Genomic DNA, 267,734 nt, shown 5'->3' with positions numbered 1-267,734 from the left:
AACCCAAGGAGTCTATTGCACCAGGGGCACCCTATTTAAGGAAGTCCCAGTGAGGAGACAAGTGCCAGCACAACTTCACTCCTGTGGCCTGCAGCTGGCTCCCGGCCACTATTCCTGTGCTTAAGCTAGCAAAGACCAAGATTCGTTCTGTTGCTGCATTTCTGTCTGCAAATACCAGCATTCATTCCACGCAGTGCACTTCAGTCTGTCAGTACTATCATCCACTCTACGCAGTGACTCCAGTCTGCATATACCAGCATCCAGTCCACTTAGTGTACTTCAGTCTGTCAGCACTATAATCGATTCTATTCTATACACTTCATTCAGCAAGATCAAGTATTCATTCTACATGGTGCATTTCATCCAGGAAACCCAATGTGATGCATTCCCTCAGCAAGACTCCATTATTTACTGAGCAGTGTGTTCCATCCAGCAAGTGTCAAAATCCCCTCTGCACGCTGCACCTAAACCAGTTCCAGCATCCATCTAGGACTGCGTGCGAGCTCAGTAGCACTACTTCAACCCTTGCCAGATAGCAAACTTGGTAGGCTGCCTTCAGACTCTACTTTTGCCATCTCTCCTCATCTATCTGCACAGTGCTGCCTGGCTTGGCATAATGCCTGCTACCGTCAGTTCCAAACCAGCTTAATGACATGCTATCTGCTGACAGTATCTCCGCTAAGCAGTCTAACACATCTGATGCCCAGCTACTGTATCTTTCACGGGATGCAGTCAATTTACCTCCAATCAAAATCCCGACGGTTGAAATCCCGACAGCAATTGACTGACGGTCAAAATCCCGACAAGGTCAAAATCCCGACATGGACAAAATACCGACATTTAAAATACCGACAAGGTCAAAATACCGACATGTAAAATGCCAACAGTTCAAAATGCCAACATGAGTTTTTCATGCCCTAGTTCATTTTCTAAACTACAGTAGAGCCTTATTTAAAGTTATGCCCCATAGAAGTGCCCTGGTTTATTTTATGAATTGCAGAGGTGCTTAAGTTCACCCTATCTCACATTTCAGAGCTGCCAGTACACATTATGCCGCACTGTACCCCCAATTCACATTATGATATATAGTGTTCCCTGTTCATATTGTGCCTCATTACAGTGCCCCAGTTCATATTATATAACATTAAAATGCCCTACAGTTCATTTTATACCACACTACAATGAGCAGGTCCAGAGGCATACCTAAATATATCGTAGGCCCCAAGGAAAATGGACCCCTACGTAGCACTCAATGGTGAAAAATGTATATAATACATGTAACTTTGACAGGGAAGCTGTGTCCCTCTTAGCTCTGGGCCCCATAGCAGCTGCACTGCCTGCACCTATGGTAGCTACACCCTTGTGTGCTCACCTCCGCTGCTATGAATGCTCACTGTCGGCCGCCGGTATGAAATGCCGCTTCTTTCTGTCAGTTTCCTGTCACTTCACAGTTGGGTACACTGGAGGATAGTTAGTACAATCCTTATACCGGATACAAGTATGAACAATTGCATTCTGGCATTGTCCGTTTACTTTACATCTGTGAATCCTTAAGCGCAGTTAGTTTTTTCTAATTATCTATTGGTCTATATATAAACCCATCAAAGATTTATTTCTAACAGCAAATAAGGATCACAGCTGTTTGTTACAATAATTAGTTAATAATTATATATAGTTGTGAATGTGAACATTGGCGCCAAGGTTATTTATTGCCACCAGGACTTACGCCACTTGTGGTAGTAAGAGCTTAACCCACGAGTGACCTGAATCAATGCCTGTAGAAAAGACAACAAGGACAAGAACAAGAACACGAGAAGACAAGAACGAGACAAAAGAATAATGAAATGATAACAAAGAATAGTAATAGGGTAAAGGCACTAATCAGATACAGAAAGAGTGGTGCACCAACAGGCCTCCCGACATGACCCTCTTCAGGAGGGACACACTGCTCTGCTCCTGGACTTCCTTCTTTATTTATGTTTGCCATCACCTGAGCTGAAACACCTTTCTTACCCATTAACCTGTTCAAAACAGGTGCCGGCAATCACAAATTAAGAGAAAAATCCAGAAGCAGAGCATATTGTCCCTCCTGGAGAGGGTCATGTTTGGAGGTATGCACCAATAATAATAGCAACAAGGAAGTAGTCTGGAGAGATGGCAATAACTGACTGACAGACAGGATAATCTGATTAAAGAGACAGATAAGAAACATATATCAACTGGTACATAAATAACAAGGAATGCTCTGTACCAGCAGTAGTAACTACTGGCAACAACAGAAGTAAATGACAATAGGGTTCAGACAGGGAGAGCAGAACAGATACACAAATAACACAGAATGCTCCAGGCCAGTGGATGTTACTCCTGGCAACTGCAGTCACTGACACTAAGGAGCAATACTACTGTTAGGAGATGATTGCAGTATAGCAAGTGTGCTAGGTACTTAGGTGGTGTTTGCTGTTTAGCATCCAATGAACGATACAATGTACTCCTACAGACAGCACATGAAACAGGGGAACAAATGATGGACTGGTTGCAGAAACACGTATTATAACCAAAAGCAGAGAAGAGTAACTTGCGCCTTAGTTGCAGCTTTGTACTGTACTCTCAAAGAGCACCACTCTTTGACAAACATGTATATACAAAAAAGAATAGAGTAGTCCACAAGCGCTACTATAGCTAGGGAAATCTCTGCCCAAGTGCTATTTCTATCTGGGAGCAGAATTATTTTCCCTTAGTGTTGTAGAATTCCTTTTCCTTCCACACTTAGGTTCGCACCTTTGGACTGACCTCCAAACGGTGCGAGATGTACACCAAAAGGTTTCTTTACACTCTTTCACAGCATCTCAGATTGCATCAATTGGACATCACCACGTCCCTTGTAGGGGACACTCACCTCTACTAGGTTCCCTATGTTCCTTGAAAGGTTTCTTTAGCCGTGACACCGTCCCGATTTTCTCAAAGGTCAAAATGTCGTTCACCACATCAATTGGTTGAACAAGAGGCCAAAAAACCAGGTGATAATAAAGTTCTTTCCAAACAGGGGAATGTTTTTATTCCTGAGGAAGGATAACCTATCCGAAACGCGTTGGTACCTGTGCTGACCCCTGCCTGTAAGTGTTCATTAAAGCCCTTACCCGTTATTAAGGTCCATTGTTTTAAGGATATCATTTTTTATGCAAGTGGTTCCTGAGGGTACAGAGCAGAACAAACACAGGATCAGTTGGATTTTCATTGTTTTTTATGTTTTAACTGTTTTTATCTATTGTTACTCTTTTATACGTTGGAATAAAAACATTCCCCTGTTTGGAAAGAACTTTATTATCACCTGGTTTTTTGGCCTCTTGTTCAACCAATTGATGTGGTGAACGACATTTTGACCTTTGAGAAAATCGGGACGGTGTCACGGCTAAAGAAACCTTTCAAGGAACATAGGGAACCTAGTAGAGGTGAGTGTCCCCTACAAGGGACGTGGTGATGTCCAATTGATGCAATCTGAGATGCTGTGAAAGAGTGTAAATAAACCTTTTGATGTACATCTTGCACCGTTTGGAGGTCAGTCCAAAGGTGCGAACCTAAGTGTGGAAGGAAAAGGAATTCTACAACACTAAGGGAAAATAATTCTGCTCCCAGATAGAAATAACACTTGGGCAGAGATTTCCCTAGCTATAGTAGCGCTTGTGGACTACTCTATTCTTTTTTGTATATACATGGTTGTAGAAACAAACAACAGGGATTTTGCAGAGTTGCAGGTGTGGAAGAATGGATGACAGTGCTCCAACAGAACTAGCACCTGACACAGAGAGACAAAGGCTCCTGCTGCAACTAAGCTCTATCACCAGCAAGCAGTGCAAGGTAGATTCAGGGAAAAGGAGCCAATCAACAGACTCCTGCAGCCAAGCCTCCAAAGATCATTAATCCCATGCAGCTGCTACAGCAGTTAAGAAGACAGAACAGAGCTGCAGGCAGCACATGAAACACAGCCTTTACAATGTGTAAGCTTCCCTTCTAAGATAGATAAAAAGGACCCCAGACTGTATAAAATGCAGCTCCTCTTTCACTGTCTGAAAGTAAATGCCCAAGCAGTCTATGAAAAATATAGTCTTCCATGGAGTATTTCTAGATTATGGAATTCTGTAAATATATTTGGCTATTTTCCTCGTCAATCCTCCATGGTAGCCATAGCAATGGAATGTATTCAAGCAATACTGTAGGGAGTCTTGAGAAAGTTGCAGTATTCTATGGGACGAAACGTGTTGACGGTTTAACTACTATCCCCGACTGATCTGCACATCACAGATTGCCATCCATACCTTGGACGCTATTCTAAAGATCCAACTGCAGATTGCATGCTTCACCAGCCCAGATGCTGTAACAGATTCTCAGTCTCCAGCAAACACGTGGGACGACCTATTATATTCGTCAGCATACAAGATCTGACCAGTCCGGTCCATCGCCATTCATCTAGTGAACCACACGCTTTGGGATCCAGTGGCTTCCAGCTGTATCGGGTGCTGCACTTGTGAGTCAACCAGGAAACAGTATCCATCATCTGGCTGTGCATACCAGCTGCTCTTCTTTACACCCAAAAGGAGCTTGTTGCAATTGCATGGGACATCCCAACTACCGATAAGCTCAGTTGCCAACAGACTGTTCATATAAGATTGGGAAATGCATCATGGATTCTGAATCCAAAAACCCAGGTACTCCTTCAATGGTTCGATCCAACTCACATCAACCACACGATATTCCTCCCAGGGCTTGATCCAACTCACATCAACCACACGTAACGAGGAAAAGAAACCTCGATACAGGCTTATATGTAAGCACCATGTAAGTAGTCATTTATTATCTCACACGTGGTGATTTTCCAGTGAACCTACGGGGAACACGTCTGGTGATTAAACAGCTCTGTCTACGTGGTACAATCATTTCCTCCTTTGGAGCACTGGACACTACTCTTATACAGACTGTTCATTGCAATATTACACTATTGTGTGTTTTTGTTTTTATTTCATATGGAAAACTACGCCTTGAGCAAATAACCAAAACGAGGGATCTTGATTGGATGAAAATTGTATAAGACGTTGGTAGCTATTTGAAAATACAATTGGAGCGCAACTGTTTATTTGATGTCTATTTGTATGTTTTTTCATTAGTGTGTATGGACACATCACAGTCATCTTCTCATATCATTACTATGGTATGGCATGGAATGCTTTGTTTGGTTGGATTTGTTTTAGATTCACGCCATGGAATAAACCTCTTCCAGACTGTTTCTTGTCTGCAAGAGTGTGTTGATACTTCTTTGGTTAACTAATGCTCAATTTCCATGCCAGTAAATGTAGTAGTTCTATATTTGGATGATACATTATACTCAGGAGCAATAAAATTTGGAAGAGGAGAGTAAGGTTATAGCTCTTTCTGAAGCACCTCCAAGGTTACCAGGAACCATGAGTTGTGTGGAGAAACTGGGAGGATTGCTATCACCTTTGCTTTTTCTATTTTGATCTATCTTAGCATGCAATGGATAGACTTATCCTACTTGAAATATCCCTTGCCTGTTACATGGAACAGTAAAAAGGACTTTAGATTTCTTTTTGCCCAAGAACTTCCACCAACATAGCTTTGCTTCTGGAGCTACCCTGATAATTTATGAATGAGCCCATCTTGTTGTCTAAAAGTACTCTGAAATTCTACACAAGTAACTTGATGAAAACGTTGAACTACTTTCCATACTGCCCTCCTTTCCTGTATGTTTCTGTAGATTCTTATCTTCCAATGGATGAGCTTATTTTAGCCTGTATCACTGAAGTCTGTCATAATTACTAGCATTACAAGTCCAAGAGTGACATTTCGTAGCCTCAGTTTTTTATTTGATCACCACAAGGTTAGAGACCTCTTGATGGTTCTTGCACAGGGGTCCATCCCTATGATGGAGGACAACATTCAACAGTTATAGCCCTTTCCTTATCCAGTTTATGAATCTGTAATTGATATACCAAGGTCTGTATCATAAATACATTGGTTTTCTGACATATACTTTGTTTTTAATATTTGTTTGCATACCCAGGAACTATTTTAGCTGTGTTATGCATCCATCATCTTGAAAGGAGGTTATTATATTTGAATTTATATGTTCTGACCTTCCTATAACTAGGATATCTTCCAAATATGGTCATATCTTATTGACCTGTTTTCTTAATTTTTCCATCAGCAATTTTGTAAAGGTAGTTACCTAAAGGATAAAAAAGGGGCAGACTAGATGGGCCAAGTGGTTCTTATCTGTCGTCAAATTCTATGTTTCTATGTTTAGTTGGAGACGCGACCCAGACAGTGAATGAAGTATTTTAAGTGCAACATGGGTCACACCATTCAGACTACAGGCAACCTGGGTCGGATCAGTTCACACATAGCAGAGACCCGGGTCAAGCTGCAGATCGTGGCAATTAACCCGGGTCGAAAGGCTACTGTATGTCTGAAAGGTGTATTATTTATCTTTCACAGACTGGGTCCATATGCCTGCATAATGTGCAATTCTATCCACAGTAGGCTGGCTCCTTTGCAGACATGGTTAAAACTGCCGACATGGTTCAAATTCTTTAATTAACATTACAACAACACCAGCTTTGTCCCATCCACATATCGACAAACTGACTACTTCCCATACTAACTATACAATTTATTATTTTATCCTATTTCCCATGCTAACTATACAATCTATTATTTTATCCTGACTACTTCCCGTACTAACTATACAATCTATTATTTTATCCTGACTACTTCCCGTACTAACTATACAATCTATTATTTTATCCTGACTACTTCTCATACTAACTAAACAATCTATTCTTTTATCCTGACTACTTCCCATACTAACTATACAATGTATTCTTTTATCCTGGCTTCTTCCCATGCTAACTATACAATCTATTATTTTATCCTGACTATATCCCATACTAACTATACAGTCTATTATTTTATCCTGACTACTTCTCATACTAACTATACAATCTATTATTTTATCCTGACTACTTCCCATACTAACTATACAATCTATTATTTTATCCTGACTACTTTTCATACTAACTAAACAATCTATTCTTTTATCCTGGCTACTTCCCATACTAACTATACAATCTATTATTTTATCCTGACTACTTCTCATACTAACTATACAATCTATAATTTTATCCTGACTATATCCCATACTAACTATACAATCTATGATTTTATCCTGACTACTTCTCATACTAACTATACAATCTATTATTTTATCCTGACTACTTCTCATACTAACTAAACAATCTATTCTTTTATCCTGACTACTTCCCATACTAACTATACAATGTATTCTTTTATCCTGGCTTCTTCCCATGCTAACTATACAATCTATTTTTTTTATCCTGACTATATCCCATACTAACTATACAGTCTATTATTTTATCCTGACTACTTCTCATACTAACTATACAATCTATTATTTTATCCTGACTACTTCCCATACTAACTATACAATCTATTATTGTATCCTGACTACTTCTCATACTAACTAAACAATCTATTCTTTTATCATGACTACTTCCCATACTAACTATACAATCTATTATTTTATCATGACTACTTCTCATACTAACTATACAATCTATTATTTTATCCTGACTATATCCCATACTAACTATACAATCTATGATTTTATCCTGACTACTTCTCATACTAACTATACAATCTATTATTTTATCCTGACTACTTCTCATACTAACTAAACAATCTATTCTTTTATCCTGACTACTTCCCATACTAACTATACAATCTATTATTTTATCCTGACTACTTCTCATACTAACTATACAATCTATTATTTTATCCTGACTATATCCCATACTAACTATACAATCTATTATTTTATCCTGACTACTTCTCATACTAACTAAACAATCTATTCTTTTATAACGCACATATTTACTAGTATTAGCGTCACTGATGTTTTAAATATTGTGCTTTGGGTCAAGTATTTTCCTTCTGTAACACTACTACGGAACACGGATTTTACTACACATCATAGTCTGTTAACAAGTGTTATCTTCAAAAATCACTGACTAAAGCTCAGATTAGATGTAAGAAAATCTCTTGTGTGCAGACTCAAAATTTTTGGCAGCAGAGGCTTCTGATTAATTTAAAGAAAAGCTAATCTCAAAAGATATTAGCATTGGGTACAGTTCAAAGACATAAAATAGAGAAGTTATATTTACATTGCATGCACAATTAACCAGATCAATCATTGGCCCTAAAGTCTGTAGTTTGTCTTTTAACTGCTCATCACGTTTTTACTGGAAGTCAGTCTCTAACCCATGAATATGAACATCACAGGGAAGGGTCATCAGCTTGGCGAGCAGTGTGTGTACACAAGGGAACTACAGTAGGACTTATTTTAAATGTATTTTGAGCTCTCCTTACTGCTTTATTTTTAGCTTGAGTGGAGTTATCCTTTTATTTTCCTATGATACAGTAGCTCAAACTACAATTTCATGAGCAAGCCAGCATTTCATCAGATATATCTCACTATAATAAAGGTTTTTATTAGTGTGTATGGACACATCACAGTTATTACCATGTTGCTTAGTCAGCTTGAACATGGTGCATGAGATATAGTAATTAAGCTGTAAGCCCTAATCACTTCTGCTGTAACGGCAGCTGTTAGTGCAGTCAGAAGATAACTAGGTAACTGCACAAGCAGATAGTAGTTATATACAGTTATATACATGTTCCACCATGACCGATTATAATCTGATAATTTTTGATAAAATAAAACATACTGTAGTTTATAATCTGTCATCAAGATATCTTACCGCTGATTAAGTTACTGTACGTCACAAAGGACTTTCTTTTGTTCCTATGAATCAATTTGATGAGTTCCAGTGAAAAGTTGATCTCCACAGATTTACAAAATAACTTATATTAAAAGAATTCTACGGCCCTTCAGAGTCCAGTGCCTTACAAGGTGATACATTTTGCCATGTACAATTTAGGTCTAGCTTTGAGTGTGTCTCAAAATAATGGAACACACTCTCACAATTTATATAATAGCAGCCACTGGGGTGTCACCCACGATTTCCAATTAGGACATCTTGGGTGCACATTAAAAAATTGTCAGGATGACAGCAGGTTTTCTCAACGTTTCGGTCCAACCAGGACCATCTTCAAGAGGCACACCTGCACAGCTGAGCATCAGAAAACAGCAGGCCACAGGATTCCAGCAATAGTTGCTGAAATCCTGTGGACTAGTGTTTTCTAATGCAGTTGTGGATGGTCCGGTTTGGACCGATACATTAAGATAAACTGCTATCATCTTGTCTTGTAAAAAAAAAAAAACCTACAATTTTTTTTATATGCAAAGTGCCCCTTTTTTCTTTCTCTCTCTCTCTCTCTCTCTCTCTCTCTCTCACTATCTATATATATATATATATATATATATATATATATACTTCTCAAAACAAATAAAGGGAACACTTAAACAACACAATGTAACTCCAAGTCAATCACACTTCTGTGAAATCAAACTGTCCACTTAGGAAGCAACACTGATTGACAATCAATTTCACATGCTGTTGTGCAAATGGAATAGACAACAGTTGGAAATTATAGGCAATTAGCAAGACACCCCCAATAAAGGAGTTGTTCTGCAGGTGGTGACCACAGACCACTTCTCAGCTCCTATGCTTTCTGGCTGATGTTTTGATCACTTATGAAAGCTGGCGGTGCTTTCACTCTAGTGGTAGCATGAGACGGAGTCTACAACCCACACAAGTGGCTCAGGTAGTGCAGCTCATCCAGGATGGCACATCAATGCGAGCTGTGGCAAGAAGGTTTGCTGTGTCTGTCAGCGTAGTGTCCAGAGCATGGAGGCGCTACCAGGAGACAGGCCAGTACATCAGTAGACGTGGAGGAGGCCGTAGGAGGGCAACAACCCAGCAGCAGTACCGCTACCTCCGCCTTTGTGCAAGGAGAAACAGGAGGAGCACTGCCAGAGCCCTGCAAAATGACCTCCAGCAAGCCACAAATGTGCATGTGTCTACTCAAACGATCAGAAACAGACTCCATGAGGGTGGTATGAGGGCCCGACGTCCACAGGTGGGGTTTGTGCTTACAGCCCAACACCGTGCAGGACGTTTGCATTTGCCAGAGAACACCAAGATTGGCAAATTCGCCACTGGCGCCCTGTGCTCTTCACAGATGAAAGCAGGTTCTCACTGAGCACATGTGACAGACGTGACAGAGTCTGGAGACGCCAAGGAGAATGTTCTGCTGCCTGCAACATCCTCCAGCATGACCGGTTTGGCAGTGGGTCAGTAATGGTGTGGGGTGGCATTTCTTTGGGGGGGCCGCACAGCCCTCCATGTGCTCGCCAGAGGTAGCCTGACTGCCATTAGGTACCGAGATGAGATCCTCAGACCCCTTGTGAGACCATATGCTGGTGCGGTTGGCACTGGGTTCCTCCTAATGCAAGACAATGCTAGACCTCATGTGGCTGGAGTGTGTCAGCAGTTCCTGCAAGACGAAGGCATTGATGCTATGGACTGGCCCGCCCGTTCCCGAGACCTGAATCCAAGTGAGCACATCTGGGACATCATGTCTCGCTCCATACACCAACGCCACGTTGCACCACAGACTGTCCAGGAGTTTGCGGATGCTTTAGTCCAGGTCTGGGAGGAGATCCCTCAGGAGACCATCCGCCACCTCATCAGGAGCATGCCCAGGCGTTGTAGGGAGGTCATACAGGCACGTGGAGGCCACACACACTACTGAGCCTCATTTTGACTTGTTTTAAGGACATTACATCAAAGTTGGATCAGCCTGTAGTGTGTTTTTCCACTTTAATTTCGAGTGTGACTCCAAATCCAGACCTCCATGGGTTAATAAATTTGGTTTCCATTGATAATTTTTGTGTGATTTTGTTGTCGCATTCAACTATGTAAAGAACAAAGTATTTAAGAAGAATATTTCATTTATTCAGATCTAGGATGTGTTATTTTAATGTTCCCTTTATTTTTTTGAGCAGTGTGTATATATATATATATATATATATATATATAAAAAAAACATAGATCCTGCCACTGTAAGATCTGCCTACAACTTCAAGAGTGCTGGGAAGAATGAACTGTGATGGGGGTGTTGTCAGCCTCTGTCTCATGACTATCTGTGGCTCAGCCCTTGCTCATAGCTTCAGCACATCATGAAACGTTTGACACTGTCACTGCTGTTGTGTTTTACAGGGGACTCCCTGGATCAGACACTGCACCCCATTTGCCTGGAACACTGAGCTGGTTGCAGATCATGGACCAGCAGCCAGCCAGACATGAAGAGTTAGTGCAGCATTTTGAATTTGATGCCGGACATGAGACAATTGCAGCTCGTGGACCGGCAGTAAAATTAGGAGCAGCGCTCCTGATTGACTGCCAAACTGCAAGCTGCTACTGGCTCACGGCTGGCTCCAAATTCGAAATGCGATCGCTGCCTCTCAATGCCTTGCTCCCGGGCCAAGGTATTCCAGTCCCAGCAGTCCCCATCTTTTGGCGGCTCTATGGCTGTTCCCTTGGATTCCCAAACTTCCCCCCATTACCTGACCTTAATAATCTTAATAAAAAAGAACATCTAGCATTGACAAATGTAAGTAAATACGTGTGATATAGTGATACATCCTGCAGATTAGTGGGCGGAGGACGGGTGGGGTGCTACTACAAGATATTGAACAATACATATATGAGGTCTATAAACAACTGGCAGGCACACCGCTATAGAAGAAATTGCAGTCTGACCCTACTGTTATATTTAAGGAAGAACTGAATACAGTATTACCCGATGCAGTCAAGGAGAATTTTATTACTGATAAGAGCAAGCAAGCATTACTTCCTGATTTTCCAGTGGTGCCAATTCTTTATACAATCCCCAAGCTTCACAAGCACCACACATTACTGCCAGGTCAACCTATAATAGTGGCCAGGGACTCTTTATACTATTCTGTAACTAAATTCTTAGATGCTTATTTACAACCAATTATACAAGCACTTGTTCTGCAAGCAATATGGTGGCAAAGAAAACACATGACTACTGAAGTGTCTTTTTAAGTAGACAGTCATCTTAAGAAAGATGCCGCAGTGCATTGAAACAGGTAGAAAGGAGTGTCTCATTATTTTATTGGGGTACAGCAAACATAAGTACTGAAGAGTAAACTCGGATTCCATCTTCGTCAGTCCTTGCTGTAATTTCATCTACATGGTACGGCCATCCTTACCCTATGTTTTTATAAATAAACAAACTGTAGTCTTATTTGACTTTTATCACTACAATTTAGTCCTTTTCTCATTATATTTACATGAGATTGACATGACGCACAACCACAATTAATTGTGGATAAAGAAAGAAGTTGTAAAGAAACCTTTATGTGCTTAGCAGGAACCTCTTTGAAGTAAGCACACATGTAAGAGTTTTCACATTATCTATCATTTTATCACACGCTGGGTGACCTAACGGAATCAGGGAACCTTGATCTCCTGGATGAGCTTGTCTGCACCCTCCTCCTTCTAACATTCACGTGTTGGAGGCCTACTTGTATGCAATATTGCACTATTCTATTGTTTTATATTTCTTATTTGCATATATGGACAATTTCTTTGGAACTGAGAAAAAATTGTGTCATCATCTATTGTTAGACAATACAAAGCGCAAGTAATAAGGGGCCCTACTCATTTGACGATGCGCCGCCGAGGTGCCCGACGGCCGAAACGGCCGACCCGGCGGCGGGGGGGCAGTGACGGGGGGAGTGAAGTTTCTTCACTCCCCCCGTCACGCGGCTGCATTGAAGTGCAGGCAAATATGGACGAGATCGTCCATATTGGCCTGCATGCACAGCCGACGGGAGACCAGCGATGAACGAGCGCGGGGCCGTGCATCGTTCATCGCTGGAGTCTCCACACTGAAAGATATGAACGAGTTCTCGTTCATTTATGAACGAGATCGTTCATATCTTTCAGAAAATCGGCCAGTGTGTAGGGCCTATAAGATTGTTACAATTTATTGCATCAGATGTTTTGAAAGGATACCACCACATTGATTAATAACTACAGGCATTCGTCCCTTTACCTGATAACTGTTGGCACTTCACAATGGACGTTATAAGCCTCTATACCAATATCCATCATGGTAGAGGTATACAGACAATAAGCAGGCTACAGTACTAAAGGGTTATACACAATACAAGAGACTGGGTGTGGGCTTTTTTTATTGCACTTCTAGTGATGACTTATCTTCTCTTTGATGGCGCATCGTATATACACCTTCTTCGCTGTGCTATGGGGTCATGCATGGCCACCACTTTGGTAAACTCCTTTGTATTTGAGGTGTAGAAAATAAGTTAGTAACAGTTTCTGAGATTTAAAAAAGACAGTTTATCCATTGAGTTCATCCTGTTAATGATCTTCTACACTGTAATATTTTTAAGACTAATTTTAACCTTGGTGAATGTTTAGCCGTTATGTCAATTCCTCTTTTTTTATTGTTATTTTATTTTATTACTATAGTGCATAGGTCTGCAAACTCGGTCCTCATTACCCCAATCAGTGCATGTTTTGCAGGTCTCCCCACAAAATCACAAGTGAAAAAATTAACTCCACCTGCGGACCTTTTAAAATGTGTCTTTGAGTAATTAATACACCTGTGCACCGGCTGGGTTACCTGCAAAACATGCACTGTGTGGGGTAATGAGGACTGAGTTTGCAGACCTATGCTATAGTGCATGATTTACCCACCATAACCCTGTATATCCTTATCCATTAGGAATTTAACTAGCCCATGACCAAGTCTGCCATTACTACTTTCTCACTCTCTTATCCTTACTGTGAAGAAACCTTTCCGTCTCTGTGTGCAAAATTCCCTCTCCTCTAACCTAAGCGGGCGTACACGTGTCCTTTGTGATGCTCTCACCAAAAACAAACCCCCCACTAGCTCTGTATATTGACCCCTTATATATTTGTAAATGTTAATCATGTTCCCCTTTAATCTCCTTTTTTCCAGTGTAAACATGCCTATCCTATCAAGCCGTTCCTCGTATTCTAGCGTCTCCATCCCCTTAATCAATTTGGTTGCCCGTCTTTGAACCTTTTCTAGTTCCAGGATATCCTTTTTGTAGTATGGTGCCCATAGTTGTGCGCAGTATTCGAGATGTGGCCTCACTAGTGATTTATATAATGGGAGTATAACCCTCTCATCCCTTGCATCAATTCCCCAGTTTATGCATGCTAATACCTTGTTTGCCTTTTTTGCTGCATTCCTACTTTGGGTACTACTGCTAAGTTAATTATCTATGTGAACACCTAAATCTTTTTCCAGTACAGAATCCCCTAGTTTCTCCCCATTTGGTATGTAGGTAGTATTTCTGTTCTTTCTACCAAAGTGCATTACCTTACATTTGTCTATACTGAACTGCATTCTCAATTTTCCTACCCATGTTTCCAATCTAAATAAGTCGTTCTGTATAGACGTAGCACCCCCCTCTGAATTTATAACCTTACACGGTTTGGTATTGTCTTCAAAAATTGACACTGTACTCCATAGACCTACTTCTAGATCATTTATGAAAATGTTAAACAATAGTGGTCCAAGCTCAGATCCTTGTAGCACACCACTTAGTACTTCAGTCCAATTAAAAATGTTCCATTTACCACCACTCGCTGCTCCCTTTTATTCAACCAATTTCTAACCCAAGTGCATATTGTGCTCCCTAGTCCAAGTTCTCCTAATTTGTAGGTAAGTCTCATGTGAGGTACTGTATCGAATGTTTTAGCAAAGTCTAAAGAGATTACATCCACCTCTTTACTCTAATCTAGGTTCCCACTAACTGTTTTATAAAAGCCTATTAAGTTAGTTTGACATGACCCATCCTTCACAAATCCGTGTTGGCTCCTATTAATAAAACCTTATTGGTATTCTGTCTCTTAAAATACCTTCCAGTACTTTCCCCACTATAGATGTAAGATTTACTGGTTCCCTTTATAAATATCAAAACTACTTTCGCTATACGCCAGTCTTTGGGGACCATGCCTGATGTTAGTGAGTCACTGAAAATCAAACATAGGGGTTTTGCTAATCCGGAGTGTAGCTCTGTAAGAACCCTCAGGTGAATTCCGTCAGGACCAGGTGAATTATTAATCTTATTTTTTTTTAATCAGTCACAGAGTACTTCCTTACTTAAATAAGCATTAAGCAGTGGGACATTATCATTGCTGAGGTTTTGCGTCAATCATGCCATATGGTCCTCTCTTGTGAATACAGATGAGAAAAACATGTCATTGTTGTCTTTGATTAGGACACCAAAATTGCCTTTTAAAGGGCCTATGCTCTCTTTCTTTAATCTTTTGCTGTTGATGTATTTGAAAAACTTTTTGGGGTTTGATTTACTTTTCTTTGCTATTAGCTTTTCCATTGCTTTTTTAGACTCTCTGATTTCTTTTTTGCATATTTTGTTACAATCCTTATAGTACAGGAATGACACCCCCTTCCCGTCTGATTTATACTTTTTGAAAGCTCGCCTCTTTTTGGCCATTAGTTCCTTAATCTTTTTGTTAAGCCACATTGCTTTGGAATTATTACTCCTTTGTTTGCTGCCCATAGGAATGAACTTAAGAGTCTAACTAGCGAGCAATGTTTTTAATACATCCCATTTCTCTGTAGTATTCTTGCCTTAACACAAAATTTTCCAGTTAATTTCACTTAAAGCTTCCCTCATCATGTCAAAGTTGGCTTTGCTAAAGTTTAGAGTCTTAGTTGAGCCTATATACTGTAGGGCTGCTTTTGAAAACTGATAATGAATGTGACAATATTGTCGTTGCTGTTTCCCATGGGCTCCCCTACTATAATATTTGATATCCAATCACCATTGTTTGTTAATAACAGATCTAAGATTGCATTGTACCTAGTTGGTTCCTCGATTAGTTGAAGTAGTGCTCATTTAGTGTGTTTACAAACCTACTAGCCCTAGCTGTATCACATGAATCATTTGTCTAATTTCTCTTTGCATAGTTAAAATCTCCCAACACTATTACGTCTCCTAATCCTGCAGCTTTTTCGATTTGCTTCAGTAACAGTCCCTCATCAGACACAAAGTCTCCACAGTATTTACAGTCCCATCGTGAAAGTCTTCCTTTATATCAGGTTTTAAAAAAAGGCTTTTTATTTAATCTGTTATGGTAAAATTCTTTTTACACATAGGATCCACAGGGTTACTATGGGGGGGGGGGGGGTGTAGGTGGCTGGAGAGGACTCCATTACTCTTATTTTCTTCTTCAGGGTCCATAGTCTACACACGGTTACCATGCGGATGTTCCAAAGCAGTTTCTCCTAGGTATCGGGATGATCCTGAGCAGTAAGTAGAACCCAGTGCCCAAAGCCAGCATTCTGAGAGGCGAAGGTATCAAAGGTGTAGAACCTCAGGAAGGTGTGGATGGAAGACCACGTAGCAACCCCACACAATTGTTCTGCAGAAGCACCACAGTGAACCACCCATAGAATGAGTAGAATGGGCTGTAACTGTATTCAGAACAGGGAGGTCGGCCTGCGTGTAAGCCTGCAAAATAGTCAGCGAACCCATCAAGCCAAAATTTGCTGTTAGCAGGCTAGCCCCTCTTGTGAAACCCATATAACACAAAGAGAGCATAAGATTTCCGGAAGGAGCTGGTGCGATCCACATAAATCCGAAGATCATAGACCACATCTAGGGAAGAGTCACTTGCAGAAAGGTCCATCGATTGAAAGGCCGGAGCCACAATCTATTCATTAAGATGGAACCTGTATACCACCTTAGGAAGTTAGCCAGCCCAAGTTCGGAGGACGGCTCTTTCCAGATGAAAAATTTAAAAGGGGGAGCATCATGAGAGTGCCCTTAAGTCAGACACTCTGCAGGCAGACACAATAGGGGTCATTCAGAGTTGTTCGCTCGTTGACGATTTTCGCTATGCTGCAATTTGTTGCAAACTGTGCATGCTCATGGCACGCAGGGCGCAGGCGCTTAGTTGTTTAACTAAAAACTTAGCAGATTTGCTGAGGATTCTGCGGCGCTTTTCAGTTGCACTGCTGATCGGTAAATGATTGACAGGAAAGGGGCGTTTCTGGGTGGTAACTCAGCGTTGTCCCGGCATTTGCTAAAAAACGCAGGCGTGTCAGGGAAAAACACGGGAGTGTCTGGAGAAACGGGGGAGTGGCTGGCCGAACGCAGGGCGTGTTTGTGATGTAAAACCAGGAACTAAACGGACTGAGCTGATTGCAATCTGTGAGTAGGTCCGGAGCTACTCAGAAACTGCTAAGAATTATTTAGTAGCAGTTTTGCTAATTTTTCGTTCGCTATTCTGCTATGCTAAGATACACTCCCAGAGGGAGCTAACGAGCGAACAACTCGGAATGAGGGCAATAGCAAGGAGGAAGAGGCTCAAGCTGATGCGCTAGTAAAGCACATAGAATCAAAGACAAGTCCCACAAAGCCACCAGAGGGACAAAGGGGGTCATTCCGAGTTGTTCGCTCGTTATTTTTTTCTCGCAACTGAGAGATTAGTCGCTAATGCGCATGCGCAATGTCCGCAGTGCGACTGCACCAAGTAAATTTGCTATGCAGTTAGGTATTTTACTCACGGCATTACGAGGTTTTTTCTTCGTTCTGGTGATAGTAAGTGATTGACAGGAAGTGGGTGTTTCTGGGCGGAAACTGGCCGTTTTATGGGTGTGTGCGAAAAACGCTACCGTTTCTGGGAAAAACGCGGGAGTGGCTGGAGAAACGGGGGAGTGTCTGGGCGAACGCTGGGTGTGTTTGTGACGTCAAAGCAGGAACGACAAGCACTGAACTGATCGCACTGGAAGAGTAAGTCTCGAGCTACTCAGAAACTGCACAGAGAAGTCTTTTCGCAATATTGCTAATCTTTCGTTCGCAATTTTGATAAGCTAAGATTCACTCCCAGTAGGCGGCGGCTTAGCGTGTGCAAAGCTGCTAAAAGCAGCTTGCGAGCGAACAACTCGGAATGAGGGCCAAAGTGAGGTTGAATGTGGAGAACATCCTGAAGGAATATTCTGACATCAGGCAGGGGAGTGATCTATCACTGGAACCAAACTAACAGAGCAGAGACTGGAACCTTGAGGGACACTAGGCGGAGGCCAAGGTCGATCCCTGCCTGGAGAAAGGCAAGCATCCGAGAAACTCTGAAGACCAGAGGATCATAGTCCCTAATAGAACACCACTGAAATTAAGAGTGCCAAATTCTGTAGTAATTGCAGGGTGGGGTAGGTTTAATAGCCTTGAGCATTGTCTGAACTACAGAGCAGGAGAAACCCTTGGATCTTTATATGGATGACTCAAGAGCCACACCGTCAAAGACGGATGAGCTAGGTCTGGGTGCAGACAGGGACCTTGAGTTAGCAGATCTGGCCATAAGAGGAGTGGAAAGGGAGTGTCTATTGAGAGACCAGAGGATCATAGTCCCTAATAGAACACCACTGAAATTAAGAGCGCCAAATTCTGTAGTAATTGCAGGGTGGGGTAGGTTTATGAGCCTTGAGCATTGTCTGAACTACAGAGCAGGAGAAACCCTTGGATCTGTATATGGATGACTCAAGAGCCACACCGTCAAAGACGGATGAGCTAGGTCTGGGTGCAGACAGGGACCTTGAGTTAGCAGATCTGGCCATAAGAGGAGTGGAAAGGAAGTGTCTATTGAGAGACTCTGCAGGTCGGTGTACCAATGGCGCCTCGGCCAATTTGGAGCCATCAGCAGCACCGTACCTCCTTCTTGCTTGAATTTGCAAAGAACCGGAAAGAGGGAGACTGGAGGGAAGAGGAACGCCAGATTGAAGGTCCACCGCACCACCAGAGCGTCCATGAAGGCGGCTTCAGGAATCCTAGTCCTGGACCCGTATGTGGGCAATTTGTGGTTGTATCGTGAAAAGATGAGGTCCACATCTTATATGCACCATTTGTCCACAAGGAGTTGGAAAATGTCCAGGTGTAGAGCCCACTCTCTAGCATGGATGTCCTGTCAGCTTAGGAAGTCCACTACCCTTTGAGGACTCCTGTGGTGAACACTGCCAAGATGGCCGGGAGATGACATTTGGCCCAAAAGAGGATGTGCGCTACTTTCCTCATGGCTGCCTGACTTTGCGTGCCACCCGTGTTGTCGGACTGGACTTGGACAGGTCTGTCATGGAAAAGGTTCTGCCCCAGAGTGAGTGCCTGTTATACAGCCCAAAGCTCCAGAATGTTGATGGGCAAGTGACTTTTATGGACAGGTCACAGTGCCCCTCCTGTGGTGGCTGGCATCCGAAGTGAGGAGCACTCAATCTGGAATCCGGAAGGGGCGACCCTTATCCAAGTGAGACGTGTGTAGCCACCACAAATGGGTGAGACAAACTTCCGGAGAGAGGACGATTGTCTGGGACCAAATCAGATGATGCTGCCTGTGCCACCGGGCTTTGATCAGGTGTTGAAGAGGCCTGGAGTGGACATATTCCACCATGTTGCCACCAAAACTTACATTGCTGAGTGAATATACACTCGTGATGTTGAAGCAACCTGCATACATGCAAGTAAAGTGCTGTAAGTTTGTCTGCTGGCAGGAAAATTGTCTGCACCCGAGAATTGGAAGTGCTCCTAGATGTGATATCTAGAGGAGACAGGGAGGACTTCTACTAGTTGAGTAGCCAGCTGTGTGCTTGCAAGGAAGTCAATAGTCAGCTTTAGATGGAGGTTGAGAACTTCCAGGGACTGTGCCAAAATCAGGTGGTCATCCAGATATAGAAGAATTGTGACCCCCTGACACCTGAGCTGTGCCGCAATAACTGCCATTATTTTGGTAAAGACCCAAAGGGCTATAGAAAGTCCAATGGGCAGTGCCTTAAATTGATAATGCTGCTGAAGGACAGCAAATCTGAGGAATTGCTGATGTTTGGGAATAATAGGCACATGCTGGCATGCATCCTGAATTTCTAAAGATGATTAAAATCCCAGGCTCCAATGCTAAGGCTATGGAGTGGAGAGATTCCATGTGAAACCTGGGCATGCAAATAAACTTGTTGAGTGACTTGAGGTTGAAAATAGGCCGATGGGAACCATTCGGCTTCTGAACCAGGAAGAGGGTGGAGTAAAAAGCCGTCCCTTGATGTACTTGAGGGACCGGTATTATTACCCCTGATTGAACCAGTGATTGATTAGTACTGTGTAGAGCCAGGGCCTTGATTGGCTCTGTTGGAGAACCTGTACAAAAGAACTGCAGAGGTGGACGTCTCAGAAAGCTGAGAGCGTACCAATGAGAGAGACCACACCTCGTTACCCAGCATCTGTGGTAGTTTGACATCAGGTCTCAGCAAACCGAAGAAGTCGCCCCCCCCCCCCCCCCCCCCGGGATACCCCAGGGTGAGGCCCGTTCCATCAGGTGGAGGGTCTGTTGTCAGACTTCCCAGCTGGACACCTGGCAGCCCAAGCTTGTTTAGAGCGTGGTTTGGCGGTCTTGTGTGAGCTAATCTGCCTGGGAAAGGACTGGCCTTTAGCCTTACTCTGGGGGCGAAAGGACTGAACAGAGGAAGTCCTAGGCTAGAAGGTAAAAAGGCAGATTTAGAAACTGCAACAGTAGCCACGTTCTTGTCCAACTCAGTGCCAAACAGTATGTCTCCACAGAAGGGTAGAGACTCGAGCACTTTTTTGGAATCTGCGTTCACTTTTCAGGACCGTAGCCAAAGTACCCTTCAGGCGCCATGGAGGTCCCAGAAGCATGGACTCCAGTAACCAATATTCTTCACCCAGATAAGAGGCTGCTTCTCAGATGAGCAATATGGGCCAGTTGTTCCATGGTAGCTCCTGATGGAAGGCTGTCCTGAAGTGCATCCACCTAGCATTCAATAACCTTAGCTACCCAGGCGGAGGCCATAGCTGGCCTTGTAATAGCACCTGCATGCAAATAGATGGACTTGAGAAAAGTTAAAATGTTCCTGTCCGTGGCATCCTTCAGGGAAGACGCTGTTGGTATAGGCAACATAGAGCATCTAACTAGGCGCGCCACATGAGAAACTACCGTAGGGGGAACTTCCCACTTAGTACACTCTCCAGTTGGAAGAGAGTAAAAAGACGCAAGCCTTTATGGGAGCTGAGAGCGTTTGCCAGGAGTAAACCATGCTTTACGCATGAGTTCGGTATGCTGATTCAACTGAGGGAATTTAGCCGTAACAACTTTTTGCCGTTTAAATACTGGAGCCTTAGGAGCCAGTTTCTCATCATCTTGACCGCTCGCACTAGCTTGGGAACATCCACAATAGATTGTGATTTCTCCTCAACTGAGGAAGGCTCGGAGAAACATCTGCATCATTTACCTCCTCAGATGACTCATCAGAATCCAAAAGCTGCATAGGCTGTGAGGATGGTACAGCCCGCCTATGTGCTTTGGCAGCTAACGGTCTGTCAGCCTGTAACATTTGCTGAGAGGCGGTAGTTGTTTGAGCGAGATTCTATACTGAGTGGGAAGAAAACATCCATCCAGGAAGGATGTATAGAGGGGACAGGCAAAGCAGGTTGTAACTGCTGTGGAAACCCCATTGGAGGAGGCAGAATGGGAGCTGACAAGCGATCCACTAACTGTGTCATGACCTGAGAGAAGGAAGACACCCAAGGTGGTTCATGGATAGGGGCTGGTGGAGCGGGCTGGTGAGTTGGATACATAACAGTTAGCACACAGACCGTCCTGTACAGGATTCCTGAGGGAATAAGCCATCCGAATAGAATCTGCATGTAATCAGCGCAGGAGTCCCAGCATCCTTAATACTTTAGCCTTTTGGAAAAAAACAGTAATAGCAGCACAATAAGCACAGAGTGTGTATAGCCAGGTAATGCAATGTAACACCCCTCACAAATACAAGTAAATGTGAGTTACTGTTGAACCCCTATACACCCGGTATGGGTTAAGAAAGAAGTAGAAGGGACAGTAACTGACAGTATAGAGACAGGGAGAAACAGCATATCAGTGTTGCAGCGCGGCTGGGAGGTGGTTGGAGCAGCAGCACGGTCATCGTATAGGACACCTAGCGCTGCTTGCTCTGATGAAAAGGTACAGTAGTTAAAATAAAGAAAATCATCTGCCTGCACCAAACAAAAACGGACTGACCTTTGGCTGGAGGCGGGGTATAAGGGAAGAGGGACCAAGGTATCCTGGGAGCTAAAAGCTTTAACTGTTTGGTGCCTGGTCCTTTCCAAAAACCTACACCCCCCCATAGTAACCCTGTGGAGACTATGGACCCTAAAGAAGAACTGCACCTACAGTAATAGGGCCCAACATATTCACTTACACGCTATATACTGTAACTGACTTATTCATTATCTGGACTGGCACGAAACAAGAATTTGTGGATATGATGCAAACTGGAAACACTCTGAGTGAAAATATTATATTCAATTTTGAGCTTTATCAAGCTTCAGTTCACTACTTGGATGTATTCAATTATTAAGTAGGGTGATTTGTTGAATACCACGATCTATCGGAAACCCGCAGACAGGAACAGCCTGCTTCATGCGAGTAGTCATTATCCATTAGCCCTAAAACAGGGAATTCCATTTTCACAGTTACTAAGGGTTCACAGAATTTCAAATCATTTTAAAGAAACAGTTACACTTATGATACGAAACCCCTTGTTCGGGGTTTTAAATAAGACCTCCTTGCTGCCAAAGAAAAGTTCTTGCAATACCTACTGTAGGGAGGATTTATTGAAGTTCACACCTAAAAAAGTTAAATCCAATAAATGAACATGGGTACAGAATTTCTCTATTTCAAATAGTACTGCAGTTAAGACTGCAAATAACTACTGGCCTATTGTATCTATGGATCTGGAATTGTCTGCGCTTAAGGATTTGACAGTGATGCTCTGCCAAGAATAATAAAGATTTTGTGGTTCATAATGACATATATGCTGTCACGAAAACCAGGCTTCCGCAAGTGCATTAACGTTACTATTGTACATGCAGATACTTTGACATTGATGATTTATTTGCACACCTTCACTCGGCAGATGATCTCCTATTAAGCAAATTCTGACATGCACAAACAAATTTGAAGTCTACTCGATTCGTTGCTCATGTGGCTTACGTTATACAGTATTGGAAAGTAGACAGTTTAAAGAGCGTTCGGCAATGCATAGAACATCCATGAGGCAGGCCCTGGATGATAAAGGACACAGTCAACCTGTAGCAAGGCATTTTAAAGAATTTAAACAGCCTCGCTACACTACAATAATTGCAAATTATGCTTACCAATAATTTTGCTTCTTCAAGATACTCCATGGCAGCCCTTACTCTGGGATTACATCCCACTCCCATATGTCTAGACAGGAAGTGTTTTCATAGTAGGTACCGCTCACTGTGGGTGTATAGGTCCAACCTCCCATATCCTCTTTTGTCTTTGAGTGTCTCCTCATTCTAGTTACATACTGAGGGAGGGCAACTATAGGCTGCCATGGTGTACCACAGCATCCATATTGGGAGGGAAATAAAATTAGACAAGACAGTAAATTCATGCTTAATGAATAAATGTATAACACTGCTTGTTCAAGTACAACTTTCTCAAAGTGGGCGTCAGAAACATCTAATGCATATGCTGCACATATGTCCTTTACATGACACTTGAGCCATCCTAACTCAGGATATAGCAACAGCACTAGTAGAGTGCCTTTAGGTGTTCAGGAACGGCACAACCATTTTCTTCATAAATTAACAAAATCAATTCTTTAATCCACCTTGAAATAGTCACTTGGGCTGATGCGTCACCCTTCTTTGCTCCAGCATGCAGGACAAATAGATTCTTTGTCTTGCAAATTTCTTTAACTCTATCTAAATAGACTGAAATTGCCCATGGTACATCTAGCATGCACAACCTGTCTTCTTCATCATTCTTGGGATGAGGAAAGAAAGATGGTAGGATAATTTCTTGGCTCGTATGAAATGTAGAAACTACTTTTAGTAGAAAATATGGATTTGTTCTCAGAACTACTTTGTCAGCATGATATTTAATTAAGGTTCTTCTACCCATAGTGCCTGCAGTTCACAGACTTTTTGCTGAGGTTACAGCCGTTAGAAAAGCCACTTTCCGAGTTAGCAGATTCAGCAAAATATCCTGCAGAGGCTTGAATCAGCTTCAGATCCCATGGTGCTAACATTGATCTGATTCTGGGTTGTTCTCTTTTAATTGCTTGATAGAACATTTTAATTTTAATTTTTTATATAGCAGAACACTAAGAGCTGATACATGCACTTTAATGGTTGAAACTGCTAGGCCTTTCTCGAATCCATCACTGTAGTATTTGAAGGATTTCAACCTTTGTGATTCCAGACCATGCAATACATTTTTTCACACTCTATAATAGGTGTTTGAAGAAACCTTTTTTCTTGCCTTCATGAGTAACTGGATCACCTGTTCAGATAAACCTTTACTCCTTAGAAGTGTTCATTCAATTTCCACACTGTTAAACAAAGATTTTGTAACTTTGGGTGGCATATCGGACCCTTGTGTAACAATCCAGGTGTGATTGGTAACATCCAAGGTTGGTGAACTGTCATTCTCTAGATCTATCTGTGGCCGTCCAAATTTTAATATAATTTGCTGGAAGACTTGATTGTCTAGCTGCCATTCTCCGGGTAGTAACTCATGTCTACTGAGGTATTCTTCTACTACATTGCTTTTTCCTGGAACATGCAGGACTGACCGAGAACTTCAGTTTTTCTCTGCGCAGGCCAGAATTTTTGACACTTTTTCCATCAGGACCCAACTTTTGGTGCCTCCTTGACTATTTAGATATGCTACCACTGCCAGATTGTCTAATAACACCTTTATGTGTGATTTTATTAGTGGAGTTTGGAAGTAAACCATAACATTCCACACTGCTTTCATTTCTCTCAGGTTTGAGGACATCACTTTCTCCTGTGGGGACCATACATCCTGACAGGTGTGTCCCAACAGATGAGCTCCCCAACCTGTAGTGTTTGCATTGGTTGTTAATACCACATAGTGATGTTGAAATAGGGATGTTGTGCTGTGTTGTAACTTCGGGATTGTCCACCAATATAGGGAATCCTATGTCACCTGATTCAGCTTTATTCTGTAACCCAACGTTGTGCCCTGCTTCACAAACTTGAGCACATTCCACTCTAGTTTTCTCATTCTCTGTCTTGCCCAATGTACAGTATTCTTTGGTGTAGGATAACATCACTAGTAGGCGAAGCCCTAGACAGAATGATATTTTGTCTTGTCCTTGTAATAAAGAGGCAGATCCTGAATCTTTCTGTATCTGTACATAGATAATGCGGTCTCGTACTGTATTGCATTTATCTGAACCCCTAGGAACTGTATATTATGTCTGGGTTTTAATTTGCTTTTCTTCCAACTGATCAGCCATCCATGTGATTGAAGAATATGCAGAGTTTCTTTTACCGCTTCCTTCAGTGTCCTTTCTGAGTTTCCATAGATCGTCTAGGTAAGGCCAAAAGGTTATACCCTGCATTCTTATGTGTGCCACAAGTGCCAGAAGAATCTTAATGAAGACCCTTGAAGATGTAGATAGGCTAAAGGAAGACAGGTGAACTGTAGATGTTTTTTGACCACATGGAACCTTAGATATTTCCTGTCCATTTTGTACACTGGAACATTGAAATAGGCGTCTTTTAAATCTATTGAAGCCATGAAGTCCTGTTCTTTTACTCCTAACAGGATGGGTTTTTTAAGGTCTCCATATGGAATGTCTTTATTCTCATGAATTTAATTAGTGGTCTTAGATCTAGGATTGCTCTGAATCCTTTTGGTGGCTTTTGAACTAGGAACAGTCTGGAAAATAATTATTTTCTTCTTTCCAATATCGGGACTGGTTCTACTGCTTTTGAGTTGATAAACTATTGGACAATAGCCTCTAAGGCCCTGAATTCTGCCTCTATGGGTGAAAACTCCGATTTTAGAAATCTGTGTCTTGCTAGCTTTCTTCATAAACTCTGATACCTCCAAGATATTATATTCAAGACCCATTCATCCTGAATTAATTTCTGCCACTGATTTGAAAATGTCTTCAATCTACCACCCACTGGTGCTGTCTCGGGAAACTCCATTTAGTCAGAATCTACGATTTCCTCTCCTGGCAGGCTGATGAACGTACAATCTTGTTGTTCCTGAAGATTATCTTCCATACTGCCTACCAGGTCTATAGGATCTTGCTTCTCCAAGTTGCTGTTTGAGGGAAAAAACTCGGTACCTGGGGTTTTTTTATCCTGTGGCAGCCTTGTAGATTTACCCACTGACATTCTGTCGATTATCGATTCCAATTTACTGCCAAACAGCAAAGAACCCTCATGCGGAAGAAATACCTACTATTTTTTGAATGAACATCTGCCATCCAGGTACGCAGCCGTAATGCCTTTCTTGCAGATACTCCTGCCGACATGTATTTTGCAGCATATTCCACCACATCGAGAGGCCTGACAAATGTAATCTATAGCTTTCATCATAATAGCTAGATTCTTCTGTAGATATTGTCTAGAGATTTGTTCTTCTACATTCGGAAAGTATTCACAGTGCTTCAGTTTTTCTACATTTTGTTATGTTACAGCCTTATTCTAAAATGGAATAAATTAATTTTTCCTTCAAAATTCTATACACAATACCCCATAATGATGAGAAAAAAGTTTTGTGACTTTTGCAAATTTATAAAAAAAAAAAAGCTAAGAAATAACATGTACATAAGTATTTACAGCCTTTGCTCAATACTTTGTTGATGCACCTTTGCCAGTAATTACAGCCTCAAGTCTTTTTGAATATGATGCCACAAGCTTGGCACAACTATTATTGGGCAGTTTCGCCCATTTCTCTTTGCAGCACCTCTCAAGCTCCATCAGGTTGGATGAGAAGCGTCGGTGCACAGCCATTTTCAGATCTCTCCAGAGATGTTCAATCGGATACGGCTGAGCCACTCTAGGACATTCAGAGTTGTCCTGAAACCATTCCTTTGATATCTTGGTTGTGTGCTGGGGTCGTTGTCCTGCTGAAAGATGAACCGTCGCCCCAGTCTGAGGTCAAGAGCGCTCTGGAGCAGGTTTTCATCCAGGATGTCTCTGTACATTGCTGCATTCATCTTTCCCTCTATCCTGACTAGTCTCCCAGTCCCTTCCACTGAAAAACATCCCCACAGCATGATACTGCCACCACCATGCTTCACTGTAGGGATGGAATTGGCCTGGTGATGAGTGGTACATGGTTTCCTCCAAACATGACGCCTGGCATTCACGCCAAATAGTTCAATCTTTGTCTCATCAGACCAGAGAATTTTTTTCTCATGGTCTGAGAGTCCTTCAGGTGCATTTTGGCAAACTCCAGATGGGCTGCCATGTGCTTTTTACTAAGGAGTAGCTTCTTCCATACAGGCCTGACTGGTGGATTGCTGCAGAGATGGTTGTCCTTCTGGAGGGTTCTCCTCTCTCCACAGAGGAATTCTGTAGCTCTGACAGAGTGACCATTGCATTCTTGGTCACCTCCCTGACTAGGGCCCTTCTCCCCTGATTGCTCAGTTTAGACGGCTGGACAGCTCTAGGAAGAAACCTGCCTGGTGGTTACAGACTTCTTCCATTTAGAGATGATGGTGGCCACTGTGCTCATTGGGACCTTCAAAGCAGCAGATATTTTCTGTACCCTTCCACAGATTTGTGCATCAAGACAATCCTGTCTTGGAGGTCTACAGAAAATTTCTTTGACTCCATGCTTGGTTTGTGCTCAGACATGCACTGTCAAGTGTGGGACCTTATATAGACAGGTGTGTGCCTTTCCAAATCATGTTCATTCAACTGAATTTACTACAGGTGGACTCCAATTAAGCTGTAGGAACATCTCAAGGATGATCAGTGGAAACAGTATGCACCTTAGCTCAATTTTGAGCTTCATGGCAAAAGCTGTGAATACTTATGTACATGTGATTTCTTACTTTTTTATTTTTAATAAATTTGCAAAAGTCACAGAAAAAAACTTTTTTCATGTTGTCATTATGGGGTATTGTGTGTAGAATTTTGAGGGAAAAATGTATTTATTCCAAAAGTGAAGCGCTGTGAATACTTTCCGGATGACTGTATATCATTATTCATGTTTGAACCCCATAATCTTAATGCTCTGGCAGTTGATGCCATGGCCACTCCAGCTTCTATTGATACTGCTGAGGAATTATATACCTTTTTAAACAAACTTTCCACTTTCTTATCCAAGCCATCTCCCAACGTCGCACCATTTTCCTGGAGGATAGTAGTCCTGGAAACAACTTCTGAAACTGCTGCATCTCTTTTGGGTATTGAACACCAATTAATAAACTGTTCATTCTCTACAAGAAACATTCGGTCAACCCTTTTGAAATTACTCATTCTTTTATCCGTATTTATATATATATATATATATATATATATATAGAGAGAGAGAGAGAGAGAGAGAGAGAGAGAGAGAGAGACCCGATGTTATTCCCTGTGGAATACCAGTGTACCCCGCTGCAGAAAAGGGGATTTATGGTAGACTTACCATTGTTAAATCTCTTTCTGCGAGGTACACTGGATTCAGCAGGGCGCCCACCCTGACGCACTTAGCTTCTTTGGGATTGTATGGCATTAGCCGCTAGGTCCCTTCTCCTGTTGTGAGAATGTGGTACTATGTGACTAACATCTACCGTCTCTCTTACCTGCTACTGCATTGGACTGGTTAACCAAACTGTGCTCCAGTGCCTTGAGGCGGGGCTATAGAGGAGGCGGTGCAGTGCATCCTGGGAACAGTCAAAGCTTTAGCCTGTTGGTGCCTCAGATCAAGATCCAACTCTACACCCCAATGTTATTCCCTGTGTACCTTGCAGAAAGAGATTTAACAATGGTAAGTTTACCATAAATCCCCTTTTCTGCAGCGGGGTACACTGGTATTCCACAGGGAATAACATCGGGGATGTCCTAAAGCAGTTCCTCATGGGAGGGAATGCACTGTAGCAGGCACAAGAACCCGGCATCCAAAGGAAGCATCCTGGGAGGTGGAGGTATCAAAGGCATAGAACCTGATGAACGTGTTCACTGAGGACCACGTAGCCACCTTGCGCAATTATTCTGTGGATGCGCCACAATGGACCGCCCAAGAAGGTCCAACCAACTGAGTAGAATGGGCCTGGATAGCAGCAGGAGCTAGCAGCCCAGCCTGTGCATAAGGAGAGACTGCAAACGCCATATCTGCAAGAGACCTGTGAGACCTTTGCTCCATTTGCCAGATGCGTGGAGAACATAACTGGACAACAATTCATCTAGGTACCCACCTATAAGCTACAGGAAGCCGCACTGTGGACCAGGGAGACCGTTAGAATTACATGGAATCCTGCCATAATTAGGAACCATCGCTACGGACCCGTCATTGAGGAACACAAGGCTGGTAATACGATAATTAATGGACATCTGCGTACCTATCTGCACTTTATTGTGAACTGTCCACTCCAATTTAAGGACACTGTCTCAGGCATTTAACAAGCAGTCAACTATACATTTAGAAGAAGAGCACCCCAATTTAGCGCCCGTCTCTATATACTTGGTATATATTTCTTGTGCAATCACCATTCTAATCCATCTGGCCAAGGTTTGCTTATTCACAGGCAAGCCACGTTTATGAAAACCAAAAAGTACAAAGAGAATCTGACCTCCTGAGGCAGTCTTTTCCACATAAATACAGAGAGCCTGTACCATGTCCAAAGATCTTTCTTTGGAGGACAAACCAGAAGAGATGAAGGCCAGAACCACAATCTCCTGGTTATGGTGAAAAGATGATACCACCTTAGGTAAATAACTAGGGTGAGTTCGAAGAACTGCAGATTCACAGTGAAAAATCAGAAAGGGTGGACGACAGGACAAAGCACCTAAATCCGACACCCTTCTAGCAGAGGCAATAGCCAACAGAAACATGACCTTAAGCGTAAGGCATTTAAGGTCCACAGACTCAAGAGGTTCAAAAGGAGACTCTTGCAGGGCATTTAAGATGACAGACAGATCCCATGGAGCCACAGGAGGGACATAGGGAGGCTGAATCATTAGAACACCCTGAGTGAAAGTGTGAACATCAGGAAGAGATGCAAGTTTTCTCTGAAACCACACCAACAAGGCAGATATATGAACCTTGAGGGAGGCCAGACGAAGGCTCAAGTCTAGGCCCTGTTGTAGAAAAGCCAAAAGTCTGGAAGTTTTGAAAGTATATGCATCATAATTCTTAGAGGCACACCATGTGAAGTAAGAATTCCAGACCCTGCAATAAGTCCAAACTGAAGCTGGTTTACAGGCTTTCAACATAGTTTGAATGACCGCCTCAGGAAATCCTTTTGCTCTCAGGAGTGATGCTTCAAGAGCCACGCCATGAAAGCCAGTCTGGCCAGGTCTGGGTAGACACAAGGGCCCTGAACGAGGAGGTCTGGGCGTTGAGGAAGTAGAAGAGGATGCTCTATCGAGATACCCCACAGGTCTGAGAACCAATGCCGTCTGGGCCACACTGGAGCGATTAGAAGTAGTAAGCCTCCTTCTTGCTTGAACTTCCGTATTCAAAAAGAACTAAAATAAATCTGCAAACTTGATTTATGTATCTAAAATATACGTTATGGTAAGAACTTACCGTTGATAACGTGATTTCTCTTATGTCCACAGGTATCCACAGGATAACATTGGGATATTGTCGAGCGACAGCGAAAATGGCACCAACATGGTCACGAGCTTTCTGGTCTCCCAGGATGCATTGGGGCCTCCACTATATAGTCCCGCCCACTGACTCAGTCAGATCAGTTCTTTCCACAGCGATTTTAGGCAGGAACATTAGGTAGAGACCTGTACAGGCGATAAGAACACACATGCACACCCTTCCATACAAGAAGGAAGAGGTTTTAGTGATTGTCTAGATCCTCAAATCAGATGCGTCAGGGTGGGATCCCTGTGGATACCTATGGACATAAGAGAAATCACGTTATCAATGGTAAGTTCTTACCATAACGTATATTTCTCTGGCTGGGTCCACAGGATTATCCACAGGATAACATTGGGATTCCCAAAGCCATTTTAGTGGTGGGGACGCTCCTGATTGCACAGGAGGACCTTTCGCCCGAAGTCTGCGTCATGAGAGGCAAAAGTATCCAAGGCATAATGTCTGATGAATGTGTTTATGGAAGACCATGTGGCTGCCCTACATATCTGTTCTGCTGAAGCACCCTGTTGTGCTGCCCAAGAAGGACCTACCTTACGTGTAGAGTGTGCAGAGACATTAGCCGGAATAGGGAGATCTGCATGAGACTAAGCTTCAGATATTACCATTCGGAGCCATCTCGCCAGCGTCTGTTTACTAGCAGGCCATCCTCTTCTATGGAATCCATATAGGATGAAGAGAGAATCCGTTTTCCTGATCGCACTAGTGCGATCTATGTAGATTTTCAAAGCTCGGACCACGTCCAGCGATGCTTCTCCCGCAGATAGTCCCGATACCTGAAAAGCTGGGACTACAATCTCTTCATTCAGGTGAAACTTTGATACCACCTTTGGAAGATAACTAGATCTCGTTCTGAGAACTGCTCTGTCTGGAAAAAAACTTAGGAGAGGAGACTTACATGATAATGCTCCTAAATCTGACACTCTTCTGGCTGACGCCATTGCCAGTAAAAAAGAACTTTAACCGTTAACCACTTAAGATCTGCTCTCTCAAGTGGTTCAAACAGAGGACCCTGGAGAAATTCAAGAACTAAATTCAAATCCCAGGGAGCTGCAGGAGGACAAATGGAGGTTGAATATGTACTACTCCTTGGAAAAACGTACGTACATCCTGTAGGTCAGCAATCTTCTGCTGAAACCATACAGTCAACGCTGAGACTTGCACCCTCAAGGAAGCAACTTTAAACCCTTTATCCAATCCTGCCTGAAGGAAATGCAAAATCCTAGCTACTTTAAAAGATCTCGGATTGTAATTTTTTCCAGTACACCAGTGAATATAGGCTTGCCATATTCTATGATACACACGAGCCGAAGAAGGCTTTCTTGCTCTAAGCATGGTTTGGTTTACTTGTTTCGAAAATCCTTTAGCCTCTAAGATAGAGGTTTCAACAGCCATGCCGTCAAAGATAGGCGATCCAGATGACTGTGATAACAAGGACCCTGCATTAACAGATCTGGACGTTGAGGGAGCAGTATCGGTGCTTCCACGGACATTCTCAACAGATCTGTGTACCAATGCCTTCTTGGCCAAGCTGGAGCTATTAGAATGATTGCTCCTTTTGCCTGTTTTATCTTTCTCACTACTCTGGGTAACAGAGATATTGGAGGGAACAGATATGCCAGCTGAAACCTCTATTCTACTGACAGTGCGTCTATGAGGACCGCTCCTGGGTCCCTTGTTCTTGATCCGTACCTCTGAACTTTGTTGTTTAGACGAGACGCCATAAGGTCTATCTCTGGTAGACCCCATCTGTTCACCATTGTCTGAAACACTTCTGGGTGTAGTGCCCATTCGGTTTCCTGAATGGTGTGCCGACTGAGAAAATCTGCTTCCCAATTTAGTACACCCGGGACAAATACTGCTGACAATGCCGGAAGATGGAGTTCTGCCCATTTTAGAATGGGAGTTACTTCCTCCATCAGACTCTTGCTGTGAGTTCCTACTTGATGATTGAGGTATGCTACTGCCGTCGCATTGTCTGAGCGGATCTGGACTGGTCTTCCTTGTAGATTGTCCTTTGCATGAACTAGAGCCAAGTAAACGGCCCTTATCTCCAACAGATTTATCGGCAGGCGACTTTCCCTTGCGGTCCATTTTCCCTGGAACCATAGGCTTCCGAGTACCGCCCCCCAGCCTTGCAGGCTGGCATCTGTTGTCAGGACTTGCCACTCTTTTATCCAAAAGGGTCTCCCCTTGTTTAAATGGTCTGTCTGTAGCCACCACGCTAGAGACCTTTTTACCTTTACTGGAATCTTTATCATCTGTTTCTTTATCGTCTGATGATTTCCGTTCCATTCGGTCAGAATAAGGTGCTGCAATGGTCTGGAGTGGAATTGCGCATATTCCACCATGTCGAAGGTTGATACCATCAGACCCAACAGTCGCATTGCTGCATGGACTGACATTGTCTGGGCTTGCAACGCTTCCTGAGCCATGACCTGCACCTTGACTATCTTTTTCTCTGGTAAGAGAACTCTCTGTAGGTCTGAATCCAATATGGCCCCCAAATGAACCATCCGCTGTGACGGATTCAGGGACGACTTCTCATCATTTCCATCAACTCATCTGACGCTGGAAATTCAGCTTTCACTGATTTTGTTTGTTTAAATACAGGTGCTTTTGCTTTTAACGCTATCTTGGCTAGCTCTTCCAAAGAAAGCACAGCCTTCACGGCATTAATAAGTTCAGCTACATCTTCTGAACTAAAGCTCTGCGACTGATCATCATACGGAGTTGATTCTATTGTTTCCTCATCATCATCCGATGTATCATCTTGTGTAGTCTGCCACACAGACGTATCTGACTTAGTCTTACCTGCCCCTTGGTTGCTTGTAGAGGCTACTGGAACCAAACCATAGGAGGGGAGCTGCATGTATGGGTTCATAGTGTAACCTAACCCTTGAGGTGATGCTACCGGAGCTAACCTGTCCGCTATTGAAGACAGAGTCTTTGCGAACATATTCCATGGTGGCTCTGTTGGTGGTTGAACCAACGCCTGGTTTTTTACTTCGCTGAAAAGCGAAACAGTTTGCACACAAACCCTCATAAGTGACCAACTGATTCATATCAATTACCCCTGACTTACAAGATAAGCATGTTAGGGCTATAGGAGTGCTTGACAAATTCTCCTCATCACTTTTGCCGCTCACAGACATGGTATTAACCTGTTATCGACTACACAATTTGTGACTGAAGAACACCCTATATGTCAGTATATAGAGGTGAGATCAATCTGACCACAGTGCACCTGATTTGAGGGTCAGAACAGGACTGACATTACACAGAAAAGTCAGCACACATACTAGCAGTCAGTCACATGTTAAAGCATTAGACATTGTCATATGAGAATACAACCTCCATAATAACTTATACATAAGTAGGAAAATTGTACTTCTGTTTTAACTGGTTCTATTTTCAACATAACATGCAGAAAACACAGTAATATACAGGTCTCATATGCAATAGGTACTAAAAATTAACAATGCATACTAAGTAGAAGAGATAATTTCTAGTACTGTATACCCTGCCTCCAGAGAGTGGGATACAGGGAGACTCACTACACTTCCATATCCAAGCAAATACGCTCGTAAGATGCTGAGTGGATTCAGACGCTACTGGTGTACACTACCGCTCTTTGATAACTGATAACGGACACGGACGCTCACCAACGGACACGGACGCTGAGCGACTTTCACGTGTATGCAGACGCTAAGGCCTGCGACTCGGTCTGGCGGGTTTTATCTCCAGTGTACACAACCGCAGCATCTAAGCTGCGACCGAGTACCCTCGTGGTAGCGTCTGAGCCGGAAGTGAGGTCATTCAGTTCATGAAACGAGAGACACGCGGGAACTGGCCATGAACTCGGAGGAGGGACGGCCAGGAGAGCGTCTGAAACCCCCCGTTGACTTAAACTCCCAGGATCGCGACCTCTACCTAGTCCTGGCGCCTATGATCCCCAGAGCGTAGCGCTGTCACACTCGAGATGTTCGGCGCATCAACACACTGTTTGTAGTCTCCACCAAATCAGTGTAGCTGTGTCCTGACCCCTCTAGTAAGAGGAAGTCTCCCCAGAATGTTTATCGGTAGGAGAGATTCCTCCCTGGTCCACCGACCCTGGAGAGAGTGTTGCTCCAACACCGCACCCCAAAATCGCAGACTGGAGTCCATTGTCAGGACGAACCAGTTGGAGATCCAGAAGGGACTGCTCAACTGTTGGTCCTGTAGCCACCAGCTCAGTGACAGACAAACCTCCGGAGTCAAGGAGATCATTTGAGACCTGATTCGGTAAGGCAGGCCATCCCACTTGGAAAGGATTAACCTCTGCAGAGGGGGGAATGAAATTGAGCGTACTCTACCATGTTGAATGCCGACACCATGAGGCCTAGTACTTGCATCGCCGAGTGTACGGACGCTCTCTGGTGAGAGAGGAAGTATCTGATCCTGTCCAGGACCTTCTCTGGAGACAAGAACAATCATTGGTTGTGTGTATCCAACAATGCCCCCAGGTGCACCTTGCTCTGAGTTGATGAGCCACCCGTGGACTTGTAGGAATTGGACCGTCCATTCCAGATGACTGAGGAGAACTTCTGGGAAGTTTGCCAGGATCAACAAGTCATCCAGATACGGCATGATACTGACACTCTGACGGCGGAGAAGAGCCGTCTGACTACCATGACCTTGGTAAAGATCAGAGGAGCCGTGGTCAGTCCGAAAGGCAAGGCCTGGAATTGATAATGTAGGTTGCCAATAGCAAACCGCAGATATTGCTGATGTGACATGGCAATAGGAATGTGCAGGTAAGCATCCTATATGTCCAGGGATACCATATAGTCCTTGGGTTCCATGGCCAGTACAATGGAACGCAGAGTTTCCATACGGCATTTGGATACCCTCACAAATTTGTTCAAAGATTTGAGGTTGAGTATAGGCTGGGAGGACACATTTGGTTTCGGGACTAGAAATAGGGCCGAATAGTAGCCCCTGCCTCTTTGAGACAGAGGTACCAGTACAATCACTCCAGCATCTAGGAGAGATTGTACAACCAAGTGTAAAGTCTGTGCTTTCAGTGGATCCGAAGGGATAACAGTTGAGCGGAACTGGTGGGGGGACGTCTCTTGAAGGAGATTGCGTACCCGTGAGAGACAACTTCCCGCACCCAGGCATCTGAAGTAGTCTTTAACCAGGCCTGGGCGAAGTGCAGAAGTTGGCCTCCCACCGTGTGGTCCCCTAGGGGGAGGCCCGCCCAGTCATGCCGCAGGCTTGTCCTGTTTGGAAGCAGGTTGACAGGTGGCCCCAAGATTGCTTAGACTTGAGTTTGGTAGTTTTGGAAGTACGAACCTGTCTCGGGTACGCCTGACCCTTTGCTTTACCTGGAGGCTGAAAGCAACGAAAAGTGGTACTCTTAGCCTTCAGAGTAGAAGGATTAGTATTTGGGAAAAATGCAGTCTTAGCTGTTGCCAAGTCAGTCACGATCTTGTTCATATCCTCTCCAAATAGTATGTCTCCCTTAAAAGGGAGAACCTCCAAGGTCTTTTTGGAGTCCAGGTCCACTTTCCAGGACTTTAACCACAAAATCCAGCAAGCCAGGATAGACATAGTAGACGCCTTGGTCGCCGTTACACCTGCATCAGAGGCCGCCTCATGAATATAGGGGTAGATTTATTAAAATGGACATAAGGTTCGTTATAAGCAGGGTCCCGCTTCACCACATTATCGTGGTGAAGCGGGACCTCTTTTCCGATGAATTTACTAACCCTGCTGTGTACGTTATGGAAGCGCATTATCACACCCCTATGGTGATACACGACCTCCCATAACAGGCGTCCGCTTCGGCTGCAGTCACTTCTTCCGCGCCTGCGCCATCCAGTAACTCCCAGTGTGCAGTTCGGGAGTTAGGCTGGCGCATGCACAGATTGTTTTTGTGGACGCCGGTGACAATAACATTTTTTGACTAAGGAACAAAATAAAAAAAGGAGGAACTGCAAAGACAGCGCAGCGCTAGGTCCGGGCGCCGAAGAGGGAGAAGGTAGAAGAGATAAACGTTCGGTCACACCGAACATTCATAAGTAAGCTTGCTCACCGGTGCTATATCTAACAATAGAGGCACCGATAAGGCAGCGGGCGCATACCGCCCCTGCTAACAATAGTGCATCGCAGGCATCATACATCAGGGGAAGCGCTCTCTGCGGCACATAACGTGTGCAAATAGCGCTTTTCCCCATAAAGAATGATATTAAATCTAACCCATAGTGAGATGCTGTGGTAATATACGACAGATATTGCCTGGCAGTGTCAGAAAAATTTAGAGGTAGCTCATCCTCAATTGCCTCATCCCATGCTTCAATAGCTTTTGCAGCCCAAGAAGCTGCCATAGTGGGTCTACATATATATATATATATATATATATATGGAAAGTGGGGTAGACCTAACAATAGCGCTAAATGAAGAGCTCAACCTCAAAACGTACTCCCTGTTAGACGAAATACAAAAGTACAAATGCAGAGAAAGGGGTGGTGTCTAAGGGAGCTAAACACATAAATATCATCTAGAATTAGACCACAAATCACTTTAAAAGAATATTTTAATATATTTATATAAAAGTATTCGACAATAACAGTGAATAAAAAATGGCTGACATGATCAAAATGCAGACATCAGATATGGACACCATATAATGCGGATAATTGGTAAGTCCAATGTGGTTTTCTTAATTAGTACATATCCGATGTTCTTATATCCGAACCAGAAACCCGACGCGTTTCGTCCAACTGGACTTCATCAGGGGCTCAATATCTAAACAATAAATAGATCCATGATATATGATAATATGCACAATAGCAAGGTCAGGCCATAGTGGTCAAGAGGATAGTAACAAATAATTAGATGGCAATATATACATATATGAGCATGCATATACATACCAAAAAAGTTGGAAGAACATAAAAGAATAGATGACCAATTAGTGATCTTATTAGTCCCACATCTGAAAAAACCATAAGATATATATATAATATTTCCAAACCCTATCGGGTGAATTAAACTAAAACATTTCTAAAATGAAATGATGAGGTAAAATAAGATTTTACTTACCGGTAAATCTATTTCTCGTAGTCCGTAGTGGATGCTGGGGACTCCGTAAGGACCATGGGGAATAGACGGGCTCCGCAGGAGACAGGGCACTCTAAGAAAGAATTAGGACTACTGGTGTGCACTGGCTCCTCCCTCTATGTCCCTCCTCCAGACCTCAGTTAAGGAAACTGTGCCCGAAAGAGCTGACAGTACAAGGAAAGGATTTTGGAATCCAGGGTAAGACTCATATCAGCCACACCAATCACACCGTATAACTCGTGATAAACTTACCCAGTTAACAGTATGAACAACAACAGAGCATCAGACCAACCTGATGCAACCATAACATAACCCTTATGTAAGCAATAACTATATACAAGCATTGCAGAAGAAGTCCGCACTCGGGACGGGCGCCCAGCATCCACTACGGACTACGAGAAATAGATTTACCGGTAAGTAAAATCTTATTTTCTCTAACGTCCTAGTGGATGCTGGGGACTCCGTAAGGACCATGGGGATTATACCAAAGCTCCCAAACGGGCGGGAGAGTGCGGATGACTCTGCAGCACCGAATGAGCAAACACAAGGTCCTCCTCAGCCAGGGTATCAAACTTGTAGAACTTTGCAAAAGTGTTTTAATGTGACCAAGTAGCCGCTCGGCAAAGCTGTAATGCCGAGACCCCTCGGGCAGCCGCCCAAGAAGAGCCCACCTTCCTTGTGGAATGGGCTTTTACTGATTTTGGAGGCGGCAATCCAGCCGCAAAATGAGCCTGCTGAATCGTGTTACAGATCCAGCGAGCAATAGTTTGCTTTGAAGCAGGAGCACCCAGCTTGTTGGATGCATACAGGACAAACAACGACTCAGTTTTCCCGACTCCAGCCGTTCTGGCTACATAAACCTTCAAAGCCCTGACTACCTCTAGTAACTTGGCATCCTCCAAGTCACGAGTAGCCGCAGGCACCACAATAGGTTGGTTCAAATGAAAAGATGACACCACTTTTGGCAGAAATTGCGGACTAGTCCGTAATTCTGCCCTGTCCATATGGAAAACCAGATAGGGGCTTTTATGTGACAAAGCCGCCAATTCTGACACACGCCTAGCCAAAGCTAAGGCCAACAGCATGACCACCTTCCACGTGAGATATTTTAACTCCATGGTTTTAAGTGGCTCAAACCAGTGTGATTTCAGGAAACTCAACACCACGTTAAGATCCCAAGGTGCCACTGGTGGCACAAAATGGGGCTGAATATGCAGCACTCCCTTTACAAACGTCTGACCTTCAGGAAGAGAAGCCAGTTCCTTTTGAAAGAAAATGGATAGGGCTGAAATCTGGACCTCAATGGACCCCAATTTTAAGCCCAAAGTCACTCCCGACTGTAGGAAGTTAAGGAAACGGCCCAGCTGGAATTCCTCCGTTGGGGCATTCCTGACCTTACACCAAGCAACATATTTTCGCCATATACGGTGATAATGCTTAGCCGTCACGTCTTTCCTAGCCTTTATTAGCGTAGGAATAACCTCATCCGGAATGCCTTTTCCTGCTAGGATCCGGCGTTCAACCGCCATGCCGTCAAACGCAGCCGCGGTAAGTCTTGGAACAGACAGGACCCCTGTTGCAACAGATCCTGTCTGAGAGGCAGAGGCCATGGGTCCTCTGTGAGCATTTCTTGCAATTCCGGATAACAAGTCCTTCTTGGCCAAACCGGAACAATGAGTATTGTTCTCACTCCTCTTTTTCTTACGATTCTCAGCACCTTGGGTATGAGAGGAAGAGGAGGAAATACATAAACCGACTGGAACACCCACGGTGTCACTAGTGCGTCCACAGCTATCGCCTGAGGGTCTCTTGACCTGGTGCAATACATTTGTAGCTTTTTGTTGAGGCGGGGTGCCATCATGTCCACCTGTGGCAGTTCCCAACGACTTGTAATCTGTGTGAAGACTTCTTGATGAAGTCCCCACTCTCCCGGGTGGAGGTTGTGCCTGCTGAGGAAGTCTGCTTCCCAGTTGTCAACTCCCGGAATGAACACTGCTAACAGTGCTTTTACGTGATTCTCCGCCCCGCAAAGAATTCTGGTGGCTTCCGCCATCGCCACCCTGCTCCTTGTGCCGCCTTGGCGGTTTACATGAGCCACTGCGGTGATGTTGTCTGCCTGAATCAGCACCGGTTGGTAGCGAAGCAGAGGCTCTGCTTGACTTAGGGCGTTGTATATGGCCCTTAGTTCCAGGATATTGATGTGCAGACAAGCCTCCTGACTTGACCACAGACCCTGGAAATTTCTTCCCTGTGTGACTGCCCCCCACCCTCGGAGGCTTGCATCCGTGGTCACCAGGACCCAGTCCTGAATGCCGAACCTGCGACCCTCGATAAGGTGGGCACTCTGCAGCCACCACAGAAGAGGCACCCTGGCCCTGGGGGATAGGGTGATCAGCCGCTGCATCTGAAGATGCGATCCGGACCACCTGTCCAACAGATCCCACTGAAAGGTCCTCGCATGGAACCTGCCGAAGGGAATGGCTTCGTATGACGCCACCATCTTTCCCAGGACTCGCGTGCATTGATGCACCGACACCTGTTTTGGTTTTAAGAGGCCTCTGACCAGAGTCACGAGCTCCTGAGCCTTCTCCGCCGGGAGAAAAACCTTCTTCTGGTCTGTGTCCAGAATCATGCCCAAGAAGGGCAGATGCGTCGTAGGAATCAGCTGCGACTTTGGAATATTCAGAACCCAGCCGTGCTGTTGCAACACCTCCCGAGAGTGTGCTACGCTGATCAGCAACTGCTCTCTGGACCTCGCCTTTATGAGGAGATCGTCCAAGTATGGGATAATTGTAACTCCTTGCTTTCGCAGAAGCATCATCATTTCTGCCATTACCTTGGTAAATATTCTCGGTGCCGTGGAGAGACCAAACGGCAACGTCTGGAATTGGTAATGACAATCCTGTACCACAAATCTGAAGTACGCCTGATGAGGTGGATAAATGGGGACATGAAGGTATGCATCCTTTATGTCCCGAGACACCATATAATCCCCCCCTTCCAGGCTTGCGATGACCGCTCTGAGCGATTCCATCTTGAACTTGAACCTTTTCAGGTATATGTTCAGGAATTTTAAATTCAATATGGGTCTGACCGAACCGTCCGGTTTCGGGACTACAACATGGTCGAATAATAACCCCCTCCTTGTTGAAGGAGGGGAACCTTGACCACCACCTGCTGAAGATACAATTTGTGAATTGCAGTTAACACTGTTTCCCTCTCGTGGGGGGAAGCCGGCAGGGCCGTCGGTGAGGGGGCATCTTCTCAAAGTCCAGCTTGCATCCCTGAGACACAATATCTATTGCCCAGGGACCTAACAGGCAGTGAACCCACTTGTGGCTGAACTTACGCAGGCGTGCCCCCACCGGGCCTAGCTCCGCCTGTGGAGCCCCAGCGACATGCGGTGGATTTTTGTAGAGGCCGGGGAGGACTTCTGTTCCTGGGACCTAGCTGTGTCGTGCAGCTTCTTTCCACTGCCCCCGCCTCTGGCAAGAAAGGACGCACCTCAGACTTTCTTGTTTCTTTGTTCTAAAGGCTGCATTTGATAATGTCGCGCTTTCCTAGGCTGTGCAGGAATATAAGGCAAAACAACAAAATTACCAGCTATAGCTGTGGAGACCAGGTCCGAGAACCCTTCTCCACACAATCCTCAGCCTTCCATATGCCTCTTAAGTCGGCATCATCTGTCCATTGCATATTCTACAGGACACGTCAAGCAGAAATCGACATAGCTTTGTCTCTAGGACCCAGTATACTCATGTCTCTTTGGGCATGTTATATATATATATATATATATATATATATATATATATATATATATTAAAAACGATCCCTGAACAGGGAGATGCACTCTCCTCAAAGAAAATCAGTCCAATCCAAATAATATCATCTTTAATATCCAATGTACTAGCTCAGTTAGTCAACGTTTCAATTCCAATGTAGAATCTTTGTCAAGACGAGCATATTAGTGACATTCAAATGTATATGTACACTACAAGAAAAAAAAACATACGGAATTGAGAATATTGGACACTGCCTCACGAGCCCCATATGGAAAAATGTGAAACACCTCCAAGTGAATATTACTATTGGAACAATGATGTGTCAAGGAGACCAGAAGGCAAGGCAAGCTCAAAGGTAGTGTATATCATAATACCAGAGAGAAAAATGTCAGAAAGAAAAGTATTAATCGCCTACCAAGAGACAACAATAAACCATCACCAATGCAGGGGTCAGTTAAATGGTAACTTACTCATTAAAGTTAGTTCAAAGCCCTCAGAGACAACAAATACACCTAAAGAAAAAAACATGATCAATTGGTCTAATTCAATGAGAACACCAGCAGTCAATATAAAGTATAAAGTAAGTAACTTTGTTAGTATCTTTTGTTATGTTTATTGATAATGTGTATAAACATAGTTATGTGACTGATTATCCTGTGGCTACAGGTATTGTTGGAATGGATACACCGATAGGTGTCAAATTGGCCCCATTTGTGTGAAATTACAGCCACTACATCAATAGTGAGTATACTGTTGTTTGAATTGACTACTGGTGTTCTCATTGAATTAGACCAATTTCCATATGGGGCCCGTGAGGCAGTGTCCAATATTCTCAATTCCGTATGTTTGTTTTTCTTGAAGTGTACATATACATTTGGATGTCACTAATATGCTCGTCTTGACAAAGATTCTACATTGGAATCGAAACGTTGACTAACTGAGCTAGTACATTGGATATTAAAGACGATATTATTTGGATTGGACTGATTTTCTTTGAGGAGAGTGCATCTCCCTGTTCAGGGATCGTTATTATATTTGTGGACTCATTAATTTAATGTATCCTCCACTGGGTGCACCCCGCTGTTGCTATTAAGAAGATGAGAGTGCGGGTTTATTTGTATATATATATATATATATATATATATATATATATATATATCTTAAGACAGCATCTTTACTATATATATATCTCTATATATTCATATATCTATATATATCGACATACTAGGGTCTCAATCTCTGCTGATAAGGTACCTGTCCACTCTGCCCCAGCGCTATAAACCCATGCCGACACAATCGCCGGTCTGAGTAGTGTACCAGAATGTGCACGCTATCTGCAGGATCCCTGAGAATAGCTGTTACGACAGGTTACCTTTTGGGCAAACGTGACACCCTAGGGGAAGATTCCCATCGTATCCTGGCCCTAGTGGGGAAAGGATACTGCCTGAGAATTCTTTGTGGGAAACTGCAGTCTCTTGTCTGGAGATTCCCGCTCTTTTTCCTCATGAGAGGAGGGAAATTTACCTCAGCTTTCTTCCCCTTAAACGTGTACCCTTGTCAGGGACAGATGAGTCATCAGTGATATGCAAATCATCTTTTATTACAATAATCATATATTGAATACTTTTCTGCCATTTTGGCTGTAACTTTGCATTATCGTAGTCGACACTGGAGTCAATCTCCGTGTCGACATCAGTGTTTATTATTTTGGATAGTGAGCATTGAGAGACACTGAAGGTCTCTGCGACAGAGGGACAGACATGGGTAGATTTCCTGTCTGTCCTCTAATCTTTTGTGCAATAAATTCACCTCAGCACTTAATTACACATATCCAACAGGTGTCGGCGTTGTCGACGGAGACACCCTCACACACATATTTGCTCTATCTCCTCCTTAGGGGAGCCTTTTACCTCAGACATGTCGACACACACGTACCGACACCACACACACACACACACACACACACACACACGGGGATGCTCTATTTGAAGACAGTTCCCCCACAAGGCCCTTTGGAGAGACAGAGAGAGTATGCCAGCACACACCCCAGCGCTATATGACCCAGGAATCACACAGTAACGTAGTGTTAACCCAGTAGCTGCTGTATATATTGTTTTTACGCCAAATTTATGTGCCCCCCCTCTCTTTTCACCCTCTTCTATCGCGCTTCCGCAGGGGAGAGCCTGGGGAGCTTCCTCTCAGCGGAGCTGTGGAGAGAAAATGGCGCTGGTGAGTGCTGAGGAAGAAGCCCCGCCCCCTCAGCGGCAGGCTTCTGTCCCGCGATTTTGTAAAATAATGGCGGGGGCTCATGCATATATACAGTGCCCAGCTGTATATATGCTCTATTTTGCCAGGAGGTACTCAATTGCTGGCCAGGGCGCCCCCCCCTGCGCCCTGCACCCTACAGTGACCGGAGTGTGTGGGTTAGTGTGGGAGCAATGGCGCACAGCTGCAGTGCTGTGCGCTACCTCATATGAAGACAGGAGTCTTCTGCCGTCGATTTTGATGTCTTCTTGCTTCACTCGCCGGCTTCTGTCTACTGGCTCTGCGAGGGGGACGGCGGCGCGGCTCCGAGAACGGACGACCAAGGTTGAATTCCTGTGTTCGATCCCTCTGGAGCTAACGGTGTCCAGTAGCCTAAGAAGCGCAACCTATCCGCAGTTAGTAGGTTTGCTTCTCTCCCCTCAGTCCCACGTAGCAGAGAGTCTGTTGCCAGCAGATCTCTCTGAAAATAAAAAATCCTAATAAAATACTTTCTTATTAGCAAGCTCAGGAGAGCTCACTAAAGTGCACCCAGCTCTGACCGGGCACAGATTCTAACTGAGGTCTGGAGGAGGGACATAGAGGGAGGAGCCAGTGCACACCAGTAGTCCTAATTCTTTCTTAGAGTGCCCTGTCTCCTGCGGAGCCCGTCTATTCCCCATGGTCCTTACGGAGTCCCCAGCATCCACTAGGACGTTAGAGAAATAAAAGGAGAATATGAGTCCATTGGATATGTTTCAATAATTAATTTCAACATCATTCGGTAATGTCTATTATAACATTGTATGAGAGAATCCAAGATGGAGGGGGTGAAGCATGAGGAGGAAATTGAACATACATAGCAATAGAAATACAGAGTATCAAATGACAAATGTTATACATACCAGTAAAACAGGATTTGCAATAACATGTAATAAAAAGTGCGCTGATTCCACAGCAAGATTTGTATAGAATATGCCTATGGTAAAAATATTGTCTTAGTATAAAATACATATATGTAATCAAAAAATCCTTCAGCCAGTAAGAATGTTAATACATACCAACTCAGAAAGGCAAACATTAATACAATAATGCTGAGTTCGGTAAAAGCCACAATTTCGTTTTCGTGGATAATCCCTATAATAAAGATAATGGTGTACTCATGATATGGACATCAGATATGGACACCATATAATGTGGATAATTGGTAAGTCCAATGTGGTTTTCTTAATTAGTACATATCAGATGTTCTTATATCCGAACCAGAAACCGATGCGATTCGTCCAACTGGACTTCATCAGGGGCTCAATATCTAAACAATAAATAGATCCATGATATATGATAATATGTACAATAGCATAGATATCTATAATAGAGATTAACTATATCATTAATCAATTAAATCAGTAATCATTTGATTTAGACATCTATAATAGAGATTAACTATTAACATCATGCTGTTAGGAGGGTTTTTTTTATTATTTTCATTATATGAGCTCAGTGGTTTCATACCTTCTAGCCAATTAGGCCCAATTGATTGAGCTTTCATGGCAATTAACTAATTGGGCGCAATCAATTAAGCTGTCATGGTAATTAATTTACATAGATTTATATTTGATGCATATTTATAGAATTAATAGGTCATGAGTACACCATTATCTTTATTATAGGGATTATCCACGAAAACGAAATTGTGGCTTTTACCGAACTCAGCACTATTGTATTATTGTTTGCTTTACTGAGTTGGTATGTATTAACATTCTTAATGGCTGAAGGATTTTTTGATTACATATATGTATTTTATACTAAGACAATATTTTTACCATAGGCATATTCTACACAAATCTTGCTGTGGAATCAGCGCACTTTTTATTACATCTGTTATTGCAAATCCTGTTTTACTGGTATGTATAACATTTGTCATTTGATACTCTGTATTTCTATTGCTATGTATGTTCAATTTCCTCCTCATGCTTCACCCCCTCCATCTTGGATTCTCTCATACAATGTTATAATAGACATTACAGAATGATGTTGAAATTAATTATTGAAACATATCCAATGGATTCATATTCTCCTTTTATTTACCTCATCAGGAGTGGATGAGCGCCAGTTGGCTGCGACTGAACCCGGATAAAACAGAGGTCCTTATGATACGACCGCAACATCAAAGGACAAGACTGCAGCATAGCCAACCAACTGGACTTACACTCGGGGATTCAGAATTACAGACCAGTGATCGTGTGCGGAATCTTGGCGTTGTCCTGGATGGTGGCTTGACACTTAAACATCAGATATCAGCCACAATCAAATCCTCATTCTTTCACCTGAGGAACATAGCCAGAATCAAGCACTTAATTCCCTCAGATGATATGCCAAAAGTCATACATGCATTTGTATCATCTCGTTTAGACTACTGTAATGCCCTCTACATTGGTCTACCAGCAAAAGAATTGCAGCGCTTACAGCTGGTGCAAAACACAGCTGCCAGGCTATTAACCAACCAGCCCCGTTCTAGCCACATAACACCCATCCTCTACTCCCTTCACTGGCTGCCTGTACGATGGCGAATCATCTTCAAGATTGGCTTACTGAGTTTCAAAGCATTACATGACCAAGGCCCAAGGTACCTGAAACAACTTCTGACCCCATACTGCCCCACTCGATTACTGCGATCTGTAGATGAAGGACTTTTAGCAGTACCTAGAATCTACCGTAATTCATCTGGGGGTCGAGCTTTTAGTCATGCGGCTCCGACTCTATGGAACTCACTTCCCCGCAGAGTGCGAGAGGCCCCAACTATAGAATCCTTCAAAAGTAGACTCAAGACTTTTCTGTTTACTTAAGCATTTCCATAATGTCCCCATTTAGTATCTTCATGCTTCTGTATTTTATGAAAATGTACTTCATTATTTTCTGTACTATATTATGCTATGTATCTGTTAAGCGCCTTGAGTCCTATTGGAGAAAGAGCGCTAAATAAATAAAATTATTATTATTATCATTTCATTTTAGAAATGTTTTAGTTTAATTCACCCGATAGGGTTTGGAAATATTATATATATATTTTAAGGTTTTTTCAGAGGTGGGACTAATACAATCATTAATTGGTCATCTATTCTTTTATGTTCTTCTGACTTTTTTGGTATGTATATGCATGCTCATATATGTATATATTGCCATCTAATTATTTGTTACTATCCTTTTGACCACTATGGCCTGACCTTGCTATTGTGCATATTATCATATATCATGGATCTATTTATTGTTTAGATATTGAGCCCCTGATGAAGTCCAGTTGGACGAAACGCGTCGGGTTTCTGGTTCGGATATAAGAACATTGGATATGTACTTATTAAGAAAACCACATTGGACTTACCAATTATCCACATTATATGGTGTCTATATCTGATGTCTGCATTTTGATCATGTCAGACATTTTTTATTCACTGTTATTGTCGAATACTTTTATATAAATATATAAAAAAATTCTTTTAAAGTGATTTGTGGTCAAATTCTGGATGATATTTATGTGTTTAGCTCCCTTAGACACCACCCGTTTCTCTGCATTTGTACTTTTGTATTCCGCCTAACAGGGAGTACGCTTTGAGGTTGAGCTCCCCATTTAGCGCTATTGTTAGGTCTACCCCACTTTCCATCCATTTCTTTCTGTTAGAAGACCTATCTAGCAGCTGATCATGACTCTATTCAGAGATAGATCTAAAAGGTCTACTAAGGTTAAAAATACTTTTGAAGATGAAGAACTTGTAGTCCCTTTCGATGATGAGGATTACTATGGGTATCTCAACTCTGTTGAGAAATTAGCCATTAGAGAGTTAAAGAGTTGGTATGACATCATCACTTTAGAAAAATACCTGGAGGTAGGTCGTATCCCCAGAGGATTACGCCTCCAGAAAACACCTACTATAGAAGGGGGGAATAAGGAGTTTATCAGCAACTGGAATGCCATACTGGATGATTGTTCATCTAAGTTGATTTCTCTAATTATAACAGAAAGGAAAAGAGAACTGAACATATTAGACACAGAAATAAAAAACATCGAAGCCTTAGCGGCCAAGTTTGATGAAAGTGAAGAATTCAAGAGGGATGTACTTGATCTACAGTACAAACTTGATACTGTGGAAAATGAGATCATATCCAAAAAGCATAACAAATTTATTAGAGACAAAAATGACTACATATTGGGTCTGGTCCATCATATACCAGTCCCACAGGACAGACAGGATAATAAGGGTAGGTTACAGTCCCAGTATTATAGAAATACACAACAGGATAATTATTCAAGGTACAACCAAGTACAATTTGTAAATCCTAATGTTAAAAACATGAATCGAGGTAGATATAATAATCGGAGACCATACCAATCTCCTGGATACTACCATAGGCCACCACATAGAAATAGAATACCTTCGTATCAGAATCATTATAGACCACGTAGGTATCAAGAGGACCCCAGAGATAGATATCCACCAAGAAGAGAAAGGTATGACACCCTCAGATCTCCTACTCCAGAAGTTTTTCCACAAAGACGTTTTTTAGAAGAGAAGAGGGGCACGCGGTTTCCCCTGGTACAACAAACAGAAATGCTGCACACCCGTATGGATTCTCCACAAGGACTAAAGAGAAGTTTCGCTGGAGACAACGAGGAACTAGAGGTGGCAGGAAAAAGCCCCCAAAAAAGAAGGGCACTTTTCCACCAGGAGAAACCACGTCTGGGATTATCAACATCACAAAGAGAGAACTATCCACAGCGGAGAAATCGTTATTAAACAGAGGTTTGTAATTCGCTCCGGACATGCACATAAATAAGTTTGACTTATTTATAGATTTAAATACGTACGTAATTTAACCATCCAGAGGCATTTCCTCAAAAATCCATCGAATATACAAAATAAGAGTAATGATAGGAAGGCGGTTGTTTCACTTCCATCAAAATTTTATCCGGTGGAATCTAAAGGCAGTCATATAGAAATTTTTTAGGAGTCAGTGAGGAATGACTTTAAGACTATCAAGGTCTCTGATAGCAAATACAAGGCAAACCTCAATCCGCAAGAAAAGAAAGCTATAAAAACACTTAAGGAAGACAAGGACTTGGTAATTAAAAGTGCCGACAAGGGAGGAGCTGTGGTTTTACAAACCAAAAAAGCCTATGTAGATGAGGCAACAAAAATACTTTATGACAATATTACGTATGTCAAATTACCAGACAATCCTACCAAAATCTATCAAGAAGAACTATCACTGCTTCTGTCAGAAGCTTTGAAGAATGAGGTCATTTGTAAAGAAGAGTTTGATTTTCTTTATATTAAGTTTCCCACAGTTCCTACTTTTTACCATATCCCTAAGGTACACAAGAGTAAGACATCTCCAGGAAGGCCGATCATTGCAGGGATCAATTCCTTATCTTCAAATCTCTCCCATTACTTGGATCTCAAGTTACAACCGTATGTGTTACAGTTGAAGTCTCATCTGAAAGACTCTACCAGTATTCTTCATAAACTAAGCAATGTCACATGGACGGATGATATGCGATGGTTGACAATTGACGTACAATCGTTGTATTCTACCATTCCCCATAAAAAAGGAATGGATGCAATAAGTAAAATGCTTTTAAGTGACCTGAATATGACTGCAAAGGTCAAGAAATTTTTGCTGGATAGCATTAATTTTATTCTTAGTCACAATTTTTTTGAATACAATCAAAAGTATTATCTACAACTACAGGGAACCGCTATGTGGAGTAAATTTGCCCCAGCTTACGCTAACCTATACATGGGTTGGTGGGAGGAGACTTTCATCTATCAGTCCAAATATAATGAGAACATACTTTTCTACCAAAGATATATAGACGATCTTTTATTCATTTGGCGAGGCGATATCTCTAGCATTAATGAATTTGTTTAATTCATTCATGAAATTGACTTCAATTTGAAGTTTACCCACCGTACCAATACCACCAGTATTGATTATTTAGATCTGGTACTGACTGGACATTCAGGTAGCACGATTCAAACCAAAACATTCTTCAAAAGATGTGGACGCCAACAGCTATATCCCACAAACCAGCTGTCATTTATCTAGATGGAAACAGAGTGTACCATACGCCCAATATCTGAGGATTAGACGCAATTGCAGCACCCTAGAAGATTACTGGGAACAGTCTTCCATTTTGACCAATAGGTTCTTAGAACGGGGATACAAGAAAGACTCATTAGACACAGCTATGAACAGGGCAGCCTCACGAGAAAGATAGACTATGTTGGAACCAAAGGTTAAATCCAAGACCAATAGGACTTTGACTGCTCGGCCTTTTATCACCCAATATAATTGTGAGAATTATAATGTAAGAAAAATTATGGAGAAACACTGGGGCATTTTGAAGAAGGACCCAATTTTGGGTCCAGAACTACCAGTCAGACCAGAGTTCGTATTCCGTAGGGCAACAAACCTTAAAAGTATAGTAGCTCCAAGTAGAGTAGAGGAAGGAACCACAACTAAGCTCAATAGTGGTACCTTCATTCCATCCAAAGGTTGTTTCCCTTGTTCGAAATGCATTTGTTGCCATTTTATGGAGAGAAAACCATTCAGCCACAAAACAGATACGGGGAAGATTTATAGGGTTAACCATTTGGTGAACTGTAACACGGAGTACGTTATTTACAGAATCACCTGCAGCTGTGGTTTATTTTACATTGGAAAAACCAAAAGACAATTGAAAATTAGAGTGCAAGAGCACATAAGAAACATTAAAAATAAAATTCTCACACACAGCTTGCCCCGACACTTTAAAGAAAAACACGAGTCTAAGGTAGATAAAAATAATTTCTCTTTCACAGTATTAGAACACATCCCGATAGATCCTAAGGGGAGCAGTAGGTACCTTACCCTTTCTAAGAAAGAGACGTTCTGGATTTATACATTAGATTATTTAACCCCTAATGGTCACAATGAAGGATGTGATATTGTATCATTTTTATGAAATTTTCTGTACTGATTATGTGTCTGAGAAGGTTATATAATGATAGTATTGTAATATATGACCTTTACTGTAAGTGTGGAAACATATGCTAAGTTCACCCAGCTGATCCCCCACATTTAGTTTTTCTGATATTTGACGCCAACATACATGCTATTTTTTGAACAGTTCTTTCAGCCATTTTTATAGCATTTTATATATGTTTCTAAGTTTTTTTACTATCTTATTCTATGGTCATATACGCTTTGGCATGTATGTTCATTCTACCTTTGGTCACCCATGGGGCAGATAATTCAGCACTTCAGCATTCCCATTAATAAGTTACTATGCCCTCGTTTTTTTGTCCCATTTCATACAGCCCCACATTCATAGACATAATGTTCCTTCATTAAAGATGTATCCACTAGTGCTTTCACCAATATTAGTAGCAAACACTACTTATTTAATATCATATGTCTTTATAGGTTAGATAGCACTTTTCAGTCACTTTTATTAAGGGTCACGTAATTAGTATCCCTATTTATATAGGATATCCATGTTTAGTCAGACCAGTTTATGTAACATATGTGCTGGTATAATTTGTTATTTATTGTTCCACCTATGTTTAATATTTTTATTTATTACTTTTTATATTCCCTGCACTTTTATTATACATGTCACTTATTAGTATACTATCAGTTATGCATCATTTCACTTATCGTTGTTCCTATGTATTATATTTCCCTGCACATTCACTATATATGTGAATTCTTCATTTACATCTGTCACTGCTGCTTTATTAAAAACGCAAGCAGGAGATAGATTATTGCAGTCTTGGCTACTTCTGCCAACCAGCGGCAATAGACTGCTGTAGTCTGCCACGTCATTTCCGCCAACCGGGACCGAAAGTGACGTCGGCGCAAATAGATGTGTGCTGAGTTCACACAGTTTATGCAGGAGATTCCCCCTCTTTTATATACAGGACAGGGTGGCCGGGTTCCGTATGGCAGTGGGTCAGATAGAACCCACTTGTTTAGACCCTTTTCGGTGCGCTGGCATCATTTCCGCCAACCGGGACCGGAAGTGACGTCGGCGCTAAGAAACGCCGTTTTCGGAGCTCCATCATTATCAGGAATAATATATAACTGCTGGATTAGGTCCAGATCTAAGTCCCTACTTTGCTGGTTTCAGACAGGACCCATAGATATTGCTGTTACTGTTATAAAATGTAGTGGTTGGCAATAAACGTCACTTCCGCCAACCAGGACCGGAAGTGACGTCGGCGGAATGCACACCGAGCTATTGAAATATATTTATTATCACTGCTTCCACATAGTACTTCTTATATAAATTAATAAACTTTTTTTTATTAAACCTTTATAATATAGTTGACCCCCCTTATATACTGAATGTTATCAGGCTCATGGGTGATTTTAAACAGGTTTTGTTCTCCCAGGTTCTCACAGGATATGAGGTAATTGAAGGTGTGGTATAGAAACCCCTAGATCAGCACAGTGTTTTCACTGCTAACTAGGAGAAGCCACTCTTCCTGCTGAGTAAGTTACAATGTCACTACTTTTTGTTTCTTTAAAGGCTGGGCTGACTCACAGTTGTTTCCTTACACCTAGAAATACTTCTGTAACTATGTTATCATTCTGAAAGCTTGAATGGTTTTTAACTGGCTCTAGTAATGAAATGTGTCTAATTTTTATAGTAAAAGCCATTGCTACTCTTAAATAATGGAGCTAGCTAACCACTGTGGATGGTAATGATATCAGTAATCACCTGATTTGACATCCACAGTAGAGGTTTACTAATGACACCATGCTAACGGTTTTTCACATTATGTTCATATCATTATTATATCAACAGACGGGTTTTCACACCTCCTAGCTAATTAGGCTGTGGATGGTAATGATATCAGTAATCATTTGATTTAGATATCTATAATAGAGATTAACTATATCATTAATCAATTAAATCAGTAATCATTTGATTTAGACATCTATAATAGAGATTAACTATTAACATCATGCTGTTAGAGGTTTTTTTTTTATTATTTTCATTATATGAGCTCAGTGGTTTCATACCTTCTAGCCAATTAGGCCCAATTGATTGAGCTATTTATTGTTTAGATATTGAGCCCCTGATGAAGTCCAGTTGGACGAAACGCGTCGGGTTTCTGGTTTGGATATAAGAACATCGGATATGTACTAATTAAGAAAACCACATTGGATTTACCAATTATCCACATTATATGGTGTCCATATCTGATGTCTGCATTTTGATCATGTCAGCCATTTTTTATTCACTGTTATTGTCGAATACTTTTATATAAATATATTAAAAAATTATTTTAAAGCGATTTGTGGTCAAATTCTGGATCATATTTATGTGTTTAGCTCCCTTATACACCACCCCTTTCTCTGTGTATATATATATATATATATATATATATATATATATATTTATATTAGAGATGTGTGGTGGGCACTTTTTGTGTTTTGGTTCTAATTTCCCACTCGTGTTTTGGTTTTGGGTTGGTTTTGCCAAAACCAACCTTTCGTGTTTTGTTTTTGTTTTTGTCTCTAGATGATTTTTGAAAAAAACATAAAAACAGCTAAAATCACAGAATTTGGGGGTAATTTTGATCCTACGGTATTAAGCTCAATAACATTAATTTCCAATATATTCTAAACACCTTACAAAATTGTTTTTAGGCCAAAAGGTTGCACAAAGGTGGCTGTAAGACTAAGCTAAGCGACACAAGTGTGTGGCACAATCACCTGGCCCATCTAGGAGTGGCACTGCAGTGTCAGACAGGATGGAAGATTTAAAAAATAGGCCCCAAACAGCACATGATGCAAAGAAGAATAAGAAGTGCACCGAGTTTGCTGTATGACTAAACAATGCACACAATCGCCTGGCCCATCTAGTAGTGGCATGCAGTGCTGAATGTCGAAAGTGGCCCGCAATTTTCAGTCCACTGACAGCATCTCATGCACGCACCTGTCATTTTTCAAAAATTCTGCAATTGGTGGACGTATACGGCAGTCTCAGACAGGATGGCACTTTAAAAAACTATGCCCCAAACAGCACATGATGCAAGGATGAAAAAGAGGTGCACCAAGGTTGCTGTATGACTAAGCTAAGCGACACAAGTGTGCGGCACAAACACCTGGCCCAGGAGGAGGGTAGATATAAAAAAAAAAGGCCCCAAACAGCACATTATGCAAAGATGAAAAAGAGGTGCAATGAGGTAGCTGTATGACTAAGCTAAGCGACACAAACAATTGTCCCATCTAGGAGTGGCATTGCAGTGTCAGACAGGAGGGAACTTAAAAAAAATAGCACCCGAACAGCACATCATGCCAAGAAGTAAAAGAGGGCAATGAGCTAGCTGTATGACTAAGCTAAGCGACACAAGTGTGCAGCACAAGACCTGGCCCATCTAGGGTTGGCACTGCAGTCCCACTGCACTAATGGCAGACACCGGAAGCACGTCTAACACCAGCATAGTTGTTATGTCCTCAGTAATCTGCTTTGCAGCAGGGTGTATATATACGGCAGTATCACTGGACTGGACTTATACGCCAGTACCACTGTAACTATACGGCAGGAACACTGTATTTATACGGCAGGGTCGCTGTAATTATACGCCAGTATCACGGGAATTATACGCCAGTAACACTGCATATATGGCAGCAGAGGACACCACCACTGTGACTGGGCACTGGACTGATGCTGCACAAGACACTACCCCTGGTCTGATGCAAGACAACACAGCAAAACTGCAAGGGACTTATACAGCAGCGGAGACCACCACTGTGACTGGCTGGACTGATGCAGCATAAGACACTACACTGAACTGAGCAGCACAAGACAGCACTGGAATCGCCACCACACTTTCCCGCCCACAAAGACACTGAGGACAGAGACACATCCTTGCACTACACTCTCCGAGACTGGAGTGAAAATGGTGGCGATGAGTGGGTCCTTATATGGAATCCAAACCCAGCAAGAATCCGACAGCGGGATGATGACGTTCTGCCTTGTTCTGGTTTCCGAGTCATGTGAGAAAACCCGAGCCTGACTCATATCCGGACTCGGGTAGGGAGGTTCGGTAGGGTTCGAATCTCAGGGATCCGTACACGCTCATCTCTAATATATATACACATACCTACATACATATAAACATACACATATATACTTATAACGAAATAGTCATGGACCGGCACTCCCTTAATCGTTGAACACGCTCCGGTGCCTTCAGAGATAAACTGGTGTACAGTGCAAAAAAGATAACTGCAGCACTCAGAGACTTAACCAAGAAAAATATATTCAAAGAATCACATCAATTTCCAACGTTTCGGGGCTGTCCCGCCCCTTTGTCAAGGTGAGTAACAGCAAACAGTGTAAACCTACCTAAATACCTAGAGAAGCCTGCCAAAGTGCTCTACGCCGTCAGGGATCAGGAGACTCGGTCCCGGTGTCCGGCGCTTTCCAAGCGCGTCACTGGTGCCACGCCATCGGGTCGTCATGGCAACCAGGACGCCCGGCGCATCCACCGTGACAGATCCCTACTATCCACATCTAATATTTTACTCTACTCTCCCTATATTAGAGTAAAATACTAGATGTGGATAGTAGGGATCTGTCTCCACCGTACAATAGGGATTTGTCAGGTATGCAGTTATGGATTTATGTATGCCATAACAGTATATATCGGTCAGAGTGCCATAGGCTCATTATAGCACCGACTTGTAGTAACATAGGCAATTCGTGGCACTGTTCAGCATTAGGCACTTTTATTAGCTTTTTTATTACAACTAATTGCATCATGGCATGTTTTACATGTCTACATGATCACTTATAATTGTATAGTTTTCATTAGTGACACAAAGGATATAGGGGGTCATTCCGAGTTGTTCGCTAGCTGTGTTGTTAGCAGCGCAGCGATCAGGCTAATAAGCGGCATTTCTGCGCATGTGTATGGGCCGCAATGCGTACGCGTGTCGTACGGGTACAAAGCCCGTTGTGGTTGTGCACAGGTTGTAGCGAAGTTTTCAGTTGCACTGACGGCCGCAATAAAAAGATTAACAGGAAGGGGGCGTTTCTGGGTGTCAACTGACCGTTTTCAGGGAGTGTTTGCAAAAATGCAGGCGTATCTGAAAAAACGCAGGCGTTCGCTGGGTGGGTGTATGACGTCAAATCCGGACACAAATAGGCTGAAGTGATCGCAAGCGCTGAGTAGGTTCAGAGCTACTTTGAAACTGCACAAACTTTTTTTGCAGAGCTCGGCTGCACATGCGTTCGCATTTCTGCTAAGCTAAAATACACTCCCCAGTGGGCGGCGGCATAGCGTTTGCACGGCTGCTAAAACTAGCTAGCGAGCGATCAACTCGGAATGACCCCCATACTCACTTATATATTGGGCCGTGTGGAGGGTTCACAAGTAAATAGTATTTAAAAATAGATAAAAATGTTAGTATACCTAACACTAACAATTAACTTACACTATTGATTTTGCACAAATTAACATAGTAATTTTTTAGTATGTGGCATTATTATAATACTTTAATAGTGTAATAACACAGATAGATATGAAAATATAATGAACGCAGCACTTTAATACACTTGACTCTCAGTCGGTGCGTATAAAAAGTCTTTACTTTTTACAAAAGTTATTTAAAAAAAAACTAAAATAGATATATTACAGATATCATGGATATCCCAGATGGTAAATTAGATGCCTCTCTAATCTGAAATTAATAGGTATAAAGTCTAATAGATGTTAATTGGGTTCTAGATTTTATATTAACTCGCCATTTCTGGTACCGTTATATAAAGCAATATACATCTGTTTTATGGGTTATCAATGCCCTCCATTAGAGTTTTATTATGTTGGTATGTGAATTACTCTCATTGCTGGACTAGGCTGCTGGTCTGTAACTAATTCACTTTTCTTGCTTCCAGCGCGTGACGGTGGATGCGCCGGGCGTTCTGGTTGCAATGATGACCCGACGGCACGGCACCAGTGACGCGCTTGGAAAGCGCCGGACACTGGGACCGAGTCTCCTGACCCCGGACAGCGTAGAGGACTTTGGCGGGCTTCTCTAGGTAGGTTTACACTGTTTGTTTGCTGTTACTCACCTTGACAAAGGGGTGGGACAGCCACGAAATGTTGGAAATTGATGTGATTCTATATAGAGATTTATGGTAAGAACTTACCGTTGTTAAATCTCTCTTCCACAAGGATTAACATCGTGGTGTAGAGTAGGATCTTGATCCGAGGCACCAACAGGCTCAAAGCTTTGACTGTTCCCAAGATGCACAGCGCCGCCTCCTATATAACCCCGCCTCCGTGCACAGGAGCTCAGTTTCATTAACCTGCCCAATGCAGTAGCAGGTACTAGAGACGACAATCATAAACAGCCACATGAACCACACACTCGCCACCACCGGGGAGGGTGTCAGTGGCTAATGCCATATCAACCCAAAGAAGCAAAGTACGTCAGGGTGGGCGCCTTGTGGAGCCCAGTGTACCTCGCAGAAAGAGATTTAACAACAGTAAGTTCTTACCATAAATCTCGTTTTCTGCTGCGGGGCACACTGGGCTCCACAAGGAATAACATTGGGGATGTCCTAAAGCAGTTCCTTATGGGAGGGGACGCACTGTAGTGGGCACAAGAACCCGGCGACCAAAGGACGCATCCTGGGAGGCGGATGTATCGAAGGCATAGAACCTTATGAACGTGTTCACTGAGGACCACGTAGCCGCCTTGCACAATTGATCAAGGGTCGCACCACAGTGGGCCGCCCAAGATGGTACAACAGACCGAGTAGAATGGGCTTTGATGGTAGCAAGAGCTGGCAGACCAGCCTGTACATAAGCATGTGCAATAACCATTCTAATCCACCTGGCCAAGGTCTGCTTGTTAGCAGGCCAACCACGTTTGTGAAAAACAAACAGTACAAAAAGAGAATCGGATTTCAAAATGGAGAAAGTTCTCTTCACATAGATACGGAGAGCCCGTACCACCTAAATACCGCTCTTTAGATGATGCCTCAGGAGAATTAAAGGCCGGAACCACAATTTCCTGATTAAGGTGGAAGAGAGACACCACCTTGGGCAAATAACCCGGACGCGATCTAAGAACCGCCCGGTCACGGTGAAAAATCAGGTAGGGGGACTTACAGGATTAGGCACCCAAGTCCGAGACCCTTCTAGCTGAAGTGATAGCCAGCTTAAACCTTAAGGTAGAGACACTTAAGGTCCGCAGACGCAAGAGGTTCAAACGGAGACTATTGCAAAGCCTCCAGAACCACCAACAGATCCCAAGGGGCCACAGTTGGAACATAAGGAGGTTGAATCCACAACACGCCCTGAGTGAAGGTATGAACATCAGATAGGGCAGCAATCTTCCTATGAAACCAAACCGACAAGGCAGAGATGTGAACCTTGAGGGAGGCCAGACGAAGGCCGAAGTCCAAGCCCTGTTGTAGGAAGGCCAATAGTTTGGCCGTACTAAACTTGAAAACATCATGATTATGAGACGCACACCAAGTAAAGTAAGCATTCCAGACCCTATGGTAGATCCGAACAGAAGCCGGCTTAAAGGGCCTTCAACATAGTTTGAATGACCGCCTCAAAAAAACCCTTGGCCCTCAGGACGGAAGCTTCAAGAGTCATGCCGTCAAAGCCAGACGGGCCAAGTCCTGGTAAACACAAGGGCCCTGAACGAGGAGGTCTGGTCGTTGTGGAAGTAGAAGGGGATGACCCAACGAGAGGCCCTATAGATCGGAGAACCAAAGCCGCCTGGGCTACGCTGGAGTGACCAGAAGTAGGTTTCCTCCTTCTTGCTTGAACTTCCATATTACTCTGGGCAGGGGTGACACCGGAGGGAACACATATGGCAGCCGAAAGTTCCATGGAATTGCCAGAGCATCCACGAATGCTGCTTGAGGATCCCTTGTCCTTGCTACGAAGACCGGAACCTTGTGTTGAGACACCATCAGATCCACATCTAGAAGGCCCCACGTGTCCACGAGAAGTTGAAACACCTCTGGATGGAGGCTCCACTCCCCGGCGTGTACGTCCTGACGACTGAGATAATCCGCTTCCCAGTTTAGAACGCCCGGAATGAACACTGCTGATATGGCCGGCAGATGGCGTTTTGCCAACTGAAGAATCTGTGATACTTCCCTCATTGCCATGCGGCTTCGAGTGCTGCCTTGATGATTGATGTATGCCACCGTGGTGGTGTCCGATTGTACTTGAACAGGTCTGTTCTGTATCAGATGCTGGGCCATTGTCAACGCATTGAAGACTGCCCACAGCTCCAGAATGTTTATCAGGAGAAGAGACTCCTCCTCGGTACACCGACCCTGAAGGGAGTGTTGTTCCAACACCGCGCCCCAACCTCTCAGACTGGCATCAGTCGTCAGCAGGACCCAGTTGGATATCCAGAAGGGACGGCCCCTGCTCAATCAATGGTCCTGAAGCCACTAGCTCAGTGACAGGCGGACCTCCGGAGACAAGGAGATCATGTGAGATCTGATCCGGTGAGGAAGGCCGTCCCACTTGGTCAGAATGAACTTCTGCAGAGGGCGAGAATGGAATTTAGCATACTGCACCATATCGAAAGCCGACACCATGAGACCTAGCACTTGTATTGTCGAGTGAATTGACACTTGCGGACGAGATAGGAAGCTTCAGGACCTTTTCCTGAGACAAGAACAACCGCTGGTTGTGGGTGTCCAATAACGCTCCCAGGTGTACCATGCTCCGAGCAGGAACCAGGGAAGATTTCTTCCAGTTGACAAGCCACCCGTGGACTGTCATGACCTGGACAGTCAGATCTAGATGATACGGGAGAATCTCTGGGGAATTTGCCAGGTTCAACAAATCGTCCTGGTACGGAAGGATCCTGACCACTTGACGGCGGAGTGTAGCCGTCATGACCGCCATTACTTTGGTGAAAACTCGGGGAGCCGTTGTCAAACCAAACGGTAATGGCCGAAATTGGTAGTGAAGGTTGCCCACCGCAAACCTCAGGTACTACTGATGAGACACTGCAATAGGAATATGTAGGTAGGCATCCTGTATGTCCAGGGAGACCATATAGTCCCCAGGCTCTAAGGCCAGAACAATAGAGCGAAGAGTTTCCATACGAAACTTGGAAGTCCTCACGTGCTTGTTCAAGGACTTAAGATTGATAATGGGCTACTAGGACCCGTTCGGTTTCGGGACTATAAACAGCGGTGAATAGAACCCTTTGACTTGCTGAGTCAGAGGCACCCATACCACCACTCCTGTGGTCAGGAGGGATTGTACCACCGAATGGAGAGTGTTTGCCTTCGTCAGATCCGACGGGACATCTGTCAGGCAAAACCGATGAGGGGGACGGTTCTTGAAGGGTACATCGTGACCTCGAGTGACGACTTCCCTTACCCAGGTATCCGAAGTGGTCTTTAACCATTCCTGGGCAAAACCTAGAAGTCGTCCCCCCACCCTGCAATCCCCCAGAGGGAGGCCCGCCCCATCACGTGGCAGGCTTGTCAGTTTTGGAAGCAGGTTGATAGGCAGCCCAGGCCCGCTTCGTTCTGGGCTTGGCAGGTTTGGAAGCACGAGTCTGCTTCGGGTACACCTGACCTTTTGCTTTACCTGGAGGACGAAAGGGCCGAGGGAAAATACTTTTAGCCTTCTGTGCGGAAGGAGCCGTACTACAGTAGGTAGGCAAGCTGTTTTAGCAGTAGCCAGATCAGCCATAATCTTATTCAGGTCTTCACCAAAAAGAATGTCTCCTTTGAAAGGAAGCACCTCCAGGGCTTTCTTAGAATCCATATCCACCAACCAGGATCTCAACCACAGGATACGTCAAGCTAGGATGGACGTGGTAGCAGCCTTGGCCGCCAGCACCCCAGCATCAGAAGCAGCCTCCTTAAGGTACAGAGAAGCCATGGCAATATATGAGAGATAATGTCTAGCATGATCAGAAATGTCGGAAGGCAGCTCCGCCTCCAGCTCCTGAGCCCATGCTTCAACAGCTTCAGCAGCCCAAGTTGCTGCAATGGTTGGCCTATGCACAGCCCCCGTTAGGGTATAAATCCCCTTTAGACAACCCTCCACACGTCTATCAGTCGGTTCCTTCAGAGAGGTCACGGTAGTTACTGGCAGAGCTGAGGAAACTACCATGCGAGGCACATGAGAATCTACATGCGGAGGAGTTTCCCAATTTTTACATAGCTCCGCAGAGAGAGGATAGTGAGCCAACAGTCTCTTATATGGTTTCGTACCTGGATTTTCCCAGGATTCCTGACGTATGTCAGCCAGGTGTTGAGAATGAGGTAAAACTTGTTTAACCACTTTCTTGCGTTTAAATCTGTCCGGATTTTTAGAGAGCCACAGGCTCAGGATCATCAGAGACCTGAAGAATGAGCCCGATAGCCTCAATCAAATCAGGGACTTCCACCAGTGACTTGCCCTCCCCATCAGAAACATCAGAGTCGGTGTCTGTGGGTTCAGTATACGCACCATTCTCCTCAGAGGATGTGTCTTGGACAGCAGTGGATTGTGAGGATGTAGCGGCCCGTTTAAAAGACGACTTAGTCTTAGGTGGGCGAAAGTAAGACTTATGTTTAGTCAGTGAATGGTTCAAGTGCTGCAACTGTCTTGAGATTTGATCCGCCCATGGCGGATTGATAGCAGGGACCATAAATTGCTGCAGTGGCATAGGAGGTCCCACAGGGGGCGTCAGTTTAGTTACCAGCGTATTCAACAACGTGGAAAAGGCAGCCCAAGGTGGGTCATTAGTTGCCCTGGTGCTACAGACCCACTGTGGGGTAAGGAACCCCCTGAACCAGAACTCTCAGCTGCCATGTTTTCCTCAAAAATGACTGCAGCATCACCACCACGCAATGTGGGAGAAGCCCCAGTTCCGTTGCCTCGTGTAGCTGACATGAGAAGCACAATTTCAGGCAACCTAGTACAATTTTAGCAGCGATATACCTTAGCAAGAACTCCCAGAGTAGTGTGAGTTTCGTCAGCACAAACCAGGAATCCAAGAGATATATGGTGACTATAAATCACAAAGAAAAAATAGGATTTTAATTTTAATACCTACCGGTAAATCTTTTTCTCTTAGTCCGTAGAGGATGCTGGGGTCACATCAAGAACCATGGGGTATAGACAGGATCCGCAAGAGACATGGGCACTTTAAGACTTTCAAAGGGTGGGAACTGGCTCCTCCCTCTATGCCCCGACTCCAGTTATAGGAACTGTGCCCAGGGAGACGGACATTTCGAGGAAAAGGATTTATTGTTATACTAAGGTGAGATACATACCAGCTCACACCTCAAGCACGCCGTACAACATGGCATTCAACATAACGCAAGTCAACGGCATGAACAACGTCAGCAACAGGCTGACTAAAAACGTAACACAGCATGTGTTGAAACTTAACAAAAAACTGCAGATACAGTACGCACTGAGACGGGCGCCCAACATCCTCTACGGACTAAGAGAAAAGGATTTACCGGTAGGTACTATAATCCTATTTTCTCATACATCCTAGAGGATGCTGGGGTCACATCAAGAACCATGGGGTTATACCAAAGCTCTAGAATGGGCGGGAGAGTGCGGATGACTCTGCAGCACCGATTGACCAAACATGAGGTCCTCGTCAGCCAGGGTATCAAACTTGTAGAACTTCGCAAAAGTGTTTGAACCCGACCAAGTAGCCGCTCGGCAAAGTTGTAATGCCGAGACCTCCCGGGCAGCCGCCCAGGACGAGCCCACCTTTCTGGTAGAATGGGCCTTCACCAATTTCGGTAACGGCAATCCAGCCGTAGAATGAGCATGCTGAATCGTATGACAGATCCAGTGCATAATAGTCTGCTTGGAAGCAGGAGCCCCAATCTTGTTGTGAGCATACAGGACAAACAGAGCCTCCGTTTTCCTAAACTGAGCCGTTCTGGCGACAAATTTTCAAAGCTCTGACTACATCGAGAAACTTCGATTCCAGCTAGGCGTCAGTAGCCACTGGCACCACAATAGGTTGGTTCAAGTGGAACGACGAAACCACTTTCGGCAGAAATTGCTGACGAGTCCTCAACTCTGCTCTATCTCCATGGAAGATCAAATTAGGGCTCTTGTGAGACAAGGCCGCTAATTCAGACACCTGCCTTGCGGATGCCAAGGCCAACAGCACGACCACTTTCCAAGTGAGGAATTTCAACTCTACCTTCTGTAAAGGTTCAAACCAATGAGATTGAAGGAATTGCAACACCACGTTAAGATCCCACGGTGCCACTGGGGGCACAAAGGGAGGTTGGATGTGTAACAGACCTTTCACAAAAGTCTGAACTTCTGGAAGGGAGGCCAATTGTTTTTGGAAGAAAACCGATAAGGCTGAAATTTGTACTTTAATTGAGCCCAACTTTAGGCCCGCATCCACACCAGCTTCCGTAGGAGCCTTCCTGGATTCACATCAAGACAAGGATTTTCTCCAAATACGGTGGTAATGTTTAGACGTTACTCCTTTCCTGGCCTGAATAAGAGTGGGGATGACTTCCTTGGGAATACCCTTTCGGGCTAGGATTCGGCGTTCAACCGCCAAGCCGTCAAACGAAGTCGCGGTAAGTCTTGGAATACACACGGCCCCTGCTGTAACAGATCCTCCCTCAGAGGAAGAGACCAGGGATCTCCTATAAGTAATTCCTGAAGATCTAGATACCAAGCCCTCCTTGGCCAGTCTGGAACAATAAGGATCGCTTGAACCTTTGTTCTTCTTATGATCTTTATTACTTTTGGAACGAGTGGAAGCGGAGGAAACACATACACCGACTGAAACACCCACGGTGTCACTAGGGCGTCCACTGCTATTGCTTGAGGGTCTCTCGACCTGGAACAATATCTCTGAAGTTTCTTGTTGAGGCGAGACGCCATCATGTCTATTTGAGGAATTCCCCAAAGACTTGTCACTTCTGCAAAGACCTCTTGATGAAGACGCCACTCTCCTGGATGGAGAACGTGTCCGCTGAGGAAGTCTGCTTCCCAGTTGTCCACTCCTGGAATGAAGATCGCTGACAGAGCGCTTGTATGCCTTTCCGCCCAGCGGAGAACCTTTGTGGCCTCTGCCATTGCCACTCTGCTCTTTGTTCCGCCCTAGCGGTTTATGTACGCTACTGCTGTTATGTTGTCCGACTGAATCAAGAAGGGCCGATTGCGAAGATGTTCTGCTTGCAGAAGGCCGTTGTAAATGGCCCTTAGCTCCAGAACGTTTATGTGTAGACAAATTTCCTGGCTTGACCATCTTCCCTGGAAGCTTTCTCCCCGTGTGACTGCTCCCCAGCCTCGGACACTTGCATCTGTGGTCACTAAGATCCAGTCCTGGATCCCGAACCTGCGTACCTCTAGGAGGTGAGAGCTGTGCAGCCACCACAGGAGTGAGATTCTGGTCTTGGAAGACAGGGTTATCCTTCGGTGCATGTGCAGATGGGACCAGGACCACTTGTCCAACAGGTCCCACTGAAACACTCTGGCATGGAACCTGCCAAACTGAATGGCCTCGTAGGCCGCCACCATCTTCCCCAGCAACTGAGTGCATTGATGGATCGAGACAGAATTTGTTTGACCAGGTTCTGAATTTCCAGAGCCTTTTCCACTGGAAGAAAAACTCTCTCTAATTCTGTGTCCAGAATCATTCCCAAAAACGACAGCCATCTTGTCGGAACCAACTGTGATTTTGGCAAGTTTAGGAGCCAACCATGTTGCTGCAGAATTGTCAGGGAGAGCGTAATGTCCTGCAGTAATTGGTCCTTGGATCTCGCCTTATCAGGAGATCGTCCAAGTACGGGATAATTGTGACTCCTTGCTTGCGCAGGAGAACCATCATTTCGGCCATTGCTTTGGTGAAAATCCTCGGAGCCGTGGACAGACCAAACGGCAACATCTGAAATTGGTAATGACAATCCTGAACTGCAAATCTCAGGTAAGGCTGCTGTGGAGGATAAATGGGAACATGTAAGTAGGCATCCTTTATGTCTACCGACACCATAAAATCCCCCTCCTCCACACTGGAGATCACTGCCTGGAGAGATTCCATCTTGAATTTGAATTTTCTTAGGTAGAAATTTAGGGATTTGAGGTTCAGGATTGGTCTGACTGAGCCGTCTGGCTTCGGGACCACGAACAGGCTCGAATAAAAGCCTTCTCCCTGTTGCGACGGGGGAACCCTGACAATGACTTGATTGTGACACAATTTTTGTATTGCGGCGCATACTACCTCCCTGTCCGGAAGAGAAGCTGGTAAGGCCAATTTGAAAAATCGGTGAGGGGGGTGGGGGAACGTCTTGAAACTTCAGTTTGTACCCCTGGGACACTTTCTAAAACCCATGGGTCCAGGGCCGAATGACCCCAGAAATGACTGAAGAGCTTGAGACGTGCCCCCACCGGTGCGGACTCTTGCAGAGGAGCCCCAGCGTCATGCGGTGGATTTGGCAGAAGCCGGGGAGGACTTCTGCTCCTGGGAACTGGCCACAGCCGGTGATCGTTTAACTTTTCCCTTTCCTCTAGTAGCAAGGAAGGAAGACCCTCGGCCTTTTCTGTATTTATTGGGCCGAAAGGACTGCATCTGACAGTGGTGTGCTTTCTTTTGTGGTGCAGGCACATAAGGTAAAAATTATGACTTACCCGCGGTAGCCGTAGATACCAAATCAGCGAGGCCGTCACCAAACAATACACCACCTTTATACGGTAGAGACTCCATAGCTTTCTTAGAGTCAGCATCAGCATTCCATTGATGAATCCACAATGATCTTCTATCTGAGAATGCCATGGCATTGGCCCTTGATCCCAAGAGGCCAATATCCCTTGCAGCTTTAGGTAGACTGCAGCGTCCCTGATATAACCTAGTGTCAAAAGAATGATATCCCTATCCAGGGTATCTATTTCAGATTACAAGTTATCTGCCCATTTTTCGATAGCGCTACTCACCCACGCAGATGCAATGGCTGGTCTGAGTAGCGTACCCGTGGTGACATAAATGGATTTCAATGTATTTTCCTGCCTACGATCAGCAGGATCCATTAGGGCTGCCGTGTCAGGGGATGGAAGAGCCACCTTTTTGGACAGCCGTGATAAAGCTTTGTCCACAATGGGGGGTGGCTCCCATTTTTCCCTATCCCCAGAGGGAAACGGATACGCCACTGGAATCCTTTTGGGAATCTGAAACTTTGTCAGGATTTTGCCAAACCTTTTCACAAAGCGTGTTCAGTTCATGAGAGGGAGGAAACGTTACCGCAGGTTTCTTTCCTTTATACATACAGACCCTAGTATCAGGAACAGCAGGGTCCTCCGAGATATGTAATATGTCTTTTATTGCCACAATCATGTACTGAATGCTCTTTGCCAGTTTTGGATCTAATCTGGCATCACTATAGTTGACACTTGAGTCAGTGTCCGTGTCGGTATCCGTGTCTGCCAGCTGGGCAAATGAACGTTTTTGTGACCCCGAGGGGGTCTGGACTTGTAACAACACATCCTCTACGGATTTCTTCCATGCCTGGTTCTGAGACTCAGATTTATCCAATCTCTTATTTATCAGAGCCACATTAGCATACAAAGCATCCACCCAATCCGGTGTCGGCGGTGCCGACAGGGTCACTCCCACAGCCGTTTGTGTCCATAACATAGTTTCCTCCTGGGAAGAGCACTCTGCCTCAGACATGCCGACGCACGTGCACCCAACACACACAGACACACTGGGCCTATAGGGAACAGACCCACAGTAAAGCCTGTCAGAGGGACACAGAGGGTGTTATTGTCAGCTCACACCCCAGCGCTCAATCCCGGTCTGAAACACCACAGAAAATGCCCCAGACCTGCACTGCTTTTATAATTAACATATAATGCACCAAAATAACTGTGCCCCCCCCCGTTTTTCACCCTGATACTTATGCAGCAGTGTGAGGAAGGACCAACGTCTCTGCAGCCTTGTGTAGAGAAAATGGCGCCGGGCTGTGTGCTGTGAGGGCTACGCTCCGCCCCCGTAATGGCGTGCTTCAGACACGCTCTTTTCAAATAAATTTTTATACTGGCGGGGGTCCGGACTGTGCCCTATGTCCGCTCTTGCCAGTTACTTATAGAGGTCACATATGCTGCCCAGGGCGCCCTCCCCCTGCGCCCTGCACCCTATAGTGCCGTTGTGTGTGGGAGCATGGCGCGCAGCGTGCGAGCGCTGCGGTACCTCAGAAGCCGTCACTGAAGTCTTCTTTTCTTCTTCTACTCACCTGTCTTCTGACTTCTGGCTCTGCAAGGGGGGTGACGGCGGGCTCTGGGATGAGCATCTAGGCTTACCTAGCGATCAGACCCTCAGGAGCTAATGGTGTCCTGTAACCAAAGAAGCAGAGCCTTTAACTCACAGAAGTAGGTCTGACTGCTCTCCCCTAAGTCCCACGAAGCAGGGAGACTGTTGCCAGCAGTAGTCCCTGAAAATAAAAAACCTAACATAAGTCTTTTTCAGAGAAACTCAGTAGAAGCTCCTCAGAGTGCATCCAATCTCACTGGGCAGAGATTCTAAACTGGAGTCTGGAGGAGGGGCATAGAGGGAGGAGCCAGTTCACACCCTTTGAAAGTCTTAAAGTGCTCATGTCTCCTGCGGATCCCGTCTATACCCCATGGTTCTTGATGTGACCCCAGCATCCTCTAGGACGTACGAGAAATACACAGCAAGTATACAGTATCTTGTGAAAAGCCTATATCAGTTTATACACCTGACGCACTTAGCCCCCTCAGGATACAATATATAGGAGTGGCAAGCAGAGTGAAATACCCGAGATGGCAGCCAGGCAGCAGCTACATGCACACACACACATACATATATAGTCACAAGCGTACCATGCAGAAATTATACACTATAAAACTGCACTGGACTAGCAATACAAAGTAATACTCAGTATAGCTATATATGTAAACAGTAGCTATAACAAAACACAGTAGATACTGGATGTATATCACAGGGTGTTTGTACCACACAACCCTGAATGTATGCACTCTTTCTTAACTAACACTGTCCCTTGACAGGTAGAATACTTAAGTGTCCCGTAAAATGCACAGCGCTGACGAGCAGGCGGCTTTACAGTGGAGGATTTGCCCCAGCAGTCCCAGGAACAGCGCAGCTCCGTGTGATGGTGACTGACAGGGAGTGATATGCAGCTCCAGGGTGGGAACATTTACCCAAATGGTGGCCTGGGGCTGGGGGAGGGGCTACAGGTTAGGCCTTAACCCCCTGCTGGCTTCCCCATCGGGCACTGCGGGCTGTAAAAAAATAGGAATTTACTTACCGATAATTCTATTTCTCGTAGTCCGTAGTGGATGCTGGGGACTCCGTCAGGACCATGGGGAATAGCGGCTCCGCAGGAGACAGGGCACAAAAGTAAAAGCTTTAGGATCAGGTGGTGTGCACTGGCTCCTCCCCCCATGACCCTCCTCCAAGCCTCAGTTAGGATACTGTGCCCGGACGAGCGTACACAATAAGGAAGGATTTTGAATCCCGGGTAAGACTCATACCAGCCACACCAATCACACTGTACAACCTGTGATCTGAACCCAGTTAACAGCATGATAACAGCGGAGCCTCTGAAAAGATGGCTCACAACAATAATAACCCGATTTTTGTAACAATAACTATATACAAGTATTGCAGACAATCCGCACTTGGGATGGGCGCCCAGCATCCACTACGGACTACGAGAAATAGAATTATCGGTAAGTAAATTCCTATTTTCTCTGACGTCCTAAGTGGATGCTGGGGACTCCGTCAGGACCATGGGGATTATACCAAAGCTCCCAAACGGGCGGGAGAGTGCGGATGACTCTGCAGCACCGAGTGAGAGAACTCCAGGTCCTCCTCAGCCAGGGTGTGCCCCTGACCAAGTAGCAGCTCGGCAAAGTTGTAAAGCCGAGACCCCTCGGGCAGCCGCCCAAGATGAGCCCACCTTCCTTGTGGAATGGGCATTTACATATTTTGGCTGTGGCAGGCCTGCCACAGAATGTGCAAGCTGAATTGTACTACACATCCAACTAGCAATCGTCTGCTTAGAAGCAAGAGCACCCAGTTTGTTGGGTGCATACAGGATAACAGCAAGTCAGTTTTCCTGACTCCAGCCGTCCTGGAAACCTATATTTTCAGGGCCCTGACAACATCTAGCAACTTGGAGTCCTCCAAGTCCCTAGTAGCCGCAGGTACCACAATAAGCTGGTTCAGGTGAAACGCTGACACCACCTTAGGGAGAAACTGGGGACGAGTCCGCAGCTCTGCCCTGTCCGAATGGACAATCAGATATGGGCTTTTGTGAGACAAAGCCGCCAATTTTGACACTCGCCTGGCCGAGGCCAGGGCCAACATCATGGTCACTTTCCATGTGAGATATTTCAAATCCACAGATTTGAGTGGTTTAAACCAATGTGATTTGAGGAATCCCAGAACTACGTTGAGATCCCACAGTGCCACTGGAGGCACAAAAGGGGGTTGTATATGCAGTACTCCCTTGACAAACTTCTGGACTTCAGGAACTGAAGCCAATTCTTTCTGGAAGAAAATCGACAGGGCCGAAATTTGAACCTTAATGGACCCCAATTTGAGGCCCATAGACACTCCTGTTTGCAGGAAATGCAGGAATCGACCGAGTTGAAATTTCTTCGTGGGGCCTTCCTGGCCTCACACCACGCAACATATTTTCGCCACATGTGGTGATAATGTTGTGCGGTCACCTCCTTCCTGGCTTTGACCAGGGTAGGAATGACCTCTTCCGGAATGCCTTCTTCCCTTAGGATCCGGCGTTCAACCGCCATGCCGTCAAACGCAGCCGCGGTAAGTCTTGGAACAGATATGGTACTTGCTGAAGCAAGTCCCTTCTTAGCGGCAGAGGCCATGAGTCCTCTGTGAGCATCTCTTGAAGTTCCGGGTACCAAGTCCTACTTGGCCAATCCGGAGCCACGAGTATAGTTCTTACTCCTCTACGTCTTATAATTCTCAGTACCTTAGGTATGAGAAGCAGAGGAGGGAACACATACACCGACTGGTACACCCACGGTGTTACCAGAACGTCCACAGCTATTGCCTGAGGGTCTCTTGACCTGGCGCAATACCTGTCCAGTTTTTTGTTCAGGCGGGACGCCATCATGTCCACCTTTGGTCTTTCCCAACGGTTAACAATCATGTGGAAGACTTCCCGATGAAGTCCCCACTCTCCCGGGTGGAGGTCGTGCTGAGGAAGTCTGCTTCCCAGTTGTCCACTCCCGGAATGAACACTGCTGACAGTGCTATCACATGATTTTCCGCCCAGCGAAGAATCCTTGCAGTTTCTGCCATTGCCCTCCTGCTTCTTGTGCCGCCCTGTCTGTTTACGTGGGCGACTGCCGTGATGTTGTCCCACTGGATCAATACCGGCTGACCTTGAAGCAGAGGTCTTGCTAAGCTTAGAGCATTGTAAATTGCTCTTAGCTCCAGTATATTTATGTGGAGAGAAGTCTCCAGACTTGATCACACTCCCTGGAAATTTTTTCCTTGTGTGACTGCTCCCCAGCCTTTCAGGCTGGCATCCGTGGTCACCAGGACCCAGTCCTGAATGCCGAATCTGTGGCCCTTTAGTAGATGAGCACTCTGCAGCCACCACAGAAGAGACACCCTTGTCCTTGGAGACAGGGTTATTTCCAGCAGATCCCACTGAAAAGTTCTTGCGTGAAATCTGCCGAATGGAATCGCTTCGTAAGAAGCCACCATTTTTCCCAGGACCCTTGTGCAATGATGCACTGACACTTTTCCTGGTTTTAGGAGGTTCCTGACTAGCTCGGATAACTCCCTGGCTTTCTCCTCCGGGAGAAACACCTTATTCTGGACTGTGTCCAGAATCATCCCTAGGAACAGCAGACGTGTCGTCGGAGACAGCTGCGATTTTGGAATATTTAGAATCCACCCGTGCTGTCGTAGAACTACTTGAGATAGTGCTACTCCGACCTCCAACTGTTCTCTGGACCTTGCCCTTATCAGGAGATCGTCCAAGTAAGGGATAATTAAGACGCCTTTTCTTTGAAGAAGAATCATCATTTCGGCCATTACCTTGGTAAAGACCCGGGGTGCCGTGGACAATCCAAACGGCAGCGTCTGAAACTGATAGTGACAGTTTTGTACCACGAACCTGAGGTACCCTTGGTGAGAAGGGCAAATTGGGACATGGAGGTAAGCATCCTTGATGTCCAGGGACACCATATAGTCCCCTTCTTCCTGGTTCGCTATCACTGCTCTGAGTGACTCCATCTTGATTTGAACCTTTGTATGTAAGTGTTCAACTATTTCAGATTTAGAATAGGTCTCACCGAGCCGTCTGGCTTCAGTACCACAATATAGTGTGGAATAATACCCCTTTCCTTGTTGTAGGAGGGGTACTTTGATTATCACCTGCTGGGAATACAGCTTGTGAATTGTTTCCAATACTGCCTCCCTGTCGGAGGGAGACGTTGGTAAAGCAAACTTCAGGAACCTGCAAGGGGGAGACGTCTCGAATTTCCAATCTGTACCCCTGGGATACTACTTGTAGGATCCAGGGGTCCACTTGCGAGTGAGCCCACTGCGTGCTGAAACTCTTGAGACGACCCCCCACCGCACCTGTTTGTACGGCCCCAGCGTCATGCTGAGGACTTGGCAGAAGCGGTGGAATGCTTCTGTTCCTGGGAATGGGCTGCCTGCTGCAGTCTTCTTCCCTTACCTCTATCCCTGGGCAGATATGACTGGCCTTTTGCCCGCCTGCCCTTATGGGGACGAAAGGACTGAGGCTGAAAAGACGATGTCTTTTTCTGCTGAGATGTGACTTGGGGTAAAAAAGGTGGATTTTCCAGCTGTTGCCGTGGCCACCAGGTCCGATGGACCGACCCCAAATAACTCCTCCCCTTTATACGGCAATACTTCCATGTGCCGTTTGGAATCTGCATCACCTGACCACTGTCGTGTCCATAAACATCTTCTGGCAGATATGGACATCGCACTTACTCTTGATGCCAGAGTGCAAATATCCCTCTGTGCATCTCGCATATATAGAAATGCATCCTTTAAATGCTCTATAGTCAATAAAATACTGTCCCTGTCAAGGGTATCAATATTTCCAGTCAGGGAATCCGACCAAGCCACCCCAGCGCTGCCCATCCAGGCTGAGGCGATCGCTGGTCGCAGTATAACACCAGTATGTGTGTATATACTTTTTAGGATATTTTCCAGCCTCCTATCAGTTGGCTCCTTGAGGGCGGCCGTATCTGGAGACGGTAACGCCACTTGTTTTGATAAGCGTGTGAGCGCCTTATCCACCCTAAGGGGTGTTTCCCAACGCGCCATAACTTCTGGCGGGAAAGGGTATACCGCCAATAATTTTCTATCGGGGGAAACCCACGTATCATCACACACTTCATTTAATTTATCTGATTCAGGAAAAACCACATGTAGTTTTTTCACACTCCACATAATACCCTTTTTTGTGGTACTTGTAGTATCAGAAATATGTAACATCTCCTTCATTGCCCTTAACAAGTAACGTGTGGCCCTAAAGGAAAATACGTTTGTTTCTTCACCGTCGACACTGGAGTCAGTGTCTGTGTCGACCGACTGAGGTAAAAGGACGTTTTAACGCCCCGGACGGTGTTTGAGACGCCTGGACAGGTACTAATTGGTTTGCCGGCCGTCTCATGTCGTCAACCGACCTTGCAGCGTGTTGACATTATCACGTAATTCCTTAAATAAGCCATCCATTCCGGTGTCGACTCCCTAGAGAGTGACATCACCATTACAGGCAATTGCTCCGCCTCCTCACCAACATCGTCCTCATACATGTCGACACACACGTACCGACACACAGCACACACACAGGGAATGCTCTGATAGAGGACAGGACCCCACTAGCCCTTTGGGGAGACAGAGGGAGAGTTTGCCAGCACACACCAAAAACGCTATAATTATACAGGGACAACCTTTATATAAGTGTTTTTCCCTTATAGCATTTTAATATATATAGTCATATCGCCAAATAAGCGCCCCCCCTCTCTGTTTTAACCCTGTTTCTGTAGTGCAGTGCAGGGGAGAGCCTGGGAGCCTTCCCACCAGCATTTCTGTGAGGGAAAATGGCGCTGTGTGCTAAGGAGAATAGGCCCCGCCCCCTTTTCGGCGGGCTTCTTCTCCCGTTTTTCTGAGACCTGGCAGGGGTTAAATACATCCATATAGCCCCCAGGGGCTATATGTGATGTATTTTTAGCCAGAATAAGGTACTATCATTGCTGCCCAGGGCGCCCCCCCCCAGCGCCCTGCACCCTCAGTGACGTGCTGACAACAATGGCGCACAGCTGCAGTGCTGTGCGCTACCTTATGAAGACTGAAAAGTCTTCTGCCGCCGGTTTCTGGACCTCTTCACTTTTCGGCATCTGCAAGGGGGTCGGCGGCGCGGCTCCGGGACGAACCCCAGGGTGAGACCTGTGTTCCGACTCCCTCTGGAGCTAATGGTGTCCAGTAGCCTAAGAAGCCAATCCATCCTGCACGCAGGTGAGTTCACTTCTCTCCCCTAAGTCCCTCGATGCAGTGAGCCTGTTGCCAGCAGGACTCACTGAAAATAAAAAACCTAACAAAACTTTTACTCTAAGCAGCTCTTTAGGAGAGCCACCTAGATTGCACCCTTCTCGGCCGGGCACAAAAATCTAACTGAGGCTTGGAGGAGGGTCATAGGGGGAGGAGCCAGTGCACACCACCTGATCCTAAGGCTTTTACTTTTGTGCCCTGTCTCCTGCGGAGCCGCTATTCCCCATGGTCCTGACGGAGTCCCCAGCATCCACTTAGGACGTCAGAGAAATGGGGTTTATGAAGAGAAACCCCTCCACCTGTGCCTTGTGTCCCGGTGACTAGTGGAGCGGCTGTCCTTTACAGTGTCCACGCCAGCGCGCGCTGCTCGTCCCCAATGGCCGCGCCGGATCGCGATCAAAGCGGGCCAAAGAGACCCCTTATCTCCCCTTGTACCTGCAGCCACGCGATCCAGGAGGGCAGCGGTGTGTGTGTGACTGACCGAAAAGACAACCAGTGCGCGGGAGTATACAGCGCCGCTGGGAGAGTGATGGAGCTGCAGCAAAGGATGTCTATTTGACATACATGAAAGCTGCAGCCCTTGAAGTCTTCAAATTTCTCTCTTATTCTTTCTGAAATGAAGCTATAATATAGGCTGCAAAAGCAGCCCCCCTGTTGATTGCCTGCTTACTGCATGGCACCAACTTACAAACTGAGCTCCTGTGCACGGAGGCGGGGTTATAGAGGAGGCGGCGCTATGCATCTTGGGAACAGTCAAAGCTTTGAGCCTGTTGGTGGCCCGGATCAAGATCCTACTCTGCACCCCAATGTTATTCCTTGTGGAGCCCAGTGTACCCTGCAGCAGAAATAATAAGATTTTACACTTACCGGTAAATTTATTTCTCGTAGTCTGTAGAGGATGCTGGGGACTCCGTAAGGACCATGGGGAATAGACGGGCTCCGCAGGGGACATGGGCACTTTAAGAAAGACTTTTGATTCTGGGTGTGCACTGGCTCCTCCCTATATGCCCCTCCTCCAGACCTCAGTTAGGGAAACTGTGCCCAGAGGAGATGGACAGTACGAGGAAAGGATTTTGTTAATCCAAGGGCAAGATTCATACCAGCCACACCAATCACACCCTATAACTTGTGATAAACTACCCAGTTAACAGTATGAACAACAACATAGCCTCGGTTCAACCGATTAACCAACACATAACCCTAATGTCAGCAATAACTATATACAAGTCTTGCAGAAGTAGTCCGCACTTGGGACGGGCGCCCAGCATCCTCAACGGACTACGAGAAATAGATTTACCGGTAAGTGTAAAATCTTATTTTCTCTAACGTCCTAGAGGATGCTGGGGACTCCGTAAGGACCATGGGGATTAAACCAAAGCTCCCAAATGGGCGGGAGAGTGCGGATGACTCTGCAGCACCGATTGAGCAAACAGGAGGTCCTCCTCAGCCAGGGTATCAAACTTATAGAACTTTGCAGAGGTGTTTGACCCCGACCAAGTAGCTGCTCGGCACAACTATAATGCCGAGACCCCTCGGGCAGCCGCCCAAGAAGAGCCCACCTTCCTAGTGGAATGGGCCTTAACCGATTTAGGCAATGGCAATCCTGCCGTAGAATGTGCCCGCTGAATCGTGTTACAGATCCAGCGAGCAATAGTCTGCTTGGAAGCAGGAGCGCCAACCTTGTTGGCTGCATACAGGACAAATAGTGCTTCTGTTTTTCTGACTCTAGCCGTTCTGGCCACGTAAATTTTCAAAGCCCTGACCACATCCAGGGACTCGGAATCCTCCAAGTCACGGGTAGCCAAAGGCACAACAATAGGTTGATTCATATGAAAGGATGAAACCACTTTAGGTAGGAATTGAGGACGAGTCCGCAATTCCGCCCTATCCACATGAAAAACCAGATAGGGGCTTTTATGTGATAAAGCCGCCAATTCCGAGACTCGCCTAGCCGAAGCCAAGGCTAGCAACATGACCACCTTCCAAGTGAGATATTTTAACTCCACCGTTTTGAGTGATTCAAACCAATGTGACTTAAGGAAACTTAACACTACGTTAAGATCCCAAGGCGCCACCGGAGGTACAAAAGGAGGCTAAATATGCAGCACTCCCTTCACAAATGTCTGTACTTCAGGAAGAGAAGCCAATTCTTTTTGAAAGAAAATGGATAAGGCCGAAATTTTAACCTTTATGGACCCTAATTTTAGTCCCAAATTCACTACTGTTTGAAGGAAGTGAAGGAGACGGCCCAAATGAAACTCCTCCGTAGGAGCAGTCCTGGCCTCACACCAAGAAACATATTTTTGCCATATACGGTGATAATGTTTCAATGTCACGTCCTTCCTAGCCTTGATCAGGTAGGAATGACTTCCTCCGGAATACCTTTTTCTGCTAGGATCCGGCATCAACCACCATGCCGTCAAACGCAGCTGCGGTAAGTCTTGGAACAGACAGGGCCCCTGCTGCAACAGGTCCTGCCTTAGAGGAAGAGGCCACGGATCTTCTGTGAGCAACTCTTGCAGATCCGGATACCAAGTCCTTCGTGGCCAATCTGGAACAATGAGGATTGTTTTCACCCTTCTTTGTCTGATTATTCTCAACACCTTGGGTATGAGAGGCAGAGGAGGGAACACATAGACCGATCTGAACACCCATGGTGTCACCAAAGCGTCCACCGCTACCACCTGAGGGTCTCTTGACCTGGCGCAATACCTCTTTAGCTTCTTGTTGAGCCGGGACGCCATCATGTCTATCTGAGGCAGTCCCCACCGACCCGCGACCTGTGCGAAGACTTCCTGATAAAGTCCCCACTCTCCCGGATGCAGGTCGTGTCTGCTGAGGAAGTCCGCTTCCCAGTTGTCCACCCTCGGGATGAACACTGCTGACAGTGCGCTTACATAACCTTCCGCCCAGCGAAGAATCCTGGTGGCCTCTGTCATGGCCACTCTGCTCCTTGTGCCGCCTTGGCGGTTTACATGAGCCACTGCCGTGACATTGTCCGACTGAATCAGAACAGGTTTGTCCCGAAGTAATGCCTCCGCTTGACGTAGGGCGTTGTATATGGCCCTTAACTCCAGGACATTGATGTGGAGACAAGTCTCTAGACTTGACCCGGGACCTTGAAAATTTCTTCCCAGAGTGACTGCACCCCAACCTTGGAGGCTTGCGTCTGTGGTCACCAGGATCCAATCCTGAATGCCGAATCTGCGACCCTCTAAGAGGTGAGCACTGTGTAGCCACCACAGGAGAGACACCCTGGCTCTGGGAGACAAGGTGATCTTTTGATACATCTGTAGATGAGACCCGGACCACTTGTCCAGTAGGTCCCATTGAAAAGTCCTCGCATGGATCCTGCCGAAGGGAATGGCCTCGTAAGATGCCACCATCTTCCCCAGGACTCGAGTACAGTGATGCACTGAAACCTTTTTTGGCTTCAACAGGTCCTTGACCAGAGTCATGAGCTCCTGAGCCTTTTCCATCGGAAGAAAAACCTTTTTCTGTTCTGTGTCCAGAATCAGGCCCAAAAAGGTCAGACGCGTTGTAGGAACCAGCTGGGACTTCAGAATATTGAGAATCCAGCCGTGCTTCTGCAACGTTCTCACAGACAGTGACACACTGTTCAGTAACTTCTCTCGGGATCTCGCCTTTATGAGGAGATCGTCCAAGTATGGGATAATTGTGACACCCTGCTTGCGCAGGAGCACCATCATTTCCGCCATTATCTTGGTGAAAATCCTCGGGGCCCTGGAAAGCCCAAACGGCAACGTCTGAAATTGGTAATGACAGTCCTGTACCGCAAATCTCAGGAACGCCTGGTGAGGAGGAAAAATCGGAACATGAAGGTATGCATCCTTTATGTCCAGGGAAACCATCCAATCCCCCCTCCTCCAGGCTGGCTATGACCGCTCTGAGCGATTTCATCTTGAACTTGAACTTTTTTTTAAGTACATGTTCAGGGATTTTAAATTCAAAATGGGTCTGACCGAACCGTCCGGTTTCGGGACCACAAACAGGGTTGAGTAATACCCCTTTCCTTGCTGGAGAAGAGGAACCTTGACTATCACCTGCTGAAGATACAATTTTTGAATTGCAGATAACACCAACTCCCTCTCTGACGGAGAAGCCGGCAGAGCCGATTTGAAAAACCGGCGAGGAGGCATCTCTTCGAATTCCAGCCTGTATCCCCGAGAAACAATCTCTATTGCCCAGGGATCCACCTGTGAGCGAACCCAGACGTGGCTGAAAATTCGAAGACGTGCTCCCACCTGAGCCGACTCCCCCAGGGGAGCCCCAGCATCATGCGGTAGATTTTGCAGACGGAGGGGAGGACTTCTGGTCCTGGGAACTAGCTGTGTGCAGCTTTTTTCCCTTGCCTTTACCTCTGGTAAGAAAGGACGATCCCCGTACCTTCTTGCTTTTATTTGAACGAAAGGACTGCACTTGATAATGAGGCGCCTTCTTAGTATGTTGCGGGGGAACATAAGGTAAAAAATTCGATTTACCAGCTGTAGCAGTAGAGACCAGGTCCGAGAGGCCTTCTCCAAACAACTCCTACGCCTTGTACGGCAACGACTCCATATGCCGCTTTGAGTCGGCATCCCCCGTCCACTGTCGGGTCCACAAGAGTCGCCTAGCAGAAACAGACATAGCATTTATTCTGGAGCTCAGTAAACAAATGTCTCTTTGCGCTAGGGTCATTAGAATGGTATCCTTATCTAGGGCATCAATCTCATTAGATAAGGAATCGGTCCATGCTGCGACAGCACTACAAACCCAGGCCGATGCCATCGCCGGTCTAACAATAGTACCGGAATGTGTGTAAATGTACTTCATGGTAACTTCCTGCTTACAATCAGCAAGATCTTTGAGGGTAGCCGTATCCTGGGAAGGCAGTGCCACCTTCTTGGATAAGCGTGTCTACGAAGATTCCCATCGTATCCTATCCTTTTGTGGGAAGGGATACGCCATAAGAATCCTTTTGGGAACTTGTAATCTCCTGTCTGGAGATTCCCAAGCCTTTTCGCACAATTCGCTTAGCTCAAATGAGGACGGAAAAGTGACCTCAGGTTTTTTCTCTTTATACATGTGCACCCTCGTGTCTGGGACCGGGGGTTCCTCAGTGATATGCAAAACCTCTTTAATCGCAACAACCATGCAACGAATACCTTTAGCCACTTTTGGCTGTAATTTTGCATCCTCATAGTCGACACTAGAATCTGAATCTGTGTCGGTATCTGTGTCAGTGATCTGGGATAATGTGCGTTTCTGAGACCCAGAAGGTCCCGGTGCCACTGGGATCTGACAACCTGACTGATCCCTAGCCTCAGTCTTGTCTAATCTCTTATGCAATAAATTTACATTAGCATTGAAGACATTCCACATATCCACCCAGTCCGGTGTAGGCGGTGCCGACTGCGACCCGACATTCATGCACTCTCCCTCCTCCTTAGGCGAGCCTTCATCGTCAAACATGTCGACACGCGCATACCTACACTCCTACACACACAGGGAATCTCTTTTCTGAAGACAGGATCCCCCTTAGGCCCTTTGGAGAGACAGAGAGAGAGTATGCCAGCACACACCCCAGCGCTATATGACCCAGGAGAAAAACACAGAATGTTTTCCCAGTAGCGCTGTAGTATATATATTTGCCAATTATGTGCCCCCCTCTACTTTAAAACCCTTCTGTCACCGTGTGTCAAGCAGGCGAGAGTCCGGGGAGCTTCCTCTCAGCGGTGCTGTGAAAAAAATATGGCGCTGGTGAGTGCTGAGGGAGAAGCCCCGCCCCCTCGGCGGCGGGCTTCTGTCCCGCCAAAGTTGGTAAAATATGGCGGGGCTCTTTAATATACATGTACAGTGCCCACCTGTACATGTATATAGGATATTTTGCCATAGGAGAGGTATTTATTGCTGCCCAGGGCGCCCCCCCTGCGCCCTGCACCCTTACAGTGACCGCAGTGTGTGAGGTGTAATGGAGCAATGGCGCACAGCTGCCGTGCGTTACCTCAGTGAAGCACCCGAAGGCTTCTGCCGCCTTAGACGTCTTCTTTCTTCGTTTCTTCCAGGTCTGTGAGGAGAACGGCGGCGCGGCTCTGGGATGAACGCCCAGGACGAACCTGTGTTCCACTCCCTCTGGAGCTAATGGTGTCCAGTAGCTGAGAAGCAGAGCCCATCATTTAAGTAGGTCTGCTCCTCTCTCCTCAGTCCCTTGATGCAGGGAGCCTGTTGCCAGCAGTGCTCCCTGATAAGAAGAAAAAATCCTAACAAAAATGCTTTCTTAGCAGGGAACTCAGGAGAGCTCTCTGCAGTGCACCCATCTTCCTCTGGGCACAGTCTAAAACTGAGGTCTGGAGGAGGGGCATAGAGGGAGGAGCCAATGCACACCCAGAATCAAAAGTCTTTCTTAAAGTGCCCATGTCTCCTGCGGAGCCCGTCTATTCCCCATGGTCCTTACGGAGTCCCCAGCATCCTCTAGGACGTTAGAGAAATATATATATATATATCTATCTATATCAGCTGCCAGAAACAATGATAACCAGCAGAATCCAATGTGAAAATGGACGTATAATTCACTCCATGTGTTTATCGGTGTGTAGCGCCATTTTTAAACTCTTTGACTTCCTTAGCCGGGTGGCACATGCGCAGACCGTCCCGCACCGCATGCACGAATCGGTCGATTCACTTTCGCCTGCTGCCAACCATAGCATTTCCACCCTCCAGACATGTGTAGCAGTAACGGCGGCAGTGGCAATAATCGGCGGACAGAGCTAGCGGTACAGCACAGTATGCGGCAGGAAAAAAACCTCTGGTGGGAGTCAAATACACCCCTTCTTCCCGGGTGCCACCCCTTCCAGAAATGCGGCTACACAGAGGCGCATATGCTGGGAATAACTTAGGTAAGCCTCGTATTTAAAAACAACAAACTGCTACCCTGTCACTACCTTGAGACAGGAAAAAGACTGAGGAGGATACGGTAGGTTGGACCTACAGTAGATACCCAGAGTGGGCGGTACCTGCTATGAAAAAACTTCCTGTCTAGACCTAGGGGAATGGGATGTAATCCCAGAGCAATGGCTGCCATGGAGTAGTGTAGAAGAAATAAAATTATTGATCAGGTGCCATGGTCACAAGGAGGAGGTAATCGGAATGAGAAACTATTCTAATTGGAAGCAAGATGGATACATCGCTTAAATACAGTGACCTTAACGAACAACTCTCTTAATTGTTGCATAGTTATTTGTATGTCTGTTTGTGTACTGCTTTATTTGCTGCAAATTTCCTTGATTGTGTTTTAAGAACATATATCATATTGCTATTAAGCTTGTATTGTATTAAACTTAACATGTCGCTCCAAGTATGGATATCTGATTTTCGCTTCTATCTGTATTCCATTTTTTATATTCCTTATAGGTCTTTCAGTTTTGTTTCAATTTCAGCATCCTGTTGCTAGGCAGCGCTGGCTGGCACGAGTCCGTGACGTTATTGCCTTCCGACAGGAAGCGCAGTTAAGAGTCTCATACACCGGTTGTCCTCTTATACAGGGTGTTTCACTCACTATAGGCCCCAAAGTTTTTCTTATAACTTTTAAAGTAATTGACATAATTTAGTGAAATTTAACACTGACATAACTTGGTCTATGAGAAACATGAGGAAGTCCTAGCAAGTGTTGAAAGTGTACGCCATTAGCATCCAGGCCAGCTGTTCACCCATGCGTGAAGTGAAGGCCAGCTATGCAAACTTCTGACAGTCCAAATTTCAAATAGGGTGGCCACAACTACTGTCACCAAGTGTCATCCCAAACTGACTCACTGGCAGTTGGCGTGCCTTCTCTATCTGAACTGCGGACTGTGCTGCAGCCCCACCTCTATGTTAATAATATGGAGCGACACATTCAAGCTGGCCTGGATGCTAATTGGTGAACACTTTTCAACACTTGCTACGACTTACTCATTTATCTCATAGACCAAGATATGTCCGTGTCAAGTTTCACTAAATTAGGTCAATAACTTTAAAAGATCAGAAAAACTTTGTGGCTTACAGCGAGTGAATTGCCCTGTATAAGATAAGATTTGTACAGTTATCTTTTGTACACCTGACGAAAGTCGTAATTAAACCGAAACATAGAATTAATTTACGCATTGATTATTGAATATATACTTACAAGAGTGTCGCTGTCTTGATTGGAGAATATTATATATATTATATACATACATATATACACATACATATATTTATTTATATTTATCTCTGCCTGCTTGTATAACTTGCAATAGTGATATTCGGCTAGCTGGTATTGTATGCTCAAAGATCATGATCTAGTAATCTCCCCATCCTGACAGTCACCCACAGCCTGAAGGAATGTAGTCACCGGTACCGTGACATAGCTATCATAGTGAACAGTTAACACTGATCACTTGTGCAGGATCCAAATGAAATGGTTCCCAGGCACAGTACTGGAAAGAAGCCATCAATAACAGATGGAAGAGGAGGGGGAACCTCTCATTTGGCACTTAAAAGAGCAGCTCAGACTTCATTTACATCTGTCAGTTAAGAAACAGTTAATGTCAATCATCTCCCTCATTACACCCAAAAAAAGTCACCAAATGCAGGTTGGATTTCCAATATTTTTATTATTAATTTCTTTACAAAGGTGAGACATTAACAGTAAAATAATTGCATTTATTCAAATCGGCAGAAGCTCTTCAGTTAAAATCATATGGCACTTTGCAATTAATCCAAGTCAAGTTGAACACATTCATGTAAATAACGTTCACAGTAATTCCATTTTCTTCAACAGGTCTCAATAAACCCATTGCAAAGTGATAACGGAGTAGCAACACAATGTTTGCATCATAAGGTGGGTACACACTAATAGATATATCTGCAGATCAACTGATCTGCAGATATATCTATGGACGGATCGGGCAGTGTGCTGTGCATACACACTGCCCGATCCATCGGGGACTGACGTCATGAACTGGGCGGGCGTGTACACACGCCCGCCCAGTTCAGCTGTCAATCACCGCCGGCCGCCGCAGCATGTGTACGGGCGGTCGGCCGACCGCCCCGTACACACACAGCGACGCGCCAATATATCGGTAGATATATTGGCCGTCAGCTGTGCTGCACGGCCGACGCGATACGTCTGTGAACGACAGAGTTCACAGACGTATCGGCCGTACACACTGGCCGATGGTCCCGCGATATATCGGCCGTTCAAGAGAACGGCCGATATATCGGCCAGTGTGTACGGGCCTTTAGACAGCAATAAAAGGAAACTATTTTTACAGTGCATATTTTGTTTAATTTCAAGCAATTCAATCACAGACATGGAGACAATAAAACAAGCAGTTGCTACTACATTGCTCCCACATGGCCCACAGTTCTGCATGAACATTCGCCTGTCACTGCTTCATCCTATCCAGTATAGCACAGGTTTTCAAACTCTGTCCCCACGACCCCAAATACTGTAGTTCACGTTTTCCAGGTCTCCTCAAAGAATTGTAAGAGAAATTAATCAGCTCCACCTGTGCTCCATGCTAGGCGACCTGTAAAACATGAACTGTTTGAGGTCCTGAGGAACGAGTTTGAGAACCACTGCAGCATTGCATAACGCTGCTTTAAAAAAAAACTTTATACACAGACGTGACCCCTTACAAATGCTGACATCTTAAAAGTGTGAGGAGCAGTCATGAAAGTGTTCTCATGGCCTGCGCAGAATGCAAACAGCCAATATTCAGGGGAGTACAGCCCATTCCTTCACTAGGACCAAGTGATGTCACAGGGGAATGCTCATGAATCCTGACTCACTGTCTCTTAACTATGTAGATTACAGTCTTGATGGTGAATGCCCAGAAAAGAATATAAATAAATTTCACATTTAACTAGCATACCGGAAAGAACAAAATATATGTTACTTTAAAATGGTAAAAACAGAGCTTAATCGAGTCAAGTAGATTGTAATATTGTAATGCAGCTTGGCAACACATAGCACAGAACCTACAACATAGAGTACTTATAGGAACCTTTAACTAAACATCTATATTATAAATACATATGAACAGGTAATAGCATTGCACATTGTAACGAAAAAAGTTTGCATTTGGCAATAGAAGTAGGAGTTAAATATTCTACAGAACAGCAGTACAATCTCCATGTTCCCTACATTATTATTTCTGGGACATAAAAGGCAGACAGCAAAGACATCAAAGTAGTAGATAACCTCAGAGGGGATGTTGTGTTGCTATCTAGATATACTGAGGTACCTATATACTGTATATCTTCCTCCCACACATTACAAACTCTGTCATGTGTCAGCCTTAGCAGTGAAAGATAGCTCACACCACGTATTCAAGATCCTGTTCGCACTGAATAAAAAGACAAACTGCATATAACAGCGTGACATCTCACGTGAACATATGTCTAGAACACGTAGATCTGAAATCTAGCATTTCTGTAGTACATCAGTGAACGCAGTGCTTTAAAACTACTTATAAACTGGTCATGTACTTAAGGGCTAAATAATATTGCTTTTTGCCCCTCGTTTCAGGTTAAACCTGCAGCAAATGACTTGTAATATATTATTACCAATAGGTACATCACATATAACCCAATTTAGCCAGCATAACTTGGCATGTTGAGATTTATATTCTGACTCAAGCTACTGTAGTAGCTCCATACATGTTTTAGCTCATAAAGAGATCCAAAATCCCAAAATACATGTTTCACTGAAAATATTGCAGTCTCAATGGCATGACGAGTCATCACCACGAATAAAACAGGAGTAACAGACTTTTATTCAGTGTTCCCTATTAAGTCTAAAGGGTATATTCAATTAAAGCGTGCTGGAGCCTGGTGGAAGCTGCCGTGAGGTCGGGCGGGTGAGTGACACCCAGCTGTAGCGCTGATCTCCTGTATGCCCGCCGGCTGTTTCCCCTTCTAACCTGCGGCTACCCCCCCTCCGGGTCCATCTCATTCCGACATCATTTTGATGTCGGATTGAGATAGTCGAAAAAGGGGGCCAAAACCTGTCGGATTTGGCCCCGTTTTCGACATCAACACATGGATCGGCAGCTATTCCGCCGATCCACGTGCTTTTCGACAAGTCGAATGCCTCGACTTGTCGAAAAGCTTTGAATAGGTTGAATCAGGATTCGACCTTAAAAAGTCGAAAACTGCCGTCTTTTCAACAGACGCCAGTTTTCGACTGCAATTGAATATACCCCAAAATCTCAACCCTATATAGTTTTCCATTCCAGAAACAGCATACACTACTGACTGACGGTGCTTATTGGTAAGAGAGAACACAGTCCCGAGATACAAAGGAAACATCCAAGCTATTCAACTAGAACACTGCAAGACCTGCATGTAGTTTGATTGACCTAAGCTCTAGTCCAGTTAATTGGACATACCTATAAAAGCCAGGTAATAGAACAGTTTGTACTGATGTGCTGTCAACACTTTCACCTACTATCTGCTAGCATGGCCTAACTGGAAGCGCACACAGATCATGGTGGGGGAAGAGATACCATGGTAATATGTTGTAATACAGCAACAATTCCTTTGAGTATATAATTCCCCTAAGGTTCAACTGGAAACTGAAACTACACATAACATGTCACTGTAACAAGCTAAAGAAAATACTACTCAACTCAATATTAGAATAAGTGGCAACTAAAGCCTTTCAAATGTCTAATCCATCTATCTCAAAGCATAGCAGAGACCCATTGGAAAAGCTAGAGATGCGGAGTTGTGTAAATATATATTCAAATATGGACTTTCAATCTGGTTGGCAATTATATAGGATTCAATGGTATTAACATCAAATATCCTCCAATTCTTGCACAAAGAAAATGCTCTATTACAGTTAACATTTCTGAACTAGATGTTGCAAACAATTTCAAAAAGATATCTTGTGCACAGTATTTTATGGAAACAATATGAAAAAGGCACATTTAGGGAGATGATCAGATCATATTTCTCTGATGCATTGGGCAAAAGTACGGGATAGCACCATATCTATAACAGCGTTTAAATAGATGTTATATATTAATAAACAATTACTCATACTTTAGCAAAGTGGCCAAAACTTTGCATGGTTAACAATATGAAGAAACAGGCCAGCAACAAAAGATAAACAATATTTATAGTATTTAAACATGCAGCGCCAAAAAAAGAAATAAAAACACAAACAAAAACAGGCTTTCGTAATATGCCAAAGCTAGCAACACAAATTCCCGATGAATTATTCAGAGACCATGGAGGATATCCTATTAGCAGCGGAAATTTACTGCTGCTAATAGGTTTGCCAGGGGCTAACCTATTAACCCCAATGCCAGCGTCCTGATCGCCCAATGCTGGCATTTATCGGGTATTATGCTTCTGGTGTCTCAGGTGAAAAAGCATTGGGAATTAGGATACCCCTCCCCCCTCCCCCCCCCAATGGCTGTGAGAACAAAAAGCATTAAGGGTATAAGAAAGACAAAATAAAAACTATTGGCATTGATCATGAAAAAAGGACAAAGAACAAAGTACATTTTTAGATAGCAAATTGGGCTGGCCATATAGATATGTGGTCACACCATACCAGATAATATAAATATGGTAGTTTGGTGGGTGGACAGAGCAGACAGCTCCCAGGTTACTATTATACCATTAGCTGATCATCTACACATAGGATCTTATGTTCAGTTTCTGCAGATAGGACATGTTTCTGAGGGGTGGGGGTGGCACACACGACAATTTCTAGATAGTTTAAGTTGCATGGCATCATAAGTGTGTAGAACATGGATATACACATTGTGCACTAGCTATTGGCAAGTCGAGAAATGATTTGTTTTATGGTGATATAGTAAAAGTGAAGATAATTACAGTAAACAAAACGTTTCTTGAAAGTCAGAGAGCTTATCAAAATGTACTTGCATCTGATACTAATCTCATTTGCAGCAGTCTTACATTCTATTGTAATCAATACAGTAAAGAATAAGGCAATATTTACAAGGTCTTCAGTCTAGGACAAAATAGTTTTGGTATAATGTGCAACTGATTTGAAATGAACAGTCCATTCAGGCTTTGATGCTGACCCATATACAACCAATTAATGTTCCATATATCCAAGTCTTGATGTAAACTTTCCTTCCGGTTTCTGTACATAGCATACCAGCAGTTAATCCAGTTAAAATAAATAATGATGGCACTGTTCTCTTCAAGCTGAGCTTGGCAACGTGACCTTCCCCAGGAAACTTATTGCGTTTTTCAGGGTCCTTGGCTTCATAAAACTCAGTCAGCAACCTAGAAAATAAGGCATACATTATCTTCATTCTTTCAAAAATACCGTAATTCACAGCTATTTTGCTGCTATATAAAAATATACAATAACTAAACAAACGTACTGACTGCAAATAGTTTTTCAGTCTAGAATCTCTTTCTGAAGACCTGCACTGATAAGGGCCATAGGGCAGTGATGGGGAACCTTTGGCACTCCAGCTGTTGTTGAACTACACATTCCAGCATGCCCTGCTACAGTTTTAGCATGGCCAAATAGCAAAACTGTAGCAGGGAATGCTGGGATGTGTAGTTCAACAACAGCTGGAGTGCCAAAGGTTCCCCATCACTGCCATAGGGGGTAATTCTGAGTTGATCGCAGCAGGAATTTTGTTAGCAGTTGGGCAAAACCAGGTGCACTGCAGGTGTGGCAGATATAACATGTGCAGAGAGAGTTAGATTTGGGTGGGTTATTTTGTTTCTGTGCAGGGTAAATACTGGCTGCTTTATTTTTACACTGCAATTTATATTTCAGTTTTAACACACCCCACCCAAATCTAACTCTCTCCGCACATGTTATATCTGCCCCCCTGCAGTGCACATGGTTTTACCCAACTGCTAACAAAATTCCTGCTGCGATCAACTCAGAATTACCCCCATAGTTCTCAAATTTTAGGACATGCCTAATTCTTAGACCTTTTTGGAGGTCTTTGCATTGGCTAATAAGGTCCTCCATTGCGACCTCAATCCCATTCCAGAAATCTCCCAGCTACAGCGTTACTCCAACTTCGTTAGCATGACAGATATGTATTGGGGCATGTCCTTTTCATAGCATTAGGTGATATGCACGATCTGTCGTGCCGATATCGGACTATAGTGTTACCGGTCTAATAAAGTTCATCGGTCACTGTTAATGCTATGGCTAATTGGTGCATATTCCCCAGTGCTTTGCAGAAAAATATATTTCTCTGACGTCCTAGTGGATGCTGGGGACTCCGTAAGGACTATGGGGAATAGCGGCTCCGCAGGAGACTGGGCACAGCTAAGAAAGATTTAGGACTACCTGGTGTGCACTGGCTCCTCCCACTATGACCCTCCTCCAGACCTCAGTTAGAATCCTGTGCCCGGCTGAGCTGGATGCACACTAGGGGCTCTCCTGAGCTCCTAGAGAGAAAGTATATTTTAGGTTTTTTATTTTACAGTGAGATCTGCTGGCAACAGACTCACTGCAGCGAGGGACTAAGGGGAGAAGAAGCGAACCTACCTAACTGGTGGTAGCTTGGGCTTCTTAGGCTACTGGACACCATTAGCTCCAGAGGGATCGACCGCATGGAACCGGCCATTGATGTTCGGTCCCAGAGCCGCGCCGCCGGCCCCCTTACAGAGCCAGAAGCAAGAAGAGTCCGGAAAATCGGCAGCAGAAGACATCAGTCTTCACCAAGGTAGCGCACAGCACTGCAGCTGTGCGCCATTGCTCCTCATACACACTTCACAATCCGGTCACTGAGGGTGCAGGGCGCTGGGGGGGGGCGCCCTGAGCAGCAATAAAAACACCTTGGCTGGCAAATATATCACAATATATAGCCCCAGAGGCTATATATGTGATAAATACCCCTGCCAGAATCCATAAAAAAGCGTGAGAAAAGTCCGCGAAAAAGGGGCGGAGCTATCTCCCTCAGCACACTGGCGCCATTTTCTCCTCACAGTGCAGCTGGAAGACAGCTCCCCAGGCTCTCCCCTGTAGTTTTCAGGCTCAAAGGGTTAAAAAGAGAGGGGGGGCACTAAATTTAGGCGCAATATTGTTTATACAAGCAGCTATTGGGGGAAAAATCACTCAGTTATAGTGTTAATCCCTGCATTATATAGCGCTCTGGTGTGTGCTGGCATACTCTCTCTCTGTCTCCCCAAAGGACTTTGTGGGGTCCTGTCCTCAGTCAGAGTATTCCCTGTGTGTGTGTGCTGTGTGTCGGTACGGCTGTGTCGACATGTGGGATGAGGAAGGTTACGTGGAGGTGGAGCAGAGGCCGATAAATGGGATGTCGTCCCCTGTGGGGCCGACACCAAAGTGGATGGATAGGTGGAAGGTATTAACCGACAATGTCAACTCCTTACAAGGCTGGATGACGTAAAACAGCTGTGGGACAGCCGGCTTCTCAGCCCGCGCCTGCCCAGGCGTCTCAAAGGCCATCAGGGGCTCAAAAAAGCGCCCGTTACCTCAGATGGCAGACACGGATGTCGACACGGAGTCTGACTCCAGTGTCGACGAGGTTGAGATATATACACAATCCACTAGGAACATCCGTTACATGATCTCGGCAATGAAAAATGTGTTACGCATTTCTGACATGAACCCAAGTACCACATATAAGGGGTTTTATTTTTGGGGAGAAAAAGCAGCCAGTGTTTTGTTCCCCCATCAGATGAATGAATGAAGTGTGTAAAGTAGCGTGGGTTCCCCTGATAAGAAACTGGTAATTTCTAAAAAGTTACTGATGGCGTACCCTTCCCAGCCAGAGGATAGGTCACGTTGGGAGATATCCCTTAGGATAAGGCGCTCACACGTTTGTCAAAAAAGGTGGCACTGCCGTCTTAGGATACGGCCACCTTAAAGGAGCCTGCTGATAAAAAACAGGAGGCTATCCTGAAGTCTGTATATACACACTCAGGTTATATACTGAGACCTGCAATTGCCTCAGCATAAATAGTGCTGCTGCAGCGTGGTCTGATACCCTGTCAGATAATATTAATACTCTAAGACAGGGATAATAGTTTGCTAACATTGAGCATATTTAAGACGTTGTCTTATATATAAAGGATGCACAGAGGGATATTTGCCGGCTGGCATCCAGCATTAATGCAATGTCCATTCTGCCAGGAGGGTATTAGAAGCCCGGCAGTGGACAGGTGATGCTGCCTGTAAAAGGCACATGGAGATTCTGCCTTATAAGGGTGAGGAATTGTTTGGGGATGGTCTTTGGGACCTCGTATCCACAGCAACAGCTGGGAAGAATTTTTTTTACCTCAGGTTCCTCACAGCCTAAGAAAGCACCGTATTTTCAGGTACAGTCCTTTCGGCTTCAGAAAAGCAAGCGGGTCAAAGGCGCTTCCTTTCTGCACAGAGACAAGGGAAGAAGGAAAAAGCTGCACCAGCAGCCAGTTCCCAGGATCAAAAATCTTCCCCCGCTTCCTCTGAGTCCACCGCTTGACGTTGGGGCTCCACAGGTGGAGACAGGTGCGGTAGGGGCGCGTCTCGGGAACTTCAGGGACCAGTGGGTTTGCCCACAGGTGGATCTTTAGGTTCTGCAAATAGTATCACAGGGATACAGGCTGGAGTTCGAGGCGACTCCCCCTCGCCGTTACCTCACCTCAGCCTTGCCTGCTGCCCTCGGAGAAAGGTAGTACTGGCGGCAATTCACGAGCTGCACCTCCAGCAGGTGAAATCAAGGTACCCCTCCTTCAACAAGGCCGGGGTTACTATTCCAAAATGTTGTGGTACCGAAACCAGACGGTTCGGTGAGACCCATTCTAAAATTGAAAGCCTTGAACACTTATATACGAAGGTTCAAGTTCGAAATGGAATCGCTCAGGGCGATTATTGCAAGCCTGGAGAATTTCATAGTATCACTGGACATCAAGGATGCTTACCTGCATGTCCCTATTTACCCTCTTCACCAGGAGTACCTCAAAATTGTGGTACAGGATTGTCATTACCAATTCCAGACGTTGCCGTTGGTCTGTCCCCGGCACCGAAGTATTTACCAAGGTAATGGCCGAAACAATTATCCCGTACTTGGACGATCTCCTTATAAAGGCGAGGTCCAGGGAGCAGTTGTTCGGCGGAGTAGCACTATCTCGGGAAGTGCTACAACAGCACGGCTGGATTCTGAATATCCAAAGTCGCAGCTGGTTCCTACGACGCGTCTACTGTTCCTGAGTATGGTTCTGGACACAGAACAGGATAAAAAGGGTTTCTCCCGGAGGAGAAGTCCAAGGAGTTGTCGTCTCTAGACAGAGACCTCCTAATACGTATACAGGTGTCGGTGCATCAATGCACGCGAGCCCTGGGAAGGATGGTAGCTTCTTACGAAGAAATTCCATTCGCCAGGTCCCATACAAGGATTTTCCAGTGGGATCTGTTGGACATGTGGTCCGGGTCGCATCTTCAGATGCATCGGCGGATAACCCTGTCTCCAAGGGTCAGGGTGTCGCTGTTGTGGTGGCTGCAGAGTGCTCATCTTCTAGGGGGCCGCAGATTCGGCATACAGGACTGGGTCCTGGTGACCACGGATGCCAGCCTTCGAGGCTGGGGGGCAGTCATACAGGGAAGAAACTTCCAAGGCTATGGAAAAGTCAGGAGACTTCCCTACACATAAATATTCTGGAACTAAGGGCCATTTACAATGCCCTAAGTCAGGCTAGACCCCTGCTTCAACACCAGCCGGTGCTGATCCAGTCAGACAACATCACGGCGGTCGCTCATGTAAACGACAGGGCGGCACAAGAAGCAGGATGGCGATGGCAGAAGCCACAAGGATTCTCCGATGGGCGGAAAATCATGTGTTAGCACTGTCAGCAGTGTTCATTCCCGGAGTGGACAACTGAGAAGCAGACTTTCTCAGAAGACACGACCTCCACCCGGGAGAGTGGGGACTTCATCCAGAAGTCTTCCAAATGATTGTACACCGTTGGGAAAGGCCACAGGTGGACATGATGGCGTCCCGCCTCAACTAAAAGTTACAAAGATATTGCGCCAGGTCAAGAGACCCTCAGGCGATAGCTGCGGACGCTCTGGTAACACCGTGGGTGTACCAGTCGGTGTATGTGTTCCCTTCTCTGCCTCTCTTACCCAGGGTAATGAGAATAATAAGAAGGAGAGGAGTAAGAACTATACTCATTGTTCCGGGTGGGATACTCATTGTTCCGGGTGGGCCAAGAAGAGCTTGGTAACCAGAACTCCAAGAAATGATCTCAGAGGACCCATGGCCTCTGCCGCTCAGACAGGACCTGCTGCAGCAGGGGGCCTGTCTGTTCCAAGACGTACCGCGGCTGCGTTGGACGGCATGGCGGTTGAACGCCGGATCCTGAAGGAAAAGGGAATTCCGGAGGAAGTTATCCCTACGCTATTTAAAGCTAGGAAAGAAGTGAACGCTAACCATTATCACCGCATATGGCGGAAATATGTTGCGTACTGTGAGGCCAGGAAGGCCCCAAAGGAGAAATTTCAGCTAGGTCGATTTCTGCACTTCCTACAGTCAGAGGTGACTATGGGCCTACAATTGGGTTCCATTAAGGTCCAGATTTCGGCTCTATCGATTTTCTTCCAAAATGGAACTGGCTTCACTGCCTGAAGTTCAGACTTTTGTTAAGGGAGGGCTGCATAGTCAGCCCCCGTTTGTGCCTCCAGTGGCACCGTGGGATCTCAACGTGGTGTTGGATTTCCTGAAGTCGCATTGGGTTGAGCCACTTAAATCCGTGGAGCTATAATACCTCACGTGGAAAGTGGTCATTCTGTGGGCCTTGGCGTCGGCCAGGCGTGTATCAGAATTGACAAAAGCCCTTATCTGTATTTTATATGGGAAAGGCGAAATTGAGGACTCGTTCCCAATTCCTTCCTAAGGTGGTATCAGTTTTTCATGTGAACCAACCTATTGTGGTGCCTGCGGCTACTTGGGACTTGGAGGATTCCAAGTTACTGGACGTAGTCAGGGCCCTGAAAAGTATATGTTTCCAGGACAGCTGGAGTCAGGAAGACTGACTCGCTATTTATCCTGTATGCACCCAACAAGCTGGGTGCTCCTGCTTCTAAGCAGACGATTGCTCGCTGGATCTGTAGCACGATTCAACTTGCACATTCTGCGGCTGGACTGCCGCACCCTAAATCTGTAAAAGCCCATTCCACGAGGAAAGTGGGCTCTTCTTGGGCGGCTGCCCGAGGGGTCTCGGCTTTACAACTTTGCCGAGCTGCTACTTGGTCAGGGGCAAACACGTTTGCAAAATTCTACACTTTTATACAGCGCCCTGCGGCCGTGGCATTAAATATGCAACTAGTCACCCCTGGCCGGGGTACCCTGGAGGAGTGGGGACCCCTTCAATCAAGGGGTCCCCCCCCTCCAGCCACCCAAGAGCCAGGCGTGAAGCCCGAGGCTGTCCCCCCCCCCATCCAAGGGCTGCGGATGGGGGGCTGATAGCCTTTTGAAAAATGAAAGAATATTGTTTTTTCCAGTAGTACTACAAGTCCCAGCAAGCTGGTACTTGGAGAACCACAAGTACCAGCATGCGGGAGATAAACGGGCCCACTGGTACCTGTAGTTCTACTGGAAAAAAAATACCCAAACAAACAGGACACGCACACCGTGAGAGTAAAACTTTATTTCACACATGTCGACACACACATACTTACCTATGTTCACACGCCGACCTCTGTCCACTTGTCCAAGTAGAATCCACGGTGTACCTGTGAATAAAATTATACTCACCTGATCCAGTGTCCTGGTCTATTATTATAATCCACGTACTTGGCAAAAAAAAAACCGAACACCCGGACCAGGCGGACTGAAAGGGGTCCCATGTTTACACATGGGACCCCTTTCCCCGAATGCAGAGACCCCCCGTGACTCCTGTCACAGAAAGGTCCCTTCAGCCAATCAGGAAGCGCCACTTCGTGGCACTCACCTGATTGAGCTCAGACGCGCATTGCACAGCCCCCTCCATTACTTTCAATGGTGGAAACTTTGCGGTCAGCGGTGAGGTCACCCGTGGTCAGCGGCTGACCGCGGGTAACCCCACCGCTGACCGCAAAGTTCCCACCATTGAAACTAATGGAGGGAGCTGTGCGATGCGCTGTCTGCCAGCTCAGACGCGCATACAGCCAATCAGGAGAGTGCCACGAAGTGGCGCTTCCTGATTGGCTGAAGGGACCTTTCTGTGACAGGAGTCACGGGGGGTCTCTGCATTCGGGGAAAGGGGTCCCATGTGTAAACATGGGACCCCTTTCAGTCCGTGTGGTCCGGGTGTTCGTTTTTTTTTTTTGCCAAGTACGTGGATTATAATAAAAGACCAGGACACTGGATCAGGTGAGTATAATTTTATTCACAGGTACACCGTGGATTCTACTTGGACAAGTGGACAGAGGTCGGCGTGTGAACATAGGTAAGTGTGTGTCGACATGTGTGAAATAAAGTTTTACTCTCACGGTGTGCGTGTCCTGTTTTTGTTTGGGTATTTTTTTTCCAGTAGAACTACAGGTACCAGCGGGCCCGTTTTTCTCCAGCATGCTGGTACTTGTGGTTCTCCAAGTACCAGCTTGCGGGGGAGGCTTGCTGGGGCTTGTAGTACTACTGGAAAAAACAATATTTTCTTTCATTTTTCAAAAGGCTATCAGCCTCCCATCCGCAGCCCTTGGCTTCACCCCTGGGCCTTGGGTAGCTGGGGAAGGGGGACCCCTTGATTGAAGGGGTCCCCACTCCTCCAGGGTACCCCGGCCAGGGGTGACTAGTTGGGTATTTAATGCCACGGCCGCAGGGCGCTGTATAAAAGTTACCCCGGGCTGTGGCATTATCTGTCCAGCTTGTGGAGCCCGGTCCTGGTGTAAAAAATACGGGGGACCCCTACGCTTTTTGTCCCCCGTATTTTATGCACCAGCACCAGGCGCAGAGCCCGGTGCTGGTTTTAAAAATACGGGGGATCCCCTGTCAGTTTTCCCCCCGGATTTTTAGAACCAGGACCGGCTCGAAGAGCCCGAGGCTGGTTATGCTTAGGAGGGGGGATCCCACGCATTTTTTTTTTCAGATTTTTACCATTCCATTAAAAAAATAAAAAAATAAAAAATAAATATTTTAAAAAATATATAAATAATACTTGTGCCTCCAAAATAGACAAACCAAGTACCTAATCCCTTCTAATATAAATAGATATGCTATTACCAATAAAAAAACCTAAAAAAAAAACCCCATGTTTTTAAATTTTTTTATTAGATTCCGCCCGCAAAGTGTGGCGGATTGAAAATGACGAATTTACTGTCTAAAAGCACTGTTGTCGAATTTACAATCTTCAATTGAATATACTTTTGTCGAATTGCCGCATTTGTACCATTGCAGAAATGTCGAATTTGACAAATGTCGAATTTCAAAAAGTCGAATTTGGAAAGTCCGTTTTTTTGACGAAAAGTACTGAATTGTATTGTCGATATTTTTTTTGGGGCGAAAATGTCCCGTTTTTCGACATTTTCGGGAATTCGACCGCAACTGCATATACCCCTTAATGTGATTCATTGCAAACACAACTAAAAGAAAATCAAAATCAGAGTTTTAATCACAAGTCTCTATTTACTTTAATAATTATTTATTGCAGGATACATTTTTTTATGTCATCCGCCATAACTTCTGTATCTCTTAAAGTGTCCATATGCTCGTATGCTGCAATTCTGCCAATCACTCAAGCCATGTCTGACCTCACTGGTCAAAAATAGCACTTTTATTGGTTCAAAATGATTGCTGATCCCTTCAGATATTGACAGCAGGTAAATCTGGTCAGATAAGGCCTCTTCAAACATGTATGTGGTCATCTTGGAATTTGCACTAGCTGTGCTCAGCAATTTTCTCCCAAATGTTGAAAACAGAAACGGTCTTTCAGATAAATTTGTTAAATAAACTGTAATTAACCAATTTGTCTGACGCACCATTTTGTCTGTTTTCTAGTGTTTGGGAGCAAATCAGTGATTGCCATTTCCTGCCTTACACAGGGGTAAACGCGTGGGGTGGGGTGGGGGGGGGGGGGGGGGGGGGGGGCGGTATCGGTTTGGGTTTCCAAATGCAATCCACAGCCTGCTGCTATGCAGAACATTGGAGCAAGTTAAGTCTTGTCCTTTTTATACACTATAGTGTATTAAATACATTACTAATAATTAACACAGTAGATGGTCTATAATATAGACTGTAACATACATATCTTATATATAAAATTAATTGGTCTGGTTGTCTGCCTGGTTATGCAGGCCAGCAGAGGTGGTCCAGTTAAACCCTGGTCAGATTTTTTATTTTTTATTTTTTTTATTGTTGGGGGTGGGGGGGAGTCTTTCAGTGTCAAATCAACACACTTTTTGTTAACATTTTACCTTACCAGCTCAGATTTTGTATATAGAGAGTATATACTGTATGTAGTGTATAACAAAAATGGTAGTTTGCTTATGTGATGGACAAGAATGAAGATGAAGACTAATTAAGAGTGACCTTCCTTCATCCAGTTGGACCTTCACCATCATTCTTCTATCCAAGGAAGCCTGATGTACTATGGATAACTTTAATAGAGGTCTCATTCAACGTCGACCCTATAACTCAAACTGGAAGAATTTATGTCATGTCTTCTGATGACACTTTAAAAACCACTGAGGCATTGTCAAACAATCTTGAGCTAACATTGTTGACTGACTAATACAATGGGAAGCGAAAGGACTGAAAGGAGGATGTCCTTTGGAGGAGCTGATCATGGTAAAAAAGGCAGATTTACACGCTGCAACAGTAGCCACAATCTTATCCAACTCCGCGCTGAACAGTTAGTGGTGCTTTGAGCACCTTCTTGGAATCATTGTCCGCTTTCCAGGATCTTAGCCATAGTATTCTGCGGATGACCACAGAGGTCTCAGACGCTTTAGAAGCGAGGAATCCAGTATCCAAAGCTGCTTCAGCCAGATAAGAGGCTGCTTATAAGAAATGTCGGCCAGTTTTGCCCTGGTAGCATCTGACTGAAGACTGTCCTCAAACTTATCAGCCCAGCCTTCAATAGCCTTAGCTACCCAGGTCGAGGCCATAGCTTGCCGTGTAATATCGACTGCATGCAAACAGACGGATATAAGACTATTTAAAAAATTTCTATCCGTGGCATCCTTGAGGGAAGACACTGTTGGTATAGGTAATGTAGAGCTTCTAACCAGGCACGCTACATAAGAATCCACTGAAGGGGGAACCTCCAACTTGGCACACTCTTCAGTTGGGAGACTTTAAAAAGACGCAAGTCTTTTTGGAAGCTGGAACAGTCTGCCAGGAGTATGCAAGAATGGATTTAGCTGCCCACACAAGGACTGGAACATCCACAGTAGAATGCCTTTCCTCCTTACCCAAGGGAGATTCAGGGAGAGGGGTATATGTATCCTCTGCTTCCACTGATGAAGCATCAGAATCAGACAGCTGCGTAGACTGCGAGGACGGCACAGGCCACCTATGCGCTCTAGCTGCTACCGGTCTGTCACCCTGTAACTATAATTTGCTGAAAGGCAGCCAATGTCTGCGCCAGATTCTGATCCACGGAGGATGAATAGTGGGGGACTGACAAAGCAGGCTGCAACTGCTATGGAAATCCCAGTGTAGGAGGCACAGTGGGAGCCGACAAGCAGTCCACTAACTGTGTCATAACCTGTTTGACTTTTAAATCTTCAGGAAGGCACAGGAGTAACAAATAATTAAAAAACAAATAAATAAAGGCATTGTGCTTTTTGATTAAGAGATGACTGTAGAGGCTAAGACAGTAGAGCAATTTAAACATGCATGGGATAGACATAAGGATAGCCTTACAAAGTAGTAGGGATCAAATAAGGTTTGAGATAAAAATATGGTAGAAAAAAAAAAAAAAAAGGGCGGGCAGACTGCATGAGCCAAGTGCCGTTAAATTCTATGTTTCTTTACTTCTATAAAATGTATTAATCATTCTATTTGCAGAGTTTACATTGACCTGGAGTACTGTTTTTGTTTTCCTTTTGTACCATAAACCCATTATCTCCCCCAAAGACCATCTTATCAAAGTAAAATAATAATTTCTCAATGGGACAAAGCTTTGAGGATGGTTCTTAAGCAGAATAAGCAAGTCAGAACACAAAACAGGAAATACAAAATTTACTAAATTAGCGGATATCTTTGAACTTGCAATGTAAAGCCTATACATTTCCCTGCTCTGGTCACAATACATATGTCTAGTCTCCAGAGAAGAATAGACATTAGTTTTACCATAACATGACCAACAACATCTCAGCGCACTTGCCTTGTCATTTTTGAATACTCTTTATGGGCGTGTATGTATTTTCAGAAATACTGCAATTTACTACAGTGCATCTTTACTGAGTGGTGAGTAATGCGCTTTGAACTATGAGGTGGTCTACATTGCCTGATGAGCAAACTTAATTATTCAGATATCACGGCACCTGTGAACAAGTGCGGATAAAAATAAACCTGCTGTCATCACTCCTTGCATCAACTTTTAAATAATAATAGCTGCTAATGGCTGTGAAATAAAGGAATGCCATTATACTTTTAAAGTACTTAAAAGATTATTAAAAAAAATCTGTATTCATTGGTTAGAAATTGCGGGCAAGTCCTTTATATCTAGATGTTTTTTCATCACTTACAATTATACATTCCATCACAGAACACTTATAAGATCACTGTTCACCAAACATGAGTATATTTTAGAAGAGAATAATAAGTTCAACCACAGTGTAATGTGGCACCCTGTGTAGGCAGCCAGCTACTGTATAGAACTGTTCTAGAGAGAGAGAGAGAGAGAGAGAGAGAGAGAGAGAGAGAGAGAGAGAGAGAGAGAGAGAGAGAGGGAGAGAGGGAGAGAGGGAGAGAGGGTGTGTGTGTGTGTGTGAGAATGTGTGTGTGTTCGACAATTTAATGTGACCTTCAGTTGTGGTGGCAAAATGTTGTGTGTGGGATGCTTGGAGTGTAGTTGCATTCATTTCTGCAGCCTGCAGTTGAGAAAGTGTTAACCCCATGCAGTCACCCACAAATCAGAAGTGTGGAGGATGTTATACATTTGTTCTCTCCTTATGAATATGTAGCCTAGCAATGATTCTGCATACACAATAAACTAGGCATAGTTAACAAGAACCTCAAGAACAACTACTGGTGTATTAAGTGATGAAAATCCACAGCTTCTGTTGTGTACATAACAGAGACATTTCCATAGTTTGATCAAGAGCTAGTAATAGTATATTACTACAAGCTTATTTCCTTTTTTTATATTTTCTCTCAAGGAACATGTCCATACAGTATATCACACATCCCTTTGATGGACAGAAAACAAAAAAGTTCTTGAAACACAGGATTAACACTGATAGAAAAAAATATGCGTTTCTTCCATGCCTCATTAGAATGTTTTGTGTATAGGCTAAGTGCATCTCTACACAAGGATCAATGATCGCATGTAAGCTTCCATCTCTCCTGCTTCTCCAAAACACAGAAAAGAGGGAATAGAACACGGACAGATTGCCTAGTAGCCTCAAAGTTTTTACATTTCAAATAAAGTATACAACAAGACATGAATAGCTTGTTGTAATCTTGTAAAAGTTACAATATATTAAAAAAAAAATATATATAAATTTTTCCACATACTTATCTTTATTTTCAAAGCGTTCATGAAGCCATCTTCTCATAAAAGTCTGCTCCTTCGGTATATCCTTCACGCTGATACGTTCCACAGCCATATGAATCCTTGGACATTCTTTGCACAGGAACTCTAAAAAAAACACAAAATGATTATTCGGTTTAATCCACGTTTAAAAACCAAAGTGGATTAAATCTGGCAATAATGTAACTGCTGATGGATGCATGCAGGATTATATCACTCTACATAACACAGTGACAGAATATAATCCACAGAAAAACAGGTGTAATGTACTTGAAAATGTATATCTAGCATTGAAGTACTGAAAAGGGGGGGGGGGGGGAAATCTTATTTTTATTAATTTCCTTCAGGAAGAGGTGATTCTTCTCCTTTTCTCTGTGTAAAAATAGGAATTTAATACCTACCAGTAATTCCATTTCTCGTAGTCCGTAGTGGATACTGGGGATCTGTACTTTAGTACCATGGGGTATAGATCGGGTCCACTGGAGCCTGGTACTTGAAAAACCTTTAGTGTTTGTATGTGTGTGCTGGCTCCTCCCCTCCATGCCCCCCCTACCAGACTCTGTCTAGGAAACTGTGCCCGAGGAGACGGACATACCACGAAAGAAGAAAACCGGTACAACAGCGGTGAGGCACTTGGCCAACACACAACCAAATCCGAAAGGAGGGCGCTAACCAGAACAGAGGATAGCAAACCAACCTAACCAGGATAGCAAAGCTATCCCGACAACATAACGGGATCGCAACAGCGAACAACCAAACACTTACTCAGGTAAGCAGGAATCGAAGCACTGAGGCGGGCGCCCAGTCTCCACTACGGACTACGAGAAAAGGAATTACCAATAGGTAATATATTCCTTCTCTTACGTCCTAGTGGATACTGGGGATCTGTACTTTAGTACCATGGGGAAGTCCCAAAGCTCCCAAACAGGTGGGAGAGTGCCGAGACCCCGTAACACCGACTGACCAAACTGAAGGTCATCCTTTGCCAAGGTGTCAAACCGATAGAACTTAACAAAAGTGTTCGAACCAGACCATGTAGCAGTTCGGCACAACTGCAAGGCTGAGACACCCCGGGCAGCCGCCTAGGAAGAGCCCATAGATCTTGTCGAGTGGGCCTGAATAGACGTCGGCAAAGGCAGAGCCGCCGAAGTATAAGTTTGTTGAATGGTCAACCTGAGCCAACGAGCAATTGATTGCTTAGAAGCCGGACGACCAATCTTGGTGACATCAGCATTCCGTCTAACACAAATCTTCAGAGCCCTCACCACAGCCAAGGACTCTGGACCAACGGAAGCATCAGACAACACCAAAACCACAATGGGTTGATTCACATGAAAAGCTGACACCGCTTTTGGCAAAAACTGAGGTCGGGTCCTGAGTTCAGCCCTGTCTTCATGAAAAATCAAATAAGGGCTCTTACAGGATAAGGCCCCCAATTCAGATATACGCCTGGCAGACGCCAATGCTATGATCGTCACTGTCTTCCAGGTGAGAAATTTTAACTCCACCCTACGTAAGGGTTCAAACCAGTCCGATTGAAGAAAGGACAGAACCACATTGAGATCCCACGGAGCCGTGGGAGGTAAGAACGGCGGTTGCATATGAAGAACTCCTTTAAGGAAAGTTTGTACTTCCGGCAACATGGAAAGTTGTTTCTGGAAGAAAATAGAGAGCGACAAAATCTGGACTTTGATGGAACCTAAACGTAGGCCCATATCCACTCCCACTTGCATGAAAACGTAGAAAACGACCCATTCTAAATTCCATGGGAGAAACCTTTCTACTACACACCAGGAAACATACTTTTTCCAGATACAATGATAATGTTTAGACGTAACCATCTTCCTGGCCTGGACCATGGTGGAAATACCCGGGAGGGAAGACCTTTTCTAGCTAGAATCTCCCTATCAACTTCCAAGTCGTCAAACGTAGCCGCTGTAAGTCTGGATAGATGAATGGACCTTGTTGAAGATCCTTTTGAAGCGGCAGAGGCAAGGGATCTTCCAGAGCCATGCTTAGGAGGTCCGAGTAACATGCCTGTCGAGGCCAATTCGGGGCAATTAGAATTGCTTAAACTCTTTCCCTTCTTAGTCTTTTAGAACCCTTGGGATTAGCGGTAGAGAAGGGAATAGGTACACCAACTGGTACGTCCATGGTGTCGTCAGCGCGTCCACTGCTACAGCCTGCGGATCCCTCATTCTGGAACAGTAACGGCATAGCTTCTTGTTGAGATGAGAAGCCATCAGATCTATCTGCAGACAGCCCCACCGGTGAATTAACTGTTAAAATACCTGGGGATGTAGACCCCATTCCCCCAGATGGAGGTCGTGCCTGCTGAGGAAGTCCGCTTCCCAGTTGTCAACTCCTGGAATGAATATGGCGGATATGGCCCTTGGCCACAGCTCTAAGGACGGTGGTGGATTTATTGCTGTAATACAACGCGGAGAAGGGATTTCTGTGACTCCCTCTGACAAAAAACCCCCACGTCCATTAAGCACTGTTTGGCCACAGTTCTAATTTTTGCGGTAATTACCCACTGTACCTTATGAATTGGTGTCATTTATGACATGCTGCTTTTTGCCTATTTTTATATTGTTTGTAAAAAAAATTTTTTAGGATTTTATGTGCTTTATTAAAATGTGTCTAAATTGTACTTCACTATTTGTACATTCCATTTTTGTTTCATGGCACATCGATGAAATTAAATAACGATTTAGGAATATTCGATCAGTGAACAGATTGAGTCCTCTTTCATTTTCTTTTTCTTGAGCACGGATCTGGCACTCGCGTTGGCCTCCGCCCAGACGAGTATTCTTGACACTTCTCGCATCGCCGCTCTGCTTTTTGTTCCTCCTTGTAGGTTTATGTACGCCACCGCTGTGGTGTTGTCCGATTGAATCTGGATCGCCTGATCCTTCAGGAGATGGGAAGCTTGCAGAAGAGCATTGTAAATTGCCCTGAGTTCCATTGCCCTGGATGTTTATTGGCAGAGCAGATTCCTGAACTGACCATATCCCCTGGAACTGAGCCCCTTGGGTCACAGCCCCCCAACCCCGGAGGCTGGCATCCATTGTCAGTAGAATCCACGACTGGATATTGAAATTCCTGCCTTCTACCAGGTGAGGAACCTGTTGCCACCATAACAGAAAAATCCGGGCTTTTGGAGATAAGATCACTTCCTGATGCATGTGAAGGTGAGACCCCGATCATTTGTCCAGCAGATCCAGCTAAAATGGCCGGGCATGAAATCTGCCGTATTGGATTGCCTCGTAAGCAGAAACCATCTTGCCAAGCAAGCGTATGCAAAAATGTATGGATACCTTGTGAGGACGGAGCACTGAGCGGACCATAGCCTGGATAGCCAGGGACTTGTCCATCGGAAGAAACACCTTTTGAGACACCGTATCCATTCCCAGGAACTGAAGACGCAGGGATTCCATCTTGAATTTGAACACCAGCAGATATGGGTTTAGAGACTTCAGCTTTAAGATGGGTCGCACCGAACAGTCTGGTTTTGGAACGACAAAGAGACTGGAGTAAAAACCCCTGTTGTGTAACGGAGGTGGTACTGGAACCACCACCCCTGTCTGCAAAAGCTTTTGAATGGCATCTTGCAAGGTAATTTTTGCTGCGGGCAAAACTTGTAAGTCCGTTTTGAAAAATCTGTGAGGAAGAAGTGCGCGAGAACCCACCTGAAAGTCGCCTCGCTGCTGGGAACCGTCACGCTGAAGGCTTACTGGCAGGGTTTCCAGTGGTCTGGTGTAGGGATGCAGCAGTTGCATGTTTATGGGACTTACCACAAGATCCTCTCGGAGTGGTGGAGACTCCCCGGCCCCTGCCTCTGAACCTTGCCACACGAAAGGACTGCAAGGAAGGTCCTGTGTAAGAACGTCTAGCAGGTGGCGCAGCCAACGGCAGATAGGTAGACTTACCCGCCGTTGCCTGGGAGATCAATTAATTTAATTTGTCCCCAAAGCATCACCTGTAAAGGGAAGATTTTCAACACCCTTTTTGGAATCAGTGTCCGCTGACCATTGACGTAACCACAGAGCTCTGCGTGCCGAAACAGCCATAGCAGTAGTGCGGCCACACAATTTCTTAATAGCCTTGCTCATAAATTTTGCAGCATCCTGTACGTGTTGCAGCAGAGTAATGACCTCATCCTGGGGCAGGGAGTCTAATCCATTTATAATATTATTGGACCACTTGACTACCGCCCTGGAAATCCACCCACAAACAATTGTGAGGCGCTGTGCTACGCCTGCTGCCGTATATATTGCCTTGAGAGTGGTCTCAATTTTACGGTCAAACGGCTCTTTTAGGGATATAGCCCCTGGCACCAGCAGTGCCAATTTCTTAGACAGTCTGGATACAGACGGATTGACTGACGGGGTTTTTCCCATACCTTCCTGTCCTCAGCTGGGAGTGGAAAAGTAGCGAAAAACCTATGAGGAATTTTACATTTCTTATCAGGGTTTAACAAATGGCTCCCATGAGAGAGAATTTAATTCTTTAGATACAGGAAAAGGAACTGAGCTCTTTGGTCAAACATTAAAGTACAACTCCTCATCTGGTTCTGTCTCCTGATCCAGTATGTGAAGAACATCTCTTATAGCATAAATGAGGACCTCCACCCCAGGGGACAGAGAGCTGTCCACATCCATATTATCATCCACATCAAGCTGATCAGAATCAGACTGGAGCACCTGTGGCAGTGAGCGTTTATGTGAAACCAACAGAGGGGGCTGAGAAGCCTTTCTGGTATCTGCAGCTAATTCTGAATTTACATTCTGAATCATGCTTTTAAAATTATCTAACCAGTCAGGTGCCTGTGAACTGTGTCCCTGTAGAGATAAGGAGCACTGTTCACACATGAGGGACCCCGCTGATGAAGGGGTAAAGTTACAAGCCGCACATATAGCCACCCTGATACTATTTTCAGTCGTCTGTGGATAACAGCCATGTGAATATACCCTGTACTTGTCCTTTATTGTCCTGAACTGTAAGTCACTGATTTCTTGTTTTGCTCATTTGTTTATGTACTCTGTAATTGGGTACTCCGGATCCCTTGTAGCGCCATATAAATAAAGGATAATAATAATAATAAGTAAAGCTGTGTACACATTAAACGATGATGTGCACCTAGCGAGATTGGGAGTGACTGGCCCGGCGGGAGTAAATAAAATTTAATGATAATTGTGTGTATGCTTTAGGGCTGGGGAATTATGTGAATAACCTAACCTAAAATAAGTTGTGTTGTAATTTTACAGGTTTAGCTTAGGCTTGAGCAGAAAATAAGATTTTACTTACCGGTAAATCTATTTCTCGTAGTCCGTAGTGGATGCTGGGGACTCCGTAAGGACCATGGGGAATAGACGGGCTCTGCAGGAGACAGGGCACTTTAAGAAAGAATTTGGATACTGGTGTGCTCTGGCTCCTCCCTCTATGTCCCTCCTGCAGACCTCAGTTAGAGAAACTGTGCCCGGAAGAGCTGACAGTACAAGGAAAGGATTTTGGAATCCAGGGCAAGACTCATACCAGTCACACCAATCACACCGTATAACTTGTGATAAACTTACCCAGTTAACAGTATGAACAACAACGGAGCATCAGATCAACCCTGATGCAACCAAACATAACCCTTATTTAAGCAATAACTATATACAAGTATTGCAGAAGAAGTCCGCACTTGGGACGGGCGCCCAGCATCCACTATGGACTACGAGAAATAGATTTACCGGTAAGTAAAATCTTATTTTCTCTAACGTCCTAGTGGATGCTGGGGACTCCGTAAGGACCATGGGGATTATACCAAAGCTCCCAAACGGGCGGGAGAGTGCGGATGACTCTGCAGCACCGAATGAGCAAACACAAGGTCCTCCTCAGCCAGGGTATCAAACTTGTAAAACTTTGCAAAAGTGTTCGAACCTGACCAAGTAGCTGCTCGGCAAAGCTGTAATGCCGAGACCCCTCGGGCAGCCGCCCAAGAAGAGCCCACCTTCCTTGTGGAGTGGGCTTTTACTGATTTTGGAAGCGGCAATCCAGCCGCAGAATGAGCCTGCTGAATCGTGTTACAGATCCAGCAAGCAATAGTTTGCTTTGAAGCAGGAGCACCCAGCTTGTTGGATGCATACAGGATAAACAGCGACTCAGTTTTCCTGACTCTAGCCATTCTGGCTACATAAACCTTCAAAGCCCTGACCACATCTAGTAACTCGGAATCCTCCAAGTCACGAGTAGCCACAGGCACCACAATAGGTTGGTTCATATGAAAGGATGACACCACTTTTGGCAGAAATTGTGGACGGGTCCGCAATTCTGCCCTGTCCATATGGAAAACCAGATAGGGGCTTTTATGTGACAAAGCCGCTAATTCTGACACAAGCCTAGCTGACGCCAAGGCTAATAGCATGACCACCTTCCACGTGAGAAATTTTTACTCCACGGTTTTGAGTGGCTCAAACCAGTGTGACTTCAGGAAACTCAACACCACGTTAAGATCCCAAGGTGCCACTGGAGGCACAAAAGGGGGCTGAATATGCAGCACTCCCTTTACAAACGTCTGGACTTCAGGAAGAGAAGCCAGTTCTATTTGAAAGAAAATGGATAGAGCCGAAATCTGGACCTTAATGGAACCCAATTTCAGGCCCAAAGTCACTCCCGACTGTAGGAAGTGAAGGAAACGGCCCAGCCGGAATTCCTCCGTAGGGGAATTCCTGGCCTCACACCAGTGATCGCGCTGAGCCCCCCAAAAAGTGGGTCCCAGGGACCCCTCACTTTTAAAAATTGGGGTCCTACCTATCCTTTTCCGGGTCCCATCGGAATCAAGGTTCTTATTAATCTTATTAATGATTCAAATATAAAACCAGAGACTTGGACACTACAGAAGTGTTGCAAGGCGGGGGTGAGAATGCTGATGGACTGTGTAGCATACAGGACACACTGCACCAGAGTTGTAACTAGACATTCTGGTGCCCTTCGGCAGAAAGTGAATTGGTGCTCGACCTCCCATACGTGAAGGACTGGACAGTGCGCGGCGTAGGCGCGCAGCAAAAATTTAGGGCCGTTGGTTCATGGGGAAGCGGCGTGGTCACATACTAGTGCCAATTTACATTACATCACAGTAGTGCCGCTTATACATATTGCACCATATAGAACCTCCTATACACTCTGTGCCAGGTAGAACCTCCTATACACTCTGTGCCAGGTAGAACCTCCTATACACACTGCGCCAGGTAGAACCTCCTATACACACTGCGCCAGGTAGAACCTCCTATACACACTGCGCCAGGTAGAACCTCCTATACACACTGCGCCAGGTAGAACCTCCTATACACACTGCGCCAGGTAGAACCTCCTATACACACTGCGCCAGGTAGAACCTCCTATACACTCTGCGCCAGGTAGAACCTCCTACACACACTGCGCCAGGTAGAACCTCCTACACACACTGCGCCAGGTAGAACCTCCTATACACACTGCGCCAGGTAGAACCTCCTATACACACTGCGCCAGGTAGAACCTCCTATACACACTGCGCCAGGTAGAACCTCCTTTACACACTGCGCCAGGTAGAACCTCCTATACACACTGCGCCAGGTAGAACCTCCTATACACTCTGCGCCAGGTAGAGCACGTTATACATACTGCGCCAGGTAGACCACGGTATACACTTTGGACCAGGTAGAGCACTTATACACATGTAGGAAGGAATACGCTGATAAGAGATTAAACAAAAAAAAGTTTTCCTTTATTTCTAGCCCTTTCACCTGACCCCACTACAGAAGACAGAATTCCAGTTGATAATGCAGTTATACGGCTTATATTGGGAGAAGACTGGCATATACCCATTAGTAAGCAACCAATGACTTCACATCTGAACCTAAAAGTTACAGAGGCTGACACTTATTGTATCATCACCGAGGCCTGCATATGATGCTGGGACTTATGGTCCCATGGTACGTTGTGATGGGACTTATGGTCCAATCACCCTGTTGGGACATCATGCTGGGACTTTTGGTCCCCTCACAACCCCTAGCACGTCATGCTGCGACTTTTGGTCCGCTCACATCCCCTAGCACGTCATGCTGCGACTTTTGGTCCCCTCACATCACCTAGCATGTCATGCTGGGACTTTTGGTCCCCTCACATCCCCTAGCACGCCATGCTGGGACTTTTGGTCCGCTCACATCCCCTAGCACGTCATGCCGCGATTTTTGGTCCCCTCACATCACCTAGCATGTCATGCTGGGACTTTTGGTCCCCTCACATCCCCTAGCACGTCATGCTGGGACTTTTGGTCCCCTCACATCCCCTAGCACGTCATGCTGGGACTTTGGTCCCCTCACACCCCCTAGTGGAACAGCCTTAGCAGACGGACAGGAGCGTCCCCTCATTGAGCAGAGTGCTCAGGGTCACTTACTTGCTGGGGAGTCCATCTCCGGCCCAGATGAGCTGCTGCGCTTAGAGACGATCATCCAGTACACAGCAGGTGCCTCGCTGATCAGGTAATCCGCCATCATGCACCGTAGGCCTGGGAGAGCTGTGACACCATGAGGACTGGGCTCCTTCCTCTCCAGGCGGCTGCTAGGACGCTGTCATGGCGACGGCAGCGCGCCAGAAGACATGTGCCCGGGAAGCCAGGGGTTACCCCAGTTTATGTTATGGGCAGCGCGGTCCCTACATAAGTATAGGCGGCTGGCGCCACAGACTCAAGTGAATCCGGGTCCCGTGCGGAGCGGAGGGAGAGGGAAGAGAAGGGAGGGAGATCACATGCTCCATGGTCTCCTCCCCTTTCTCTGCAGTTGGAGAGTAGAACTGATTGACGGCACAGGACAGCGCTGCTGATTGGTCAGAGCGCGTCCTGAGGGACCCAACGGCTTTTTATTTCTGAGTCCCCACAGGCAATTATGGGGTAAAATACGCGTTATAGCGCGTATTTGCGAACACTGCACACCAAGCAACATATTTTCGCCATATACGGTGATAATGTTTAGCCGTCACGTCCTTCCTAGCCTTAATCAGCGTAGGAATAACCTCATCCGAAATGCCTTTTTCTGCTAGGATCCGGCGTTCAACCGCCATGCCGTCAAACGCAGCCGCGGTAAGTCTTGGAACAGACAGGGCCCCTGTTGCAGCAAGTCCTGTCTTAGAGGTAGAGGCCATGGGTCCTCTGTGAGCATTTCTTGCAGATCCGGATACCAAGTCCTTCTTGGCCAATCCGGAACAATGAGTATTGTTTCTCACTCCTCTTTTTCTTATGATTCTCAGCACCTTTGGTATGAGAGGAAGAGGAGGAAATACATTAACCGACTGGAACACCCACGGTGTCACTAGTGCGTCTACAGCTATCGCCTGAGGGTCTCTTGACCTGGCGCAATATCTCTGTAGCTTTTTGTTGAGGCGGGATGCCATGCGCCTTGCAATCTACGTGAAGACTTCTTGATGAAGTCCCCACTCTCCCGGGTGGAGGTCGTGCCTGCTGAGGAAGTCTGCTTCCCAGTTGTCCACTCCCGGAATGAACACTGCCGACAGTGCTCTTACGTGATTCTCCGCCCAGCAAAGAATTCTGGTGGCTTCCGCCATCGCCACCCTGCTCTTTGTGCCGCCTTGGCGGTTTACATGAGCCACTGCGGTGATGTTGTCTGACTGAATCAGCACCGATTGGTCGCAAAACAGGGTCTCCGCTTGACTTAGGGCGTTGTATATGGCCCTTAGTTCCAGGATATTGATGTGAAGACAAGTCTCCTGACTTGACCACATTCCTTGGAAATTTCTTCCCTGTGTGACTGCCCCCCGCCCTCGGAGGCTTGCATCCGTGGTCACCAGGACCCAGTCCTGAATGCCGAATATGCGGCCCTCTAGAAGGTGAGCACTCTGCAGCCACCACAGGAGACACACCCTGGCCCTGGGGATAGGGTGATCAGCCGATGCATCTGTAGATGTGATCCGGACCACTTGTCCAACAGATCCCATTGAAAGGTCCTCGCATGGAACCTGCCGAAGGGAATGGCCTCGTATGATGCCACCATCTTTCCCAGGACTCACGTGCAGTGATGCACCGACACCTGTTTTGGTTTTAATAGGCCTCTGACCAGTGTCATGAGCTCCTGAGCCTTCTCCATCGGGAGATAGACCCTCTTCTGGTCTGTGTCCAGAATCATGCCCAGGAAGGGCAGACGAGTCGTAGGAATCAACTGCGACTTTGGGATATTTAGAATCCAGCCGTGCTGTTGTAACACTTCCTGAGAGCGTGCTACGCTGATCAGCAACTTCTCTCTGGACCTCGCCTTTATGAGGAGATCGTCCAAGTATGGTATAATTGTGACCCCTTGCTTTCGCAGGAGCACCATCATTTCCGCCATTACCTTGGTAAATATTCTCGGTGCCGTGGAGAGACCAAACGGCAACGTCTGGAATTGGTAATGACAATCCTGTACCACAAATCTGAGGTACGCCTGATGAGGTGGATAAATGGGGACATGAAGGTATGCATCCTTTATGTCCAGAGACACCATAAAATCCCCCCCCTTCCAGGCTTGCAATGACAGCTCTGAGCGATTCCATCTTGAACTTGAACCTTTTCAGGTATATGTTCAGGGATTTTAAATTTAATATGGGTCTGACCGAACCGTCCGGTTTCGGTACCACAAACATGGTCGAATAATAACCCTTTCCTTGTTGAAGGAGGGGAACCTTGACCACCACCTGTTGAAGATACAATTTGTGAATTGCAGCTAACACTATTTCCCTCTCTAAGGGGGAAGTTGGCAGGGCCGATTTGAGATATCGGTGAGGGGGCATCTCTTCGAATTCCAGCTTGTATCCCTGAGACACAATCTCTATTGCCCAGGGATCCACCTGGGAGTGAACCCACTTGTGGCTGAAATTTCGGAGACGCGCCCCCACCGGGCCTAGCTCCGCCTGTGGAGCCCCAGCGTCATGCGGTGGATTTAGTGGAAGCCGGGGAGGACTTCTGTTCCTGGGAACTAGCTGTATTGTGCAGCTTCTTTCCTCTACCCCTGCCTCTGGCAAGAAAGGACGCACCTCGGACTTTCTTGCCTTTTTGTGATCGAAAGGACTGCATTTGGTAATACGGTGCTTTCTTAGGTTGTGAGGGAACATATGGCAAAAAATTTGACTTTCCAGCCGTAGCTGTGGAGACCAGGTCCGAGAGACCCTCCCCAAACAACTCCTCACCCTTGTAAGGTAAAACCTCCATGTGCCTTTTTGAGTCGGCATCTCCTGTCCATTGCAGAGTCCACAGGACCCTTCTGGCAGAAATCGACATTGCATTTATTCTAGAGCCCAGTAGGCTAATGTCTCTTTGAGCATCTCTCATATATAGGACAGCGTCTTTTATATGCCCCAGGGTCAGTAATATAGTATCCTTGTCTAAGGTATAAATTTCCTCAGACAAGGTATCTGTCCATGCTGCTACAGCACTACACATCCAGGCCGACGCAATCGCCGGCCTTAGCAAGGTACCTGAATGTGTATAAATGGACTTCAGGATACCCTCCTGCTTTCTATCCGCAGCATCTTTTAGGGTGGCCGTATCCTGTGACGGCAGGGCTACCTTCTTGGATAAGCGTGTTAAAGCTTTGTCTACCCTAGGGGAGGATTCCCAGCGTAACCTGTCCGTTGGCGGGAAAGGATACGCCATAAGCATCCGTTTGGAAATCTGCAGTTTTCTATCTGGAGAATCGCAAGCCTTTTCACATAACTCATTTAACTCATGTGAAGGGGGAAAGGTCACCTCTTGCCTTTTTCCCCCATACATATAAACCTTGTCAGGAACTGGGGTTTCCTCTGTGATGTGCAACACATCTTTCATTTAATCATGTAACGGATGGCTTTAGCCATTTTAGGCTGTAACTTTGCATCATCGCCATCGACACTGGAGTCAGAATCCGTATCGATATCTGTGTCAACAATTTTGGATAGTGGGCGCTTCTGAGACCCTGACGCCCTCTGCGACATAGGATCAGGCATGGGCTGAGACCCCGGGCTGTCCCACGGCATCAACTTTATCCAACCTTTTATGCAAGGAAGTAACATTATCATTTAAAACCTTCCACATATCCATCCAATCAGGTGTCGGCGCCGTCGGCGGCGACCCCACATTCATTTGTTCCCGCTCTGTTTCCACATAGCCTTCCTCGTCAAACATGCCGACAAAAGCGTACCAACACACCACACACACAGGGGATGCTCTATTTGAAGACAGTTCCCCCACAAGGCCTTTTGGAGAGACAGAGAGAGAGTATGCCAGCAGACACCCCAGCGCTATATGTCCCAGGAATCACACAGTAACTTAGTGTTAACCCAGTAGCTGCTGTATATACTGTTTTTGCGCCAAATTTATGTGCCCCCTCTCTCTTTTTACCCTCTTCTACCGTGATTCTGCAGGGGAGAGCCTGGGGAGCTTCCTCTCAGCGGAGCTGTGGAGAGAAAATGGCGCTGGTGAGTGCTGAGGAAGAAGCCCCGCCCCCTCAGCGGCGGGCTTCTGTCCCGCGTTTCTGTGTAAAAATATGGCGGGGGCCCATGCATATATACAGTGCCCAACTGTATATATGTCCACTTTTGCCAAGAGGTCTCTAATTGCTGCCCAGGGCACCCTCCCCTGCGCCCTACAGTGACCGGAGTATGTGGGTTTAGTGTGGGAGCAATGGCGCACAGCTGCAGTGCTGTGCGCTACCTCATATGAAGACTGGAGTCTTCTGCCGCCGATTTCGAAGTCTTCTTGCTTCTGTCACCAGCTTCTGTCTTCCGGCTCTGCGAGGGGGACGGCGGCGCGGCTCCGGGATCGGACGACCAAGGGTGCGATCCTGTGTACGATCCCTCTGGAGCTAATGGTGTCCAGTAGCCTAAGAAGCAGGACCTATCTTCAGTGAGTAGGGCTGCTTCTCTCCCCTCAGTCCCACGTAGCAGAGAGTCTGTTGCCAGCAGATCTCTCTAAAAATAAAAAACCTAACAAAATACTTTCTTTTTAGCAAGCTCAGGAGAGCTCACTAAGTAGCACCCAGCTCGTCCGGGCACAGATTCAAACTGAGGTCTGGAGGAGGGACATAGAGGGAGGAGCCAGAGCACACCAGTATCCAAATTCTTTCTTAAAGTGCCCTGTCTCCTGCGGAGCCCATCTATTCCCCATGGTCCTTACGGAGTCCCCAGCATCCACTAGGACGTTAGAGAAATCTGTGTTTAGTGCAACCTTCTGGCTTATCGAGGGCTGCCGCAACTCTAATTGAATAGCCCATGCAGATCAATTAAACCACGGTAATTAACAGCAGCTAATTGAATCCGGGGCCTAATAGTTACCCTAAGGGCTGCAGCACTGATATCAGCTCAATTCTTGACGTTCTAACCTTGTGGAGTTGGTTTGTTTTCACAGTGTAAGCCTGGGATTCCACTGAGAGCTCCAGTTCTAGCGTGTATGTGGCATTTGGAATATAAGGATTCAGTATGATATGCCGGCAAACGGGATGCGGTCAGTATACCGGCATCCCGTCTGCTAGAATCCCAGCAGCGAGTCCCCTTGCAGGCTCGCTGTGCTCGCAACGCTTCAGGCCCGGTGGCTCGGTTCGCTTGTCAAGAGGTTCTACTCCTGCACGGTTGGTGGCGTGGACCCACCAATCGAGTGGGAATACCGGGAAGGTGTCGGGCTTCCGATGTCTGTCTCCTGAACGTCAGGATCCTGAGGGCCGGCATTTTAACTGCATCGCGGAATACAGGCCTAAATGTGTTAAGACTTAAAAAGCGATAAAGTGGAGAGTGATAAAGTACCAACAAATCCGCTCCTGTCATTTTTCAAACATCCTGTAACATGGCAGTTAGGAGCTGGCTGGCTATGAATGACTGAAATAAAGTATTCTCTGTAACGCACTGAATCATTTGTGCACACTACAAAGGTAATGGTTAATAAAGTCCCTCTCATTTTACCAAATTTTAACAATTCCTTTTCCAGTTAAAATCACTGTCTAATATATGTTATACCATGACAACAGTTGTGACGTCAGTCACCGGTTGCCTCTGCAGCAAGTGTACGGCCTGACGCTGTATTCATAGACATACTGGGGGTACACACCAGCTAACGTGACCACGATAGATCGGCTGCTAAAATGAACAGCACATATATCGGCCAGTGTGTGCATAGCATAAGTCCGGTACTGAAAAATTGTCCACAACACTGGGAATTTATCTGGTATATTGTTTAATCAGTGCCGGATTAACCACAGGGTAACTGGAGCAGTCTCTCAGGGCTCCCCACGTCTGCATCACCAGAATGGAGAGCACTGTGGCATATGTGAACTGGGGGCACTACAGTGTAATTAACATTTTCCTTTTTAACAACATTGCTAGCATATTTTACTGACATTTTTATTGGTAGGGTCTCCCACAAGTTAGTAATCCTGAGGCCCCCACAAACCGTAATCCGGCACTGTGTTTGATAGATGGATTATTTTGAAACAGTTATTTATATAGTGCATATATCAGTGGTTACCAAATGCGTTCCTCAAGGCACCTCAACAGTCTAGGTTTTAAAGGTTAGCCATGCTTAGACACAGGTGACTTAATTAGTACCTCAGTCTGTTTGATTTTATCATCTGTGCACAAGCAGGGATGTACCTAAAATCTGGACGGTTGGGGAGCCTTGCGGACCGCTTCTGGGCATCACTGGCATATATTCCGCAGCTAATATTAACTGCTGTACGGTACTTCAATTATTATCCTGTAGAATAAGTTACTGCAGTTATACTGTATATTATTATACAAGCCCAGGACGAATGCGTAATTATGTTTCAGAAAGTAAAGTCTATACAAGCTAGTATATCAAACACTCAAAATTCATGTTACTATTCACTGACTAATGTCATCTCGATGTACCACGTCACTACAAGCAGAAAGAAAAGCAAATCAGTGGAACAGGCTGGTACTGAGAAAGTACAGCTGGGTTCTTTTATAGGACGTTGGAGATCTTTGGCAGATCTAGGGAGGTAATTTTACATATGTAAGAGTCCCTCTGGGATTGTGCAATCAATGCAGAGTCCAGCTTCACGTTATTAGTGCACAGTACATAAATTACTAGCAAGCACACAAGTGACAGCCACCAAGAGACGAAGACTTACATAAAACTTTTCTACCATTATTAATAACCATTTATGAGATATAAAGAAAAAACACAACAGATCTCAGCAAAGTATATGCTTTTGTTATTTATTAAAATTGTGTTTTCAACAGTTAAAAAGGACATTGGACTTTGAGAAAATAAAATTGTAAGCAGAATTCTACAGTAATGTATAGTAAAGCAAATAAATAAATATATATTATGTTTATATACAGTAGGTCTCTCAGTTATTAGATTAGCAACAACAACCTACCACAAAACAATGCAGTCCAGGAATTGCAATATTGCTTTTGAGGGCTTTTACTTAGTATTAGCAAATTTAAACATTTGTTTGTCTACTGTTATAAAATATGGGGTATTAAGAAGCAAGAAGACTAATATTACTCTCTAAAACTACAAATGGAGGTTAGTGAAAGGAGTATGGACTATAAACCAAGTGCACCTGGACTGTATAGTTTAGTCCATGATGGAATTAGTCATACGGACAGTTCAGCAACAAATTTTTAAGCTGGTTTAGAAATGCACAGAAAAATGATTTACAGCAGCATGAGACAGACAAAAGTATAATTGTTAGAAATCATACTCACTAGCAGAGATGTAGCTAGATGCCATGGTGCCTGGAGCAAGGATATTTATTGCACCCCCTCTCCCCTATAGTGAATTGGGGGCCTGGCCAACATGTGATAACATGTTACATTTGAAATTAAACAATATTTAAATTGGTGACGATCAGTTCTAGACATTGTAGAGCTCATAGCAAAAGTTTCCTTTTGGTGTCCCATCTATAAAATATGGACAGTGCGCACCGAAGGCGAGCAACTAACATATTGGGCATGGCCACATAATAGTACCAATTCACATAACACTGTACAGTAGTGTCCATTATTCACATTACATCACACAGTAACATAGAAACATAGAATTTGACGGCAGATAAGAACCACTTGGCCCATCTAGTCTGCAGTAGAGCTGCTTATACACGTCACGCCACACAGTAGAGCCGTTTAAACACATTATGCCACAATAGAGCTCCTTATACATATAATGCCACAGTAGAGCCCCTTATACATGTTATACCATGGTAAAGCCCCTCATACACGTTACACAGCAGTAGAGCCACTATGGAAGTAGCTGTATTCAATGATTTACTTTTTTAATTCAATTAATTTAAAAACACTATGTATGCCCCTTGACTGACCTGACCTCCCAACTCCCCGATCCCTTAGTGAAAATAATGCCCCAAAACTGACAACCTCCCCAGATCTGATAATCTCCCACTTTCTCAATGAAAATAATGTCCCAGAATTGTCTTAGTGGCAGAAATAGCTGCTCCGAAGCAGCGTGAGGGTCAGAGAGAGCTCCAGCATATGCTGGCTGTCAGTGTCTCCTGCTGACGCCTCTGCCTGCTCTAGTCTCAGAGTCCGAGTCAGTGTGCACCTCCTCTGCGGCGCCCCTCTAACTTTTCCGGCGCCTGGAGCTTGTGCTCCACCGGAGCCACCCTAGCTACACCCCTGCTCACTAGGACAGTGGCTATAGACGCTACTGTGAGGCTCTCTTAAAATTTCAACTCTCTGGGGGGAATTCAATTGCCGGCCAATCTGCGCAGAAGCTGTCGCACTTTACGGCAGTGGGAACTCGCACAAAAGTGTTACTGCCAAATAGGGTAACAAGCACTTTTGTGCCAATCGGTGATTCGGCCGGCCAGGGTACTGTTGCGCCGTTTAAACGCTGCTGCAACGGCAATTAGCTCCCTTCACCCGGAATTAAATTTCCTCCTTTGTCTCAGTCAGCTATCACTCAGGTACAGATTAATCTAAAAATATCCCAAAACAGTATTTTCACATCCAATTAATCAAGCTGCCACCACCTAATAGCGCAACAAGTACCCCAATTCTGCTCATACTTGCCAACTCTCCCTGAATGTCAGGTAGACTCCCTTAAAAAAATAATTTTAATTACCTACCGGTAAATCCTTTTCTCGTGGGTGGCATTCTGTATGCCGGCGGTCGGGCTCCCGGCGCTCAGTATACCGGCGCCGGGAGCCCGACCGCCGGCATACCGACACTTATTTTCCCTCGTGGGGGTCCACGACCCCCATAGAGGGAGAATAAAATAGTGTGGCGCGCGTAGCGCGCCACCGTGCCCGTAGCGTGGCGAGCGCAGCGAGCCCGCAAGGGGCTCCTTTGCGCTCGCCACACTGTCGGTCAGCCGGCGGTCGGGCTCCCGGCGCCGGTATGCTGGGCGCCGGGAGCCCGACCGCCGGCCAGCCGTAGTGAACCCTTTTCTCGTAGCCCGTAGAGGTTGCTGGGGTCCACATTAGTACCATGGGGTATAGACGGGTCCACCAGGAGCCAATGGCACTTAAGAGTTTGAGTGTGGGCTGGCTCCTCCCTCTATGCCCCTCCTACCAGACCAGGATTGTACACAGATAGTGGCGAGATTCACACCAGCTCACACACAAGGCAAACCAAGCAAACTAGCTTGAAACATCAGCAACGGCTGAGCAATAATACTTACCAAGTAACAAAAACAGTACTTAACCAAGAACTAAGCAGTACTGAACTAAGTAACCACTGCAGGCTCACAAAGCGCTGGTCGGGCGCCCAGCAACCTCTACGAACTACGAGAAAAGGATTTAACGGTAGGTTATTAAAATCCTATTTTCTCTTACATCCTAGAGGATGCTGGGGTCCACATTAGTACCATGGGGATGTACCAAAGCTCCCAGAACGGGAGGAAGAGCACGGAGGCTGCTGCAGAACTGACTGACCAAACTTAAGGTCCTCAGAGGCCAAAGTATCGAACTTGTAGACCTTAGCGAACGTGTTCGACCCTGACCAAGTAGCCTTTCGGCAAAGCTGTAAAGCCGAGACACCCCGGGTAGCCGCCCATGAAGAACCCACCTTACGAGTAGAGTGGGCCTTAACAGACGTAGGACACGGCAATCCTGCCATAGAATACGCATGCTGGATAGTGAACCTGATCCAGCGAGATATCAACTGCTTAGAAGCAGGGCACCCAAGTATCTTGGGATCATACAGGACAAACAGAGTACGATTTTCTGTGACGAGCAGTCCTCTTCACATAGATTTTCAGAGCCCTTACAACACCCAAGGACTTTGATGAAATTGAGTCAGTAGCAACTGGCACCACAATAGGTTGGTTGATATGGAATGCCGACACAACCTTCGGAAGGAACTGCTGACGTGTCTGGAGCTCAGCTCTATCTTCATGGAAGATCAAGTAGGGGCTCTTACAAGAGAAATCCGCCAACTCCGACACAAGTCTAGCAGAAGCTAAGGCCAACAAAGTGACAGCCTTCCACGTGAGAAACTTGACCTCAACCTCCGGTAGAGGCTCGAACCAATCCGACTGGAGGAATTAACACCACGTTAAGATCCCAGGGCACCGTAGGCGGCACAAAGGGAGGCTGGATGTGCAGAACTCCTTTCAGAAAAGTCTGAACCTAAGGGAGGGAAGCCAACTGTTTCTGAAAGAAAATGGATAGGGCCGAAATCTGGACCTTTACGGATCCCAACCTGAGGCCCATATCCACAGCTGCTTGCAGGAAGAGGAGAAACCGTCCCAGTTGAAACTCCACCGTAGGAAACTTCTTGGATTCATACCAAGATACATATTTTTTCCAAATACAATGGTAGTGTTTAGACGTTACTACTATCCTAGCCTGTATCAGGGTAAGAATAACCTTGTTCGGAATGCCCTTCCGAGCTAATATCTGGCGTTTAACCTCCATGCCGTCAAACGTAGCCCGGTAAGTCTTGATAAGCGAACTGCCCCTGCTGAAGCAGGTCCTCCAAAAGAGGGAGAGGCCTCGGCTCTTCTAGCAGTAGATCCAGAAGATCCGCGTACCAAGCCCTTCTTGGCCAGTCCAGAGCAATGAGGATTGCCTGAACTCTTGTTCTCCTTATGAGTTTTAGAACTCTTGGAAGTGGAGGAAACACGTACACCGACTGGCACATCCACGGAGTCAAGAGGGCGGCTTGTGGGTCCTTCGACCTGGAACAATACCGCCGAAGCTTCTTGTTGAGACGAGAGGCCATCATGTCTATTTGAGGTACTCCCCAAAGGTCTGTTACCTCCGTGAACACCTCCGGATGGAGTCCCCACTCCCCTGGAATGTCTGCTGAGGAAGTCCGCTTTCCAGTTGTCTACTCCCGGAATGAAGATCGCTGACAGCGCCAACGTGTGTTTTTCTGCCCAGGGTATGATTATCGTTACCTCTGACATTGCAACTCTGCTCTTCGTTCCGCCCTGTCGGTTTATGTAAGCCACTGTCGCTACATTTTCTGACTGCACTTGAATGGTCCTATCTCGCAGAAGATGGGCCGCTTGGAGAAGACCGTTGTAGACGGCTCTTAGTTCCAGAATGTTTATTGGCAGGCCGGCTTCCAGACTTGACCACCTTCCTTGGAAGGTCACCCCTTGAGTGACTGCACTCCAGCCCTGGAGACTTGCATCTGTGGTTAGAAGGATCCAGTCCTGAATCCCGAACCCGCAGCCTTCCAGAAGGTGAGGTAATTGTAGCCACCAAAGTGAAATCCTGGCTTTTGGCGACAGACGTATTCCCTGGTGCATGTGTAGATGAGATCCTGACCACTTGTCCAGGAGATCCAGTTGGAAGGGCCAAGCATGAAACCTCCCGAACTGCAGAGCCTCGTAAGAGCCCACCATATTCCCCATAAGACGAATGCACTAATGAGCAGACACCCGGGCTGGCTTCAGGACATCCCGGACCATTGTCTTTATCACCAACGCTGTCTCCTCCGGAAGAAACACCCTCTGCACTTCCGTGTCGAGGATCATTCCCAGACAGGACAACCTCCAGGTCAGCTCCAAATCAGATTTTGGAAGAGTCAGTATCCAACAGTGAACCCTGAGTAGAGAACAATGGACTGCAACAGCTTCTCCTTGGACGATGCCATTATCAGCAGATCGTCCAGATACGTAATTATGTTCACCCCCTGTCTGCGGAGGAGAACCATCATCTCAGCCATCACCTTGGTGAATATCCTCGGTGCTGTGGAGAGGCCGAATAGCAGGGCCTAGAACTGGAAATGACTATCTCACAGTGCGAATCGGAGAAAGCTTGATGCGGCGGCCAAATCGGAATGTGGAGGTACATGTCCTTGATATCCATGGATACCAGGAATTCCCCTTCCTCCAGACCGGATATCACCGCCCTCAGAAACTCCATTTTGAATTTGAACTCCCTCAGAAAGGGGTTTAGTGACTAAGTTCAAAATGGGCCTGGACGAACCATCCGGTTTTGGTACCACAAAAAGGTTCGAATAGTAACCTTTGTTTTGCAAATGGGGTGGAACTGGTACAATGACCTGCAACTCCACCAACTTCTGGATGGCTTCATGTAGGATAGCCCTGTCAGACAGCTAAGCTGGCAAGCCTGATTTGAAGAATCGGTGAGGAGGGAGATTTGAAACTCCAGCCTGTACCCCTGGGACACAATATCTTGCACCCAGGGATCTAGGCCGGACGACACCCAGACGTGGCTGAAATGCTTGAGTCTCGCCCCCACTGGCCACACCTCCAGGCCGCGAGGTCCACCATCATGCTGAGGACTTAGGCGTACCTGAAGCAGGCTTCTGTTCCTGGGAACCTGCGGCAGCAGGTTTCTTGGATTTTGGCCGACCTCCCCTAAAGAAGGTGTTAGACGGCTTGGCCTTTCGTGCTTTAGTAGCCCGAAAGGACTCTGATGCAGGAGAAGTGAAAGGTTTCTTCGTAGCCAGTGCAGCTGAGGGAAGAAAAGGTGACTTACCCGCGGTAGCTGTGGAAATCCACGCATCCACCGCTTCCCCAAAGAGAGCCTGACCTGTGTAGGGTAGGGTCTCCACACCTCTCCTGGATTCCGCATCGGCAGACCACTGGAGCAGCCCAAGTCCTCTGCGAGCTGAGACAGACATGGAAGATATCCCTGCAGCCATCGAACCCAGGTCCTTCATGGATTCCAAAATAAATCCTGCAAAATCCTGAATGTTACGTAAAAACAATTCAACATCACCTTTATCCATTGTATCCAAATCTTCAAGTAACGGGCCTGACCACTTTACTGTAGCCTTGGAAATCCATGCACAGGCAATAGTAGGATGTAGTATCGCCCCTGAAGCCGTGTATATGGTTTTGAGCGTAGCGTCAATTTTGCGATCAGCCGGTGCTTTTAACGCGGTAGATCCTGGGACAGGTAAAAACCACCTTTTTTGAGAGTCTGGATACAGACGCATCAACTATGGGTGGATTTTCCCATTTTTTCCAATCTTCCTTCTAGGGATCTGAAATTTTTTCTCCAGGTTTTCCCAGGCTTTCTCAAAAATAGCATTTAATTCTTTAGACACAGGGAAGGTTAGCGAGGCTTTCTTATTGTCTGTAAAGTAAGCCTTCTCAACCTGCTCAGGTGTTGTATCGGCAATATTCAATACATCTCTAATGGCTATCATCAACTGCACCCCTTTTGCAAGAGATGCCGCCTCCCGCAGTATACCCTCATTACCGTCTGCCGTGTCAGAGTCGGTATCCGTGTGATCCTGCATAATTAGGGCAAGAGCACGTTTTTGGTAGTGTATGTCAGGCGGCCCGGAGGCAACAGAACTGCATCAAAACAGCCATAGAGTTGTTAAACCTGAGTTGCAGACTCATTTTGTGCAACTCTAGTAGAAATCTGAGAAATCATGCTCTTAAGAGAGGCTAACCACTCAGGCTCCCTTGCTGGGACCTGTGCTAACACAGTGCAATCCTGATTACATGGAAAGGTATCATCCTGAGAGGACATATCCTCTGCAGCATATGACAGAGTCCCTGGACATAGCTTAATGGAGAGCACAAACACTTCACACAGACACAGGGAAAGGCAGACAGAGTTTCCCCCCAAGAATGCCAAGAGAGACATAGAGATTGGAGGCAACCCACACACAGCGCTTCTTGGATAGAGAACAGCCACTACCCAGCGCTGACTGTGTACCATAATAGGTTACACAGTCTGTACACAGCCCTCCCCTTCCCTTCTTCAACCCCCTGGTACCGTTGTAAGATAGCTCGAGTTGATGAGAAAGGACAGCTCTCCCTTTTAGTGTCTCTGCAGGCAGGGAAAATGGCGCTGAACGCTGCTGGGTCCGCTGAGAAGCTCCACCCCCTTTCATGGCGATGCTTCCCGCTCTGTTTGAATTATACTGGCCTGAGGTATGGGCTGGCAGTGATCCAGAGTCCCTGACAGGCTTGCCGACCAGTGTAGGGTGTAGGCGCTGGCTCAGGGTGCCCCTCACAGCGCCGCACTATGTACCGCTGAGCCCCGGAACGCAGTTAGTACTGCGCTCCATACCCTGTTGCCGCCATCTTCACACCGGCTCCCCGCCTGCCAGGGGTTCCGGTGACTAACTCGCCACAAGTCTTCTGGCTCTGTAAGTAGGTGGCGGCATGCTGCCGGGGTGAGCGATCCCCTGTGGCGGCGATCGAGCTCAGTGTCCTGTCAGTGGATATAGTGACTCAGACCCGTTGGGGCGTACACTACTCCCACCCCTTAGTCCCATGAAGCAGGGAGGCTGTTGCCAGCAGCCTCCCTGTAAAATAATAAACTCTAAAAAAAAAAAAACTTTTACCAGAGAAGCTCTGGAGAGCTCCCCTAGCTGTGACCGGCTCCTCCGGGCACATTTTCTAAACTGAGTCAGGTAGAAGGGACATAGAGGGAGGAGCCAGCCCACACACTCAAACTCTTAAAGTGCCAGTGGCTCCTAGTGGACCCATCTATACCCCATGGTACTAATGTGGACCCCAGCATCTTCTAGGATGTAAAAGATATAGGGGTTATAGCCCTGATGCTGGGTTCTCCTACATAAAGGCATTCATTTTGTTATTCAAGAGCATGTCTAACATACTCTAGAAATACATGGGGGCGATGTATAAAGCAGTAAAAAGAGTGGAGAAGTTGCCCATTGCAATCAATCAGCATTGAGGTAGTATTTATCAAGTACATTTGATAAAATTATAGGTAGATGCTAATTGGTTGCCATAGGCAACTTTCCCATTGACTCACTTCTCCACTCAACTGCTCCTTACATCTCTACCACAGGGCTTAAAAATGGCAAGTACTGGAACTACTAAATTTCTCTTACGTCCTAGAGGATCAGGGGACTCCGTAAGGACCATGGGGTATAGACGGGCTCCGCAGGAGACATGGGCACTCTAAAGACTTTAGATGTGTGTGCACTGGCTCCTCCCTCTATGCCCCTCCTCCAGACCTTAGTTAGATCCTGTGCCCAGAGGAGACTGGATGCACTGCAGGGGAGCCCTACTGAGTTTCTCTGAAAAATACTTTTTGTTGGGTTTTTTATTTTCAGGGAGCACTGCTGGCAACAGGCTCCCTGCATCGTGGGACTGAGGGGAGAGAAGCAGACCTACTTAAAATAAGAATTTACTTACCGATAATTCTATTTCTCGTAGTCCGTAGTGGATGCTGGGGACTCCGTCAGGACCATGGGGAATAGCGGGCTCCGCAGGAGACAGGGCACATCTAAAAAAGCTTTTAGGTCACATGGTGTGTACTGGCTCCTCCCCCTATGACTCCCCTCCAAGCCTCAGTTAGGTACTGTGCCCGGACGAGCGTACACAATAAGGAAGGATCTTGAATCCCGGGTAAGACTCATACCAGCCACACCAATCACACCGTACAACTTGTGATCTGAACCCAGTTAACAGTATGATAACAAAACGAAGTAGCCTCTGAAAAGATGGCTCACAACAATAATAACCCGATTTTTGTAACAATAATTATGTACAAGCATTGCAGACAATCCGCACTTGGGATGGGCGCCCAGCATCCACTACGGACTACGAGAAATAGAATTATCGGTAAGTAAATTCTTATTTTCTCTAACGTCCTAGTGGATGCTGGGGACTCCGTCAGGACCATGGGGATTATACCAAAGCTCCCAAACGGGCGGGAGAGTGCGGATGACTCTGCAGCACCGAATGAGAGAACTCCAGGTCCTCCTTAGCCAGAGTATCAAAATTTGTAAAATTTTACAAACGTGTTCTCCCCTGACCACGTAGCTGCTCGGCAAAGTTGTAATGCCGAGACTCCTCGGGCAGCCGCCCAGGATGAGCCCACCTTCCTTGTGGAATGGGCATCTACATATTTCGGCTGTGGCAGGCCTGCCACAGAATGTGCAAACTGAATTGTACTACAAATCCAGCGTGCAATAGACTGCTTAGAAGCAGGAGCACCCAGCTTGTTGGGTGCATACAATATAAACAGCAAGTCAGACTTTCTGACTCCAGCCGTCCTAACTATATATATATATATATATATATATATATATATATATATATATATATATATATATATATATATATATATATATATATATATATATATATATATATTTATATATTTTCAGGGCCCTGACAACGTCTAGTAACTTGGAGTCCTCCAAGTCCCTAGTAGCCGCAGGCACCACAACAGGTTGTTTCAGGTGAAAACGCTGACACCCCTTTAGGAAGAAACTGGAGACGAGTCCCAGTTCTGCCCTGTTCAAATGGAAAATTTTAATATGGGCTTTTGTAAGACAAAGCCGTCCATTCTGACAATCACCTGGCCGAGGCCAGGGCTAACAACATGGTCACTTCCCATGTGAGATATTGGTCAACAGCATGGTCACATTCCCTGTGAGATATTTCAAATCCACAGATTTGAGCGGTTCAAACCAATATGATTTTAAGGAATCCCAACACTATGTTGAGATCTCACGGTGCCCCTAGAGGCACAAAAAAGCTGTATATGCAATACACCCTTTACAAACTGGACTTCAGGAACTGAAGTCAATTCTTTCTGGAAGAAAATCTACAGGGCCGAAATTTAAATGTTAATGAACCCCAATTTGAGGCCCAAAACACTCCTGTTTTCAGGAAGTGTAGAAATCGACCTAGTTGAATTTCCGTCGTGGAGCCTTCCTGGCCTCACCCACGCAACATATTTTCACCACATGTGGTGATGACGTTGTGCGGTCACCTCCTTCCTGGCTTTGACCAGGGTAGGTATGACCTCTTATGGAATGCCTTTTCCCTTCAGGATCCGGCATTCAACCGCCATGCCGTCAAACGCAGCCGCGGTAAGTCTTGGAATAGACATGGTACTTGCTGAAGCAAGTCCCTTCTTAGCTCCCCAGGCCCTTAGTCCTCTGTGAGCATTTCTTGAAGTTCCGGGTACCAAGTCCCTCTTGGCCAATCCGGAGCCACTAGTATAGTTCATACTCCTCTATGTCTTATAATTCTCAATACCTTGTTTATGAGAAACAGAGGAGGGAACACATACACTGACTGGTACACCCACGGTGTTACCAGAACATCCACAGCTATCGCCTGAAGGTCTCATGACCTGGCGGAATACCTGTCCCGTTTTTTGTTCGGGCGGGACGTCATCATGTCCACCTTTGGTCTTTGCCAACGGTCCACAATCATGTTGAAAAACTTCCCTATGAAGTTTCCACTCTCCCGGGTGGAGGTCATGCCTGCTGAGGAAGTCTGCTTCCCAGTCGTCCACTCCCGGAAAGAACACTGCTGACAGTGCTATCACATGATTTTCCGCCTAGCGAAAAATCCTTGCAGTTTTGTCACTGCCCTCCTGCTTCTTGTGCCGCCCTTTCTGTTTACGTGGGCGACTGCCGTGATGTTATCCCACTGGATCAATACCGGCTGACCTTGAAGCAGAGGTCTAGCTAAGTTTAGAACATTATAAATTTGCTCTAAGCTTATTTATGCGGAGAGAATTCTCCAGACTTAATCACACTTCCCTGGAAATTTTTTCCCTGTGTGACTGTTCCCCAGCCTCTCAGGCTGGCCTCCGTGGTCACCGGCATCCAATCTTGAATGCCGAATCTGCGGCCCTCTAGAAGATGAGCACTCTGTAATCACCACAGGAGAGACACCCTTGTCCTTGGATATAGGGTTATCCACTGATGCATCTGAGGATGCGATCCGGACCATTTGTCCAGCAGATCCCACTGAAGAGTTCTTGCTGGAAATCTGCCGAATGGAATTGCTTCGTAATAAGCTACCATTTTTACCAGGACTCTTGTGCAATGATGCACTGACACTTTTCCTGGTTTTAGGAGGATCCCGATTAGCTCGGATAACTCCCTGGCTTTCTCCACTGGGAGAAACACGTTTTTCTGGACTGTGTCCAGAATCATCCCTAGGAACAGTAGACGTGTCGTCGGGAAAAGCTGCGATTTTGGAATATTTAGAATCCACTCGTGCTGTCGTAGAACTACTTAAGATAGTGCTACTCCGACCTCCAACTGTTCTCTGGACCTTGCCCTTATCAGGAAAGCGTCCATGTTTCTTTTAAGAAAAATCATCATTCCGGCCATTACCTTGGTAAAGACCCGGGGCGCCGTGGACAATCCAAACGGCAGCGTCTGAACTGATAGTGACCGTTCTGTACCAGGAACCTGAAGTACCCTTGGTGAGAAGGGCAAATTTGGACCTGTAGGTAAGTGTCCCTGATATCCAGTGACACCATATCGTCCCCTTCTTCCTGGTTCGCTATCACTGCTCCGAGTGACTCCATCTTGATTTGAACGCTTGTAAGTGTTCAAATATTTCAGATCTCACCGAGCCGGTTGGCTTCAGTACCACAATATAGTGTGGAATACTACCCCCTTCCTTGTTGTAAGAAGGGTACTTTGATTATCACCTGCTGGGAATACAGCCTGTGAATTGTGTGAGGGGGAGACGTCTCGAATTTCCAATGTACACCTGGGATATTACATGTAGGATCCCGGAGTTCCCTTGCGAGTGTTGCTGAAACTCTTGAGATGACCCCCTACCGCACCTGAGTCCGCTTGTACGGCCCCAGCGTTATGCTGCGGACTTGGCAGAAGCCGTGAGGAGCTTCTGTTCCTGGGAATGAGCTGCTTGCTGCAGTCTTCTTCCCTTTCCTCTACCCCTGGGCAGATATGACTGGCCTTTGCCCGCCTGCCCGTATGGGGACGAAAGGACTGAGACTGAAAAGACTGTGTCCTTTTCTGCCAATATGTGACTCGGGGTAACAAAAGGTGGATTTTTCAGCTGTTGCCATGGCCACCAGGTCCAATGGACCGCCCCTTTATACGGCAATACTTCCATATGCCGTCTGGAATCTGCCTCACCTGACCACTGTCGTGTCTTCGTCTGGCAGATATGTACATCACATTTACTCTTGATGCCAGAATGCACATATGCCTCTGCGCATCACGCATATATAGAAATGCATCCTTAAAATGCTCTATAGACAATAAAATCCTGTCCCTGTCAAGGGTATCAAAATTTTCAGTCAGGAAATCCGACCAAGCCCCCTCAGCGCTGCACATCCAGGCTGAGGCGATTGCTGGTCGTAGTATAACACCAGTATGTGTGTATATACTGTTATGATATTTTTCAGCTTCCTATCAGCTGGCTCCTTGAGGGCGGCCGTATCTAGAAACGGTAACGCCATGTTTTTTATAAGCGTGTGAGCGCCTTATCCACCCTAAGGTGTGTTTTCCAACTCGCCCTTACTTCTGGCGGGAAAAGGGTATACCGCCCATAACTTTCTATCGGAGGAACCCCACGTATCATCACACACTTCATTTAATTTATCTGATTCAGGCAAAACTACAAGTAGTTTATTCCCACCCTACAAAATACCCTTATTTGTGGTACTTGTGGTATCAGAAATATGTAACACCTCCTTCATTGCCCTTAACATGTAACTTGTGGCCCTAAAGGAAAAGTACGTTTGTTTCTTCACCGTCGACACTGGGGTCAGTGTCCGTGTCAGTGTCTGTCGACCGACTGAGGTAAATGGGCGTTTTTACAAGCCCCTGACGGTGTCTGAGACGCCTGGACCGATACTAATTTGTCCGCCGGCTGTCTCATGTCGTCAACCGGCTTGCAGCGTGTTGACATTATCACGTAATTCCATAAGTAAGCCATCCATTCCGGTGTCGACTCCCTAGAGAGTGACATCACCATTACAGGCAATTTTCTCCGTCTCCTCACCAACATTTTCCTCATACATGTCGACACACCCGTACCGACCTACAGCACACACACAGGGAATGCTCTGATAGAGGACAGGCCCCACTAGCCCTTTGGGGAGACAGAGGGAGAGTTTGCCAGCACACACCAAAAGCGCCATAATGTATATAACAACCCTAGAAGGTGTTGTTTCTATATATGCGCTCTTAATATATAATTATATCGCCAATTTATGCCCCCCTTCTCTTTAACCCTGTTTCTGTAGTGCAGGGGAGAGTGGGAGCCTTCCTCACCAGCGGAGCTGGTCAGGAAAATGGCGCTGAGTGCTGAGGAGAATAAGCTCCGCCCCTTTCTCAGCGGGCTTTTCTCCCGGTTATTAGGAAAACTGGCCTGGGTTAAATACATACATATAGCCTTAATGGCTATATGTGATGTATTTATTTGCCTCTAAGGTAATCTATATTGCTGCCCAGGGCGCCCCCAGCAGCGCCCTGCACCCTCCGTGACCGAGATCAGTGAGCCGTGTAGCAACAATGGCGCACAGCTGCAGTGCTGTGCGCTACCTTCATGAAGACTGAGGAGTCTTCTGCCGCCTGTTTCCGGACCTCCGTTCTGCCGTTCTTCAGCGTCTGTAAGGGGGATCGGCGGCGCGGCTCCGGGACGAACCCCAGGCTGACCTGTGTTCCGACTCCCTCTGGAGCTCAGTGTCCAGTAGCCTAAGACTTCAATCCTCCTGCACGCAGGTGAGTTGCAAGTCTCTCCCCTAAGTCCCTCGTTGCAGTGATCCTGTCGCCAGCAGGAATCACTGATTAGAAACCTAAAAAAAAACTTTTCTAAACAGCTCTTTAAGAGAGCCACCTAGATTGCACCCTCTCGGACGGGCACAAAAACCTAACTGAGGCTTGGAGGGGAGTCATAGGGGGAGGAGCCAGTACACACCATGTGACCTAAAAGCTTTTTTAGATGTGCCCTGTCTCCTGCGGAGCCCGCTATTCCCCATGGTCCTGACGGAGTCCCCAGCATCCACTAGGACGTTAGAGAAATGATAGGCTCTACTTCTTAGGCTACTGGACACCATTAGCTCCAGAGGGTCGGAACGCAGGTCTCACCCTCGCCGTTCGTCCCGGAGCCGCGCCGCCGTCCTCCTCACAGAGCCGGAAGATAGAAGCCGGGTGAGTATGAGAAGAAAGAAGACTTCAAAGGCGGCAGAAGACTTCAGATCTTCAATAAAGTACCGAGCAGCGGCACTGTATGGGTGCAGGGCGCAGGGGTGGGGGCGCCCTGGGCAGCATTTATGAAACCTCTAGGGACACTGGCATAGATATATACTGCGGAGGCAGTATATTACAAACCCCCCCGCCAGTATAAAGATTTGAGCGGGACCGAAGCCCGCCGTTGAGGGGCGGGAGCTTGATCCCTCAGCACTAACCAGCGCCATTTTCTCCACAGCACGCTGCAGAGAAGCTGGCTCCCCGGACTCTACCCTGCTGAACACAAGTACAGAGGGCAAAAAAGAGGTGGGGGGCACATTTATTTGGCGCAGTGAGTATGTTTATATAAAAGTGCTGTACTGACTGGGATTTTATTCCAGTGTCCGGTGGCGCTAGCATACTCTCTCTGTCTCTCCAAAGGGCCTTATTGGGGGACTGTCTCCATATAGATATATATCCCTGAGTGTGTGGGGGTGTCGGTACGTGTGTGTCGGCATGTCTGAAGCAGAAGGCTCATCTAAGGAGGAAGTAGAGCAGATGATTGTGGTGTCTCCGTCGGCGACGCCGACACCTGATTGGTTGGATATGTGGAATGTTTTAAATGCAAATGTGTCTTTATTACATAAAAGAATGGACAAAGCAGAGTCCAGAGAAAAAACAGGGAGTCAATCCATGGCTTTGGCTGTATCACAGGGCCCTCCAGGGTCTCAGAAACGTCCCCTGTCCCAAGTAGCAGACACTGATACAGACACAGATTCTGACTCCAGTGTCAACTACGATGATGCGAGGTTACACCCAAGGGTGGCCAAAAGTATTCATTATATGATTATTGCAATAAAAGATGTTTTGCATATCACAGATGACCCCTCTGTCCCTGACACGAGGATATGCATGTTTAAGGAAAAGAAACCTGAGGTAACCTTTCCCTCATCTCATGAGCTGAACGCGTTATTTGAAAAGGCTTGGGAAACTCCAGACAAGAAACTGCAGATTCACAAGAGAATTCTTATGGCGTATCCTTTCCCCGCACAGGACAGGTTACGGTGGGAATCCTCGCCCAGGGTGGACAAGGCTTTGACGCGCTTGTCCAAAGAGGTGGCGCTACAGTCTCTAGACACGGCAGCCCTCAAAGATCCTGCGGATCGCAGACAGGAAACTACCTTAAAATCAATTTATGCACATACGGGTGCTTTGCTCAGACCGGCAATAGCGTCGGCTTGGGTATGTAGCGCAGTAGCAGCATGGGTAGATAACTTGTCATCTGACATTGATACATTAGATAGGGATAGCATTTTATTGACCTTGGGTCACATTAAAGACGCAGCCTTATATATGAGAGACGCTGGGCTGTTAGGTTCAAGAGCCAACGCCATGGCAATTTCTGCTAGGCGAGCCCTGTGGACCCGCCAATGGACGGGTGATGCCGACTCAAAGAGACATATGGATGTTTTGCCTTACAAGGGTGAGGTTTTATTTGGGGAGGGTCTCGCGGACCTGGTTTCCACAGCTACCGCGGGTAAATCTACTTTTTTACCTTATGTTCCCACACAGAAAAAGAAAACACCACAATATCAGATGCAGTCCTTTCGGTCGCATAAGTCCAGAAGATGTCGGGGCTCTTCCTTTCTCGCCAGAGGTAAAGGTAGAGGGAAAAGAATGCCTGCTATGGCTAGTTCCCAGGAGCAGAAGTCCTCCCCGGCTTCTACTAAATCCACCGCATGACGCTGGGGCTCCACTGAGGGAGTTCGCGCCGGTGGGGGCACGTCTTCGACTCTTCAGCCAGGTCTGGGTTCAGTCAGACGTGGATCCTTGGGTGATGGAAATTGTATCCCAAGGCTACAAGCTGGAATTCGAAGAGGTGCCTCCTCGCCGATTTTTCAAATCAGCTTTACCAGCTTCTCCCCCAGAGAGGGAAATAGTTTAGCTGCAATTCAAAAACTGTGTCAACAGCAAGTGATTATCAAGGTTCCACTAGTCCAACAGGGGAAGGGGTACTATTCAACCCGGTTTGTGGTCCCGAAACCGGATGGCTTGGTCAGACCCATTCTGAATCTAAAATCCCTAAACCTGTACTTGAAAAAGTTCAAATTCAAGATGGAATCGCTCAGGGCAGTTATCTCCAGCCTGGAAGGGGTGGGATTTTATGGTGTTACTAGACATAAAGGATGCATACCTTCATGTCCCCATATATCCCCCTCATCAGGCGTACCTGAGATTGGCTGTACAGGACTGTCATTACCAGTTTCAGACGTTGCCGTTTGTGCTTTCCACGGCCCTGAGGATTTTCACCAAGATAATGGCAGAAATGATGGTGCTCCTGCGCAGGCAGGGAGTCACAATTATCCCTTACTTGGATGATCTCCTGATAAAAGCGAGATCAATTGCTGAAAAGCCTGTCGCTCTCCCTGAGAGTGCTGCAGCAGCATGGATGGATTCTAAATCTACCAAAGTCACAGTTGGTTCCAACGACTCGGCTATCTTTCTTAGGCATGATTCTGGACACGGAACAGAAGAGGGTTTTTCTCCCGATGGAAAAAGCCCAGAAACGCCAGAACATGGTCAGAGACCTGTTAAAACCGAAAAGTGCGTCAGTCCATCAATGCACTCGAGTACTGGGAAAAATGGTGGCGACCTACAAGGCCATCCCCTTCGGCAGATTCCATGCGAGGACGTTTCAGTGGGACCTTCTGGATAAGTGGTCGGGGTTCCATCTACACATACATCGGAAAATAAGCCTGTCCCCCAGGGCCAGGGTGTCTCTCCTGTGGTGGCTGCAGAGTGCTCACCTTCTCGAGGGTCGCAGGTTCGGCATTCAAGACTGGGTTCTGGTGACCACGGACGCGAGCCTCCGAGGATGGGGAGCAGTCACACAAGAAAATTTTTTCAGGGACTATGGTCAAGCCAGGAGGCTTGTCTACACATCAACGTACTGGAATTGAGGGCCATATACAACGGCCTACGACAAGCGGAGAATCTTCTTCGCGACCTACCGGTTCTGATTCAATCAGACAACTTCACAGCCGTGGCTCATGTAAACTGCCAAGGCGGGACAAGGAGCAGAGTGGCAATGGCGGAAGCCACCAGGATTCTTCGCTGGGCGGAAAATCACGTAAGCGCTCTGTCAGCAGTCTTCATTCTGGGAGTGGACAACTGGGAAGCAGACTTCCACAGGAGACACGATCTCCATCCAGGAGAGTGGGGACTTCATCAGGAAGTTTTTGCAGAGATAACAAGTCAATGGGTACTTCCTCAAATAGACATGAAGGTGTCACGCCTCAACAAGAAGCTTCGGAGGTATTGTGCAAGGTCAAGGGACCCTCAGGCAGTTGCGGTGGACGCCCTGGTGACACCATGGGTGTTTCAGTCGGTCTATGTGTTCCCTCCTCTTCCGCTCATCTCAAAAATACTGAGAATCATTAGAAGATAAAGAGTGCAGAAAATACTCATTGTTCCAGATTGGCCTCGAAGGGCCTGGTATTCAGATCTTCAGGAAATGCTCACAGAAGATCCGTGGCCTCTTCCTCTCAGGGAATACCTGTTGCAGCAGGGGCCCTGCGTGTTCCAAGACTTACCGCGGTTACGTTTGACGGCATGGCGGTTGAACACCACATCCTAGCAGGGAAAGGTATTCCGGAGGAAGTCATCCCTACTCTGATTAAGGCTAGGAAGGAGGTGACGGCGAAACATTATCACCGTATCTGGAGGAAGTATGTATCTTGGTGTGAAGCCAAGAATGCTCCTACGGAAGATTTCCATCGGGGCCGTTTTCTCCACTTTCTACAGACAGGAGTGGATATGGGCCTAAAGTTAGGCTCCATTAAGGTACAGATTTCGGCCCTATCAATTTTCTTTCAGAAGGAATTGGCTTCTCTCCCAGAAGTCCAGACTTTTGTAAAGGGAGTGCTGCATATCTAGCCTCCTTTTGTGCCCCCAGTGGCACCATGGGACCTTAACGTGGTGTTACAGTTCCTAAAATCTCACTGGTTTGAGCCTCTTCAAACAGTTGAATTAAAATTTCTCACTTGGAAGGTGGTCATGTTATTGGCCTTGGCATCTGCAAGGCGGGTGTCCGAATTGGCGGCTTTGTCTCACAAGCGCCCCTATCTGATTTTCCATGTGGATAGAGCAGAATTGAGGACTCGTCCTCAATTTTTGCCTAAGGTGGTTTCATCTTTTCATATGAACCAACCTATTGTGCTGCCTGTGGCTACGGGTGACTTGGAGGATTCCAAGTCCCTTGATGTAGTCAGGGCCTTAAAAATTTATGTAGCCAGGACGGCTCGGGTTAGGAAAACAGAGGCACTGTTTGTCCTGTATGCAGCCAACAAGGTTGGCGCTCCCGCTTCTAAACAGACTATTGCTCGCTGGATATGTAACACGATTCAGCAGGCTCATTCTACGGCTGGATTGCCGTTACCAAATTCGGTAAAGTCCCATTCCACTAGGAAGGTGGGCTCTTCTTGGGCGGCTGCCCGAGGCGTCTTGGCATTACAGCTTTGCCGAGCGGCGACTTGGTCGGGGTCAAACACTTTTGCTAAATTCTACAAGTTTGATACCTTGGCTGAGGAGGACCTCATGTTTGCTCAATCGGTGCTGCAGAGTCATCCGCACTCTCCCACCCGGTCTGGAGCTTTGGTATAATCCCCATGGTCCTTACGGAGTCCCAAGCATCCTCTAGGACGTAAGAGAAAATAAGATTTTAAGCCTACCGGTAAATCTTTTTCTCCTAGTCCGTAGAGGATGCTGGGCGCCCGTCCCAGTGCGGACTAAATTCTGCAAGACTTGTATATAGTTGTTGCTTATATAAGGGTTATGTTACAGTTTTGATCAGTCTCTGGCTGATGCTGTTTTGTTTCATACTGTTAACTGGTTCGTATGTTCCAAGTTGTACGGTGTGGATGGTGTGGGCTGGTATGTATCTTGCCCTTAGATTAACAAAAAATCCTTTCCTCGTACTGTCCGTCTCCTCTGGGCACAGTTCTCTAACTGAGGTCTGGAGGAGGGGCATAGAGGGAGGAGCCAGTGCACACACATCTAAAGTCTTTAGAGTGCCCATGTCTCCTGCGGAGCCCGTCTATACCCCATGGTCCTTACGGAGTCCCCAGCATCCTCTACAGACTAGGAGAAAAAGATTTACCGGTAGGTTTAAAATCTTACTATTTGCTAAATCACTAAAAATAAAAAAAAGGTACAAAAAATAAGATTTTACTCACCGGTAAATCTATTTCTCGTAGTCCGTAGTGGATGCTGGGAACTCCGTAAGGACCATGGGGAATAGACGGGCTCCGCATGAGACTGGGCACTCTAAAAGAAAGATTAGGTACTATCTGGTGTGCACTGGCTCCTCCCTCTATGCCCCTTCTCCAGACCTCAGTTAGGATACTGTGCCCGGAAGAGCTGACACAATAAGGAAGGATTTTGAATCCCGGGTAAGACTCATACCAGCCACACCAATCACACCATATAACTCGTGATACTATACCCAGTTAACAGTATGAAATATAACTGAGCCTCTCAACAGATGGCTCAACAATAACCCTTTAGTTAGGCAATAACTATATACAAGTATTGCAGACAATCCGCACTTGGGATGGGCGCCCAGCATCCACTACGGACTACGAGAAATAGATTTACCGGTGAGTAAAATCTTATTTTCTCTGACGTCCTAGTGGATGCTGGGAACTCCGTAAGGACCATGGGGATTATACCAAAGCTCCCAAACGGGCGGGAGAGTGCGGATGACTCTGCAGCACCGAATGAGAGAACTCAAGGTCCTCCTCAGCCAGGGTATCAAATTTGTAGAATTTAGCAAACGTGTTTGGCCCTGACCAAGTTGCAGCTCGGCAAAGTTGTAAAGCCGAGACCCCTCGGGCAGCCGCCCAAGATGAGCCCACTTTCCTCGTGGAATGGGCTGTTACTGATTTAGGATGCGGCAATCCAGCCGCAGAATGCTCCAGCTGAATTGTGCTACAAATTCAGCGAGCAATAGTCTGCTTAGAAGCAGGAGCACCTATTTTGTTGGGTGCCTACAGGATAAAAAACGAGTCAGTTTTCCTGACTCCAGCCGTCCTGGAAATATAAATTTTTAAGGCCCTGACTACGTCCAGTAACTTGGAATCTTCCAAGTCCCTAGTAGCCGCAGGCACTACAATAGTTTGGTTCAAGTGAAAAGCTGATACCACCTTAGGGAGAAACTGGGGACGAGTCCTCAATTCTGCCCTATCCATATGGAAAATCAGATAAGGGCTTTTACATGACAAAGCCGCCAATTCTGACACACGCCTGGCCGAAGCCAAGGCCAATAACATGACCACTTTCCACGTGAGATATTTCAAATCCACAGTTTTAAGTGGCTCAAACCAATGTGATTTTAAGAAACTCAACACCACGTTGAGATCCCAAGGTGCCACAGAAGGCACAAAAAAGGGGCTGAATATGTAGCACTCCCTTTACAAATGTCTGAACTCCAGGCAGTGAAGCCAGTTCTTTCTGGAAGAAAATCGACAGCCGAAATCTGGACCTTAATGGAACCCAAATTTAGGCCCATAGTCACTCCTGACTGTAGGAAGTGCAGAAAACGACCCAGCTGAAATTCCTCTGTTGGGGCCTTCCTGGCCTCACACCACGCAACATATTTTCGCCAAATACGGTGATAATGGTTTGCGGTTACTTCTTTCCTGGCTTTTATCAGCGTAGGAATGACTTCCTCCGGAATGCCCTTTTGCTTTAGGATCCGGAATTCAACCGCCATGCCGTCCAACGCAGCCGCGGTAAGTCTTGGAACAGACAGGGCCCCTGCTGTAGCAGATCCTGTCTGAGCGGTAGAGGCCATGGGTCCTCTGATATTATTTCTTGAAATTCTGGGTACCAAGCTCTTCTTGGCCCATCCGGAACCACGAGTATCGTTCTTACTCCTCGTTTTCTTATTATTCTCAGTACCTTTGGTATGAGAGGCAGAGGAGGGAATACATAAACCGACTGGTACACCCACGGTGTCACTAGAGCGTCCACAGCTATTGCCTGAGGGTCCCTTGACCAGGCGCAATATCTAGTTTTTTGTTTAGGCGGGACGCCATCATGTCCACCTGTGGCCTTTCCCAACGGTTTACGAACAGTTGGAAGACTTCTGGATGAAGTCCCCACTCTCCCGGGTGTCGGTCGTGTCTGCTGAGGAAGTCTGCTTCCCAGTTGTCCACTCCCGGAATGAACACTGCTGACAGTGCTAAGACGTGATTTTCCGCCCATCGGAGAATCCTTGTGGCTTCTGCCATCGCCATCCTGCTTCTTGTGCCGCCCTGTCGGTTTACATGGGCGACTGCCGTGATGTTGTCCGATTGGATCAGTACCGGCTGGTTTTGAAGCAGAGGCCTTGCCAGACTTAGGGCATTGTAAATGGCCCTCAGTTCCAGAATATTTATGTGTAGGGACGACTCCTGACTTGACCAAAGTCCTTGGAAATTTCTTCCCTGTGTGACTGCCCCCCAGCCTCGAAGGCTGGCATCCGTGGTTACCAGGACCCAGTCCTGTATGCCGAATCTGCGGCCCTCTTGAAGATGAGCACTCTGCAGCCACCACAGTAGAGATACCCTGGTCCTTGGAGACAGGGTTATCAGCCGATGCATCTGAAGATGCGATTCCGACCACTTGTCCAAGAGGTCCCACTGAAAGGTTCTTGTATGGAACCTGCCGAATGGAATTTTGCTTCGCAAGAAGCTACCATTTTTCCCAGGACTCGTGTGCAGTGATGCACCGATACCTGTTTTGGTTTCAGGAGGTCTCTGACTAGAGATGACAGCTCCTTGGCTTTCTCCTGCGGGAGAAAATAAGAATTTACTTACCGATAATTCTATTTCTCATAGTCCGTAGTGGATGCTGGGGACTCCGTAAGGACCATGGGGAATAGCGGCTCCGCAGGAGAATGGGCACAAAAGTAAAGCTTTAGAACCACCTGGTGTGCACTGGCTACTCCCCCTATGACCCTCCTCCAAGCCTCAGTTAGGATACTGTGCCCGGACGAGCGTACACAATAAGGAAGGATTTTGAATCCCGGGTAAGACTCATACCAGCCACACCAATCACACCATATAACTTGTGATCTAAACCCAGTTAACAGCATGATAACAGAGGAGCCTCTAGAAAAGATGGCTCACTACAGCAATAACCCGATTTTTTGGTAACAATAACTATGTACCAGTATTGCAGACAATCCGCACTTGGGATGGGCGCCCAGCATCCACTACGGACTACGAGAAATAGAATTATCGGTAAGTAAATTCTTATTTTCTCTAACGTCCTAAGTGGATGCTGGGGACTCCGTAAGGACCATGGGGATTATACCAAAGCTCCCAAACGGGCGGGAGAGTGCGGATGACTCTGCAGCACCAAATGAGAGAACTCCAGGTCCTCCTCAGCCAGGGTATCAAATTTGTAGAATTTTACAAACGTATTTGCTCCTGACCAAATAGCTGCTCGGCAAAGTTGTAAAGCCGAGACCCCTCGGGCAGCCGCCCAAGATGAGCCCACCTTCCTTGTGGAATGGGCTTTTACAGATTTTGGCTGTGGCAGGCCTGTCACAGAATGTGCAAGCTGAATTGTACTACAAATCCAACAAGCAATAGTCTGCTTAGAAGCAGGAGCACCCAGCTTGTTGGGTGCATACAGAATAAACAACGAGTCAGATTTTCTGACTCCAGCCGTCCTGGAAACCTATATTTCCAGGGCTCTGACAACGTCTAGCCACTTGGAGTCCTCCAAGTCCCTAGTAGCCGCAGGCACCACAATAGGTTGATTCAGGTGAAACGCTGAAAACCACCTTAGGGAGAAACTGAGGACAAGTCCTCAATTCCGCCCTGTCCGAATGGAAAATCAGATGAGGGCTTTTACAGGATAAAGCCGCCAATTCTGACACGCACCTGGCCCAGGCCAGGGCCAACAGCATGACCACTTTCCATGTGAGATATTTTAACTCCACATATTTAAGTGGTTCAAACCAATGTGACTTTTGGAACCCAAAAACTACATTTAGATCCCAAGGTGCCACTGGAGGCACAAAAGGAGGCTGTATATACAGTACCCCTTTCACAAACGTCTGAACTTCAGGGACTGAAGCTAGTTCTTTTTGGAAGAAAATTGACAGGGCCGAAATTTGAACCTTAATGGACCCCCATTTCAGGCCCATAGACACTCCTGTTTGCAGAAAATGTAGGAATCGACCTAGTTGAAAATTCCTCCGTCGGGGCCTTACTGGCCTCGCACCACGCAACATATTTTCGCCAAATGCGGTGATAATGTTTTGCGGTTATATCTTTCCTGGCTTTGATCAGGATAGGGATGACTTCATCCGGAATGCCTTTTTCCTTCAGGATCCGGCGTTCAACCGCCCTGCCGTTAAACGCAGCCGCGGTAAGTCTTGGAACAGACAGGGTCCTTGCTGGAGCAGGTCCCTTCTTAGAGGTAGAGGCCACGGATCCTCCGTGAGCATCTCTTGAAGTTCCGGTTACCAAGTCCTTCTTGGCCAATCCGGAGCCACGAATATAGTGCTTACTCCTCTCCATCTTATAATTCTCAGTACCTTGGTTATGAGAGGCAGAGGAGGGAACACATACACTGACTGGTACACCCACGGTGTTACCAGAGCGTCTACAGCTATTGCCTGAGGGTCCCTTGACCTGGCGCCATACTTGTCGAGTTTTATAAACATGTGGAAGACTTCTGGGTGAAGTCCCCACTCTCCCGGGTGGAGGTCGTGTCTGCTGAGGAAGTCTGCTTCCCAGTTGTCCACTCCCGGAATGAATAGTGCTGACAGTGCTATCACATGATTTTCCGCCCAGCGAAGAATCCTTGCAGCTTCTGCCATTGCCCTTCTGCTTCTTGTGTCACCCTGTCTGTTTACGTGGGTGACTGCCGTGATGTTGTCCGAATGGATCAACTCCGGGTGACCTTGAAGCAGAGGTCTTGCTGAGCTTAGAGCATTGTAAATGGCCCTTAGCTTCAGGATATTTATGTGAAGTGATGTCTCCAGGCTTGACCATAAGCTCTGGAAATTCCTTCCCTGTGTGACTGCTCCCCAGCCTCGCAGGCTGGCATCCGTGGTCACCAGGACCCAGTCCTGAATGTGCGGCCCTCTAGAAGATGAGCACTCTGCAACCACCACAGGAGAGACACCCTTGTGCTTGGTGACAGGGTTATCCGCTGATGCATCTGAAGATGCGACCCAGACCATTTGTCCAGCAGGTCCCACTGGAAAGTTCTTGCGTGGAATCTGCCGCATGGGATTGCTTCATAGGAAGCCACCATTTTTCCCAGAACCATCTCATTGATGTACTGAGACTTGGCTCGGTTATAGGAGGTTCCCGACTAGCTCGGATAACTCCCTGACTTTCTCCTCCGGGAGAAACACCTTTTTCTGAACTGTGTCCAGGATCATCCCTAAGAACAGAAGACGAGTCGTCGGAATCAGCTGCGATTTTGGAATATTGAGAATCCAATCGTGCTGCCGCAACACTACCTGAGATAGTGCTACACCGACCTCCAACTGTTCCCTGGATCTTACCCTTATCAGGGAATCGTCCAAGTAAGGGATAACTAAAATTCCCTTCCTTCGAAGGAGTATCATCATTTCGGCCATTACCTTGGTAAAGATCCGGGGTGCCGTGGACCATCCATACGGCAGCGTCTGAAACTGATAGTGACAGTTCTGTACCATAAACCTGAGGTACCCTTGGTGAGAAGGGTAAATTGGGACATGAAGGTAAGCATCCTTGATGTCCCGAGACATCATGTAGTCCTCTTCTTCCAGGTTCGCAATCACTGCTCTGAGTGACTCAATCTTGAATTTGAACCTCTGTATGTAAGTGTTCAAAGATTTTAGATTTAGAATCGGTCTCACCGAGCCGTCCGGCTTCGGTACCACAACAGTGTGGAATAATACCCCGTTCCCTGTTGCAGGAGGGGTACCTTGATTATCACCTGCTGGGAATACAGCTTGTGAATGGCTTCCAAAACTGTCTCCCTGTCAGAAGGAGACATCGGTAAAGCCGACTTTAGGAAACGGCGAGGGGGAGACGTCTCGAATTCCAATTTGTACCCCTGAGATATCACCTGAAGGATCCAGGGGTCTACTTGCGAGTGAGCCCACTGCGCGCTGAAATTCATTGAGACGGGCCCCCACCGTGCCTGATTCTGCTTGTAAAGCCCCAGCGTCATACTGAGGGCTTGGCAGAGGCGGGAGAGGGTTTCTGTTCCTGGGAACTGGCTGATTTCTGCAGCCTTTTTCCCCTCCCTCTGTCACGGGGCAGAAATGAGGAACCTTTTGCCCGCTTGCCCACGAAAAGACTGCGCCTGATAATACGGCGTCTTCTCATGTTGAGAGGCGACCTGGGGTACAAACGTGGATTTCCCAGCTGTTGCCGTGGCCACCAGGTCTGAAAGACCGACCCCAAATAACTCCTCCCCTTAATAAGGCAATACTTCCAAATGCCGTTTGGAATCCGCATCACCTGACCACTGTCGTGTCCATATCCCTCTACTGGTAGAAATGGACAACGCACTTAGACTTGATGCCAGTCGGCAAATATTCCGCTGTGCATCACGCATATATAGAAATGCATCTTTTAAATGCTCTATAGGCAATAATATACTGTCCCTATCTAGGGTATCAATATTTTCAGTCAGGGAATCCGACCACGCCAACCCAGCACTGCACATCCAGGCTGAGGCGATTGCTGGTCGCAGTATAACACCAGTATGTGTGTAAATACATTTTAGGATACCCTCCTGCTTTCTATCAGCAGGATCCTTAAGGGCGGCCATCTCAGGAGAGGGTAGAGCCCTTGTTCTTACAAGCGTGTGAGCGCTTTATCCACCCTAGGGGGTGTTTCCCAACGCACCCTAACCTCTGGCGGGAAAGGATATAATGCCAATAACATTTTAGAAATTATCAGTTGTTATCGGGGGAAAACCACGCATCATCACACACCTCATTTAATTTCTCAGATTCAGGAAAACTACAGGTAGTTTTTCCTCACCGAACATAATACCCCTTTTTGGTGGTACTCGTATTATCAGAAGTGTGTAAAACATTTTTCATTGCCTCAGTCATGTAACGTGTGGCCCTACTGGAAGTCACATTTGTCTCTTCACCGTCGACACTGGAGTCAGTATCCGTGTCGGCGTCTATATCTGCCATCTGAGGTAACGGGCGCTTTAGAGCCCCTGACGGCCTATGAGACGTCTGGACAGGCACAAGCTGAGTAGCCGGCTGTCTCATGTCAACCACAGTCTTTTATACAGAGCTGACACTGTTACGTAATTCCTTCCAACAGTTCATCCACTCAGGTGTCGACCCCCTAGGGGGTGACATCCCTATTACAGGCAATCTGCTCCGTCTCCACATCATTTTTCTCCTCATACATGTCGACACAAACGTACCGACATACAGCACACACACACAGGGAATGCTCTGATAGAGGACAGGACCCCACTAGCCCTTTGGGGAGACAGAGGGAGAGTTTGCCAGCACACACCAGAGCGCTATATATATATACAGGGATAACCTTATATAAGTGTTTTTCCCCTTATAGCTGCTGTATCTTTAATACTGCGTGTAATTAGTGCCCCCCCTCTCTTTTTTAACCCTTTCTGTAGTGTAATGACTGCAGGGGAGAGCCAGGGAGCTTCCCTCCAACGGAGCTGTGAGGGAAAATGGCGCCAGTGTGCTGAGGAGATAAGGCCGCCGATAAGGGGGCGGAGCCTATCTCCCGTTTTTCTATGTATTCTGGCAGGGGTTAAATTCATCCATATAGCCCAGGAGCTATATGTGATGCATTTTTTGCCATCCAAGGTGTTTTTATTGCGTCTCAGGGCGCCCCCCCCCAGCGCCCTGCACCCTCAGTGACCGGAGTGTGAAGTGTGCTGAGAGCAATGGCGCACAGCTGCAGTGCTGTGCGCTACCTTGTTGAAGACAGGACGTCTTCTGCCGCCGATTTTCCGGACCTCTTCTGTCTTCTGGCTCTGTAAGGGGGCCGGCGGCGCGGCTCTGAGACCCATCCATGGCTGGGCCTGTGATCGTCCCTCTGGAGCTAATGTCCAGTAGCCTAAGAAGCCCAATCCACTCTGCACGCAGGTGAGTTCGCTTCTTCTCCACTTAGTCCCTCGATGCAGTGAGCCTGTTGCCAGCAGGTCTCACTGAAAATAAAAAACCTAAAACTAAACTTTTCACTAAGCAGCTCAGGAGAGCCACCTAGTGTGCACCCTTCTCGTTCGGGCACAAAAATCCAACTGAGGCTTGGAGGAGGGTCATAGGGGGAGGAGCCAGTGCACACCAGGTGATTCTAAAGCTTTACTTTTGTGCCCAGTCTCCTGCGGAGCCGCTATTCCCCATGGTCCTTACGGAGTCCCCAGCATCCACTTAGGACGTTAGAGAAACACTTTTTTCTGTTCTGTGTCCAGAACCATCCCCAGGAACAGCAGGCGTGTGGTAGGAACCAGCTGTGACTTTGGAATGTATAGAATCCATCCGTGCTGTTGTAGCACTTCCCGAGATAGTGCTACTCCGACCAACAACTGCTCCATGGACCTCGCCTTTATAAGGAGATCGTCCAAGTACGGGATAATTAAAAACTCCCTTTTTTCGAAGGAGTATCATCATTTCTGCCATTACCTTGGTAAAGACCCTCGGTGCCGTGGACAGTCCAAACGGCAGTGTTTGGAATTGGTAATGGCAATCCTGTACCACAAATCTGAGGTACTCCTGTTGAGGATGGTAAATGGGAACATGTAGGTAAGCATCCTTGATGTCCAGGGATACCATGTAATCCCCCTCCTCCAGGCTTGCAATAACCGCCCTGAGCGATTCCATCTTGAACTTGAATTTTTTTATGTATGTGTTCAAGGACTTCAAATTTAAAATGGGTCTCACCGAACCGTCCGGTTTCGGTACCACAAACAGTGTGGAATAGTAACCCCGTCCTTGTTGAAGTAGGGGTACCTTGACTATCACCTGCTGGGAATGCAGCTTGTGAATTGCCTCTAGCACAGCCTCCCTGCCTGAGGGAGTTGTCGGCAAGGCAGATTTGAGGAAACGGCGGGGGGGAGACGCCTCGAATTCCAGCCTGTACCCCTGAGATACTACTTGAAGGATCCAGGGATCCACCTGTGAGCGAGCACTGATCGCTAAAATTTTTGAGGCGGCCCCCCACTGTACCTGGCTACGCCTGTGGAGCCCCCGCGTCATGCGGTGGACTCAGAGGAAGCGGGGGAAGAATTTTGATTCTGGGAACTGGCTGACTGGTGCAGCTTTTTCCCTCTTCCCTCGTCTCTGTGCAGAAAGGAAGCGCCTTTGACCCGCTTGCTTTACTGAAGCCGAAAGGACTGTACCTGATAATACAGTGCTTTCTTAGGCTGTGAGGAAACCTGAGGTAAAAAAAATTTCTCCCCAGCTGTTGCTGTGGATACGAGGTCCCAGAGACCATCCCCAAACAATTCCTCACCCTTATAAGGCTCTATGTGCCTTTTAAAGTCAGCATCACCTGTCCAGTGTCGGGTCTCTAATACCCTCCTGACAGAATGGACATTGCATTAATTCTGGATGCCAGCCGGCAAAATATCCCTCTGTGCATCCCTCATATATAAGACGACGTCTTATGTTCGCAAAATAGTATCCCTGTTTGACAGGGTTACAGACCACGCTGCAGCAGCACTATCTGCAGGTCTCAGTCTAGTACCTGAGTGTGTAAATACAGACTTCAGGATAGCCTCCTGCTTTTTATCAGCAGGTACCTTCAAAGTGGCCGTATCCTAAGATAGCAGTGCCACCTTTTTTGACAAACGTGTGAGCGCCTTATCCACCCTAGGGGATATCTCCCAGCGTAACTTATCCTCTGGCGGGAAAAGGTACGCCATCAGTAACTTTTTAGAAATTACCAGTTTCTTATCGGGGGAACCCACGCTTTTTCACACTTCATTCACTCATTAGATGGGGGAACAAAACACTGCCTGCCTTTTCTCCCCAAACATAAAACCCTTTTTTTAGTGGTACTTGGGTTAATGTCAGAAATGTGTAACACATTTTTTATTGCCGGGATCATGTAACGGATGTTCCCAGTGGATTGTGTATATGTCTCAACCTCGTCGACACTGGAGTCAGACTCCGTGTCGACATCTGTGTCTGCCATCTGAGGGAGCGGGCGTTTTTGAGGCCGTGATGGCCTTTGAGACGCCTGGGCAGGCGCGGGCTGAGAAGCTGGCTGTCCCATAGCTGTTACGTCATCCAGCCTTTTATGTAAGGAGTTGACACTGTCTGTTAATACCTTCCACCTATCCATCCACTCTGGTGTCGGCCCACAGGGGGCGACATCCCATTTATCGGCATCTGCTCCGCCTCCACATAAGCCTCCTCATCAAACATGTCGACACAGCCGTACCGACACACCGCACACACACAGGGAATGCTCTGACTGAGGACAGGACCCCACACAGCCCTTTGGGGAGACAGAGAGAGAGTATGCCAGCACACACCAGAGCGCTATATAATGTAGGGATAAACACTATCACTGAGTGAATTTTCCCCAATAGCTGCTTGTATAAACAATATTGCGCCTAAATTTAGTGCCCCCCCTCTCTTTAACCCTTTGAGCCTGAAAACTACAGGGGAGAGCCTGGGGAGCTGTCTTCCAGCTACACTGTGAAGAGAAAATGGCGCCAGTGTGCCGAGGGATATAGCTCCGCCCCTTTTTCGCGGACTTTTCTCCCGCTTTTTTATGGATTCTGGCAGGGGTAATTATCACATATATAGCCTCTGGGGCTATATATTGTGATTATTTTGCCAGCCAAGGTGTTTTTATTGCTGCTCAGGGCGCCCCCCCCCAGCGCCCTGCACCCTCAGTGACCGGAGTGTGAAGTGTGTACGAGGAGCAATGGCGCACAGCTGCAGTGCTGTGCGCTACCTTGGTGAAGACTGAAGTCTTCTGCCGCCGATTTTCCGGACCATCTTCATGCTTCTGGCTCTGTAAGGGGGACGGCGGCGCAGCTCCGGGAACGAACACCAAGGACGGGTCCTGCGGTCGATCCCTCTGGAGCTAATGGTGTCCAGTAGCCTAAGAAGCCCAAGCTTGCTGCAAGCAGGTAGGTTCGCTTCTTCTCCCCTTAGTCCCTCGTTGCAGTGAGCCTGTTGCCAGCAGGTCTCACTGTAAAATAAAAAACCTAACATATACTTTCTTTCTAGGAGCTCAGGAGAGCCCCTAGTGTGCATCCAGCTCGGCCGGGCACAGAAATCTAACTGAGGTCTGGAGGAGGGGCATAGAGGGAGGAGCCAGTGCACACCAGATAGTACCTAATCTTTCTTTTAGAGTGCCCAGTCTCCTGCGGAGCCCGTCTATTCCCCATGGTCCTTACGGAGTTCCCAGCATCCACTAGGACGTCAGAGAAATTCACAGTTTTATAAACTCCACCTGGCATGGTCATGAAAAGATTAACAATTTAAATGTGCAGTTTACCTGCTATTACAAAAAAAGAAAATAGAACTGAACTATGTTAAAACTTTAAACCATTGCTCAGCAGTGTTTCTTTAATTCTGTAATAGAATAAATAGGGTATGTTCTCGGGCTGAGCAGATGGCTGACCAATACTAGTCTTGTCAGCAAATTTTTGGGTCTGTGCTGACATCGTTATTTTGCAGTGTGTACCTATGAATGTTAATGTCCTCCAAGATCAAGACCAATGTTAAATGCTATAAATTCAACATGTAATATAAATGGAAAAAAATATTTATGTGAAGAACAAGTCATTTACTTTAATATAAATGGAAAAAAATATTTATGTGAAGAACAAGTCATTTACTTTATGTATCAAAAGATAGTACGAAGTGTGATATTTGCTGTAAAGGCACATCATAAAAAGGTATTTGCACCTAAAGCTTTCTGTGTAAAAAACACATCTACTGGCAGAAAAATAATCTCCTCTTAGAGACAATATTTTTCAAATCATGAAATCCTTCTCAACACATCCATAAACTTAAGCCTTATTCCAAACACACAGAAAAATTGGCAAAGAAACATACATTGTATACTTTTTTTTTGTACAGAAGAGGAACCTGAATATGGTCAATAGAGGCAATAGTTTAATAGAGATAATAACTCAAAAAGAAATTAACGTCACACAGTCAACTGCTCATTCTTGAACACATTTGGCATTCAAACACAGAGTGATGTATCTTATTTAGAAGACACTTTTAAACTGTTTTAGTAAAAAGGATTTACAACTGATTACACAAACCAGATCTTTTCTGTAAAAGGATTAAGCTCATGTTAGAGACTATAAAATAAGGATTAAAACATGCAATCATAAATCAGTAATGCAAAGCTAAAGGTCTACAGTACATACCTAACGTGGCCCTTCAATGTACAGTATGTACTTTAGATTGTGTGTAGTGTAAAGTAGTATTGGAGGTGTCATTATATGTGGGTTAAATACATCCATTTTTTTCAGCTTTAAGAAAATAGATGCTTAATATCCTGACACTATGCAGTGTAACGGACAACTATTGTTATAGTCATTGGTAAATGTAGCGCAGGTGTGAGAAAGTCAGCACTGATGTGGGCACATTCATCCAGAAACAATTAGACAACAGGCAGTTGAGGTTTACATTTTTTAAATTGGAAGTGTTTACAAGCTGTTGTGCTGCTGTCATACTTATAGTGAATGGATCCTGGGGTTGCAAGTGGGTAGGTGGTTAAATTGGTAAAGGGGCTGAGAAACTCAATTTACAAGACATGGTAGGCACACCTGCAAATACCAAAAATATTCTGGTAGATCAACAACTGCTAATAAAGTGTTTCCTATTGTGTGTGCGTGGTAGATCATTTAGAGTGTAAGCTCCAATGGGACAGGGACTGATGAGAGTGACTATACACTATGTACAGTCTAGTGCTTTGTAGTATAGCAGTGCTATGTACATAATAATGCAAATTAAATTCCAAGGAACAAAATAGCATATACATATTGGTACATCAAGGTTGAATTTACAAACAATGTAACAATATCCTATGTTGCCAAACCCCAGGTTGTCTAGTAATACTACTAATATGGAGATGATGGGGTATTGAGATCATAGCTTTGGTGCAACCACTGGTAGATGCTAGATAGATAGATACAATAACAATATGATAATTAGTAAATACCAGGCATGGAAGGTGCTTCTTTCCTTTGTCCATTCTGGGTAGTGGTTCCTTCATAGGCAACTGTAACATCATACACAGCATCTAGGTAGTCCTGCATTGTCTCAATTGCCACATGAGTCGCCTTCACACGTGGAGTCAGCACATGTTTCAGAACTGGCAGTCCTAGGATGACATATTAGAATTTTACAATTGGCTATATATCCGGCAGAGTGTGTAATACTACACATATACAACAACTTGAAATGTCAATTCACTGCACAGCCATTCATCTGGTGTGCTTGCAAAATATTTTTACTTTACTGTATACAGTATGTGCACTTTTAACTTAAAGAGAATGTCCAAGCATACTACATATTTAATGGTAAATACTTCCTCCCGAAGATTGGAGTTTAGTATCTAGGACTCCTGCTATCAGTAAAAGACCCATCCAGTTGCCTGCACAGCTCATTATTCTGTTACTTGGTCACCAAATGCTCCATCAGAGTCACCACACTTACTACTCCTCAGTAACTTGCACAACTCAGTAGGGACAGAAATTTAGTTGCAAATTATCAGAGATTTATTAATTAATAATGGATTTTACATCAAATCTAGCAATCTAACCAAGTTACATGACTACTTCATTGGCATAGAGTGAAGAGATGCATGCTGTTAATTATTCACCTCTAACGACTATAGCACATGCAACTGACAGCATACAGTCGTGGGAATGGTGTTTAAGTACCCCGAAGTGCTTATTCCACCTAGATATGCAATCAGTAAAATTAAACAGATGCAGACATGTTTGTGTTCTAGATGATAACTGAGTTACTAAGCTTTTGCTGTCACTTGAAGGTTGTTTGAGGATAAGCTTATAAGTTTCATGGTGTATGTTAAGCCATAAGATAAACGCACTGACTTTCAAACTAATTCTCTGTAAAATCCTCTATGAATTTGCTAATTTCTGCGAGTGTGGCTTCTGAAACAATTTTTAATCATTTATATCTGGGCACATAAAAGCACAGATCTGCTTTGACTCTATGATATCCTGTTTGAAATAGTTCAGTACATTCCAAAATATAAAAGACTTCAATACAGACGAAGTATACCAGAGTCCAACAACAATGGCTGTAAGAATGTGTGTGTTCTTTAGCCAAATATACTGCTGGAACAACACAAAGTTACTTGAAATAAGATAGTCCTTGGCCATGGAACTATAAACCTTCTTGACAACTGAAGCACGTTTATGGTTAATGTACAAAGAAAATGATACTGATCTTGTATATGTTTACCCAAAACAAATATATTTAATGTTCACCATCATATACATACAATACTGTATATTCATTTTTCTGGAGTTCCAGTTTGGAGCTCTCATAGAAAAAAAATTGCCTTTCAGCATTATCCTACTACACTAGGAATGAGAATATACAGTAGCTAGTTTGGTAAATTGAATACAGAGTAAAAAAAATATTATGTGTGTGGTGTGTGCATATATTTTTTTTTACCTTTACTTGTAGTAATTTAAACCTTTAGTTTGTTGGACTTTCTAGAACGAAAGACTATGAATATGAATGATAGGGGATCTGATATAACTTACATGTGTGGCAAACTCAGCCACATGAACTCGATGGACAAATTGTCCTTTTTCAACCTTGGATACTATGTTACATCTCCACTTGCAGCTGAGTGGTTAATAAGTGCACGCTCACACGTAGTCTAAGTGTTCTGAGGGAGTATCCGAGATATGCAATCTGAACTGAGGACTATTTAGAGATTCATCTTATTTCAGATGGATCTCCTGTACCAGGTACACGGCTTGTGCAAGTGCTGATAGTAATGACGGCTTTCATAAGCTGAGATAAGTGCGGTGTGGCCAAATAAATGTGAGCAACTCAGAATAAGGCTCAGTGTGTCAAGTGCAGTACAGAAATGTCTTACATTTTTTTTGCCATCAGATGTCACTGAGAGAGAATCATGCTAATGAATGAAATTGCTGCTACATATACAGTACGTATACGCAAAGCGTTATGAATCAAATTACTGTGAAGTTGGAAAAGAGGAGGGGGGAGATTGAAAAACAAGTCCCCCATAAAAACACTTTTAAAAAATCCAAAAACCCTAAACCATCCACTATGAATGAGCACACATGATTAAAGCTGAGACACTTATTGATAAGTGTTTAATGACATGTGCATCTGAAGTCTAAGCAGAGGAACCTGTAAATGGCAGTGTTCAGCTTTTCGGCATCAAGTTTTTTTCTGCAAGTGACTGGCAGCTCCCTCATCTCAGACAACAGATACTGCTGATGAGGCCCTGTCGCTCACTGTAACCTGCTGCTCTCACCACAACCTAATATGTACAATGATTCAAACCAAGTGATTACCAACATTTTTGTAAGTAGCATCACAAGAGCTGGCAAAAGATTTTGAACGCCAAAACATTAGATATCCGCATGGGATCAGTATGGAATCCAGGCGGTCAGGAGACAGACGCCGGGATCCCGACAGCCAAGATCCCAGTGGCGAGCGCAGTGTGTCCCCTTGCAGGCGCGCTACGCTTCGGGCCCGGTGGCGACCGAAGGTCACCATGGGGTTCTATTCCCCCTCGGGTGGTGGCATGGACCACCAATCAAGTGGGGGAACTACCTGGCAGTCGGGACTCTGACAGCAGACATTCCAGCTAGTGTTGTGATTCCGGCATTGGTATCCTGACCGCCGGGATCCAATTCTGCGGTCAATTGACTGCCTCCCATCTGCATATATAGCACGAGTACTATTCTGCACCATGCATACGGTTTTACATTTGTATATTACCTGGAAATGCTAATCACAAAACAAATTATTACTATATACTTTTTCATTAAACATGAACTAGATTTCCCCTTCATACTACCATGAAACGGAGTATGAAACCTGCACAGAATTAATGAATCGTGACATTAACAAATATGTACTTCAACATTGTAAGAAATTGTTAGAACTAAAGATATTCCTCATTAGACTGATTGCGTGGGAACAATCTCTTATTATGTAAACCAAACTTCTTATTTGGAAATCTGTGAAACAGCACAAAGCTCAGCAGAGCCTAAGGGCTGTTACACACTACCCAGTTTACACCGGATGGCAAAAAGCCGGACAAACTGTGTCCGGCTTTTTGCCATCCGGCAGGGTCTTTCACATACACAACGGTTTCAGTCGTGTGTAATGCTGTGCGCAGGCGCTGCAGCAGCGGCTAAAAAAAAAAAAGATTTTACTCACCGGTAAATCTATTTCTCGTAGTCCGTAGTGGATGCTGGGGACTCCGTAAGGACCATGGGAATAGACGGCTCCGCAGGAGACTGGGCACATCTAAAGAAAGATTTAGGACTATCTGGTGTGCACTGGCTCCTCCCCCTATGACCCTCCTCCAAGCCTCAGTTAGGACCTGTGCCCGGAAGAGCTGACACAATAAGGAAGGATTTTGAATCCCGGGTAAGACTCATACCAGCCACACCATATAACACGTGATAGGAACCCCGGTTAACAGTATGATAACAATTGGAGCCTCTGAAGAGATGGCTCACAACAAAACCCGATTTTTGTAACAATAACTATGTACAAGTATTGCAGACAATCCGCACTTGGGATGGGCGCCCAGCATCCACTACGGACTACGAGAAATAGATTTACCGGTGAGTAAAATCTTATTTTCTCTAACGTCCTAGTGGATGCTGGGGACTCCGCAAGGACCATGGGGATTATACCAAAGCTCTCAAACGGGCGGGAGAGTGCGGATGACTCTGCAGTACCGAATGAGAGAACTCCAGGTCCTCCTCAGCCAGGGAATCAAATTTGTAGAATTTAGCAAACGTGTTTGCCCCTGACCAAGTAGCTGCTCGGCAAAGTTGTAAAGCCGAGACCCCTCGGGCAGCCGCCCAAGATGAGCCCACCTTCCTTGTGGAATGGGCTTTTATTGATTTAGGCTGCGGTAATCCTACCGCAGAATGCGCCAGCTGAATAGTGCTACAAATCCAGCGCGCAATAGACTGCTTAGAAGCAGGAGCACCCAGCTTGTTGGGTGCATACAGGATAAACAGCGAGTCAGTTTTTCTGACTCCAGCCGTCCTGGAAACATAAATTTTCAGGGCCCTGACTACGTCCAGCAACTTGGAATCCTCCAAGTCCCTAGTAGCCGCAGGCACCACAATAGGTTGGTTCAAGTGAAAAGCTGAGACCACCTTCGGGAGAAACTGAGGACGAGTCCTCAATTCTGCCCTATCCATCTGGAAAATCAGATAAGGGCTTTTTCAAGACAAAGTCGACAAATCTGAAACCCGCCTGGCCGAAGCCAGGGCCAACAGTATGACCACTTTCCACGTGAGATATTTTAATTCCACAGTCTTAAGTGGTTCGAACCAATGTGATTTCAGGAATGCCAAAACCACATTGAGATCCCAAGGTGCCACTGGGGGTACAAAAGGAGGCTGAATATGCAGAACTCCTTTGACAAAAGTCTGAACTTCAGGCAGTGAAGCCAGTTCTTTCTGGAAGAAAATCGACAGAGCCGAAATCTGGACCTTGATGGACCCCAATTTGAGGCCCAACGTCACCCCTGCTTGCAGGAAGTGTAGGAATCGACCCAGTTGAAATTCCTCCTTCGGGGCCTTCATGGCCTCACACCAAGCAACATATTTCCGCCAAATGTGGTAATAATGTCTTGCGGTGACATCCTTCCTGGCTTTGATCAGGGTAGGGATGACTTCCTCCGGAATACCCTTTTCCTTTAGGATCCGGTGTTCAACCGCCATGCCGTCAAACGCAGCCGCGGTAAGTCTTGGAACAGACAGGATCCCTGCTGCAGCAGGTCTTGTCTGAGCGGCAGAGGCCAAGGGTCCTCTGCCAGCATCTCTTGAAGTTCCGGGTACCAAGCTCTTCTTGGCCAATCCGGAACCATGAGTATGGTTTTCACTCCTCGCATTCTTATTATTCTCAGCACCCTGGGTATGAGAGGTAGAGGAGGAAACACATAAACCGACTGGTACACCCACGGTGTCACTAGAGCGTCCACAGCGATCGCCTGAGGGTCCCTTGACCTGGCGCAATATCTTTTCAACTTTTTGTTGAGGCGGGACGCCATCATGTCCACCCGTGGTCATTCCCAACTGTTTACCCGCATTTGGAAAACTTCTGGAAGAAGTCCCCATTCTCCCGGGTGTAGGTCGCCCATCGGAGAATCCTTGTGGCTTCTCCAATCGCCATCCTGCTTCTTGTGCCGCCCTGTCTGTTTACATGGGCGACCGCCGTGATGTTGTCTGAATGGATCAGTACCGGCTGGTTCTGAAGCAGGGGCCTTGCTTGGCTTAGGGCATTGTAAATGGCCCTTAGCTCCAGAATAATTATGTGAAGCGAAATCTCCTTGGAAATTTCTTCCCTGTGTGACTGCACCCCAGCCCCGAAGGCTGGCCTCCGTGGTCACCAGGACCCAGTCCTGTATTCCGAATCTGCGGCCCTCTAGTAGATGAGCCCTCTGCAGCCACCACAGCAGCGACACCCTGTTTCTTGCCGACAGGGTTATCCGCTGTTGTATCTGTAGATGGGACCCGGACCATTTGTCCCACAGGCCCCACTGGAACGTCCTTGCGTGGAACCTTCCGAATGGAATTATGCTTCGTATGAAGCTACCATTTTTTCCAGGACTCGTGTGCTTCCACTGGAAGAAACACTCTTTTCTGGTCTGTGTCCAGAATCATTCCCAGGAACAGAAGACGTGTCGTCGGGACCAGCTGTGACTTTGGAATATTGAGAATCCAGTCGTGCTGTTGTAGCACTTCCCGAGAGAGTGCTACCCCTACTACCAACTGTTCTTTGGACCTCGCCTTTATCAGGAGATCGTCCAAGTACGGGATAATAAAAACTTCCTTCTTGCGAAGGAGTATCATCATTTCGGCCGTTACCTTGGTAAAGACCTTCGGTGCCGTGGACAACTCCAACGGCAGCGTCTTGAACGGATAGTGACAGTCCTGTACCACACATCTGAGGTACTCCTGGTGAGGAGGGTAAATGGGGACATACAGGTACGCATCCTTGATGTCCAGGGAGACTCTGTAATCCCCCTCGTCCAGGCTCGTAATAACCGCCCTGAGCGAATCCATCTCGAACTTGAATCTTCTGATATAAAAGTTCAAGTATTTTAATTTTAAGATGGGTCTCACCGAAACGTTCTGTTTCGGTACCACAACCATTGTGGAATAGTAACCCCTTCCTTGCTGAAGGAGGGGCACCTTGACAATCACTTGTTGTGATTATAGTGTTGAATAGCCACCAACACCGCCTCCCTGGCAGAGGGAGGTGCCGGTAAGGCAGATTTTAGGAAACGGCGGGGGGGAAGAACGTCTCGAACTCCAGCCTGTACCCCTGAGATACTACTTGAAGGACCCAGGGATCCATGTGAGAGAGCCCACTGGGCGCTGAAATTTCTGAGACGGGCCCCCACCGTACCCGGGTCCGCCTGAGCAGCCCCAGCGTCATGCTGTGGACTTACCGGACGCAGGGAGGACTTCTGCTCTTGGGAACTAGCTGTGCGCTGCAGCTATTTCCTCTACCTTTGCCTCTCGGCAGAAAGGATGAGCCTCTAGCCCTCTTGCTTTTCTGGGGCCGAAAGGACTGTACTTGATGATACGGTGCTTTCCTTTGTTGTGGGGTAGCCTGTGGCAAAAAAGTCGATTTCCCAGCAGTAGCTGTGGAAACGAGGTCTGAAAGACCATCCCCAAACCGTTTTACCCCCTTATAGGGCAAAACTTCCATGTGCCGATTCGAGTCGGCATCGCCTGACCATTGCCGAGTCCATAACCCCCTTCTGGCGGCAATGGACCTAGCGCTTATTTTTGATGCCAGCCGGCAAATATCCCTCTGTGCATCACGCATGTATAAGACCACGTCTTTTATATGCTCTATTGTCAGCAAAATATTGTCCCTATCCATAGTTATTTTCCGACAGGGAATCTGACCACGCAGCGGGAGCACTGCACATCCATGCCGAAGCAATGGCTGGTCGCAATATAATGCCCGAGTGTGTGACTATATCTTTCAGGGTAACCCCCTGCTTTTTATCAGCAGGTTCCTTCAGGGCGGCCGTATCCGGAGACGGTAGTGCCACCTTTTCTGATAAGCGTGTAAGCGCTGTATCTACCCTATGGGGTGTTTCCCAACGTGACCTATCCTCTGGCGGGAAAGGGTACGCTGCCAATAACCGTTTAGAAATTATCAATTTCTTACCGGGGGAAGACCACGCTTCCTCACACACCTCATTTAATTTCTCAGATGCAGGAAAAACTACTGGTAGTTTTCTGTCACCAAACATAATACCCTTTTATGTGGTACCTGGGGTATTATCATAAATGTGTAATACATTTTTCATTGCCTCAATCATGTAACGGGTGGACCTATTTGGAGGGTACACTAGTCTCATCGTCGTCGACACTGGAGTCGGTATCCGTGTCGACATCTGTTTCTGCCATCTGAGGTAGCGGGCGATTTTAGAGCCCCCCATGACATTTGAGACGCTGGAACAGGCACAAGCTGAGTAGCCGGCTGTTCTGTGTCGTCGACCTTTTGTGTAAGGAGTTGACACTTTCACGTAATCCTTCCATAAGTCTAACCACACCGGTGTCGATCCCGCAGGGGGTGACATCACATTTACAGGCATTCGCTCCGCCTCCACATCATTATCCTCCTCATACAGGTCGATACAGCCGTACCGACACACAGCATACACACAGGGAATGCTCTGACAGAGGACAGGACCCCACAAAGCCCTTTGGGGAGACAGAGGGAGAGTATGCCAGCACACACCAGGGCGCTATATATCACAGGGATATCACATATAAAGAGTGTTTTCCCTTATAGCTGCCTATATATATTGTATACTGCGCCTAAATTGTGCCCCCCCTCTCTTTTTAACCCTTTCTGTAGTGTATTGACTGCAGGGGAGAGCCAGGGAGCTTCCCTCCAACGGAGCTGTGAGGGAAAAATGGCGCCAGTGTGCTGAAGGAGATAGCTCCGCCCCTTTTTCGCTGACTTTCTCCCGCATTTTTATGGATTCAGGCAGGGGTTAAAAAGCACCTATATAGCCTCTGGGGCTATATATGGTGCCAGTTTGCCAGCCAAGGTGTCAGTATTGCTGCTCAGGGCGCCCCCCCCAGCGCCCTGCACCCATCAGTGACCGGAGTGTGAGGTGTGCATGAGGAGCAATGGCGCACAGCTGCAGTGCTGTGCGCTACCTTGGAGAAGACAGAAGTCTTCAGCCGCCGATTTTCCGGACCACCTTCTTGCTTCTGGCTCTGTAAGGGGGACGGCGGCGCGGCTCCGGGAACGGACGACGAGGTCGGGTCCTGTGTTCGATCCTTCTGGAGCTAATGGTGTCCAGTAGCCTAAGAAGCCCAAGCTACCACCACTTAGGTAGGTTCGCTTCTTCTCCCCTTAGTCCCTCGATGCAGTGAGCCTGTTGCCAGCAGGTCTCACTGAAAATAAAAAACCTAACAAACACTTTCTTCCTAGGAGCTCAGGAGAGCCCCTAGTGTGCATCCAGCTCAGCCGGGCACAGAAATCTAACTGAGGCTTGGAGGAGGGTCATAGGGGGAGGAGCCAGTGCACACCAGATAGTCCTAAATCTTTCTTTAGATGTGCCCAGTCTCCTGCGGAGCCGTTTATTCCCATGGTCCTTACGGAGTCCCCAGCATCCACTAGGACGTTAGAGAAAAAAAAAAAGTTGTGTGTGAAAGCTCCGCTTCACACACACGGTTCTCTGCCTACAAAGATGGCACGGCCCTGGCCAAGCAGCCGGACCTTGCAGTGTATATTACCGGTTGCAACCCAGTCCATCTGGCTTTTTTCCCGCCTGGCAAAAGCCGGCGAGTGTGTAACAGCCCTAAAGATACATTGTACTCAGCCAGATAGAAATTGTCACAGTTGTCAGAAGATACTTTTTGCACTGGTGGTCATTTTATTGCAGCTTACCTTCTTTCATGGCAAATGCTTGACTATCAGCAATAACCTTCGGTATATCAGGATTGTATCGTGTTCCTTCTGGGAAAATTACAAGGTACATCTGTAAATAAAAAGCAAATCAAGGCTAAGGCTTTTCTTACAAGCCACACAAATACAAATGTCATGCAATATGTACAGTCTACACACTGACAGTTTTGTAAGACACAGATTAAATCTAAAGACATCTTCTGACCGCATTTAAGTGTCCCAGGCCCAAAAGCAGAAATGAATGTACTACAGCAAGCCTGATCTGCGCAAGCTGCTCTAGTATTAGCATCACCTCTCGCACCTATTCAGTCACTAAACCTTTTCTGCTGACAAGCAATGTTCCTCTCCAGCTATTTTTGCACTTTAAGAAAGGATGAGCCAAGAATTCAGTTTATACCTAATCTTCCAACCTCGTTCTAGCTTCCCAACAGCAAGTTTAAGTGGTATAAAATGACTTTACATACAGCAACATAGAGTACTCTCATCCCTCACACCCTGTCTAGCCGACCAATCTTTGAGGGGTTTTATCCCTGGGGCTCCTCACATGCAGCCTTCTCTCCATGAGCTGTTGCTCCAGGAAAATACTCAAATAGTGAACAAATCCCCTCCTAAGTGGAGGAAGGGAAGGAGGAAGCATTAATACCGAATGACTGGCGTGGACCACCGCCCGAGTGGGAATTCTGTGTAACGACCGGGATTCCGACCGCAGGAATTCCCTTGGCTGTAGGGATTCCAGCGCCAGTATCCTGACCGCCGGGAAACTAACTGCTTCCTGACTGACCAATAGACTCACTAAAAAAGGGAAAAACCAAAAGGTCAGATAAAGAAAGGAATCTCAGAAGACATTGAATTATTTCTACGAAAATCTTATGCATGTAGATGGGGTACCAAAAGCAGAAGGTATTTTGAATTGACACTAGACCAACAACATTGACTATGGAAAGCTTTACAATTCTCACCTTATAGTACTTTAACACTTATGTACATCTTTATGAGATCTAGAGAAATATCTTTGTTGAGCACTGCAGTTCACAAAAATGTTGGAACGCAGTGTTCTCAGATGGATTTAGGATTTAAAGGCAAGTACAAAAATACCCTGTGAAAAAAAGGCATCCGCCATAAGCTTTCAAGATGGGACCCACCATTCTGGAGTGCACAGCCACCGGCACAGTGGATATCCGGACTCCAGGTCGACACCAGTAAGTTCGACACCACTTAGGTCGACACACCTTATGGCGACACCTGAAATAGGTCGACATAGACAAAGGTCGACTTGAGTTTTTCACATTTTTTTTTTTTACTTTTTCATATTTTACGATCCACGTGGACTACGATTGGAACGGTAATCTATGCCGATCGGACCGGTAGCGGAGCGAGGCACCTTGCCCGAAGCATGGTGAGTGAAGTGAGCCATGCGAGGGGACATGGTGCACTAATTGGGGTTCCCGGTCACATTACGGAGAAAACTACACCAAAAAACGCCCATAAAAAACTCATGTCGACCTTTTCCCATGTCGACCTATTTTAGGTGTCAACCTTGAGCCAGACCTGACACAGTGATAGCGGTGGCCAGTCCATGGGGCCAGGTGGTCTCCTGAGAGAGAATACTAGTCCTGAGGTGCAGACAGAAATCCACATAAAGTAGTGTTCCATGGGGCTTGTCACAAGTGCTGGGGGCACTGTAACTGCAGCGACTAATGCAATGCATTAGGATGCAAGAAAGGGGCTGTCGCAGGAATTAAAGAGGGCGATTCAATGGGTTGCTCAAAACAACCCTTTAGACGAGACATTATATATATATATATATATATATATATATATATATATATGTAGTACATAAACAATTGAATTACCCCTATGAAGTATATGGTTAGCTAAGGAATTATAGACCCAACTGAATACTTAATTTGTAATAAGAAAAAAAGTTAGAGATTTTCAGTTGCTGTATGGGCAGGTGACTGATTTACATCTGCAGAGCACATACAGCAAAGAAACCAGTAACGTACACTCACCTATGTCCCTTTTTCAATGCTACTTGTTACTATGGTTTACAAACCAATATTTCCTTTTTTTTATCCGTTTGACAAACAGATCCTGATTAGTGAATGAAAACATCAAAGTAAAAAGGTCAATATACTGACATTCTCTCAAAAACAAAGTTTTTGAACCTGTAATTCTTTGTAAAAAAAAAAAAAAAAAAAAAAAATTGTTCTTGGTACGGAAATCCTTTGTGGTTGTGATTTTTACAGATCTACTGGAGTGAGTCTATTTTCTACAAAACATTAACCAAGCTCCTGTTTATTCAGATATAAGCACACCTGTCTTTTACTTTGTTTGCTGCTGTAAATTCACACCCAAGAATAGGATAATAGGATCACAATAGACAGCTATCGTGAAATGGCAAGTGTATACTGTACATACAGGGCCTGGTTCTGATATGGAACTAAAGCAACAAAAAAAATAAAAAATTGAAAAAAGCAACCGGGAACACAGGCAAAACCAGGTGGGGCAGATAGATGTAACATGTGCAGAGAGATTTAGGGGCAATTCAATTGTTTCTGCACACCCGATCTCCAGTCTAACGAGATGGCAGATCAAGGGGTGCTATTCCAATGTTTTTTTATTGCCCATGTAGAGCCCAAACAGACTGGATTTAGCAACATAACCCAGATAAACACGTCTAATGTAATGGGCACAATGCAAAAAGTGCTGTGTGGGAAAACAACGTATTTTTCGCACATTTAAGCATGCAAATGTGCCTGCAGGTAATCGCGCCCGAACAGAGCAACAATTGAAATACTTCGTCAGGTTCCATCTAGTGGCAGAAGAGGGGAAAAACAACCAAATTCCTCCGCTAGATTTCGGTGAGGTACGTCCAAACTGAAATCTAAATTACAGTGTAAAGGAGTCTAACATTTGAGGGTTACACGCAAAAACAGCCAGTATTTACCTGCACAGAAAAAAATCTAAAAGTATTAGCTCCCCTTGCATTGCAACTAGGGAGGCCAATCCCGGGCCATTTTTTCAATCCCGGGTATCGGGATTGAAAAATGGTCAATCCCGGTTTTCCCGGGATAGGCTTTCAACTGTTTCCGGCCATCCCCCACTTCCCTTCCCACCTGCCCTGCAGACATTAAAAAAAGTACAAACCTGCACAGCTGGGTATCTGGGTAGGAGGAGGCGGCGGGGTAGTGCAGGGGAGCCGGTGGTTGAGTGCAGGGAAGCCGGCGGGTAAGTGCAGGAGGAGCCGGCGGGTAAGTGTGGGGTAGGCGGGAGGAGGCAGCGGGTGAATACCGCCGTACCTCCTGCTCTGCGGCTGCTGATAGCGCAGCGTGACCTCACAGGCCCAGGTAACGCTGCGCAGCGGGAGCCGAGAGGAGGGAGCCGGGCAGCGTCTGAGCATCCTGAGGACGCTCAACGCTGATCCCTCAATCCCCGGGATTGGAGCTTCCAATCCCAGGATTGAATCCCGGACGTTTTTTGGGCCTAAATCCCGGGATCCCGCTGATCCCGGGATTGGCCTTCCTAATTGCAACTATGGGCTCAATTCAATTCTGAGGGAGTTGAATAGCACCGAGAATTAGCTCACGGGGCTATTCAATACAGTGCAATGGTAAGTAGGAGAATGCCTCTTCTTCCAGACTAAACAGTGTGTTTTGCCTAGAGTGATGCTGTTTCCGCCGTGCTAAGGGCAGAAATCTGCATCACGCCGGCACTTATGTCAGATTTCTGCTCACACCCCTCCGGCGTCACAGCACACTGTATTGAATAGTCCTGGGAGCTAATTTCTTGCACTATTCAACGCGCATTGTATTGAATAGAGCCCAATGTTTGTTTCAGATACAGTTACTTGTTTTTTGCTTTACTTCCAAAGTACAGACTTAAAATAAAAATTAACAATGAACACTGTTGCTTCAATATTAGTTGACCATCTTTTTGTAACATGTCTTAATAAGAACCTCCAACATTAGCTAAAAGTATATTACATGCTTCATTTGAGAGATTTTTTATTGTGCATTAAACAGAAAGCAGCAGCAACATAACTTGGAATAAACCTAGATATTTCATAATTGGGTGACAATGCTGTCACGGAATCCCACATAAATTGTATGGTTCTGATCCTTTGGGGGGGCGTGGCCTGGCTGTAACCCTGGGCAGACGTGCAGCAGCAGGGCTCCTGCATACTTAGCCCCAAAAGCCGTTTTCCTGCTGTCCCCTCGGGTCCGATCGCCCCCCTGAGGCCTGCCCACAGCTGAGGGTGAACTACAGTGCTGAGTGCCCCTACGGGCTTTTCCGGCGGTGCGGCCTACCTCTCGTTTTGAAGCCGGGGCCTCGAGTTTGGAGACGGCCCGGCGGGAGGCTCCGGCCCGGCCGCGGTGAGACCAGTGCGGAGCCTTGTGGACGTCCCTCACCCTCCCAACGAAGCAGAGACCTTCCTTGGACTTTCAGGTACCTCTCCATCAGGGGGCATCCTCCTAAGGGTCTGCAATTGCCAGATACAGCACTGTGACTCCCTGCCTGTCCTTGCTGCGGCGGCCATTTTAATCCTCATCCACCAGCACATACTGTCTGCATAGAGACTGAGATCTTCCACAGCAGCCTGGCTTGTGTTATCTCATCTCCATAAATTCACTTCACACCCAGTGCTGCTGCAATACTTTAGCTGCATCCACCCTCAGCTGCTCCCTGTGGTGCCTGGTGTTTATATGCATTTTATGACTGATACCTGCAAATTTGTCTCACAGCCCCTGCAGCTCTAATGCTTTGAATTTAGCCTTTGCTCCATGCCATGACCCCCTGAATCACCCGCATACAATGGGGTCTGGTGGCTGATGACATAGCCCGGGACACTCGTACCACAGCGGGGACTCAACAAGTCGGATATGGAGTGCTTCTGATCCACCTATGTGACTTTCCTCTGTTTCACTGTATATTATTATGTATAACATCTGCTGATGGGGAAAACTAAGAAGGGAGAGAAATCATCTGCAGTTAAGAAATCTGGTGACAAGTCCCTACAATCGAATTTGTTTCGCTATCTTCAACCGGACATTGAGAGTGAGGACACTCGTTCACCATCCTCTGTTTCTGGCTCTCCTGCCGACACCGGAGGGATGGCGGGAGCCGACTCTTCACCATTGGACAAGGGGCCTGAAGCCTCTATGGCTGATGTTTTGACCTACTTGCATTCACTTCCTACTAAAAAAGATCTGCCTACCAAAAGAGACTTTTTGGATCTGGAACAAAAGATACGTGACACGGTCAAATCTGAGATCTCCGTACTTCAGGCAGATATCTCCCAAATATCCCACCGAGTGTCAGATATGGAAGACCACGTCGATGAAGTTTCCTCATTTCAACGGAAGCTCTGTGATACGGTCGCACTTCAGGCTCAGGAACTGAGGGCTCTTTGGCGTCGACAAGACGACATTGACAACAGAGGTCGGAGAAACAACTTACGCGTCAGGGGGTTGCCGGAAGATGTCCAAGGTCCGGGGATTGCGGACGCCCTTATCAAGATCTTCAATGAGATCATGGATGCAAAACCGGACAACACCATACTGTTTGATAGGGCTCACAGAGCACTGCGGCCGAAATGTCTTTCCTCTGAGGCTCCCAGAGATGTTATATGTCGTCTACACTACTATCACATAAAGGAGGAGATTCTTACTAAAGCCCGCAAATTAGATCGATTGGAATTCCATAATAATGTGATTCAGATATTTCCGGACCTGTCATGGTCTACGCTCCAGCAACGTAGATCTCTCAAACCCCTGACAGAGGCTCTTAAAGAGAAGGGTATACGATTCCGATGGGGCTTTCCCTTTAATAGGGAGGGAAGACAGGTTTTCCTACACACTTGGACAATTTTTGTTCTGCACTGTCTATACCTAAACCTGTCTTAACGGATTGGACTCAATCTTATCACCGTTTTGACCCTCCGAAGCCTCCAGCCCAGCGGACATCATGGACCCCGGTCAGCAACAGGAAACGGGGTTCGACTCGGTCACCTCCGAATCATGGCGAGGCTGGGACTTGATTTATAAAATTTTTCTTTCTCCTTAGTATAAAGTTGTTTGATAAAGCTTAGTTTTGAGCGGCTCTGCTTGGTCCTTCGATGTCTGGTAGAGCCAATCCTGGAGCACAACGCTAGGCCATTGCTCTTCGTCCACACCAGAGATTCTGCTTTAAAGTTTAATCACTTAGTGATATTACCTTTTCATGCTTCCACCCCTTCCCTTTCCCTGACACTCCTGCTGTTTGGATTTGTTGCATTCTATGGCCTTCTGTAAGATTTTTATTTTATTTTTTATTTTCAATTGTTTATGTGGAGATGCTTGTTCCCGCTGCGTTTACTACAAGGTGGGGGGACCCTTGTATGTATAATACTGAAGTCAGATGGTTGTTTTTGGAGTCTCCTTGGTTACGCACTGTTCTATTCTTGTCTCGGGGTTGTGTTGTCACTATTGTACCCCAGTTGGGTCATGTTTTGGCTCTTAAGTTGTGGGTATGACTTCCCTACGACTTAACGGCGGTGAAATTACCATTCTACAAGACGTAATATTATTGTCATATAGTTCTATGTTCTCTGTATTGGTTTTTCTCCTTGTGTTCTTCTTCTTCTTGCTCTTTCTTCCTTCCTCTTTTCTTTTGGTCTCTCCGCCTATCTCCATTGCAGCTCGAGGTACCCATTGCGATCGGACCCTGTCCCTTCCTTGCATCTTCGGTAAGTCAATGTTTCCTTTATTGCTCATTGTAGACAACAAATTCAGCCTTCTTAATGTCTTCTGACCTTAGGCTCTGTTCCTTCAACGTGAAGGGACTTAATATCCCCGAAAAGCGGTCCACCTTGCTACGGGAGTTATGGGCGGAGCGTATAGACATTGCTTTTCTCCAGGAGACCCATTTTAAAAGTCGAGCCTCCCCTAAATTAGGAAATTACTATTATACGCAGGTTTTTTGTAACAATAACTCCGTCAATAAATCTCTGGGGGTAGCGATCTTAGTTGCACGTCGGGTCCCGATGACAGATGTTTCTCACCTAATTCTGGAAGAAGGTCGGTGCCAGGTTGTTAAATGCACAATATATAACCAGGTTTATACTCTTGTTAATATATATGCTCCTAATCAACGCCAAAGACAGTTTTTCACCAAAATACTGCGACAAATAGAACCCATTAAAGAAGGGCGTCTGATTGTGGGAGGCGACTTTAACTGGTCCTTGGACCCGGGGATAGACTGTTCTCCTTCCCCGACTAGACGGTTGACACGTGATCACCGCCGCGTGAGCCGACTTCTTCGTGAGTTTCAGTTGATGGACTTGTGGAGAACTCAACATCCGACAGGGAAGGATTACACTTTCTTTTCTTCTCCTCACACTATGTACTCACGCCCAGACTACTTCTTAGTTGAGCATAGATTTTTACACTTATTTCCTTCAAGCGCAATTGGGCACATCACATGGTCAGATCATGCCCCAGTATATATCTCTGTTGCGCTTTCACCAGCCCCCACCACACCAGTAGTACTACAGGTACCAGCGGGCCCGTTTTTCTCCCGCATGCTGGTACTTGTGGTTCTCCAAGTACCAGCTTGCGGGGGAGGCTTGCTGGGACTGGTAGTACTACTGGAAAAAACAATATTCTTGTCATTTTACTCAAGGCTATCAGCCTCCCATCCGCAGCCATTGGATGGGGGGGGGGGGGGGACAGCCTCGGGCTTCACCCCTGGCCCTTGGGTGGCTGGGGGGGGACACCCCTTGATTGAAGGGGTCCCCACTCACAGGGTACCCCGGCCAGGGGTGACTAGTTGGATATTTAATGCCATGGCCGCAGGGCGCTGTATAAAAGTGACCCCCGGCTGTGGCATTATCTGTCCAGCTAGTGGAGCCCGATGCTGGTGTATAAAATACGGGGGACCCCTACTCTTTGTCCCCCGTATTTTTTGCACCAGCATCAGGTGCAGAGCCCGGTGCTGGTTTTAAAAATACGGGGGATCCCCTGTCAATTTTTACCCCGCATTTTTAGAACCAGGACCAGCTCGAAGAGCCCGAGGCTGGTTATGCTTTGGAGGGGGGACCCCACGCCATTTTTTGCCGGGTTTTTCCCGTTTTTTTAATTCGCGGCAAAATCCGACAAATCGGCCGTTTTTCGCCCGCGGGACTGTCGAATCCGTTTTTCATTGAATATGGTGAATTCCGGCAGCCACCTGCCGGAATTCACCTGTCGAATTGTGTCGAATTAAAAAACGGCGATAATTTGCCGCGATTCGCCGTGAATTGCATATACCCCTTAGTCTACGAATGGAACGACAGCTTCTGCTATATGAATACTTGTATTACATGCAATTCCATTGAGCTGTAAACTGTTATCTCTTTATTAATAAAAACTCAATTTGCAAAAATAAATAAATAAATAAATAAATTGTATGGTTCTGGCATATATCAGTGCTTTTGATAAGTTGCCCTGCTTAGATCACAGAGCTTGCTAAACCGTATTGTTAGGGATCACAAACTGAAGGGTTAACCATTATGCAATACACATATTTCACATATTTGAGAATAGTGCATTACATTTAAATGTGACTGTGGTGTTATATTTGGAAAATGTGTCAGTCATGTCCTTCCCTTTGATATGAAAGCGATCACAGAAATTAATGTTCACACATAACTTCATTTAACACAAGGCGAAGGTCAAGCCAAGGCAATAGTTTACGCTATTTAAGGAATCAAAGAATAATAAATGATAGTTTGTTCCTGTACTTAAAATATTACTTTAACACTTGACAACCAAAATGGCCTTCATGGATGCATTAATCCTTACGGGAAATACTATTTCATATTACAAATGATATATATATATATATATATATATATATATATATATATATATATATATGCCAAATGTAAAGCCCTTTGTTGCTAGACTACTCCCAATAAGCAACATTTCCACTATTTTACGTCCCAACAAATCTGATTTACTGAAATATTAGGAAAAGTAAAACAACTGGGATTTATCAAATGTCGCCACTGGTAAATAAAGCCAACAAAGCCGAGAAATCACTATGACATGAAGAATAAAAGTAAATTAATGTGAATAATTTAGCTACAGTCTTCAGAGGAAGTCGTGGGAAAAGTCATCTGGCACAACCATTTTTCAGTGACAAAATGCGGTATTTCGACAAGCTGAATTGACAAAGTTGCACTTGTAACACATATCACAAATATTAAGCCATCATTTTTATCAGCAGTCAATTTTATTACGTAGACTAAGCAGCAACTTTCCATAGGGAGGAGATTGGCAAATTAGGACGTGCATCAATAGATATCTAACAGACATCTATTCAGTAAGGTGAATTGGTCCTCATAAACCAAAGGTTATAAGGTAACAGAGAATATCTACAAAGTTCCAACTGATGATTGAAGAAATATGCAAACAAAAGTTCAGAAGCAATTATGTTGATAGTATGGGTTGGGGCTGGGATCCGGCGCTCGGGCTCCTGGAGGTCAGCATACCGACCCTGGGATCCCAGCAGCAGAATGCCGGGATCCCGTATGGCGGTCACATGACCGCATCCCGTTAGTATATATGGAGCATCATTTTGACCCCAAAACAATAATTAGTGCAATCCACATACCGTCAGCAAAGTTAGTTTGATAAAAGCAAAGTTTACAAAAACCCTTAGGGTCTCATGTTCAGGAAAGTTTATATTGATGTATTAAGCCATCGCAAGTCCCATGCAAATTAATGTTTACTGCTAAATAAAAAAATGTGCTCAAGTTATGGTCACTTGCAGTCTGCGGGAAGCAATGAAGTCACTCGCCATTGCTTGATAAAAATGTGACCACATATACGTATCCTCAGATCATGGCAAATAATAGTCCCATTTACCATGCCACGTACTTTGTTACACCAAAACAATAATCTCATGTATAGAGTATGCTATATGTCAGAGGCGGCCAAAACGTCGATCGCGATCTACCGGTAGATCGCGGAGCTCTCACCAGTAGATTGCGATCCAAGTGTAACCTGCTGCCTCTGCCCGGAGCGTTCCCAATGATGCATTGCGCGGGTGACGTCATGACGTCAGCCGCGCAATGCGCGATTGGGAACGCGATGTGAGGAGCCTGTGCGCCTGCTGGATCTGGGTTGATCCAGTCAGCGCCAGTGGCAGCAGGACAGCAGCAGCGGCAGGAAGCGGGAGCAGGATCCAGCCAGCGGGGAGACAGCGAGACAGCCAGCGGGGATCCAGCCAGCTAAAGTAAGTATATCTGGCACTGTGGGCACATGGCACTGTGGGGGCATATGTGGCACTGTGGGGGCATATGTGGCACTGTGGGGGTATATCTAACACTGTGGGGGTATATGTGGTACTGCGGGCATATGTGCACTGTGGGCATATGGCACTGTGGGGGTATATCTGGCACTGTGGGAGCATATGTGGCACTGGAGGCATATCTGGCAGTGGGGGCATATGTGTATCTGGCACTGTTGGCACATGGCACTGTGGGGGCACATGTGGCACTGTGGGGGCACATGTGGCACTGTGGGGGCACATGTGGCACTGTGGGGGCACATGTGGCACTGTGGGGGCACATGTGGCACTGTGGGGTCATATCTGGCACTGTGGGCACATGGCACTGTAGGGGCATATCTGGCACTGTGGGGGCATATGTGGCACTGTGGGGGCATATGTGGCACTGTGGGGGCATATGTGGCACTGTGGGGGCATATGTGGCACATGGCACTGGGGGCATATGTGGCACATGGCACTGGGGGCATATCTGGCACTGTGGGCACATGGCTTTTTATACCACACCCCTTTTTGTTATACCACACCCCTTTTTGTGGCGCACGCCTGCGGCGCGCAAAATTATCCCTCATGAGTAGATCACAAAAGCTTTTCAGCTTTCAAAGTAGATCACCGACTCCAAAAGTCTGGCCACCCCTGCTATATGTGAACTAAGGAAAATTATCACACTGAAGGAAAAAGCAGCAAAGTTGAGGCAATAGTACACAACCCAGGTAAAACAGACAGGCCTGATAGGAGTGACCCACGCCATACAATATTAAGCCCAACCTGCGACTGTACACCTATTTCTTTGCTACAAAAAAACTAAAACAAATCATAAGTACCTAATACACTGTTTGCAAACTAAGGGGGGATTTTAAATTGTTTTTGGGTAAGTCTTAGTAATGGGCAACAGGCAGATGACGATCAATTGCTCAGAGTTCTGTGGGTATCCATTACTTATCGCTCTTGGGGGGTAATTCCAAGTTGATCGCAGCAGGATTTTTGATAGCAATTGGGCAAAACCATGTGCACTGCAGGGGAGGCAGATATAACATGTGCAGAAAGAGTTAGATTTGGGTGGGTTATTTTGTTTCTGTGCAGGGTAAATACTGGCTGCTTTATTTTTACACTGCAAATTAGATTGCAGATTGAACACACCCCACCCAAATCTAACGCTCTCTGCACATGTTATATCTGCCTCCCCCTGCACTGCACATGGTTTTGCCCAATTGCTATCAAAAATCCTGCTGCGATCAACTTGGAATTACCCCCTTGTTGCACCCACATGCACCAGGTTTAGAAGTGTAAAGCGGCTAAACCCGTGCAACATATTGGGTGCCCAAAAGAATGACTTTTCGCTGATTTCTGCTCGCCACCTCAAGAGGTGGGCCCTGTACAGTGGCTAAACAACTGAATAGCTCTTGTCGGATGCCAATTAATAACGGCTGCCCAAAAACAATCATATTTCCCCCAAAGATACAAAATTGAGGAAAAAACAGCACAAAGAAAAAGTATCAATACTGAGGAAAAAGTGTGCTGCATGGGAATCTCGCCAAAAGTCTCTGTCATAGTGATAGGTGCATAAGGACACATGTAAGAGGACCAGAAGTAGAACAGCATCTGCCATGGACACACTTTTAAAAGGAGCATCAGTATCAAGGAGCAAAAGTTCCTCTCATTGCAAAGGAGCAATGCACTGGTAATAGGCATCAGTAAGCTGTATACACGTTCTTCCTTTTTTATAGTTTTTTGTATTTGTTTTTTGTTTTTTTTCGTTGGGGTGTTTTTTGCGGGGCAGGGAGGAGGGGGGGGGGAGTCGGGGGTTTCCAGCATTGGCAAGTGCTGATTTATAATCAGTATGTAAATTTTATATACCAACTTTAGAGTAATGAGCACTGGGGTGAGAATTTCAGTGAAGTTTTACCTAAATCTTCAGTAATCTTTGTGTACAATTCTAACAAAATTCAGGGAGAAGTGTGAAGATGTTTTATGCCATAAGCCAAGCGTTACATTAAAAAAAAATGAAGTCTATGGGAAGCAATGAACATAACAAATCTGAAGTTAAAAATACAGGCATCTATGTAAAAGCAAGGTTATATTTTCAACCTCTTTGAACCATCTGTTTTTGATTGCTATCCCACAGGACAACAGATTTCCATTTAATAATAGTATTAAATGACCTTCAGGCTGTGTGTTTAAGGTGTATATGAAACATAAATAAATTCTGTGAATATACACACACTTTGTTTAATGCACAAAGTTATTAAAAATATTGTCTAAAATGACCCTCAGGCTGTGTGTATAAGGTGTATATGAAACAAATACATTCTGTGCTTAGACTTAGGGCCCATCGTAATGATATCTAATTATGGTATGCAATTATTCCAAGATACGGAGAAATCCGATATCCAAAATACTTCTGGTCCCAAGCATTTTGGATAAGGGATACGCAACCTGTAGTTCAATGGGTTGGTCATCCTGCCTTGAAAGGACCAAGTCAGCCACCTAGGTGCACTGCATAGGTTACAGTGGGAAGGATGAGCAAATGACAGATGTGTAAAATACATTGGGAAATTAGGGAGAAAAGAAAATGTACATAACTGTTTCAAGTCTAGTTGACACCGACGTAAAGCTTTTATGTGGACTACATACGCATGTTACTCTACTGATACTACTACAAGCATTTGACTGGCTCATTTTTTACAGGTTAAATATAATTTATTGAAACTGATCAATGGTAAAGGAACATAAAGAGTACGTACAGAGGTGTCCTCTTACAAAGATGCTCTGGGCACTATAAGTCGTGTTACACATAACACGCGAGTGTCGTGTGACTCTATAGCACAGAGTGTCTTTTGTTTTGATTTTTCGCGAAAATGCGTCTTTTTGACGCAAAGTAATGCAAAAGAACGCACACGCAGCTTCTGCTGAATAAAATGATATGCAGCATGCCTAATTTTCTGTGCGTTTCTGCGACTGTATTTGCATACAAAATGCTATGCTTCAGTGTTTTCCTGAACAAGGCATTTCAAATGCAGATACAGCCGCAATTACACACAGAATATAGGCATGCCGCATATCATTTTAATCAGCCGAAGCTGCCCGTGCGTCCTATTGCATTACATCCATCATGGCGTGACTTGAAGGGCTGTTTAGCATGAGATGTCAGAGGACACATCTGTAAATGTACGCATCTTTTTTCTGCCAATATTGCATAACATTGTAAATGTTTAAAATGTCACATCTTTTATCATTACATGGAGCATGTTAAAAAATTTTTTTTTACATTTATAATTTAACATTTCACTTACCCGAGTCCCTGCCTTCATCTGAGACCCCAGTTTGTTTTTCATTTTGTTTTCATTAAATTTAGCACTCCTCTTGACATAAATTCCACCATGCTGTAAAACAAAAGATTTCAATATTACAGCAGAAAAATGAAAGCTACAGTACTAATATTTTGTTTATTTCGTTCTGATCCGACACTACCAACATAAAATGCATGTCTTATAAGCAAGTCATAATCCTCCAACAAATTACCTGTGAAAAATACCAGCCATACAGGGGAAGAAATTTCAGGCCATCCTTAAGAACATATCGAACATGACCCAAGGCATTCTGTTGCACAGCCATCATGTTTGCAATAATCCAGTCAACTGCCAGCAAGACAAAGAAATAGTATATTAGAATTCTAATGCATTTAATTTACAAGGCTTTGTCCTGGGACTCTGCATAGAACCTGTTGGTCAATTTAATGCATTTGGGGGTAGAGCAGGAATTAGAAGCTTTCAGTTGCTGCGTATGATTGTTCCTCCTGCACAAGCCAATTAACAACGGCTGGAAGAGTCTATACATAGCAGGCCGTGGTTCAGCTTTAAAAGCACTGACCTTTAATGGTAGTCAAATATACGCTTCTAAGTAAACAAAAATAAGAATTTACTTACCGATAATTCTATTTCTCATAGTCCGTAGTGGATGCTGGGGACTCCGTAAGGACCATGGGGAATAGCGGCTCCGCAGGAGACTGGGCACATCTAAAGAAAGCTTTAGGACTAACTGGTGTGCACTGGCTCCTCCCCCTATGACCCTCCTCCAAGCCTCAGTTAGGATACTGTGCCCGGACGAGCGTACACAATAAGGAAGGATCTTGAATCCCGGGTAAGACTCATACCAGCCACACCAATCACACCGTATAACTTGTGATCTGAACCCAGTTAACAGTATGATAACAGAGGAGCCTCTGAAAAGATGGCTCCCAACAATAATAACCCGATTTTTGTAACAATAACTATGTACAAGTATTGCAGACAATCCGCACTTGGGATGGGCGCCCAGCATCCACTACGGACTATGAGAAATAGAATTATCGGTAAGTAAATTCTTATTTTCTCTAACGTCCTAAGTGGATGCTGGGGACTCCGTAAGGACCATGGGGATTATACCAAAGCTCCCAAACGGGCGGGAGAGTGCGGATGACTCTGCAGCACCGAATGAGAGAACTCCAGGTCCTCCTCAGCCAGGGTATCAAATTTGTAGAATTTAGCAAACGTGTTTGCCCCTGACCAAGTAGCTGCTCGGCAAAGTTGTAAAGCCGAGACCCCTCGGGCAGCCGCCCAAGATGAGCCCACTTTCCTTGTGGAACGGGCTTTTACAGATTTTAGCTGTGGCAGGCCTGCCACAGAATGTGCAAGCTGAATTGTACTACAAATCCAACGAGCAATAGTCTGCTTAGAAGCAGGAGCACCCAGCTTGTTGGGTGCATACAGGATAAACAGCGAGTCAGATTTCCTGACTCCAGCCGTCCTGGAAACATATTTTCAGGGCCCTGACAACATCCAGCAACTTGGATTCCTCCAAGTCCCTAGTAGCCGCAGGCACCACAATAGGTTGGTTCAGGTGAAAACGCTGGAACCACCTTAGGGAGAACCTGAGGACGAGTCCTCAATTCCGCCCTGTCCGAATGGAAAATCAGATAAGGGCTTTTACAGGATAAAGCCGCCAATTCTGACACGCGCCTGGCCCAGGCCCGGGCCAACAGCATGACCACTTTCCATGTGAGATATTTTAACTCCACAGATTTAAGTGGTTCAAACCAATGTGACTTTTGGAACCCAAACTACATTGAGATCCCAAATTGCCACTGGAGGCACAAAAGGAGGCTGTATATGCAGTACCCCTTTTACAAACGTCTAAACTTCAGGGACTGAAGCTAGTTCTTTTTTGGAAGAAAAGTGACAGGGCCGAAATCTGAACCTTAATGGACCCCAATTTCAGGCCCATAGACACTCCTGTTTGCAGGAAATGTAGGAATCGACCCAGTTGAATTTCCTCCGTCGGGCCTTACTGGCCTCGCACTACGCAACATATTTTCGCCAATTGCGGTGATAATGTTTTTGCGGTTACATCCTTCCTGGCTTTAGATCAGGATATGGATGACTTCATCCGGAATGCCTTTTTTCCTTCAGGATCCGGTGTTCAACCGGCATGCCGTCAAACGCAGCCGCGGTAAGTCTTGGAACAGACAGGGTCCTTGCTGGAGCAGGTCCCTTCTTAGAGGTAGAGGCCACGGATCCTCCGTGAGCATCTCTTGAAGTTCCGGTTACCAAGTCCTTCTTGGCAAATCCGGAGCCACGAATATAGTGCTTTCTCCTCTCCATCTTATCAATCTCAGTACCTTGGGTATGAGAGGCAGAGGAGGGAACACATACACTGACTGGTACACCCACGGTGTTACCAGAGCGTCTACAACTATTGCCTGAGGGTCTCTTGACCTGGCGCAATACCTGTCGAGTTTATTAATCATGTGGACGACTTCTGGGTGAAGTCCCCACTCTCCCGGGTGGAGGTCGTGCTGAGGAAGTCTGCTTCCCAGTTGTCCACTCCCGGAATGAATACTGTTGACAGTGCTATCACATGATTTTCCGCCCAGCGAAGAATCCCTGCAGCTTCTGCCATTGCCCTCCTGCTTCTTGTGCCACCCTGTCTGTTTACGTGGGTGACTGCCATGATGTTGTCCGACTGGATCAACACCGGCTGACCTTGAAGCAGAGGTCTTGCTAAGCTTAGAGAATTGTAAATGGCCCTTAGCTTCAGGATATTTATGTGAAGTGATGTATCCAGGCTTGACCCTAAGCCCTGGATATTCCTTCCCTGTGTGACTGCTCCCCAGCCTCGCAGGCTGGCATCCGTGGTCACCAGGACCCAGTCCTGAATGCCGAATCTGCGGCCCTCTAGAAGATGAGCACTCTGCAACCACCACAGGATGGATACCCTTGTCCTTGGTGACAGGGTTATCCGCTGATGCATCTGAAAATGCGACCCGGACCATTTGTCCAGTAGGTTCCACTGGAAAGTTCTTGCGTGGAATCTAACGAATGGGATTGCTTCGTAGGAAGCCACCATTTTTACCCAGAACCCTTGTGCATTGATGCACTGAGACTTGGTTCGGTTTTAGGAGGTTCCTGACTAGCTCGGATAACTCCCTGGCTTTCTCTTCCGGGAGAAACACCTTTTTTCTGGACTGTGTCCAGGAGCATCCCTAGGAAACAGAAGACAAGTCGTCGGAACCAGCTGCGATTTTGGAATATTGAGAATCCAATCGTGCTGCCGCAACACTACCTGAGATAGTGCTACACCGACCTCCAACTGTTCCCTGGATCTTACCCTTATCAGGGAATCGTCCAAGTAAGGGATAACTAAAATTCCCTTCCTTCGAAGGGATATCATTTCGGCCATTACCTTGGTAAAGACCCGGGGTGCCGTGGACCATCCCTACGGCAGCGTCTGAACTGATAGTGACAGTTCTGTACCATAACCTGAGGTACCCTTGGTGAGAAGGGTAAATTTTGACATGAAGGTAAGCATCCTTGATGTCCCGAGACATCATGTAGTCCCCTTCTTCCAGGTTCGCAATCACTGCTCTGAGTGACTCAATCTTGAATTTGAACCTCTGTATGTAAGTGTTCAAAGATTTTAGATTTAGAATCGGTCTCACCGAGCCGTCTGGCTTCGGTACCACAATAGTGTGGAATAATACCCCGTTCCCTGTTGCAGGAGGGGTACCTTGATTATCACCTGCTGGGAATACAGCTTGTGAATGGCTTCCAAAACTGCCTCCCTGTCAGAGGGAGACGTCGGTAAAGCCGACTTTTGGAAACGGCGAGGGGGAGACGTCTCGAATTCCAATATGTACCCTTGAGATATTACCTGAAGGATCCAGGGGTCTACTTGCGAGTGAGCCCACTGCGCACTGAAATTCATTGAGAACGGGCCCCCACCGTGCCTGAGCTTGTAAGGCCCTAGCGTCATACTGAGGGCTTGGCAGAGGCGGGAAAGGGTTTCTGTTCCTGGGAACTGGCTAATCTCTTCAGCCTTTTTCCTTTCCCTCTGTCACGAGCAGAAAAGAGGAACCTTTTGTCCGCTTGCCAACAAAGGACTGCGCCTGATAATACGGCGTCTTATTTTGAGAGGCGACCTGGGGTACAAACGTGGATTTCCCAGTTGTTGCCGTGGCCACCAGGTCTAAAAGACCGACCCCAAATGTCCCCTTTCAAAGGCAATACTTCCAAATGCCGTTTGGAATCCGCATCACCTGACCATTTTACTGGTAGAATTGGACAACGCACTTATACTTGATGCCAGTCGGCAAATATTCCGCTGTGCATCATGCATATATAGAAATGCATCTTTTAAATGCTCTATAGGCAATAATATACTATCCTTATCTAGGATATCAATATTTCCAGTCAGGGAATCCGACCATGCCAACCCAGCACTGCACCTCCAGGCTGAGGCGATTGCTGGTCGCAGTATAACACCAGTATGTGTGTGAATACATTTTTGGATACCCTCCTGCTTTCTATCAGCAGGATCCTTAAGGGCGGCCATCTCATGAGAGGGTAGAGCCCTTGTTCTTACAAGCGTGTGAGCGCCTTATCCCCCCCCTAGGGGGTGTTTCCCAACGCACCCTAACCTCTGGCGGGAAAGGGTATACAGCCAATACTTTTTAAGAAATTATCAATTGTTATCGGGGGGAAACCCACGCATCATCACACACCTCATTTTATTTCTCAGATTCAGGAAAACTACAGGTAGTTTTTCCCTCACCGAACATAATACCCCTTTTTGGTGGTACTCTTATTATCAGAAATGTATAAAACATTTTCCATTGTCTCAATCATGTAACGTGTGGCCCTACTGGAAATCACGGTTGTCTCTTCACCGTCGACACAGGAGTCAGTATCCGTGTCGGCGTCTGTATCTGCCATCTGAGGTAACTGGCGCTTTAGAGCCCCTGACGGCCTATGAGACGTCTGGACAGGCACAAGCTGAGTAGCCGGCTGTCTCATGTCAACCACTGTTTTTTTATATAGAGCTGACACTTTCAACAGTACATCCACTCAGGTGTCGGCCCCCTAGGTGGTGACATCACTGTTACAGACACTCTGCTCCGTCTCCACATCATTTTTCTCCTCATACATGTCGACACAAACGTACCGACACACAGCACACACACAGGGAATGCTCTGATAGAGGACAGGACCCCACTAGCCCTTTGGGGAGACAGAGGGAGAGTATGCCAGCACACACCAGAGCGCTATATATATATATATATATATATATATATATATATATACATACAGGGATAACCTTATATAAGTGTTTTTCCCCTTATAGCTGCTGTATGTTTTAATACTGCGCCTAATTAGTGCCCCCCTCTCTTTTTTTAACCCTTTCTGTAGTGTAGTGACTGCAGGGAAGAGCCAGGGAGCTTCCCTCCAACTGAGCTGTGAGGGAAAATGGCGCCAGTGTGCTGAGGAGATAGGCTCCGCCCCCTTTTCGGCAGCCTTATCTCCCGTTTTTCTGTATATTCTGGCAGGGGTTAAATGCATCCATATAGCCCAGGAGCTATATGTGATGTATTTTTTGCCATGTAAGGTATTTTTATCATGTTTTATTGCGTCTCAGGGCGCCCCCCCCAGCGCCCTGCACCCTCAGTGACCGGAGTATGAAGTGTGCTGAGAGCAATGGCGCACAGCTGCAGTGCTGTGCGCTACCTTATTGAAGACAGGAACGTCTTCTGCCGCCGATTTTTCCGGACCTCTTCGCTCTTCTGGCTCTGTAAGGGGGCCGGCGGCGCGGCTCCGGGACCCATCCAGGCTGGGCCTGTGATCGTCCCTCTGGAGCTAATGTCCAGTAGCCAAGAAGCCCAATCCACTCTGCACGCAGGTGAGTTCGCTTCTTCTCCCCTTAGTCCCTCGATGCAGTGAGCCTGTTGCCAGCAGGTCTCACTGAAAATAACAAACCTAAACTAAAACTTTCACTAAGAAGCTCAGGAGAGCCCCTAGTGTGCACCCTTCTCGTCGGGCACATAAATCTAACTGAGGCTTGGAGGAGGGTCATAGGGGGAGGAGCCAGTGCACACCAGTTAGTCCTAAAGCTTTCTTTAGATGTGCCCAGTCTCCTACGGAGCCGCTATTCCCCATGGTCCTTACGGAGTCCCCAGCATCCACTTAGGACGTTAGAGAAACTATGTAAAATTGTCCAATATGAAATCTAATGACAGTGGCAACAACAGTTCTATTTGCCAATTTTGTGCTAAAAATGGTGTACCAACCTGTACATTGATGATTGGATAGGTACAAAATATTTTCCTTTTCTGGCAAGTCTCCATATATCACTATCTGCAGAAATAAGACAAACTTAAATTACATTTGGGCAAATTCCATGAAAATATGGACACAGAGCCTAAAACATAAATGTCGACACAGGTACAAGAAGTTGGCATTATCAGTTGAAGTGCTCTATTTTGCAAAGTGGACAAACAGGATTTTAATTACCTACTGGTAAATCCTTTTCTTGTAGTCCATAAGGGATATTGGGGATACTTTGTACGATGGGGTATAGACGGGGTCCAAAGGAGCCGGTGCACTTTAAATTTCTTCACTGGGTGTGCTGGCTCCTCCCTCTATGGCCCCTCCCACAGGAGGTAAAATAGTGCCCGAAGGAGAAAGGACATATATGAGAGAAGGAACATGATAACAGAGTGGCAAGATTTAATACCAGCACACCACAAACATAACCAGCAACGGCTGGTAACGATAACAGCAACAGCTGAACAGGTAGCCACATAACAGAGACCCTGCAGAAAAGTCAACGCACTGAGGCGGGCGCCCAAAATTCCTTATGGCCGAGAAAAGGATTTACTGGAAGGTAATTAAAAATAGGATTTTAATTACCTACCGGTAAATCCTTTTCTCATAGTCCGTAGAGGATGCGGGGGGCCATATTAGTACCATGGGGTATAGACAGGTCCACCAGGAGCCATTGGCACTTTAAGAGTTTAACAGTGTGGGCTGGCTCCTCCCTCTATACCCCTCCTACCAGACCCAGTCTAGAAACTGTGCCTGAGGAGACGACATACTTCGAGAGAAGGAATTACACAGATAGTGGCGAGATTCATACCAGCTCACACAAACAAGGCAAACCCGGCAACCCAGCCGGAAAACTCAGCAACAGCTGAAGAACATTACTGAACCAAGTAAGAACACAAAACTTAACTAAGAACAAAGCAGTACTGACCAAGTAACCACAGCAGGAAAACGAAGCGCTGGGGTCCATATTAGTACCATGGGGATGTACCAAAGCTCCCAGAAAGGGAGGGAGAGCGCGGAGGATCCTGCAGAACTGCTTGACCAAACTTGAGGTCCTCAGAGGCCAAAGTATCGAACTTGTAAAACTTAGTGAACGTGTTCGACCCAGACCAAATAGCCGCTCGGCAAAGCTGTAAAGCCAAGACACCCCGGGTAGCCGCCCAGGAAGAACCCACCTTACGAGTAGAGTGGGCCTTAACAGATTTCGGACACGGCAATCCTGCCGCAGAATAAGCATGCTAGATAGTGAACCTGATCCAGTGAGAAATCGTCTGCTTAGAAGCAGGACACCCAATTTTCTTGCGATCATACAGGACAAGCAGAGACCGATTTTCTGTGACGAGCAGTCCTCCTCACATAGATCTTCAAAGCCCTCACAACATCCAAGGCCTTTGAAGTAATCGAGGAGTCAGTAGCCACTAGCACCACAATAGGTTGGTTGATATAAAAAGCCGACAACCTTTGGAAGAAACTGTTGACATCCCGAGTTCCGCCTTATCTTCATGGAAGACCAAATAGGGACTTTTACAGGACAAAGCCCCCAATTCAAACATACGTCGTGCAGAAGCCAAGGCCAACAAAGTGACAGCCTTCCAAGTGAGAAACTTGACCTCAGCCTCCTGTAAAGGCTCAAACCAATCCGATTGCAGGAAATGCTACACCACGTCAAGGTCCCAGGGAGCAGTAGGTGCCACAAAGGGAGGCTGGATGTGCAGAACCCCATTCAAAAAGGTCTGACCCTCAGAGAGGGCAGCCAATTGTTTCTGGTAGAAAGTGGATAACGCCAAAATTTGGACCTTTAGTGACCCCAATCTCAGGCCCATATCCACACCTGCTTGCAGGAACAGGAGAAACCATCCAAGTTGAAACTCCACCGCAGGAAACTTCTTGGATTCACACCAAGACACATTTTTTCAAAATTCGATGGCAATGTTTAGACGTTACTCCCTTTCTATCCAATATCAAGGTAGGAATAACCGCGCCTTGAATACCCTTCCGAGCTAAGATCTGGCGCTCAACCGCCATGCCGTCAAACGTAGCCGTGGTAAGTCTTGATAAGCGAACGGACCCTGTTGTAGAAGATCCTCCCGAAGAGGTAGAGGCCGTGGATCTTCCACTAGTAGATCCAGCAGATCCGCATACCAAGCCCTCCTTGGCCAGTCCGAAGCAATGAGGATTGCCTGAACATTTGTTCTTTTTACAAGCTGTAGAACTCCTGGAATGAGAGGAAGTGGAGGGAACACATACACTGACTGGGACACCCACGATGTCACCAGTGCGTCCACCGCCACTGCTTGTGGGTCTCTCGACCTGGAACAGTACTTCCACAGCTTCTTGTTGAGGCGGGAGGCCATCATGTCTATGTAATGTATACCCCACCAACCAGTTACCTCTTAGAACACCTTCGGGTGGAGTCCCACTCTCCTGGATGGAGATTGTGTCCGCTGAGCAAGTCCGCTTCCCAGTTGTCTACTCCTGGAATAAAGATTGCTGACATCGCCACTGCGTGCCTTTCCGCCCAGAGGAGGATTCTTGCCACCTCTGACATTGCAGCTCTGCTCTTCGTTCCGCCTTGTCGGTTTATGTAGGCCACCGTGGTCACGTTGTCCGACTGCACCTGAACATCCTGACCCTGTAGAAGGTGTGCTGCTTGAAGAAGACCGTTGTACACGGCTCTTAGCTCCAGGATGTTTATAGGAAGAAGGGATTCCTGATTTGACCACCTCCCTTGGAAGGTTTCCCCTCGAGTGACTGCTCCCCAACCTCTGAGACTTGCATCTGTGGTTATAAGGATCTAGTCCTGAACCCCGAACCTGCGGCCCTCCAGAAGGTGTGGCAGTTGTAGCCACCAGAGGAGCGAAATCCTTGCTTTCAGCGACAGACGTATCCTCTGATGCATGTGCAGGTGAGATCCCGACCACTGGTCCAGGAGATCCAGCTGAAAGGACTGAGCATGAAACCTTCCGTACTGCAGAGCCTCGTAGGAGGCAACCATCTTCCCCAAAAGGCGGATGCACTGATGAACAGATACCCGGGCAGGCTTTAAGACATACCGGACCATTGACTGTATCACCAACACTTTCTCTACTGAGAGAAACACCCTCTGCACCTCCGTGTTGAGGATTATCCCCAGGAAAGACAGCCTCCTTGTCGGCTCCAGATGAGACTTTGGAAGGTTCAGGATCCAACCGTGCTCCCTGAGCAGATGCGTCGTGAGAGCACTGGACCGTAATAACTTCTCCCTGGACGATGCCTTGATCAGCAGGTCATCCAGATATGGAATTATGTTCACCCCCTGCTTGCGGGGGAGATCAATCATCTCCGCAATCACCTTGGTGAAGATCCTTGGTGCCTTGGAGAGAGCGAATGGTAGCGCTTGAAACGGATAGTGATTGTCTAACAGTTCAAACCTGAGATAAACCTGATGCAGCGACGAAATGGGAATGTGGAGGTACGCATCCTTGATGTACAGGGACAGCAGAAACTACTCCTCCTCCAGACCTGAGATCACCGCCCTCAGAGATTCCATTTTGAATTTGAACTCCCTTAGATAAACCCTTATCTAAGTTCAAAATTGGCCTGACCGAACCATCCGGCTTTGGTACCACAAAAAGGTTCGAATGGTAACCCTTGTTTTGCCGATGAGGTGGAACTGGAACAATGACTTCCAACAGTTCCAATTTTCAGACAGCTTCCTGTAGAATAGCTCTGTCTACCAGCAAAACTGACAAGCATGATTTGAAGAATCGGTGAGGTGGAAGAGTTTGAAACTCCAGCCTGTTACCTCGGGACACAATATCCTGCACCCAGGAATCCAGGCCGGACGACACCCAGACGTGGCTGAAATGCCGGAGTCTTGCTCCCACCTGACCGACCTCCAGACTGTGCGGTCCACCGTCATGCTGAGGATTTTGAGGCACCAGAAGTAGACTTCTGGTCCTGGGAACCTGCAGGTAAAGGTTTTTTGGATTTAGCCCTACCGCCTCTAAAGAAGGTGTTAGAGGGCTTGTTCTTTCTAGTCCTAGCGGGCCGAAAGGACCGACGTATTGGTAGAAAACGGTTTCTTCGTAGCCGGTGCAGCTGAGGGAAGAAAAGGAGACTTGCCTGCGGTTTCCGTGGAGATCCACGCATCCAGCGCCTCTCTAAAGAGAGCCTGACCTGTGTAGGGTAGGTTCTCCACACTTCTCCTGGATTTCGCATCCGCAGACCATTGGCGCAGTCAGAGACCTCTGCGACCCGAGATGAACATGGAGGAGATCCCTGCAGCCATGGAACCCAGGTCCTTCATGGATTCTACCATAAATCCAGCAGAATCCTGTATGTTACATAAAAACAATTCAACGTCACCTTTATTCATCGTAGCCAAGTCTTCCAGTAGTATGCCTAACCACTTTACTATAACTTTAGAAATCCATGCTCAGGCAATAGTAGGCCGCAGTATCGCCCCTGAAGCCCTGTATATGGACTTGAGCGTAGTGTCAACCTTGCGATCTGCCGGTTCTTTCAATGCGGTAGATCATGGGACAGGTAAAACCACCTTCTTTGACAGTCTGGAGACAGATGTGTCAACTATAGGCAGGTTTTCCCATTTTTTCCTATCTTCCTCAGGTAAGGGAAAAGCAACCAGAACCCTTTTTGAAATCTGGAATTTTTTCTCTGGGTTTTCCCAGGATTTTTCAAAAATAGCATTTAATTCTTTAGGTGCAGGGAAGGTTAGCGAGGCTTTCTTAGCATCAGTGAAGCAAGCCTCCTCAACCTGCTCAGGAGTTGCGTCAGCAATGTTCAACACATCTCCCATGGCCTCAGTCATCAACTGCACCCCCTTAGCAAGTGATGCCGCCCCCCTCAACACATCCCCATCACCGTCTGCTGTGTCAGAATCGGTATCCGTGTCATCCTGCGTAATTTGGGCAAGAGCGCGTTTTTGAGGGTGTACCGCAGAGGGGCCCGAGGGAACAGAACCAGACCATACTGGTCTGTAAAGCCTGAGTAACATTCTCAGTCTGTGCAACCCTCTCAGAAATCTGAGAAATAACCCCCTTAAGAGAGGCTAACCACTCCGGTTCCCTAGCCAGGATATGCGCTACAACAGTGCAATCCTGATTACATAGAATGGGATCTTCCTAAGATATATCCTCTGCAGCATATGATAAAGAGTCTCCAGACATGGCTGCTAGCAATCCCCACACACCCCACATACACACAGGGTAATGGCAGAGTCCCCCCCCAAGAATGTCAGAGAGAGACAGAGATTGGAGCCAACCCACACACAGCGCTTCTGAGGAACAGGGTAATCCCCACTTCACGCTGACTGTGCTCCTTAATAGGTAGACACAGTATGCACACTGCCTCCCCCCTTCTACAACCCCCTGGTACCGTAGAGATAGCTGGAGTTGATGTGGAGGGACAGCGCTGAAGACTGCAGGCAGAGAAAACGGTGCTGAATGCTGCTGGGTCTACTGAGAAGCTCCGCCCCCTGAAGATGGCGCGTCTTCCCGCTCTTCACAAGGATTATACTGGCCTGAGGTATATGTTGGCTGAAATCCAGGGACCTCGACAGGCTTGCTGACCAGTGCAGGGTGTAGGTGCTGTCTCAGGGTGCCCCTCACAGCGCCGCATAGTGTGTGCCTCTGAGCTCCGCAGCGTGGTTAATACCGCGCTCCCTACCCTGTTGCCCCCATCTTCACACCGGCTCCCCGCTTGTCAGGGGGGCTGGTGACTAACTTGCCACGATCTTATAGCTCTGCAAGGGGGTGGCGGCATGTAGCTGGGGTAAGCGATCCCCTGTGGCGGCGAACGTTCTATCCCCTCAGGAGCTCAGTGTCCTGTCAGCGGAGTAAGTAGCTCAGACCCCGCAGGGCGGACACTACTCCCCCCTCCCCCCTCCTTAGTCCCACGAAGCAGGGAGGCCTCCCTGTGCCTAAACTCTATTAAAAATAATAAAACTAAAAGAACTCCTATGGAGCTCCCTTAGCTGTGACCGGCTCCTCCGGGCACATTTTCTAAACTGGGTCTGGTAGGAGGGGCATAGAGGGAGAAGCCAGCCCACGCTGTTAAAACTCTTAAAGTGCCAATGGCTCCTGGTGGACCGTATATTCCCCATGGTACTAATATGGACCCCAGCATCCTCTAGGACGTAAGCTTCCAGAATGGGCGGGAATGTGCAGAGACTTTTGCAGCACTGCCTGCCCAAACTGGGTATCCTCTTTGGCCAGGGTATCAAACTTGTAGAACTTTACAAAAGCGTTCTTCCTTGACCAGGTAGCAGCTCGGCACAGTTGCAAGGCCAAGACCAGCCGCCTAAGAAGAGCCCACTGATATTGTAGAGTGGGCCTTCATAGACTGTGGAAAAGGCAAAGCTGCCGACACATAGGCCTGCTGGATAGTAAGCCTAAGCCAACGAGCAATGGACTGCTTTGAAGCAAGACAACCCTTTTTCTACGCATCATAGAGCACGAACAAAGAATCCGTCTTTCTGATCCGAGCAGTTCGCTTGACATAGATCTTTAAGGCTCGGGCAGCATTCAATGCCTCCGGAGGAGAAGAAGTGTCAGAACTGGACGAAACCACAATAGGTTGATTCAGGCGAAATGCAGAGACAACCTTCAGCAGGAACTGCTGCCTAGTCCTCATCTCCGCTCTGTCCTCGTAAAAGACAAAGTATGGGCTCTTACACGATAAGGCCCCCAATTCTGAGACCCGCCTAGCAGAAGCCAGGGCCAGTAACATCACTGTCTTCCACGTGAGGTACTCATCTTCTACAGTCATCAGAGGCTCAAACCAGGAGGACTGCAGAAATTCCAACACCACATTCAAATCCCAGGGTGCCGTAGGCAGCACAAAAAAAGAGGTTGTATGTGGAGTACCCCTTGCAAGAAGGTCTGAACTTCTGGCAACAGTGCCAATTTCCTCTGGAAGAAAATGGAGAGAGCTGAAATCTGGACCTTAATGGAACCCTGACGCAATCCCTTAGCCACACCAGCCTGCAGGAAACGCAAGGAGCGTTCCAAGTGGAACTCTGCAGACGGATATGTGCGTTCCTCGCACCAAGAGACATATCTTCTCCAGATATGAGGATAGGGTTTTGACGTCACAGGTCTCCTGGCCTGAACCATGGTAGCAATAACCTTTTTGGAAAGGCCTTTATTATGAGCTAGGATGTTCCGCTCAACCTCCATGCTGTCAAACGAAGTCAACGTAAGTCTGGGTAGACAAACGGTCCTTGTTGAAGATCGCTTCTTAGTGGTAGAGGCCAAGGGTCTTCGACGGACATGTCCAGAAGATCCATGTACCATGCCCTCCGAGGCAAATCCGGGGGGGCCAATCAGAATTGCCTGGACTCCTTGATTTCTGATTTGCTTGAGCACCTTTGGGAGCAACGAAATCGGAGGAAACAGGTAGACCAGCCGGTAAGGCCAAGGCGACGTCAGTGCATCCACTGCCCTTGCCTGAGGGTCCCTGGTTTGTAATACCAGTGAAGCTTCTTGTTGAGACGAGAAGCCATCATGTCTATCTGCGGGCAGCCCCACCGGTGGATGATCTGTTGGAACACCTGATGGTGGAGACCCCACTTCCCTGGGTGGAGATTGTGACGACTCAGGAAGTCCGCTTCCCAGTTGTCCACACCCGGAATGAAGATTGCGGACATTGCTCTTGCATTTCTTTGCGCCCAGAGGAGTATTTTTGACACCTCTCATATGCAGGCTTGGCTTTTTGTTCCTCCTTGTCGATTGATGTACGCCACTGCTGTGGCGTTGTCCGACTGAACTTGAATCGCGTGATCCGTGAGCAGAGGAGAGGCCTGAAGCAGAGCATTGTAGATCGCCCGAAGTTCCAGAATGTTGATCGGAAGGAGGGCTTCGTGGGCTTGCCCTGGAACTGTGCACCCAGGGTGACAGCACCCCATCCTCGCAGACTTGCATCCGTTGTGAGGAGGGTCCAATCCTGCATCCCGAAACTCCGGCCTTCAGGTAGGTTGAAGGACTGCAGCCACCACAGGAGGGAAATCCTGGCCTGAGGCGACAGCCGAATCATCCGGTGCATCTGTAAATGTGATCCGGATCACTTGCTCAGGAGATCCAATTGAAATGTTCTGGCATGGAACCTCCCATACTGGATCACCTCGTATGAGGCGACCAACTTCCCCAACAATCTGATGGAAAGATTGATGGATGCTCGAGTAGGTCGGAGCACCATGTGTACCATCTCCTGAAGTGTTCTCGCTTTGTCCAGCAACATCCCCAAGAACAGGAGCTGTTGGATCAGCTCCAGGTGGGACGTCTGTAGATTGAGAATCCACCCAAGGTGCGACAGAAGTTGGACAGTGTGGTCGATATGGAGCAATAAAAACTCCCAGGATCTTGCTTTTAGCAAAAGATCGTCCAGGTAAGGGTCAACATTGACCCCTTGGACCCGGAGCATCATCTCCGCCATCAGCTTTGTGAATACCCTCGGAGCCTTGGACAGGCAAAAGGGTAGTGCCCGGAACTGGTAATGATCGTCCAGTAGGGTAAACCTCAGATAAGCCTGATGAGGTGGCCAAATTGGAATATGAAGGTAGGCGTCCTTGATATCCAAGGAAACCAAGAATTCCTGTTCTTCCAGGCCCGCAATCACTGCCCTCAGGGATTCCATTTTGAACTTGAAAACCTTCAGGTAAGGATTCAAGGACTTTAGATACAAAATGGGTCGTACCGAGCCGTCCGGCTTTGGTACCACAAACAGGTTGGAGTAATAACCCCTGCCTCGTTGTGGTATCGGTACTGGAACAATGGTGTGGGACTGGACCAACTTTCAGATGGCCTGTTGCAACGTAACCTGCATATCCTCCAAAGCTGGTAAGCTTGATTTGAAAAATCGTTGGGGAGGAGCGCCGTCGAACTCCAGCTTGTAGCCCTGAGAAATGAGTTCCCTTACTCAGGTATCCTGGCAGGAGCCTTCCCAGATGCGGCTGATGTGACGCAGTCGAGCTTTCATCTCAAGATCTCCTCGCGGTGGGTGGGTACCGTCATGCTGAGGACTTATTGAAAGCAGAACTGGTGCTTTGCTCCTGAGAACCGGTGGTGGCAGGTCTATTTGACTTACCTCTAGTGCCTCTATTCGCATTGGAGGCTCCTCTGGCCCTAGATCAAAATCTGTTAGACCGAAAGGACTGCACAGATGGCCCCGGGTAGGAACACCTAGCCGACGGGGCCCGAGGGGAGAAACGTGGATTTCCCAGCCGTGACTTTGGAAATCCACGTATACAACTCAACCTCAAAGAGCCATTCCATGGAAAAGGGGAGGGATTCCACAGTGCACTTTGATTCTGCGTCCGCTATCCACTGACGCAACCACAAAGCTTTGCGTGCCGACACTGCCATGGCAGAAGTCCTAGCATTAATAGTCCCCATCTCCTTAAGCGAGTCATACAGGACGAGTGTAGTGTCCTGAATGTGCTTGAGAAGAGTCACCATAGTGACCAGAGACATATCCCCGGAGAGGCACCCCTGAATTTGAGTAGTCCATGTATGAATGGCATGGGTCACCCAGCAACCTGCTATGACCGGCCTCTGCGATACATCTACTGCCGTGTAAATAGATTTGAGTGTAGTCTCTATCTTTCTGTCCCCAGGATCCTTCATGGTAAAGGAGCCCGGGGCAGGCAGCACCGTCTTTTTGGACAGTTGAGAGACTGATAAGTCAACCCCGAGGGTTCTTCTCAAAATTTCCTACCTTCAGGAGCAAATGGGAAAGCGTGCAAAAACATTTTTGACACTTGGAATTTTTTGTCTGGATTTTTCCAGGCCAACTTGAAAAGGTCATCTAACTCTACAGAATCAGGGAAAACGACATTAGGCTTGTCTTGTGTAAAGAAAAATGACTGCTGTGACGCAGCGTCCTCTAGAGGGAGCTTTAACAAGTCATTACCCTGAGCAGAATCAGAATCCCCACTAATAGGATCTAAGTACTCCCCATCCTCCTGTATAAACCACGCTTTGTGGACCTGCATGAGAGATGGAGGGCTGTGTAACATCTGCCCTAGCAGCTAAGTCTGATACAGCCTGCTGTAGTAGCTGAATTTTCTGAACATTAGCAGTGTGTTGTGATGACATATCAGGCATCATAGTTTTAAAAGTCCCTAGCCAGGAGGCCACTTCACTGATTTGTGAAGATTGGCTGCATTGTTCACATGAAACAGAATCAGTATATAAGGGAGAGAATCTAGTGGGGCATACACTACAGAGTTTGTGTTTACCCATGTTTACAGTAATCACAATAACATACACACAGACAGTATATTGCTCAAGCCTGCCCTTACTGTATGTGAGAGGAGACACAGAGAAAGACACCAGCACACCCCTAGCTGCACAGTCCCAGTGAGGCTGCCAGCTAACTATAACACAGTGAAACCTAATGATTTCTGTCCTATATAGGACACAGATTGTGTACAATAGCGGCTCTCCCCTTTGCTACACCCTGTACCAGTTTTCCAGCGTGTCTGAGGAGTCAGGAAGCGCTGTGTGTACCGTTTGCTGCTGCATTAAGCAGAGGAAGGCGGCAAAATGCCTCAGGTCACGCTCTGAGGTATCACCGCCCCGACCCCCCATCCCTCAATGATGCCGGAGCTACTGTGATTTTTATACTGGCAAAGTTTCCTATCATGCTTAAAAACATCACACAAGTGCCCATTTAAACCATATTGAGCCAGTTCACATAGGGGGCTCTAGCGGGTCCCCCCAGGAGCACTTTGAACCGGAGGACCTCCCTAGCGGGGACCCCGGTTTCTACTCACCACAGACGTCACCTTCAGGCATATGTTAGGGGTGTGCAGCGTACTGCGATTGCGACAGCCAAGGCGCAGTGTCCCGCTGAACAAACATCCTCTCAGGACAGTGGTCCTGCAGCGGGGAAGCGGCTCTGCACCTTGCAAGGCCAGTGACCATCCCCCTTACTTCCCACGGTGCAGGTATGCTGTTGCCCAAACAGCATACCGAAAATAATAAAAGTTTAAAATAAATTGAAGAAAACTCCCTGGAGCTGCAGAGATGTGCATCGTCTCCTGAGGGCACTTTTTTCTAAACTGCCTGTGAGAGGGGGCATAGAGGGGAGAAGCCAGCACACCCAGTGAAGAAATTTAAAGTGCATCAGCTCCTTTGGACCCCGTCTATATACCATCGTACTTAGTCTCCCCAATATCCCTTATGGATGCTAGAGAAATATATACGTTATGGTAAGAACTTACAGTTGATAACGGTATTTCTACTAAGTCCACAGGTTCCACAGGATAACAATGGGATATGATGGAGCGACAGCGGATTGGCACCAAACGATCACAAGCTTTCAGGCCTCCCAGGATGCAAGGGGCCCGTCCATATATCCCCGCCCACTGGCTCAGGAAATATATCCGTTAATTCCAAAGCATCCAGGCAGGAGCATCATGTAGAGACCTAATCAGGCGAGAAGAACAGACTTGCACATCCTTCCGTACAAGAAGGAAGAGGTTAGTGAGTAGCAAGATCCTCAAATCAGGAGCGTCAGGGTGGGATTCCTGTGGAACCTGTGGACTTAGGAGAAATACCGTTATCAACGGTAAGTTCTTACCATAACGTATATTTCTCAGGCATGTTCCACAGGTTATCCACAGGATAACAATGGGATTTCCCAAAGCAATTTTAGCGGTGGGGACGCGCCTGATTGGACAGGTGAACCTTTCACCCGAAATCAGCATCATAAGAGGCAAAAGTATCCAAAAAAAATGTCTATTGAATGTGTTAATGGAAGACTATGTGGCTGCCTTACTTATCTGTTCTGCTGAAGCACCATGTTGTGTGAACAGAGACATTAGCCGGAACAGGAAGATCCGCTTGAGAGTATGCTTCCGAAATAGTCATTCGAAGCCCTCTAGCCAGCGTCTATTTAGTAGCAGGCCATCCTCTCTTGTGAATTCCGTAGAAATTGGAGAGAACCTGTCTTTCTGATGGCACTTGTGCGATCCACGTAGATCCTTAATGCTCGGACTACGTCCCGGGACGCATCTCTCGCAGAAAATCCAGATACCTGAAAAGCCGGGACTACATTTTCTTCATTAAGGTGGAATTTTGACACCACCTTAGGAAGATACCCAGACCTAGTTCTGAGAACTGCTTTATCTGGATAACAAAAACAGAAAAGGAGAACAATATTACAGCGCTCCTAATCTGATACTCTTCTAGCTGACGCCATAGCCAGTAGAAAGAGAACTTTAGCTGTCAACCATTTATTAAGTGGTTCAAATGAAGCAATTTGAAGGGCTTTGAGGACTAGACCTAAGTCCCAAGGAACTGTAGGAGGAACAAAAGGAGGTTGAATGCGCAGCATTCCCTGGAAAAAGTACACACATCCTGTAAATTGGCATTTTTTTTCTCTTGGAACCCTACAGTCAATGCTGATACTTGTACTCTCAAGGAAGCCACCTTCAAACCCTTATCCATTCCTGCCCGAAGGAAATCTATGACCCAGGAAACCTGGAAAGATTTCGGGTCCATATTTCTTTCACTGCACCATGAATATAGGCCTGCCATATTCGGTGATAAATGCGAGCTGAGGAGTGTTTCCTTGCTCTGTGCAATGTTTGAATTTACCTGCAGCGAGAATCCTCTTGACTTCAGGATAGGTTTCAAGAGCCACGCCATCAACGATCCAGATGCCTATGATAACAAGGACCCTGCATTAGTAGATCTGGACGTTGAGGGAGCAGACGTGGAGCATCCATCGACCTTCTCTGTAGATCTGTGTACCATTGCCTTCTGGGCCAAGCTGAAGCTATTAGAATCACGGCACCCTTTGCTTCTTTTATCTTCCTCACCACCCTGGTAGCAGGATGATAGGAGGAAATAGATACGACAGATTAAACTCCCATTTCACTGACAAGGCGTCCACAAAGATCGCCCCGGGATCCTTTGTTCTTGCCCCGTATGCGGGCACTTAGTTGTTCAGACGGGACGCCATGAGATCTATCTTTGGCAAACCCCACTTGTCTACCAGAGTCTGAAAGACTTCCGGGTGTAGAGCCCATTTGCTTGTTTGAATGGCGTGTTGACTGAGAAAATCCGCTTCCCAGTCCCGGAACGGATACTGCAGACAATGCTGGAAGATAGAGTTCTGCACACTTTAGTATGTGACTTACCTTTTTCATTGCTGCTTTGCTGCGCGTTCCTACCTGATGGTTGAGGTACGCCCCCGCCGTTAAATTGTCAGAGCGGATCTGGACTGGTCTTCCTTGAAGAGTGTCTTTTGCCTGAATCAGTGCCATGTATATGGCCCAAAGTGCTAACAGATTTATTGGCAGGCAACTTTCTTCTATGGTCCATTGTCCCTGGAACCATAATCTTCCGGACACTGCTCCCCAGCCCTGGAGACTGGCATCTGTTGTCAGGATCTCTCATCTGATATCCAGAAGATTCTCCCTTTGTCTAGATGGGATGTCTATAGCCACCAGGCTGATGACTTTCGTACCTTGTGTGTGAAAGTACCATAGTCTGTTTCTTTGTCTGACGTATTCCATATCTTCTGGCTAGAACCAGACGCTGCCGAGGTCTTGAGTGGAATCGTGCATACTCCACCATGTCGAATGTTGACACCATCAAACCCATCAGTCGCATAGCTGCATGGATTGATATCGTTTGACTGTGTAACAACTCCTGAGTACTTGACTGTACCCTGGATATCTTGTTCCAAGGTAATCCATTTTCTGCAGACTGGAATTCAGTACAGCCCCACAGTGAGACATCCGTTGTGACGGAACCCGAGATGACTTTGTCCAATTTATGAACCACCCGTGCCTCTGCAGAACAATCATTGTTTGTTGGAGATGGCACAGAAGCCTTTCCTGTGCCTAGATAAAAAAATGTGGTCGAAGTATGACAATTTTCTTATCCCCCTCTTGCGGAGATAAGCTGCCATAATCATGATAATTTTGGTGAATATTCTGGAGGTTGTGGCTAACCCCAAGGGTAAGGTCTGGAACTGAAAATGTTGCTGGAGGTTGGTGAACCTTGAGATGGAACAGTGCTATAGGAACCTGTAGGTAAACATCCTGACTATCCAGAGATACCCTGTAATTCCCTGGTTCCATGCTAAAACTATGGAGCGCAACGTTTCCCTGTGAACCGTGGTACCCAAAGTTATTTGTTTAGGATTTTAAGATTGGGGTGAAAGGATCCTTCTGAACCCAAACCCGGTTGGAGTAAAACCCCCTGTCCCTATTGTGCAGGGGTTACTGGACTGCCTATTTCCGACAAAAGCAATTTCTGAACTGCTTCTTGCAACCACTGTCCTTCGCCTCTACCAGAGACGGACTGGAACAGAAACTTCGCGGAGGATGCTACTTGAAGAGAGATATAACCTAGAGATACTGCTTCTTGCACTCAGGCATATGTTTGTAAACTGTTACCAGATCTGTGCAGACTGAAGAAGTTGGCCCCCTATCCTGGGGTCCCCCAGAAGGAGGCCCGCACCATCATGCTGATGGCTTATCCTCTGGTTTGGAAGCTGGCCCTCTGGTTGCCTTTGCTTCTTTGCCTTACCAAACGTATTGTATTGGTGCTGTTATGTTCCTTTATGACAGACAAGGCCGAAAACCGGATCCCTATGTTTGGTGTTATATGTGGAAGGAAACGTGACCTTCTTGGAGTCTGATTTTGACTCTAGAATATCTGTTAACTGATTACCAACAGAAACTTCCAGCCAAAGGCACATTTTCCAGAACATTCTTTGATTCTGAATCAGCTTTCCATGTATGTAAGCAACACTGCTCTGCGAGCAACTATTGTTAATGCTGATGCCCTAGAATATTAGTGTCCATATGATCTATATGGGATTCTTGCTCCCTTGCAAGCGCTGAAAAACCTGTCTTCCAGTACCTCAGCCCAGTGTACCTACAGCACCTGATATTCCAAGATGGTCTCCCATCCAAGAACTAACCAGGCCCAACACTGCTTAGCTTCCAAGATCTAGCGAGATTGGGCCCATCCAGTGTGGTGTGCTGTAGATTGCAAGGTGAAGTCATGGCTGGCCTTATGACTGCCCCAGACAGAGACAATATGGTTTTCATAAAACCATCCCTCTATTGACGTTGATGGCAAAGGCCATATATATTTTCACACTATCAAATGATAGGAGTTTCTCTATAGGAGGCATTTCCCGTTTTTAAACAGCCCTCAGCTGGAAAAGGATATTTGAATCCTATTTACTGGGAACCTATATTCTTTATTGGGTATAGCCCAAACCTTTTCCCTGATTTTCATCAGCTGCTAGGGTCCCCCATGAGGAGGCCCTATTTTTTTGGGACGTTTAAAAATAGGTACCTTATTTTTAACACAGGCTCTGCTGAATCCTCTAAGGACAGAAAAGCCTTTACTGCTCTCATTAACTCAGCTATATTTACCTGTTGCATGCCGAAGAAGAGTATATAGGAGGTTTCATCGTCTGATGAATCATCCTGTGCAGTTGATGATTTATTTACACTCTGTTTCTCAGCTTGTTTTATTGGAGAAGCTGTTGGGGATACCGTAGGTAGAGAGCTGCCTATATGGGTTAATAATAAACCCTATTACTGGTATCAAAGCTGTAGGATTTAACCTTTCAGCTATACAGGACAAGGTCTGTGCAAACATCGCTCCAAAGGGAATTTATCTATTATGCTGACAAGCCAACCATTTTACACATGTACCATCGTGTACCAGATCAGAGAGGATAATACAGTTATTGCAAAACATGATATGAGTGTTGGTGTTACTTTAAGTGTACTCTCGTCAATAATCAGCACTTTCACAGAGTACTACACAATTTGTGACTGTAACCACTTTATAGTTCTAAAGTGATATCAATCTGACTCCTACCCATGCACCAGCATTGAGAATCAAAGACCAACTGACAAACATATATTAAAGTCAGCAATCACACTAGCAGTCGCATGAGCACATAATCAACTACAAACACATTTTAATGTAGGAATACATATTACTGTATTCTGTTTCATACAGATCTTAATGTATTCAGACTCATTGCGAAGAAAACCACAATAATGTACACAAACTCATATGCAATAGTCATTGAAATTTAGTGATGTATAACCCGTACTCTGCAGAGTGGGATACAGGGAGACTCACCTCACTTCCAAGATCGATCAATACGTTAGCGAACACTGAGTGGATCCAGACGCTACTAGTGTACACCGCCGCTCCGGGAACTTTAAGTGAACACAGACGCACTGTGCATACAGACGCACCGGCCATACAGACGCCTGTATTGCGACCGGGTCTCTACGCGGTAGCGCTTAGTGAACACAGACGCAGCGGCCTATGCTGCGACCGAGACCCCTCGTGGTAGCATCTAAGACGGAAATGAGGCAACAGTTCATGGCGGGAGACTCGCAGAAACTGGTCAAACTGGGGAGAGGGGCGACCAGGAGAGCGTCTAACTCCCCACCGCTGACATCAACCCTAGGGATCGCAGCCTCATACTAATCCTGGTGTCTTATGATCCCTAAGGCCTAGCGCTGGAGCACCCGTGGTGGCGGCGCGTCAGCTACTGTTTGGTAGTCTCCTTCCAATACAGTGCGGCTGTGTCCGTATTCCCCGACTACGGGGAACCGATTCCTTACCTTCTCCCCGTGCTCCGGCCACGTCTGCTGGATCTGCTAGTATATCAGACACAAACGCCCGCCAGACAGCACTGTACACATGGGTAAGCGTTGTTGCGACCCGGCGGAGAGTTGTTGGAGCGACTTTCCAATATGCGTGTAAGACGCTGTAAAGAAAGATCGCTCAAAAACATAGTAAGACTATAAAATAAAATAAGAAAGCTTAGGGCTGCCCTAGAACAGCAGCCCTGTGACCATGGACTGGCTCCTACCGCACCAAACAAAAAACTGATTTGCCTGAGCCAGTGGGCGGGGATACATAGACGGGCCCGTTGCCTCGTGGGAGGCCTGAAAGCTTGTGACCGTTTGGTGCCAATCCGCTGTTGCTCCATATCCCATTGTTATCCTGTGGATAACCTGTGGACCCGGCCGGAGAAATTTTTTTTTTGTTATCTGGTACTTCTGAATTATTTTTATGGCTCTTTAAACTCCGTGTTCATTTAATGAAAACATTATTATGGGCAGGCTTTCCTTCATTTGCATATAATTAATTTCAAATGTGTTTGATTAAATAATTGCATAATCTCTCAATATCAGGATTAATATAATAGAAATAAGGCAATTTAACATCCATAAATGATCTCTGATGATATGGTTAAATTAAAATGTACAACAGTAAAGATGATTTTGTCACAGAAAAAGGTCCAATTATTTATTTAGATTTTAAGATATTGGCCAGGATGTAATTTAGTCCGAGTTTAGCGGCCATGTACAAGGCTAAACCATGGCTTGTACATGATTGCCCCTTTAAAAAAATGTTTCGGACTTCATTACATCCCACCAAATACCTCAAATTCAGTTTTATATTAAGGTTTTACCATGCTCATCCCCTACTTGGTGATTCAATTACCATAGCATGGCGATTCTGTTACTTTATTAGAAAATGTACCCAGGTTACATAAATTGTCATACTTTTATAAAATATATGTATAAGTGTACCCAGGATGTCCCCACCTTGCAAAAAAAAAATAAAAAAAAAATGGAAAATCTAGGATTTAACACTGGAAGTTGCATTTCTCAATTTTGTGTACACACTCATAGTTACATGAATGGTGATTCCATTACTGACTTTGAAAGTATGCTGATTTATGAAGGATAACTTACACAAGATAGCACTTAAGCTATTTTAATAATATTTTATATGGAGTTTATTGTGGGCTGTTGAGTTATAACGATTTGTTCACATTAGTTGTGGCGGTTGTATGATGAATAGAGTTTAGAACTACAAAAAGGTGGTTCCGTTACCAGTGAAACTGCCCATCTGTATAGCTAGTAGGAGACTGTGTTAATATAAGAAAGGAAACTGTACAAATATAGTAACTACATACAACACTTTAATAAAATAACTAAATGTTATTATATACTGTAGCCCATATAATGTAGATAAAACTATAAAGCCTACATATAACCTGTAGAAATAGAATAAGCAGACACCAGTTCAGTTCAAAATGACAGGAACTAACAGCCAGTTCCTAGTCAGGAACTTTTTCAAGACAGTAACCGGAAACAGATATCATTTGTTGTAATATTCAGTGATTAGCCCAGGTCAACATGAAGAAATCTGACAGACATTTTGCAGTCACTTTAATTTGTTGACAAATTATCTGACCTATGAAACAGCTGTAAGCACTTTTACTAGGCCTAATGAAGATTGAGAGACTGCCAACAGTTCTTTTACACATACTTCGTTTGTGGGGACAAAAAAACCAAACAGGTCCTTGATAAATTATAATTGTGTTGAACAGATGGAAGGCAAAACAAAGCCAATGTGTGACAGATGTCAAATTATACGCACAGGGAAAAACAAATTCCTACAAGACCCCAAATATATCTGACAAATTCCCTGTATCAGTCACTAATAATAAATTATTCAGCAGTCTCCTGGTGCGTCCTAGTCACAATGCTTTGTGACTAAGACGCATGTTTGGAAAAAATTTTTTTTTTAAAACACCCGATGCTAACAGAGTTGAACAGGACCTGGCAGCTTACTTGCACCACGCATCTCACACTGCATGTGTAGGACAACTTTTCTGTAATGAAAAATAAGCAATTCAACTTAAAGTCATTACATTTACGGGGTGTGGTATTATTTGACAAGAGTTATGTCAACAGTCATCAGGTCGACTGTCTCTTCCGTGTCACACCTCTGAGGGACTGGCAGATTTTTGCAAGTATTTCACCCCTATACCTAATCCAGGCCTGGCCGACCTGCGGCTCTCTATCTGTTGTAAAACTACACATCCTACCATGACTTGCCATAGTTTTAGCATTCCCGAATACCAAAATTGCTTAAGGTCATGCTGAGGCTTGTAGATTCACAACAGCTGGAAAGCCACATGTTGGTCAGACCTGCTCTAATGACTACCCCTCCCCCTCTCCTACTAGTGTAGTGTTGCCAGTTTGACGGTCTATTTACTAAGCCTTGGATGGAGATAAAGTGGACGGAGATCAAGTACCAGCCAATCAGCTACTAACTGACATGTCACAGGCTGGGTTTGAAAAATGACAGTTAGGAACTCATTGGCCGGTACTTTATCTCGTCCACTTTATCTCCATCCAAGGCTTTGTAAATAGACTCCACAGTCTGTAATATGGCAGTTAGGAGCTGATTGTCTGGTACTTTATCTCTGTCCACTTTATCACTTTTCAAGGCTTAGTACATTATCCCCATCTGAATACCCATTTAAGTCATGCATAAACTTTGAAGCTGTGAAGACGTATATATAATAAGCAAATTTACTGCATATATCTACTCTTATCTTGGCAAATATTAGCCTGCTCCACCTAAAAGAAACAAAGAAAACCCTTTTCACTCTATTATGCTTTAAAGTGTCTGGGGAAAATATTTTTCTTTTAGTTTTTTTTGTCTCAAGACACATTGTTTTATATTTTTACATGTTTAATTGATATTCTATACTATATTCTGACCTTTCAATATTATAAAGAATCATTTTCAAAACCTTCCACCCCCTTTTTCTTCATATTTTCTAAAGGTCATGGCATTGAATAGCATCTTCTGCACTAAATTTCAAAAAATAAAAAATAAAAAAAAATAAGAATTTACTTACCGATAATTCTATTTCTCGTAGTCCGTAGTGGATGCTGGGAACTCCGTAAGGACCATGGGGAATAGCGGCTCCGCAGGAGACTGGGCACAAAAGTAAAAGCTTTCTGACTAGCTGGTGTGCACTGGCTCCTCCCCCTATGACCCTCCTCCAAGCCTCAGTTAGGATACTGTGCCCGGACGAGCGTACATAATAAGGAAGGATCTTGAATCCCGGGTAAGACTCATACCAGCCACACCAATCACACCGTACAACCTGTGATCTGAACCCAGTTAACAGTATGATAAACGTAGGAGCCTCTGAAAAGATGGCTCACAACAATAAACAACCCGATTTTTGTAACAATAACTATATACAAGTATTGCAGACAATCCGCACTTGGGATGGGCGCCCAGCATCCACTACGGACTACGAGAAATAGAATTATCGGTAAGTAAATTCTTATTTTCTCTGACGTCCTAGTGGATGCTGGGAACTCCGTAAGGACCATGGGGATTATACCAAAGCTCCCAAACGGGCGGGAGAGTGCGGATGACTCTGCAGCACCGAATGAGAGAACTCCAGGTCCTCCTCAGCCAGGGTATCAAATTTGTAAAATTTAGCAAACGTGTTTGCCCCTGACCAAGTAGCTGCTCGGCAAAGTTGTAAAGCCGAGACCCCTCGGGCAGCCGCCCAAGATGAGCCCACCTTCCTTGTGGAATGGGCTTTTACAGATTTTGGCTGTGGCAGGCCTGCCACAGAATGTGCAAGCTGAATTGTACTACAAATCCAACGAGCAATCGTCTGCTTAGAAGCAGGAGCACCCAGCTTGTTGGGTGCATACAGGATAAACAGCGAGTCAGATTTTCTGACTCCAGCCGTCCTGGAAACATATTTTCAGGGCCCTGACTACGTCCAGCAACTTGGAGTCCTCCAAGTCCCTAGTAGCCGCAGGCACCACAATAGGCTGGTTCATGTGAAACGCTGAAACCACCTTAGGGAGAAATTGAGGGCGAGTCCTCAGTTCTGCCCTATCTGAATGAAAAATTAGGTAAGGGCTTTTATATGACAAAGCCGCCAATTCTGAGACACGCCTGGCTGAAGCCAGGGCTAACAGCATGACCACTTTCCAAGTGAGATATTTCAATTCCACAGTGGTGAGTGGTTCAAACCAATGTGATTTTAGGAGACTCAACACTACATTGAGATCCCAAGGTGCCACTGGAGGCACAAAAGGAGGCTGTATATGCAGTACCCCTTTGACAAACGTCTGAACTTCAGGCACTGAAGCCAGTTCTTTTTGGAAGAAGATCGACAGGGCCGAAATTTGAACCTTAATGGACCCTAATTTTAGGCCCATAGACAGTCCTGTTTGCAGGAAATGCAGGAAACGACCCAGTTGAAATTCCTCTGTAGGGGCCTTCTTGGCCTCACACCACACAACATATTTTCGCCAAATGCGGTGATAATGTTTTGCGGTTACATCCTTCCTGGCCTTGACCAGGGTAGGGATGACTTCATCTGGAATGCCTTTTTCCTTCAGGATCCGGCGTTCAACCTCCATGCCGTCAAACGCAGCCGCGCTAAGTCTTGGAACAGACAAGGTCCCTGCTGGAGCAGGTCCTTCCTTAGAGGTAGAGGCCACGGGTCCTCTGTGAGCATCTCTTGAAGTTCCGGGTACCAAGTCCTTCTTGGCCAATCCGGAGCCACGAGTATAGTTCTTACTCCTCTCCGTCTTATAATTCTCAATACCTTGGGTATGAGAGGCAGAGGAGGGAACACATACACTGACTGGTACACCCACGGTGTTACCAGAGCGTCCACAGCTATTGCCTGAGGGTCCCTTGACCTGGCGCAATACCTGTTACACAAAGGGGGCGACCCGGCACCGGTCTGAAAATAGTTTTTGATTACAGAAAAACCAAATTTGGACAATTTTCAAGTAAAATCTTTAATATAATGTCCAGTTTGGGGGTGCGCCCAGAGCCAGTGACATATGCATAAACAAAAGGGAGAAAGAAGAAGGCTCTTGTGTGGGCGCACTCATTAATGGTAGTTAAATAACTAGAATGAATAACACTAGGTTGATTAGTCAGAAGATAAAACAAAATTTATTTGGAAATATTAAGAATATAATTGCCCCTGGTTGAGGAGATGTGAATGATCCCAGATAAAAATGTTCTGGTCCTGCCTCAGGAAATGAGATGGAGAGGGGTAGAGACACTGGGATCATTCACATCTCCTCAACCAGGGGCAATTATATTCTTAATATTTCCAAATAAATTTTGTTTTATCTGCTGACTAATCAACCTAGTGTTATTCATTCTAGTTATTTAACTACCATTAATGAGTGCGCCCACACAAGAGCCTTCTTCTTTCTCCCTTTTGTTTCTGGCGCAATACCTGTCTAGTTTTTTGTTGAGGCGGGACGCCATCATGTCCACCTTTGGTTTTTCCCAACGGTTTACAATCATGTGGAAGACTTCTGGATGAAGTCCCCACTCTCCCGGGTGGAGGTCGTGTCTGCTGAGGAAGTCTGCTTCCCAGTTGTCCACTCCCGGAATGAACACTGCTGACAGTGCTATCACATGATTTTCCGCCCAGCGAAGAATCCTTGCAGCTTCTGCCATTGCCCTCCTGCTTCTTGTGCCGCCCTGTCTGTTTACGTGGGCGACTGCCGTGATGTTGTCCGATTGGATCAATACCGACTGACCCTGAAGCAGAGGCCTTGCTTGGCTTAGGGCATTGTAAATTGCCCTTAGTTCCAGGATATTTATGTGAAGAGACGTTTCCATGCTTGACCACAAGCCCTGGAAATTTCTTCCCTGTGTGACTGCTCCCCAGCCTCTCAGGCTGGCATCCGTGGTCACCAGAATCCAGTCCTGAATGCCGAATCTGCGGCCCTCTAGAAGATGAGCACTCTGCAACCACCACAGGAGAGACACCCTTGTCCTTGGAGATAGGGTTATCCGCTGATGCATCTGAAGATGCGATCCGGACCATTTGTCCAGCAGATCCCACTGAAAAGTTCTTGCATGGAATCTTCCGAATGGAATCGCTTCGTAAGAAGCCACCATCTTTCCCAGGACCCTTGTGCATTGATGCACTGACACTTGTCCTGGTTTCAGGAGGTTCCTGACTAGCTCGGATAACTCCCTGGCCTTCTCCTCCGGGAGAAACACCTTTTTCTGGACTGTGTCCAGAATCATCCCTAGGAACAGTAGACGTGTTGTTGGAATCAGCTGCGATTTTGGAATATTTAGAATCCACCCGTGCTGACGTAGCACTACCTGAGATAGTGCTACTCCGACCTCTAACTGTTCCCTGGACCTTGCCCTTATCAGGAGATCGTCCAAGTAAGGGATAATTAAGACGCCTTTTCTTCGAAGAAGAATCATCATTTCGGCCATTACCTTGGTAAAGACCCGTGGTCAATCCAAACGGCAGCGTCTGAAACTGATAATGACAGTTTTGTACCACAAACCTGAGGTACCCTTGGTGAGAAGGGTAGATTGGGACATGGAGATAAGCATCTTTGATGTCCAGAGAGACCATATAGTCCCCTTCTTCCAGGTTCGCTATCACTGCTGAGTGACTCCATCTTGAATTTGAACCTTTTTATGTAAGTGTTCAATGATTTCAGATTTAAAATTGGTCTCACCGAGCCGTCCGGCTTCGGTACCACAAACAGCGTGGAGTAATACCACTTTCCCTGTTGTAGGAGGGGTACCTTGATTATCACCTGCTGGGAATACAGCTTGTGAATAGCTTCCAATACTGCCTCCCTGTCGGAGGGAGACGTTGGTAGAGCAGACTTCAGGAACCGGCGAGGGGGAGACGTCTCGAATTCCAATTTGTACCCCTGTGATACTACCTGCAGGATCCAGGAGTCCACTTGCGAGTGAGCCCACTGCGCGTTGAAATTTTTGAGACGGGCCCCCACCGTGCCTGAGTCCGCTTGTAAAGCCCCAGCGTCATGCTGAAGACTTGGCAGAAGCGGGGGAGGGCTTCTGATCCTGGGAAGAGGCTGCCTGCTGCAGTCTTTTTCCCCTTCCTCTGCCCCGGGGCAGAAATGAGTGGCCTTTTGCCCGCTTGCCCTTATGGGGACGAAAGGACTGAGTTTGAAAAGACGGTGTCTTTTTCTGCTGAGAGGTGACCTGGGGTAAAAAGGTGGATTTCCCAGCCGTCGCCGTGACCACCAGGTCTGACAGACCTACCCCAAATAACTCCTCCCCTTTATACGGCAAAACTTCCATATGCCGTTTGGAATCCGCATCACCTGACCACTGTCGTGTCCATAAACTTCTTCTGGCAGAAATGGACAACGCACTTACTCTTGATGCCAGGGTGCAAATATCCCTCTGTGCATCTCGCATATATAGTAATGCATCCTTTAAATGCTCTATAGTCAATAATATACTGTCCCTATCCAGGGTATCAATATTTTCAGTCAGGGAATCCGACCAAGCCACTCCAGCGCTGCACATCCAGGCTGAGGCAATTGCTGGTCGTAGTATAACACCAGTATGTGTGTATATACCTTTTAGGATATTTTCCAGCTTTCTATCAGCTGGTTCCTTGAGGGCGGCCGTATCAGGAGACGGTAACGCCACTTGTTTTGATAAGCGTGTGAGCGCCTTATCTACCCTAGGGGGTGTTTCCCAACGCGCCCTAACCTCTGGCGGGAAAGGGTATAATGCCAATAATTTATTAGAAATCAGCAGTTTTTTATCGGGGAAACCCACGCTTTGTCACACACCTCATTTAATTCATCTGATTCAGGAAAAACTATGGGTAGTTTTTTCACACCCCACATAATACCCCTTTTTGTGGTACTTGTAGTATCAGAAATGTTCAAAGCCTCCTTCATTGCCGTGATCATGTAACGTGTGGCCCTACTGGACATTACGTTTGTCTCGTCACCGTCGACACTAGAGTCAGTATCCGTGTCTGGGTCTGTGTCGACCATCTGAGGTAACGGGCGCTTTAGAGCCCCTGACGGTGTTTGAGACGCCTGGACAGGCACTAACTGATTTGCTGGCTGTCTCATGTCGTCAACAGTTTTTTGCAAAGTGCTGACACTGTCACGTAATTCCTTCCATACTACCATCCAGTCAGGTGTCGACTCCCTAGGGGGTGACATCACTATTACAGGCAATTGCTCCGCCTCCACATCATTTTCCTCCTCATACATGTCGACACAATCGTACCGACACACAGCACACACACAGGGAATGCTCTGATAGAGGACAGGACCCCACGAGCCCTTTGGGGAGACAGAGGGAGAGTTTGCCAGCACACACCAGAGCGCTATATATATGCAGGGATAACCTTATATAAGTGTTTCTCCCTTCTATAGCTGCTGTATATGTATTTTCTGCCAATTAGTGCCCCCCCCTCTCTTGTTTTACCCTGATTCTGTAGCAGGACTGCAGGGGAGAGTCAGGGAGCCGTCCTTCCAGCGGAGCTGTGAGGGAAAATGGCGCTTGTGTGCTGAGGAGATAGGCTCCGCCCCCTTTTCGGCGGCCTTTTCTCCCGCTTTTTTTAGGAAAACTGGCAGGGGTTAAATGCATCCATATAGCCCAGGAGCTATATGTGATGCATTTCTTTAGCCATATAAGGTTTAAAACATGTTTTATTGCGTCTCAGGGCGCTCCCCCCCCAGCGCCCTGCACCCTCAGTGACCGGAGTGTGAAGTGTGCTGAGAGCAATGGCGCACAGCTGCAGTGCTGTGCGCTACCTTATTGAAGACAGGAACGTCTTCTGCCGCCGATTTCTCCGGACCTCTTCGCTCTTCTGGCTCTGTAAGGGGGCCGGCGGCGCGGCTCCGGGACCCATCCAGGCTGAACCTGTGATCGTCCCTCTGGAGCTAATGTCCAGTAGCCAAGAAGCCCAATCCACTCTGCATGCAGGTGAGTTCGCTTCTTCTCCCCTTAGTCCCACGATGCAGTGAGCCTGTTGCCAGCAGGTCTCACTGAAAATAAAAAACCTATTTAAAACTTTTACTCTAAGCAGCTCTGGAGAGCTACCTAGCATGCACCCTTCTCGGCCGGGCACAAAAATCTAACTGAGGCTTGGAGGAGGGTCATAGGGGGAGGAGCCAGTGCACACCAGCTAGTCAGAAAGCTTTTACTTTTGTGCCCAGTCTCCTGCGGAGCCGCTATTCCCCATGGTCCTTACGGAGTTCCCAGCATCCACTAGGACGTCAGAGAAAAAGGAGCACGCAATCGGGCATATATGCATTAGACGATACGATACGCGCTATTAGTTATTTCAATATGACAAATCATGCCAATATTATCCTAGTGTGTACCCGCCTTATGCTTTGGATAAACACAGAACCTCACGATGGCAGGAGCTATCCTTCTCTACAAGCCATCCCAGCCTCGAGCAGAGCTGGAAAAAGTCCTTGGGGAGAACACTGAAGTGGGTATCTATCTCCAGTAAAGTACATAAGCCTCATAATTAAACTCAAGAGAGAATTTCAGTTTAGTAGTTATTTAATAACTAGTTTTATGGTAAGAACTTACCCTTGTTAAAACTCTTTCTGCGAGGTACACTGGGCTCCACAAGTCTGGACAATAGGGGGTGTAGAGTAGGATCTTGATCCGAGGCACCAACAGGCTCAAAGCTTTGACTGTTCCCAGAATGCACAGCGCCGCCTCCTATATCACCCCGCCTCCCAGCACAGGAGCTCAGTTTAGTTAACCAACCCAATGCAGTAGCAGGAAAAGAGACAACGGTTGGTAGCCACATACACCACACTCTCACGACAAGAGAAGTGTCAGCAGCTAATGCCATATCAACCCAAAGAAGCTAAGTGCGTCAGGGTGGGCGCCTTGTGGAGCCCAGTGTACCTCGCAGAAAGAGTTTTAACAAGCGGCAGTATCGAAGGCATAGAACCTTATGAACGTGTTCCCGGAGGACCACGTAGCCGCCTTGCACAATTGATCAAGGGTCGCAGCACGTTGGGCCGCCCAAGAAGTTCCAACAGACCGACTAGAATGGGCCGTAATGTGAACAGGAGCTGACAGACCAGCCTTCACATAAGCATGCGCAATCACCATTCTAATCCACCTGGCCAGGGTCTGCTTGTGAGCAGGACAGCCACGTTTGTGAAATCCAAACAAAACAAAGAGAGAATCAGACTTTCGAATAGAAGCAGTTCTCTTCACATAGATACGGAGAGCCCGTACCACATCCAAAGACCGCTCTTTGGGAGACAAATCAGGAGAGACAAAAGCTGGAACCACAATCTCCTGATTAAGGTGGAACGAAGAAACCACCTTAGGTAAATATCCGGGACGAGTCCTAAGAACCGCCCGGTCACGGTGAAAATCAGATATGGGGAACTACAAGACAAGGCACCCAAATCCGACACTCTTCTAGCAGAGGCAATAGCCAGCAAGAACACCACCTTAAGGGAAAGCCACTTAAGGTCAGCTGAACCAAGAGGTTCAAATGGAGGCTCCTGCAAAGCCTCCAAAACCACCGACAAGTCCCAAGGAGCCACAGGCGGGACATAGGGAGGTTGGATACGCAACACACCCTGAGTGAAAATATGATCAGGTAAAGTCGCAATTTTTCTCTGAAACCACACCGACAAGGCAGAAATATGAACCTTGAGGGAGGCCAAACGCAGGCCTAAATCTAGGCCCTGCTGTAGAAAAGCCAAAAGTTTGGCTGTACTAAACTTGGAAGCGTCATAATGGTTAGATGCGCACCAAACAAAGTAGGAATGCCAGACCCGATGGTAAATCCGAGCAGAGGCCGGTTTCCGTGCCCGCAGCATAGTTTTAATGACCTCTTCAGAAAAACCCTTAGCTCTTAAGACGGAAGCTTCAAGAGCCACGCCGTCAAAGACAGCCGGACTAGGTCCTGGTAGACACAGGGGCCCTGAACGAGGAGGTCCGGGCGTTGTGTTAGTAGAAGTGGACGCTCTGATGATAGGCCTTGCAGGTCTGAGAACCAGTGCCGTCTGGGCCATGCCGGAGCTATGAGAAGCAGATTTCCTTTTTCTTGCTTGAACTTCCGAATTACCCTGGGCAGGAGTGACACCGGAGGGAACACGTACGGCAGCCGAAACCTCCACGGCACTGCCAGCGCATCCACGAATGCTGCTTGAGGATCCCTTGTCCTTGCTCCGAAGACAGGAACCTTGTGATTGTGTCGAGACGCCATCAGATCCACATCTGGAAGACCCCACCTTTCCACGAGGAGTTGAAACACTTCTGGATGGAGGCCCCACCCGCTGGCATGCACGTCCTGACGACTGAGAAAGTCCACTTCCCAATTCGTAGAATCCGTGAGGCTTCCTTCATTGCCAAACGGCTTCGAGTGCCGCCTTGATGATTTATGTAAGCCACTGTGGTGGCGTTGTCCGACTGTACTTGAACAGGATGGTTCTGAATCAAATGCTGGGCTAGGTTCAACGCATTGAAGACCGCTCGCAATTCCAGAATGTTGATCAAGAGGAGAGATTCCTCCTTGGTCCACCGACCCTGCAAGGAGTGCTGCTCCAGCACCGCGCCCCAACCTCTTAGACTGGCATCTGTCGTCAACAGGACCCAGTTGGATATCCAGAAGGGACGGCCTCTGCACAATTGTCGGTCCTGGAGCCACCAAAGCAGTGACAAACGGACCTCCGGAGTCAAAGAGATCATTTGAGACCTGATCCGGTGAGGCAGGCCGTCCCACTTGGCTAGAATCAGCTTCTGGAGGGGGCGAGAATGGAATAGAGCACACTCCACCATGTCGAATGCTGATAACATGAGGCCCAGCACCTGCATTGCCGAATGTATCGACACTTGCGGACGAGAAAGGAAGCAACGAATCCTGTCATGAAGTTTCAGGACTTTCTCCTGAGACCAGAACAACCTCTGGTTGTGAGTGTCCAACAGCGCTCCCAGATGCACCATGCTCTGAGCAGGAACCAGGGAGGATTTCTTCCAGTTGATGAGCCACCCGTGGGCTTGTAGAAACCGGACCGTCATATCCAGATGACACAGGAGAAGATCTGGGGAATTTGCCAGGATTAACAAGTCGTCCAGATACGGCAGTATCCTGACCCCTTGACGGCGGAGTACCACCGTCATCACTTTGGTGAAGACTCGCGGAGCCGTTGTTAAACCAAAAGGTAACGCCCGAAACTGGTAATGGAGGTTGCCAATATCGAACCTCAGGTATTGTTGATGTGACACTGCTATAGGAATATGCAGGTAAGCATCCTGTATGTCCAGGGAGACCATGTAGTCCCCAGGTTCCAAGGCCAGAACTATAGAGCGAAGGGTTTCCATACGGAACTTGGAAACCTTCACAAACTTGTTCAGTGCCTTGAGGTTGAGAATGGGCCGGGAGGACCCATTCGGTTTCGGGACTAGAAACAGCGGAGAATAGTACCCCCGGCCCCTCTGAGCAAGAGGCACCTGTACTACGACTCCTGTATCCAGGAGGGTCTGTACCACCGAATGCAGTGTGTTTGCCTTTGTCTGGTCCGACGGGACGTCTGTCTGGCAAAATCGATGAGGTGGGTCGGTTTTTGAAGGTTATGGCGTAACCTCGAGTGACGACTTCCCGTACCCAGGTATCTGAAGTGGTCTTCAACTATTCCTGGGTATACCCTAGAAGCCGGCCCCCCCACCCTGGGATCCCCCAGGGGGAGGCCCGCCCCATCATGCGGCAGGCTTATCGGTCTTGGCTGCTGGCTGACGGGCAGCCCAGTCTCTTCTGGGCTTCGGCTTACCAGGATTGGAAGTGCGGGCCTGCTTATGATAAGCCTGACCTTTTGTTTTACCTAAAGGACGAAAGGGGCGAAAGGACGTGCCTTTGGCATTCGACACAGAAGGAGCTGTATTAAGCAGACAGGCAGTTTTGGCAGTAGCCAAGTCAGCCACTATCTTATTTAAGTCCTCCCCAAACAGAATATCCCACTTGAAAGGGAGTACCTCCAGGGTTTTTCGAGAGTCCAGATCCACAGACCAGGATCTCAGCCACAATATCCTGCAAGCCAGGACTGACGTAGTAGAGGCCTTGGCTGCTAGGATACCGGCATCAGAAGCCGCCTCTTTAATATAGCGAGAAGCTATGACAATATATGACAAGCATTGTCTAGCATGGTCAGAGGAGATTTCAGCTTCTAACTCCAAGGCCCATGCTTCAATAGCCTCTGCCGCCCATGTAGCTGCAATAGTGGGCCTTTGTGCAGCACCCGTGAGGGTGTAAATAGCTTTTAGACAACCCTCGACACGTTTATCCGTAGGCTCTTTTAGAGACGTGACGGTAGTGACAGAGCTGAGGAAACCACCATCCTAGCCACATGCGAGGCGTTTCCCAATTCTTAGACAGCTCACGCGCGAGGGGATAGTGAGCCAGCATCTTCTTTTGAGGAACAAACTTCGTACCCGGGCTTTGCCAGGGTTCCTGACGTATATCCACTAGGTGGTCAGAGTGAGGTAAAACTTGTTTAATCACCTTCTGACGCTTGAACCTATCTGGTTTCTTAGAAGGAACGGATGGCTCGGGATCATCCGTAATCTGCAGAATTAATTTAATAGCCTCCAAAAGATCAGGAACATCCACATGTGAACTACCCTCCCCATCAGCCGTATCTGAGTCAGAACCTGTGGGGTCAGTGTATGTGCTGTCTTCATCAGACGAGGTGTCAGTGACAGCAGTGGATTGTGAGGAGACGAGCGCTCGCTTAGAGGACCTCTTGGACTTAGGCGAGCGTTGGTCAGACTTTTTAGTAGTCAGGGACTGGTTCACCTTCTTTAATTGAACAGATAAATCGTCCGCCCACGGCGGGTTAGCTGCAGGGACCACATACGGTTGTACCGGCATTGGGGGTCCCATAGGGGGTGTTAGTTTATGAACTAGCGTATGCAGAAGCGTGGAAAAAGCGGCCCACGGAGGGTCAGTATGTGCCTCAGTTGCCACAGTCCCACTGGGGGGCAAGGAGCCCCCAGAACCAGGGCCCACAGCTGCTATATTCTCCCCATATGTGGCTGTGGCTTCAGCAACACCAGCAGTGTGTTCCGCCCCAGAACCGTTACCCTCAGAAGCAGACATGATATAACTTGCAGTATGAGGTAACACAGTACAATTATTAGCAGCACTATATCCCTAAACCCAAACCCCTACGCAGTGTAGTCAGCACCAGCAGAGATAAAGGAGAGATATGATGACTAAATCACAGAGAAAAATACGTAATACAGTATATCTTTGTGAAAATCCTATATTAAATAACACCTGACGCACCAAGCCCCCTCAGGTTATAGAATATAGGGATAGCAAGTTGAGTGAAAGACACGAGATGGACACCACTCAGCTATCAATGCACACACAAATAGTCACAGTTTGTACAATGCAGAGGTTATTACAGACAATAATACTGCACTGGACTAGCTTACACAGCTATATAGTCAATAGATATAACACTACACAGTAAGAAACTGGATGTGTATCACAGGGTAATTGTACTATAAACCCCTGACTAAATGCACTCTTTCTTAACTAACACTGACTAAAAAGGCAGGTAGAATACTTAAGTGTCATGTAAAGGCACAGCGCTGACAACCAGGTGGCTTTACAAAGGAGGATTTGCCCAAGCAGTCCCAGGAACAGTGAGCTGAGGAGTAATGGCGCCGCAGACACTGACAGGGAGTGAGGAAAAGACAGAGATGCAGCTCCAGGGCGGGAACACTTGCTGGAAATGGCGCCCTGGGGCTGGGGGAGGGGCTTCAGGTCTAAGCCTTATCCCCCTTGCTGGCAAAACCACCGGGTACTGTGGGCGATATTAAAATCGGTTTTAAGAGAAAACCGGACCTGTGCCCATGCCCTGGTGATCTAGTGGGATCGCCTGCATCCACAGTGTCCACCGCCAGCGCGCGCGGCCCGCTTCCCACTGACTGCGCCGGATCGCAATAAAGACCTGGTCCCGCGAGCGGGACCCACTTACCACCTCCCAAAGCGCGGCCACGCGATCCTGGAGAGCCCCAGCCGTGTGTGTCTAATATGAAGAAAAGCGGAGCCTCCGCTGTAGGTACCCGGCAACCAGGGCTCGGGAGTGTACAGCGCCGCTGGGGAGAGCTGGAGCTGCAGCAGTGAATGTCACAAGACATTTACCACCGCTGCTGCCCTTGAAGTCTTCACTTTTTACCTCATAAAAAGCTTTTCTCAGGGCTGCTTGGAGCAGCCCCTCTGTTAAGTGCCTGCTTACTGCAGCACCAACTGACAAACTGAGCTCCTGTGCTGGGAGGCGGGGTGATATAGGAGGCGGCGCTGTGCATTCTGGGAGCAGTCAAAGCTTTGAGCCTGTTGGTGCCTCGGATCAAGATCCTACTCTACACCCCCTATTGTCCAGACTTGTGGAGCCCAGTGTACCCCGCAGCAGAAATAGAGCCTATTGAGTCGTTCATCAGACATGGATCATGCTGCTATAGCTCTAACTGCTTATCCTCTTTAACGAGGCAAAGCAGGAAGCAGTACCGATGAGAATTATTAACATCTCTTCTGCCGGAGTGGGAGGGTTAAAACTCCTCCCTCCAGCGGCCCCTGCCAGAGCCCACAGCGTATCAGCCTAGCGCTGATAAGCTGTGTCTCACCTCCTGCCAGCTCCAGGCGGCATGCCAAGATCTCACAAGCAACACAAGATCTCCCATGCAGCCCAAAGCCTGGCAGCCGCTACAGCCAGGTACAATGCTGTGGCAAAGACAGCTGCAGCTGTCAGAAGAGCTAGTGCCACTTACAGTTCATACATTGGGTGGCGCACTCGCGTGCTCTCTTGTAGACAGCAGCACCGTCATTTCACACACATCACCACATTAATACATGGGGGAGAAGCGGTATCAGCGCACATAGCTTGCGCTCATACCATTAAACCCCATAACAGTTAATAATACATCTCCTGCCATGTTAGCAATTGCAGGCATATGGCATAAAGATCAGTGTTTCGCAAATATGTGGACTATAAACTTATGGCATTAAAATATTATTGCAATTGAAAAGAGCTCAATATTAATTACTTTAAGAGCCACAGCATGTTTAATTAGTAATTTTATGTTGACTCCAATACGCTACAAGAGATTTGTCAGGACAAATGTTATATTACACAAAACGCTTTACAGCCTCAATCCTCATGGAACACTGAAGGTGCCCACACACTAGAACGATTCTAGGGACAATGTGCACAATTTCGACACATCAGATCGATATATCATTAGTAAAAGTGTGAATCGTGTACCTTTCACTAATGATAACAATTCGATTCGCGGGTCATTTTATAGATCTTTAGATCTTCCCTACTGCAGGGAAGATCTGAAGCGATCGTTAGTGAAAGCATGCTCCCGGGTGTGGACACTCCTCAGACCTTAAGATCTATCTTAAGGTGGGTACACACTGATAGATATATCTGTCGATCAATTGATCGGCAGATATATCTATCTATGGACGGATTGGGCAGTGTGTTGAGCATACACACTGCCCGATCCGTCGGGGATTGACGTCTTGAACTGGGCAGGCGTGTACACACACAGAGACACGCCAATATATCGGTAGATATATTGGCCGTCGGCTGTGCTGCGGGGCCGACACAATGTCTGAACGACGGAGTTCACAGACAAATCGCCCCTACATACTGGCCGACGGACCCACGATATATCGGCCGTTCAAGAAAACGGCTGATATATCGGCCAGTGTGTACCCACCTTTACGTGTATGCACCAAATAGTTTGTCCCGGACTGCCAGAAAGTTCAAGGGAAAATGGTTAAAGGCCTTTTAGTCTGTGGGCACCTAAACAGCCCAGGTTTTACACAAGGTAAAGAGAGAAAGAATGTCTCTTTGTTGGCGCACTAGAGTTTATTTAAAATATAATATTTATTGTATTCATTAAAAACGTCCAACCACGAAATGAAGACAGAAAAGTAATACAATAAACCCGAGGTTACCAAACGCGGTCCACAAGGCACCCCAACAGTCCAGGATTTAGGTATAGCCGTGGCTCAGCACAGATGCTTAAATCAAATTGACCGAGGTGCTAATTAAGTCACCTATGGCCAAGCATGGATACATGTAAAACTTGGGCCGTTGGGGTGCCTTGAGGACCGCGTTTGGGAACCTCTGCAATAAACGTTATATTTTAAATGTACTCTAGTGTGCCAACAAATACATTCTCTCTCTCTTTTCCTTGTGTTCATCAATTTTGTTTCTGATGGCACCCCCAATAACCAAATGGTACATACATAATCTTTGATGGTTATTAATTGGGGTTATCTTTAGTGAATTGTATTTTGTATTTAACTTGTGCAGAGCTATATCCACTTCACTATTCCCACATATGTTCTAGCCCAGGTTTTAAGAATATCCTGGCTTCAGCACAGATGGTTTAATAAAATAACTTTGGTGCTAAATAAATGCCTTGAGTAACATAGCATGGGACCCGTTTATGCTGTCACCTGAGATTTTTCCATCACACTACAGAATGCATTTTCACATGGTGTCCACTAATAAATAAATGTAACTTAAAAGCCCCTTTTCCTACAAAAATTAAAACCAAACGGGACAGTGATTCCACGCAACCTTATTTCAGGAGGTTCACATCACCCTCCCAGCACCTGCATTATGTGTAGTCTTAACATAGTCAACAATGAAAATGTAAAACCTGACAGCATTCAACCTATATGTACTATACATTGGGCGGCTACCTAACTGATCAAACCAGCTTCATTAACGGCCTGTATAATATAACTGCCAGTAACGGTTGCTAATGACTACTGATTAATACAGCTGTATATTAAGAAATGTTATATGATCTATCTTGCATATTGGAAACAGTCACTGGGTTGAGGTGTCTGCCCACCCCTCCAGCCTACATTTATCCCCGGGTCCCATCTCTCCTTCCCCTCACAGTAGGACCCAGTGATCGCGCTGAGCCCAAAAAAAAGTGGGTTCCAGGGACCCCTCACTTTTAAAAATTGGGGTGTTGCAAGGTGGGGGAATGGGGTGACAGTGCTGCTGGGCTGTGTAGCATGCAGGACACTCTGCCCCAGAGCTTTTAGATATTTTGGTGCCCTTTGGCAGAAAGTTAATTGGAGCTCCACCTCCCAGATTCGAAAACCACAGGCGGTGTGCACCGCAGGCGCGCCGCCAAAATTTAGGGGCATGGCTTCATGGGGAAGGGGCGTGACCACATAATAGTGTCAATTCACATTACACCACACTGTAGTGCCACTTATACACATTGCGCCAGGTCGAGCACGTTATACACACTGCGCCAGGTCGAGCACGTTATACACACTGCGCCAGGTCGAGCACGTTATACACACTGCGCCAGGTCGAGCACGTTATACACACTGCGCCAGGTCGAGCACGTTATACACACTGCGCCAGGTAGAGCACGCCGTTATACACACTGCGCCAGGTAGAGCACGCCGTTATACACACTGCGCCAGGTAGAGCACGCCGTTATACACACTGCGCCAGGTAGAGCACGCCGTTATACACACTGCGCCAGGTAGAGCACGCCGTTATACACACTGCGCCAGGTAGAGCACGCCGTTATACACACTGCGCCAGGTAGAGCACGCCGTTATACACACTGCGCCAGGTAGAGCACGCCGTTATACACACTGCGCCAGGTAGAGCACGCCGTTATACACACTGCGCCAGGTAGAGCACGCCGTTATACACACTGCGCCAGGTAGAGCACGCCGTTATACACACTGCGCCAGGTAGAGCACGCCGTTATACACACTGCGCCAGGTAGAGCACGCTGTTATACACACTGCGCCAGGTAGAGCACGCCGTTATACACACTGCGCCAGGTACAGCACGCCGTTATACACACTGCGCCAGGTAGAGCACGCCGTTATACACACTGCGCCAGGTAGAGCACGCCGTTATACACACTGCGCCAGGTAGAGCACGCAGTTATACACATTGCACCAGGTAGAGCACGCAGTTATAAACATTGCGCCAGGTAGAGCACGTTATACGCAATGCGCCAGGTAGACCATGCCGTTATACGCAATGCACCAGGTGGAGCACGCCGTTATACGCACTGCGCCAGGTAGAGCACGTTATACACACTGCACCAGGTAGAGCACGTTATACACACTGCACCAGGTAGAGCACGTTATACACTGCGCCAGGTAGAGCACACCGTTATACACATTGCGCCAGGTAGAGCACGTTATACGCAATGCGCCAGGTGGAGCACGCCGTTATACACACTGCGCCAGGTGGAGCACGCCGTTATACGCACTGCACCAGGTAGAGCACGTTATACACACTGCGCTAGGTAGAGCACGTTATACACTGCACCAGGTAGAGCACGTTATATACATTGCACCAGGTAGAGCACGTTATACACACTGCGCCAGTTAGAGCACGCCGTTATACACACTGCGCCAGGTAGAGCACGTTATACACACTGCGCCAGGTAGAGCACGTTATACACACTGCGCCAGGTAGAGCACGTTATACACACTGCGCCAGGTAGAGCACGTTATACACACTGCGCCAGGTCGAGCACGTTATACACACTGCGCCAGGTAGAGCACGCCGTTATACACACTGCGCCAGGTCGAGCACGCCGTTATACACATTGCGCCAGGTAAAGCACGTTATACGCAATGCGCCAGGTAGAGCACGCCGTTATACACACTGCGCCAGGTGGAGCACGCCGTTATACACACTGCGCCAGGTGGAGCACGCCGTTATACACACTGCGCCAGGTGGAGCACGCCGTTATACGCACTGCACCAGGTAGAGCACGTTATACACACTGCGCTAGGTAGAGCACGTTATACACTGCACCAGGTAGAGCACGTTATATACATTGCACCAGGTAGAGCACGTTATACACACTGCGCCAGTTAGAGCACGCCGTTATACACACTGCGCCAGGTAGAGCACGTTATACACACTGCGCCAGGTAGAGCACGTTATACACACTGCGCCAGGTAGAGCACGTTATACACACTGCGCCAGGTAGAGCACGTTATACACACTGCGCCAGGTAGAGCACGTTATACACACTGCGCCAGGTCGAGCACGTTATACACACTGCGCCAGGTAGAGCACGCCGTTATACACACTGCGCCAGGTCGAGCACGCCGTTATACACATTGCGCCAGGTAAAGCACGTTATACGCAATGCGCCAGGTAGAGCACGCCGTTATACACACTGCGCCAGGTGGAGCACGCCGTTATACACACTGCGCCAGGTGGAGCACGCCGTTATACACACTGCGCCAGGTAGAGCACGCCGTTATACACACTGTGCCAGGTAGAGCACGCCGTTATACACACTGCGCCAGGTAGAGCACGCCGTTATACACACTGCGCCAGTGTGTATAACGGCGTGCTCTACCTGGCGCAGTGTCACACTGCGCCAGGTAGAGCATGCCGTTATACACATTGCGCCAGGTAGAGCATGCAGTTATACACATTGCGCCAGGTAAAGCATGCCGTTATACACATTAAGCCAGGTAGAGCACGCCGTTATACACACTGCGCCAGGTGGAGAACACCATTATACACACTGCGCCAGGTAGAGCACGCCGTTATACACATTGCGCCAGGTAGAGCATGCAGTTATACACATTAAGCCAGGTAGAGCATGCCGCTATACACATTAAGCCAGGTAGAGCACGCCGTTATACACATTGCGCCAGGTAGAGCACGTACCTTCCGCACCACCAGGGTGCTGTCACCGCTGCTTCCGTCAGGTAAAAGAAGGGAGAAGAAGTTTGAGGGGGGGGGGTGGGGGTGGGGGGGTGTACCCAATGCGGCCACCTCGGGAACTGGCTTCCCTGTCACAGGCCCGATAGGGATGCTGGGGACACATGATGGTAATGGTGCAGCCCGCTCTTCTCACGGCAGCAGTATGGTGGCAGAGCACGGCAGGTTCCTGGCCGGTCACCGCTGCTCTCCTTCACACAGCTCGCGGGAGAGCACACTGGAGGCAGCCGAGAGGGAGGCAGATATCGGGTTGGGAGGGAGCTGCAGTTCACGGTCTTGGCGAGTCACCGCCCGCCTGCAGCACAGCGTACAGCAGCCGCAGAGCCGTCCTCTCTCTCTGCCCAGCCGCGTGAAGCCGCTGCACGTGACCAGGAGGGGGAGGGGGCACCGCCAGACTGCCAGTGGTAAGGCTCCACCTCCGCTCTGTACGGGCAAGAAGCGCCGTCGCCGTCAATTTACAAGGAGTTGGCTGCAGCAGAGCGCGTCCCCGGGGACCCTCACATTTTGGAAAAGCGAGTCCCTGCCTTCAGATCCGGGTAAAATACGCACTACAGCGCGTATTTGCGAACACTGGGACCTGTTGGCGGGTGGAAGGGATCTGTCCGAAATTGAATATGCTTCCACTGTGCCTGGCTATCCCAGCAGAACTGTGGTATCGATGAAATATAAAATGTATTGTCTACATCATTTCAAATACATATTTTTTCACTGCGATATATACTGGGTGTAACTACTTTCAGCAATGTGACTAAGCTGAATTTACAGAAATTCCACTGACTGACTGATTACATTTATAAATGAATAACTAATTCATAGTAATGTATAGCTAGTCTTCTTAAATATTGCAGGTGGGTATTCACAAATCTTCTATTAAAAACATACGCGGGGACTAGTAGCATTTGAAATATACCAATTTCGATATATAGTACATTGCATTTATTCGTTTTTTTTATACTGAGAATTGATGAGTCATGTATTTTGTTCTACACTCTTTATGGTGGCTGATATGTTGACCTGTATAAGGGTCAACTGTATTCAAACTGTACAAATATTTGTGGTTGTGCTAGTTTCAGATAAGTGATAACATGGAAAAAAAGAACAGGCCAAATGTAGACTTCATTGTAAGGCTATTATAATCCATTTGCCTAGCTGCAACGGTCTTTGAAGTACAAAGACTGGAAGAACAGTAATATCTTTGTGCTGGTAATAACAAATAAGGACTAGTGGTCTATTAACGAAGTGTCGAGTTCTAAAAAACAATGCTTCCGATCGCATTTATGCCTTAAATTTAAAAGGGTGATAATTTTACTGCCAAAATACATCTAGTAACAATATTGCTCTTTTAAATTTTGTGCATGAACACAATTGGAAGCACCCGGCTTACTGCATAGCCCCCCAGTGTTCCAAAACATTTTGTCAGTACTCTTGACTTTTCGTCGAGGAGAAGACAGAGGCTGTGTTTGGAAATCTGTCAGCCACAGAGAGCTGTGAATGGGAGGGGAAGGAGGTGCCAAGATCTCCTTGCAGCTAGGCACATGTTGTAGATTATATTATATAATAGACCTGGCATATGCTGGGTAACCTCAGCCTGCACCACAACTCCTACCCTGTCCAACACTCCGCTCTGCTGCGTCCTACCTAAATGCCTCACCCCACCACCACCATTCCCATCATGCCGAGTTAGTCCTCCACCTCTCCGGCTAACGGACTACACACATCAGACGGCCATTTGCCTGATCACAAACACCTATCGACGGCAAGCGATGATCCGTCAGCTGTCGGTGAATCTGGGACGTTCTATAACCTAAAATTCCCCAATCCCAATCATTTTTTGGTCGGGATCATATTCCTGGTGAGCGCCCAAACCACAGAGTTTTACTTTTCGCACATTTCAGCTCGCAACCTCAGGAAGATGTAATCTAAAATGTGGATTAGCTAACATCACCCCACAACATTTAGGTGTCCAGAATTGGGACAAGGGACATGGGCTTGGCACACTGGGTGCGTGTTCCATGCCATGGTTGGCAAAAGATCACGGGAGGAATTCCTGAAAAATTGGGGTTTTTGAGGTGTGCATTTGTGAAATTATACATTTTGTCAGCATCCTAAAAAGCATACAAAATAATCACTAAAATGTTGGAAACTGTAACTAGTACTGACCAGCGTGCAGGAAACAAATTAAAAACAACATAACCGTTAAACGTCTATTTACGAATACCTCCTATAAACTCTTTTTAAAAATCACTTACCTAGCCAACATTGCAACAACAACAAAAAAATTTGCATGGAATTTAAAACAACATTTTGTATTGACTTACAAAGCCTTTTATTGCAATGTCTTAGGCAAGACATTACTGACTTTCCAAAAATGGGTCTTCCATTCAAACATGTAGTAGTAGAAAAACGTAGAGACGATGGTCTGAAATTTCAGATCAACAAAACAAAGTAGAAAATGCAATTAAAAGTACAATCATAAGTCTCTCCGTATTTTTAAAGCGGCAATCATTTACAGGGCAAAACCAGGTGTCTGTTGGGGTTTGTAAATTAATGCAGCTTTAAAAGTATTGGCAGACTCGCAGGAAATCCCAAATAGTCTGCATCTTGAATGCTATTACAGTTGTGTCTATTTACATCTACCCTCCTGGTCGTTAGACAGCCCTTCTAGTCACGCCATGATGTGGCATGACTTGGTTGCGCCGAATATCTTTTCGTGCAACTTTTTCCATTAAAATGTGTTTTTCACATTGCTATATGACTAGGATGCACAGGCAGCTTATGCCGATTAAAATTATATGTGGCATGACTGTATTCTGTGTGCGACCGTGGCTGTATCAGCATACGAAATGCTACATTATACCCCTTTCACACAGAAAATATAATTACTGGGTGAAGCAATTCTACCCGGTAACTTGACAATAAACACAGGATTTCTGTCTGAAAAGGGTATTACAGTGTTTTCCTAGTAAACACTGTAACGTACTGTTTCATAGGCAGACGCACAGAGAATATAGGCATGCAGCATATCATTTGAATAAGCAAAAGCTGCCTGTGCATCATATTCGCATATTTTCAGCAAAAAAAAAAAATACCAACCCTATAGAAGTTGCACAGGACTGGTAGCTCACTCGTGCCAGGCATCTCCCGCTGCATGGCGTATTGAGGCAAGATGCATGAGGACACATCTGTATATGTTGCCCCTAAGGGGGGAAAAATGAGTTTTATGGTAAGAACTTACCTTTGTTAAAACTCTTTCTGCGAGGTACACTGGGCTCCACAAGGAATGGACAATGGGGTGTAGAGTAGGATCTTGATCCGAGGCACCAACAGGCTCACAGCTTTGACTGTTCCCAGAATGCATAGCACCGCCTCCTATATCACCCCGCCTCCCTGCACAGGATCTCAGTTTTTAGTTAACCAGTCCAATGCAGTAGCAGGAAAAGAGACGACAACGGTTAGAAGCCACAACACCGCATTCTCACGACAGGAGACGTGTCAGCGGCTAATGCCATACCAATCTAAAGAAGCTAAGTGCGTCAGGGTGGGCGCCTTGTGGAGCCCAGTGTACCTCGCAGAAAGAGTTTTAACAAAGGTAAGTTCTTACCATAAAACTCATTTTCTACTGCGGGGTACACTGGGCTCCACAAGGAATGGACAATGGGGATGTCCTAAAGCAGTTCCTTATGGGAGGGGACGCACTGTAGCGGGCACAAGAACCCGGCGTCCAAAGGAAGCGGCAGTATCGAAGGCATAGAACCTTATGAACGTGTTCACAGAGGACCATGTAGCCGCCTTGCACAATTGTTCAAGGGTCGCACCACGTTGGGCTGCCCAAGAAGGTCCAACAGACCGAGTAGAATGGGCCGTAATGTGATCAGGAGCAGAGAGACCAGCCTTCACATAAGCATGTGCAATCACCATTCTAATCCATCTGGCCAGAGTTTGCTTGTGAGCAGGCCAGCCCCGTTTGTGAAACCCAAACACAACAAAAAGAGAATCAGATTTCCTAATTGGAGCAGTTCTCTTCACATAGATACGGAGAGCCCGTACCACATCCAAAGACTGCTCTTTGGCAGACGGATCAGGAGAAACAAGTGCCGGAACTAAAATCTCCTGATTAAGGTGGAACGAAGAAATCACCTTAGATAGATAGCCGGGACAAGTCCTAAGAACCACCCGGTCACTGTGAAATATCAGATATGGGGAACTACAGGACAAGGCACCCAAACCCGACACTCTTCTAGCTGAAGCAATAGCCAGCAGAAACACCACTTTAAGGGAAAGCCACTTAAGGTCAGCTGAACCAAGAGGTTCAAATGGAGACTCTTGTAACGCCTCCAAAACCACCGACAAGTCCCAAGGAGCCACAGGCGGGACATAGGGAGGTTGGATACGCAACACGCCTTGAGTAAAGGTATGCAGATCAGGTAAGGTCACAATTTTTCTCTGAAACCACACCGACAAGGCAGATATTTGAACCTTGAGGGAGGCCAGACGCAGGCCTAAGTCCAGGCCCTGCTGAAGAAAAGCCAACAACTTGGCTATACTAAACTTGGAAGCGTTATAATCGTTAGATGCGCACCAAACAAACTAAGAATGCCAGACCCTATAGTAAATCCGAGCCGAAGCTGGTTTCCGGGCCCGCAACATAGTTTGAATGACCGCCTCAAGAAAACCCTTTAGCACTTAAGACGGAAGCTTCAAGAGCCACGTCGTCAAAGACAACCGGGCTAGGTCCTGGTAGACACAGAGGCCCTGAACGAGGAGGTCTGGGCGTTGTGGAAGTTAATTGGACGCTCTGACGATAGGCCTTGCAGGTCTGAGAACCAGTGCCGTCTGGGCCACGCTGGAGCTATGAGAAGAATTCCTTTTTCTTGCTTGAACTTCCGAATTGCCCTGGGCAGGAGTGACACCGGAGGGAACACGTACGGCAGCCGAAACCTCCACGGTACCGCCAGCGCATCCACGAATGCTGCTTGAGGATCCCTTGTCCTTGCTCCGAAGACTGGAACCTTGTGATTGTTTTGAGACGCCATCAGATCTACGTCTGGAAGGTCCCACCTTTCCACTAGGAGTTGAAACACTTCTGGATGGAGGCCCCACTCGCCGGCATGCACGTCCTGACGACTGAGAAAGTCCGCTTCCCAATTCAGGACTCCCGGAATGAATATTGCCGGTAGATGGCGTTCTGCCCACTGTAGAATCCGTGAGACTTCCTGTGCCGCCTTGATAATTTATGTAAGCCACTGTGGTGGCGTTGTCCGACTGTACTTGAACAGGACGGTTCTGAATTAAATGCTGGGCTAGGTTCAAGGCATTGAAGACTGCCCGCAACTCCAGAATATTGATCGAGAGGAGGGACTCCTCCTTGGTCCACCGCCCCTGAAGGGAGTGTTGCTCCAGCACCGCGCCCCAACCTCTTAGATTGGCATCTGTCATCAACCGGACCCAGTCGGATATCCAGAACGGACGGCCCCTGCACAGTTGTTGGTCCCGGAGCCACCAGAGCAGCGACAGACTGACCTCCGGAGTCAATGAGATCATTTGAGACCTCATCCGGTGAGGCAGGCCGTCCCACTTGGCTAGAATCAGCCTCTGGAGAGGGCGAGAGTGAAATTGATCATTCAACATGAATGCTTACACCATGAGGCCCAGCACCTGCATCGCCGAATGTATCGACACTGGCGGACGAGATAGGAAGCAACGAATCCTGTCCTGAAGTTTCAGGACTTTCTCCTGAGACAGGAACAACCGCTGGTTGCGAGTGTCCAATAGTGCTCCCAGATGCACCATGCTCTGAGCAGGGATCAGGGATGACTTCTTCCAGTTGATGAGCCACCCGTGGGCTTGCAGAAACCGGACCGTCACATCTAAATGACGCAGGAGAAGTTCTGGGGAATTTGCCAGGATTAACAAGTCGTCCAAATACGGCAGTATCCTGACCCCTTGACGGCGGAGTATCACCGTCATGACTTTTGTAAAGACTCGCGGAGCCGTTGTTAAACCAAAAGGTAACGCCCGAAACTAGTAATGGCAGTTGCCAATCGCAAATCTCAGGTATATCCAGGGAGACCATGAAGTCCCCAGGTTACAAGGCCAGAACTATAGAGCGAAGGGTTTCTATCCCGAACTTGGAAACCTTCACAAACCTGTTCAATGCCTTGAGGTTGAGAATGGGCCGGGAGGACCCATTCGGTTTCGGGACTAGAAACAGCGGAGAATAGTACCCCTGGCCCCTCTGCGCAAGAGGCACCTGTACTACGACTCCTGTATCCAGGAGGGTCTGTACCACCGAATGTAGAGTGTTTGCCTTTGTCTTGTCCAACGGGACATCTGTCTGGCAAAATCGATGAGGGGGGTCGGTTTTTGAAGGCTATGGCGTAACTTCGCGTGACGACTTCCCGTACCCAGGCATCTGAAGTGGTTTTCAACCATTCCTGGGTATACCCTAGAAGCCGGCCGCCCACTCTGGGATCCCCCAGAGGGAGGCCCGCCCCGTCATGCGGCAGGCTTATCTGTCTTGGAAGCTGGCTGACAGGCCGCCCAGGCTCTTTTGGGCTTAGGCTTACCAGGTTTGGAAGTGCGGGCCTGCTTGTTGTACGCCTGACCTTTTGCTTTACCTGAAGGATGAAAGGGGCAAAAGGAAGTACCTTTAGCCTTCGACACAAAAGGAGCAGTACTTGGAAGACAGGCAGTTTTGGCAGTAGCCAAGTCAGCATAGATATTTAAAACATTGCACTGTGTGTTACTGTTTTTTTTTACTTTAATAGATATAAGCAGTATTGAATTATATATATAAAAAAATATAAGGAAAAAGATATATATATTATAAGTGGCTCTGTATAAATCAGTGATGAGATCGGGAGACGTCCGCAAATATCTCAAACAACATTTATTACATATACATATATACATAAAAACAAACATCTAAAATATTTATCACCTTTCAAGCATGCATATAGCCAGTTTTAACTTGAATAAGGGAATAATCCCTGATTAGCATAGAATATGTATAATTAATTAAATAGCTGCCTTGGTAACACTTTATGTGAATAAATGCTGAAGTCGTGAGTAAGCAGTGTGTAACACTGTATTAAACAGTCTTTGATACTGGGTCCACACACAGAATTGCTACTTTGTATGCCGGCGTCCCGGCTGTGATATAAACAGTTCAGTGTGAAACTGAAAGCAGTATTTATAGTTACCACTGATTCTCCAAGCTAGGATGACGTATCCGTCCCTTTTTTCACCGGTGGTGAGGCCGTCACCGCCCTATGTGATGTACGCCGAGATGGGATATCCTGATGGGTGGAACTGCAGACTCTCAGCCAAGGTGTGCTCACTGCGGGCTCCGATATTTACTGATCGGCCAGATAGCTGCGGTGCTGGATTGCCTATGGCTGCAGAAGTTCACCACCTCTCCCGGATAGATGTAATAGCAGGGTGGGTAGTCGACGGTGATCGGTGCTTTCAGCTTCCCGTGATGGTACACCAGTATATGTTTTCAGGAGTGCGGTAGCCAAGTCAGCCACAATCTTATTTAAATCCTCCCCAAACAGAATATCTCCCTTAAAATAAGAATTTACTCACCGATAATTCTATTTCTCGTAGTCCGTAGTGGATGCTGGGGACTCCGTAAGGACCATGGGGAATAGACGGCTCCGCAGGAGACTGGGCACACTAAAAGAAAGATTTGGTACTACCTGGTGTGCACTGGCTCCTCCCTCTATGCCCCTCCTCCAGACCTCAGTTAGGATACTGTGCCCGGAAGAGCTGACACAATAAGGAAGGATTTTGAATCCCGGGTAAGACTCATACCAGCCACACCAATCACACCGTATAACTCGTGATATTTTACCCAGTTAACAGTATGAATAACAACTGAGCCTCTCAACAGATGGCTCAACAATAACCCTTTAGTTAGGCAATAACTATATACAAGTATTGCAGACAATCCGCACTTGGGATGGGCGCCCAGCATCCACTACGGACTACGAGAAATAGAATCATCGGTGAGTAAATTCTTATTTTCTCTAACGTCCTAGTGGATGCTGGGGACTCCGTAAGGACCATGGGGATTATACTAGAGCTCCCAAACGGGCGGGAGAGTGCGGATGACTCTGCAGCACCGAATGAGAGAACTCAAGGTCCTCCTCAGCCAGGGTATCAAATTTGTAGAATTTAGCAAACGTGTTTGCCCCTGACCAAGTAGCAGCTCGGCAAAGTTGTAAAGCCGAGACCCCTCGGGCAGCCGCCCAAGATGAGCCCACCTTCCTCGTGGAATGGGCTTTCACTGATTTAGGATGCGGCAAACCAGCCGCAGAATGCGCCAGCTGAATTGTGCTACAAATCCAGCGAGCAACAGTCTGCTTAGAAGCAGGAGCACCTATTTTGTTGGGTGCATACAGGATAAAAAGCGAGTCAGTTTTCCTGACTCCAGCCGTCCTGGAAACATAAATTTTCAAGGCCCTGACTACGTCCAGTAACTTGGAATCCTCCAAGTCCTTAGTAGCCGCAGGCACTACAATAGGTTGGTTCAAGTGAAAAGCTGATACCACCTTAGGGAGAAACTGGGGACGAGTCCTCAATTCTGCCCTATCCATATGGAAAATCAGATAAGGGCTTTTACACGACAAAGCCGCCAATTCTGACACACGCCTGGCCGAAGCCAAGGCCAATAACATGACCACTTTCCACGTGAGATATTTGAGATCCACGGTTTTAAGTGGTTCAAACCAATGTGATTTTAGGAAACTCAACACCACATTGAGATCCCGAGGTGCCACAGGAGGCACAAAAGGGGGCTGAATATGAAGCACTCCCTTTACAAAAGTCTGTACTTCAGGCAGTGAAGCCAGTTCTTTCTGGAAGAATATCGACAGAGCCGAAATCTGGACCTTAATGGAACCCAATTTTAGGCCCATAGTCACTCCTGACTGTAGGAAGTGCAGAAAACGACCCAGCTGAAATTCCTCTGTGGGGGCCTTCCTGGCCTCACACCACGCAACATATTTTCGCCAAATGCGGTGATAATGGTTTGTGGTTACTTCTTTCCTGGCTTTTATCAGCGTAGGAATGACTTCCTCCGGAATGCCCTTTTCCTTTAGGATCCGGAATTCAACCGCCATGCCGTCAAACGCAGCCGCGGTAAGTCTTGGAACAGACAGGGCCCCTGCTGTAGCAGATCCTGTCCGAGCGGTAGAGGCCATGGGTCCTCTGATAACATTTCTTGAAGTTCCGGGTACCAAGCTCTTCTTGGCCAATCCGGAACCACGAGTATCGTTCTTACTCCTCGCCTTCTTATTATTCTCAGTACCTTTGGTATGAGGGGCAGAGGAGGGAACACATAAACCGACTGGTACACCCACGGTGTCACTAGCGCGTCCACAGCTATCGCCTGAGGGTCCCTTGACCTGGCGCAATATCTCTTTAGCTTTTTGTTGAGGCGGGACGCCATCATGTCCACCTGTGGCCTTTCCCAACGGTTTACCAACAGTAGGAAGACTTCTGGATGAAGTCCCCACTCTCCCGGGTGTAGGTCGTGTCTGCTGAGGAAGTCTGCTTCCCAGTTGTCCACTCCCGGAATGAACACTGCCGACAGTGCTATTATGTGATTTTCCGCCCATCGGAGAATCCTTGCGGCTTCTGCCATCGCCATCCTGCTTTTTGTGCCGCCCTGTCGGTTTACATGGGCGACTGCCGTGATGTTGTCTGACTGGATCAGTACCGGCTGTTTTGAAGCAGGGGTTTTGCCTGACTTAGGGCATTGTAAATGGCCCTTAGTTCCAGAATATTTATGTGCAGGGAAGTCTCCTGACTTGACCATAGTCCTTGGAAGTTTCTTCCCTGTGTGACTGCTCCCCAGCCTCGAAGGCTGGCATCCGTGGTCACCAGGACCCAGTCCTGTATGCCGAATCTGCGGCCCTCTAGAAGAGGAGCACTCTGCAGCCACCACAGTAGAGACACCCTGGTCCTTGGAGACATGGTTATCATACGATGCATCTGAAGATGCGATCCCGACCACTTGTCCAAGAGGTCCCACTGGAAGGTCCTTGCATGGAACCTGCCGAATGGAATTGCTTCGTATGAAGCCACCATTTTTCCTAGGACTCGTGTGCAGTGATGCACCGATACCCGTTTTGGTTTTAGGAGGTCTCTGACTAGAGATGACAGCTCCTTGGCTTTCTCCTGTGGGAGAAACACTTTTTTCTGTTCTGTGTCCAGAATCATCCCCAGGAACAGTAAGCGTGTGGAAGGAACCAGTTGTGACTTTGGGATGTTTAGAATCCAGCCATGCTGTTGTAGCACTTCCCGAGATAGTGCTACTCCGACCAGTAACTGCTCCCTGGACCTCGCCTTTATTAGGAGATCGTCCAAGTACGGGATAATTAAAACTCTCTTTTTTCGAAGGAGTATCATCATTTCTGCCATTACCTTGGTAAACACCCTAGGTGCCGAGGACAGTCCAAACGGTAGTGTCTGGAATTGGTAATGACAATCCTGTACCACAAATCTGAGGTACTCCCGGTGAGGAAGGTAAATTGGGACATGCAGGTAAGCATCCTTGATGTCCAGGGATACCATGTAATCCCCCTCGTCCAGGCTTGCAATAACCGCCCTGAGCGATTCCATCTTGAACTTTGATTTTTTTATGTATGTGTTCAAGGATTTCAAATTTAAAATGGGTCTCACCGAACCGTACGGTTTCGGTACCACAAACAGTGTGGAATAGTAACCCCGTCCTTGTTGAAGTAGGGGCACTTTTACTATCACCTGCTGGGAATACAGCTTGTGAATTGCCTCTAGTACAGCCTCCCTGCTCGAGGGAATTGTCGGTAAGGCCGATTTGAGGAAACGGCGGGGGGGGGGAGTCGCCTCGAATTCCAGCTTGTACCCCTGAGATACTACTTGAAGGATCCAGGGATCCACCCGGGAGCGAACCCACTGATCGCTGAAATTTTTGAGGCGGCCCCCCACCGTACCTGGCTCCGCCTGTGGAGCCCCACCGTCATGCGGCGGATTTGGAAGAAGCGGGGGAGGACTTTTGTTCCTGGGAACCTGCTGCGTGGTGCAGTTTCTTCCCCCTTCCTCTGCCTCTAGACAGAAAGGACCCGCCTTTTCCCCGCCTGTTTTTCTGGGTTCGAAAGGACTGCACCTGATAGTACGGCGCTTTCTTAGGCTGTGAGGGGACATGGGGTAAAAATGCTGACTTCCCAGCTGTTGCTGTGGAAACAAGGTCTGAGAGACCGTCCCCGAATAACTCCTCACCCTTATAAGGCAAAACTTCCATGTGCCTTTTAGAATCTGCATCCCCTGTCCACTGCCGAGTCCATAAGCCTCTCCTAGCAGAAATGGACAATGCACTTATTCTAGATGCCAGCCGGCAGATCTCCCTCTGTGCATCTCTCATGTACAAGACTGAGTCTTTTTTATGCTCTATGGTAAGCAATATAGTGTCCCTGTCCAGGGTGTCAATATTTTCTGACAGGGAATCTGACCAAGCAGCAGCAGCACTGCACATCCACGCTGAAGCAATAGCCGGTCTCAGTATAACACCAGTGTGTGTATATATATAGACTTTTGGATAGCCTCCTGCTTTCTATCAGCAGGTTCCTTTAGGGCGGCCGTATCCGGAGACGGTAGTGCCACCTTTTTAGACAAACGTGTGAGCGCTTTATCCACTCTAGGGGAAGTTTCCCAACGTGACCTATCCTCTGGCGAGAAAGGGAACGCCATTAGTAATTTTTTTGAAATCACCAATTTCTTATCAGGGAAAGCCCACGCTTCTTCACACACTTCATTTAATTCTTCAGATGGGGGAAAAACTATTGGTAGTTTTTTCTCCCCAAACATAATACCCTTTTTTGAGGTACCTGGGTTTATATCAGAAAGGTGTAAAACCTCTTTCATTGCCTCAATCATGCCACGAATGGCCCTAGTGGACATTAAATTTGACTCATCGTCGTCGACACTGGTATCAGTATCCGTGTCGACATCTGTGTCTGCCATCTGAGGTAGTGGGCGTTTTAGAGCCCCTGATGGCCATTGAATTGCCTGGGCAGGCACGGGCTGAGAAGCCGGCTGTCCCGTATTTGGCCTGTCGTCAAATTTTTTATGTAAGGAGTCGACACTTGCACGTAATTCCTTCCATAAGTCCATCCACTCAGGTGTCTGCCCCGCAGGGGGTGACATCACATTTATAGGCATCTGCTCCGCCTCCACATAAGTCTCCTCATCAAACATGTCGACACAGCCGTACCGACACACCGCACACACACACAGGGAATGTTCTTTAAGGAGACAGGACCCACAAAAGCCCTTTGGGGAGACAGAGAGAGAGTATGCCAGCACACACCAGAGCGCTATATAATGCAGGGACTAACTGAATTATGTCCCCTATAGCTGCTATAATATTTACTGCGCCTCAAATCAGTGCCCCCCCTCTCTTTTTTACCCTTTTCTGTAGTGTAGACTGCAGGGGAGAGTCAGGGAGCTTCCTTCCAGCGGAACTGTGAGGGAATAATGGCGCCGGTGTGCTGAGGGAGATGGCTCCGCCCCTTTTTCGGTGGACTTTTCTCACGCTTTTTTCTGTATTCTGGCAGGGGTAATTACCACATATATAGCCTCTGGGGCTATATATTGTGGTTATTTTGCCAGCCAAGGTGATATTATTGCTGCTCAGGGCGCCCCCCCCCAGCGCCCTGCACCCTCAGTGACCGGAGTGTGAAGTGTGCATGAGGAGCAATGGCGCACAGCTGCAGTGCTGTGCGCTACCTTGGTGAAGACTGAAGTCTTCTGCCGCCGCTTTTCCGGACCATCTTCTTGTTTCTGGCTCTGTAAGGGGGACGGCGGCGCGGCTCCGGGAACGAACACCAAGGACTGGGCCTGCGGTCGATCCCTCTGGAGCTAATGGTGTCCAGTAGCCTAAGAAGCCCAAGCTAGCTGCAAGCAGGTAGGTTCGCTTCTTCTCCCCTTAGTCCCTCGTTGCAGTGAGCCTGTTGCCAGCAGGTCTCACTGTAAAATAAAAAACCTAACATATACTTTCTTTCTAGGAGCTCAGGAGAGCCCCTAGTGTGCATCCAGCTCGGCCGGGCACAGAAATCTAACTGAGGTCTGGAGGAGGGGCATAGAGGGAGGAGCCAGTGCACACCAGGTAGTACCAAATCTTTCTTTTAGTGTGCCCAGTCTCCTGCGGAGCCGTCTATTCCCCATGGTCCTTACGGAGTCCCCAGCATCCACTAGGACGTTAGAGAAAATAAGATTTTACTCACCAGTAAATCTATCTCTCGTAGTCCGTAGTGGATGCTGGGGACTCCGTAAGGACCATGGGGAAAAGACGGGCTCCGCAGGAGACAGGGCACTCTAAGAAAGAATTAGGACTACTGGTGTGCACTGGCTCCTCCCTCTATGTCCCTCCTCCAGACCTCAGTTAAGGAAACTGTGCCCGGAAGAGCTGACAGTACAAGGAAAGGATTTTGGAATCCAGGGTAAGACTCATACCAGCCACACCAATCACACCGTATAACTTGTGATAACTTACCCAGATATAGATTTACCGGTGAGTAAAATCTTATTTTCTCTAACGTCCTAGTGGATGCTGGGGACTTCGTAAGGACCATGGGGATTATACCAAAGCTCCCAAACGGGCGGGAGAGTGCGGATGACTCTGCAGCACCGAATGAGCAAACACAAGGTCCTCCTCAGCCAGGGTATCAAACTTGTAGAATTTTGTAACCGTGTTTGAACCCGACCAAGTAGCTGCTCGGCAAAGCTGTAATGCCGAGACCCCTCGGGCAGCCGCCCAAGAAGAGCCCACCTTCCTTGTGGAATGGGCTTTTACAGATTTTGGATGCAGCAATCCAGCCGCAGAATGAGCCTGCTGAATCGTGTTACAGATCCAGCGAGCAATAGTTTGCTTTGAAGCAGGAGCACCCAGCTTGTTGGATGCATACAGGATAAACAGCGAGTCAGTTTTCCTGACTCCAGCCGTTCTGGCTACATAAATCTTCAAAGCCCTGACTACATCTAGTAACTTGGAATCCTCCAAGTCACGAGTAGCCGCAGGCACCACAATAGGTTGGTTCAAATGAAAAGATGACACCACCTTCGGCAGAAATTGCAGACGAGTCCGTAATTCTGCCCTGTCCATATGGAAAACCAGATAGGGGCTTTTACATGACAAAGCCGCCAATTCTGACACACGCCTAGCCGAAGCTAAGGCCAATAGCATGACCACCTTCCACGTGAGATATTTTTAACTCCACGGTCTTAAGTGGCTCAAACCAGTGAGATTTCAGGAAACTCAACACCACGTTAAGATCCCAAGGTGCCACTGGTGGCACAAAAGGGGGCTGAATATGCAGCACTCCCATTACAAACGTCTGAACCTCAGGAAGAGAAGCCAGTTCCTTTTGAAAGAAAATGGATAGGGCCGAAATCTGGACCTTTATGGACCCTAATTTTAAGCCCATAGTCACTCCCGACTGTAGGAAGTGAAGGAAACGGCCCAGCTGGAATTCCTCTGTAGGGGCCTTCCTGGCCTCACACCAAGCAACATATTTTCACCATATACGATGATAATGTTTTGCGGTCACGTCCTTCCTAGCCTTTATCAGCGTAGGAATAACTTCATCCGGAATGCCTTTCTCCGCTAGGATCCGGCGTTCAACCGCCATGCCGTCAAACACAGTAAGTCTTAGAACAGACAGGGCCCCTGTTGCAACAGATCCTGTCTGAGAGGCAGAGGCCATGGGTCCTCTGTGAGCATTTCTTACAGTTCCGGATACCAAGTCCTTCTTGGCCAATCCGGAACAATGAGTATTGTTCTCACTCCTCTTTTTCTTACGATTCTCAGCACCTTGGGTATGAGAGGAAGAGGAGGAAACACATAGACCGACTGGAACACCCACGGTGTCACTAATGCGTCCACAGCTATCGCCTGAGGGTCTCTTGACCTGGCACAATACCTTTGTAGCTTTTTGTTGAGGCGGGATGCCATCATGTCCACCTGTGGCAGTTCCCATCGATTTGTAATCTGTGTGAAGACTTCTTGATGAAGTCCCCACTCTCCCGGGTGGAGGTCGTGCCTGCTGAGGAAGTCTGCTTCCCAGTTGTCCACTCCCAGAATGAACACTGCTTACAGTGCTTGCACGTGATTCTCCGCCCAGCAAAGAATTCTGGTGGCTTCTGCCATCGCCACCCTGCTTCTTGTGCCGCCCTGGCGGTTTACATGAGCCACTGCGGTGATGCTGTCTGACTGAATCAGCACCGGTTGGTTGCGAAGCAGAGGCTCCGCTTGACTCAGGGCGTTGTATATGGCCCTTAGTTCCAGGATATTGATGTGCAGACAAGTCTCCTGACTTGACCACAGCCCCTGGAAGTTTCTTCCCTGAGTGACTGCCCCCCACCCTCGGAGGCTTGCATCCGTGGTCACCAGGACCCAGTCCTGTATGCCGAACCTGCAGCCCTCGAGAAGGTGAGCACTCTGCAGCCACCACAGAAGAGACACTCTGGCCCTGGGGGATAGGGTGATCAGCCGATGCATCTGAAGATGCGATCCGGACCACTTGTCCAACAGATCCCACTGAAAGGTCCTCGCATGGAACCTGCCGAAGGGAATGGCTTCGTATGACGCCACCATCTTTCCCAGGACTCGCGTGCATTGATGCACCGACACCTGTTTTGGTTTTAAGAGGTCTCTGACCAGAGTCACAAGCTCCTGGGCCTTCTCCTCCGGGAGAAACACCTTCTTCTGGTCTGTGTCCAGAATCATGCCCAGGAAGGGCAGTCTCGTCGTAGGAATCAGCTGCGACTTTGGAATATTCAGAATCCAGCCGTGCTGTTGTAACACCTCCCGAGAGTGTGCTACGCTGATCAGCAACTGCTCTCTGGACCTCGCCTTTATGAGGAGATCGTCCAAGTATGGGATAATTATGACTCCTTGCTTTCGCAGGAGCACCATCATTTCCGCCATTACCTTGGTAAATATTCTCTGTGCCGTGGACAGACCAAACGGCAACGTCTGGAATTGGTAATGACAATCCTGTACCACAAATCTGAGGTACTCCTGATGAGGTGGATAAATGGGGACATGCAGGTAAGCATCCTTTATGTCCAGAGACACCATAAAATCCCCCTCTTCCAGGCTTGCAATAACCGCCCTGAGCGATTCCATCTTGAACTTGAACCTTTTCAGGTAAATGTTCAGGGATTTTAAATTCAATATGCATCTGACCGAACCGTCCGGTTTCGGAACCACAAACATTGTGGAATAGTAACCCCTTCCCTGTTGAGGGAGGGGAACCTGTACCACCACCTGCTGGAGATATAATTTGTGAATTGCCGCTAACACTACTTCCCTTTCTATGGGGGAAGCTGGCAGGGCCGATTTGAGGTAACGGTGAGGGGGCATCACTTCGAATTCCAGCTTGTATCCCTGAGACACAATCTGTATAGCCCAGGGATCCACCTGTGAGCGAACCCACTGGTGGCTGAAATTTCGGAGACGCGCCCCCACCGCTCCTGGCTCCACCTGTGGAGCCCCAGCGTCATGCGGTGGATTTAGTGGAAGCTGGGGCGGACTTCTGTTCCTGGGAACTAACTGTATTGTGCAGCTTCTTTCCTCTACCCCTGCCTCTGGCAAGAAAAGACGCCCCTCGGACTTTCTTGCCTCTTTGCGATCGAAAGGACTGCATTTGGTAATACGGTGCTTTCTTAGGTTGTGAGGGAATATATGGCAAAAAAATTTGACTTCCCAGCCGTAGCTGTGGAAACTAGGTCCGAGAGACCGTCCCCAAACAATTCCTCACCCTTATAAGGTAAAACCTCCATATGCTTTTTTGAGTCGGCATCACCTGTCCATTGCAGAGTCCACAGGACCCTTCTGGCAGAAATTGACATTGCATTTATTCTAGAGCCCAGTAGGCAAATGTCTCTCTGGGCATCCCTCATATATAGGACAGCGTCTTTTATATGCCCCAAGGTCAGTAATATAGTATCCTTGTCCAAGGTATCAAGTTCCTCAGACAGAGTATCTGTCCATGCTGCTACAGCACTACACATCCAGGCCGACGCAATTGCCGGCCTCAGTAGGGTACCTGAATGTGTATAAACGGACTTAAGGATACCTTCCTGCCTCCTATCCGCAGGATTTTTTAGGGTGGCCGTATCCTGTGACGGCAGGGCCACCTTCTTAGATAAGCGTGTCAAAGCTTTGTCTACCCTAGGGGAGGATTCCCAACGTAACCTGTCCGTTGGCGGGAAAGGATACGCCATAAGTAACCGTTTGAAAATCTGCATTTTCCTATCCAGGAGAATCCCAAGCTTTTTCATTTAACTCATGTGAAGGGGGAAAAGTCACTTCTTGCCTTTTTTCCCCAAACATATAAACCCTCTTGTCAGGGACAGGGTTTACCTCTGAAATGTGCAATACATCCTTCATTGCTATAATCATGTAGCGGATGGCTTTAGCCATTTTAGGCTGCAACTTTGCATCATCGCCATCGACACTGGAGTCAGAATCCGTGTCGATATCTGTGTCAACAATCTGGGATAGTGGGCGCTTCTGAGACCCTGACGGCCTCTGCGCTGTAGGATCAGGCATGGGTTGAGACCCTGACTGTCCCAAGGCTTCAGCTTTATCCAACCTTTTATGCAAGGAGTTTACATTATCATTTAACACCTTCCACATATCCATCCAATCAGGTGTCGGCGCCGTCGGCGGAGACACCACATTCATCTGCACCTGCTCTGCTTCCACATAGCCTTCCTCGTCAAACATGTCAACACAATCGTACCGACACACCACACACACAGGGGATGCTCTATTTGAGGACAGAACCCCCACAAGGCCTTTTGGAGAGACAGAGAGAGAGTATGCCAGCACACACCCCAGCGCTATATAACCCAGGAATTACACAGTAACTTAGTGTTTACCCAGTAGCTGATGTATTAGTGATTTTGCGCTAAATTTATGTGCCCCCCCCTCTCTTTTCACCCTCTTTCTACCGTGATTCTGCAGGGGAGAGCCTGGGGAGCTTCCTCTCAGCGGAGCTGTGGAGAGAAAATGGCGCTGGTGAGTGCTGAGGAAGAAGCCCCACCCCCCAGCGGCGGGCTTCTGTCCCGCGATTTTGTGTAAAATAATGGCGGGGGCTCATGCATATATACAGTGCCCAACTGTATATATGCTCCTTTATGCCAAGAGGTACTCAATTGCTGCCCAGGGCGCCCCCCCCCCCTGCGCCCTGCACCCTACAGTGACCGGAGTGTGCGGGTTTAATGTGGGAGCAATGGCGCACAGCTGCAGTGCTGTGCGCTACCTCATATGAAGACAGGAGTCTTCTGCCGCCGATTTTGAAGTCTTCTTGCTTCTCTCGCCGGCTTCTGTCTTCTGGCTCTGCGAGGGGGACGGCGGCGCGGCTCCGGGATCGGACGACCAAAGGTGAGTTCCTGTGTTCGATCCCTCTGGAGCTAATGGTGTCCAGTAGCCTAAGAAGCATGACCTATCCGCAGTTAGTATGTCTGCTTCTCTCCCCTCAGTCCCACGTAGCATAGAGTCTGTTGCCAGCAGATCTCTCTGAAAATAAAAAACCTAACAAAATACTTTCTTATTAGCAAGCTCAGGAGAGCTCACTAAAGTGCACCCAGGTCTGTCCGGGAACAGATTCTAACTGAGGTCTGGAGGAGGGACATAGAGGGAGGAGCCAGTGCACACCAGTAGTCCTAATTCTTTCTTAGAGTGCCCTGTCTCCTGTGGAGCCAGTCTTTTCCCAATGGTCCTTACGGAGTCCCCAGCATCCACTAGGACGTTAGAGAAAAGGGAGTACCTCCAGAGTTTTTCTAGAGTCCAGATCCACAGACCAGGATCTCAGCCACAATATCCGGCGAGCCAGGACTGACGTAGTAGAGGCCTTGGCTGCCAGGATACCGCATCAGAAGCCGCCTCTTTAATATAACGAGAAGCTGTGACAATATAAGACAAGCATTGTCTAGCATGGTCAGAGGAGATTTCAGCATCTAACTCCAAGGCCCATGCTTCAATGGCCTCTGCAGCCCAAGTAGCTCCTTTGTGGGCCTTTGTGCAGCACCCGTGAGGGTGTAAATCGCTTTCAGCCAACCCTCTACACGTTTATCCGTAGGCTCTTTTAGAGACGTGACGGTGGTGACCGGTAGAGCTGAGGAAACCACCATCCTAGCCACATGCGAGTCCACTGGAGGAGGCGTTTCCCAATTCTTAGACAGCTCTAGCGCGAGGGGATAGCGAGCCAGCATCTTCTTTTGAGGCACAAACTTCGTACCCGGGTTTTCCCAGGGTTCCTGGCGTATATCAATTAGGTGGTCAGAGTGAGGTAAAACTTGTTTAATCACCTTCTGACGCTTGAACCTATCTGGTTTCTTAGGAGGAACGGATGGCTCGGGATCATCCGTAATCTGTAAAATTAACTTAATAGCCTCCAAAAGATCAGGAACATTCACATGTGAACCACCCTCCCCATCAGCCGTATCTGAGTCAGAACCTGTGGGGTCAGTGTAAGTGCCGTCTTCATCCGACGAGGTGTCAGTGACAGCAGTGGATTGTGAGACAAGCGCTCGCTTAGAGGACCCCTTGGACGTAGGCGAGCGACGGTCAGACTTTTTAGTAGTCAGGGACTGGTTCAACTTCTTTATTTGAGCAGATAAATCGTCTGCCCATGGCGGGTTAGCTGCAGGGACCACAAACGGTTGTACCGGCATTGGGGGTCCCATAGGGGGTGTTAGTTTATAAACTAGCGTATGCAGAAGCGTGGAAAAAGCGGCCCACGGCGGGTCATTATTTGCCCCCGTTGCCACCGTCCCACTGGGCGGCAAGGAGCCCCCAGAACCAGAGCCCAAAGCTGCTATATTGTCCTCATAGGTATCTGCGGCTTCAGCAACACCAGCAGTGTGTTCAGCCCCAGAACCGTTACCCTCAGAAGCAGACATGATATAACTTGCAGTATCAGGTAACACAGTACAATTTGTCAGCAGCACAATACCTCTAGCCCAAACCCCTGCGCAGTGTAGTCAGCACCAGCAGAGATAAAGGAAAGATATGGTGACTAAATCACAGAGAAAAATACGTAATACAGTATATCTTTGTGAAAATCCTATACAGGTTGAGTCTCCCTTATCCAAAATGCTTGGGACCAGAGATATTTTGGATATGGGATTTTTCCGTATTTTGGAATAATTGCATACCAAAATGAGATATCATGGTGATGGGACCTAAATCTAAGCACAGAATGCATTTATGTTTCATATACACCTTATACACACAGCCTGAAGGTCATTTTAGCCAATATTTTTTATAACTTTGTGCATTAAACAAAGTGTGTGTACATTCACACAATTCATTTATGTTTCATATACACCTTATACACACAGCCTGAAGGTAATTTAATACAATATTTTTAATAACTTTGTGTATTAAACAAAGTTTGTGTACATTGAGCCATCAGAAAACAAAGGTTTCACAATCTCACTCTCGCTCAAAAAAGTCCGTATTTCGGAATATTTGGATATGGGATACTCAACCTGTATTAGATAAAACCTGACGCACCAAGCCCCCACAGGTTATAGAATATAGGGATAGCAGGTTGAGTGAAAGACACGAGATGGACACCACTCAGCTATCAAATGCATACACAAATAGTCACTGTCTGTACAATGCAGAGGTTATTACTGACAATAATACTGCACTGGACTAGCTTACACAGCTATATAACAATAGATACAACAGTACACAGTAAGAACTGGATGTATATCACAGGGTAATTGTACTAGGAAACCCTGACTAAGTGCACTCTTTCTTAACTAACACTGACTAAAAAAGGCAGGTAGAATACCTAAGTGTCTTGCAGGTAGAATACTTAAGTGTCTTGTAAAGTCACAGCACTGACAACCAGGCGGCTTTACATAGGAGGATTTGCCCAAGCGTTCCCAGGAACAGTGAGCTGAGGGATAATGGCGCCGCAGACACTGCGAGAGAGGGAGGGAGAGACAGATATGCAGCTCCAGGGCAGGAACATTTGCAGAAAATGGCGCCCTGGGGCTGGGCTTCAGGTCCAAGCTCAATCCCCCTGCTGGCAAAACCACCGGGTACTGCGGGCTCTAATAAAACGGTTTAGAGAGAAAACCTGACCCATGCCCTGGTGATCTAGTGGGATCGCCTGTATCGCCACAGTGTCCACCGCCAGCGCGCGAGGCACGCCTCCCACTGACCGCGCCGGATCGCGATAAAGACCAGTTCCCGCATGCAGGACCCACTTAACACCTCCCGAAGCGCGGCCATGCGATCCCGGAGAGCCCCCGTCGTGTGTGCCTGACAAGAAGAAAACCGGAGCCTCCTGCTGTAGTTACCCGGCAACCAGGGCTCGGGAGTGTACAGCGCCGCTGGGGAGAGCTGGAGCTGCAGCAGTGAATGTCCATTGACATGTAACACTCCTGCTGCCCTTGAAGTCTTCACTTTTTTCCTCAGAAAAAAAGCTCTTCTTAGGGCTGCCAGGAGCAGCCCCTCTGTTAAGTGCCTGCTACTGCAGCACCAACTACAGAACTGAGATCCTGTGCAGGGAGGTGGGGTGATATAGGAGGCGGCGCTATGCATTCTGGGAACAGTCAAAGCTTTGAGCCTGTTTGTGCCTCGGATCAAGATCCTACTTTACACCCCATTGTCCATTCCTTGTGGAGCCCAGTGTACCCCGCAGCAGAAAGCAATTGTTTTTACAACCGCAGCTCCAGTCTAAAGTGATGAGCTATTTCTTGTATCACTGGACAGGACACCCAATTACTTACTGCAGATCTCAGCTCACAGCCTACTGTGGTGCAAGCAGAAATCCATTTTTACTCAGGCTTTTGGGTGCCCAAAAACAGTAGTGCACCCAGTAGTTTGTAGTGGTTTAGCTCCATTAAGCAGCTAATCCCAGTGCATTTGGGTGCGACATCCGCGATACGTTAGGTCATCCGTGGCACTCGATCTCACTGACACAAACAACTGAATAGTTTCCGTCACTTTATACAGGAGCTGCGGACACAAAAACAATTGAATTCCCTCTAATTAAATAGAAAAAAAAAAAAAGAAGAAGGCTATTTCCTTTTAACAATTTTGCCTCCTGTGGCATCTTGGCGCATTTATCATGGTAAGCCTTCCATAAGGCTTCAGTATGACTTGTCGACATTTATAATCTAGACTGCACAATGCCGACAGATTGCATGTCCCCAAGTTCTTTATCATGAAGTGCATGATGTCGACACGGCTAAAAAGTCAACATGTTGAAATGTCATTAAGTCACCCTTACCCAAGATAAGTAATGTCGACATTTTGACTATTTAGACAAGTCCCACGTCAACATTTTAACCATGTCAACATGATACAATTCGAAAATGTGGCATCGATATTATGACAGCTTATACAGTAACTGTCAACATGGCGACTGCATACCTTCCTTGAAAGACATCATGGACGCCGGTGTGTGCTGCTAAACATCACTTGGATTTTTGGCTGCACACATATTTGGCCATTATGGTACGTGCTGCATCACTGATTTTTCCAGCACACCTGAACAGCCCACGTGGGGTCTAAAAAAAATAAGAATTTACTCACCGGTAATTCTATTTCTCGTAGTCCGTAGTGGATGCTGGGTACTCCGTAAGGACCATGGGGAATAGACGGGCTCCGCAGGAGACTGGGCACTCTAAAAGAAAGATTAGGTACTATCTGGTGTGCACTGGCTCCTCCCTCAATGCCCCGCCTCCAGACCTCAGTTAAGGAAACTGTGCCCGGAAGAGCTGACATTACTAGGAAAGGATTTGGAATCCAGGGTAAGACTCATATCAGCCACACCGTACAACTTGTGATAACTATACCCAGTTATCAGTATGAATAACAGCTGAGCCTCATTCAACAGATGGCTCAGAACAATAACCCTATAGTTAAGCAATAACTATATACAAGTATTGCAGGAGTTCGCACTTGGGACGGGCTCCCAGCATCCACTACGGACTACGAGAAATAGAATTACCGGTGAGTAAATTCTTATTTTCTCTAACGTCCTAGTGGATGCTGGGTACTCCGTAAGGACCATGGGGATTATACCAAAGCTCCCAAACGGGCGGGAGAGTGCGGATGACTCTGCAGCACCGAATGAGCAAACTCAAGGTCCTCCTCAGCCAGGGTAACAAACTTGTAGAATTTTGCAAACGTGTTTGATCCCGACCAGGTAGCAGCTCGGCAAAGTTGCAAAGCCGAGACCCCTCGGGCAGCCGCCCAAGAAGAGCCCACCTTCCTCGTGGAATGGGCTTTTACTGATTTAGGATGCGGCAGTCCAGCCGCAGAATGAGCCTGCTGAATCGTGCTACAGATCCAGCGAGCAATAGTCTGCTTAGAAACAGGAGCACCCATCTTGTTGGGTGCATGCAGGATAAACAGCGAGTCAGTTTTTCTGACTCTAGCCGTCCTGGAAACATAGATTTTCAGGGCCCGGACTACGTCCAGCAACTTGGAATCCTCCAAGTCCCGAGCAGCCGCAGGCACCACAATAGGTTGGTTCAAATGGAACGCTGATACCTCCTTAGGGAGAAATTGGGGACGAGTCCTCAATTCTGCCCTGTCCATATGGAAGATCAGATAGGGGCTTTTACATGACAAAGCCGCCAATTCTGACACACGCCTAGCCGAAGATAAGGCCAATAGCATGACCACTTTCCACGTGAGATATTTTAGCTCCACGGTCTGAAGTGGCTCAAACCAATGTGATTTTAGGAAATCCAACACAACGTTGAGATCCCAAGGTGCCACAGGAGGCACAAAAGGGGGCTGAATATGCAGCACTCCCTTGACAAACGTCTGAACTTCAGGCAGTGAAGCCAGTTCTTTTTGAAAGAAAATAGACAGGGCCGAAATCTGGACTTTTATGGATCCCAATTTTAGGCCCATAGTCACTCCTGACTGTAGGAAGTGCAGAAATCGACCCAGCTGAAATTCCTCCATTGGGGCCTTCATAGCCTCACACCAAGCAACATATTTTCGCCATATGCGGTGATAATGTTTTGCTGTCACATCCTTCCTAGCTTTTATCAGCGTAGGAATGACTTCAACCGGAATGCCCTTTTCCATCAGGATCCGGCGTTCAACCGCCATGCCGTCAAACGCAGCCGCGGTAAGTCTTGGAACAGACAGGGCCCCTGCTGCAGCAGGTCCTGTCGGAGCGGCAGAGGCCAAGGGTCCTCTGAGATCATTTCTTGTAGTTCCGGGTACCAAGTTCTTCTTGGCCAATCCGGAACGATGACTATAGTTCTTACTCCTCTCTTTCTTATTATCCTTAGTACCTTTGGTATGAGAGGAAGAGGAGGGAACACATAAACCGATTGGTACACCCACGGTGTCACTAGAGCGTCCACAGCTATCGCCTGAGGGTCCCTTGACCTGGCGCAATATCTTTAGCTTTTTGTTGAGGCGGGACGCCATCATGTCCACCTGTGGCCATTCCCAACGATTTACAATCAGCTGGAAGACTTCTGGATGAAGTCCCCACTCTCCCGGGTGGAGGTCGTGCCTGCTGAGGAAGTCTGCTTCCCAGTTGTCCACTCCCGGAATGAACACTGCTGACAGTGCTATCACGTGATTCTCCGCCCATCGGAGAATCCTTGTGGCTTCTGCCATTGCCATCCTGCTTCTTGTGCCGCCCTGTCGGTTCACATGGACGACCGCCGTGATGTTGTCTGACTGAATCAGCACCGGCTGGTTTTGAAGCAGGGGTTTTGCTTGACTTAGGGCATTGTAAATGGCCCTTAGTTCCAGAATATTTATGTGTAGGGAAGTCTCCTGACTCGACCATTGTCCTTGGAAGTTTCTTCCCTGAGTGACTGCCCCCCAACCTCGGAGGCTTGCATCCGTGGTCACCAGGACCCAGTCCTGAATGCCGAATCTGCGGCCCTCGAGAAGATGAGCACTCTGCAGCCACCACAGCAGAGACACCCTGGCCCTCGGGGACAGGGTGATCAACCGATGCATCTGAAGATGCGATCCGGACCACTTGTCTAACAGATTCCACTGAAAAATCCTTGCATGGAACCTGCCGAAGGGAATTGCTTCGTAAGAAGCTACCATCTTTCCCAGGACTCGCGTGCAGTGATGCACCGACACCTGTTTTGGTTTCAGGAGGTCTCTGACCAGAGATGACAACTCCTTGGCCTTCTCCTCCGGGAGAAACACCTTCTTCTGTTCTGTGTCCAGAATCATGCCCAAGAACAGCAGACGCGTCGTAGGAACCAGCTGCGACTTTGGGATATTCAGAATCCAGCCGTGCTGTTGTAGCACTTCCTGAGATAGCGCTACTCCGACCAACAACTGCTCCATGGACCTCGCCTTTATAAGGAGATCGTCCAAGTATGGAATAATTATAACTCCCTTCTTTCGAAGGAGTATCATCATTTCGGCCATTACCTTGGTAAATACCCTCGGTGCCGTGGACAGACCAAACGGCAACGTCTGGAATTGGTAAATGGCAGTCCTGTACCACAAATCGGAGGTACTCCTGGTGAGGTGGGTAAATGGGGACATGTAGGTAAGCATCCTTGATGTCCAGTGATACCATATAATCCCCCTCTTCCAGGCTTGCAATAACCGCCCTGAGTGATTCCATTTTGAACTTGAACTTCCTTATATAAGTGTTTAAGGATTTCAAATTTAGAATGGGTCTCACCGAACCGTCTGGTTTCGGTACCACAAACATTGTGGAATAGTAACCCCATCCCTGTTGAAGGAGGGGAACTTTGACTATCACCTGCTGGAGGTACAGCTTGTGAATTGCCGCCAGTACTACCTCCCTTTCCTTGGGAGCAGCTGGCAAGGCTGATTTGAGGTAACGGCGAGGGGGAGACGTCTCGTACTCCAGCTTGTATCCCTGAGATACCACTTGTAGAACCCAGAGATCCACCTGTGAGCGAACCCACTGGTCGCTGAAGTTCCGGAGACGGGCCCCCACCGCACCTGGCTCCACCTGTGGAGCCCCAGCGTCATGCGGTGGACTTAGTGGAAGCAGGGGAGGATTTTTGTTCCTGGGAACTGGCTGTTTGGTGCAGCTTTTTCCCTCTACCCCTGCCTCTGGGCAGAAAGGACGCGCCTCTGACCCGCTTGCCTTTCTGAGGCCGAAAGGACTGTGCTTGATAATACGGTGCTTTTTTAGGCTGTGAGGGAACCTGAGGTAAAAAAGTCAACTTCCCAGCTGTTGCTGTGGATACGAGGTCCGAGAGACCGTCCCCAAATAATTCTTCACCCTTATAAGGCAAAACCTCCATGTGCCTTTTAGAATCAGCATCACCTGTCCACTGCCGAGTCCATAATACTCTCCTGGCAGAAATGGACATTGCATTAATTCTAGATGCCAGCAGGCAAATGTCCCTCTATGCATCCCTCATATATAAGACTACGTCTTTAATATGCTCTATGGTTAACAAAATAGTGTCTCTGTCAAGGGAATCAATGTTATCTGACAGGGAATCAGACCACGCTGCTGCAGCACTAAACATCCATGCTGAAGCAATAGCAGGTCTCAGTATAGTACCTGAGTATGTATACACAGACTTCAGGATAGCCTCCTGCTTTCTATCTGCAGGCTCCTTTAAGGCGGCCGTATCCTGAGACAGCAGTGCCACCTTTTATGTCTCCCAGCGTAACCTACCCGTTGGCGGGAAAGGGTACGCCATTAGTAACCGCTTAGAAATCACTAGTTTCTTATCTGGGGAACCCCACGCTTCTTCACACAATTTATTTAACTCATCAGATGGGGGAAAAGTCACTGGCTGCTTTTTCTCCCCAAACATAATACCCTTTTTTTGGTAACCGGGTTAATGTCAGAAATGTGCAACACATTTTTCATTGCCGTAATCATGCATCGGATGGCCCTTGTGGATTGTACATTTGTCTCATCCTCGTCGACACTGGAGTCAGACTCCGTGTCGACATCTGTGTCTGCCATCTGAGGTAGCGGGCGTTTTCGAGACCCTGATGGCCTCTGAGATGCCTGGGCAGGCGCGGGCTGAGATGCCGGCTGTCCCAAAGCTGCGTCATCGAACCTTTTATGCAAGGAGTTGACACTGTCGTTTAATTCCTTCCACATATCCATCCACTCTGGTGTCGGCCCCGCAGGGGGCGACATCATACTTATCGGCACCTGCTCCGCCTCCACGTAAGCGTCCTCCTCAAACATGTCGACACAGCCGTACCGACACACCGCGCACACACACACAGGGAATGCTCTGACTGAGGACAGGACCCCACAAAGTCCTTTGGGGAGACAGAGAGAGAGTATGCCAGCACACACCAGAGCGCTATATAACAGAGGGATTTACACTATACACAAAGTGAATTTTCCCCCAATAGCTGCTTATATCACAATTTGCGCCTAAATTTATGTGCCCCCCCCCCTCTCTTTTTTACCCTTTCCGTAGTGTATACTGCAGGGGAGAGCCTGGGGAGCGTCCTTCCAGCGGAGCTGTGAAGAGAAAATGGCGCTGGCTGTGCTGAGGAAGATAGCCCCGCCCCTTCAGCGGCGGGCTTCTCCCGCTTTTTTTAATAATAATTATGGCGGGGGATTAGGCACATATACAGTTTAGAACTGTATTATGTGCATTTTGCCACTTAAGGTATACTAATTGCAGCCCAGGGCGCCCCCCCCCCCCCCAGCGCCCTGCACCCACCAGTGACCAGAGCGTGTGGTGTGCTGTGGGAGCAATGGCGCACAGCTGCAGTGCTGTGCGCTACCTTATTGAAGACCGAAGTCTTCAGCCGCCGATTTTCTCCGGAATCTTCCGTCTTCTGGCTCTGCAAGGGGGACGGCGGCGCGGCTCCGGGAACGGACGATCGAGGTCGGGCCCTGTGTTCGATCCCTCTGGAGCTAATGGTGTCCAGTAGCCTTAGAAGCACAAGCTAGCTGCAAGCAGGTAGGTTTGCTTCTCTCCCCTAAGTCCCACGTAGCAGTGAGTCTGTTGCCAGCAGATCTCACTGAAAATAAAAAACCTAACAAATACTTTCTTTTTAGTGAACTCAGGAGAGCCCACTAAGTGCATCCAGCTCTGGCCGGGCACAGATTCTAACTGAGGTCTGGAGGAGGGGCATAGAGGGAGGAGCCAGTGCACACCAGATAGTACCTAATCTTTCTTTTAGAGTGCCCAGTCTCCCGCGGAGCCTGTCTATTCCCCATGGTCCTTACGGAGTACCCAGCATCCACTAGGACGTCAGAGAAATAAGATTTTAGACCTACTGGTAAATCTTTTTCTCCTAGTCCGTAGAGGATGTTGGGGACTCCGTACGGACCATGGGATATAGACGGGCTCCGCAGGAGACATGGGCATTCTAAAGACTTTAGAATAGAATGGGTGTGCACTGACTCCTCCCCTCTATGCCCCTCCTCCAGACCTCAGTTAGAGAAACTGTGCCCAGAGGAGACGGACAGTACGAGGAAAGGATCTTTGTTAATCTAAGGGCAAGATTCATACCAGCCCACACCAACCACACTGTATAACCTGGAATATACGCAACCAGTTAACAGTATGAACAAAACAGTATCAGCCAACAACTGATCTTAACTGTAACATAACCCTTATGTAAGCAAAAACTATATACAAGTCTTGCAGAATTTTGTCCGCACTGGGACAGGCGCTCAGCATCCTCTACGGACTAGGAGAAAAAGATTTACCGGTAGGTTTAAAATCTTATTTTCTCTTACGTCCTAGAGGATGCTGGGGACTCCGTAAGGACCATGGGGATTAATCCAAAGCTCCAAACCGGGCGGGAGAGTGCGGATGACTCTGCAGCACCGATTGAGCAAACATGAGGTCCTCCTCAGCCAGGGTATCAAGCTTGTAGAATTTTGCAAAAGTGTTTGAACCCGACCAAGTAGCTGCTCGGCAAAGCTGTAAAGCCGAGACGCCTCGGGCAGCCACCCAAGAAGAGCCCACCTTCCTAGTGGAATGGGCCTTTACCGAATTTGTACCGGCAATCCAGCCGTAGAATGAGCCTGCTGAATCGAGTAATAGTCTGCTTAGAAGCAGACTATGTTGGCCGCATACAGGACAAACAGAGCTTCCGTTTTCCTAATCCGAGCCGTCCTGGCTACGTATATTTTTAAGGCTCTGACTACCTCAAGGGATTTGGAATCCTCCAAGTCTCCCGTAGCCACAGGCACCACAATAGGTTGGTTCATATGAAACAATGACACCACCTTAGCTAAAAATTGAGGACGAGTCCTTAACTCTGCTCTATCCACATGGAAAATGAGATAGGGGCTCTTAAGAGACAAGGCCGCCAATTCGGACACCCGCCTTGCAGATGCCAAAGCCAACAACATGACCACCCTCCAAGTGAGAAACTTTAACTCAACCGTTTGAAGAGGCTCAAACCAGTGAGATTTTAGGAACTGTAACACCCTGTTAAGGTCCCATGGTGCCACTGGGGGCACAAAAGGGGGCTGGATGTGTAGCCCTCCCTTTTCAAAAGTCTGGACTTCTGGGAGAGAAGCCAATTCTTTCTGGAAAAATATAGATAGGGCCGAAATCTGTACCTTGATGGAGCCTAACTTTAGGCCCATATCCACTCCTGTCTGTAGAAAATGGAGAAACCGGCAGAAATGGAAATCTGCTGTAGGAGCATTCTTGGCTGCACACCAAGATACATACATTCTCCAGATACGGTGATAATGTTTCGCCGTCACCTCCTTTCTAGCCTTTATTAGAGTAGGGATGACTTCTTCCAGAATACCCTTCCTAGCTAGGATTCGGTGTTCAACCGCCATGCCGTCAAACGTAACCGCGGTAAGTCTTGGAATACGCAGGGCCCCTGCTGTAACAGGTCCTCCCTGAGAGGAAGAGGCCAAGGATCTTCTGTGAGCAGTTCCTGAAGATCTGAATACCAGGCCCTTCGAGGCCAATCTGGAACAATGAGTATTGTCTGCACTCTTTTTCGTCTTATGATTCCCAATATTTTTGAGATGAAAGGAAGAGGAGGGAAAACATAGACCGACTGAAATACCCATGGTGTCACCAGGGTGTCCATCGCTACTGCCTGAGGGTCCTTGACCTGGCACAATACCTCCGAAGCTTTTTGTTGAGGCGTGACACCATCATGTCTATTTGAGGAAGTCCCCAAAGACTTATTTCTGCATAAACTTCTTGATGAAGTCCCCACCTCCTGGATGGAGATCGTGTCTGCTGAGGAAGTCTGCTTCCCAGTTGTCCACTCCCGGAATGAATACTGCTGACAGAGTACATACGTGATTTTCTGCCCAGCGCAAAATCCTGGTGGCTTCCGCCATTGCCACTCTGCTCCTTGTCCTGCCTCGGGGGTTTACATGAGCCACGGCTGTGACGTTGTCCGATTGAATTAGAACTGTTAGGTCACAAATAATATTTTCCGCTTGTCGTAGGCCGTTGTATATGGCCCTCAATTCCAGTATGTTGATGTGTAGACAAGCCTCCTGGCTTGAACACAGTCCCTGAAAATTCCTTCCTTGTGTGACTGCTCCGCATCATCGAAGGCTCGCGTCCGTGGTCACCAGAACCCAGTCCTGAATGCCGAACCTGCGACCCTCTAGAAGGTGAGCACTCTGCAGCCACCACAGGAGAGACACCCTGGCCCTGGGGTACAGGGTTATTTTCTGATAAATTTGAAGGTGGGACCCGGACCACTTGTCCAGAAGGTTCCACTGAAAAGTCCTCGCATGAAACCTGCCGAAGGGGGTGGCCTCGTAGGTCGCCCCCTTTTCCCCAGTACTCGAGTGTATTGATGGACTGACACTCTTTTCGGTTTTAACAGGTCTCTGACCATGTTCTGGAGTTTCTGGGCTTTTTCCATCGGGAGAAAAACCCTCTTTTGTTCTGTGTCCAGAATCATGCCTAAGAAAGACAGCAGAGTCGTTGGAACCAACTGTGACTTTGGTAGATTTAGAATCCCGCCATGTTGCTGTAGTACTCTCAGGGAGAGCGACACGCTTTTCTGCAACTGTTCCTTTGATCTCACTTTTATCAGGAGATCGTCCAAGTACGGGATAATTGTGACTCCTTGCCTGCGCAGGAGCACCATCATTTCCGCCATTACCTTGGTGAATACCCTCGGGGCCGTGGAAAGCCCAAACAGCACGTCTGAAACAGGTAATGACAGTCCTGTACAGCGAATCTCCGGTATGCCTGATGAGGAGGATATATGGGTACATGAAGGTATGCATCCTTTATGTCTAGTGACACCATAAAATCCCCCCCTTCCAGGCTGTAGATAACTGCCCTGAGCGATTTCATCTTGAACTTTAACCTTTTTAAGTACAGGTTCAGGGATTTTAAATTTAGAATGGGTCTGACCGAGCCATCCGGTTTCGTGACCACAAATAGGGTTGAATAGTACCCTTTTCCCTGATGTATTAGGGGAACCTTGATAATCACTTGCTGTTGACACAGCTTTTGAATTGCAGATAAAACTATCTCCCTCTCTGGGGGAGAAGCTGGTAAAGCCGATTTGAAAAATCGGCGAGGAGGCACGTCTTCGAATTCCAGCTTGTAGCCTTGGGATACTATTACCATCGCCCAAGGATCCACGTCCGACTGACCCCAGACGTGGCTGAAGAGTCGAAGACGTGCCCCCACCGGTGCGGACTCCTTCAGTGGAGCCCCAGCGTCATGCAGTGGATTTAGTAGAAGCCGGGGAGGACTTCTGTTCCTGGGAATTGGCCGTAGCAGGCATTCTTTTCCCTCTACACTTGCCTCTGGCGAGGAAGGAAGAGCCCGACCTCTTCTGGACTTATGCGGCCGAAAGGACTGCATCTGATAATGTGGTGTTTTCTTTTGCTGTGGGGGAGCATAAGGCAAAAAAGTAATTTTACCCGCGGTAGCTGTGGAAATCAGGTCCGCGAGACCTTCCCCAAATACAACCTCACCCTTGTAAGGTAAAACTTCCATATGCCCCTTTGAGTCGGCATCACCCGTCCATTGGCGGGTCCACAGTGCTCGCCTAGCCGAGATAGCCATGGCGTAGGCCCTTGAACCTAGTAGCCCGACGTCTCTCAGAGCGTCTCTCATATATAAGACTGCGTCTTTGATGTGACCTAAGGTCAACAAATTGGTATCCCTTTCTAGGGTATCAGTATAAGCTGACAAGGTATCTGTCCAATCTGCTACCGTGCTACAAACCCAAGCCGTTGCTATTGCCGGTCTGAGCAAAGCACCCGTATGTGTATTGGAGACGGTAGCGCCACCTTCTTGGATAAGCGCGTTAAAGCCTTGTCCACCCTGGGCGAGGATTCCCACCGTACCGTCCTGTGCAGGGAAAGGATACGCCATAAGAATTCTTTTGGGAATCTTCAGTCCTTTGTCTGGAGTTTCCCAAGCTTTTTCAAATAATGCGTTCAGCTCATGAGATGGGGGAAATGTTACCTCAGGTTTCTTTTCCTTAAACATGTGTACCCTCGTGTCAGGGACAGAGGGGTCATCTGTGATATGCAAAACATCTTTTATTGCAATAATCATATAATGAATACTTTGGGCCACCCTTGGGTGTAACCTTGCATCATCGTAGTCGACACTGGAATCAGAATCCGTGTCGGTATCAGTGTCTGCTATTTGGGATAAGGGACGTTTTTGAGACCCTGAAGGGCCCTGTGACACAGTTAAAGCCATGGATTGACTCCCTGCTTTTTCCCTGAACTCTGCTTTGTCCAATCTTTTATATAATAAAGTCACATTTGCATTGAAAACATTCCACATGTCCAACCAATCAGGTGTCGGCGTTGCCGACGGAGACACCACAATCATCTGCTCCACCTCCTCCTTAGATGAGCCTTCCGCTTCAGACATGCCGACAGACACGTACCGACACCCCCACACACTCAGGGATATATCTATATGGAGACAGTTCCCCCAATAAGGCCCTTTGGAGAGACAGAGAGAGAGTATGCCAGCACACACCCAGCGCCACCGGACTGGAATAAAATCCCAGTAGTACAGTGCTTTTATTGTAAATATATATATATATATATATATATATATATATATATATATATATATATATATATATACATACATACACACACTTCACTGCGCCAATTACATGTGCCCCCCCCCCCTCTTTTATGCCCTCTGTAACCGTGTTCAGCAGGGGAGAGTCCGGGGAGCCAGCTTCTGCAGTGTGCTGTGGAGAAAATGGCGCTGGTTAGTGCTGGAAGGATCAAGCCCCGCCCCCTCACCGGCAGGCTTCGGTCCCGCTCAAATTATTTATACTGGCGGGGGTTTATTAATATACTGCCTCTGCAGTATCTATTTTATATGCCAGTGTCCCTTGAGGTTAATAATGCTGCCCAGGGCACCCCCCCTGCGCCCTGCACCCGTACAGTGCCTGTAGTGTGTGATCTGTGTGGGAGCAATGGAGCGCAGCGTTACCGCTGCGCATTACCTCAGTGAAGATCATGAAGTCTTCTGCCGCCTTTGAAGTCTTCTTTCTTCTCATACTCACCCGGCTTCTATCTTCCGGCTCTGTGAGGAGGACGGCAGCGCGGCTCCGGGACGAACGGCGAGGGTGAGACTTGCGTTCCGACTCCCTCTGGAGCTAATGGTGTCCAGTAGCCTAAGAAGCAGAGCCTATCATTTAAGTAGGTCTGCTTCTCTCCCCTCAGTCCCACGATGCAGGGAGCCTGTTGCCAGCAGTGCTCCCTGAAAATAAAAAACCTAACAAAAGTCTTTCAGAGAAACTCAGGAGAGCTCCCCTGCAGTGCATCCAGTCGCTTCTGGGCACAGGATCTAACTGAGGTCTGGAGGAGGGGCATATAGGGAGGAGCCAGTGCACACCCATTCTATTCTAAAGTCTTTAGAGTGTCCATGTCTCCTGCGGAGACCATCTATACCCCATGGTCCTTACGGAGTCCCCAGCATCCTCTAGGATGTAAGAGAAAAGGACTTTTTTGTTTAGGTCATTATTTCCTGCTGGTTTCTGCAATGGTAACATGAAAATGCTACCCCCAGTCTACTGCTTACCTCCTTCATTAACACTCACTCTGCATACTCGTTATTTTATCTAAATTGTAGGATGACTAAATGATCATATAAAAAGAATCCATTATAGTATAGATTTCAGTTTATAACAGTAATGAAAAGGGGCCCATGCACAAGCAATTGTGGCAATTCCCAGGTCTGCCAATGCCTAGGTTGGGGGAAATCGGCAAAATCCAACATGTTGGACAATATCAATTCATTGCTTCTGATCCAAAAATGATCATAATCAGATAAGATAGGGATTTTTAACATATATTGTGACGAACCCCGGAAAAAATCACGAATCACCAGAGTCTGCCAGTTGCTTTAGATGGGACCTACAATACCCAGAAATAACTGAACCACCCCATAAGACAAATGTTGCTTTCTTATTATTAACAAACAAATTGGTTAAAATGAAACCAGCATTTTCTATTTGCCTCCATACGTCAAGGCACACGCTTGTAACTTTGAATTATACCGTGTTCAGACTGACCTTAGCGGGTTACACCCGGGACTCGGGCACGAGACCTTCCCAGGTGCAACCCGCTTGAGACCCCGTCCAGACTGGCGGCCCCAACACAGCAATATGCCGTGTCGATGACGTCACCGGGTCACATGCAGGGGCGGCGCTTGGAGATCAGATGATCTACAAGCGCCGCCTGCTCCAATAGTGTTGAAGTGTCCCGAGTCGCATCGACCCGGGAACACTTAACACCGTTCACACTTGCGCCTGACCCGGTATTGACCCGGGAATAACCCTTCTTTATTCCCGGGTCAAACGACCCGGGAATTTGTCCTGGACCCCGTTCACACTGTACATAAATCCGGATTACTGCGCATTCACGTGCAATAACCCGGATTTTTCAAGGCAGTGTTTTCAAGGTATAAGTAATCATCTACAGAGGTGTTTCAATATTCATTGAAATTGTGACTTTTTATTTGAGGTGGGACTTGTATTTTTGCTTGTACATAACATGAGAACTTTGAAATCTGGTGGACAACTATGCAATAGATAGCACCAATCCTTGTGTATCCCTATAGATCACAGGTTCTCAAACTCGGTCCTCAGGACCCCACACGGTGCATGTTTTGCAGGTCTCCTCACAGAATCACAAGTGACATAATTAGCTCCACCTGTGGACCTTTTAAAATGTGTCAGTGAGAAATTAATACACCTGTGCACCTGCTGGGTTTCCTGCAAAACATGCACTGTGTGGGGTCCTGAGGATCGAGTTTGAGAACCACTGCTATAGATTGTAAGCTTGCGAGCAGGGCCTTCCTACTTCTATGACTGTTATTACCCAGTGTTGTTATATCAGTTATTTCCAATTGTAAAGCGCAACAGAATTTGCTGCGTTATATAAGAAACGGTTAATAAATAAATGAGGATACATAACAGGACTGTCTGTCACATTTCTTATTTTATGCTATATGAGATACTGTAGTACATTTGTACATTTTGAGGGGGGGGGGGGGGATTAGCAGAACTAGCAAAGTACTGATTGCATGCAAGCTAAAGAATAGTCTTTATCTTATGGCATGAAGTGGAAATCACTAGGTACAGTACACAGTGGGTCACAAAGGTTTATCTACAAAACACCAATAGTGCATATCAATGTCACATGTATCCAATGGCAGTTAATGTATAAGGTGACTGCAGCATGGGCAGTCATTTCTAGCATCCCATCCCACAGTCAAGGTCACTCCAGTACCACAGCCTGCACTTACTCATACAGCACGGCCATGCATCCCAAATGAATGGAGTTGTCTGGATTTGGATTTTCCAGTAACGGAAAAAGTTTTAAAGGGACGGTGACAATTTAGGCAGAGGCAGCGGTAATGCAACTGAGTGGCATTAGGGGGACACCAGGGAGGGCTATTACAGACATGCCCGGCACTAGACCGCTAGGACACACGCACCCGCCACCCTACATTACTGATGACAGACATGACACCCATGTGCCCCCCTCCCCCAGGGCCCAGAGAGCCCACAGACAGCCCTGACCTGGACCCCGGTGTAGTGCTGGAAGAAGAAGAGCACCATGCTCTGGTAGAAGGTGTACAGCCGGTCGTCTCCCCGCCGGTACAGGCTCTCTGGCAGGACGGTGCTTAGGGCCCTCCAGCACCCCCAGGCCAGCAGGTAAGTGGGTGCCGTGCCCAGCATGAGGGCGGCGGGCAGCATGTAGCGCAGGGAGTAGGTGTGCAGCACGGCGGACAGCAGCATGGTGGCATCGGCTACGATGCTGGCTCACACCCCAGGAAGTGAGTAGTGCCGCTGCCTGACACACTACTACTGCACCTACTGATACCCGGCAACACGTGAGGGGGAGGGGCCGGAGGCCCCGTGCTGCTGGGTGACAGCTGGAAGAGGAGGGGCGGCTGCATGGCTACTGGTCTGGTAGAGTTTCTGCAGTTGTGATAACACAACTACACGCCAGCACGAGGTCGCTTAAGATGGGTGCGGGCCACACTGGCATCACTGCTGCAGCCTATGGTCACTGCAGGCTAGGCAGGGAGTCAGTGGGCTGCTCCGAGGCGCTCTGATATCACACGTAAGGTGAACTAGGCTCCATCTTTGTAACTGGAAAATGCCCTTACTGTACATACATTGGATAGCATTATACAGTTTACTAAGCCTTGGTGGAGATAAAGTGAGATAAAGTACCAGCCAATCAGAATCTAACTGCATGTTACAGGCTGTGTTTCAAAAGTAACAGTTAGGAGATGGTTGGTTGGTACAGTACTTTATCTCTGTGCACTTTATCTCTCTTCAAGGCTTTGTACATAGACCTCTTATACCATTTTAAGATAGAAATATCTAAAATCCCGGCTTTTACATGGCATTTGAGTGCCGGGTTGTTGTGACGGTCGCTGCCTGACTCCCCAGTACACACAGACAAGCAAATTACCAAATTTCTACCCTGGAATCTGCTATCAACATGGGTATTTCTTCTGTATGAATGGGTCGAAATCCTGGGAATTTCAACTAACTGGGGTTGACCCTTTCACACAGAAAAAGGACCTGTGCTGATCTGCAAATTACCGGGTAGAACTTCTTCACCTGATAATTTGACTTTTCTGTGTGAAAGGGGTATACGTTTCTTCTAGCGTTGGATTGGATACTGAAGTAATAATAAAGGGGGGGGGGGGGGGGGGTCACTGTGCTCTTGTATAACGTGAACTGGGGCACCAAAGTGTGTAGACATGTTTAAGGTACTGAGAGCTGGAGTATTTACACATTATACGTTTATCCTACATTATTAATACCCATTGTCCTATTACTATGACATACATTTGTACACAACGTAAAGTGTCTTATTTTGTGTTCTTTATATAAATGGTTATCGTTCCACGTTTATCTCTAATCTTTAACACATCCAAAACGAAAATAATGATGTTTGCCTATTTATTTTCCACCACAGTCACATTGTTGAAGCGGTGTAGTATGGTATGCCGGCGGCCGGGCTCCCGTCGACCAGCATACTGGCGCTGGGAGCCCGACTGCCGGCATACCAACAGTGTGGCGAGCGCAAAGGAGCCCCTTGCGGGCACGGTGGCGCGCTCACGCTATTTTATTCTCCCTCCAGTGGGGTCGTGGACCCCTACGAGGGAGAATAGCTGTCGGTATGCCGGGTGTCGGGAGCCCGGCGCCGGTATACTGTGCGCCGGGATCCCGACATTTGATTCGGCATACTGAAGACCACCCTGTTAAAGATGCTGCATAGCAAATTACACCATGTGCTTCCCCTAGGCCGCAAACAGGCAAAGAAAAAGTGCTCAGCTGATCTTAGGTCTGACAAAATTGGCACAACATTGGGCGCATGACAGCAACAAATCAAACTGGCAATCATCTTTGAGTCAAATCTACCACAGTATGTGTGAAGTGTGACACACACATATGAATGTATTAAAAGGCTTTTGGAGAATTTTTCATGAAAAACTGCTCCAAACCCTTTAATTTACTTTTCTTTAGCAACCCATATAAGTATGGGAAATGCGATCTGACCAGATTTAAAAACTGTAATGTAATGTAAATGTAAAAAAAACACGAGGGGCGTGGCTACGGCGGACATGGAGTAACACACTAACTGTGTGCTCTCCAGCTACAATATCCTCTCTCTTCATCCTGTGTCCCCCCCTGGGTCTACAAGTTGCCCCAGTGCAGGTGCTACGCTGTGGAGGGACCTGTGTGTGAAGCTGGGAGCCGCGGGCTGCTCTCCTGCTCTGGCCGCACTGCTTCTGTGATCGGGGCGCCGGGCCTGCCGCATCACGTGGGACGCCGCTCTCCCGTCCTCCCGCGCTGCCGCTCTACTCACTCCCGGTCCCCGATCCTCCTGCCGCCGCTGTGTGGAGCCGAGGCGCCGGGGGCCCTAGCAGGAGCTCTCTCTGCTCCGTTTGTGCCCGGGGGAGACACTAATAAAATACTAATAAATCCGTTGCCAGGGTGCTGCTGCGGGTCCTGCCGCCTCCCACTTGCTCTCTCATTGGAGCTCCAACTCCCTGCCTGTCTCCTGGGGAACAGGTCATATTGCTGGGGGGGACAGAGTGTACTTTGGGGTGCCTGTGGGAGAGCTTCCCTGCCTCCAGACCTGGGATACAGTACATGCTGGCTGCTGGGTTGCCATAATACCCTAATACACTGTGCTTTGTGTATCCTCTCCTGGTAGCCCTCTGCTATTGCTGTATGTGGCATCTGGACGCTTTGCAGCTAGACGGACTCGATATACTGCCACTTCCATAGGCAGCTTCTGGACAGTATTGGTATACTACGTGTCCACAGGGCAGCTTGGACAGTTTGATATACTATACTATACTATACATATTCACTCTTAGCAGCTGGACGACTTTGATATACTATACTCCCCTGCTCCCTGCCGTCTACTTGGCTAAAATGGTCAAACCGCATCAATCCGCCGCGGCTGCGGCGACGCTAGAGAAATTCGCTAGGAATCCTTCGACGCGGTCCCAGCCGAGAGGGGAGGTACTGTCGACTCCATCTCCGCCTTCTCCGTCAGCTAGCTCCTCTTCGGTGGAGGCCACTGATACCGCTCTGCAGAAGGTGCTGGATGCGGTTACGGCCAGCGAAGCCCGCTTGGCCGACAGGATCGGTCAGGTCCAAGCGGACTTATCCATTATACACCAAGACCTTCAACGGGTGCGGGAGAGGGTCGGTGAGGTTGAAACACGTATATCCACACTGGAGGACACGGTCGCGCCACTTGGTAGACGTACTTCTGCTCTGGAGTCGCAGATGTCGGAGGTACATAGAAGGATGACGGATATGGAGGGAAGATTGCGACGGAACAATGTCCGCTTTGTTGGTCTCCCTGAGAAAGAGGAGGGTGCCTCCCCCGAAAAATTTCTTGAGAAGTGGCTACTGGATGTGTTTGGAGCAGAGGAGTTCACCTCACACTTTGCGGTGGAGCGCGCCCACAGAGTCCCGATGCGTCCATTGCCTCCGGGGGCGCCTCCCCGTACATTTATTGCCAAGCTCCTTCATTACCGGGATAGAGACGTGATTCTGAAACTGGCCCGTACTAAGGGCCCCCTCAAGTGGAACGGCTCTCCGATATCAGTCTTTCCAGATTTTGCTATTGATGTCCAGAAGGATAGAGCTCTGTTTATCCCCGTGAAACGCAGGCTGCGTGAATTGAACCTCCCTTATGCTATGCTCTTCCCGTCCAGACTGCGGGTTGTTTCTGATGGAGAAACTAAATTCTTCACGTCTCCGCGTGAGGCATCGGTGTGGTTGGACGGACGCTTTCCGGCACGGCGAGCACTGGCCGCTGACTGAACTTATATATATTGTTTCTCTATTTGCAAGTATGCTGTTTATTTACTGCCTGTGGTGTGTTTCGGGAGGGAGATACAGATACTATTGGCGGGAAGATTGCTGGGATATTCTTAGGAGACAACATTCAATCTTACATAGAATGGTGCAGTGCTCACCTATATCCGTATATCTGCCCCCTGTTGCCTTTGGTAATATCCTGGTTTAGTTCTTTATACTAGTTTCGGGACCGCCTGCATATATCAGTTTCGCTGTATGGTCCCAAATAGTTATATTAATGGGGTTGATCTGACGGCCTAGGGGGGGAGGACTTGAATTTAGCTGGAAGCTTCTATTGTCTTACAGTCACTGAATTCTTGGCCCCTCTTTTTGTTTTCTTTTTGGCCTTAGAAAATGTGTTAAGGTAGTTTTGCCCTAGTAGTTAGGGTTTGTTAATTTACAGGGTTGGTCGTTCGGGTATCAGGTATGCTGCAAGTTCCTAGTAGTATACGGGGTGGGGGTAGGGGTTTTGTTAAGAAATTATTGTTTTGTTTTTATTTTCTGACGTGCAATGTGCTTGTCTCTAGTGTGTTTTTGTTGCAGCTGATTCGGAGTGTGGTCTGTTGGGAGTGTGCTGGGGGTGGCTGGTCGCGGGTCGTCTGCTTTGTTAATGTGTTACTTTGTTATGGCTCTGGTTAAGTTTCTGTCCTGGAATGTAAGGGGGATTAATGACAAAATTAAGCGTTCCCTGGTACTCAGACAGATCAAGCAGTACACATCAGATGTGGTTTGTTTGATGGAGACCCACTTGGTGGGTGCAAGGATCATGTCACTTAAAAAGCCGTGGGTGGGGTGGGCTTTCCATTCCATGCACACCACAGCGTCCCGGGGAGTGTCTATCTTGATTAAAAAGTCTGTACCTTTCGTGTTGGATAGTGTGCAGACAGATCGATGGGGCAGGTATGTTTTTTTAAAATGTAAAATTAATTCTGTTCCCTTACTATTGCTAGCTGTATATGTGCCCCCTCCATATTCCTCTGACGTACTCAAAAAGGCATCTATTTTTATGGCTGCATCCCCGGGGGTGGCTGCAATATGTATGGGTGATTTTAACAATGTTTTACATCATGAACTGGATAGGTTCTCTAGGGCATCCTCCAACCCTCAACCGAAGCGGTCTTCATTTGCAGATATTGTCTCTGAGCTGGGCTTGATCGATCCCTGGAGATTGAAATATCCTGACCTGAGGCAATACTCCTGTTTTTCACACTCCCACGCTTCCTTCTCTAGGATAGACCTGGCCCTCCTCTCTCGGGAACTCCTGCCTATGATTCGGAATGTTAGATATGAGACTAGGGGTATTTCGGATCACTCCCCTGTGTCGGTTCATATTGACCTGGGTTGTCAGAGAGGCCAGGCGGTATGGAAGCTTAACCCCTTCTGGCTCACACATATGGGTGAGGGATCCGAATTGGAGCTCAGCTGGTTGGAATTCTTTGATTCTCATGTTGATACTACCGATGTTTCTTTATTGTGGGATACCTTTAAAGCCTTCCTGAGAGGGACCTTGATCAAAAGAGTGGGTAGTCTTAAATCCTCTTATAGGAAACGTGAAGCTGAATTAGAGGCTCGGGTTGTCGCTTCTGAGATGGTGCACATACAGGATGGTTTGGACAGCTCTAAATTAGACTGGCTCCATGCTCAGAATGAATGGAAGGAGTACTTGTGGGGGAAAACCCAACATAGGCTTCTATTCTCCTCCCATGTTCAATACGCTACTGGGGACAGACCGGGTTCATATTTGGCTACTCTTGCCAGAGGGGACCGCTCCTCTCGTACGGTGGTGGAGATTGTGAATACGGCTGGGATAGTGTTGGATCGCACCCCCCAAATTGTTACGGAATTTGTGTCTTATTATCAGGCACTTTATGGCTCCAAACTCACATGTTCCCCGCTAGAGTTGTGTAATTATTTAGATCAAATCCAGTTGCCCTGTATTACTAGTGAGGCTAGAGCTCTTCTTGATGCTCCTATATTGGTGGAAGAGATAGAGGCAGCAATCACCGCATCTCCAGATGGTAAGGCCTGTGGCCTAGATGGTATTCCATCCGAACTGTATAAGAAACACGCTAAATTTTTCGCCCCTCAGTTGCTTACTTTATTTAATACTATACTTGCGCAAAATGCGCTTCCCTCATCTATGGCGGAGGCATTAATTATAGTGATTCCCAAACCGGACAAGGACCCCCGGAGAGTTGAATCGTATCGTCCTATCTCTCTGCTGTCCACAGATGTTAAACTCCTAGCTAAGGTTCTGGCTTCCAGATTTAATCAGGTTATAACCCAAATTATTCATCCGGACCAAACAGGCTTTATGCCTGGTAAATCCACCGCTGTTAATTTAAGACGCTTGTTTGCTCATTTTCAGGTTTCTCATGGGGAGGCCTGCTCTTCTGTTGTAGCTTCTCTGGATGCCGCAAAGGCCTTCGATTCGGTGGAGTGGGCCTTCCTGTGGGAGACCATGAGTAGATTTGGCATGGGCCCTAATTTTATTAATTATGTTAAACTACTTTACTCACTGCCCATGGCCAGGGTCTCCGTTAATGGATACGTGTCACATTCCTTCCCCCTGTCCAGGGGAACGAGGCAGGGCTGCCCTCTGTCCCCCATCCTGTTTGCCGTAGCTATTGAGCCATTAGCATGTCTGGTTAGAGCCAGTAAAGATATTTTGGGTCTTAAGGTGGGCGCAAAAGAAGATAGAATAGCATTGTATGCGGATGATCTCTTGCTATTTATTGATGATTATGTCTCCTCTATGCCTATAATCTTGGATATGATAAATACTTATGGACGTTTCTCCGGGCTTACTATAAACTGGGACAAATCGACTATTGCTCCACTTAGGGGTCCAATACCGGTTTCCCCACTGATTTATATCCCGCTTAAGTGGGTAGACTCCTTCAAGTATCTGGGGATATGGGTGTCGAATGATCCTTGTACTTATGTCTCTCTTAATATTACACCGCAGATTGTCTATCTCCGTTCAAAAGTCAAGGTTTGGGGGAATTTGCCTCTGACCATCACTGGTAGGGTCAATCTAGTGAAAATGGTGTATCTGCCTAAGCTCCTCTATGTTCTTCAGCAGTCGCCCATATATATAGGCTTAAAGGTATTCAGACAAATTGATAGCTTGCTGTCTTCCTTGATCTGGGCCAGCAGAAGAGCACGTTTGAAGCTTGACACCTTGTCTAGACCTAGATCGGCAGGGGGCTTGGCCCTCCCTATTTTTAAATTTTACTACTACGCTGCACAATTAGCGCACATTTGGGAATGGGTGACTAACTCCGACAGTCTCACTGTGCACTCGCAAATGCTCTTGCAGGAATATCCTGATGGCACGCCGTTGCAACTGCTACTTTGTGGGAATATTAAACTATCTAAGGTCCCTATAATAAAACAGGCCACTCTTATATGGAAGCAGGTACATGCTATTCTGAAGGGCCAGGGTATAGACCCGGATACTCCATTGGACAATGTCCTTGGTTTCCCAGAATTGGCCTCGCTCCAAACCAGGGTGGTATGGGGGAAGTGGGGGGTAACATCTCTGGGTCATTTGTATAATGGCGATATACTAAAATCTTTCCAGCAGCTCCAACAGGAATTTAATGTGCCATCTCCATATTTCTATCGGTATTTGCAGCTGAGACATGCGATTAATGCACAATTTTCTAACACCCCTCCGATGATTCTAGACTCCCCAATTAAATCACTTTTGCAAACTCTAGAAGGCGGCCATTTGGTTTCCAATATATACACGAATATGCTTCAGTCCCACTACTCTGACCCGTTGTCTTCTCTTAGAAATAAATGGGAATCTGACCTGGGACCAATTTCAGACGAGGTCTGGGAAGGAGCTTTATGCTCTCCACGATTAGCTACCACTACCTCTAGATATCAGCAAATCCAATTGTTTATTGTGCACAGAGTGTATATGACGCCGGTGCGATTAGCCCGCATAGGCGGTACCCACTCGGCCAGATGTCCAAAATGTGGTGATTTGGGGGCTGATTTTTGGCATATTATCTGGCTTTGCCCTGAGATGGTAATATTCTGGTCTGGTATTATCAAAATCATAGTGTCGACTGGGATTCCGTCGGTAGTGTGTACCCCGGTGGTGTGTGTGTTGGCAGCCTTGGAGGAAGACGCCCTGGATGCTCCTAGCAAACGATACTTGATCAATCTATGTGCTCTTGCCAAGGTGTGTGTTGCTCGATTATGGCTGGCTAAGGATGCTCCTACTGTACAATCTTGGGTCTCGCTTGTTAATACAACAGCTGCCCACGAGAAGTATGTATACATGGCCAGGAAGGCGGGGAAGAAGTACTATGACATTTGGGGCAGATGGCTCAGCTCTCCTAACTCGACGAGCCATAATGACTGACACTTTCCAGTCTGTGTCTAATACAGGAGTGTGAGGGGAGGATGAGCCACGCTTCGTGGAATGTGGGTGGAGTTATGTGAGAAGGATCTATATTAGCCATGCGACTGTCCCTTTCGTGTATCACCCCTGGGGCCCGCGACCGGCCATATACTTACCTATACTTGACGTTAGTGATGTATAATTATATACAAGTGACGGATCAGCTGTCCGGAAGTATTTGAATGATGTATCTGATTAAGTCAATTTGATGTGTCATTTCTTCTGACTCACGATGGTATACTCGAGAGATAACCCTGCACGTCTTATTTGCTATGACTGTAATGTAGTAATGATGTGAATTGGGAATCTGCGCATTCCCTTGCTTAGCACATTGTTTTGCTCTTTCTATTTCCCTCTTTCTTATCTTTTTCTTTTCTTTTTGTTTAGCCGATTAGTGGTTTTGTTTTATTGTTTAAAATACAAATGTAAAATCAATAAAAAATATTGAATTGAAAAAAAAAAAAAAAACACTGTAGTGAGTCCTGTGATAATTACGCCAGCTTTAGCTCACTGCGGATTGTGTATTTCTGCAAAAGCAAAAAAAAAAAAACATACTCACCTACCCGAGGTCCGGCGATTGGTGCATCGGTGCGGGCTGCTGGTCATCGGGGCTCCCTGCTGCTCCTGTGTCCTCTGGTGCAGTAAATTGATGCTGCAAAGTGGCAGCTCACTTTACAGCACCTGAAGTCACAGCAGCAGGGAGCCCCGATGACCATTAAGTACATTGTTTTTATATATCATCCTTAGGATCAGTTGTTTGGTGAGGGACAAAATTTGTTTCTGTTCGTCCACATATTTTTTGATTGATAGCCACCAGCGCTGGTTTTGCCTATTGCATTGACTATAAATAATTTTAATTGGTCTGGGACCATCAACCCAAAGCACCCCGCAAGTGTCCCAAGGCACCCCAGGGTGCGCATCAGCTGATGCGGAAGTGACGTCACAGTTGCCAGTCGGGTGGCCATGGCGACGCTGGAGACAAAAACAATAAAACAAAACTAAATCAAGCAACCAATGCTGTGTGGTTAATTCAAAAGTACAGTGTACATTGACTCACATACACGTGCATAAGACAAACTTCAATATATCAACCCAGAAACAAAGAAAAAAATCAGATGCTTTTAAAACATACTCTATATAGACATCACCATCTTAAAAAGTCCGTGCCAAGTGTGTAATAATAAGACAGGAAGTCAGGATGGCATGGCCAGCGGTGATTGCCGGTGGGGGAATCCACGTTGGGGGGTAAGTTATGTCTATTTATACACTGTATAGTCTCACTTGCATTTATCCTGATGAAGGGGACGGTGGTCCCCGAAACGTTGATGTAGCACTTTATTACACGATTTTCCGTTTATTGAATACTCTGAGTGCCGCCTCTTATTTTGCAAGTATATGTATATATATATATATATATATATATATATATATATATACACTGTATATGAGCTAACACAGTGGTTTCCAAACTTTTTTGAGTCACGGCGCCCTAGAATATCAGAATTTTTTTCACGGCACCCCTAGGCCAAGAATTTCTTATTGAGAAATTTAGAAAGAAATATTACATTAAGTAGATTGCGTTTATATGTCATCCTTAGGGTCAGTTGTGTGGTGAGGGACAAGATTTGCTTCTGTTTGGCCACATATTTTATGACTGGCAGCCACCAGCACTGGTTTTGACCATGAATAATTTGAATTGGTCCTGGACCACCAACCCAGGGCACCCCTGCAAGTGTCCCGAGGCACCCCAGGGAGCCACGGCACACAGTTTGGGAACCTCTGAGCTAACAGATGAGGCAGCACTCAGAGGCTTGTAGTCAAGTGAGCAACCGTGTAATAGTTAATGTTTCAGGGTAGCACATCCCTTCCTCGCCTGGAGAAGGGGTGTGTTACCCCGAAACGTTGACTGCTATTACACATTTATTCACTTGACTACAGGCCTCTGAGTGCCGCCTCATCTGTTTGCTCTTGTGTATTGCGGGTGCTATCCCCCATGGAGGGCACCGGAGCAAGTGGGTCCATTTGGGCAGCAGAGTGCCGGGGATTGCATGTTTTATATATGGGATAAACTGGGATAAAAATATTAGATTTCTTTTTTTTTTTAAACACTGGGACAGAGCCCCTGGATGGACGAACAGAGCACCCCTATACAGACACTGGATGTATACTGGGGTACAGCACAAAAAAATATATATTTCTTTTTATTTTAAATTAATAAAATATTAGTTTGAATTTTTTTAACACTGTGACAGAGCCCCTGGATGTATGGAAAGATCACCCCTAGGTGGACAGAACACCCCTTGTCTGATACAGAAGATGACAGACAGAGCACCCCTGCACTGGTACTGATAGGACACACCAGCCCCTGGATGTACACAGTATACTGGGCTTTTAACACTGAGACAGAGCCCCTGGATGTATGGACAGATCACCCCTTGTCTGATACAGCAGATGACAGAGAGCGCACCCCTGGACTAAACACCAGCCCAACAGCAGCCACCAGCCCCATGCCACACAACCCAGCACTGAGACGGACACGTCTGTTCAGTACACCCTCCACAGCCGGAGTAAAAATGGCGCCGATCACCAGGACCTTTATAGAATCCAAAACCCTGTGAGAATCTGACAGCGGGATGATGACGTTTTGCCTAGTTTTGGGATCCGAATCGGGTGGGAAACCGCGAGCTGGACTCGGATCAGGAAGTACTCGGAGAACCGGACCCGTCCATAGTCCAAAGGTTACTAAAGTCAGTCCTCAGGACTCAAACAGTTCATGTTTTCCAGATCATCTAGCAGGTGCAGAGGTGTATTAATTACTCACTGATACATTTAAAAAAATCCATAGGTGGAGCTAATTATTTCTGATTCTGTGAGGAGACCTAGAAAACATGAACTGTTTGGGTCCTGAGGATCGAGCTTGAGAACTATGATGTACAGTACAGCAGTCATATACATAGAAACATATGTGTATGTACTGTATGTATGTATGTACATGTATGTATGTATGTATGTACAGGACGTAAAGTGGTACAGGAGAGGTGGTGGAACTAATTTACCCCCCCCACCACCACCACCACCTCCCATTAGGCGGAGCAAGGGCCAGTGCTAGGGTGTTCGGCATCCCACTGCCAACTATTCATGTTTGCATTACCTCCCATACTTTATAAAGGGACAGTGGGCTCACAATGAAGAGGAGTGGTCACACAATAGTACCCCCAATTCAAATTATGCCACACATTTGCACAATCTCATTCCCATTACAGCGCATGTAGTGTCCCTGATTCATATTACACCACATAGTGGTGCCCCTTACTTACATTACATCACTCAGTAGTGCCCTTTATTCACATTATGCTACACGGTGGTAATGCTTATACAGAGTATGCATTATGGAATTACTGTGCAAGGTTGTGGAGGAGGTAGAACTAGTTCAACCTACAATTACAGGTGGTGGAACTCAGTTCTACCTCGTTCCCCCTCACTTTAACTAGAGATGAGCGGGTTCGGTTCGTCAAGACCCGAACCCCCCCGAACTTCACCTATTTTACACAAGTCCGTGGCAGCCTCGGATCTTCCCGCCTTGCTCGGTTAACCCGAACGAGGCCGAACGTCATCATCCCGCTGTTGGATTCTCGCGAGATTCGTATTCCATATAAAGAGCCACGCGTTGCCGTTATTTTCACTCGTGCATTGGAGATTGAACGGAGAGGACGTGGCTACATTCTCTCCCTGAAAATCTCCATATCTGTGCTCGGTGTGCTGAAAATATCTGTGCTCGGTGTGCTGCAAATATCTGTGCTCAGTGTGCTGCAAATATCTACGTTCTCTGCCTGAAAACGCTCCATATCTGTGCTCAGTGTGCTGCAAATATCTACGTTCTCTGCCTGAAAAGCTCCATATCTGTGCTCAGTGTGCTGCAAATATCTGGTCAGTGTGCTGCATTGTGGGGACCACCAGTATATAATTATAGTACAGTACAGTAGGCCATTACTGTATCTTGCAGCTCCGTGTCAGACTCAGTTCTAGACAGTATCCTGATCATCAGTGCTCAATATCTGCTGCATTGTTGTGTGACCAGTATATATATTATATATAGTAGTACAGTGCAGCATTTTGGTGACCACCAGTATAGTAGTACAGTACAGTAGTCCATTGCTGTATCTTGCAGCTCCGTGTCACTTCAAGTATCCATATCTGTGCTGCATTGTTGTGAGCAGTATATATAGTAGTACAGTGCAGCATTTTGATGACCAACAGTATATAGTTGTACAGTACAGTAGGCCGTTGCTGTATCTTGCAGCTCTGTGTCACTGCAAGTATCCATATCTGTGCTGCATTGTTGTGAGCAGTATATATAGTAGTACAGTGCAGCATTTTGGTGACCAACAGTATATAGTTGTACAGTACAGTAGTCCATTGCTGTATCTTGCAGCTCCATGTCACTGCAAGTATCCATATCTGTGCTGCATTGTTGTGAGCAGTATATAGTAGTACAGTACAGTAGGCCATTGCTATTGATATAATAATATTACTGGCATATAATTCCACACATTAAAAAATGGAGAACAAAAATGTGGAGGGTAAAATAGGGAAAGATCAAGATCCACTTCCACCTAGTGCTGAAGCTGCTGCCACTAGTCATGGCAGAGACGATGAAATGCCATCAACGTCGTCTGCCAAGGCCGATGCCCAATGTCATAGTAGAGAGCGTGTAAAATCCAAAAAACAAAAGTTCAGTTAAATTACCCAAAAATCTAAATTAAAAGCGTCTGAGGAGAAGCGTAAACTTGCCAATATGCCATTTACGACACGGAGTGGCAAGGAACAGCTGAGGCCCTGGCCTATGTTCATGGCTAGTGGTTCAGTTTCACATGAGGAATTGAGGATGGAAGCACTCATCCTCCCGCTAGAAAAATTAAAACAGTTAAGCTGGCAAAAGCACAGCAATGAACTGTGCGTTCTTCTAAATCACAAATCCCCAAGGAGAGTCCAATTGTGTCGGTTGCGATGCCTGACCTTCCCAACACTGGACGGGAAGAGGTGGCTCCTTCCACCATTTGCACGCCCCCTGCAAGTGCTAGAAGAAGCACCCACAGTCCAGTTCCTAATATTCAAATTGAAGATGTCACTGTTGAAGTACACCAGGATGAGGATATGGGTGTTGCTGGCGCTGAGGAGGAAATTGACAAGGAGGATTCTGATGGTGAGGTGGTTTGTTTTAGTCAGGCACCTGGGGAGACACCTGTTGTCCGTGGGATGAATATGGCCATTGACATGCCTGGTCAAAATGCAAAAAAAAATCACCTATTCGGTGTGGAATTATTTTAACAGAAATGCGGACAACAGGTGTCAAGCCGTGTGTTGCCTTTGTCAAGGTGTAATAAGTAGGGGTAAGGACGTTAACCACCTAGGAACATCCTCCCTTATATGTCACATTCATCAGAAGTCATTGACAAGTTAAAAAACTTTGGGTGACAGCGGAAGCAGTCCACTGACAACTAAATCCCTTCTTCCTCTTATACCCAAGCTCCTGCAAACCACACCACCAACTCCCTCAGTGTCAATTTCCTCCTTAGACAGGAACGCCAATAGTCCTGCAGGCCATGTCATTGGCAAGTCTGACGAGTCCTCTCCTAACTGGGATTCCTCCTATGGATCCTTGAGTGTAACGCCTACTGCTGCTGGCGCTGCTGTTGTTGCTGCTGGGAGTCGATCGTCATCCCAGAGGGGAAGTCGGAAGACCACTTGTACTACTTCCAGTAAGCAATTGACTGTCCAACATTCCTTTGCGAGGAAGATGAAATATCACAGCAGTCATCCTGTTGCAAAGCAGATAACTCAGGCCTTGGCAGCTGTGTTGGTGTTAGACATGTGTCTGGTATCCACTGTTAGTTCACAGGGACTTAGAGAATTTCTCGAGGTAGTGTGTCCCAGGTACCAAATGCCATCTAGGTTCCACTTCACTAGGCAGGCGATAGCGAGATTTTACCAATTAATATCAGTGATTTATAATTAATTATTAATTACAGTGATCTTGCCAAATGATTCTAGTGATTTTGTCATTTTCTTCCAGTGATTTGGACCAATAATACCATTGATTAGAACAAATAATTCCAGTGATTTTGTCATTTTCTTCCAGTGATTTGGACCAATAATACCATTGATTAGAATGAATAATTCCTGTGATTTTGTCATTTTCTTCCAGTGATTTGGACCAATAATACCATTGATTAGAACGAATAATTCCAGTGATTTTGTCATTTTCTTCCAGTGATTTGGACCAATAATACCATTGATTAGAACGAATAATTCCTGTGATTTTGTCATTTTCTTCCAGTGATTTGGACCTATAATACCATTGATTAGAACGAATAATTCCAGTGATTTTGTCATTTTCTTCCAGTGATTTGGACCAATAATACCATTGATTAGAACGAATAATTCCAATGATTTTGTCATTTTCTTCCAGTGATTTGGACCAATAATACCATTGATTAGAAGGAATAATTCCAGTGATTTTGTCATTTTCTTCCAGTGATTTGGACCAATAATACCATTGATTAGAACGAATAATTCCAGTGATTTTGTCATTTTCTTCCAGTGATTTGGACCAATAATACCATTGATTAGAACGAATAATTCCAGTGATTTTTTCATTTTCTTCCAGTGATTTGGACCAATAATACCATTGATTAGAACAAATAATTCCTGTGATATTGAGGTGTTTGTGTCGCTTAGCTTAGCCATCCAGCGACCACAGTGCACCTCTTTTTCTCTTTTCTTTGCATCATGTGCTGTTTGGGGCAAATTTTTTTAAGTGCCATCCTGTCTGACACTGCAGTGCCACTCCTAGATGGGCCAGGTGTTTGTTCCGCCCTCTTGGGTCGCTTAGCTTAGTCATCCAGCGACCTGGGTGCAAATTTTAGGACTAAAAATAGTATTGTGAGGTGTGAGGTGTTCAGAATAGACTGGGAATGAGTGGAATTTATGGTTATTGAGGTTAATAATACTATAGGATCAAAATTACCCCCAAATCCTATGATTTAAGCTGTTTTTGAGGGGTTTTTGAAAAAAAAAAACACCCGAATCCAACAAAAAATTTTCAGGGAACTTTTGCCAAAACGACAGGTGAGTAGCTGAAGAAAAGAAGACTTCAGTGACGGCATTCTCTGAGGTACCGCACAGCACGCGGACGCTGCGCGCCAAGCTCCCACATATACACAGCACTACAGGGCGCCGGGGGGGGCTTGGGGCACCCTGGGCAGCTAATATATCCTCAGTGGACACTGGCAAAAGAGGGACATTAGTGTCCAAAACCCCCTCCAGTATAATCATAGCAGAAGCGGGACGGGAGCGCGCCATTAAGGGGGCGGAGCTTCATCCTCACAGCTCACTCGGTGCCATTTTCTCTCCATCAGGCTGCAGAGACGCTGGTCCTTCCTTCACACTGACAAGTATCAGGGTGCAAAACGGGGGGGGGGGGGTCACTGGCTAATTTGGTGCAATATACCTTATATTAAAGCGCTACAGGTCTGAGGCATTTATTGGGCGCTTCAGAACCGCTGATTGGGTGCTGGGGTGTGAGCTGGCAAATCTCCTCTGTGTCTCTCTAACAGGCTTTACTGATAGGCCCGGTGTGTCTGTGGGTGTTTGGTGTACGTGTGTCACATGTCTGAGGCTGAAGGCTTTTCCCAGGAGGAGGCTGTATTAGAGACACAAACGGCTGCGGGGGGTGACCCTGTCGGCACCGCCGACGCCGGATTGGATAAATGTGTTGAACGCCTTGAATGCTAATGTGGCTCTTATTAGTAAGAGGCTAGATAAGTCTGAGTCTCAGACCCAGGCATGGAAGAAATCTGTAGAAGATATGTTATTGCAAAGTCAGGTCCCCTCAGGGTCACAGAAACGTACGCTGGCCCAGTTGACAGACACTGATACCGACACTGACTCTGATTCCAGTGTCGACTATAGCGATTCCAGATTAGATCCAAAATTGCCAAAGAGCATTCAGTACATGATTGTGGTGGTTAAAGAGGTGCTACATATCACTGAAGACCCGGCTGTCCCTTATAAGAGGGTCTGTATGTATAAGGAAAGGAAACCTTAGGTAATGTTTCCCGCCTCTCATGAACTGAACACGCTATTTAAAAAACTCTGTGAAGCTCCTGACAAAAAGTTTCAGATTCCCAAAAGAATTAAGGTAGCTTATCCATTTCCCTCGGCGGATAGGGAAAAGTGGGAGTCACCCCCCACCGTGGACAAGGCCCTGTCACGTTTGTCTAAAAAGGTGGCTCTCCCGTCACCTGACACGGCGGCCCTTAAGGATCCTGCGGATCGTAAACAAGAAACTACGTTAAAGTCCATTTATGCGACCACAGGTACGCTACTCAGACCTGTCATTGCGTCTGCGTGGGTAAGTAGTGCTATCGAAAAAAGTGGGCAGACAACTTGTCTTCTGAAATAGATACCCTAGATAGGGATAGCATCCTCTTGACGCTGGGTTATATCAAGGACGCTGCAGCATACCTTAAGGAAGCTGCGAGAGATATTGGTCTTTTGGGATCAAAGGCCAATGCCATTGCAGTCGCAGTTAGACGAGTGTTGTGGAATCACCAATGGAATGCTGATGCTGGTTCCAAGAAATTTATGGAATCTCTACCATATAAAGGTAAGGCTTTATATGGTGACGGCCTTGATGATTTGGTATCTACAGCTACTGCGGGCAAGTCTTCCTTTTTGCCTTATGTTCCTCCACAACAAAAGAAAACGCATCACTATCAGATGCAGTCCTTTCGGCCTAATAAATACAGAAAGGGCCGAGGTTCTTCTTTCCTTGCTACTAGAGGAAGGGGAAGAGGTAACCGATCACCAGCCTTGTCAGGCTCCCAGGAGCAGAAGTCCTCCCAGGCTTCTGCCACTTCCACCGCATGACGTTGGGGCTCCTATGCGGGAGTCCGCACCGGTGGGGGCACGTCTCAAACTCTTCAGTCAGTTTTGGTTTCGTTCGGACCTAGACTCATGGGTTTTACAAATAGTATCCTAAGGGTACAAGCTGGAGTTTCAAGACGTTCCCCCTCACCGTTTTTTCAAATCAGCCTTACCAGCTTCTCTTCCGGACAAAAGTTGTGTCAAAATCAAGTTATCATCAGGGTTCCCCAGTCACAACAGGGAGAAGGCTTTTATTTGGGCCTGATTGTGGTCCCGAAGCCGGACGGCTCGGTCAGACCAATCCTAAACCTGAAATCCCTAAATTTCTACCTAAAGAAATTCAAATTCAAGATGGAGTCTCTCCGCGCAGTGATCTCCAGTCTGGAGGAAGGGGATTTTATAGTGTCGGTGGACATAAAGGATGCCTACTTATATGTTCCCATTTATCCTCCGCATCAGGCTTACCTGAGGTTCGCAATTCAGGATTGTCATTACCAATTTCAAACGTTGCCGTTTGGTCTGTCCATGGCTCCGAGGATTTTCACCAAAGTGATGGCGGAGATGATGGTTCTCCTTTGCAAGCAAGGAGTCATGATTATCCCATACTTGGACGATCTCCTGATAAAGGCGAGATCCAGGGACCAGTTGGTGAAAAAAGTTGCACTCTCCCTGACAGTCCTTCAGCAACATGGTTGGCACCTAAACTTGCCAAAATCACAGTTGATTCCGACGATGCGGTTGTCGTTTTTGGGAATAATATTGGACACAGAACTACAGAGAGTCTTTCTTCCAGTGGAAAAGGCTCTGGAACTTCAGAGTCTGGTCAAACAAATTCTGAAACCAGCAAGAATGTCAATCCATCAATGCATTCGGTTGCTGGGGAAGATGGTTGTGGCCTACCAGGCCATTCAGTTTGGCAGGTTCCATGCCAGAGTGTTCCAGTGAGACCTGTTGGACAAGTGGTCCGGATCCCACCTACACATGCACCGGAGGATAATCCTGTCTTCCAAGACCAGGGTATCACTCTTGTGGTGGCTGCACAGCTCTCACCTCCTAAAGGGCGCAGGTTCGGGATTCAGGACTGGATCCTAGTGACCACGGATGCAAGCCTCCGAAGCTGGGGGGCAGTCACAATGGGAGAAAACTTCCAAGGAAGATGGTCAAGTCAGGAAACTTGTCTCCACATAAATGTTCTGGAGTTAAGGGCCATTTACAATGGCCTTCTGCAAGCGGAACATCTTCTTCGAGATCTGCCTGTACTGATCCAGTCGGACAATGTAAGAGCAGTAGCGTACATAAACCGTCAGGTCGGAACGAAAAGCAGAGCAGCAATGGCAGAAGCCACAAGGATTTTCCACTGGGTGGAAAAGCATACAAGCGCTCTGTCAGCGATCTTCATTCCAGGAGTGGACAACTGGGAAGCAGACTTCCTCAGCAGACACGATCT

At 46.7% G+C, this 267,734-nt stretch overlaps 1 protein-coding gene and 1 pseudogene across 3 annotated transcripts; both read right to left on the bottom strand.

Moving 5' to 3' along the window:
* Window positions 1-82,114: 82,114 nt before the first annotated feature.
* Window positions 82,115-249,592, bottom strand: AGPAT5 (1-acylglycerol-3-phosphate O-acyltransferase 5). Of its 3 annotated transcripts, none has more exons than XM_063916683.1 (9): window positions 207,306-207,491; window positions 194,283-194,335; window positions 175,606-175,672; window positions 169,530-169,645; window positions 169,301-169,390; window positions 155,679-155,769; window positions 146,704-146,865; window positions 99,151-99,274; window positions 82,115-86,794 (listed from the first exon to the last, which is right to left on the bottom strand). In XM_063916683.1, exons 1-9 carry the CDS (start codon window positions 207,466-207,468, stop codon window positions 86,569-86,571), a joined length of 1,092 nt encoding a protein of 363 aa, XP_063772753.1. In that variant the 5' UTR covers window positions 207,469-207,491; the 3' UTR covers window positions 82,115-86,568. The 3 variants fall into 3 exon arrangements, with proteins under 3 accessions (XP_063772753.1, XP_063772754.1, XP_063772752.1); XM_063916684.1 differs by having other exon boundaries at window positions 194,295-194,335; window positions 207,306-207,490; XM_063916682.1 differs by lacking the exons at window positions 194,283-194,335; window positions 207,306-207,491 and adding an exon at window positions 249,115-249,592.
* LOC134912147 (5S ribosomal RNA) lies at window positions 190,537-190,654 on the bottom strand (annotated as a pseudogene).
* Window positions 249,593-267,734: the final 18,142 nt, after the last annotated feature.

Source organism: Pseudophryne corroboree, chromosome 4 (genome assembly GCF_028390025.1).
Source record: "Pseudophryne corroboree isolate aPseCor3 chromosome 4, aPseCor3.hap2, whole genome shotgun sequence".
Classification (NCBI taxonomy): domain Eukaryota; kingdom Metazoa; phylum Chordata; class Amphibia; order Anura; family Myobatrachidae; genus Pseudophryne; species Pseudophryne corroboree.
Note: the sequence above shows the minus strand (reverse complement) of the source record. Positions and strands in the feature narration are given on the sequence as shown.

Coding starts and splice junctions, on each gene's coding strand:
- AGPAT5 (XM_063916682.1), bottom strand. CDS start 249,333: ATGCTGCTGTCCGCCGTGCTGCACACCTACTCCCTGCGCTACATGCTG. Junction 155,770..169,300: donor AGATGAAGGCAGGGACTCGG/GTAAGTGAAATG, acceptor TTTTATTTACAG/ATGTACCTTGTAATTTTCCC. Junction 99,275..146,703: donor AGAAGCACCTTCCATGCCTG/GTATTTACTAAT, acceptor TGTTTTTTTTAG/AGTTCCTGTGCAAAGAATGT.